The sequence below is a fragment of the Streptopelia decaocto genome, assembly GCF_964273445.1.
Source record: "Streptopelia decaocto genome assembly, chromosome: 22".
Taxonomy (NCBI): Eukaryota; Metazoa; Chordata; class Aves; order Columbiformes; family Columbidae; genus Streptopelia; species Streptopelia decaocto.
The window spans coordinates 4,578,790-4,807,067 of NC_138677.1; the positions used below are offsets into that span (position 1 = coordinate 4,578,790).

Genomic DNA, 228,278 nt, shown 5'->3' on the forward strand with positions numbered 1-228,278 from the left:
CAGCAAGAACCCGGAGGTGTCAAGGCAGCTCTGAAGATGGCTCAGACTCCTTGGCGGAGCCGGGGGAATGGATCTGCAGGAGAGAAACCGCGGCCACGTGGCTGCCGAGGCTGCAGGAACATCTGCCCAGGCTGGCAGCGCCGGCAGGACCCTGCGCAGATCCCAACCGCGAGCTGCCAAGCGGTGGCAGGTGGAGCCGAGGGGAAGATTTGGCAGCGGGAGGTCCCTGTCACACGTCCCCGCCAGCCTCCCACGGCGACCGGTGCATCGGGGCTCGGCTTAAGCTGTTCCCACGGGGCTGGGGATTTTGGTCCCCAGCTGGTGAAGAAGCCAACACCCACCTGGAGAAGCGGCAAGTGAGAATTTGTTCCCCGGACGGCACAAGCGCGGTCCCCAGGCTGGCACCTGCGTCACCCAGCTGGCACCCTGGCACAGCACCCAGCCCTCCTGCACCCGCCGGTCCCCAGCACCCTCCTGCCTTTTGCTCGCTTGCCGAGCGCAGATGCAGCAAATCCCACTCCCCGTGATGGGATTTGGAGCTGAGCATCACCCCATCCCAGGCTGCGGGGGGGTACAGGCGATGTGCCCTGTTCTGCACTAAAATAACCTCCACCCCGAAACATGAGATCTGAAGGAACATACGCCAGGACCAGCTGCAGCTGATGCAGGTCCAGGTCTCCGGAAGGAGCTTTTAATTTTAGCTCTGCGGAGAGAAAGGCTCGGCAAGGGCAGCACTGGGATTTGGGGGGGTCACAGATGTCCCGCGCGCCACAGATGAGGCTCAGGACTCCTGCAACCTTTTGACATCGACAAGTGGTGCCGCTGCCAAACCATTTGCACCTCGTGCCTTGAGCGCCGGCGGAGCAAATCTGCAGGATGGGTAAATCGGGGGGGTTGCATCCCCACCTGCACCCACCGGGATCAGCTAAACCTTCCCAGGACAAAAACACCACAGGGGAAGGAGTCGCCTGGCTTAAACCCAAAGGAAAAATATAGGGGTTTTTAACAACTACTATAGAATAAACAAACAAAGAGCAGAAGCAAGCGTCCCTGGTATGGGGGCTCAGCGTTCCCGGGGCTGCCCAGGTGGTTTTCCAGCTCCCCATCCCACAGCAGCATCAGACCCTCGACACCCCCACACCGGGTCCCCCAGCACCTGGGGACCGCTGCTCTTCCTTTAAAGAAGGTCCTGGCTTACTCCGATTTAAATCAAGGCGCTGTTAGCTACAGTGCTATTACCACTGCCGAAAACAGTAACTAAATGGCATTTCCCCACCGCTCCATTTATATTTCTGTGCTTTTTACCCGTTTGTAAACTGCAGGAGGGAACAATTTAAGGCATCTGAGTGAAATGTTTAAATTAACAATTTACAAATAGCTTAATTGAGGTCCTGGTCTCTCTCTTCCTGAGCAGAAGCTGCTAAATGATTCTGAATCATTCCCATTTACTGGTTCTTGTGCTGTGAATTACAGGCCCTGGACGCCGATAAAGGCTTTAGTGCCTTGGCACAGGCTGGGGGTCCCCGTCACTGCCACCGAGCACGGCTGGTGACAGCCGGGCAGAGCCACGCACGGCAGCGAGAAATCGAACCGCGGCGAGAAACGGGTGAGGGATCAGAGAATGGTTTGGGTTGGAGGGACCTTTAAACTCATCCAGTGCCCCCCCTGCCATGGGCAGGGACATCGTCACCAGCTCCGGTTGCTCAGAGCCCCGTCCAGCCTGGCCTGGGATGTCTCCAGGGATGGTTCAGCCACCACCTCTCTGGGAACCTGGGCCAGGCTCTCACCACCATCAGGGCCAACAATTTGTCCCTCCTGTCCAGCCCAGGGATGCAGGAGCTGAGGGTGGTTGATGGAAACGCCTCGAGCCGAGGGATGTGTGGCCAGCACGGGGCTTTACATGGCTCTGAATCAGGGGCTGAGACTCAGCTCCATCACAATGGGGAGCTGGGGCTTCGTGATCCACCCAACAGAACAACCAGTTGAACGCAACAGCCCGTTCCCTGGCAGCAGCCTCAAGCCATCCTGCACCCCAACCCGCACCCATCCCACCCAAAATCTGGTCTCTGGGTGGGGAGGTGAGCGGCCACAAGCAGCCGAGCCCTGGGGGGGCAATTCGGGGCCTGGTCTCCCCGCAGCCCTGTGCTTGTGGAACCTCCCGCTGGCAGCCAAGGACACTCACGTCTGCATCAAACTGCTCAGCTCCCGGTCTAATTCTGGCACATCAGACGGTAATTATAGGTACATCACCAGCGCTGACAAGTCTGGAGCTCGTCAGCTTGTCAGCACGGAGCTGCAGACGCCCCGCAGGGAGTCTGGGGGGGTCACATCCTCTCCCACCCTCTCCCGGCTCTGTTTTGGGGATCGCTCCATGCTGCCCAGGGACCCCCATGGCACCGGTGCTGCTCCATCACCCAGGGGACCTGCAAGGGGCATCGAGTCCAACTCCCATCCCTGCACAGGACAACCCCGAAATTCACACCCTGTGAAACAGCTGACGGGCCTTAAATATTCATATTGAAGTTCCTCAAATAGCGGCTACACCTTTACCTGTCTCAAAAAACCACTAAAATTGCTCAAAATACATAAAGAACTTTTGAAAAAGTTGATATTTTCTCAGATGACTGGTTTAACCACATTAACTGCTGCAGAACCAGGCTCTGGTGTGGGCACATATCTGAATTCAACAGCACTGTTGTTAGTGACAGAGCTTGAAAAATAAGATATAGCAGAGCAGGGAGGGGAAAGAAGGACGGTGACAGCGATGTGACAACAACAGGACCTGTTATGGTGCAGCCAGAGTAGAATGAACTCTTTGCAACAGAAAAAAGGCCCCCACAAAACCTCCTATGACCAGCTGGGATTTACACCAGTGAAGGGTGTTGGTGCATTTGCTTCTATTGCTTTTTGCTTTTTTTAATAAAGCAGGTAGGAAAGCAGAGGCAAGAACATCCCCAGGTGCTGGAGCTGGCGCTGTGGTTGGGAAGCTCAGGAGCACCGGTGAGGAGGAACCAGTTTGCTGGTTTGAAAAGGGGGGGAAGAAGATGCATGTGGAGGAAGAAGCAATAATTTTAATTAAAAGCCAAATGACTGCACTGAAAATTGGCTTGAAGCACAGAGATATTAAAAAGCCGTAGACTCTGTGAATTATTCCTCCCTGGGTTGCTTGACAGGGAAGAACTATTTAGGCAACACGGGTTGGTTTAGTGTCCCAGCTTGGGGAGACGTGACTGGGAAGCACGGGGCAGGGGATGGGGACGGATGGGGACGGATGGGGACGGATGGGGACGGATGGGGACGGATGGGGACGGATGGGGACTGACGTTCCTTTGCTTCACCCCGCTCCATCCCAGGGCTCAGCTCCACTTAACGAGTCCCCATCTCATCCTGTTGACTTGCAACAAGCCTCAGGAAACAAAAGCCAAAGCTCCACGTCGTCGAGACACCTCAAAAGCCTCCCCGGCTGCCTCCGGGGTTACCCCGAGCCGCGGCGCTGCCGGAACCCGCAATGGGATAAAAGAGCGGAGCTGATTTCCGTGGGTCTGTCAGCCTAAGCAGGTGCCAGCAACCTTTCAGAAAAGGTCAAAACCACCTTTGTTTCCATGGGAGACAAGCTCATTAACCGGCATTGTTACACAGCTGCAGGGTGACCTTATAGTTGTCTATATGTTCACCCCAGCGAGGATGCAGCTCGTGAGAGCGGAGGCTCTTTAATCTTGTTCAGACAAAGGCAAGAACAAGATCTGATGGTTGGACGCTGAGGCGTGGGGAAGGCAGACAGGAGGGAAGGTGAATGTGCCGAATGGGGCCGGGGGGGGCCACTCCATCATCTCCCACCCTTGAACCTCAGCAGAGCATCTCGAGAGATCAACGCCTGCTCGGCCAGAAGTGATGGTCAGGATGCGGCTGGGGCCAAACTGGGTGATCAGAAGGGTCTTTTCTGGCCTTGAAAGGATCCCAGAAACCAAACAAATGCCACAAATCCTACCCGTTACTTCCCCCCGCTCCCATCTGCCTTCCTTGTGCTGGTTCTAACACCTCCAGGTGCTGCTCGGCCCATTCAAGGACTCAAATCCCAACAAAGCATCATCGTTAAGCTCCTTTCTCCCAAAATGTTGCACCAGCAGGACCCACAGCCCTCCCCGTGAACATCGGTGGTGAAACCTCCCAACACAGAAAAACCCACTTGCTCCAGGGCAGGAGGTCACCAAAGTGCCAGAGAAACCAGCCTGGAGCAGAAGGAAATGGGGACCCCAGGGATGCTGTGGGGTGTCTGTGCTCTCAGCCCTGGGGAATCATTACGGGACGGGCTATGGAGGAGCTTAAATTTTGGAAGAAATGGAGGTTTTTCTGGAGGCAGGTGGTTTCCTGATGACCTGGCTCAGGGCTGACTGGTGCTGCTGCTGCTTTGGGATTATTAGAGCTGATTGACAGGGCTCTGGTGCACATCTCAGCCCTCCCCAAAAGAGAAACACCGAGATCTTTGCTGAGACACGGGAACCATCTCTGGCAACGTGAACATCCAGCCCATCAGAGGCCAACAGATGCCAGAGAAATAAAATCTATTACGATGACAGACCCAGCAGGGGTTGCTGCTCAACAGATTCCACCACATTCCCCCTCTTACAGCTTTTCTAAACCAGCTGCGCTCCCACAACCAGCTCCTGATCAGGCCCCTGCCTCTCCCCCTGAACCAGAGTCTTCCTCCCATTCTCCTTTGAAAGCTTTTCCCTCCCATTCCCAGCAAGAAAAACCCAAAACCTTGCGAGACCCAGGTCCCTCCAGGAGCAACAGTGATGCCTCCAGCTGCAGACACCACCCCCAGCTCCAAAAAAGACCCCTTTCCTGCAAAGAGGGTGGGAGCTGATGCCTCAATCATCACTGCAAACCAGAAACCAGGCAGCACCCTCCTGTAAATACCCATGAAAACGAGCTACAGGTGCTGCCGTCACCCACCACGGCCCCTGCACCCGGGAGAGGGGCAGGGAAGGAGCAAACATGGGACGTGAAACAAGGAGGGTGGGGAGGAGAGGAGGATGATGCTGCTGGGCCCCGGTACTGACCTGGAGACTTTAAACAGAGGGAACAGAGTCCTGGCTTCTTCCCTCCTGCAATGCGATCGAGCCCTGGTTAGGGACAGGAAAGGAGGAGATTCATGAATGAAGGTGATCCGGGCGGGAAAGTTCGCCAGGGATGGAGGGCAATAAACAAATAAATCAGAGCAAGCAAACACATAATAAATCGGAAATAAAAGGGCGCAGCAGGAAGCATCTCGGAACGAAACATGGCATGGAGAGCGATGGGGAGTGATGCGCTCGTCATGGGGCACGAGAGCGGCTGCCCCATCTACCCCACAGTGCTGGGGATGGTCCCCACACCCAGGGGGGTTTGGTGCCACGTGTAGGGAGGTGAACACACATCCAGGCTGCAAATGAACCCGAAATGCCCCATTCTGCAGCTGCTGGGGGGTCTCACCGAGGGGACTCTTGCCAGCTCAGCACGGGATGGATGTTGGGAAGAGGAGCGATGGGCAGGGAAGAGCGAGGGAGAATCTGAGCAGATGGGTTTATTGTGGGGTTTTTTATGGCAAATACTCAGATTGGACCTTTCTAGCAGAAGTGAAGCTGCACAGCCTTGTTGTGCCTGGCCTGGGGACATGTCACCCCCGACCTGGGCAACAGCAGATCCAAAATCCCAGCACCCCAAAGCACCTTCCTTGCCCTGCAGAACTGAACCTGTTGACAGGTGTGTGCCAGCCCCACGCTGATGTGCTTCCTATAAGCGGCAAAAATCGAGATGGGTGGGGGTGGGTGCTGTGCAGGGACCCCCACAACAAGGTCTGGACCCCCCGGGCATCCCACCCGCGGGCAGCCGAGCCCGGGCAGCGCTTGCATCCCGAAAAACAGCCCTGAGGCTCTGTTCTCCAGGACATGGGGCGGCTTTGTCCTCCCCGCTGTGCCTGGAGGAGAGGGGTGACAAGGGCAGGGGCGGGCAGGGGACACCGAGCCGGAGAGACGCACAAGGGTCTCTTTCTTTGCGAGTGGGCAAAGCTGCGCCCGGCGCCGAGAGCCATCTGGGTTCATCCATCACAGCCGTGGCACTTCTGTCCCCTCGCCCCAAGCCGCGTGTCCTCGCTCGGGTGTCAGTCCTTCCATCGCTGCCCACTGGGTTCAGCCATGGGACAAGACCAGGCGGTTCGGGGGGGTCTGCAGGGCCCCCCTTCCCAGCAAGGAGGAGGGGAGCAGGGTGACAAATGCCATTTCTAAGCCCTGCGTGGCTGCAACCCCAATAAATGACGTTGACGGACTCAGCTGTGCCGCCCTCGGATGCTCCCAGGGCAGCCCGGGGCTCTGCAAAGCCCCGTTGTCCCTGGTTTTGTGGTGGGTTTGCACACCCAGACCCACCCGGGGGGACTTTTGTTGCAATGTGCAGCTCCCCCCTCCCCGCAGATTCAAAAGCTCGTGGTTCGGGAATGGATTTCACACCCAGAGCGAGTAAATAATCTGAAAGACACAATGGGAGAGAAACCAGAAGCACGAAATAAAAGTGGAAAATCCTTCCTCAATGCGCTTTACTCATTTGTTTTGATAATTGCAGTTCAGGTTTAATTATTTATGCTATCTTTTGTAATATGCCAGGAAAGGCTCCGGAATGAATTTGCTGCTGGTGGTGGTTGTGGGAGGGCAAGGTGCTCACCCATGGGTGCTCACCCGTGGGGACCCAGGGACCCCGGCCAGCCCAGAGACCGGCAGCAGAGCCTGGGGACAAGAGGTGACCTGCCCAACCTGGCACAAGGGACAGTGCTCCCAAGGGCAGGTCTCTCCTGCAAGAGCATCCTTCCTCAACTTGGCTTGTACCGAGACCTGCATGACGAAACACGGCCTTTCCAGTGGAAATCAGAAAAGGGAGGGGGACAAATGTGGCACATTTTCCAAGGAGAAAGACTGAATTCTCCACCCTCATCCCCAGGATTTTCATGGTAGTGTGGGGAGGAGAAGCCTGGGGGGTTCCAACCTCCCAAACCCAGACCCCCACAGCAGATCCCAGCTCCTGGTTTCAGTCTCCGCTTGGCTCTACGTGACCTTGGGCCAAGGACTAGTCCTAGGAGCACCTTGGCTTCTCCACGTGTGGAAGGGAGATAACAGACTCGCTTTTAGGAAGAGCTGAGACTGACAGCTGAAAAGAGCTAATTGTTATCTGCAGAGCACCACAACCTCCCTGGAGTTACTTTGGCTGCGACGCCGAGTTGCGGGGGGCAGCCCAACAACCTGCTCAAGGTCCTGCCGCCTCCTGGGGACGAAGCCACCCTGCCCCGAGCCACCCAAGCTGGTTCCCTTGGGCTCAGGAGGAGCCTTATTTGCTCTTGCACCCTCGCGGGGAGCAGCAAAGGTCCCCGTCCCACAGCTCGAGTGGCCACCGAGGGACCTCGTGCGCGGGGAAGATGCTGCTTCACATGATCTTCGCATGAAGAAGGCACCATCACAGTGCCCTTGAGCGTCCTTTAGACGCTTTGCTTTTCACGCAGCGCAGCAGATGAGGACAGACTGAAAAACACTGAACTGTTCTCTTCTTTGATTCCCCCCAGCACAGCGAGAGTTGAAAGGCAGCGGCGAAGGCGAGAGGAAGAAGGAGACATGCGGGAAGGGAGGAACGGAGCGGGCACAGGGGGAAAGGAGATGCTGCTGCTCCCTTTACCCTGGAAACCAGGTCCCTGTCAAGGGGACAGGGGGTCCCTGGGGGCTCGGCAGGGGAGGCGAGGGCAGAGGATGCTCCCAGCGGCCACGCACCCATGTCTTCCACACCTCGGCATCACCAAATATCCCCATGGGACACCACGCCCAAGCTGGCTCGCTGCCCCCGAGCACTCCCAGAAGCAGCTGGAGGAGGAAGGACAGACAGACGGACACCCCACACCCACCGGAGCGCAGCCTTCGCCTTCGCCATCATCCCCCGCAGCCCAGCGGGCAGAGGGCACCGCCACGGGCTGGCATGGGGAGGTGAGCTGGAAACACGCACCGGCTCCGTGTTTGGTCTGGGCAATGTGTTTTTAATGAGCCATATAATGTTTTTCAAATGACGCTGGAATCGTTAATCCTCCCGCAATGAGACACATCCTGCAGCCCGCAGGCGGCGCCGGGGCCGCCTGTTGCACGAGTGAGCAGGCGGGAGCTGCCTCCGCTCCTCTGCTTTCGGAGATGTCACCCCCATAGCCCTGTCCCCATGCTTTACAAGGGACCCAGCGTGGGGTTGCTGGACCCCCCCGTGCCGCAAACACCCAGCTACAGCACGCACGGCACGGTCAGAGAAGGAGGACCACAGTTCTGCTTCATTCTCCATGGTGGTACCCACTGATCCCAACTGCATCCCGCCAGCACCAGGCTCATGTCCCCTCCTCACCCCATCGCATCCCCCCCACCCCTCCCAGGCAGGAGTCCCAGTACTCCCAGTTGCTGGGGATCCCTCCCTACTGGAGATGCTCCACGGAGGAAAAAATGAGCTGGGAAGCAAAAAAATGACCTGAGAAGCAAAAAATGATAAGAAACAGCCCCGCGACACCTGGCGGGAGGTGGTGGCATCCCAAAACATCCTGCCCCAAATCTCCTGGGAGCAACGCAGTTTCCCATGATCTGGAGCCACCAGGATCCAGCGCTGCCCCCCGCCGGGAGGCAAAACACCTCAGGATGGTCTCATCCAGGTGATGGGGAAAGAGGAGCAAACATGGGCTTTTTGTGCTCCCCAGGATGGGTCCAGCAGGTCCCTGGGATGCAGAAGCCAGAAAAAGGCACATACTGGCCAAAGCACAGCAGGCGATGGTCACAACGGGTCCACGGCCCTGCCTGTGCCCCCCGCGCCTTCCCAGCATCCAACCCTCATTGCAGCACGGAGCTGCAGTATTTTTCCATGCACAGACATCCAAAGTGACACTTTTTTCCCCCTTTCTCTTTTCGAAGCGCAAGAGAGAGCTGGTTCATTAACATAAAACCACCGAGCCAAATAAAACACCCCGAGCGCCGTGACAGCATCCCTCGAATAACACGGGAGAGGAGAGTTTTGTGCGTCTCCGGCTCTGCCCTTGCCAAGCGCCGCGGCAGCCGCAGAAGGAAAGTCAACTGACAGGTGGTTGTTTCGCACCCGATTGCTGCGCCGCTCAGCTTGGCCCAGCCGCTTCCGAGCCACCGACACATGGATGGGCTTTCAGCCCTCGCGGAGCCGGTGGCGACCGAGGGGATGCTCAGGAAGAGCAACGCGACTCAAGCCCCCTGGTGAGGCCAGGAGAGCGGTCGCCAAGGCCAGATGTTGTGCAGCTGGAGCAGGGATTTCTCTCTAAGGCCGCCTTGTCTCCCGTACCAAAAAATATCAGGACCTTGGTGCACACAGGGTCGCCAAGGAGCTTCGAGGCGGAGCAGGAGATGCGCAAGGCAGTGCCATGAGCCTTATGAGATGCGTGTGCTCTGTGCACGCTCATTCTGTAGGAATTTGGTTTCTGTGGCTCGTGGTGCTGTGCCCGGTATCCAGCTGGAGACCCGTGGCAGAGCAAGAAATGGAACCCAGGGCACCTCTCAGCCTTTTCCTCCCTGCACATCGCTGGATTCATCTCTCCGTTTTCATCCCTTTTCCCTCCCTGCACCGCAGGGTTTGCAAAGGACCAAGGCAATGCATCCCCCAAAATCCTATCCCCACGGCACGCTGCTGGCTCCCCGAGCTCAGCCGGGTCCAGGATCTGCGCTTGCTCCCGTTTCAGCTCGGAATAGCCCATTAAAAAGAAAAACCCAGACCAAACACCACAACCGCTTTTCACAAACCAGCTCTGCGGGAGTGAAGCTCCTAGGCTGGGAGTTCCAGCATCCCTTCCCCACCTTGGGTATCCCTGCCTCCCATAGGCAATTAAACCGATTAATCAGAGCCACCGACCAAGATGCTGATGTCCAGAATCCCAGGGTGTTCATGAGCAAAATGCCGGGGGTTTGGAAAAGGGGAAACTGGGAGGAATTCTGGCAGGTCAGGAGCCAAATGCTAATTCCCATCATTGTGGTATCAGCCAGGTGGGCAAGAGCCGCGCAGGGGGCTGGGGACCGATCCACGGTGCTCTGTGGGGCTGCGGATGGACCCACAGCGACCTGAGCAAGGGGCTACGGGGGTGAAACTGAAAGAAAAGCTGCTCTTTGGCTCTTCTTTCCCATTTATGCTGGAAGACCGGTTCCCAGTTTGGGGCTGGAGCGCAGCTGCTCCATTCCCCAGGCTGGAGCTATTAGCTGTGCTGGAAGCCCGAATGCATCATCTTCCTTCGCAATCAGAATGTTTCAGCATAGGGGGGAAGAAAACAAACAAACCATAAGTGTTTGGTCCCTGCCCTTCCTCTTCCTCCCGCCCCCACCCAGCCCTCTCCATCAGTCCTTCTGTTGGAGATGAATTTTAAAACGAAATAAAAAAGCAAACCAAAAATCATTTGCATTTCTTCTGAAAGTGGAAACCAGGCAGGGGGAGGGAAAAAAATATAAAAAGCTGACGGCAAAGTTTTATTATCCCCATTGGGCGGCGAGGAGCAAATCAGTAATTTTTTAACGAGCATTTAAGCTCCTTTGCCGAGTGCCTCTTGGAGCCAGGGTGCACCTGCAGCCTGCGCAGCCGGGGGGGGGTAACGAGGAGCTTTGATGGGGAGCGAGCGCAGCTGAGGGGTGACAGCACCCACAGCGATGGGCTGGGATGCCCCCAGAGCCTATGGATGGAGCCTGTGGGGAGGGTGAGACCCATTGCAGGCTCCAGACCCCCCAGATGATGCTGGCGGGACCACTTGCTGCTTTTGGAACCCGAGAATTCTGCAACACTTGACCAAGCGGGATCAACACTCCACCCTGGGGAGCTCAGACTGGGCGGTTCTTGCTGCCCCCACCTAGATGTGTTATAATAATAATAATAATAATAATAATAATAATAATAGTTACCAAACTTGACCATAGCTGCTGGGAAAGGGCCAACCGAGCAAAGCGCTGGCAATTAAAGAAGGTCACAGCCCCAGAGCTGGCACAAAAGGGGTCTCTGTCCTTCTCATCCCACCCAGCCCCATGCTGCCCGTTCCCAGCACAAGCCAGGGATGCTACCCCAGCAAAAATCTGGAGAAGTGACCCCCCCCCAGAAGCAGGGACCGCGGGGCAGCATCCGTCCCCCTCCCCATTTGCACACTGCAGCTTCCCAGTTCAAATCCCACTTGGCTGCACTCTCTGGCTTCTCCAAAACACACGCTGAGGCTGCAGCCCCCCCTCTTTCCTCCCCAGTATAAATAAAACATCACCAGCAGGAGCCTCAAGGGACTGGCCCATGCATGCAGCACCCTGGGGACACCCGCACTCGTGTCCCTCCTCTTCTGACCCCAAGAGGTGCTGCAGCCACCTTGGCCCGGTCCCCCTCCCTGTCCCCATCCCCGGCTGTGTGGGGATGCTCTGCACTGTGGGACATCGCTCACATGTGTCCCTGTGTCCCAGGCATGTCCCTGGGGTGCAGAGGCAGCCGCCTCGGCTGGGATCGATGGGTGGCAATGAGGAAAATCAATTGCTATAATTAAACGCTGCCCTGATGGGCTGTGTCCTTCCCGCCCCGCTCCCCACAGCGCCTGGGGCTGGGGGGCCTTTCAGCCCCACGGCGGTGGCCTCCGGGGACCCACAGGTGCCGGCCAGTGACAAGGCAGCACCCACCCTGTCACTGCAATGACAAAGGGCACCCAGGGCCCCCCTGCTCCATGGTAAGGCTTTGGTACGGAGAATTTCTGGGTGGAAAAGGCAAGGTGGGGTGGGCGGGTGGGTGCTTCCCAGCAGGCTGATGCTGTGAGCACCAGGGGATGGGAAGCGGGGGGCGATGCGGGGGACAGATGTGCTGTCCCCCCCAGGGCGGGGTGTCCCAGCAGGATGGAGCAGGTTAATTCCCTCAGCTCACACCCACCCAGCGCAGCAGAGAGGTGCCTTTATCTCCCTTTCCCTAAAAGGAAAAAGACCCCACATTTTGGGGGGAGCGATGCAGCTTTTCTGTGTGGGGAACCTGGACTGAGCCTGGTACCAACACTAACCCCCCCAACACTAACCTCCCCCCAGTGCGAACCCACCCACCTCCCAACCCAGTGCAATCACCAACCTCCCTGGCCAGCATCCCCCCACCCTCTCCCATCCCAGCCCACCCCCCTGGGGGTACACGAGCATCTCCTGGACCATTCCCTACAAAACAAAGGGGGTGAGCATCCCCTCCTGTCCATCCTGCTGGGAGGGGAGCAACAGCTCCTGACAAAGACTAAAGCTCCCTTTGCACAAAACCAGCCCCTGCCAGGGCCTGGGGGTCCCCATTCACCCCCCTCACCTTCCTGACCCCCCCGGGGGAGCATCCCAGGGGACCAGGAGGCCAGGCAGAAGGAGATGGAGCCATTTCCACAGGCGTGGGAACAGCGGCAGCTCAAGGGCAGGCTGGTGGGGAGTGATTAGCACATTGGAAATATATTCCTCATTAAAATGAGAGAAAAGCCAGCGCTGGGGCTGAAGCAGCTTCCATGGGGACACTACCCTGAACCCCGGGCTGGGTTTATCATGGGGTGGGGGGATCCTGCACAGCAGCAGCCAGAGGGATGGAAAAGCATCTGCGACCCCAGGATGGGGGTGCTGGCAGCCGTTGAGCAAGTCTGGGGTCCCTGGGACTGACCCTGACGTCAGGGTAGGGGACACTCCCCCACCTGGACCCCTTCCATCTCCATCCTCAGGCTGGATGTGTCCCCTGTTGTCCCCCCGTGAAGCGGTGCAGCTCCCGAGGGCCCCGTGACCGATGCTGGGGGCATCTCCAGGACCCAGCCCAGACCAAACCCAACTTCCCGGGGAGTTGGGTGCCAGCCCCCCCGCAGCAGCGGGGGCCGCAGCATCCCCCTCCCCAGCCTGCCTCAGCACAGCCAGGGCGAAAACCAGAGAGAACAAAGAAGGGAGAGGCTGCGGGTGACGCTGAGCGCTCCCCGCAGCCGGCGCGGACAAAGGGACCCCCACCCGTGGGTGACACGGCCCTGGCACACGTCCCTGTCACCCACCGGGGCTGGCACAGGGCAGGGTGGTGGCCGCAGCAAACCGTGCACCCCCCCGCCCCCCACCTCCTGTGTGCACACGGGGGGAGCAGCCCCCGCCACATCTCTCTTTCACCCCCCGAAACCACGGGAGCAGCCGGTCGTGGCGCAGGGCAGGCAGCCTTTGGAGTTATTTTAAGTTTCCCTCCTCACCGCCTCCCCCCTCACGCCCGAGCCCAGCCCGGGATGCGCCAGATTGGCTTTTTTATCTCCTCCTGCAAATGTGCTGAAAATATCTCCAAAAGGGCGACCCCGCCGCTCGTCCTGCCCTTTGTGTCTCAGCAGCTGCTGCCGGGGGGAAGGAAAAAGGGGAGCGGGCAGGTAGGGGAGTAGCCCGCAGCCCCCCCTCCCCGTTTCTCGCCCATCTGTCTCCCCAAAGCTCGCGGAGAAAGAAAACCCAGAGCCCAGCAGCATCCAGCCCGGCTCGGTCAGCAAAACACCACATTTAATGCACGACGCTGCAACAACGGAGCTGAAACAGCCACAGGCACAATAAGAGATTTCTTGGAGCATCCCCGGTGAGCCCCCGCCCACAAACACCCCAGCGCTCCGGCTCCCTGTGCCCGTGTTTCTAGGACAGCAGCTCTCCGGCTGTTTCATCCTTTCGGAGCAAAGGCGGTGACAAACAACCCCGAGAAGCAGCATCACCCCCCGTAGCGGCTCAGCATCCCCCAGCCCAGCGGTGCCCTGTGCCGGCGGGGGGTCAGCGCATCCCCCGTGCAAGCAGCCAAACTCCGCACACCCCTCCCCGAGCACCAGACCCCCCTTCATCGGGTCCCGATTCACAACCAGCAAACTCCAGCACCGGGAGCTGCGATTTTTCCCCCCTCCACCCCGCCCCGGGCATCAGGAAGGTGGAGGGAGGAGGACAAAAAAAACCACACAAATAAAAAAATACCTGCTACTTAAGAATGGATGCACATAGTGAGAGTGACATGCCTTGAGAGGGTGTATTCCCCATTTCTGCTCAGCCTGTTCGCTCGGTTTTCCTTTCTTTCCTCTCTTGGCGAGGGGCTCAGGCCCGGCCAACCATGGGAGACGGTGGCGGGAGCGCGAACGAGCGGGTGCGAGCGCGCCGGGCGCGTGCGCGCGTGGGAGCGCGCGGCTCCGCGAGGTACAAAGGAACAAATGGGAAAAACACATTAGCTCATGATAGATTAATGTGCGGGGAGACGGCTCCCCCCCCCCACCTTCTCCGCTCCCTCTTAAAGGCCCCGGTGTTTTATTCGGCGAGAGGTGGCCAGCCCGAGTGCCAGGAGCCATCGGGGTGGCACGGTGCGGTCACCAGGTGCTGTCACCCGCTGACAACGGGAGAGGCGGCCGGAGCCGTGAGGGATGCGCGGAAGCGTTCACAGTGCACAATGTAGCTGGGAAGAGGGGGCAAAATAGCATCTGCACATCTCTGGGGAGAGGGGCGGGGGGGCAGCAGCATTGCTGCTGCTGTAAAGGTGGGTTGGGGGAAACAAAAAAGCAATAAACAGGTGGTGGCAATGCTGCCGGTGGGTGTACCCGGCCCCGCGGGACCGGCAGCTCCCGGCTAACGCAGCAATGGGGCTTGTCCATCGTTTGGCAGCCGTCAATTCCCTGCACCAGCAGCCAACCCCCCCCCATGGCACCAGTACCCACACCAGGGCCCGGTCCCCATCCGGCAGCACCCACCATGGCTCCGAGCACCCATGGTCTAGGGGGAGAGCAGCCCCCGTGGTGCGATGGGTACCCAAAGGTGCCCTCTGGCACCTCACCCCAGTTGGTACCTTCTGGTCAAGAGAAACAAACCCCAGGTCCCGCAGGGAGGGGAAAAGATATAATAAGCAGCTGCTTTGTTTCGCACAATTTCCCGGGACGAGCGAGAGGGGGTTGTGGGATTTTTCCCACCCCCGTGGGATGGGGCGTGGAGCCGACCAGCACCTTCCCAGCTTGGAGCTGGGGAGGTGGAGGAGACACCGGTGAACCCCCAGCAGCTCCCGCAGTGCTGCATTAACCAGAGTGCTGCTGCCCGGGGGGGGCACGGCAACGCCGGCTCCATTAGAGAACATCCGTGGGGCAAAAGCCTTTTGAAGTGCATTAAATGGGGCTGCCGTGCTCCTGACAGCAGGACATCCCAGCACATGCAGCTGGGGGGGCTGGGACACCCCGGGGGTGGCAAGGGGATGGGTCTTGCTGCAACATCCCATCTGTCCTTGGTCAGTGATGAAGCCCAGTGGGTTTGTCCTCTGCTCCCAGGCAGCCCCAGCATCTCATCATGCACCCCAGCATCATCCCACCGTGCACCCCAGCATCTTACCATGCACCCCAGCATCTCACCACGCACCCCATCACCTCCTTGCACTCCCACAACCACATCTGCCGGGGGTGGGGGGAACAGGGTAGAAAAAAGATGAATGAAAAATGGGAAGAGTTGCTGTTAGACCCGGGAGCGCTTCTGAGATGGAATAAGAGGTGAAATGTTCACAACACAGAGTGAAATCCTCTGGTCTGTGTCTTGCTGGTAAGCAGATCGGAGGAGCTAAAGTTCCCCCCGGCATTAAAAGTCTCTTGTTTAATACCAGATCCCAATCTGCCGCTCTCTGGAAGGTGCCACCTGGAAAGTCTGGACCTTCTCGTGCCGGGGGGACAGCGGCCACCCCATGGGGCCATCCCACCCCTGTCACCTCCCAAACCAAGCGAGAAAAACCTGTGTGGGACAGACCCTGTGTGGGACACCTCCCCACAGGCTCTGGGGGGGTGAACAAGGGGGAAGATTCAATTTGTATGGAGCATCAGGTGGGAAATTCAAGGATAGAAGTGTCAACGATGGCGAGAGCCACCAAGGACCAAATTAGAGACATTTTGGGGTATCTGGGAGGGACATAAACCTGAGCAGCCGGGAAGGGCCGGGACAATGCGCCACAAGCCCAGTGATGCTGTGACAGGTCCCAGAGCCACCAGCAAAGCCCCACATGTTCTACACCAGCAGAAGCAAACCCAGTCCCGGGGCACAACGTGGGGTGACACCGGCTGACAGCTCCCCGGCTTCTCCGCTCACAGGGGTTTTGATCACGGCAGATCCAAGTGCGGCGGTGAAACGTCTCTAAACGAGCTGAAATGCCGTCTAATCGGCACATCTATTTTCTAACAAGTTACATATTCCCTTCAGAGCTCCGAGTCATTTCAAAAACACATTAAGGAGAAATATTTGAAGCTAAAATGTATTAAACAAGCACTTCATCCTCATCAGCAGAGAGGTTATAGACCTTTGCTGGTCTCCTTCCAATAACCTTGTGCACAAGATACCACGAGGCAATCTCCTGTTTTTCAAACCCCATCAGAAACATGTGCATGAGAGGCCGGTCCTGGGGACGAAGCTGGGCTGACACCCCACAGGGACCTTTGGGGGGCTGGCAGGGCAGGACGGGGTGACCGTCACCCCCAGCAGCCAAAACCATGGGGGACACGAGCCAGCCCGCACCCGACATCAAGGGAGTGACCTGAAAACATCCCATGCTCCTTGGCAGAAAGCCGGCGAGAGCACGAGTCTCTTTATTTTTGTTTTCTAAGGCTTTACAAAAGGGGGAGGGAGAGAGAAGGTCCTGCAGGCACGAGAGAGGGAGTTAATTTGGAGAGGAAAGCAGATATTGCATATAAACCACACGACTCCAGGAGCTGGCGCTTCAGCACGAGCGCCAACATCTCTGACCCACGTGGGAACGGGATCCCACCAGGCACCAGCTGCCCCCCAGCGCACCCCAAAACAGCTCCAACACCCACCCCGCTGTAAAGACCTGCGGCCTTGGTTCTGTCCTAAAAAAGAGGGAAAGGGAAGAAAAGAGGCTCCTAAACCTCCTCCCGTTCTCCCCCGCTTGGCTGCAGCCTCACACAGTCACCACGTCACCCCCTGTCCCCAAACCCCCCCAGCCCTGCAGAAGGGGTTCAAGGTCCCTTCACTGCCGGGCTGGACATGAGGAATGTGAAAGATGAGCCTCAGCTCTCAATTATTTATCATACATTTCTTTTTTTGCCTGACTTGGCCTGAAAAGTCCTTTGAAGCGCCCGTCACAGGATGAGATCTGGATGTTCCTTGCCTTTAATTAGCCCTCCCCACCAACCAAACCATCCTCATCCTCATCCTCATCCTCCCTCCTCTGCTGGGCAGCCCAGACCAGCTTGTACCACTTGCTCCAGGGGATGAGAAAGATTTTTGGGGAGCGGGATCTCCTTTCCCCTTCAAAGGGCCACAAATGCCACTCATGGAATAGGGGGGGGTCAGTGTCACAACCCTCCTGGATGGCTCAGAGACATTTCAGACATTGCTATGTGACATTTGAGCCATTTCAGGCTCAGCCCTGCCCTCCAGCACCGTCCCCCTCCCCTCGCTGCCTCGACTGGGAAGACTTTGAAGCAAAGCCTGAGCATCTGAAGCACCAGAGCCTGCTTTGCTCATATTTTTTAATATAGCTTCACACGGAGCCATCCCACACACATCTGTCCCCCTCGGCGCAGGCTCACAGTCACCCGCGTCCCCAGCCCCTCGCCCACGCTGGCCACGCAGCCGCACGGTGCCATTTATAACACGCCCAGTCACGCACAAGCCCTCGCGGCTCCATCCCCTCCGCACGCAGGGTTGGGGATGTGCCTTTTCCATTCTCCCCCCTCCAGGCACGCTCCATCTTCTTCCAAAAATCCACCTGGAAAGCGTGAGAAAGCCTTTATGTTCTCTTCAAGCAGCGTTTCCCCTTAAAAAACAATCTCCTGAGGGTCCTACCTGTAACGCCCAGATTTCCCACTCCTGAGTAGCCTCATTATGGGGAGAAAAATAGCAGAGTAGGTGACAACCTTCAATCACAGCAGCGTGAAGGGGAAGGGTTTGAAACTGGAAATTTGAATTGTGGAAGAGAAGAGTCGCCTCGGTCAGGGAGTTTGGACCTTCGGCTTGTTTCTTAGGAAAAATAATTCAGCCCTAACGTGGAAACCCAGACCCTGAGGTCTGAGCCGGGTCCTCGCCCACTCGTGGTCACACTCGGGTCGAGGGTCACAGGGGTGTCACTATACAGCTGTGCCTACTGCTGCACATCTGGATGGCGTGTCTGAATCCACAGGGAATGACCCGGGTGTATCAACCGCTGTGCTGTCACACTATGAACATCAACCAGAGCGAAGCTGCTGGGAGCTGGACCCGGGTCAGGGAGGGGATGCAGCATCTCACGTGCTCCGGGATGCCGGGCGGCAGCTCCGTGAGCTGCCGGTATCCACTGCTTTCCTCTGGGCATCGGGAAGAGGAAAAGTCTCCATGGCAACCGAGGACAGATATGACCATGACTTGTAATCAGCCGGCACGTTTTTGGGCTGAACAAGGCACCCATGTACCAAATGGGCTGCAAATCATCCGCAAGGAGACCTGTCTTCTGCCATCCACGCAAGGAAGGGTGACTTATAGTTGCCCACATTTTACAGCAGGGAACCTGGGCGAGGTCACACGTGGGAATGGGGGCTGGACCCCCACGTCTAACCCCCAGCCCCGTCTCCCAGCTCAGCCGGGGTGCTGGGGCTGCCCTCTCCCCCATGGGTTTGACAGGCAGGTTGTCAGGAGGAGGGTGGGATGCGCTGTGAATTACGCTGAATTTTTGCAGGTTGGGGCCAGCTTCCCGGGCTAGCGTTAAAGAGGAGGCGCTATCTTTCATCAGCCGGTAGCCAGGTTTCTCTCTGTAAGTGCTGTGTGGGCAAAGAATTGTTGATGCATAATGTATGGACATCTGAGCAGGAGGGGGATGGAGACAAGAGGATGAACGAGAAAAGGAAATTAAAGGAAAAGAGGTAGAGTGGGGTCTGCTCTCTCTTCACCCCAGATTTAGCATCTTACTCTGCTATTCACGGACCCTTTGATCCCCAAAGCCTCACAAAACCCCCTGCCCTCCTCGGCATTGCCCTGTGGGACCCTTGGCCACATTGAGGCTGTTAAGTGGGGACAAAGCCCCTGCAGGGCTGGCCCTTGGGGGGTGAGCAGGTGTCAGGTGCTGGCACAGCATCCCTGGCTGCAGGACAGACCTACACACAGGACAGACAGCTCTGCATCCTCGCAAGAGCCCTCCGAGCTGTCCCCTTTCCCACAGAGTCACCCCAGCGGCCACGCTACACCAGGGATGAAAAGCCAGATGCTTCCCAAGGTTTGATTTCCTCCTTGCAGCTTTAAGAGGATTTTCCCCTTCGAAGGGGCAGCTTTGCCGATTGCAGAGATGACCGATATTTCCACTAACCAGGCAAGAAACCCTGCGCTGGCTCCCAGCCACGGTCGCCTGGGTGGAGGACAGGCTGGGGGCTCCCCATGCTTGGCTGACTCCATCCACCCTTCATTCTCAGGATACCATCAGCCCAGCCTCGAGCAGACCCAGCTCAGGGGGCAATAGCAGAGTCTTGCATCAAACAGAGAGATTAAACACCCCAAAGCCGTCTGTGCCAAGCTGGCCACGGCCTTGGGGTGATGTTGGGGGTGCAGGAGCAGCTAAGAGATGGGTACGGGCTGGAAAACCTGCCTGGGTGACAGTGTGGGACACCCCCAAGCCTGGGACCTGTTGGCAAAGGCACCAATGACCCTTGTCCCAGCGAGGACAGCAAGACGGACACGTTAGTACAGAGGATGGAAATAACTTCAGTTCCCTGGTATCTTACGAATTACCAGGGTTTAGTGAAGGTTGTGGGAAACCGGAGCCACGGGGAAGCTCCTCCTGCCGTGGGGGTTTCTCCAAAGCCTTGGGGCAGCTCAGGAGAAAGCCGAGCTCTTCACTGCGGAGTTCAGCAACCGGACAAGGAGATGAGTTATCACGGGCTGATCACAGGCTGACAGTTCAAAGGGAAGGAGACGTGCCGGGGCAAGCGGGGAGGAGGCAGAGGAAGCCATGGGAGCAAAAAGCAGCAGCACATTTAATTTGCTGTTGTTGGTTTTTTGTGCTGGGAGGAAGAAGAGCGAAGAGAAGAGCAAAGCAGCAGAACCATCAGGCCTGAAGAGCCACATCCCCAGCAACATCCCGCGTGGGCGCGCTTGGGGCAAAACTGTGCTGTGGGAAACAGAAGTAAAGAAGAGCCCAGCGATGGGCTTTAAAGGGGACAGGGAAATGGAGTTTGGGTGCTGAAGAAATGTGAAAAAGCGGTGTTAAGATTAAGCCACCGTGGAAGGGGATGGTAAGGAGAGAGCTGAGTCACAGCTGACACCTCGCAGCGGGTAAATGCCACAGCCCGAGCAGAGCAGCACCAGCTGCAGCAGCCAGAAAAGGAAGGGGAAAGGGTAGAAGGCTCGCAGACAGGGATTAAATATTATTTACCATGGCTGGGCTTGAGCTGATGGCCAGACAGCCACCAGGAGACAGCAGAGGCAATCCCTGCCCACAGCGGGGATGGAGCAAGCAGCCCCCATGCCCTGAAATGAGAGCGCATGATGAAGAATCACATGGGAGGTGGCGATGACTTGGATTCCTCCAGGTCCCCGCTCTCCTGAGGGGATTTTCTCTGCTTCGAGCGAGAGGGTCCCTGGGCTGCCCATGACACCCACGGCATCGGCTCATTTCTGAGGAGGGGGTGCCCAGATCGCCCAGCCACACTGGGAAAGCTCAGGGGGTGGAAATGTCCAAAAAAAGCAAGTTTGAAGGCTATTTCTGTAGCAGAAAGAACCAGAAATCTGGGTCAGATGGATAGGAGACACATCAGGGGATTGCTACATGAGAAAGATGCGTTTCTCCAAACTTGGGGGACGAGGTCCCCAATGCCAGCAGCTCAACCATGGGTGTCCCCAGCTGGGGGGGTCAGGGACCCTCTGCCATTTCCAGCACCACCCTGGAACCACAAAGTAGATGAAGAGCTAAGGAGGCTACAGGGATCTGCCTTTTGAATCTGGCTTGACGGAGGCAGATCGATTCTGCCCGAAGCCACGTTGCCGGTCGATGCTGAAGCATGCCTCAAGTCCATTTCCGCCTGTCACCATGCTGTGACCCCCCAGGAGGGCGAGGGGACAGGCGGCAGGTTGGGACGACGCGTTCCACGGCAATCGATAAGCAACAGGAGCATTGCATGAGGTTGTTCTTCTTGCTTCCCACTGACTCACACTGATCTGGATTTGGCAATTCAAATATTGTTGATTATCTCTCCTGCCATACCAAGAAAAGAAAAAAGAAGGGTTTTTGGCAAAGATTTCCAGAAAACTTGGGTCCATCCCAATACAAATTAGGAGAACTTTGGAAAAGTCAAAAAAATGCACAGGATGGGGGAAAAAAGGCAAAAAACCCTTTCCTGGAAAGCTGAAGCTTGCTGGCTGTCTCTCTCCTCTTCCCCACAAAGGCAGCAACATCTTCCTGTGCTCGTGGTACTGTCTCCGTTTGATTTATACAGTAAATAACAAGCTTCCTTGCCCTCATCTCCTTCAGCTGGAAAGAAACTCCCTTGAATTTGTCAAAGGCAGGCAAAGCCACCTGGATGGGGAACCCATTCCTAAGAGGAATTTGCAATGACAACAGCTGGAAAGGGCAGATGCACAGCTGGACAGGGCTAAGAGCCTCTGCGGTCCCTGGGAACCAGCAAACACGGGCTGACAGAGCAGAGCCCGCGGGTGTTTGAGAGGCTGCAAAGTTCATGTTCAGCTCCAAATACCTGATGTAGAAGGAGCTGCAGGGGATGGGCGAGCTCAGCGCACCCAGGACCGATGTCACAGGGCTCTGTGCTTTGGACCATGACGAGGAGGACACAGCCTGGATGGAGAGAGTGGTGGGGAGCATGAGAGCTAGAAAACTAAACCCAGATACACCCCAGAAAAGTGTGGGAACACCACAGCAGGGCTGGAGCGCAGGTGCTCACACAGTCCCCCCCTGCCCGCTCCAAGAGATGGTCTCAAATTGCACCAGGGGAGGTTGAGGTTGGATCTGGGGAACAATTTCTTCCCCAAAGGGCTGTGGGGCATTGGAACAGGCTGCCCAGGGCAGTGCTGGAGTCACCATCCCTGGAGGGTTGGACAGGCGGAGATGAGGTTCTCAGGGACTTGGGACAGGGGTGGGGGAATGGTTGGACTTGATCAAAAAAGTCCCTTCCAACTTAAATGATTCCATGATTTTAAGCCCCAAAGGACTTCCTGATATAATGCTCTTTAGGATAGAAATGCCAATCACATTTCCCTTCGGTGTGATCTTATCAGGGGTGGGCTTGCCAGCCGGAGCTAATTAAATCCTGGATGCAGTCGCTGCTTAAATTAAAGTTGGTTTCCTGCACTAGCAAAGCCGAGGATGGAGGCAGCCTGGGCTTTTCTGTATCTAGCAAGAACATCTGCCACATCCAACTCACATTGGTCCTACCTCCTCCATGGCTCTCACAAGGTGCAGGATGGTACCAGTGGCCACCAGATCCATCATGAGAGCCCAGGGGACCCCCGTAGCTTTGCATCATGTGTTTTGTTGCAGCACAAGGTGTTGCAGAAACAACTGGATCCCAAAGGCAGGGGCTGTCTCCAGGGGTGACAAGTCAGGCACAGCACAATGTTACGTTGAAGAGGGGCGGCTGTGCCAGCAGAGCCAGACACTCGGTTCAGACCTACAAAAGAAGATTTATTTTGAGTTCCAGCTTGCAGAAAGCAGGCAGGAAAAGCAGCTCTTAACCCTGAACCTGCCCCAGACACCTTCCAGCAGCTGCTGAACAAAGGAAAATCAGAAATTAAAAGAGATGGAGGGACCAGCAGAGCCCCCAGTTTCTGGCACACTGGTGCCCATGAAGTCTCATGGCTCAGGGGATGTCCAGTTTCCATGACCCATAAGCAAAGGGACGAAATCACTAAGACTGTTACAACAAGTGCTTTTCTTAGGAGAATTTACTACCAGACAGGAATTTGCTGTTTGAGATCCAGGGATGCTCTGGTGCAGCAACACGCCTTCTCTCTTCTGGTTTCCTCCAGCTAATCCCACCTGCTCCTCATGCGGCTCCTGCTTTAAGGAGACTTCAAAAGGCATCACAGCTTTAAAAATGCTGGGGAAACCTCCCTAATCTACATTGCATATTGCTAAGTCCTCACAGTCCCAGGAAGCCCTTCCAGGCATTGACCCATCAGCCAGAGTCCATCCCCTCGGCGCAGGGAAGAGCACGACGTTTAACGCCAAAGGAGAGAGGATGATCGTACAGTTAAAACACTGGCAGAAAACCCGATAGCCGGGGATCTGGTCCCATCTGCCATACGCTTCCTCTGGGAATCTTCATGTCTATTTTTGGGCAACCCATCCCTGCCTGCTTGCAAGGGAAGGTGGGTGGTGGGGAGGCTATCACAAGCTGTTGTGCTTCGCGGGGCTTTTTTAAGTCTTCTTATGAAAGCTGGGTCCCAATTTGCAGAGTAAATTGGATAGCGCCGTCACCCTGAGACGTGTCCATTCAGCACAGGCTGAGTGAGCTCTGGGGACAAGGGCTGAGCAACATCGTGGACACGCGGGGCTGGACACAAAGGGTTCTGCAGACCAGAGCAATGTGTGATGCACAGGGAGAAACCAGCACCTGCTGGAGCCTCACGGTTGGGCAGGTCTTGTCATCTCTGACACCAGGACCTGGCAAGTTGTCCCTAAAAAGCTCAGAGCAAGAAGGAGATTAAAAAGTGCTTACATGCTCCCAACCCTAATACAACCTGTCTAGAAACCAGCTCTCCAATAAGACCATTCAATACCACTTATGTCCAGAAGATTCAGCAAATAAATCATAGTTTGGTGATGGAAGAGCCTACAACCACTGGACCACAATCCCACTGCAGAAGGTGTGCAGAAGGTGTGCATGCCCGTATTGAGGATTTTTGGGCAACAACCTCACCCACACGGGCACTGCTCAGCATCCCTTGTTGGCTCATTGCTTCTCTCTCGTCCATCATCCCACAGGGCTGCGGGCTGCGCTGAGCCAAGGAGAAGGGAAGGAGCCGGAGTCATCCTCGCTCTCACACACGTAGGTGCCTTCTCTTTGGCAAACATTGCCAATCAGGGGAGAAAGTGGGATGGAAACAGCTCCCGAGGGAGAGGAGGCAGCTGGAGACGGCAGGAGAGGAGGGAGGAGGAATCCTGAGATGCCTCGTTACCGAGTTCACGCTGAGTGGAATTGCTGACAATTTTCTAACAGAAAAAACAATTTGCGTGAATCTTGAGGTGGGGGGGAAAGAGCCTGTCAGCAGGGATGGAGATAGGAGGGGACAAACCATGTCAGGGGCACCGGAATGGAGCAAGGAGCCCCACAACGGTACCTGCAGGTTGGAGAGAAGGTCAAGACTGGGGACCAAACCCACCCCAGTGCTCAGTCGTGTCCTCCAGCTCCAGAACCCACCCGCATCTCAGCATCCACCAAGCGCATGGGTGCAAATCCACCATCAAAGGTGCTAATAGCTGCAAGCAAGCGCAGATCCAGAGGCAATCAGAGACCGAGGAGCCTGCCAAGGATTTTTATCAGGCTTAACAGAAGGAAAAATTAAACCCATTTACTCTAGAGGAGCTACACATGCCAGAGGTCACTGCCTAAACCTTCGGCTGGCAAAGCCCTGAGGATTTGCCCCCGGGGCCAAAGAAGTTGTGAACAAACTTGCAGCCCTTGGGGCAAAGCTGGATCAATGTCCCTTCCAGCCCCAGGATCGCAGCGAGAGGTGTTAACGATCACAAAACCAAAGAAGCAGAGAGATGGTGTTTATCGAGCCCAGAACTCGCCGGAATGACAGATTTCAGGTATTCTGCACAGAAACCAGCCCTGTTTGATGGTTGCTCCTGTTGCCCTGGATACACAACAGGGCTCAGTGTTATTTATGGGTTTTCAATAACCAAGACAGCACCAGGATGATACGGCTCATTGATTTCCCTAATGAAAACCTTGGTGAACCATGATGTCGGACCACAAAATCGTGGTGGATCGCGTGAGCCAAAGAAGAGTCGGTATGAGCAGCTGTTACACTCTGAGGGGTTGAAACCAGAATCTTCCCCATCATGGAGCCAGGGAAATAACCACATAAAAACCATGTAAACCACCTGAATGGGCCGACATTCATCTCCGCTGGTGCCAGGGCTCCTGGCGTCTCCCAAACATCACGTTACTAATTGATTTTCCCATTAATGGGCCAAACTGCAGAAGAACCAGGAGTTCTCTCTGCTCCACCTGATACTTGGATAAAACGCCTCAAGCACGGGGTATAAATATCCCAAATCCCAGTAAACCAAGCTCGTCACCACAGGGATGTGGGGAGAAGGGGTGGGCACGCCAACCCTCTTAAATATCAATAATTGCTATGCCTGAAAAATACGCACTTTATACATATATTTAAGAAACGAAGAAGAACGGAGGGGTGGGTGTGGCAAAACTCCAAATTTCATCTCCCAAATTATCAGCAAACTGCCTCCTGCAAAGCTGACAGGCAGGAACAAAACAGTCATTACACTGCAAACCGCTGACGGGAGGGAAGAGAACTGTCAGGCGGGCTCGCAATGAGATATTAAACATGCAAATGGGAGCTGCAGCCTAACGAAGAGCAGAGCGGGGGGTCAGCGTTGGGTTTTGGAAGGCGGGGAGGCAGCAGGGATGCTGGTGACACCAGGGTTTGTTTGGTCTGAGCGAGACGAGACCAAGGAAGACGTGATGGAAAAGTCCTCAAAGACAGAAAGGGCAGCGGCAGAGGACGGGAATAATCTGTTCTTTGTGTCTGCCGGGGAAAGGACAAGAAATAATGGGCTTAAAGTGCAGCAACGGAGATTCTGAGTAGATGGTAAGAAAAACTTTGGAATAATAAGGACTATTAGAGCCCTGCGACAGCCAGGGGAGGCAGTGGGATCTCCATCACTGGAGGCTTTTAAGAACAAGACAGACAAATATCTGTCAGAAATTATATAGGAATAGTTGATCCTGCCTTGGGGCAGGGGATAAAGTAAATTACCTTTTAAGGCCCCCTCCAGCTCTCCCTTTCTGCGATTCCTCGTGAGCCCTGTCACCAAAGGCCGTATGCCTTAAAGCAGAAAGCATCTCCCCAAGAAAACAAGCACATCTATCATCAGGAAAGTGCTGTCATTAGCAAAGTTAACGAGGCCGGTGCACAGAGGTGAAGACACACCGACCCAGACAAAGCTGCGGGATTGATCGGTGACCCCGCACACTGGGGCACCCGCTCCATGCAAAGGGGTCTGGGAGGAGAACATCTCAGCAAGTGTGAGATCCCTGGGCTGGCAGCAAGGTGCTGAAGCAAAGAGGAGGGAAAAGGAGAGATTGGCAAAGCATTTTGGACAGATGGGGAAAAAGAAAAGAAGCAGCATAACGCAAGACTTTTTCTTATTTTGCATGACCACCCTTTAGCACATTTTGGGAGCATTTGGTTCCTGCGGCTGAGCTCTGCCCCAGCGCACCAGGAGCATCCAAAGCTACAGACGAGTTCTATCCTGGGAGATGTACCCACACGCAGGAAGAGGCTGCCTGGGAACCAGCAGGACTGATTTGCCGTTTAGAGCATCAAATCATGCTAACAGTGACAGGATTTCCCTTCCTTTTCAAAGACGAGCTCTTTCTTCATGTCAGCTGTTTAGCATAAAGTGAACAAGCGAGCCAGACCCGTCTCCTACCTCCTGCAACCTTTATTCCCCACTGAGCCGCTTGTCAGCTGTTTGCTGATGGGTACGTAACTCTATCTGCGAGCGTTATCTCATGCGGGGCAGAGGGAAGAGCCGCCTGACCCTCCCCAGGGGGGAAAACATGGGATGTATCTCCACAAGGTCCAGGTTGGCTGTTTTTTTGGGCGTTTTGGAGTGGTTTATGGGCGCGCTGCAGACAGCGGGGCTGCAGCCAGCCCCTCTCGCCCGGCCGGCGCGGGGGCACCGCGATGACGGGCTCGGTGCCTCGGCGATGGCGTCATCCCGTAGATCTGCAGCGTTCTCTGGAGATGGTGGCCCAGACGTGGGAGAGGTTGGTCACGGCTTCCCCAGAGACCTGCTAGCGAGTCTGGAGCCTGATGAGAGCCAGGGAGCCTGGGCGGGGGACGGGGACTTACCTGCATCCCAGCCGCTAACTCGGGTACCTGTCTTGTCCCAGGCTCCTCCTGGGTCTGAGATAAGAGGCAAAAATCAGCATTTAGCAGGAACCTCCATCTTGGCCGGGGAGGCTCCTGCATGCCCATACCCTAACAAAAGCATCTGTGTTTATTCCGAGCACCTCCAGCCTCTGTAAGGAGACAACGATGCCCCGCATCAGGTGGGATTCCAGATCCAGGGCAAAAGACAAACCTACTCAGGACCTTCGTGCGTCTCACCAGCTTCTGCCTAACCAAGAAACCTGCAGGATTGGGGATACACATTAATTACACCCAGGGGTTGCTGCAGGGAGCAACATGCGCACAGACCATTTTAGACCACGTGCAAGAACATTTTAGTGCTTCCACCCAGCAGCACATGGACCCTTTGGCAGCCACATACACCCCCTGGTTGTGGGGCTGCTGCTGCTTGGGTCCCTTTGCCTTCAGAGGGTGATGCTGGGGATGAGAATCAGGCACCAGGAAAACCATGGGGAAAGGCAGGTACCCGGTCGCTATAGAAACCAGCAGCAGGAGGATGGAGGAGGAGGAAGATGGGGTGCAGATCCGCACCACGCTGCTTCCCCAAGCAGCACCGGCTTTGCCTGGCCCCGAGGTGACCGTCCCCACCAGCCTTGTTGGTTTGGAATCCCCCAGCTTGTCCAGGGATGGGGACAAGGCTTTGCTGCTCCCCGGGGAATTATTCAGCCTCTCCAAGCTTTGGAGCTTCACCCTTGTGGCAAAGAAAAATGGCCTTTCCCTGCCAGGTCACTCGGAATACAAATTCACGGATAGTTGCTTGAGATGGGACGTACATTGGGGGGTGGCAGTGTCACCCAGGACGAGCCTTGCACGATTTTGGGCAGAAAGCAGTGACAGAGGAACACACAACTCATCAACTCAAACGTTTTCCTCCCCAGTTATAACTTGAGGTGTAGCCAGGAGCACACGAAACCCCCCACCCAGGCTGGGGCGTGGAGCAGTTCAGCAAACCTGGAGAGAGGGAACGCAGCCCCTGCTCATCACGAAGCCTCACAAGTAAAGCCAGGAGCAGGGCGATGGCATTAGCACAGTTTTAAAGGAGGAAAAGGGGCAAGGGATGAGGAAGGGCAGCTCACGGGGCAGGTGGCATATGCTACCATTGCCCCCTCCCTTGGCTGCCCGGGCTTGGGTATCACAGTCCCTCCATATGCCATCAAATCACCGTGACCTACAAATTAGCTTCTAGCCCCATTTTATGCTAAATGGTGTAGGAATACAACAGGCTGTGGCAAGGCTTCAAATTAAGACTGCCAATTAATGCTCCTCTTGGGGCTAATTAAGTATTACTTTCTACAGCACTTTTTTCCCCTCCCCTAAATACTTTGCCAACTACTTCCAGACCCGGAGCATCGCAGCTGCCTGGGGCAGCAGCTGCGGCACGGGGGGACCCTCCCTGGTAGCCGGGCAGGAACCTCGGCATCCGCACACCCTCGTTGAGTTCTAATGTGGGCTGAAGTGATTTGATTTGGGAGCGATCAAGAAGCAAATTGGCCTTGCAGAGATTTCAATCAATGGTTCCCTGAAGTCAAGAGCTTGCAATTCCTTCTCCTTTGACTGAAACGGCTTTAAGGCTGTGAATTATACAGGCAGAGAGATGATGGGGAGTGATGGGTGGTAGATTCTTACCTGTCCGGGTTAGCAGGTGACAACATGTTCCTGTGCCACAGGCTGCTGTGACAAGGCAGCTGTGACCCTGCCACGAGCCACACGTCCAGCCAGAGCTTTATCCTCTCCCCAGAGCGTCCCTGAGCCAGTTTTGGGGTCTCACACATCACAAGGAGCCCCCCAGGGACACAGCACTATCCCCAGCTAAACGTGCTCCACACACATCAGAGTCTGCAGAAAGCCTGAAACCATCGCTCCGCATAGAGACGGGACTGGGGGGTTGGTTTTTAACAGCACGTTTTGATTTCCAAAGCTACAAGAGTGTTAAAGAACAGAGGAGGCAGAGCCAGAAGCAGGATGTGGGGGGTGCTTCCCTGAGCTCCTGCCTTCCCCAAATTCAGCTTTGGAAACCAAACAGCTCCCACGACCTCCAGACAGACAGGAGATGGGCAAAGGGCAGATTGTGCAGAACAGCCTCCCTGCCCACAGCCCTGCGGGCAAGGAGAGGGCAGAGCCCCCGAGCCGGCAGCCAGGGCTGCTGGCCAGTGCCGAGTCACTGAGACAAATTCAAAAGGGTAGAAAGGCAAAAAAAAACAGAAGAAGAAGAAAGGATGAGAGATGAGAAAACATCTCGGCTGATACAGCCAGCCCTGAGCCCCAGGAGAGCATCAGCTACTGGGCTTCTCCTCCCGTTTCCATGGTAACACAATTTGGTGCTCTTTAGAAGAGCTCGCTCCCCCTCTCCCCCTAGTTAATTTTATTTCGTGTTTTGAAATAAAAGTGGTTGATGTGGCTTTTGTCTCAGGAGCCTCATGGGTTGGGGGGAGAAAAGGGGAAGATCAGCGGATCTGGAGGGGCTGCAGAGAGGAAAGGGGGATCCGGACCCCCCCACATCAGCCTTCCTGGAGGAGCAGCTTTGCTTGGTCCATTGAGTGCTCTTGGGGTAACACACACGGGGGTGCTGCCCATCAATCACAGGGTGGGCTCCCCCCTTAGAGGTGATGGGCTGGAGATGGGTGCCAACGCCATCACTCACTCCCTGAGCTTGGAAAACACCCCAGAACCTCAATTCCCCTCCAGCAAGCTGGTGCCATCCCCTTCTCTTCCCCATCCATCCCTCCCTGCAGGGCAGATGTAGTGTCACCCCCAGCACCCCCTCCAAATATAAGCACCCACCCCCAAGGACCCAGCACAAGGACCCCCCTGAGCCCTCATGCTCCAAAAATCCTCCTGTTTTCCCAGAAACATCCCTAGGGTGGGAGAAGAACATTCAGCCCCGGCTGCTGCTCAGCACCTCGTCAGCGCCCGGGCTAACGAACATGCACGCAGCTGTTGGTTGCTAACAGTAGGGCTGTTTGGGAGTGTTGTGATTAAATATTTCTCATTGAAAATTCCAACTGGTTGAAATCGAACTCGTTCGCCTGAAATAATTGGTGTGGAGAAGTTTTCCAGTTAAAGGAAAAGAACTGAGACGTACGTTGGGATTTTGCTCCCTTTAAAGTATAACACACTCCGTTTCACAATTTAATTTATAGGGAAAGAGTGTAAAGAGAGATCAAGTCAATGTTTTGAGGCAGTAGGGAAGAAAAATGCTTCAGTAAGCAGGCAGCTCTGCGGGTCTTCCACTGGCTTTAAAAAACAAACCACAAAAAAACCACACAAAACACCAAAAATCCCGAAAAAACCCACCAAAAACCCAAAAAACAAACAAAAGAAAAGCACAGACTTTTCATCCCAATAGAAAATGCAAAACCACTTTGAAATCTCAGTCACAGAGTCCCAGTGGTTCAATGGATAAGGCGCGGGGTTCCTAAGACAGCGGTCGCGGGTTCGAGTCCCGGCCGGGTCACTCGCCCCCCTCCCATAGTGTGGCCTTTGATCCGTGCCCCCGGGCACGAGGCGCTGCCAGGGGAGTGCAGGGACTCGAGCGATAGGGGGCAGTGCTGCGCAGCCCAGGAGGGGCCGATCCTGATAGGAACGGTCCACACTAGAAAGGGGCTTGATCCCCATGAAGAACGGTGATACGGGACAGTCCTGAGCAGGACTAAAAAATATGGAACTATAAAACAAGACCAAAAAATGCAAAAACTTTTTAAAAGTGTAAAAATAAAAACCAAACTGCAAAATTAAAAATGAACACAAACTTCAAAAATGCACCAAAAAAAAAGGAACTACAAAACTAACAGAAAGCAAAGTCAAACTGCAAAAAAGGGCATAAAAAACTTACTGGTTAAAGCCTCTCAAACCATTTAGGACCTGGTTGTTAGGACCTGGTTCAGTGCTGGATTTTGGCTGGATAATCCTGAGAGAGACTGTGGGGTCTCTCTTCTTAGTTTAAAACCAACAGCCCTCAGGCCCTGCTCAAAAGTCCTGTCCTGGCCCTTGTAGGAGACACCAACGCTTCTCAGCCAAAATACAAGGAGAAAAATGAGTAAAATACCCCAAATTCTAGGCAAACCCGCCTCCTTACCTGTGCAGGCAGCAGCAGCAACTCCCGGGTAGATATTGCCACCGTGTGGCAGCACCAGCCGCAGCAGCTCCGGGAAAATACTCACAATTATACTCTTAATGCCAATGGGTTCCTCCTGCCGGGGGGTTATTGCTGTGCAGCCCCTGCTGGGGTCGCTGATGGGATGGGGCAGCTGCGGAGGGTGAACAAGGAAACAAGTTCATTACCAGCCTGTTTGATTGCAGCTATGGAGAAAAGCTGCACCACCCTCTAAAAAAAAAAAATATGTATATATATAACTCTTGTGTATCCAAAGTGTTTTCTAAGCATCACTTTTATATTGGTTTCATTATTTCCACGATACATTTTCCGCTGAAGCGATGCACACACAGGCAGAAATCACAGCGCTGTGGTTTATTCCCCTTCCCTGCAGCTGAAGGTCTATGGGGAGGAGAAACCTCGCGGTCCTGGGGGTTCTCCCCCACGCTGCAGCTCCCGTTCACACACAGGGGTGTGAAATCGGGAGCAGCCTTGTGGGCTGAGACGGTGATGGCAGATTCCGGCAGAGAGGCAGGAAGAGAAGCAAAGCGATTTTGCAGCCGCCTCCAGCACCTCGTGGGTAACCAGGTTTGCAAGCAAAAGCATTAAATAAAAAGGTCCTACAAGGCTGCAAATGGGCAAGGGAGAGCGGTACGGAACATCGGCGCAGAAACGCAAAGCGGCTTCTGTGAGCCCAGGGGAAGTCCGGCCTCGCAAGGACCACTCCAGCCTAACGCTTGTGCAATAAAATTGATGGCAGCTTCTTTCTAGCAGGCTCTGGGTAAGTGTTTGACCCAACTCCAGTCAATCTAACATCGTTACACCGCAGTTAATGTCAGTTTGAAAGTGCTTTTATAGCTGAAACGCTGCTGTACTTAATGTAAACAGCGAGGTTATGAGGATTCTTGCATTGACACGGGGAGGCTGTGCTGATTAGCTTAAATCACTGTCATGTGGTATTAGTTAAAAGGATGTAAAAAGCAGCATCTGAGGCCTTGTCTGTGCTGCAGCGTGGGGCTCATGGGGCTGGAAGGAAGCAACCGGGCTCCTGCCACCGCTACGCCCTCGGGGACCTGGGGTGAGTGCATGTATAGTGATAAATTGGGGTGTTTTTTTGCAGGGGGGACAGGGATCATTTTGTCATGACATTGATAAAAAGCACATAGAGAGTGGTGCTGCCAACGCACCCATGCTGGGACCCCAATGCTCCCCATATGGGGATTCCATGAGCTCCAGCACAGCAAAGACCCCCCAGGCTGTGGAGGTTCCCTGGGTGATGCTGCAAGTCCTACAGTGCATCCCAATGGGATCCTGATCCTGCAAACCATCCCAATGGGATCCTGATCCTGCAGCGCATCCCAGTGGGATGGATCCTCATCCTGCAACGCATCCCAGTGGGATCCTCATCCTGCAGCACATACCAATGGGATCCTCATCCTGAAATACATCCCGGTGGGATCCTCATCCTGCAGCACATCCCAATGGGATCCTCATCCTGCAAACCATCCCAGTGGGATCCTCATCCTGCAGACCATCCCAGTGGGATCCTCATCATGGAAGAAAAACTCCTCCAACACAAGCACAGGCTTTGGGCTCCTCGCTGGGCTTTGGTGGCGACAGACAATGGGAAATGGGGCTTTGGGGAAGTTTTGCAGTTGGTGTGGATGGAGACAGGATGAGACCCGCTGAGGGACAATCTGGAGGCCATCAGCTGGTCACAGCTGGCCGCGAGGGCTCCGGGGGTGTCAGAACAGGGTGGGAGCACTGGAAACCCTCCCCCTGCAGAAAATCAACCATCAAATCACATCTCACCCCTCCACCTGCCGTCCCCTGCGTGTCCCCCCGCGTCCCCTCCTGCTGGGCCATCGCCCTGACCCCACCTTCGCCTTGTCCACGCAGCAACGTCCTGCCACTCTTGGGGCTGGGTTTTGTTGGGGCGTTTTTGAGAACATTTATAAAGATCTCATTGTTGAAAGGAAAAATGGGATCTCCTTTCCTTTTACCTTCCAGGGCAGCCCTAACCCCTCTCCCCTCGTACAAAAACACACAGGAAAGGGGTTTCTTTTCTGCTTGATTAGATTCAAAGGGATCTTTGTCTGGGGGTAGGTAGAGAAAAGCCCTCCCCCACCTCCCTTTTGACCCTCAAGACTCTTGGCTGGTTTTGTTTTAAACCAAGAGAGACAGAGCTGCACCCTTGGGACGTTATAAATGTATATACGGGGAGGATGGTCAGGGTGGCGTCATTTGACTTTCCCCGACAGCAGCTCCAATCCCACCCACCCCGGTTTTCCCCCTGATCTCTGGAGCACAAGCTGGGGTTATTTTATATATTATATATTTGCACACGTGGACTTACATACACCCAAAAACCCACACAAATGCAGCCGCACGCATTTCTACCCACAAAAAGTTACAAAGCGGAACACACACCAGATTCCTCGATACCTCTTTCTTGCCTCAATTTTTCTCACATTAAAAAAAAAAAAAGGCTATTTTGAAAACCACGTGCCCCTCCTTATCTTTCCTGGCAACTAATTTCAAGGAGGGGCGTTCGATTGTGACAAGGATTCTAAACATGTTAATATTTGAAGGGGGGGGGGGGGGGGAAAGTCTGGCATTAATTATTCAGGTATTAGCAGGCATGCTGACAGCAGAGCCCGAACGATTTTCTGTCACAAACTGCTATTAATGGGGGTTTTTTCTCCTCCACGGAAGTATTTTACGAAGTCTCAGTACCAGCGTTTTTAGTGAAAGAGTAAGTGCTGAAATTATCATTATAATTGCAGGAGCAGCAAGGATTAATAATGGAAATAATGGGATGCGGAGCACACAGCAGACACGACTCTGCCCTGTAATCGCCTGATTCAAAACCAAATGTACAATATTGCGAAGTGTGGTGGGGAAATGAAACCTCCCCTTTGGGGGCTCAACATGCACCCGGGGACCCTCATCCCGACCTGCACCCCAGGGACCCACATCCCTTGTGTTTACACCCCAACCTGGGCACCACATCCAGCCCTGCACCCCCCGTGCCCCCACCCCACACCGCAGGGTGAGGACGCTGCTGGGCAGCCCATTACCAACTGAAAGGGGCTTCTCCCCCCTCCCCCCGGGCAGCACAGCTGGATGAGCCACAGCTGGGGAGAGAGAGAGCGCACAGCTGGGGGGAGCACATCTGGTCCCTCCCCGGGTTCACAGAGTTCAGGCTGCCGAGATTTTCGGGCGAGATAGGGAAAGCTGACACCCGGGGAGCCCCCCCAGCCAGGCCACCAGCCGCCCTGACCCCGCCACCTCCTTAGGGAGCCCCAGGGAGGGGGGACAGCCAGGTGACACCCCCCTTCCATCCTTCCCAGTCCTGCTCTCCCAAGGATGCTGCTCCCCACCCAGTCGCCTTCTCCTTCCCCAGTTCCCTCGGTGCCGTTTCCTCTTCCCAGTCCTAAAAGAAATGGAAATAAGGAATGAAATGGGGGTGTTGTAACATCATCCTGCCCTCTCGTCCCCAGCTCTACCAGGCCCTGTCCCCACTCAGGACACATGATGGGTGCCCAGCAGCCACCCTCAAGTGACACCCAGTGTCCCTGGGTCGATTTGGGGGTGTAAGGAGCTTTTGTGCGTGATTCTTTCCCTTGGGGCACCATTCAGAGCAGGGAATCCCACCTTGATGAACACAGGGGGGAAAACGGGAATTAACAGGAAAAATACAAATATACAAGCGAAGAATGAGAGTTATTCGCCCCATTGGAAGTGATTCGCTTCCACGTGTATTTATGTATTAATATTTGTGCTGCTGGGAGTATCTGAGCACCGACCCAACAGGGACAACAGCGGCAGAGACGACAAACCTCCAGCACACCAAACCACTTTGGCTCAGGGTTTTCCAGCCTGGAAACAGCTGGGAAAAGGGCTGGGGAGGGGAGACGGGGCACCCGCATCCCTGCCCTCGCTCCCATTGCCTTTCGGGGCTGAGTTGGTCCCTCATACAATTCTGCTCCCAAAATCCAGACTTCAGTGGCTTTGGATTCACCTTTATCCCTTGTTAATGATGTTCCTGTTTACGCCGCGCCAGGGAAGTAACATCAGTATCCACAAGCGAGATGCTAATACATCAAATCAGAGCTAAGAACATAAAATTATAAGTCTAACAGCAGCGTTTTTGTTATTTTACCTTTTCTTTCATTCCCCAAAGTCACCTCTGATGAGAAGTCAAAGAACGGCTGGAAAATAACCCTTTTGCGTGAGTCGAGGAGGAGTTTTCACCGTGTTGGAAACCACAGTGCGTGGGCCTCGCTGCGCCTGGCTGGGGAGATTCATTCCACAGCACATCCCCACGGGTCATTTCTGCTTTCATCCCAAGTTTCCTATGCAAGGTCTTCAGTTATTTGGGGGGGGGGGGGGTTAAACCGCTGTAACGAATGGTTAATTACAAGCAGTCGCCCAGGCGGGTGATGATTTCTAGCTGATTAAAAGGCTGGATGAGCCCAGTGTGTAAAAGTGCAGGGGAAATGGAATTCCAGGTAAACGCCCTGAGTGTGCAGGACCCCAGCACGCAGAGGGGCAATTGGGGTGAAATGGGGGTAAAACGGGTCCGAGGGATAACAGCAGCCTGGCTCCGTGTTGGGCGCGGGGTGTTGGGCGCGGGGTGTTGGGCGCGGGGTGTTGGGCGCGGGGTGTTGGGCGCGGGGTGTTGGGCGCGGGGTGTTGGGCGCGGGGTGTTGGGCGCGGGGTGTTGGGCGCGGGGTGTTGGGCGCGGGGTGTTGGGCGCGGGGTGTTGGGCGCGGGGTGTTGGGCGCGGGGTGTGTCCAAGTCAGGATTTAGGGGCATTTTCCTCGCCCCAACCCCGGGACGGAACGAGAACCAGAGCCGCGCACCAGCCCCGGCCCCAAAAACCTCCTTTTATTGACAAAGGACACTCAAAATCCTCCCCCAGTTTTGGGGAGGAGGGACGCGGGGCGGGGGGGAGGATGAGCACAGTTTCCCATATGGCCTCATTTAGGGTAATTTCTTTCAATTGCTAAAAGCATAAACTCCACCTATTGAGCCCGTAGATTTATATGGAACAGCTGAAGGATCCTCCAAAGAGCTTTGTGGGCTGACCGGGAGGCCCGGGCTCCCACCTTCCCGAAAGGTTGGCGGGTAACTTCGGGTTGGTTTTTGGTTCGCTTTGTTTTTTCTCTAAAAACAATTAGTTTCCTCTAAAAAAAAATAATTTTCTCTAAAAAGATTAATTTTTTTTTCAGTTTTTCCCCGCTTTTTTTTTTTTTTTTAAAGAGGGAGATATTGATAACATGGGAGTTCGAAAGAGCCTCATAACTCACAATAAACCCTTGTCCATTCTCTTCTATTGACTACATGTAAACATGGTAAATGAAAGGCCTTTAGTGACACTTAATCCCTCACCCCCCGGCCCCCCCGCTCCCTCCCTCCCCCAGCCCAGCCCTGGGAGGGGGTTACGCTGCTTTTTTTCTCACAGCTTGCTGTTCCTCCGAGCCCCTCCTCTGCCATCTAATTTATCATTAACACCCTGACACTACATTAAATAAATGCAAAGACTCCCCCCACACCTTGTTCCGGGGCTGCAGATTCCGTCCCTAAAGTTGTTTTGGGGGCAGAAAACAGCCGCAAATCTACGGGCTGGGGAGGGGGCCCGGCAGGTCCCTACAGATAATTAACGTCATTATTAAATTACCTTCTTTAAAAGATAATAGTAATAATAATAGCAGGGTCATTTGGCTGCGATTAGAGCCGGTGCGGCCCCGCCGGGGTCGCTTTGGCTGCTCCCAGGATTTGCCTCTCCAAATGTTAAATGTTGGTTTACATTTTACGTTTAAATTCGGATTCCTCCCGGCCAGAAAGGGGGGAAAACAAGGGGGCAAATGAAAAAGCCGCGAATAGGTTTGAAGCGCCGCGTTCCTGGTTTGCAGATCGATATGCTGGTGTGATTTAGATTTCGGTGATTTCTAAGGGGGTTTTTACCTGCCAAAGGGAGGTCATGGCGCGATTTTGTGGCAATCGAATAATACCTGATTATTAATCACAACTAATGAGGTCCTGACTTGGGGTGCGTTTTGTTTCTCTCTCGGGTTTTCTCGGTTCGGAGAGAGAATCTTTCTGGCTGTGAAAGAGCCGGGCAAATTCTTCCCAGGTCAGAATTTCACCCTCCCCACCCAGAGCCAGAATAACAGACTTTAAAACGCACATTGCACAGATAAAAACCCACTTCTGTGGATCGCTTCTCTGATCCACGTTGGGTTTGGGTCTGAACCTGGTTCTACCGATGCTGCTCCAGAGGGATCTTCCAGCCTTCGGCCGTTTTGCTTGGGTCGAGGTTTAAAAATAAACGCGAAGTGCTCCTTCCATAAAGGGCACTAAGTCCTGAGGCCCTCAAAATAGAAACACATGTTTGGGGAACAGTCTCCGGCCTCCAAATTAGAGGGAAGGAGCTATCGATTTCCAATTAAATGTCCAGGGAAACGGGGCTCATTTGGGGCGCGCATCACCCAACCCAAAGCACATGCGTGCGCACCCCCCCGCACGGGTGAAGGACACACACGTCACAGGCGTGCGGAGCTCAGGACGTGCCCACAGACACGTGGGGACACGGAACAGGCCCACAAGGGTCCCACACGGGGGGTGTGGGCGGAGTGGGCGCGTTCCGGATAATCTAACTAAACACGCACAGCCAGATGTGCGAAGCCACAGCTGGACGGAGCCCAGCGGCGCAGGCTGACACGCACCCCCCGCCACACAACCGCCGTGGGTCCGAACGCACACACGCTCTGCGTGTACAAATGAATAACCCCCCCAAAGCGAACACCCGCAGCTCCCACAAACACCAGCCAGCCCACCCACCCCCCTCCAAAAAACCCCAATATCAGCCAGTCCTTTAAAAAAGAAAAAGAAAAGGTATTTATTTCTCAGCCTAGATTCCATATTGCACGCAGGAATTAACACTTTCATCGTCATATACTTACAACAACTTCAAATAAATAAAGGTACAGTAAATCGAAACGGAAAACCCAATACATGGCTGGAAAAGGCTCTTTCCTCCCCTGGGTGGTTATTTTTCAATGTATGAGGCCGGGGGGGAGGGAGGCAGCAGGGAAATAACTCCCCTCCCCATCCACAGCACCCCCCAAAAATAAACTATCCCTGGGAAAAGCATCCCTGGGGCTGGGGGTCCAGCACAGAAACACCCATGAAGTGACCCACATTTTTGAACCCACTGGATGGGGATTTTTAATCCAGCAACGCAAAGAGAGAGCAAAGGTCCCTGAACCCCCCGGCCCCCAAATAAACCCTTACAAACCGTGATTACAAAGCACCACACCGCATCCAAGCTGAGATTTTTCCTGAGTCTAAAGCAGGCTGCATTTTTAAAAGCAGCACCCTTTAATAAAAGTTTTCTTTATTTTTTTTTATTTTTACAAGATACTTTCCGTTTTGTCCTACCTACACCAACGTGATTATGGGGGAAAAAAAACCAGTTTTTGCTTCTTTTGCACCCGTTTGGAAATAAAGCAACGTCACTAATGTTATAAAGGTGCCTTTCTACCCTTTATCCGGTCCTGGCGATGCGAGTCGGTCTTTTACTCCAAACCAGAACTAGTTTGCTCGCTCCAACCGCTCCCTCCCCCGGCTCATTGTGTCCCGCAGAGGTTTCGCTTCTTCCAACCAGCGGCCGCTTGGCCTTGCTCATTTTTTAAGTCCAAAACGCGCTATTTTAGATAACAGTTTGTCTTTTCTTTCTTTATTATTTTTAATGCTTCTTTATTTTACTTTCGATGCATCGCCACCATCTTCTCCAGCCCCTTGCTGGAGGGTTGCTAGGAAGATTACTTTCTTTATTTTTAATCGCTTAATTTCCTTACAACTCCTTTAAAAACAAATGGGGGATTATTATTGTTTTAGGATTATTCTTGCTCGCTGCGAACGGGATGGTTGCGCTGCTGGGGGAGCCGTTGGGGGTGCGTTTGTGCGGAAAGTTATGAGGTATTTTGCATCGTATTCACAACCCCCTTGCATTATACACAGAAACCCGCACGGAATGTGCGAGCAGAGAAATGTGTCCGGGCGTGTCGAGCCTGAACGTCCGCACACGCAGCGTGGGTGAAAAGCCGTGTGTTTCCACACACCCACTGCTACAAACGCACAGATATACACAGAGGGAAATGTCGGGGGAGCTGCACACGCGTGGGTGCCGCTCACCTCCCGCATGCCCTTCCCGAGGTGTTTCTACCCCTTAGAAAATAGTCCTGAGTTATTTGGCTGGTCCTGCCCGCGGCAGACGGAGCTGCGGTCTGTTGCCTTTTTTCCTTTCTTTTAAATATATATATATATGTGTGTATATATATATATATATATATATAATATTTTAGCGTTCATCCCCAGCTCGGATCTCATGGGTTTATTTCCTGCCCGCTCCCCGCTTTGTGCGGCCGAGTGTCCCTTCCGCACCGCTCCGTCCCACCGGCCTTCCCTTTACATTTTATTGGTTTTTCCTAGAAAATACATTTTTAACCCAACACGGATTTGGGGGGATCGGGGGAGGGAAGAGAGAGAGCGATCGTGCTCTGGAATTAACACGGAAAACGGGCAAACTCCCCCAAATCGGCTTTTGTGGCTCCTACACAGTTTGGTTGTTGGTCTTTCATATTTTGTTGGTAACCGCGGGTATAAAACGTGAATATTTGGGAGGCAGGAGAAATCCCCCTCTTTTGCTCAGCATGGGAGGGACGGGTGAAGTAAACAAGAAAACGCAGTAAACCAAAAAACCCGCTAAAAACCCAAATAAAACAAACATCGCTTTTAGCAACAATTCGCCACCTCCAAGAAAAACATCGCTTAATAGAGGCAAAATACGCTTGAGCTTAAAAATGTCGCTTTTTTTACGCGCTGATGGAATTAAACCAACAAAACAAAAATCAAAACGGGCTGGGCCAGATCTGAATATTTTTCTTTTGAATTTTGCGATTATTCTCCTTTCGTTTCCCTTTCCACGGGAAAAAAAAGGGCGCTGTGAAGAGATTTGGGGGAGAAAAGAGCAATCCCAGAGCGGGATCCCCGGCCGTGGGCTCCGAGGATTTGCTGCTGCAAAGAGGGAATGAAAAAGAACCTCCCCCACATTCCCCCCCACCAAAAAAATCAGCTTTGATTTACCCAACATTTCCAAAACAGAGCGGACTTCAGAGAGCCCGTCGGGCTTTGATGCCAAAGTGGGGTGGAAATCACATCAGAAATAGTCAAAAGAGCCAGTTACAAAGCCACTGGTTTGCAAGAAAAGTTAAACTGGGATATGATTTCCTCTGCAGAGCAGAGGGACATTCCCCCCGCATTCTTCCCCGCATTCCACCCCGGAGCTCGGGAGGGATCAAATTGTCCATCTGTACCCTATTGCTAATGCTCCTGGATCCCATTTCTTGTGCCCGTAAAGCTTTTACAGGCCTGCTACCTTTAGGCTATCAGAGTTGGGGTTATTATCCAGCAAACAACTCACTTCTTTCTTTTTTTCTTTCTTTTTTTAATATACATGCAGCGGTTTCAAATAACTTCTCCTCAAAGCCTCCTGTTTTCTTTTAACAAACAGAATTTCCTGCTCTTTTTAAAGTCGGTGTTTTCTTCCTGGCTCTTAAGCAGACAGAAAACATTACATCGCTATTAATATAGTTATTTGGAGTAGCTGCTCCCAATTTCGCCGGGATTGAGTCGGACCGAAAAGGAGTGTTTGTGCTGCGTGATATCATTATTTCTCTCTGCGTGTGATTATTATTAGTTTAATCCAACGCATTTATGGAGGAAAAGGGAGAATTTGGGCCTATTCTTTCCTCCTTTTCTGTGGGGTTTTTTTTGGTATCTAGAGAGAGAGGGGAGAAGGGGCGGCGGGAGCGGGGCCGGGAGCCCCTTCCCTCCCCTCCGAGCTGCGGTTCATCCCAAATCCCTTTCCTGGGAATAACCCATCGCGTTTGGCAGCAGAGCGTGTGGGGGGTAGGTTTAGGGGGGTGGGAAGGCGTCCGTCCGCCCCCTACCCCGGGTTTGATCGCGTGTTTTAGCTTCGTCCCTTAAAACTCATCGCGAAAGCAACATCGGACCCTGGCACACGGACAAAAAAAGATCCCAGAGCTGGGAAAGCCTCCGTCCTCCCCCCTGCCGAAGCCGTGCATACACTCGCACCCCCCCCGAAACGCTTCCATACCCCCCCGGGACCCCCAAGGCTCCTCCGGGCACCCACCTCCCGCCCGGACACCCCCAGCGGGAGCGGCCCCGGCGGTCGGCGGGACGGAGGGTCCGCTGGCCCCCCCTCAGCCCCCGGGGCACCCCGGCCCGGCCGCCCCGCCCGGGACCCCTTCCCGCCCCCCCTGCAGCTCTCATCTGTTGCATGTAAACCTTTCCTCCGGGCCGTGCGCTGTCCTTAGAGATCCTCCAAGCTATAGCCCCGGAATTTGAGGCTGGGGGGCACCGGGATGGCGTTGCCCCCCAAGTGCCAGCTCCACAGCGGGTGAGTTTTGGAGAGGACCCAGGAGTTTTTAACCCCCAAGGAGGAGGCAGGACACAGGTCCCCATCTTCCCCCACGACCAGGGAGGGAATACAGGGGAAGTTGCCCATGAGGCTGAAGGAATTCCGAGGCGGGGTGGGCCCGGCGCTGCCGAGGCGTTTGCAGTGAGTGTTTCCCTTTTTGGCATTTCTCCTCGGAGTCTTTTGTGGCCTCCCTTTAGAGGAGCTCTGTTGCCTTTCTGCCTCAGCGCCTCTGGCAAGGCGTCTGCGCTTGGCATTCCTTTCCGAGCCATTGCCTTTCAAAGCTTTGTTTGACAAGGTGCTGGGGCTCTCTGCTCTTTTGGAGCCGGAGGATTTGAGCTCTGCGGCTTTACAAGGCTCCGTCCTCCCTCCGTGCCGCAAACTTTTCCCGTCCAGGTTGAACCCTTTGGCGTAACACCACAGCTTGGATTGCCGGATCAGCCGGTCAAAGTGCTCCCGCCGGGGCTCCCCCGTTTCCCCGGCTGGGGACGGGTCGAGGTTCCCCGGCGGCTCCTGAGCCGGGGGCTGCGGGGCCGAGCCCGGGACCGGCTCTGGGGAAGGCGCTCGCCCGGTTAAAGCTCCGCTTTGCCTCTCTGCCTGGTCACTGGGGCCTAACGAGGCTCTATTGTTCGAGGCATCTTTGTGCAAATCCTTCCCTTTGGCGCAGGGCTCCGCGTCCCCAAAGCCTCCCTCCTTTTGTTGCGGAGCCCCCCCAGGGGTGCTGCTCGGGGAGGGAGGGGGGGAGGAAGAGGAGGAGGAGAAGGAGGAGGAGGAGGAAGGGGAGGCCTCCTGCTTTGCGTACAGCTCCGGCAGCGGCTGGGCCCCTGAGCCTAGGGCTAGAACCGGGCTCAAACTTTCCAAAGTTGATGCTCGCAAAGTCCTGGCCCAGAGCTGCTGCGAGAGGAAGAGGAGGTTGGGGTCGGGGCGCAGGGCTTTGCCCACGCTCGGGGGGGGCTCGGCGGGGCGCTCCTCACTGAGGGGCTCCCGGGGGGGCTGCGGCTGGAAGCGGGGCAGAGCCGCCTGTCTGTACCGGGTGCTCTGCACCGAGTCCCCGCTGCACAGCGAGCTGCTCTCCGACTCCGAGGAGCTGCCTTCCTCGCTGCTGCACGAGCTGTCCCCTTCCTCCTCCTCCTCTTCCTCCTCCTCCTCCGACGAGTCGCTGGACGTGGCGGGGCTGGACCCACCGAAGTCCAGGCTGGAGTCCGAATCGCTGGAGTAGCCGGCGGAGGTTCCCTGCCTCTTGGAGCCGGGGAAGACGGAGGAGCGGCTTTTCCTGGCGGCCGCGGACCCCTTCTCCGCCGGGAAGAGCCCCTTGGCACAGCAGGGCCCCCGCTTGCGCCGGCCCGGCTGGGCGAGCGCGGCGGGATGCACGGCGGGATGCGCGGCCGCGGGATGCAGCAGCGTCAAGTCGCGGGGGTACCCGGCCAGGACACCGGCAAAGAGCCCCCCCCGACCCGCCAGAGCGTAACCCCTCCGGCCCCGAGGCGGCTTCTCGAAGGCGGGGAAGGCCCTGTGGAAAGGCTGCGGGAGCAGCGCGGCCGGTGCCGAGCGCGGCTTGGGGAAAGCGGGGGGCAGTTTGGGGCGGGCGGGGGCCGGGGGGGAGCAGCAGCCGCCGGCTCTGCAGGGCGGCAGCAGCTGAGGCCGGGGACAGGGGAAGAGCTCCCCCGGGTCCGGCAGCAGCAGCTGCTCCCTCCTCTTGCTTTTCCTTTTCCTCTTCCTCCTCCGGGGGCTGAGGCTCTTGCAGGAGGTGCAAAGAGCCTCCAGGTCCGCCTTGGAGATGAGGGAACACTTCACTGCGCGGGTGGGCACCGAGTTGATGGCTTTGAGGGTCCGGAGCTCTTTGAGATCGCAGCGTCGGCTCTTTATCTTTAAGGTTTCCATCTTCTTGCTGATGGTGGTCCTGGGGATATCCTTAAACAGGTCGCTGAGGACCTGGGCCAAAGCAAACATCTGGGTGCCATTGATCTGTAAGTATCCCAAGTTTATCCCTTCGATTTCTTGATAGCCAGCATGAAAATCCCCCGGCCTGGCTTCCCCATTGTAATCCATGGTGGCTGGAACAATTCCGAAGGTCCCTTCGCAGGTCAGGAACATTTTGCAAGGAGCATTTACTTCTTCTCTTTCAAAGGGGGCATTGAAAATAAGGACATATTTGTTTCCACTCCCTGATCACACACATCCCTACCCCTCCGGAGAGGTGGGGAAGGGGGGAGGGGAAGAAAAAGGAAAAAAAAAAAAGGCAAAGCAGTCGATCTCCCTTTCAAACGCTCCAGTCAATGGTTTGCAACATCTTCCAAACACCCAGTTCCTCCGCCTGTACCGGCGCTCGACTCCTCGTCTTCCCCCTCCCCAGCAAAAAGAAAAGAAAGAAAAATAAAGAAGTCAAACATCTTGCATCCTCCAGGCTCCCCCCGGGCAGCTCCCACCCCGCGGCCGCGCACCCCACCTTCCACTTCAAAAATAATCTCTTGGGGGGGGGGGGCGGAATCAACAAGCACAGACCCCCCCACACACACACTTTGCTGTGCGAAGCCACTGAGATGCTTAAGCAAACAAAGCTACCGACAAGGTGCAGGGTGTGGGGGGGGGGATGGAAAAATGGTAGCGGAGGCGGGGGGGGGGGGAAGGGGGAGGCGGGGGAGCTCCGTGCGGTCCCACCTTCCCCGGGCTCCGCACTCGCGGCCCCGCCGCCGCGGCCGGTTTATTCCCGGGAACACCCCAGCGAGCCCTCCCCGCCACCCGCCAGCTGATTGGGCAACTCCGGCCCCGTGATGTCATCAAACCCCAACATTTCACACGCACACCCCCCGCACGAAAACCCTCAGAAACCCCTGGGCGGGCTGCGCAGAGACCGCGCACCCACCGCGCAGCGCGGCCCCGGGCGCGCCCGCGGCTCCACCGCACACAATAGAGGCAGCCTGGGGGTTAGGGGTTTCTTTTTTCTTTAAAAAAAAATAATAATAAATATTACGAATTCTGCCGTATTTTCGAGGTAGTGGTAGAGCGGGTTCCTCCGCTTTGTCTCCGCGTTTGAGCTTTCTTAATTTCTTTTTCACGTAGGTTGTTGTGTGAGAGGTTGCTGCGCCTTCCCAAATCTGCCCGGATTCCTTTGGGATGGGTGTGTGTTCGTATAGATTTAATAAAGCGTGAAAGATATTACTCTAACCGAGTTGTTCAAAACGATTGACTCCGCAACAATTCATCCCTCAGCCCGAGTGGAATGCTTATTAATTGCCAATTACTGTATTTATTATCTGGAATGAGCACGGGCTGGAGCGCGGTATCAACAATAACATCGGCAATATGTGCAAATATAAAAGAAATGCAAATATATTTATATTCCTTTTTACTCACACACGTTCTTTATTCACTTCGCATCTGTTTCTTCCAAACTCTTTCTTTAAAAAATAAAATAAGGTAAAATTCTTTTGCATGCCTTTGCGCTGCTTAACTTTATTTCAAACTTTAAGTCCCAAGATTTCTTCGGCATTTTGTAGCTCCCTTCTGCCTTACAAACCAGGCGATGTTTGCCCCAAAAACAGAGCTGTAGATTCCTATCTCCAAGCTGGGGGGGGGGAAAGTATATTTAAAAATAAAACATTAAAAAAGCCCCAAAGCCTTACCCAGGCCGGAGCTCCATTGTCCCGGCTCCTCTATTTCTTTATAAACCTGAAGCTACTTGAGCGAAGCGAGTGGAGCCGCGGAGGCTGGACCGAGGGATTTTAACTCTCTGCTCAGGAGGCTAATTTTGGGGAAACAGTTACCTCGGAAACCTTTCTGGGGGAAGGGAAGCGGCAGCTCTGCAGCGCACGCTGCTCCCTTTCAAGCTTCGTCTGTCTCCCACATGCAAAGTCGCTTTTAGTCTTCCTCTGCCTTTTTTTTTTTTTGTGGGGGTGCGTGTGTGGTTCAAATGGCAAAATCCGAGTGATTTGGTAATAATAATTTGTTAAACTATATGTACAATCAACCACAAATGATCCCGATTTAGAAACAGTCCCAGAGGAGGAGGAGGAGGAGGAGGAAGCGCATTCCTGAGTGAGCGTGTAAAAAAATTCCGAATAACTCCAACATCGCCTTTAATTTGGGAGCGGAGATCACCTGATTTGCATTCACCTCCTCGCCGGCTGACGAGAAGGGCTCGTCCCGGTGCCAATCCCGGTTCCTGATCCCAGGAATCACCGCCGGGCTTTTCCCCTCCCCAGCACCCATGGGCGCACCCCCCGCCAGCGCTCGCCTTGCTGCGGAAAGAAAAACACCCCATTTTCCAGCTCTGGCTACGTTAAACCACCACATTTCACCCTCGTTTTCCACAGGCGAGAGTTTCCTGTGAGTAAAGGTCCGCCGGCCAACACAAACACCAAATTCCTCTTTGTTTGGGCAGAGGGGAGGGGAAGAGTTTGCATCGCGATGGACGGAAAGTGGCCGGTGAGGGGGTTCTGCAGCTTCTCGCAGTGTCTGTCGTGCGAGGGACCACAAAAAGTCCCGCTTGAGGCCAACCCGGAGTTTCCCTTCGCAAATATAAGGGAGATCCCGGGTATTTTTCTTTCCACATAAAGCCAGAGCCATTTTACCTATAGGCTGAGCTTTGCCAGACTGGAGGAGGGGAGCGTGGGGTGGGGGGAAGGAGCTGGTAGAAAATCTCTCTGTGCTGATGCAGCTGGGATTTTATTTTTTGGGGGGGGACTTGTAAAGAAAGTTCGAGCAGCGCAATAAACTGTTCCCGACCGTTTGTGGGGCTTTAGAAAGGACCCGGAGCCCCCTGATCGCCACCCATAGGAAACAGGGCTCAGAAGCAGCGCAATGTATGGAGACGTCATTTCCCAGGAAGGCTCTGGCAATGGGAACACAAATAGACAATATTTGGGGTATGGATAAAGTTCCGTGTTGAATACGTGTGTGTGTTGATGTGTCTATACGGACGCAGGCAGCTCGACGTGGGCCACGCAGATACTTCGCAAATCCGTATATATATATATATATATATATGTATAGGTATATATATATATACAGTGGTGGCCACGGTGGTGGTTCATAACCAAATGCATTTAGTCGCACCGAAAGTGCCCTATATTTGCGCTATAGGTGTCCTCACGGGCGCCTCACCGCACGCACACTGTCCCCCGCTATAGCACCGTCACCCCCCATTTGTAAATGTATGGACTCTGCTCGCTCTACGGGGGTTTTTAAGCTTCTTTATGTCCATCGGTCGGGCGGCTGCGGGCCTGGCGGGGACGTGGCCACGGAATGGGCTGTTCCGTGGGCCCCACGCGAGGGCCGGGGACGCGGGGGGGCTGTGCTGGGGGGAGCAGGGCCGCACCGCCCCAGGGATGCTGCTGCGGAAAATGGGTGTCTCTGTCTCTCTACCTATATATTTGTATGTGTATATTTGCACCTCAGCCCAGCTGAAGCTCCCAAGGGCGGAGGGGGGGTTTCCAACCCCCCCGGGACAATAACCCGGGGGTCCCCGCGGGAATCTTCACCCGTGAGGCAACCCCGGGAGATTTCCCCTTCGTACCTGTCAGGACCGGTCGTTTCCGCAACAAAAATTATCAGGACCCCCGTCCCCCTACCCCTCTCCCCTCCCTGAGGAGGTGGATGAACGGGAGGGGCACTGGGAGCGAAATAAAAAGGGAGGGACACGATTTCTCAGGTAGCTCATTCCACTAAACTCATCCCCACGCATCTCCCTGGGTGGGCTCGGGTTTATGAGCTGCGGTGCTGCCCGACATGGCAGCGCACACGGCGCGGGGGGAAGAGGAGGAGGAAGAGGAGGGGGATCCACGCGTGTCCGCGGGCTCGGGGCAGGGGGGGTCCGTCCTGCGTGGGTCGGGGTCGGCTCCCCACCCCCCTCTCGGGGCTACGGGGAGGGGACAGAGCCGGAGCCGCTGCAACCCCCCCGCATCTGGGGCTTCCCGTGGGATTTCCACGGGGGTTTCTCGGTGCTTCATTTTCTGTTTGACCTGGGGCAAGGACATCAAATCTTGGAGGGGAAAAATAAAATCATAATTAAAACCAATTTTCTTAAGAAATTGAAAACCCTGAATAAGTTTGGGTTGAGCCATTTAGGGAGAAATTTGAGGGGCTCCTCTGCGAGGGTTGTCTACGCGGGGTCTGTCTTGCTGGAGGGGTTTGAGTTTGCTCTGACAGCTCAAATCTCACCCGTGGGTCTCCCACGTTCAGCATCCCCGGCAGGGAGAGGACGAGGGGGGAGATACGTGGAAATAATGAAAAACAAAAGCAGGTGTCAGCAGGAAAACAACAAAGATGCTGCTGGTGGGAGCTGGGGTGAGAGCAATGGGGAGGAATTCACAGAGTTTAGGGGTGATACATTAGCTTTAGCACGAAACAAATGGGTTAGAAATTAATATCGGCCCTGCTAAACTATTTCAATCGCAAGGAATAATTTTACTGAGTTGGGTTTCTTGTGAGAAACAAAGCACAGCAAAATGAGGTGGCCAAAATGAGGCCCATGTCCCTCCATGCAGGGGACAACGAGGGACAGCCCGTCCGTGTCCCTGCACGGAGAAAACGCTCCCCCAGGGCACTTCCCATCTCAAAACCTGCGTGGAGAAGCTGCATCTTCCCACCTTCCCAGTGCTTACTGGGGCAGGATGGCCTGGTGCTGCCGCTGGGAGGGTGGGAAAGCCCTTCGGCTCAAATATGAGGGGTGTTTCCAAGGAAAAATATTGAAATTCTGATTTTATTTTAGATTTCAAACAGTAAACAAACCTGGGTGCCATGGGAAGGCACCCAGCTCCAGGCACTGGGTGCCCTCATATTTTAATGAGTTACTCCTGACAGGCACTTTAGCTGTTGGGAATGAATATATTGCTACAAATCAATGGGTGCACTGGCTTTTTAAACGCCTCTGCTACCTTTTACATTGGAGCCTGGAGAAGCAAACCCAAACCTCACCAGCCTGGCCTGCAGGACAGACAGACGGACAAACCAGGGCTAGCTTGCTGGGAAAAAATCTCCTTCACTTCGGGGTGGTGGGTGGTTTCAAAATAATAAGTTCCTGCTCCAGGAGCCACCTTGATGCTGGGGCTGGTAAAATGCCCTTAGATGAGCTCAGGGACAAAGATATTCCCTGACACTTGCATGGAACAGGCTCCTTTTTCAGGTTTCCCTCTGATTTTTCCTTTCTTCTCCATGACCAGTTTGTGAACATTATTCAATGAAACCCCTTAAAAACGTCTCCCCATCCTCAATCTAAACTTCCAGCACATTGCCTCACTGTTTAATAATATTTTAATAAATCCAGCTGTTCCTAAATTAATAGTTTGATTTATCTATTTCTTAATTTTCGCGTTTCTAAGAGGCTTGTGGAAAAGCAGCGGCTGAGAGCAGCGGAGGCCGCGGATCTGAGCGCACCGGGCTGGGATAACTCGCAGTAAATCTGTGCTGCTCTTAGTAGATGTTGGGTTCTTTCTGCATCTTTTTTTCCTCTTTAGGTGCTAACCTGGTACAAACAAAAGGAGTATGTGGTGGCGATTTAGAAAGATGTAAATCCCGCTGCGTTTCCTTTTGTTTCAAAACACAAAGGCAGAAAAGTGGGGTTAGATTGGGAAATAGGCTCGGCTTGCGGGGCTGTGGGTCGGGGCGATGCCTGCGGCTCTTGGTCCCTTTTCCTCCCCGTAAAACAACACGGGGTTGAAGGAAAGATAAAACAATCCCTAACACGCACCAAAACAAAACTGAAAATGTGCAATCTGATGAAACCCGCGGGGTTTAAACTCCGGGACAGGCCTGGGAAGAGCAAGAGATTGCATCAGACCAAATGGTGCCGCTCGGAGCACGTTTTAAAAGCTTTCGAGCCTTGCTTGGGGTAAAGCCGAGGGATTTAAGGCAAAGCGGGGTCGGTCCCGAAGGGATGGAGAAACCAGTCGGTGTTTGGTAACCAGCGGAACCGCGTTTTGCTGCGGTGGGACGGGGGTCCCAGTTTAGGGAATGGAAAACCCGCCCGTCCTTCCACCGACTCCATCCCTGCGAACTTTCTGCTTTATTTCTGTCCTTCTTAATCACCAGCCTTTCACCATCCCCTAACAAAGAAACCGCAGGTTTTTTCTCGAGAGCAGCTGAAGGGAATTATACAGTAATAAACACTGCGGATTGGGATGGGGGGGGGATTGTTTGTTTGTTTTCCTAAACAAATACAGCTCAATACTTCCAAGTGGGTTTATTCTCCTTGTGAAGAAGCTCGGAGGAGGGTCCTGGTGAAGCCACAACTCGGAGGGGGCTGGAAGGGCATCTCTTCAACCAGCTTATTTCCCTCCCCCCGATTAATTTGTGGCGAGAGGGAGAAGCAAAATAAAACAAACCCGAAAGGCTTCTAAGCAAGAGGAAAATGGAGTTTGGAGAGGGGAGATTTCATGCCTCCATCTTAAAGCCAGCGGAGAGTTCGCATTATTCTTCTGTCACCTTTTGAAGTTCCCCATATTACGCTGCGATTTGGTTGTTTTCCCTCTTCTTGCTTAATCCTCCTCTTACTCCTTTTATACGCGAAAAACTAATTAAAAAAAATACAGATTAATAAATTATGAAGCCAGAACATTTTGGCTTTACCCAATTTCATCTGAAGAAATCTCCATTCCCGGGGTTATTTTCCCCTTTAAATCCGGCCCAGCTAAACGAGGGAAAGTCTCTTATTATGTCTAACCCATTGATTTACTACTAACGCGGGATTTTGTTTGCTCGTTCGGTTCAGAATTAGAAGAATGCCGGAAAACATTTTTTGTTGCTAAGATAAGCTCGAACTAAAGCTCTTCCCTGACCTTCAATAAGCGCTGGTGTCAGTAGAAACTAAAGGTAATGCAGGAAAGCCACAAACTTTCAGTGTCTTTTAATAAGGCAGAGAATTCTTTTGGATGTCGCCTTTTTCCTCTAAAAGCATTTTATATTATCGGGGAAACATTTATCAATTCTTATTTAAATTGCACGCACACCTACCACACTAATTCCTACATTTTAAGTGTTAGATTTTTAAATCAACTATGTCATATTTTTTAAAGCGTTGTATTTTTAATACAATTACGATTTCGCAGGCAAGCACCCTCGGAGCATTTTAAAACTGCGGGAAGTTTCGTGTTGTCCAAGTTTAAAAGAAAAAAGCTCTAAGAAATAATATATATATATTTTTTACCTTTTACAAAGTATTTCTCCTGCCTGTTATTGATTGACAAGTTTATTATTATTATGAATGGATTCTCCCATTTCCCAGTCCTCTTCAAGGCCTGATGTGGATTGAGAGCCTGACCAGTTGCTTATTGACCCATGATGGCAACACAATGACCCTGCTGCCCCCAGCCTGACCCTGGGACCCCCGAAGGACCCAGCCCCACGGAACAGGGCTCAGATATGCAAAGTTGGAGCTTTATGGGCTTTTGGGGAGGGGGGAAAGGGGGGTGGGGGGTGTGCAAAGTGGGTTTCATTAACAAAAATGTGTTTATTGTAAATAAAAAAGGCAAAGGGGCTGTTTAAAGGAACATGTCCTGAAGGATCGCGGCTACCTTCGGGATGGGGAAATGCTGGGAGCTTTGGAGCCCCTTTTATCCCAACACACGCCTAATTGGTGACAATAAAAGGAGAAAAGCTGACACTGGCTCTGCCGAGTCCCCTGGATTGTTGGGTTTCGGAAAGTTACCGAATTTGGTCCCTGGGCGGGGGAGGAAAGAGAAAAACCCCCTGGAAGGGCCCATTGCACCCGGGTCCTTCCCCACCAGCATCCCTGGGGAGGAGGGAACCCGGACCCTCGGTTGATGCTGGGTCTGGTGCTGATATAATTAAAGGCCTTAAAAATGTAATCAGCAGGGACGAGGGGAATAAAAAAGGTTAGAGTGGATCTCGGCATGAATATTCACTCTTTGGGTTGTTTTTTTGCGCACTAAGTGAGGAAATGAAGGGGAGAGACACCTCCTCCTGCCCCTGAGATGCAGCTCCTCTGCTTCGCTACTGTACAGGGTTTACGGGCGAGTTAATAATCATTGATGAGAGGTGAGGGATCGTATGTGGCCCAGAAAGCACATGTTTTGCAAAGCAGCATTTCGCTCTATTTCAGAAAGTAAAGGGATCTGCTCCCTGCCCTCGCTCCCTCGTTTAATGGAGATACAGTTGTTTAAATAATTTCCCTCTTCCCAAAACAAATGCAGGAGAATGAGAGCTCTTTTTTTATCCTAATTGATGGATGGCTGCAGACAAGCCTTTGAAGAAAACGACTGTCAACAGGGGGAGATACCCGGAGCATCTGGGTTAGATAGGTAGAAAGCAAAGAGCAACCTGCATTCTTTGCGAGGCTGGATACTCTCAGATTATAAACCACGGCGATTCCTTTTGATTTCACCATAAAAACAACAGCAGCAGCGAGTTGTTCTGACACTCTCAAAACATCTGGATTGTAAAGTTTGCTGCTTTCTGGCAACAGCAACAATAATAATGATAAAAATCCCCGCGTACGGGTGGGTCTTTGGGGTTTGGGCTCGACCCGACCGAGATGGTTGTTGTGCTGCAGCACGGAAAATGCACATTTCTGTGCACATCCCAAGCAGGGGGTAACACAGCAGAGCTCTGCAGATCCGGAGGGAAAAGGCTCTTGCAATCTCCACTCGTGGTGCCCATGCACCCAAAGGCAAAAAAATAGCAGAATTGGGGGATACACCCTGTATGCGTGCTCTTAAATAGCCTAAATTTTCATTTAAATCTCGGGGTACGGGAGAGATTTGCACAAACCCTGGGATATAGGAACACAGAGCCGCGCCAAACGCCCGTGGGGCACAAAGAGCCCTAGACCGGATGAGTCCGTGTCTTTGACGGACACACGGACACACAGACAGAGCTGGGGGGTCTCCGTGCCCAGCACGACCCGGGGCAGGAGCTGCTCTACCTGCTGTCGAACTGGGTCAAAACCGGGAATTCGGGATTTTAAAAGCTATTGAAAGGCTGAGAACTTGGAGCACATCACCCCAGGTGTAGGGGAGGAGGTTGCATCTGCTCGCCTGTATTTTATTGTTATTCTTTTTTAACACCGTGGTATCTCCCCGTTGCCAAATGGTTCTCGGTTTTGGAGACACTCAGACCTAAAGGGTCGGAGACATGAACCAGCGGTGACAGCGGCCGTCGCTGTCCCCCGGCTCCATCCCTCCATCCCTCTGCCCCGCCGCGCTGCCACCGCTGCCTTCCCGGGCCATCCCCACCCCAGACCCTTCCCACGCCCGCACCTCCCGGTACCGGCTTTCAGGTTTCCTGGTTGCTCCTTCCCCGGGGGGTCTGTGCCTGGGGCCCCCGGAGGAGCCGTGTTTTTTGGGGTGGGAGGTTGCGGTGCCGCCGGTTTGTTTCCACGCCGCTGCCCCGGCTGTGTCCGTAGCGGAGCCCGGACACCCCCTTGCACCGCCCTTCCCGAGGGATTTAGGCTGGAAGGACTCGGAACCAGGGAACCTCAGCCCTCAGACTCTCCCTGAGGAAGATGAAGGTTCCAGGGAGGTTTCTCTCTGCTAAACACGGACACACACGGGGTGGAGAGAGACCGAGATGGGGCAGGAGAGAGGGGAGACCCGAGCAGAGGTGGTTGGGTGGGTGGGTGGGTGGATGGATGGATGGATGGATGGATGGATGGATGGATGGATGGATGAAGAAATAACCGAGGAATAGTTCGGTCTCTTGCGGTCATTCCCATTTCTAAAAGGTTTCACACCCCCAGAGAAGCCGATCCTGCCCCTAAAGCAGAGCCCAGCCCTGAGCCCCCACCTCCTCTCCCTCTCGGGGCCGCGGCCGGTTTAGGGGGAGCTGGGTGTCACCCCCCCGGGCTCAGCCCCCTCCCGGGGCAGCCGGGGTGGGGGGCCCGGGCCCTGCGGGGAAAGGCGAGATACTGGCGCCCTCCCGAGGTCTCCCACCGCCAGTCTGGCCTCAGGGCACGCGTTTGGGGGAAAAAAGGGCATTTTTAGGCTTTGCCCAGCAGAGGTCCCCGGCTGCCTTCCCAGCAGCAGCCGGCGGCTCCCCGGGTCTGTCCCTCCCGCTGCAGCAGCCCGCACCCCCCGGCAGCACCGGGAGCCCTCCCGCGACCCCCGGGGCATCTGCTGAGCCCCCCGGCTCTGAGCATCACGTCCCGGCGGCCTCAGGACCTTAGGACAACGTGGGGCTGGTACAGACCCCCCCGGGGGGGGTTCTTCTCCTCCACCGGCTCCAGCGGCAAAGCTGCCGGTTTGCCCGGGAGAAATAGAAACTCCTGGCACGGGAGAGAGCAGCAGCGGAGGGAAAATCCCCTTTTCCCGACACACTTCATGCAGAGATGCGTTATCTCCTGCATGCCAGGGCACACAGCAAGCGCCTGACTTGACAGAGATCGTTGGGAGATTATCTGAGTGAAGCGGGCAGCAAAATTCAGGGCAGGGACCTGGAAACAGCCGCTGGGTTTGGGAGATGGATTAGAACCACGCAGGGGAAAATACACCCACCCCAAGCCCACAGTTCCCCCGCAGAAAGGGAAAACCAGCCTAAAACCAGCACTAAAACCCACCACGGCAGAGCTGACGCTCAGAAAATCACATTAGCTCAACTCTTTCTGCCTCGCTAAGTGACACAGTTCTGTAAACCGAGTCTCATTTTCAATTTCAGGTCTTCTCACTATTTTTGTAATTGCACTGTCAACCAGCCAAAACGGGGTGGGGGGGGGGGGAGAAGAGAACAGAGTGGGTTTGTCTATATTAGGAAATTACTCTAAATATGCTGCTGTGTTTGTGCAAAGCTCTCATGTAGCCCCACTACTACTTTATACTGCCCTTATGAAAGATTATTTCAATTCAGCAAATAACCAGTTGGATTAAATGAATGTAAGTCTTAATTAAAGCTGGGCTTAGTGCACCTGGATAGGTTTTGCACCTGTGAAATTCCTTCAGCACAACGCTCATCCACAGCCTTGCACCAAAGCACCCAGTGATGGCCCTGCCCTCAGCTTTATGCACCGATTTTTGACAGTTTTAGAAATTATTCCCATTCCCAGGTCTCTCAAGTTAAGGGCAAAGATATCTGAGCATCGAGATAGATAGATATGAATCACGGCTAAACTGATTTATTCCAGATATGACTCACGAGTTACACTGAAACCGTCGGCCTAAATTTGATCCCTTAGCTCTCCTTGGAAAGCATCACGCAGAGATGGTGCCAGTGACTTTACACATTATTTTGGGGGTAAGCCTCGAGGATGTCAGCATTTGGCCATCTTTTATTTTCCAAGGGACAAGCTATGACTCACCAATGACTAACAGGTTACAGCCTCAAAATTTCTGATGAGTAATAGGGTGTGTGAGAGGATCTAACCTATTCTGTAAGAGTCACTAAATAGACACATGATTAAAGGGCCGATGCCAACAGCAAGGCAGATTGGCAGAGTCTATGATAAATCACTGAAATGATCAGTAAAGGAAACAGTTGCTTCCTCTGACAGATACAGAGGACAGCAGTGCAGGTGAGGCCTCACCAGGGTGGAGCAGAGGGGCAGAATCCCCTCCCTTGACCTGCTGGGCACGCTCCCGGTGATGCAGCCCAGGATGCAATTGGCTTTCTGGGCAGCAAGATCACATCGTTGGGTCATGTTCAGCTTCTTATCCGCCAGTGCAGGGCTGTTCTCAGTGGGTAGGTGATGGGTAGATGAAGGGATGGATGGAGGAGGGATGCAGGGAGGGATGGATGGAGGGATTGATAGAGGGATGGGTGGAGGGATGCAGGGATGGATGTAGGGGTGGATAGAGGGATGGATAGAGGGATGCAGAGAGGAATGCAGGAATGGATGCAGGGATGGATGTAGGGGTGGATAGAGGGATGCAGAGAGGGATGCAGGAGTGCAGGGATGGATGTAGGGATGGATGCAGGGATGCAGGGAGGGATGCAGAGAGGGATGCAGGGAGGGATGCAGGGAGGGATGCAGGAATAAGGATGCAGGGATGGATGTAGGGATGGATGCAGGGATGGATGTAGGGATGGATGCAGGGATGCAGAGGGGGATGCAGGGGGGGATGCAGGGAGGGATGGAGGGACAGACGTGCTCTCCTCTGCGGTCCGTAGGGTGGGCGAGGGGCCGCCCTGTCCCGGCCCGGGGCTCCGCTCCCCCTGCGCCGCCGCCCCCGCTTCCTGCCCGGTCCCCGGGAGCTGCGCGGGGGCAGGATGTCGTTGCCTAAACCTCAGCGCTGCAGCTCGCAACCAAAAAAGCCACCGATCGTTTCCTGTCAATATTCACGGGGCTTTCTCAGCCCCACCGACACGGGCTGGGACCCGGAGCCAAGCACCGGCCACCGTGCAGCATCCGCAGCGGGGGCCCGGCAGCCCCCCCAGGACTCCAGCACCCAGCACACCCCCTGGGCTGTCGGTATAGATGGTTTTGCATACATTTTAGGGAGCAGGAGGGGTTTGGGTGAGAGCCGGCACCCCTCCCCAGCGCGGGATGCTCTGGGGTAAAGGCACAGCAGAGCTTGTGCAGCTCCATGCAGGACTTTTCCTGCTGAGCTCTGTAATGGAAGCTTTTGCATACTGGAAAACAGCTTGAGAAGTCATTATATACACATAAATATAAGTATATATTTATATGAGTAATTTGGGAGGAAGGGAGGAGAAAGCTTGACCCTGTGCAGGTTCAGCAGCTTCGGCTTGGCCGTGGGGCGGTGAAGGACGGTGGTTTGTCCCCACCAGCTGCCCCACATCTCGCCGTCCCGTGGGGCTCAGGGTGTTTTCAGCCCTGGAAACACAACGTGGTTCGGTGCAGTCGCTGCAGGGCTGTTACCTTCAGGCTTTTACCTCAGGTTTCCTGTCTTAAAGGCAGTTTCCGATCGCGCCGCCAAGAGCTGAACGCACAATTGCAAGCTAAGCTGATGCAACGCTCCGAACCAATGCAAGGATGTCAAAACAGAGCGTTTAATTAAACTGGTTTGCAAACCAATTAAATGAGAGCAACTGGTGGGTAGAGGCAAAGCTTCAATTACTGCCAAGTCTTTCTTAAAGGTGCTAAAAACACAGGAATGTGAGGAAAACATCCCAAGGCACAAAGGGAAACAGGTGCCTAACTCCCATTTTAAAAAGAATCTGTTTGTGATTATTAATCCTGCTTTTCACATCAGGACCGAGGCTGAAGAATCAGGGCCCGGGTCTATGAAGTACGTACCACTTTTCCATGCCAAAGCATCCCAGGAGAGTTGAAACCAAAGCCTTGGTCCTGCTCCGCGAGCATCAGCAGAGGGATGGAGCCGCTCCAGCGCTCGGTTTGGTTTCAAAGCCAGAGTGCCTGTTTAGGTTCCTAAGAACAGGCTTGAAAGCCTAAGTACGGGCTCCTTAAAAATACTCTTGGTTTCTGGACATAGACCACATCACTTATTTCTCTGGTAATTGTTGTGTACTTTCCCTGCCTAATGTAAATAATAATAATAATTAAAATAATATGGCACTAATAAGTCCTTGGATCTGCCTCCCCATAGGGAATTAGCCTAATTGGCTTCTTGAAGTTCCTTCCAAAGCCATGTTTATGTGATTTTATGACTATCCCATTAGGTTTGTTTCGGTGTTCCTCAGCTGTAGCACATTCTCGCTTTTGCAGGAAGAAGTGAATAAATAGTGAAAGCACTTTAAATACACGACCCATAGGAATCCCCGTCACCCAGTGGGAGAGGACGGCGGGGCGAGCGGGCTGGAAAGCGGTCAGAACTACGGCTCTGTCATGAAAGAGTGGGAGTTTGGGCTTTCAGGGAGACAAGGGAGCGATTCTAACGATCCCTTCACAATATTTCCACTCATAAACGAGTAATTCAGTACCAAAAGTGAATTTGTCATCTTCCCGCACAGTGACCTCCTATATTAATCAATTTTACTGTTTTGAATGCATCAAAACCATGAAGACAAATATGAGCCACTGTCTCACTTGATTTAAGCTGCTAGAAGGAAAAAACCAAGATGGGCATAGAAGATATTTTAATCACTACCTTTTTCCTTTATAAGTCATTAATAGCACTATTTCCTTCCAAAGCCGTTGATGACATCAGTGTTTCCTTTCAAAGCCCCTAATGACATTGTTTAATGAATAATAACTTGCACTTAGATTGTGCTTTTTCAGACAAACAACCCAAAGTGGGGAACTGGTCGGACAAAGGGGGAAAAAGGGGCACAAAGGGCGGAAGGGACTTGGCCAAGGCCAGAAAGTCGCTGAGGCAGCAAAACCGAGGGCGCGTGTGGTCGGATTTCCTTATTCTCTGAATTGTCATGTGTGCGTTGGTACATGGGAAACACCGCATTTAGCCCCAAATGGAGTGAGCACAAAGTGAGCGCCGATTCGTTTCTTTCCCTTTGGCGAGCGCCTTCACTAAGCAGAGCTGTTTCTTAAGGAAAGATACCTGGATGAAATGCTTCTCGTGCGGATGTGAGCAGGGCAGAGCAGAGATGCAAAGTGGGGCTTTGGGAGGTGTGGTTACCGAGGAGCGGGGGCAAAGGTCTTGGTTTCTCTCCCTTGGGAACCGTGCGCGGCTGCGGAGGCGCCGGAGCTGCTGTTCAAACACAGACTTTGCCTCTGCAAGTCACAGTCCTCGCGGTACCAGGAGCCTTTGGAGACCTCGCTGTGATTTTTCCTCATCTGGTGATGGGAAAAGAGAGCTAAGAGGCCCTAAAGCGTAGCAAAACGTGCACTGCAGAGCTGAGTGGTTGCTGTTGGGATTTCCCCATCTACGGTGTAGAGAAATATCCAGATTTTCACAGAATCCCAGAATGTCAGGGGTTGCAAGGGACCTGGAAAGCTCATCCAGTGCAATCCCCCCATGGAGCAGGAACACCCAGATGAGGTTACACAGGAAGGTGTCCAGGCGGGTTGGAATGTCTGCAGAGAAGGAGACTCCACAACCCCCCTGGGCAGCCTGGGCCAGGCTCTGCCACCCTCACCGGGAACAAGTTTCTTCTCATACTTAAGTGAAACATCCCGTGTTCCAGTTTGCACCCATTGCCCCTTGTCCTGTCACTGGTTGTCACCAGAAGAGCCTGGCTCCATCCTCCTGACACTCCCCCTTCCCATATTGATCCCCAGGAATGAGTCCCCCCTCAGTCTCCTCTTGTCCAGCTCCAGAGCCCCAGCTCCCTCAGCCTTTCCTCACACGGGAGATGCTCCACTCCCTTCAGCATCTTGGTGGCTGCGCTGGACTCTCTCCAGCAGTTCCCTGTCCTGCTGGAACTGAGGGGCCACAGCTGGACACAAGATTCCAGGTGTGGTCTCCCCAGGGCAGAGCAGAGGGGCAGGAGAACCTCTCTGACCTACTGACCACCCCCTTCTAATCCCCCCCAGGTACCATTGGCCTTCCTTTTGACCCCTTGGCCCCACCAGCCAGTGAATATGGTTCTTTTGTTGCTAGGTAATGAAATCAATTAGTGGTGGAGAGAATGGGAAAAGGTTTATCCCCTTTATAAACCCACCGTGAAGGTAGAGAAACTCCAGAACTATGGGTTTGCAACGTTATACGTGGGAGAGGCAAAGAGCCCAATGTACAAGTTGTAAGAAGGATGAAAAGTTTGGTCAAAACCAAGAAAAATACCTTTCTAAAAGAGATACGGTTTGGCAAGTTCTCTGATAATGTCACGTTCTCCGTGGTGGCTGCTGCTAACAGAGGATGAGACTTGGCTGCGGAACCGATCCCGCGGCTCCATCGCAGAGATTTGTGCTTTAAAGCAGCGGTTCTTGCTGGTGACTCGGTGGAATTCGGCTGCCTGGTGAGGGTTATTGCTCTTGTGGGCATGATTCCCTCCAATCTGCCCAAACGGAGCGAGGTAAAACCCAAGGAAGCAAACAGGTCCGTTAAACAGGGCGCAGATTTGCCTGCCCATGAATAGGCAAGTTTTAGCCCTACTTGGAGCCAGATAAATGACAGTCGGTACTTGGGGTGATCTCAAGTGATAGTTTGGCCAGAAATGGAGGAAGGAAGAGTCTTCGTTCCCAGGAGAAGCTGCTGGAAAAGCCTGGGATAGTGCATGAAGAGGCAATTTATCACCGAGAGCCATTAACGTGTACATCCCAGCGGTCCTTGCATCGACCCTTTGTGCAAGCCAGGCCATAAGCGCTTCTCTAACACACATCAGTCTTTACATTTCCTGAGAGCACGTGGAGTTATCATAAGAAAGATAATTTGTCTTGGTTTTTTTTTAATTAAAAAAAAAATTATCTAACCTAGGATGTATGTGTTTGATCAATAAAATATCCGAAGTATGAATAATATGGAAAATGCAATGTATGGCCTTACACTCCAGGAAGAGTATTTTATTTATTATATCTCAAAAATGTCCATGTCAGGCAGGTGGATGATAACGAAGTTTACGTTACTTTTAAATACTAATGAAGTAAATGCAAAGGATTCCCCAGAAAATGAAAGATCACGTGCAACAGCAGCACTGCAGACAGAGATCAGGTGAACAGCTGTTTGTGATGTGCGAGCCATCCAAGAGGCTGATTCCCCTACCCAAACTTTTCTGGATAGAGTAGTAAATGACTAAGTTTAGCAACAACTTCTGTAGCTTGGGTTTGAAGTTACGACTGAGATGCACAAGGGCAGCGGTTCCCATGGGTCTGTACATACCCCTTAAATTTTGCCTGCTTCCCATGCACGGCCAGATTTGAAAGACTAATCAAATAACAAATGGGCGATATCAATTAAATATCTCCCCGTCTCAGTTTTCACAGTTGTAACTTTCCCCTAATTTTGTTCTCAAGAAGCCGCCGTGCCCTTTCCTCCCTGGCCTGGCTTTTCCTCACCACAGGGATTAGTTATGTAAATTGGAACTTAATCCCCTAAAGGCAAATTTGCAGTTCAAGTCCAAGTGTCTGCTGGCATGGCCAACTGGAACCAAGACCGTCAGGGGACGGCGGATGTTGAGGGTTTTGTCCTGTAGTCGAAGACAATCTTAAACCGCAAGGATCTCCTCCAGGTTACAAAGGCAACCAGCCACATTTCCCCCCTTTTCTTTTAAACAAGTTCATAACACAATAGATAAAAGAAGAAAAAGGGGGAGAGGAGGGGAAACCCTCCCAGAAAAGTGAGCTAAGGCTGAGTGAATTTCCAGCAATGTGGTGAACGTATTGTCTGCCCCTGTGACTCTCAAAGGAATGTAATAAAAGGAAGACAGCGACCCAGCAGGCAGCTTCTCGAGGCGCCGTCTGCCTTCCAGCCCCTCGCCGCAACGCTTGAACAGGTGCAGTGTAAAGGATGCTAAACTGGGGATTATTAGGGCTGCTGGAATGGGTTTCCTCTCCTATGAGAAGATTTTGGAGCTATATGTCGGGGTATGCCAACCTCTCAGACTACCTGTCGCAAGGGAAGCACGTTGAGCAAGAAGAGGGTCAGCAGTCTAAAAGCCGGCGATGCTGTTCCTGGCCTTATTTAAACTGCTGTAAACCAGGAATAATTCTAGCGGAGCTACCGCAGCCATGTGCCCGCAGAACAGACCCGCTGAGCTTGTGTTGCAGGGACGGCACCTTCTGCAGCAACGCTGATGGCTTTGAAGAGTGACTTTCGAGTAGAGATGCAGCCTCCTGGCTACTCGCGTACACACCGGCATCTGAGAACAATTTTAAGTGCCTGCTCCTGGAGGCAGAGAGAACAGCTTTTGATTTGTTTTCATTGATGTTCCCTTCGCTGCCATGGCCATCTCTGTTCAACGCTCATGACCCACAAAGAATAGGGACAAAAGACTTCAGGTAGCGCAGTGATTCCATGAACCCCATAGGTCTGCCAAGCAAGATGTAATACTCTCTCCTTTTGATCTAGTTTACAACACTTCTTTTTTAAACACCGAGGATTTACAGGAACAGAACTGAAAAGCAGTAATGCAAGTCAGGCACCTTCATATGCACCTTTTAATTGCCATTTCTGGATACCGATCCTCCATCAGCCCTGCTGTAATAGTATAACAACTGAAGAGGACATAGTTTTCTGTATCAATGCAGGCAAAATAATGTTCACTGCTACATTTTCTACTGTTTCTTTGCCTGGTCTGGCATCAGGCCCTTCCTTTTAATCCTGAGGACAGTGGGGTGGCTGAGCAAGGACCTACATGGAGACCACGAGACATGGGCTCCGCTCCCTCCGAGCTGCTCTGTGGCCTCAGGCAGAGGATTTCAGGTGGAGCTGGAGCCGTAGGAACACGTTACATGAATTCTTTGGGTTCCTCCTAGGCCTCTTTTCCAAGATTTAATTACTGATGTGCTCGGTGCTTGGGTTTTCCTCATTTCTCCTCGTCTGGATGATGGATCCAAGGCAAGAGCCATTTCTCATGATGTACCAGGGGGGTTATGATACTGTGTGGACTTCTGGGACTTGCAGGTGCAATCCCATACAGAATTACTGATTAGAACCTAGGGTTATTTATTTTTCCTGCTTTCCAGCTGATTTCTACCGTTCACCCTACCAGCCATAAACCTCCAAAGAGGGCTTTTTTTCCTCCTTCCCTGCAAAGATAACAAAACAGGTGCCAACGGGTTAAAAAAACTCCTCGAGAAGGAGCCTGGGAGAGCAGGACAGGCGGTGGCGCTGGCGGAGCCCCGATCTGTCAGCGAGGAATTGCGGAGATAATGGGATTTGCGGAACGGTCCCAACTCATCGCTCCGGAGCGATCCATGTTGAGTGGCTCGGGCGCTCATCCAGCGCTTTGCACACGCGGGTGCACACTCGGATTCTTGCTCGGTTTTGCTCGGGTGAGGGCGGGGGTGGGGAGGAGGAAAAATAGGAAGAAGAAGACAAATAAAATAAAGCGGCCGGAATTAAAAACAAAATGAAAAAAAAAAGATGAATCTCCCACGCACAGAGGCACGCAGAGAAATGCACCCGACCCAGCCAGCCCGCAATCCCTGAACCTCAAATTTTACAGGCGGCGCAGCCATGATTGTATGGGGAGGGCTAAGGGGGGGGGCGCCGCCCCTGTGTGTGTGTCCCCCCGTGTCCCCACCCGCGCACCGCCCGGTTCCGCGCCGCCCTCCCGGGGGGTCGGGCACCCCCGCGCCCCTCGGGGCGGCCGAGTGAAAGGCGGCGGCGAGCGGGGAGGGGGGGAGAGGAGGAGGAGGAGGAGGAGGGAGGAGTGTGTGCGTAGAGAGGCGGGGGGGGGGGGAAGGAAACCCTCATGGAAGTATGAAGGAGATGGTGGGAGGCTGCTGTGTCTGTTCTGATGAGCGGGGCTGGGCGGAGAACCCGCTGGTGTACTGCGACGGGCACGGCTGCAATGTGGCGGTGCACCAAGGTAAGGGACCGGCCCGGCCCCGCCGCCGCCACCGGGGACCCGCCGCCGCTTCCCCCCCGCCGGCCGCCCCGGGGAGGCCAGGGGGGTGCGGGGGAGGCGGCGGGGGGAGCGCGGGGAGGGCTTTGTTTTCTCCCTATTGTTCAAAATAACGGTGTCGCCGCTGGCCTGGCTCGCCGGAGGAGCCCGGGGGGGGGGGAGCGCGGTGTGGCGGGGGCCACGGGGGGAGAGGAGTTGGCCAGCAGCTGCCACCCGGGGGGGACACGCACCTCCCGGGGGGGGCTCGTTACCGCGGGTGGGGTGGGGGGGGCACCCAGGCCACCCAGCCCCGGTGCCTCGGGATGGGGGGGGCAGCACCGCAGGCGTCCCCGGGGCTCCGGTACCCCGGGCTGGGCCCGCGGCCGCACATGGCCCCGGGTAACCCCCCCCCGGCCCGGGCTGCCCCCTGCAAGGGCAGGGAGGGAGGGAGGCAGCCGTTCCCCTCCCAGAGATAGGGGCTATTTGCATTTTAAATGACTTGGAGCACGCCCCTAACACACGGCTGGAAAGTTTGTCCTCAGGTCTCCCAACAACAACAACAACAACAAAAATTAAAGGAAAAACCCCAAATTTGCTTTCGTTCAAATGCAGCAGAAAGGCAGGGTGATTATCCCGGTCGGTTTGTTTTGAATCACTCGAAGGTTTCTGGGCTCATCTGGCATGTCTGTTTTTCCATCTATTATTATCCTCTCCATCCAGCAGCACATCTTCCCGGCCAATCTCTCTCCCGGTGTCTCGGTTCACGCTCCCGTCTCCGGCTGCGAACGTGTCCCGCGCTGCCCGCCCGGCAGCCGCAGGTCTCTGGGTCTGTAGGTTGGGCTTTGCTTCTGCTTTGCTCACGTTTGGTGTATCCATGCCCACACCTTGGCTAACAAGTCACTTACCGCCAGGTGACTAAAGGGGAATTTGAATGAGGAAGCCAAGCTGGCCGGGGATTTCTCATCATTGGGTGTCTCCTGTCATCGAGCAGCCTCTCCCGGGTGGCTCCGAGTGACCCGGCACCATGGAAGGGTCTCTTTGGACAGACACTCCTGTTTTCATTTATCTGGTGTAAGCCTTCCATTCTTCCCGTTATTTGTCAAATCACATAGATTTCTTCATCGCTGTCTTGTTTTGGAGGGGGCCAAAGGCCATCAGCATCCTCAAGCCCGCTCCGAAGATTAATACAAACACTTGTTTGCTGCCAGGAGTGGTTTCAAACGTGGAATACTTGATTCTCTTAGGGTGGCTGTTTGTAGGCCCGCACAGGTCCGGGGGCTGGATGTATTTGCTGGGGAGGCGGCACCGAGTGTTGTTTGGTAGAGCTGCATCACATTGGGAAAGTCTCCGAGAGGGAACCGCTGGAGCGTTTGGCAACACAGCTGTCTATTTAGGTCTTGTAAGAGTCCTTCAGGATATAATAACTCATAAGGAGCGTAGCAGTGTGTAGTGGATGTTCTTCAACCATCTCTTTTTAAAGCCTACTCGTAAACCGGGCAGTAGCGCGGTGTTTCGGGAGGCTTTTATTTCTTAAATAGAAAGAAACCGCTGTAGGGGAGCATCTGGGTCATCTTGTCTCATTCTGTGCAGTGCGTTTGGTATCTCTTATGTACTGCTTGAACATCCGCAAAACCAAAGTTACCTTTTGAAATGATTGTACAGTGAAGTTAAGAATCCTGTAATTTTCTTTAAGCTTATGTTATAGCTACACATTAGGGCCAATTCTTACAAATATCAGCACTGTTTCTGCAACCAAAATGCTAACAGAAACATCTGATTGGAAACGAAGGCTCTAATAAGATAGTTAAGAACATAAATTGTATTTTCCACTCTGCCTTACTTATGCTCTGCGTTTTTCCTTGTTTTCTTCCTGGTTGGAGCAGCGGGCGCAGGAGCTCGCGCTGGCTCCAGCTGAGCGCTCGCCTTGGCGCGGAGCCCGCGCCTAAAGATGGACCCAAGCCGGCTCCTCCGGCCCGGCTTTCATGTCGTTTCTATTTGCTTATGTGGACGCCTTGGCTCATCTTGCAGTCAGCTCTCTGGCTTTAACTCCACAATTGCGTTCCTTTTCCTGGCCGATGCCGAATAACAGACATTAGAGAGACGGGGAGAACGTCTGGTGGGTGGTGGCCGGTCCATCCCCCGGGGAACATCCAGCAGGATATTTTCAGATGCTTTGCCCAACCTAGTTTCAAATGTCTCGAGTGACTGGGATTCTATTCCAACCACCAGTTCACATTTGAATGTGGAATAAGGAAGATATAATTTGTTCTTTCCTAGGAGGCTCCTATACCCTTCTCTGAGGTTTGTAGCTTCATTCTTACCTCTATCGTTACCAGCCTCTTGTTTTAAACCCACCTGCATGGTGGTTAAGAGCCCTTTCAGGGTCACAAACGCTTCCTTGGGGACTCACAAGGAACAACCTGTGGTGTTTAGAGGGAGAAGGTTGCTGAAGGTGAACAGTTTTCAAGCAACAGTTCCCCACGAGAGGAAAGAGCTGATTGTAAAGAAGTGGAAGCTGCAGGTTGCAGAGGGAGACCCTGGGAGCATCCGCAGCGATGCAGAAAGCAAGAGGGATGCGCGATAGAACTGGATAAAACCAGTAGTTTTATGGGCTTGTCAGCTGGATACTTGTGTTAACATAGAGCCCTGGGAGCAGCCTGAAAATCCCCGGTTCTACGATCCTGGATGTGAGAAAGGCTGGATGTGGCTGATGGACATCGAAGTTTCACCTGCTGTCTGTCTGAATTCTCACAGATACGATTTCCTTCCCGATGCTGAGATTTTAGCTTGGGCCTATCTATGCTTAAGGTGCTTCGTAGCCACCCATTTCATATTTGAAGCTCTGGTGACACTCGAAAAGTTAAGGGGTAAGAAATTGCTCCATTGCGTTTGCTGGGCATGGTGTATGAAGTGCTCCATTCCTACTTAAGACTGTCTGCTGGATATGGAAACTAGAAGGGGAAATAAAGCGCATTACAGGTGTAGTTTTTGTCTTAGCTACCCATCTGTGACCAATAACAGCTCTGATAAACTTTTATATATACCTGAGAAATTCAACAACTAATGTAAAGATGGGGAAATGAACTGTCTTTGCTTTTCTTCCAGCTTGCTATGGAATTGTGCAGGTTCCTACCGGGCCCTGGTTCTGTCGGAAATGTGAATCTCAAGAAAGAGCCGCCCGGGTGGTGAGTACGGACACGCTTGTGCTTGCACCGAATGGGGCCGTCGATGCCCTTCGCGGTCCCCTGGCCACAGTGCTGGAGCCTGGAACCCGCTAGAGCTTGTTTAGAGCAGAGGAATAATCGTATCAAAGGGGTTTATACGACGCTATTAGCCGCTTCAACAAAAATGCTGCCAGAGGTGCTTTTAAGCAAGTTAGCAATATCAAATTTTGAGTCTCGAGGCGTCTATCTTCTAAAAACTAAGGGTATGGTAAAAGGTGGTTTCCCTGTTGCTTTCTCTATACAAGTCCTCAGGAATTTGTGGAGCGGAGGGATGTTGGCATCACCTGAGATGCTGTTATAAGGTCAAAGTTATCATCCGACTGACAGGGGGATTGGCATTCGCATCTCGCAGCAACAGCCTCCTGCATGAAGTCTTCTGAGCTTGTAAAACGGCCGAGGAAATGACAGGAAGCTGGATCAGGGCTTTAGTTTCTGCCGAAGTAGCAGCTTAGCAGCGTGGAACACTTTACGAATGTTCTTAATTAATTCTGGCATTTCCCGGTGAGGCAGGAAGGTGGAAACAATCGGGCCAGGGCTGCCCCTTCGCTCCGTCTGTGCGGCAAAGGTATTTGCGCAGTGAAATGAGTTGTGGGTTTATATAGCCCACCAGCTCCTCTGCAGAGCCGGTATCGGATACGGCTGCACCCACCAGCCGATCTTTACATGTTACTTATGCCACGGGCGGCGCTTTTGCCATACGGTAAATCCATCATAGCTGCTCCCGTTTGCTTCCTTAAAGGTGGATTTAAATGAAGCTTTGGCTTTCCTTGAGTACAAAAGGCCTCGGTCAGCACAAGCAGCATTTATTAGTGCCTGCTCTGCCTTCTGGATGGGTGTAGCTGAATGTTTTCGGGAGCACCCAGCCGGGAAGGTGCTGCGGTGGGCTGGGGACCCGCGCAGCGTGTCCCGTCCCATCCCCGCTCCCCACTCGCTGCAGGACACGCGTTTAATCTGCTCCGCAGATGGGCGAAGAGCTTGGCCAGGATGGGGCTGAGGTATCTGTACCGCGCTCTCCCCGTGCGTTAACTCGTTCCTCCTTGCAAGCCGGCGTGTAAACAAGACCAGACTTCCAGACCTGAGCCTCTTTGCCCATTGTAAGATGCTGCTTTTATGTGCGCTGCAGTAAAGGAGATCAAATGTGGTCTTTGAGCGGTTTTACATCCTGCGGGTAGTTTCATAGCAAAGAAAGGAATTTGGGTTTCGTGGGCCTCCTCCCGCTCCCCCAGCCGTGCAGGCAGAGGAGCCTCTTCTGCATTAGCTGCAATCAGTGTAAGCTCTAGAAACACACGTCCACCCAAGTCCTTCTCACCTGTGCTCCTTGCAAGGACCGTAACTTTGCGTTTGCACGTTATGCGCTTCAAGCTGCCCCCGAGGTATCGAAAAAAACAATGACCCCGCAGGTGGCTCCTTATTGAAGTCGCCCTCAGTGAAATCTGTTCGACAATGCGTGGTGGGCTCAGTCATGCTGCTCAGCCCCGTGCCATTCAGCCCTGCTCCTAGAATAACTGAACAGCGATAATCTTCCTTCCCAAGCAGAGCCGGGGATGATTTTCTATCTAAATCCCTCACCTTTTCAGTTCAACACCAGCCATCCGTAGCAACAGCCGCGCAGATGGGTAAATGCTTACAAAGAATCTCGGTCTTTGATGTAGAGAGCAGCGCAATCAGAGTAAGGGAAGTGAGGCAGGTCTGAGGGGATCTGCGCTTGGCTCTGCTGCTGAAACTCTGAATTGTGCCCCATGGTCCAGCGAGGCCGGAGGGTCCAACTCCTTCCCTGCATGTCTCTCCAGCTGTAGAAGGGGCATTTTCAACCCACAGCTGCTGCCTTGAGGATGAGGGAGCGATGCTGCTATTTGAGCACTAAACACACTGACAGCAGCAGCAGGGCGAGCTGATATTTGTGTTTCTTTCACAATGACTGTGTGGCAAACTCCTTTGAAAAACAAGCATGTTTTTCTTCCCACATCTGCCTTCACAGAAATATCTTAAAGAGGTTTACAGGCTTTGTCCATAACAAACATATTTATTGGCTAAATATTTATACTTTTGCTTTGAGAATGAGATATGGAGGCATGGGGAATATTACACTCCTTAGGGAGTGCTTGAAAACATATGTCTCCTGATTTCTGTGTCTCAGTTCCCTCCTCAGCTTTGGAAAGGGCGCAGGAGCCCCAACTTCAGCTGGAGTCACTTGGTGGAAGATCCCAGAGTTAGAAGCCCCAGGGGGTCAGGAGCTCTAACCTTACCCATCGCAACTTTGCTTTAAAGCAACCAAGCTCTATTTCCCAGACTTGAAATAAAAACCCCGTTGGTCTCTGTGGGTTGAATAAAAGGAAGAGGTACCGCTAATCCCTGCTCATAACCCCTCTCAGATGCTCGGGTCCCTCAAGGATGCTGAGGATGCTGCTGTGCTTGCAGTAAGCAACCCAAAGCCCATCCACTTTGTAATCAAATTGTCTGGGAAGCCCGGTGAGCTGCGATGGCCAGAGGGCACTCATGTGAGGGATCATGTGAAGGCTTTAGCTGTCATTTAGAGGCAGGGCTATTAAAAGTCTTGTGTGGGGCCGATGGAGCTGTTAACCCCTCTTGTTACAATCAGAGCTTTGCTAATCGCATGGTGGGAGAGCCGCTTTGATCTGAGGGGTGGAGGGGAGAGCGGAGGGGCCTTTTCAAGTGCAAATTTCTTATTACAGTGTCTCGGTTAACCCAGTTCTTATTCTGTCTTGGCTCTGCCAGGCTTTCCATAGTAATTGTGAGAGCAGCTCTCCAGCCCTCTGGCAGTGAGAAACTCCTGCATCCATCCGTCCATCCATCCGTCCATCCGTCCATCCATCCATCCATCCATATTTCAAACTAAGTCACAGGGAAAGCAAGATGGGCTGCCAACAACGATGGTGCCGCTTTTTGCTGGTGGGACGTGGGGGCCATTGGGGCTGTGCCCCCCACGTCCCACCAGCCAAAACATCACAACAGCCTCACCCGCCTCTCATGAGACTGGAAAAAATATCACAAGAGTGAGAGAGAAGGAAGGAAGGAAAGGGGCAAAGATAGATAATGGCTTCTCTTTATTTGCCTTCTGCTCTCTGAGTCATGGTTTTCAGTTTTACTCCCCAACCGCAAAGTCTAAAAGCTTATTTTAAAAAGCCCCGTGAAAGTCAGGGTTCACTTGTAGCCCTGTGGCTCTTGGGCTGAGGCTTTAAATACCTCCCCGCCAGATATCAAGCTGTGTCAGAGTCTCTTTTTCTACCCAAACCGCTTTCAGCCCTTCTTCCACTTCCTCTCTTTGAAAGCAGCCCCATCTTTCTTAACCATGTTGTAAATGAATCACCTCTTTTGCGGCCCCGCGGGCCTGCGACTGAGCTTCAACTTGTTGTTTCTGTTTAATTTTAAGAGATGCGAACTGTGTCCCCACAAGGATGGAGCCCTGAAACGGACGGACAACGGAGGTGAGTCCCTGTGCGCAGCACCAAGGGTCGCGGTGGGGATTGGGTTGTGATAATAGAGCATCTTCTTCCAAATGTGCTACGTGGTTGGGTCAGGTGTGTGTGCACAGGCACAAGAGGTGCTGCCACTGTACAGAATTGTAGAACTCCAGTGCTTACGGTGCTGTATGATTCTGTAATCCCAGAGTCTGCTTCTGCCTGTTCAGGTGAATCCATCCTAATTCCAGCTAAATCCTTCCAGTGCATTAGTTGGTGTGGATCAGCCCCCAAAGGCTCCTGACCTTCAAACTTCCTCAGTTCTGTCCTGACCAGTTGGAATTTCAGCTTACACACCTGATTTGAGAAGTGTCTTGGGAGTTAGATTTTAATCTAACTTGGCTTGCTGAAAAAGAGCCGCCTTCAGGTGTTGAGAACAGGCAATAAAGGGAGCTTTGTTTCCAGTGCCATGGGGCTGCCCGTCAGACCCGTCCCCTCGGCATCATTTACAGCTTGGATGCTTTTCCTGGGTTTGGTTAAGTCCTCAACTCTGGGTCGCAAGTCCTGAGATGGTGCTTTTGAGGATGACGAGCGTTGTACATTTCTTTTCCCACAAAAAATCTCCACTTTCTTATTTAATCTGGAGCTAGCACCTGTCTGTCTGTCACCCACAAAGGATTTGTTTGCTAACCGAGTTGCAACAAGCAGGATTTCCAGTCTAACATCTGACCTAAGCTGGGTCCCTCCCTGCGCTCCCGTGCTCCCCGCAGCCCTGTCTGGGTTTGAGACTCTTGTGGCTTTCCCCGTGTGAATCTCTGCTCTGTCTCGTCCCTTCCCCAGGCTGGGCGCACGTCGTCTGCGCCTTGTATATCCCAGAGGTGCAGTTTGCCAACGTGCTCACCATGGAGCCCATCGTCCTGCAGTACGTACCCCACGACCGCTTCAACAAGGTAAGGCCACCTCTTCCTCCTGCTGCCCAAGCCTGTTTGCGCCGCCTTGACTTATTGGGTCATCTCATCCTCCCACATCCCATTTGTTTTAACTTCCAGGTACTCAGATTCCTTTACATATAACTAAGAAAGTAGATACCTATTCTTGCAGACAACTTTTTGGTCCTCCGTTCTCTCTTCCCCAACCCTCTGCAACCTGAGCAAGCTCTGCCTTGGAGCTGCATGCCAGTGACTCCACGTTTTAATCTGACACAGTTGTTATTTTGGGAGAAAAGATGCATGAGTTTTGTGCATGCCACTGAGCAACAGCCCAGAGCTCTTGTCACAGGAGGGAGGTGACTGGCCACAGAGTTCCGAGTTCTCGGAGGTTTTGCTTCCTGCTGATCAGTGGGAGTGAAGCAGACGTATTTTCTGCTTATTTGAGTAAGCGCTTTTATTTTTCTCTCTCTTTTCTTTTTGCAGACCTGCTACATCTGTGAAGAGCAGGGCCGGGAGAGCAAAGCAGCCTCGGGAGCCTGCATGGCCTGTAACCGGCACGGCTGCCGACAGGCTTTCCACGTCACCTGGTGAGTCCCCCGGCATCACCCCAGGAATCACCCCAGATTTCAGTTTTGCTGCTGCGGCTTTGAGGCCGTTGAGCTGGGGGGGGGTCGGGCTCAGCACCCTGGTTTGATTTTCTGCAAGGGGCGTTGCATCCTTAGGCAGTTTGGTGAGGGGAACTGCCCCGGGAAGGCTGAGGTTTCACCGGCTGAGAGCAGGGCTGGGGATTTCCCTGGGCTGCTGGAATCCAAGAGGAGACAGCTGAGTCACAGCCCAGGAATGCTCCTTCTGCAGCAGAGCACACGCAAGAGCAGCATCTAGATGATGTGATTTGAAGGGCCGATATGCTCAGTACCTTCAGAGCCTGAAAACAGCCTATCAGCAGAACGGGGAGATTCCCAGCTTCACGCTGATTCCTTGCTCGTGATATATCTTGCACTGCAATGGTTACTGGTTTCCCCTAAGAACGAACAAAAATTGTAAGACAATCTGGTAGAAAAGTAATGACAATTCTGAAGACCTTAATGTGGGTTTAGAAGAGTCTGAGCTTTCCCCCCTGCCCTTTCCAAACCGTTTGCCAAGCAGAACAGGAAACTTCAAGACCCTGCCTGGGTATCCTGAGCTGTTCTTTGCCCTTGGATGGGAAATCTGGCTGTACGATTTGCTTTATCCTCCTCCTAATTGTCTGTGTTTCAGTGCCCAGATGGCCGGTCTCTTGTGTGAAGAGGAAGTCCTAGAAGTCGACAATGTCAAATATTGTGGCTACTGCAAGTACCACTTCAATAAAATGGTGAGTTTCTTCATCCCTGCAATGGAAAGGCATCATCTTCATCCCAAATTGCATCTGTGCTCAGAATGGTTTGCAGCCTGCTTCCTTTTCCAGCCATTCAGAGTCACTTCAGAATAAAGATGAATTTTCATTCAGCATTTCTCCAGCATCTTTAAACCCATTGTTGGAACCGGAGGTTGAGTTCTTCCATCTGTTTTGGCTCTGGGTGGCTGGAGGATCCAGCCCCAGGAAAGCAGAGCAGCCGTGGTGTTGGATGCTCCAGGGGGAGCTCAGGGGGGTGACCCAGAACTGCCAGAGCTCCTGCCAGGGGACACGGGAGACATGAGTCAACTTGAGGGACATTTGAGGCCAAGGACTTTCCCCTATTAATTACGGTACTGAGAGGAAAGAGAGGAACCTTTTCCCTATTCTGCATAATTAGTAGACACCTGCTCTCCCCTCTCCAGCGAAAAGGAAACTGGATCCTCTTGCTGCACTTTCTTTCTCAGTGGCCCCTTTGTTGCTGGCATTTCCCACTTTCCTTCCTGCTTATCAGTGCTGTCACATCCAGTGACTAATGCCTCGAGCGTCCCCTCAAAGTCACACTGGGGACACCTCCGGTGGCCTCAGGACCCGACCCAGGTGGAGCTCTGTGTTGAGTTTACCGGTTTGTGGAAGCGACGTTGCTGCTCCGTTTTAGCCTGTTCTTCAGAGAACGGTCTCCCAGCAGCTGTGCTTCTCTTCTGACAAGTGTCACAGGCCACCAGGAACAGTGTGGGGAGTTAGACCCACGTGTTTGTAAGCCCGCTGGCACTTATCCGCTGTGCCCACCGTGTTAGGAACCAGACTGGGCATCTGGTACAAAAAGTTTGGTGCTGCGTGTGGTGGACAAGCCATCTCCTGTAGCTTTGCTCACTGGAGCAGTGAGAGCTGGGCTCTCTAACGCTGTTTCCTCTCTCTTTGTCTTTGTGTCTCCTGTTCTGCACATCCTCTCCCCGTCCCCGCTTACCTCAGAAGACCTCGCGTCACTCTGGAGGTGGCTCCTTCATCGCTGGAAGGAGGAGTCGCTCCACGTCCCCTGCTCAGGAGAAGCATGTGTCCCACCACGAGAGGCCAAAGAAGGTAAGACCTGCGGTTTGTCGGTCCCGAGAGTCGCGTGGGACGGAGGCGAGAAGGGGAAGGGTGTGCAGAACATCCATGGCTCCTCGGTTGAGCCCTGATGTTGTTGAGTTACACAGAGAGCTGTGTTTTTAAACAGCCCTCTAGAAATGTGTGTGCAAATAGAGCTACCGAGCTGATCTGTGTGGAGATAGTCAGGGCTGTGGATTTAAATGCAGCAGCTCAAGAACATAAACTGGAGGTCGTTGTCCTCAGATCCCAGAGTCCAAGTTTTGAAGGACAAAAAGACGCTGATTAAGCAATCTGCGTTGTGGCAAGAATTAACTGCAGGCAAGAACACCAATTCATATAAACTAGGTAGTACTTTATTAGATTAACCAGCCATGGCGATTCCACCTGCTTCAAGTCTACCTGGGAAAACAGTTTATCTCCATTAAACAATTATTTAGAAGAACGCTGCATGTCTGACTGGTGTGATAGTTACTTATCTAACTCTGCTGGTTAAGATGTACCGAACAAAACTGCTGCAGTGGTACAGGGCATGTTAACAGCACACCAAGGTTCATAATTAACCAGCTGACGCACGTGACGAATGCTCATATTTCAAGGAAAAGCAGCAGTGAGTGTGTAAGGCAGAATCCAGGGGCTGTACCAAAAGAAATGAGAAGGCCAGAGGCTTGGGAGCTGTTTGTTATTTATCACAATAAATAGCCCTAAAAGGCAGGACATGCATTTTTTGATGATTCGGGTTCTAAGGCAAGTGGCGGCAGCAGCAGTAATCTTCCTTACCGCTGATGGATGGAGCTTTTGCAGTATCAGGAATCCAGAACACGGTTCTATCCAAAGCAGGGGGTAGAATCCGAAGCAGAAATAACTTATACAGGGATACTTTCAATGTGGTGAGAGAATTTTTAATACTTTATGGGCCATATCCTGCTTTTTCATAGCAGAAATCCAGAATTACTCTACAAAGCAATCTCTGGATATATTGCACTATAGTCAAAAGCCAAATTTACCTTGTGGTGCAAACACAATTGGGGATACCCCTGCACGTTGCAGCACCCGTCCTGTAAGTCCTGCCACGGGCGCCTGGCTGTTTACCCCTTTTTCGTGTTGCAATAGGCACCCTCGCAATGCCTAAACAGTTTTGAGTGGCAGTGATAGTGACCCACATCCAAAAACAGCCCGACGATGCTGCGGTGGCCCAAGTCTGCTGGATCTCAGCCCGGTCCCAGGGGACAAGGGCATCCAGGCTCTCCAGAGCAGGACGGCCACCGGTTAACTCTGCCTGCCGCCCTCCTGGCGTGCCCAGCCGCAAATGCTGTGGGCAGGAAAGCCATCTCCTTTATTTACAGAGGTTATCCCGCAATATCCAGCTTGAAACGCTGCCCACCGCGTCCCTTACGTGTTTGGGGAGCTTGTCCAAACCATACCCGGTATGTGGGCAAACAAGGCAAACCTCGCTTACAAAGCGGCGCCGGCTCCGCCGCCAGCACCGAGGCTGTAAATTCGCTGCTGCCGACAAGGCTAAAGCGTCCGGGGAGTATTTACTCCTCTTGTGTGTTCAGCTGCTGTGAGGAGAGGAGGAGGAGGAGGAGGGAGAAGGAGCATCTGTGCGCGGCCGGGGAGCGGGCGCTTGGCACAAGGTGAAGGGCTGTGCTGGAACGTGCTATTTTTAGGCGAGGGAGAGGGCAGGATCGGGGTGATTGATGGCAGCTCGGCTGTAATTATCACTGACAGGCGTGGGGGGACCGGCTGAGGGTTTTGCTCTGTTTGCACAGCTTTTTGGTGGCAGGGCTGGGAGCGCTGTCACGTGCGGGCAGGTAGGAGCAGGGGAGGTTTGGCTTCCCGGCTTTGCTTGGAAAGCAGGTCAGCGCCGGGGGAAAGCAAAACCAGGAGGAATATGGATTTATTTATAGGCTTCTCAGCGGCGCTTGCTGCTATTGTTAGCCCCCGGGTTCCTCGCGGACGTGCAGACTCCGTCGCGGATCTTCCCCTCCCGATGGCTCCTGGGGTTTGTGAGCAGAGATCCCATGGAGGCCCCGTCCAGGGCTGGAATCGCTCGGTGCGAGTGCAAAATCACCGCTTGCCACTTAGAGAGGGCGCAAAAAGGTGTGGGGACAAGGGGGTGCAAAGCGGCTGGGACGGCGGGGAGGACAGCGCTCCCCGCTCCCACAGCATTGAGTGGTTTAGGGGTCTGGGGAAGGGGGTGAGAAGGGCAGGGAGGAACGACGGGGTGTGGGAACACGGACCTCTGGAAGGGGGAACACCCCGAGAGGGGGTTGAACCATTCATTCCCACATGGTTTTGGAGTACGTGACCGGCAGCGCGTGATCTAATCGCACGTGTTTCGGGGGAACGGGGCGTGCGGCTGCGCTGACCTGCAGCAGAGCAGCTTTTCCCCAGCCCGGCCAGCTGTGCGGCGCCTGCTCCTGCCTCCCCGGAGCCGGGGGCGATGCGATGGAGCAAAGCGTGTCCCTGAGTCCCCGGATGCAGGTGCTCTCTGCTCCAGAAGCAGCTCCCAGTGCAGGCCTGGGGCTGTTTGCTTAGGATTTATGGAGGAAAACTCCGAGTTAATGACCGAGCGGCACAGGCTTCAGCAAGACAGCAAAAACTTGAGATTTGGACTCCGAAGCCAGGCTGTAAAATGGCTCAGCATTTGTGAAGAGGCTTGTTCTCTGCGGAACAAGGGACAATTGTGATGTGGACAGTGTCAGCAGCCCCCGCCTCCCCCGGGCACAAGTGATACCAGCCCAAGAATTCCCTTCTGTGCTGTCCCGAAAGTGGGAAAGCTCCAGGCTTTGGGTTTTCCTCAGAACACAGAGGACTTAGCAAAACCAGCCCTATTGATTTCTTTGGGGCTGGTGTTGCAGTGCGTGTGCTCTACCCCGTGGGTTGGTTTGTTTTCAAAAAAGCAAGAAGAAAGCGAGAAAGAAAACAATAGCTAAATACCAAGAAAATGCTGGATGACGCACGGGGGTTGAATGAAGTGCAGATGTTCTGTCACCTATATTGTCTGCTTGAAACACGCAGAAAATACAATGACCATGCTCCATGGAATGAAATTTGTCACACCGGGAGCACACGCGCTACTACATTTTTAGCCATGTACCCCGTGGAGGGAGATGCTTGTCCAGTGTTATTCTTAGCGAACACCTGGAACCCATAAGCAAAATCTGGGGACTTTTAATTTGGATATGGGATGTTGTTATGAGAGGAACGGTCCCTGCCCGGCGACACAGGAAAAGAGGCACTTGGAGCAAATAAGCCCGACTGGAGTTATTCCTAAGGTTTGGGGAGTTGTGCTGGGCTCAGATCTAAACCCGACAGCCCTGCAAGGGGGTTTGTGTTTGCAGTTGAGATGGTGAGGGCTCTGGCTCTTGGATTTTTGGGTCCGCGCAGGCACCAAAGGGCGCAGTGGAATGTGTTTTGTCAAGCGGGATGCAGGTGGCTGGTGTAAGACCAGCACAGGTCTTTTTTGGCAGGAGTATTGAATCTAAATCCGTGGTGTAGCTGTAGAAAACCTTGTTTTATAGCATCCTTGACCGGCTTTCAGTGACCTCTCGTTATCTGGGTGTTTAACCGCCCCCAGCGAATCCCTCCATTAGCAGGGGGTGCAGCGATAATTCGAGAGCACGCAAAGCCCCGCGAGGGCTGGATGTGGCTCCTGGTGTAAAAACACTTAGGCACTCAGACTGTGTCTCAAGGCAAACCCACAAAACCGCCAGGATGGCCGCGGTACGAGGCGCCGAGCGCCCCTTTGCCTTCCTCCTGGCTGCGGCTGCCATGGCTGCAGCCGGAGCCGCTTCTCCTCCTCCTCCGGGTTCAGAGAGCCTGGGAAAGAGGGAGGGAGCAGCAGAGCCCGCTTGGCTCTCCCAGCCTTCCCCTCCCTCCTTCCCAAGCTACTTTTAATGGCCCAATTGCCGGTGTCCAGCAGATGAGGAGAAGGGGGCTCGGGGAAGGGGAGATGGCGGCGGGGGGAGCGAGGGGAGCCGCGGAACAACCCTTTTTGGCAGCGAGAAGGCCCCGTTGCGTCGCTCTGGCGCTGGGGAGCTGGCAGGGAGCTGGTGTCTCCGGCACGCCCCCCGATGCGGCCGCGCTCCCCCCGCCGCGCCGGGCCTGCTCCGTGCCCACATGCCAAGGCCCGGCCGCTCGCTCCGCCATGGCGAGGGTTGGTTTGCCGTGAAGGTGGTGGCGGGGGGCAGGTTCCCGGGCCCTGCTGGCCCAGCCCGCCGCAGGGAGCACCGGCTGCAAGGTATGGCTCGTGGGACGGGGGTGTCGGAGGGGTTCCCGCTCTCCCAGCGCATCCACCCTCCCTCCTCCTCCTCCTCTGACTCCTCCATGGCACCGCCAGCCAGCTCGGGGTTGTTGGCTGCGAAGTTCCCTGGGGGAGGCTTTGCAGAGGAGGGAACAAAGCGCTGGGCACAGAAAAGCCAGGTGGGGACAGTGGGGACAGCGCTGCCTCCCCACCCCATTGTCCTCCCCTCCCTTTGCGCCCCGCGGCTCATGCAAGAAGCATTTGGAGCTTTCTGGTTCCTGGAGGGAACCCACATGTCTCAAAGGTTCTGCTGCAAGCCGGGGAACACCCCGGGTTGTCAGGGCGAGGGAGCCGGGAGTGAGCGAGCACGGCGACCGTGCCGGTGCCGGCGGAGCCTTCGCACCGGTGCCTTGGTTGGGGACAACCCGGCCCGTCTGCGAAGCGTCCGTGGGGTGACGGAGTTAATTGTTTGACACAGGGTGCTGCCTTCCTGCAGTGACACTGAAGACGGTGTCAGATGCTGTTGCCTTTCTGAGTACCCTAAAGTATAACTGGAGGGTGGATGCCGGGTGTGCAAAGACTGTGCAAACCCAAGGGCTGCAGCCCAAAGAGGTCATGGGGGTTTCTGCTCAACCCAGGCAGGACCCAGAGGAGGCTGGGGGGACAAGGACAAGTGCTTGGTGAGCAGGAGCAAGGGACAGGCTGCGGTGGTTCTGGTTTGAGCGCGAGTCCTTTGAGCAGAGCACGAAAACTCTGCGGGGCAGATTTTCTCCATAGTTTGGGCGCAGTTGCTCAGCACATGTAGTCTGGGCCAGATCTTCAAAAGAGCTCGATACCCAGGGTTTAGCGTTTTGGAAAACCTGACCATTTATTCAAGCGTCTAAATGGGAGCCGAGGCATTCCAACAATCTGGTCCCTATTGTGCAGGCTGGGTTCTTGCTGAATATCTACATATGTCCACACTCCTACATAGACCCGGAGCACCGCTCAGCTCGCTGCTGTACAGTCGGTGCTGGTGTACAGTCGGCGCTGGTGTACAGTCGGTGCTGCTGTACAGTCAGTGCTGGTGTACAGTCGGTGCTGGTGTACAGTCAGTGCTGCCAACAGCGAAGGGAGGATTTCACACCGGAGACAGCCAGGATTTTGAAGCTGGAGGATGCGAGTTTGGTGGCTGCCATCATAATGAAACTATGGGAGGTTTTCATGGTTCCAAGCAGTGACAGTCAGGACGTTTCTGCTTTTCCCCACGCGTGTGCACGTTTGTGTGTATGTAGGTGTGTAGGTTCGTTGTCATTAGCCAGAGCGGCTTGGCTCTGCCATATCTCCACCACGAGCTATAAAATTAAATCATTACAGCGCTGTCTCGCTGGCATTCGCAGCTTTGTACCTTATTCCCTCCTGTTGCGGCTTCGTGATCGAAATACATTTGGAATCTGGGTCTCAAAATGACAGAGTAAGCCTTGAGCTATTCCCAAAGTTTAAGGATCGGGATTTCTGTGGTTCTGTGGCAAAATGGATTGTGATGAGGTGTCTGGCTCCTGTTTCCCATTTCTGGCTTCCATGATGGCACCAGCAGCATCTGCACGTGGGGCGGGAGCCCTGACTTTCCTTCCTGAATCTTTGGATGATTTGCTGTGAAATCATAGCCAGTTCTCCCATCCCTTGTGCCCTGGTTTCCCTGTTTGCAAAATGAGATGTAGATATTAAAAACCTCTCTCCGGCTTGTTGAAACCCTCTGCTGTGTGCTATTAAGCGGGTGCAAATTGTTACTACTGCTGGAATGATGAACACGGGTGTGCACGTGGTGTGTGACGAGCCGCTTAACTAACTGGGCCATGGTTTCCTCATCTTCCCATCCTAGAAGGACTTAGGCGGAGTTTATAGCACGAGAAGCCCTGAAGTATTTAAAACATTATGAGGTTTACTAAAGATGTAATTTTAATTTGTCTTTCGGCACTTGGTAGAAATCACATTCTCAAGCTTCGCTGCCAAAGCTGGAAATGTGTATTAAAGAGGAAAAAAAAAGAAAACAGACATTCTTGTAAACTACTGTAGCTGTAGGGACGGTGGCTTTAGCAGATCTGCCAAACGCCAGGAGTGTGGTGCTAAAGCGACGGATGTTGGCAGCGCCGGCCGGGCGCTCAGCGAGCGCGGTGGAGCTCGCGGCTGGATTCGCCTCCTGTTTCCACCAGCGCATCCCAGCCAAAGCTGCCGTGCAGTCTTGGCAGGCTGGCGCTGGCTCCAGCACCACGGGCCGCCTTTCCAAGCGCTGTGAAAACTCAGCCAAACCCACGCTGGAAGGTGCCGATTTCTGCAGCGCTTTTGCTTCGCTTCACGCTTCTCTTCTGCAGCCGTTTCCTCCTGCCCTCTCCCTCCTCCTGCCCTCTTTTTTTCCCATTTAGCGTATTGTTTCCTAAGCTAATTGTTCCACTCTCTCCTCCCCAAAAACACAGTAGAGCTCATGTATTTGCTGCGGTTGCACCTTCCCCTGACAGCATCCCAACTTGGGCAGCTGGAGCCTCAGGGCTCAGCATCTTTTGGGGGAATCAAACGAATTTCAATGTGACTCTTCAGTTCGGTCCAGACTGAGGACTCCAGCTCCCAGAATAAAACCCCCGCGCGAGGGGTTTGTACCACCGCACAGGGTGGCTCTGAGAAACCCTCCAAGAAGGTAGAGAGCACAGAGTCCCTCTGGGGAAACAGCAAGAGGAAAGGTCGGGTTTCTCGAAATCAGCCAGAGCTTGTTAAGTCCTTCCCTATCGTCTTACCGTCGACTGATTTGGGGGCTTCTGTTGACGTGATGCGCTCCAGATGTTGGCTGCAGCTGGGGCAGAGATAGTGGGACGCTCCCAGCCAGAAGCTGGGATGTGGGGGAAGGATACTGGGCTCGTGTGGCTGGGTGGAGAAGGAAAGAGGAATATGAAATGTATGGTTGTAAATCCAGCCCTACACGCCCTCCTTTCTTTTCCCTTACAACCGCTTTTCTCAGCAGAGAAAAAAGTTTGCCTTCCAGTGCTCTCTGATTTCTTTTGCAGAGTCGGAAGGACAAGGAAAGACCTAAACAGAAGCACAAAAAGCGGCCGGAGTCTCCCACCAGCCTTACCCCATCCTCGGTGCCCGTCGCTGCTGCAGAGAAGGTACCGAACCCCCAGGAATTTGGGGAACGCGGGCGGGGAGGGAGGGAAGAGGCGAAGCATCCGCTGGGGCTCTGCTGGGAGGTGGGGAGGAGGGTGCGGAAGAGCAGAGAAAGGGCTTTTATCCGTTGATTTTGCTTCCCGATCCGTCACATTCTCACTGTCTCTGCCCCACCTCAGTGCCCACCTTGGGAACTGAGCACGGCAGCTGCCTTGATTTCTGTCACTGATGACACGATTGTGGAGCTCGGCTCCCAGGCGGTTGAGCTGTAAGTGCCAGGCTGTGCCGCAGCAGATGTTCGGATCCGGAGCTCCCACGGAACAGATAAATGTCGGCGCTTTGGCCTGTTCTGCTGCCACATCACAAACAGCTCGGGCAGGTGGATGAGCAAGGCAAGGCTGTGGGAGGAGGTGTTGTCCTTTATTACACAAACTGACATAGCTGAGGGGAAAAGAATAACCAAAACAGACAATCTTCAAAGCACAGATGATCTTCCAAGTGCATAATAGAGGTAGCTTTTCTGTGTGAGACAATAGGAGGTCGATTTCTGTTTAATTCCTCCATTTCAGGGAAATTCAGGCAGAGGGCACAGTGTGGTTTTGCTTCTGTTTTGCTTCTGAGGTGCAGAGAAAGTCCAGTTCCCTGCTGGGAAAATGTCATGGGATGTCCTGCATGTCCCTCGTGTGAGTTTGTCATCTCAGTGCCCAAGGCTGGTGGGGCACGGTCAGGGTATCGGGGTATTTCTGCTGCTGCGATGGTGCTGCTGACATTGATTCTTGCACCTGGCTGTAAATCGGGCCAGCCCTGAGCTCTCTGTAGCCTGTGCCACCTCCAAGCTCCAGCAACGCGGGATGGACACGGTGGAACTTGCCTGGAGCTGGTGTGCAACAAGGTGAAGCCAAGTTCACCGTTCTTCAGGGTCAGGAACAGGGAGAGCAGGACCAGGGCCAAGCTCCTGCTGGAGCAAACAAACCAGCTTGTCCCAGGAATGTCCTTTTGTGCGCAAAAACGCCACTTGGAAAAGCTCGGGTGGCCTTTCCGCGGCACCACCGCCTTGGGAAGGTGGCAGTTCCCGGGCTGGTGGTGTCTGTGTGCGAGAAGGGGCAGCGAAAGCTGGTGCCAGCCAGCACGGGGTCGCTTCGGGTTAGGACCGAAGAGGATTTTCTGCGTGGTGCGTGAGGCCAGGGCTGGAAGCGGGAGATGTAGGTCAGAGCTGCGGCGGCAAAGCCGCTCTCGTGGTTCCGAGGCCGGGACCACAGCAAGTGACATGGGGACAGGGCAGAGGAGCAGCCCCCGCGCTGCCAGCGCTCCCATTCACCTGTGCGCGTGTTGGGGCGGCTCCGCTCCGGCTTTGGGGAGCAGCGGGTTCGCCCGGTTAACAGAGCTGTCAGGAACCCATGGCCTAAGGAGATTATTTTCAAGCTGAACTGAAATCCAAGCCGCGAGGCTGGGCCAGGCAGCGCGGCTGTCAGACAATTACCCGCTGTCTCCTCCGGAGCCCTGCCAGACCTTTAGAAATAACGGAGGGAAGGGTGCAATTCAGTTTTACAGGCAGCTTTCAACTCTTTGTAAGCCGAAATTCAGGAGATCCTAATTACTGTAGCTGTACTTGAGTGACGGGGTTTTAGTGTTTCCCTAGGGAGTTATTATTAATCCTCATAACAGAGAGTGTATTTCCCTTGCTTTTTTTTTGTGCGTAGATCCCAAAGTATTGTCCAAACTCTGTTACCAAAGGTATTAACCCCAGATCCAAACGCCTCGGGGTGGTTGGACGAGGCTTTCTAGATAGTTGCACCAGCGTAACATTGCGTGGGTTAGAATAATGAAGAACCTTGAGGCTCGTTAATGTAGCACATCCAAACAGGTTTCCCTTGGACGTCAAAATCCTCTTTGGCCTTTCCGGGTCTTCGATTAGGACAGTTCCCAGCAGTGGAACCGTGTTCCATTGCTTTGGAGGAGCAGCGCTACATCCCCCTTTCTTGTTCCCTCTGGGTTCGCGTTTTTCTTTCATTTTGCCATCCAGATTTCCTTTCCAGTTCCAATTTTCACCTAATCTGTCGTCCACCCGCTGCTCCCCTCTTGAAGCGCTTAGTTCTGAAGAAGATCCTTTGATGTGGTTTCAGTCTTCCTCTTGAAATCGATTGCGCTAGACCTCTGACTTCTGCCACATTTTAGAAGACATCTCGGCGAGCGCTTCCCTGCGTCTTCTAGGAATCTAAACGCCATCAATATGTGACACTTGGGCTCCAGCAGGTCCCCGTGTCCCGTCTGCAGTGACGAGCTCTCGCTGCCTCCCCTGCTTTGGGGGATAAATACACCAAAACCAGAGCGGTGCGGCCTCAGGTCTGTCTACACCGGAAAGTGAAACTAGGGTGTGAATTCACAGCACGCAGACAACTCTTCATAACACCTTCTGAGCTCTGAAAAGCCTTTAGGCAATGGATTTTCACGGCTCACCAAGAGGGGCAGGAGACCTTGCCCATGGGGGCCAGGAATGTCCCTTCCCGAGGGCACACGGAGCAGCTGAGCTGCTGGAAATCCCCCCGTGGTGCTCAGGGGCTGGGATTTTGGGATGGATTTGGCAGCGGAGGGGTTGTAGAGAGTGGATTTGTGCTGGACGCAAGCTCCCATTCATCATGCTGGCTCCAGCCTTTCTGGGGAGTGGGAAAGGGGCAGCAAACATCCCCTCTGGGTGATAGTTTCTGGCTGTAGTACTTTCTGGCTATTTCATGTGGTTTATCCAAAAATGCTGCCTGACTGGTAACGCTTCTGAGCAGCCTGTTGGAAACACGGTGTCTGTGGAGCAGCCTGGGGGTTTCTCACTGGGGGGAAGCATTGGGTCAGTTTTGTGAGCCGGGGCTGCGCTCGCACCCCCCAGACAGATTCGGGAGGCGGCTCCTGTGCTCAGGACATCCCTGTGCAGCCGGCACCTGGTTCTGGCGATGCTCAGGGATCAGCCCAGCGGCGATGCCGCTTCCCTTGCCCTGCGGATGCCCCGGGGAGCCGTCCTGCCCCGCTTCCCTTGCCCTGCGGATGCCCCGGGGAGCCATCCTGCCGCTCTCTGCTGCACTTGCAGCGAATCCGCGGGCTCGCGAGCCGCCCCAGCTGCCTCCTCCTGCCAGCTGCAGACACCGCCAGCACTTGTTGACGCTCACTGACACATGCTGCGTGTTTCGGGCTGCAACATCTGGCTCGCTCTGGGGTTTGTGATGGATGCCAAGGGCTCCCCGCACCCCCCTGTCCCGGTCAGGTGCTGGAGAGGGAGCGCAGCAGGGCAAAGAACACACAATTGCAGGCTTCCCGCTGTTATTTGAGCTCTCGGCGTCGACCCAGGAGCGGCCGGGAGCTGACGGATCCTGGGAACCTCTGCGCTGCGCCTGGCTCGGGCACATTCACGGGGTAGGAGCTTGAGGGGGGAAGGATGATGGTTACCGCTGCAAATCAAAGCATGTCTCAGCACGGATATTCGCTGTCAGAATCCCTGAACCTTTTAGCGTCACTTGTCCTGACGTGAGGGGGAATTCGCCAGTGACACCAGGGACTTGAAATAGTGTTCAGCCCATCTGTGTCTGCTGCCCCCCCCGCGCAGGACGGCGGCGCGGTGCTGCCGATCCGCGGTAAAGGCTGCAGTGGCTCAGACACGGATGCTGCAGCTTGTCCAAGCGCTCGGGCCCTGATGGAGACTGGGCTGAGCGGGCGATCCAGCCTGGAGAGGCAGCGGATACCTCCACCCTGCCCGGGCGGCTGCTCCAGCATCTCGCCCTGTGCTGGAGTGGCTCCGGCTCTCAGCGCATTGTCCTCCGTGTCCTCCCTGCGTCCCCTCGCCGGTAGTTTAATCCAGGGCACAGCGGCTGTGCGATTCCGCCGCGGCGCCCGCCTCCCCCACCCCTTCTGCATTTCATCAGTGGTTCCCTCTAGGAGCTCGTCTCGCCAATCAGCGGGCTGAGACACGCTCTTCTGATTTCCCATCAATAAATTAATGAGTGAGGAGCTCGGGCGCTGCTCAGTGTCACAGAGAGGCCGGGACGCAGGTACAGCCCCGGGGGACAGCGAGCGCCGGGGGGACGAGGTGCGTGCATGCCTGTGCTTGGGTGTCCCTGCCGCTTCATCTCGCTCCTCCGGGCTCCTGGTTTGGAGCAGGAGTTTCCCCATCACTCTGTCACCTCCAGCTGGGCCAGCGGGTTTCTTCTGGTGACATATTTTTTTTCACTCGCTTGCTTTAAATAGACCTTCGACACGAAGCTGCCGCCTCATTTCGAAAGCGAGCTCTCACTTCCTCAGCGCTTCCCTGTTATTTTTCTGTCCCCTCTGCAGCGTGGCCTCCCCCACACACCTGTTTGCAAAACACAAACCATGGGGATTTCTGCACACAGATTTCCAGCCGCCGAGCCAGAGATCGAGACCTCTGGCCCCGCACAGCGGCGGGCACGCAAGCTTCTGCAGCCCAGGCTGGAGAATCCCCTTCGTTAGGGACACCGCAGCCCTCGTTAGCGTTATTAATGTTGGCATGATGGTAGCAGAGCCCCCCCCCTTCAGATCAAGGCCGTGTTGTGCTTGGCAGCCCCCGGGTCTCTCCTGGAAGGCTCTGCAGAGCTTGCAGGCTCCATGGAGCAAAGTGGGGAAGAAACGGAGGCACAGAGAGGGGAAGGGATTTATCTGGGTTTCGGTTTCCCTCACTTTGCTCCTCAGCTGCAAAACTTGGGCTCTTGCCCCAAATTCCGACTCTCCAGAGCGGCTGCTCGAGAAGGGCCCTTTGTGGTGAGGAGGGGTTGTGGTTGTGCCCTACGGATCTGTCTGGCAAACAATATCTAGGGTGGTGTTTAGCAAGGAAAATCCCACCCCAAAATCTCTCGGGGAGGTCGGATCGACCCTACAGGTGAGCGCCCATGCACCGCCTTCAGCTCAGCCTCTCTTCCCCGCTCCCCTTTGCTTTCCCCCCCTCCTTTAATTTCGCAATTAAGATTTATTTCGCAGCTCAGGTTTCCCCCTTCCACCCTGCGCTAATTCAAGCCTCGCCCTGCGCTCCCTTCCCGACACTCTGCATTTAGAACATGTCTTCTCATGTGGTTTCCCCCCTGCCCTTCTGTGGCCTCGTGCACCTTGTGCCGAGCTCCAAAGAGGCGAATGTATGGGGGGCGGAATGTGGGGAGGGGTCGTGTTTCTGAGCCACCTCGTTGCTGCGGCTCCGTGCGCGGTCTCGGGACGTCCCGCAGCCCCCAGACGCCGCTCTCCTTTCCCTCCCCAGGCAGATGTGGAAAGTCGGAAAGATTTTCATGCTCCCTCTGAGCTCATAAATCAAGAAAGCTTAATCTCCTACATCCAGGAGTCTGTGATGAGAAAATACAGATTCCCCCTCATCTCCCCCCTAATTTCCACCACTCCCTTCCTCCTGTCTTTCATATTCCCGGCACATCTGGTGTGCGTTAGGCTGCCAGCTGTTGCATTGTGCAGAGTGATTAAACCATGTGGGAGGAATGGGGAGAGATTTTTATCTGGGCATTCATGAGTCTGCATTACAAGCGCTTTTTTCTTTAGCTCTGCCCCAGAAGAGGTCATCTGGAGTCAGGGATAGTGGAATGGAAGAAAGGTATCGTGCTTCTCTGCGTCCTCCTTCTATCTGCTCAGTAAGAAATAAAAGGTGTCTGCGCTAATGCACAGGTGTTCTGGTTTGGGCTGTAGCCATCCCATTGGAACTGTATCTATAATATTGATTGGTTGCGGTAATATCTCGCAAGAAGGGATCTTTGAACGGTTTGGCTTTGAAGTGACTTGAAGGTGAAGGTCTCACATCCGAGCGTGGGGATCTGGTTTTCGGTTCATTCCGCTCTCCCCCTGCTGAACTCCCACACTTCTCCCTCTCGCCCCCAACTCCTGGATTTCCCAGCATCTGGCCAACCTCTTCATCCTCCTTCCTTCCCCGTCTCCTCCGGGCTTATGTGGGGTTTGGATCGCATCTGTTCCCGCCTGCTCAGATGCTGCTCTGGCCGCGTCACTGTGAAATATTGACTGCGGAGGGTTCGCGCAGCCCTGGGCTGGCAGGGGGGACCCAGGGAAACCGCCACCCCAGCACAGGGACCCGCGCGCTCCCCCCAGGTGGAACGGCCTTGCTGAGAACAGCACACCTGAGAGATGCAGCTGAAATACACGTTTGAATCGCAGCCAGATTCCGATTTGGTTTGGGCTGAATAACCCTCTGCTGACGGTGCGGTGAACCTTTGATGTCCGTGCCCCGATTGTCAGCGCCCCGTTTAATTTCCTGCACTTAGATGGGATGAGCGTAATCCCTAGGAGTGTAAAGCCTGTTGCTACCGAGCAGCAATAGAGGGAAACGTTGCTTTTCTCCCCTGAGCAACATGACCTGGCCATCACTTTGTGGGCGGAGGGGACAATTAATTACTTCTTTTAAGGGGAAATTGGTAAAAAGAGCCCCCGCTGTGGCCACATCTGGCCTGAGTGAGTCACCTCTGTGTTTGCTGCTCCAGGGCTCCACCAGCCACCATGAGGGGAGCAAAGAGACGTCGGAGGTCGCCAGGTCGGACGTGAAAGGCAAGAAATCCTCGAGCCATGGGAGCAGCCACAAGGGAAAGAAGACGGGGAGCGGGAAGAGCTCGGTTGGCTTCAGCTCCGCTTCATCCAGCGGGACCTTCCAGCCTGCAGGTGAGGGCGGGAGGAGACGCAAGAAAGGAGGATGGGGGTGATGTTTTGCTTTATTCTGATATCCCTATATCTGTCGAGATACCCGTTCACCAGCTGGTGCTGTGAGACTTTGCTGAGAGCTGTTTCTTTAACCCCTTGAAGTGAAAAGAAAAAGTCTTATTGCTACTAATTCCATGCACAGAGGGGAGAAGCGAGTCAGGGAGTGTGGCACACAGGCCTTCTGCGCTGCGGGGAGAAACGCGGCCAGATGTGCGAGCGGAGGAGGAGGGACGGGCTCTGCGCGCAGGCGATGCAGCAGCACCTGCCCTCCCCTCCATCAGCGTCTGCGGCAGCGTTTTGAGGAGTTTGAGGGGCGAGACCTGAGCCCAAACCTGACAGCCAGGCCCCCCCGAGCTTTGAGCCAAAGCCTCGCAGGGCCCTGACCGCGCTCAGTTCTTTTTTTGAGCCGTTGTCATTAACGGCCAGCACGTTGTGGCTGCTGGGATCCTAATTGGGGCTGGAGGGCTGATAACGATGCCGGTGGGAGCGGACACATGCACGTTTTGGGGGGGTGACACTGCTGGCTTGCACCTCTCATGCTTCCTGAAGAGCGTCAGAAGGGCTGGAAGGTGACAAAGGTGTGACCGTGCTCGTGCTGCCTCACAGGCTGAGTTACAACCACCACGAGCCTCCTTCTATCTGCTTCCCCTCCTCATCCCCCAGGTACCTCCTGCAGCAGCTTGCAGTGCTCCCAGGACTTCGTGACGTTCCCCAAGCTCGAGCAGGACGACGAGAAGTACCGCAAGCCCGTCTCCTCCTCCTCTTCCTCCCACTGCTCCCCTCTGTATGAAGGCCAGAAGGGGGACGTCTTTGAGCAGAAGGTGATCTTCTCGGGCTTCGGCTCCATCATGCGCTTCTCCACGTCGGCCGTGAGCCAGCAGAGAGCCCGCGATGCTTCCCCCGTGGACTATAAAGCCTCGAACCCCGTGGGTGGCCCTTCGGTGGGGAGCGGCGGGAGCAGCAGCAGCCACAAGCGCATGCCGTCCCTCAGCATGGAGGAGGGAGAGGTGCTCAAGGAAAAGAAGCACAAAGGCAGCAAGAAGAACAAGCACGGGCCCGGCAGGCCCAAAGGGGGGAAAAGCAAAGAGATTTTGGGTGCCCAGCTGGCTGGGTCCACATCTACATCCTCGTCACCCTTCTCCGGGGGCTCTCTTGTCAGCTCCAGCGTCGGCGGCTCCTCACGGTCCTTCAGCCACCCGGGGAACCTGCCCAGCCTGAGCATGGAGTCCCCGCTGCTGGGCTCAGGTGCGTTGCCCCTCGGGGCTCCAGGTGTGCGTGGCTCCTCCCAGCCCCGCCGGCTTCTTCCTCACGTTTGGCTGGTGTCTGGACCTGTCTGCACCGAGTCCAGTCCCTTTAATTCAGTCCCAAGAGCTATAAAAATCCACATCTAGGTCTCGCCTTTCCACTTTGGCTTTCGTCCTAGAATCTCCTCCGGGTCAGGTTCTCCGGCATCGGAGCTGGGGGGCTTTTCAAACCCTTTTATTGAGGGTTTGAGGAAAACCTCAGCTCGGCAGAGCTTAATTTCCAGAGTGATAAAGAGGGAAATTCGCAGGCTAAACCAGACCAACCGCAGTCTGACCCCAAATGAGGGACTGTCATAAACGGGGCAGGTTTAACCCCTCTTTTAAAAGCAAAACCTCTCATCCTGGGCTTGCCACATCCACGCTGGGCTGGGAGACCGGTCACACCATTAACTCTGCTGCGAGGTGACAGCTGTCCCCAGCTCAAGCCCCTGTCCGGGCAGGGATGGGGACACAGGGCACGAAGGGGTTAAGGGGGAGGCAGAGGAGGAGCCTTCTGCTCCAGGCTGAGGTTTGACACTCTTCTGGCAGCAGAACTTGTCATCGCTCTATTGTGGGTTGTTTGCAGATGCTCCAATTTAGGTCAGATTGCCATGGGGGGGAGGTATCATTTCGTTGTGTGCGCCTGGGAGCCCTGGCCCGTTTGCTGTGCTGCCTGCGAGAGGAGAGGAGCTGCAAGAATTGGGGCAACTTCCATAATCATAACCTTAGGCCATTTTTTGTTGTTGTTTTTTTTGCCTCACCCCTGGAACAACAAAGGGATGTTTCGAAGAGGAGGAGGCTGCCCAGCCCTGCTCTCCTGCCTTGTTCTCCTGTTGTGTTGGCAGTGCCCCGAGGGACCCAGCTTTGGGTCCCCTCCCTCGGCAGCAGCTCCGTCCTCTCCTTTTCTTCCTCATTTCTCCATCCGTGTCCCCCGGGCATCACGGAAGGGACAGGTCTGCTCAGCACGAGCGTGGCCTCTTGTCTCAGTGGGACTCCCTGAGTCCCCGTCCCCTTTCTGCCCTGTGCCTCCGGTGAGTCACTTGGTGCCGTGGTTTCCCCGTTGGACTGGATCGGGGTGTGGGGAGCAAACGAGAGGAGGGCAGGGGCAAGGCTGGGATAGTTCGTGACGCCTTTCATAGCAGAGTGTGGGCTGTGACCACCCTCGCCACGTGCCGAGCCCCGAGATGCTGCCCTGCAGGTTACACTTGTTCTCGCCCATGGGTGCCACGTTCCCTTTCAGAAAACCAGCTGCCTCCGGGCCGTGGAGGGGAGCACAGCTCTCTAACGTCTCCTCCCCTCGCAGGGATCTACACCAGTAACAAGGACCCTATTTCCCACGGGGGCGGAGTGCTCCGTGCTGTCTGCAGTACCCCCCTCTCCTCCAGCCTCCTGGCACACCAGGCTACGGCGTCTCTCCCGCAGCTCAGCCGCTCGCCCTTCGCCAGCACCATCCCGGCTTCCTCCTCCTCCTCGGTCTCCACCACGCAGGTAAGAGCATCAGGGCCAGGAGAGGGGCTGTAGGTCGGGAGAGCGGGGACGATTTGTGGGTGCAGAGGAGTTGCTTTTTCCACTCTTGGGTTCCCTTGGAGCCGGTGGGAAGATGCGGGCGGTTTTGTGTCTCAGGCTGTTTTGGGGTGGGAGGGCTTGCAAGCAAAAGGGGCACAAACAGCGCTTAGGTAGCAGAGCCCTGGCCACCAGCATGTCCTGTGTCCCGTGCTGCTTGTCCCCTGCTGCCACCACGGCCAGCCCTGTCACCCTGCGCTGGGCAGGCTGTGCTGGGGACAGAGCCTTGTCCTTTGCCGGGTGTTTACAGGGAGGACAGAGCTGGTTTTACAGCATTAACACGGCTCATTCAGACCTCTTGGCTCCGAGACAGGGCTGGGAAGATTTCAACTGTCTAGCGAGCCTTCCAAGGAGATATTTTTAACACTCCCTCTCATGGGCAAGCTGGGTTCACGAGTCAGGAAGAGCTGAAATAATGAAGTTATTTTCCTCTTGCATTTTTGAGAAGTCATTTCTCACTCTCTCCCTCCTTGTTTTGCCCTGTAGGTGTTCTCACTGGCAGGCTCAACGTTTAGCCTCCCTTCCTCCCATATTTTTGGAAACCCCCTCGCATCTGGGCTATCAATCAACCCGCTCCTAAATCAGTCGGAAAGCAGCCGGACAGGTACGTGAACCAGAAGGTATGTGAGTCTGGGCTTCCAAAGGGCTCTCGCTGGAAGAGTCGAGACAATTGCACCCGTAGTTCTGCAGCTGCCCCCCCTGCTCGTCCCCACCCTGTGCGTGTGACAACCAGGGGCTCGGACCTGGGGACAGTGGCTTTTTTCCTTAGCAGGAGGTGCTTGTGTTTGCCTTAACGAACCGCTGGCTCGCAGTCCTGTAAAACCACATCTGCTGCTGTGTCTGTTGGATAACGCGTGTCCCTGGACACGTGCTAGAAAAGTGCAAGAATGTGAGTCCCTCCCTACAGCAATTTGTTGACTTTTTCCTCACTAAAGCTGTGCAAACCTGGCAAGAGCTACTGCGAGCTTTTGCTTGCTCAAAACACAAGTTTTCGCTTTGTTTGCTAAAATGAGAGATACCTCACACTCTTAGTTTGCATCTTCCATTTCTGTTTTGAGTTACTTTCCGCCCTTCCCCTTTGGCTTTGTCATGAATGCACCAAAATCTACGTTTCCAACTTCCAAACGTGAACGTGCCAACACGGAATTACTTACAACTGCTCATTTTTTCCCACCGAGGCAAATGCGTTTTTCTTGGAAATTTGCCTGGTTAATAAGCAGGAAACTTGAAGCATCATAAGATTCCTTGTTTTTTTTCCCCCAAAACACAGCGAGCCTGATTTTGGGTTAAACAAAAGCACTCTCCTGACTTTTCAGGTGTTGCCGTTAGAGGCGCAACCGTCTCGTGGTCCCCTCGCCCAGTAAAACCCTGCCCGGTGTCCCCCCGAGTGACAAGCCCTTTCAGCCACTCCGTCCTCGTTAGCGGCGGATCGGAGTTCTCCGCATATTCCCACACCGGTGTGCCCTTATTTGCCTTTAACAAGCGTGCATGCCTGCATGTAAAGCATGAATGAACACGTGTGCTTGTTCACGACCTTGGCGAGCCCGCGGAAGGTGCCTGTGTGTCCGTCCGTCCGTCCCCGGCGGCGTTTTGTCTGTGTGTCCCTGCTGGAGGTGACGGCGCAGCTGATGCAGGGAGCGGTGAGTCAGGGGTGATTCAGCCACCTGGAGCGGAGGGAAGACCAGGATTCCAAGGGTTTTTCTCCCCTCGTGGGGTTGAACAGCAGAGGGATGACCCGGCGCTGTATTTTGGCAAAGGGGCTGGCGGGGAAGGAAGCGGCTCGGGGGCAGGAATAGCCCTGTGGTTCAGGCTCAGGCTTCTGTTCCAGCCCCGCGGCTGCTGCGGAATGAATCATGATGGCAAAAGCCTGATCCTTCGTTTCCATTTCCAACATTGTTGTTTGGTTGGTTAACTGGGGTCTTACAAGCTTCAGGACCAGTTCCAGGCAGCGTTTAGAACTGCTCCTGGGTTTTGTTAAGGTTTGCCTGTCACTATCTCCCACTGCAGCTGGTGGCCCAGAGCGTCTTAAGCCAAATTCACTTTGTTTGTTTCCAGGGGGATTAATTAACGTGCGTTAAAGCACCTGTGTGACGCCATTTTCACTTGAAAGTGTGGCGACTGCTTTAATCCCCAATCATTAACAGGAAGGTTGTGAAGTTCTAAGTAATCCCGCCTTGTCTTTAATTCGGATTACCTCTCCTGAAAGTGTCATGTAGACAGATCTGGGAGAGATGCAGCTTTCATTGCAGCTCTTCACAGTTGTAATGGGACGCAGGGAAATGGTGTTACCCTGTCTTACAGATGGGAGAGCTGAGCAGCTGTTATCGGCAATGCAGGTCGATACCAGGATGCCGTTGGCAGTACAAAAAGCCTGATTCTTATCTTCCCACTCCCTTCGCTACTGTCTGGTTCTTCCTTCCACGGCTTGTCCTGGATCCTGCCTCATTACGATGACAGGCCAGGCGTATTTTATCTTCTCGAGTTGTCTTCAAGCCTGTGTTTCCTACGTGCTGCCTTGGGAAGCGCTGTCTCTGGGCGATAACTCAGTCGTCTCGCCGTTCTGCAGACAACAGGCTGGTGTGGGCCGGGAGATAATTGAATATAGAGCCTGGTAGCGCTCAGAAAACCAGAATTGTGTATGTGTGCAGCCTCCCTGGGCTGCTGGCAAACAATGCGACGGTAACAGGCAAAGCTTAGCTGAGTGTTTCCTTGGTTGGGAGTTAAAACTGTCGTGGCAAAGCTGGGGATGTTTTTCAAAGGGTTTATGGTGGAAACAAGGCGGAGGACACTTCTGTGGCCTGTTCCCAGCCTTCTAGGAGCAGATCCTGGTTGGAGAATTTAGGAAAGTGTCCCTAAAATCCAGTTTTGTCTCCGCATGGGGTCATATACTGGGAAATTAGTGTTGACTGGCAACTGCTGGTCACCTCCAGAAAGCAGTGGCTTCCCCCTGGGAGGGTGGACTGGTTATAATTGATGGCCAGAAAGACATTCCCATGGGGATGAAGGAGTGAGGATCCCACTCGTACCTGTCTGTAAGAGCTGCTGAACAACAGCTGCATTTGCTTGTTCTCAGCAGTGGAAAATACTGCCAGTAACTAATGCCCTGCTCAGGGCATTACACTGTAAATCACAGTGTTCCCTGCAGGAGACTTCCTGGATTCTTGCACATAAGAAATGTCTTTTATTGTGTGAAGAAGAGGAGGAGCGAGTCAGCCAGCTGGTGCAGGCTGGAGTCACAACATCTGACACGTCCCAGAGCCCGGGGAACGTGTGTTTACAGGCTGGCAGGCTCTGGGGATGGAAAGCAAATGGCAGATAAATATACTTCACTTCTTGATTACTCGTTGGGTGGGAGATATCCTGCACATGTACAGCGGCTCCGTCCCCAGCACCGCGGTGTCCCAGCTCCCTGGGACAGAGGGATGGGTATGGGGGTGGCTTCTGGACACTGAAGCACTTACTGAAGCTCTTTAAAAGGAGCGGAGCATCTGGAAATTTTGGAAGACTCCAGATGGGTTTCGGGAGTGGAGGCAATTCGGGAATGGAGGCAATAGGGGAATTTGGGGAACAGAGGCAGAGGCTGCGCTGGTTCTTAGGAGAGCCGAGCGGGGCTTTGCACAGGGTTGACTCATCCTTGCAGCCTCAGCAAAGCTGCTCCCCCACTACTGCTGCAGCGTTAGGGCTAAAGGAGAAGCTGCTTTCTGCCCATCCCGCCGTGTCTGCGGCTGGGAAAGAGCTGGGAAGGAGCTGGGAAAGAGCAGGGGAAGAGGTGGGAAGGAGCTGGGAAAGAGGTGGGGAAGGAGCTGGGAAGGAGCAGGGGAAGGAGACGGGAAGGAGCAGGGGAAGGAGCTGGGAAAGAGCAGGGGAAGGAGACGGGAAAGAGAAGGGTAAGGAGCCGGGAAAGAGGAAGGGAAGGAGCTGGGAAGAAGCCTGGAAAGAGCAGAGGAAGGAGCCGGGAAAGAGCAAGGGGAGGAGCAAGGGAAGGAGCCTGGAAGGAGCTTGGAAAGAGCAAGAGAAGGAGCCTGGAAGGAGCAAGGGAAGGAGCCGGGGAATAGCAGGGGAAGGAGCTTGGAAAGAGCAAGGGAAGGAGCCGGGAAGGAGCCGCCGCGGCCCCGGCGCTACCCGCTCCCCGCGGCTTCGCGCTTGCGGCCCCGTCCCCTCGGGCACATTGAGCCCCCGCCACACGGAGCGCGGGGAGGTTGTCGGTGACCTTCCCAGGGTCACTCCCCCCCCATGGCAGTGTGACTCGCGGTGACATCAGCCCCTCCCCCGGCGGGCGGGGCTGGGCGGACCCGGCCCGTTCCGCGGGGCTGCGCTGCTCGGTGCTCCCATCTAGCGGGGACCGGCCCCGGGTGACAGAGCCGGGCACCTGCCGCCTATGAACACCGGGCCTTTCTGCCCCTCTCCCCACGCAGAGCCCGACCTGGAAGACTGCAGCTTCGGGTGCCGAGGGACGTCGCCCCAGGAGAGTCTCTCTTCCATGTGAGTGTCCTTCAGGTGTCCCCTCCCGCAGGGCCGGGCGTGGGGGTGCAGCCAAATCCGCACGGGGGGACTCCGGGAAAGCGTGGGATGACACAGCAAGGAGAGGGAAAGAGATGGGGGAAGGAGAGGCAGCTCCTTCTTTCCTCCTTGGAGCTGGGAATGGGATGGGAATGGCATGGAAATGGGATGGGGTGGCAATGGGAGGGATGGGGTGGGATGGGATGAGATAGGGTAGGATAGGATGGAATGGGGCAGGGTGGGAATGGGATGGGGTGGGATGGGAATAGGATGGAAATGGGATGGGGTGGCAATGGGGTGAGATGGGATGAGATAGGGTAGGATAGGATGGAATGGGGCAGGGTGGGGGTGGGATGGGAATAGGATGGAAATGGGATGGGGTGGCAATGGGGTGGGATGGGATGAGATAGGGTAGGATAGGATGGAATGGGGCAGGGTGGGGGTGGGATGGGAATAGGATGGAAATGGGATGGGGTGGCAATGGGGTGGGATGGGATGAGATAGGGTAGGATAGGATGGAATGGGGCAGGGTGGGGGTGGGATGGGGTGGGATGGGAATGGAAGGGTGAGGTGGGGATGGGGTGGGATAGGATGGCAGGAGGCCGGTTTGCTTTTCCAATACAAACTGGGGCTAATGGGAACGGAGCGCTCCCCTGCAGCAGAGCAAAGGAGATGGAGGCTGGGAGGGATGCAGCCGCTCCTGGTGCAAGGCAGAGGAAACGTGGGGAGAAGGGAGCTGGGGAGTGCGGGTGCAGACACCTCTGACGTGTCCCCAACCCTTCCCCAGGTCCCCCATCAGCAGCCTGCCGACCCTCTTCGACCAGACCGTGTCCTGTAGCAGCAGCGGGCAGCTGGAGAATGTTCCCCAGGCCACCCCCAACATCGAGCAGCTCCTGGAGAAACAGGGCAATGGGGAAGCTGGTGTAAACAGTGAGTCACTCCGGGCACGGGCTGTGGGAGGAGAGGTCCTTGTGCGTGCTTGTGTGGGAGCCAGCTGGGATTTTGCCCACAGGCGAAGGAGCCGGGTGGGGGACAAAGCGCTAGTCTGTGCTGGTGGGGGTAGCTGGGATGGTGGTCTGGGGCCAGTCTCCTCCCCCAGCGTGGTCTAATTGCGGTACCTCCTGTGGATCCCCTTCTCCTCTTTCCCCCGTCACCCTGACCCTCTCCCCTGTTCCCCTGCCGTCCCCTGCAGTTGTCGAGATGCTCAAAGCCCTGCACTCGCTGCAGAAGGAGAACCAGCGGCTCCAGGAGCAGATCATGACGCTGACGGCCAAGAAGGAGCGTCTGCAGCTGCTCAACGTCCAGCTCTCTGTCCCTTTCCCCGTGGTGACCAGCAGCAACGGCCCAGGCAGCCAAGCCCAGTACATCCTGCCTGCCAGCGGTGAGGACTCGTCACCCTGTGCCCCGGGGTGGGCAGGAGGGGGTCACGGTGGGGAGGATCTGACCCATTTCTCTGTCCCTTGCTATTGCTGTGGCAACGTCAGGCTCCACCCCTGACTCCGTCCTCCCTTATTCCTCCGTACAGTCTGCAACAACGACTCCCTGAGCATCAGCAAGAGCCCCCCGTGCAAGAACAGCTTTGGGATGGAGAACTCGCTCTCCACCTCCTCTGAGGTACGCTGGCCAGCCGGGGAAGGGCCGGGGAGGGGACAGCCGTGCCGTCCCAGTGCTCCGACTCCTTACCCAGCTCATAAAGCCGCTTAGTCCAGGCCCAGAAATCAGGTTTCTTTCTCCGGAGTGCCTGTTCTTCACCCTAGAGCAGCCGAGACTGGGAGCGTGAGGCAACAAGGCTTCTAGGTTATTGCACTCGCGCTTCTAGAGACCCAGCAAAGCGCGTCTGAGCTGCGGGACCCCTCTGAGCACACCCCCCCGCCTGCACTCACAGCCCCCCCTCCCCAAAGGACCCCTGGAGCTGCGCTGACCTTTCTCAAGCCGCCCCAGTCCGATGCTCTTATGTCCGTTTTTCCCCCAGGACCCTCATTCAGGTTGCCCCAGCAGGAGCAGCTCTTCCCTGTCCTTCCACAGCACCCCTCCGCCCCTGCCCATGCTGCAGCAGAGTCCTGCCTCGCTACCCCTGCCCGGGGTGCAGCAGGTGAATGGCCTGGCCAGGGTGGCGGGCAGCGGGCTGGGGGGTGGCAGCAGTGCCGGCCACAGCCTCTCCACGGTGCCCATGGTGGACGGCCTGATGGGGAGCCTGGCAGGAGGTCAGCAGATGCCCATCAACGGGATCCTGGGGAGCCTGAACGGAGCTCAGGCCGCCCAGCCTCCGACGCAGGCGAGCGGGCCGCCGACCTTGCAGCTCTCCACCAGCCTGAGCAGGTGAGGACGGGGAGCTCGCGGGGACAGCCCTGCCCTCTCCAGCAGAAGCTTAGCACCGGGAGGGATGGAGGGAAACCCGACGTGCGCAGGGCCAAGACGGGCTGCGCTGACGTCCCCTGCCCCGCTCCCCTTGCAGCGTCCCCAGCCTGAGTCCCCTGACCGAGCAGCAGCGGCACGTCCTGCACCAGCACGAGCAGCAGCTCCAGCAGCTCCAGCAGCTCCTGACTTCCCAGCCGCTTAATCCGGTAAGTGCGTGCCCGCTGGCACCTTTTATCTGATGAGCTGGTTGATGGGGAAGCCGCGGAGCAGAGAGCGAAACTCGGGGCTCCCTCCTCCACGTGAGTCCCCTGCCCGCGGGGCTGCCGAGTCTTGTGTCCTTGGCTCGGGGCTCTGGGGGTGGGACGGGGAAGAGGAGCTGTAGGCGGGAAGGTGCGGCACCTCCCGGAGCCGGGCAAGATGGGGATTTGAACTGTTGCTTACAAATCTGGGTTTCCCACATCCTGAGGGTGTGAGAACACGGCAGCGCTGAGCCAGCGTAAAACCAGGAGGGTTGTTGCCTCCTCCAGCCGCCTCTGAATGCAAATCCCGTCTGCTCCGGCGTGTCTCGGCGCTCACAGGTGAGGCCCACGGGAGAGGAGGAACTTGCTTGAGGATGCTGCTTGAGTTTAGATAGATAAGCAGCAAATTGCTTAGTGCTGAGGCGGGTGAGCTGTGTCTGGGCACATTGACGCGGAGGTGCCAGGGGCTGAGGGTTTGGGGTCAGGACGAGGAGCAGGCGGCTGTTTGAGGATCGTGGATCTGTGCCCGAGTCCTGCGGGCACAACAGCCGCCCCGTTGTGGGAAGGGCTGCCCCGAAATGGGGTGAACAAGCCCCGGAGTGTGTCAGGACCAGCAGCATCGCGCCGTCCCTGCCCTGGCTGGTGCAAAAGGAACTGTGGTTTTGTGCGTTGTTGAAATTTGCCGGTTGACATTGGAATGCGTTCTTAAATAAACGCCGTTCTGTTATACATCATTTTAATGCGCTTTTGTCACGTTATGGGTTTTTTTTTTTTGCTAGCGGCTTATTACTCGCTGTTTATTCCGTATTTATTTTTAGACTGTGGAAATTATGTTAGGCAAAAAGCAAATTTTCTTATTCGAGTTCCAAATGGGTTGTAAAGCAGTGGGGACAACTTGCAAGATCAGCAAGGCCCAGGAACTGCCCATGAATGGCCAGGGCAGTGGTGGCTCAAGGAGTTTCACAAAGGGGGCGAGAGCCTCGGAGATGAGAAGCCAAGTGACCGGGCATCAGAAGGTGACAATGACCAACCGAGAGCAACGGTGGACACTCTTACAACCACACGAGAAGTTGCCAAAGAACTCGACGTGGACCATTCGACGGTCGCCCAGCGTTTGAAGCAAATTGGAAAGGTGAAGAAGCTCGAGAAGCAGGTGCCTCATGAGCTGACCGCAAATCAAACAAGTGTCATGTTCTCTTCCTCTATGCAACAATGAACCATTTCTCAATCGGATTGTGACGTGCAATGACAGGTGGATTGTATACGGCAACTGGTAACGAACAGCGCAGTGGTTGGACTGAGAAGAACCTCCAAAGCCAAACTTGCACCAAAACAAGGTCACGGTCACTGTTTGGTGCTTTGCTGCCAGTCTGATCCACTCCGGCTTTCTGCATCCCGGTGGGACCATCACATCCGAGCAGTCTGCTCAGCAAGTCAATGGGATGCACTGAAAACTGCGACACCTGCAGCTGCCCGAGAGAAAGGGCCCGATTCTTCTCCGTGACAACGCACGTCGTACCAACGACGCTGCAAAAGTCAAACGAATTGGGCTATGAAGTTTTGCCTTGTCTGCCACGTTCCCCTGAGCTCTCGCCAACCAGCCGCCACCTCTTCAAGCATCTCGACAGCTTTGTGCAGGGAAAACGCTTCCACAAGCAGCAGGATGCAGGAGATGCTTTCCGAGAGCTCATCGGGTTCCGAGCCGCCGCTTTTTACGCTATGGGAACAAGTGAACTTATTTCTTGTTGGCAAAAATGTGTTGGATTGTAATGGTTCCTATTTTGTTGAATAGAGATGTGTCTGAGCCTCGTTATGATCTAAAATTCACAGTCCAAAACCGCAGTTACTTTTGCACCAGCCTAACAGTTCCCGTCAATGAATCCGTGCTCGTTTCTGCCTCCCGTGAGCTTGGCCGGTTGCTTTGGATGCATTTCTGGGTCAGGCTATTTATAACCCAGGAAAAGCGAAATTTCAAAGCGCTTCTCTTTCCAGCAGCTGATGTCACCGTGTCATCAGCCGCGTCCCCGTGGGGAGGGGAACAATGTCTGCTCGATGGTTGCTATAGTGATTTGTGCGCTTTGCTGGGTTTGAGCGCCCCTGGGGTGCAGGTGAACTGTGGCCCTTGTGTCCCCCCCAAGTCCAGCTCTCGCTGACCTGTGGGTCAGGGCTGAGCGGTGAAGCGGGACTGGCCAGGAAGGGAATTTGCAGACGATGGGGTGGATGCCACAGATTTAAAATCCATGGGTCGGTTGGAAGGAGCTGGGTAGATCCTGCGGGTGTCTTGGTGGGGGTCAGTTAATCCTGCGCTTCAGGAAACACCGGGGGTGGAAAGGTCACAAGCGCAGGCTGTTAACAAGCACACACAGACTGTTCCCCTCTCTACCTATAGCGATGTGACCAAGGGGACTTTCTCGCTGTCCCCAGTAGTGTTGCCTGGGAGGCGTGTGCACATACGGCTCCTTTGCATCAGCCGTCACCCCTTCCCGAGCCCTCTGTCCCCTCTGACCTCTCTCCCTCGCCCTTCCCCGCAGGAGCAGCAGGCCCTGGTGTTCCAGATGATGCAGCAGATCCAGCAGAAGCGGGAGCTGCAGCGCCTGCAGATGGGCGGCTCGTCCCAGCTCTCCATGAGCAGCCTCCTGGCCCCCACCTCCGCCCCCCTGCACTCCAGCCCCAGCGCCCTGATGACCTCGGCCCCCCAGCCGCCCCCCGGCAGCGGCTCCTCCCTCCTGGCCTCCCTGTCCCCCCAGCAGCTCCTGGCCCCCCAGGCCACCCCGCCGCTCAGCGCTCCCGCCAACAGCCTCCTGGCTTCGGGGACGGGCATCCCGCCCGTGCTCACGGCGCAGACCAACCCGTTCCTCAGCCTGCCGGCCGACGGCAACGCCGCCAAAGGAACGGTGCGTATGCTGCTGGCGCTGCCCTGACCCCCCCCAGCTCCCGGGGAGGGACGGGCTGTGCTCCAGTTAATTTGGGGATGCAAGGGTGAGAGGCAACAGAGCCAGAACGTTCCGCTGGCTTTGCGGCGTCCCCGAGTAGCTGGTGTCACTGACGCTACATCCGAGGTCTCCTGTGGGTCCAGGCAGGGTCGCGGGTGCGTTCCGTGTAGATTTGGCTCCGTTAAGCCCAGAACGTGGATGGGACGATGTGCCCCTGGCAGCGCTGGCTCCTTCGAAGCCTCCTGGTGAAATCCGAAGGTGTCTGTGTGTTGAAACGCAGGGTTTAGAAGGAGGTTTGCGGAGAGGTTTCCAGCCTTGCGCTGGGTCTGGGTCCAGCCCTGGTGGTGGAAACATTTAGGAGCCAAAGGCCAAGGTCGAGGGGAGCCCTGGGGTGTCCCCATTGTTTCGGAGGAGCCCGGGAGGTATCGGTGAGCAGGGCCGTGGCCGCGGCACCGCAGGGCTCTCCGCTTCTGCGCCCGTCCTGTACTGACACCTGTCTCCTCTGCGTCTCTTTGTTTTCTGTTTTAAAGAGTATGAATGACAAGGGAGCTCCTCTTACGCAGGACAAGGGCTAAGCTCCCCCTCGCCCCCAACAAACCAGCAGCCGACTCGTCTCAGCCGGGGGAATGTGGCTTATCCACAGTCGACTTTGATACTGGTAGAGCAATGAGCACAAGGCTTCCAAGAAGCGTTTCTCGCCGCCGGGCGATGCCAAGAGGTGCTTTGGAAGACGACACATCTCTGCCGCCCCGGTTGTGCCACGTGTGCTCCAAGAGGAGCTGTTTCCACGCAGAGCGGAGGAGTCAGGAACGCCAGGTCCTGCCGGGCTGCTCCCGGCGTCCACCGGCGCGTAAACCCCGGACCAAGGCACTGGGGACCATCGAGCATCCTCGGCCGCGACCGCGGTGGATCCGGTGGAGGCAGCGCTGGATGGGACACGGTTGGGGACGTGGTGGCAGCGCCGACGTTGCGCCAACACCGATGCGCTCTGCTTCGCCCAGACGAGGAGGTTAATAAGTCCTGTAGCTGAGGTTTCTCACCTCTTAGGATGCTCTTCTCTCCCTCGCCATCACCCAAAGCCCTGACACCTCAGCCGGGTCCAGCCCCAGCCTGAGCGATGGGTCAGGACGGGCGCTTGGGGACGAGGTGACAGCCACCACAAGCGACACGGCCACGTCTGCTCCGTACGTCTCACTGAAAAGCACACGGCTGCTCCTCACACCGACATTCCCACAGGCTCAAACGGAAGGGGCCGTAGCCAGTATTACCCCTCTCGTAGCCATTCCCAAGGTGCGTTTGAGCCCGGCCTGAGCTGGGAGATAAAACCGCGTGTGGGGAGCAGCGAGTCCCAAACCTGGTCCCTGTGCGTTCTCAGCCACCGCAGCTCAGTGCGGCACAACCCGCGTTCTTCCACCCGCAAACGGGATCTCAAGCAATGGGACAGCGACCGGTCCCCTGAGCTGGGACATCGGACCCTTCTTTGATTTTCCACCTTTTGACCTTAATTCCAGCGCTCAGCCTGGAACCTCAGCCAAGAAATTCCTCCCAGCTGGGACGCGATGGACGGACGGACGGATGGATGGATGGACGGACGGACAGGTGGGGCGGCTCTGGGGGAAGGGGAACAGCTACGTCAAACGTACGAATCCCCCTTTTTTTCCTTGGACTTTAATGGATCGTTTTCAGCACATTCCCGCTGCCTCCAACTAGTTTGCACTATTCAGATTTGTCAGCAGTGGGTCTGTGCTGATAGTACTAGGAGAGCTTGTTATAGGCAAAACTCATCTGCTAAACATCTTTCTTCCTTTTTATTTTATTTGGTTTTCGTTTTGTTTCGTTGGAAGATTTGTCACCACAGTGGTTGAATAAGGCTCAAAGAGAGAAAACAACTCTCTCCTCTCAGCCTCCAGTTCTGTGAACTGGGCAGAACGCTGCTGTCTGCTCAGAAATATATATATTATATATATATATATATAATTTTTTTTTTAATAAAGAAAAGCTAATGTTTTAACAAGGTTAAGAAGCTATCGCAAAGGTGGAGATGGCAGCTACAAGTGGAAATGCAGGATAAGCAAATCCAGCCTCCCTTCCTCACTCAGACCTCGAGAGGAGCCGCAACCGGGTGACACGTCCCTGTCCCCAATTCGCGTGGTCACCTGTTGAGTGTCACCAGCGCGGCCATCAGCCCCGTGTGCGACCGCCAGTGCCCGACGTTCTGCTCAGACCTGCTCCAATTCTTCCAAAATTCAACCCCATTTCAAACCCTGCGATGAGAACGCGGCCGGTCCCGGGGAGGGGGCTGCTGAGCGTCAATCCCGACACATGGGGGCTCCCAGGACAGACAGAATTCCTTGTTCTGGCCCCTGGTTTGGTGCCCAAATCCTTGAGTACCAACACTGGGAGGAGCCGGAGACCCGCTGTATGGGGAAATGTTGGTATTTGGGAGCTCAAGTGTTGGAAGGGATTGGAAATGAAGGGTTGGATTCAAGCAGATTTACAGGCAGAAAGCGGGAGCAGCATCCCCGGTCCCCCCAGCTCCGTGCTGGCCGTGCCACTGGTTTATACTGGTGGCACTGGTTGGAGGATGGAGCCTTTGGGCTCTCCAGAGCAGGTCGGGAAGAGGCTGGAGAGGATGAGGAATGGGGCAAAGAGACATTATAGCACTTACCCATCTCTCCGACATCTTCCAAAGGTCCCTTTGAAGCGCCGCCCCTTGTCCCATCGCCTCAACCTGTCCCAGAGCCGCAGATTGAGGGGAGCAGAAGCGGGGGGGGCGACATTAAACGTTTGTATCTCTGTGAAAAAGAGGGAGAGCAGGGGAAAGAAAACTAAAAAGCTAAAGATTATCTGTGTTTCAGTTGCACTGGGGTACGTTTCTTTACCCGTTTTGATGCTGATGTCTCATTTAGTATGTTGCATGTGTCTTTTTTTGTCTCGATCTGGGTTTTTTTTTTTATTATTAAATAAAAGAGAAAAATGTGTATATTTTTGGCAATTTAAGGTAATGTAGCTAAGATATATTTTTTTCACGCTGCTTGACTGTTCTTTATTATAATAAATAATATTAATATTGATATCGGAGAGGTTTTTTGGCAGAGTCGGGGTTGCGCTGTTTCCAGGGTGGTTGTGCCGAGGTCCCGGTGCTGCAGCACCGACCCGAGCACACGATGCTCAATGGGACCAGGAGGGTCCTCGGGTGGCTCCATCCCAACCTTATACCTGGGGAGCGAAGGGTGTTAGTTGGTAATTAATCAGCTTGTTGCTAATCAGTGAAGATCCCCCAAACCCTCGGAGTCTTTGGGCTCTCAGCTGCCTCCTTGTCCCCCCCTTCTCCCCAGTTTTTCTCCGAAGCACCAGAGAGCTGCTGCTCTTTTCAGTCAGTGTTGCCCTTTGTGGGGGGAATATATATCTGCCCCCACAATGTATATATATATATACATGAAACATGAACATGCACATATATATATCCCACAATATATATGGTGGGATCCAGCCCATGGAGCTAAATCATCCATCCAAAAAGTGGATTTTTCCCTGTAGAGAAATGTTTAATAAGAAACAGGGTGGGGGGGCGTCCAGAACTTTGATGCTGAAAAGGTGAATTTGCAGGGAATAGCGGAGCTGTGGTTGGGGAGCAGAGGGACCCCCCCAAACTGCAGCTCCGTGGGTGCCCCGTGATACCTGTATTTCTGATTATTAAACTGTATTTTAAGGAATTCTAGAAGTCGCCGTTTAGGAAAATATTAAGGTAGCAACCTTTAAAGATTAACCAACCTCGTAACCATAGGATCTTCCTATAAGCAGAGCTTGTAACCATAGAGTCTTTGTGCTTAGTAATCATACCCTATTCTTAAAATTGCCATAAATTTACGACATATTCGTTTAAAACAGGTAACTGAGAAGTGACTGAGAAATACTTAGCGTTGCCTAAACAGGTAGCTTGTTTTAGAATAGGCGTGGTTTTAAGAGGTCGATTTTAGGGTATCACAGGGGGGGGCGGAACCTTCGTGCTCCGAGGGGGAACGTTTGTGCTCCGGGAGCCGCGCCCCGCCGAGCCCACCCGGCGCGGCGCTTCCGGCGGAGCAGCCGCCGCAGGGAAGGTGCCCGTGATGGGGCCGCTCAGGGCGGCGGCGCTGGTGACGCTGATGAGGGGCGGGCGGCGGCTCCGGTACCGGGACCCCCGGGGGGGTTTGCGCATCCCGGTGCGCCCCTGCTCGGCCCCCCCCGCGCCGGTGATCGCCGCCAAGGAGCCGTTCGCGGTGGAGCTGAAGGCGGGACAGAAGTACGGGTGGTGCGCCTGCGGGCACAGCCGGCGGCAGGTGGGACCGGGCGCCAAGGTACCGGGGGCGGGGTGGGAGGGGGCGGTCAGGGGGTCAGAACGGTTCTCCTGCCCCTCTGCTCTGCCCTTGAAAAAAGGGGTTAGTTTGGATACTATCAGATATACTTGGGGAACATATATATACACACATACATATATGTACACACATACATAACACACACATACATAACACACACATACATACATATATATATACACACACATACATAACACACACATACATAACACACACATACATACATATATATATATACACACATACATAATACATACATACATACATATATACAGCCACACCACCCTGAGAATGCCCGATCTCGTCTGATCTGGGAAGCTAAGCAGGGTCGGGCCCGGTCAGTACTTGGATGGGAGACCAGCTGGGAACAGCGGGTGCTGTGGAATGAGCCAGCACTGGGCCCTTGTGGCCAGGAAGCCAATGGGACCTGGGGTGGGTTAGAAGGGGGTGGTCAGTAGGTCAGAGAGGTTCTCCTGCCCCTCTGCTCTGCCCTGGGGAGACCACACCTGGAATCTTGTGTCCAGTTGTGGCCCCTCAGTTCCAGCAGGACAGGGAACTGCTGCAGAGAGTCCAGCGCAGCCACCAAGATGCTGGAGGGAGTGGAGCATCTCCCGTGTGAGGAAAGGCTGAGGGAGCTGGGGCTCTGGAGCTGGACAAGAGGAGACTGAGGGGGGACTCATTCCTGGGGATCAATATGGAAAGGGGGAGTGTCAGGAGGATGGAGCCAGGCTCTTCTGGTGACAACCAGTGACAGGACAAGGGGTCCCTCAGCCGCAGGGATGGAGAGGACACAGTCCCCCATTTCATCCCCATCTCTCAGCCGCTCCCCGTTTGCTTTGCAGCCCTTCTGCGACGGCACCCACAAGAAAGCAGCTCCGGGGATCTCCCCCCTGCGCTTCGTGGCCGAGGAGGACAAGACAGTCTGGCTGTGTGGGTGCAAACAGACCCACACGCCCCCGTACTGTGATGGCACCCACAAAACTGAGGCTGTGCAGAGCGCCCGGCTACCCCCAAACCCCTGACAGAGCCCATGGGAGCTCAGCATCTTGGGGGTGTTCACCCCTCTTCGTACGGGAGGGAAGATGCTGAGCTCCCACCCCAATTAACATTAATTATTGAGCTCTGAGCTGCCACCGGCCGCAGAAAATCAGCCTCGTCCCTACCACAGGGGCAGCAGTTTTGCCTCCTGCCCCGCTGCAAGGGATAACGAAGGGGGGAACAATAAATGCACTGGATAATGGGGCTCTGGGGAGAGGTTTTGCATCGCCAGAGCTGCGGGTGCCCGTCGGGATGCAGGTGGATCCATCCGGACCGATGAAGGGATTTGCCAGTCTGCAGCATTTATTACATTTACAAAGCTGTATAGTTGTACAAATGTTTAACCGATAACGAGATATGAATATCAGAATATATTACAAGACATTAAAACGTCGTACAGGATGCAAACATACAGAGCAATTTGGTTTGTACCATAGAGGAAAAAAACAGGAAACAAAACGACCCCCACACAAACCCCAGACTGAGGCACTTCGGCCGCCTCCCTCAGTCCATTTTGGGCTATTTACAAGGAGAAAAGGGGTGTCAAAGTCAAGACAAACGGAGCCCCCACCACATTCCGGGCCCATCCCCGGTGCCAGGGCTGTGCTATAGCAAAGGTGCCGCTGGCGACTCCGTGGTGGGGGTGCGGTGCTTCGAAAAATAACTTTAAAAACATTAAAAACCACCATAACAACTTCCCACATTCCCTGACCGTTGGGGTCGGGCTGTTCACACAATCCCCGCGCCGCGTTCCTTTGGTTCTCACTGTGCCGCGGGTGCCGTCCGGGCGCTGCAGGCACTTGCTTAATTTCGTTGGCATTCATCCCCCTCCCCAGCAAGGGACGGAAAGAAACCCCCGGGGGCTCCGTTCCCTGGGGCTCGTGTGCTTTTTTTGTCAATATATATATAGAAAGTTGGTCCCTTCCCCTCTCCCACCCAAAACACGGCGGCACCGTCCCACGCTCACCCCTCACCCTTTGGCTCAAGGCACTGTAGTCTTATTTTTTAATTGTTTTGTTTTGCTTTAAAAACCCCAGCGTGGGGGCAAGAGGAGGGGGGGGGAACACAAAACCGCTCTGAAACGTGGTGGTGAAGCCGTGGAGGTGGAAATGTGGGGGTCCTGCACCCCCCAACCGGGCGCTTGAAGCCCCTGGGACCCCCGATGCTGCCCCTGATGGTTTAGATGCCCCCAGCCAAAATTTCCAGGTGGAAACATATTCAGCGGGGCTTGTGCTCTTCCCCTTGGTGCATCTGGCCCTTCGCCGCCAGCTTGTAACCATCATATTTTTAAGCTGGGTGGAGGGAAAAACTAAAGATAAAAGGAAAAGCACCTACTTACTGTGCACAAGGGAAGCGTCTGTGTGAGCTTGAGCCTGAAACACCGTCCAGAGACCACGCAGGGAAAGCAAAGAAACAAGAACATGCACAGGAAAGCAAAGCTGGGGGGACACAGGCACCGTGTTATCAAACCCGGTGCCCAAATCCTTCAAATAGAGGCAAAAAGCAAATAAAAGGACACGGCAGGGCTGGGGGGGGTGGTTTTTGGCTTCTGTGCTTGGCCCTTACCTGTGCTTGGCCCTTACCTGTGCAGCCCGGTGTCCCGGTCACGGCCCCGTCCGCTGCGGGAGGGGACAGGGGACAAGGGACGGGGGACACAGGACGGGGATGGGGAGGGGGAAAAGTGTTAGAGAAAAACCAGCAAGGCTCCGGCTCCGGTGTGCAGCGTACGTAAGCCAACATTAAACCAAAATCAACATGAAAGGAAAAAAAACATTAAAAAATATTCCACCACATTGATGTGTCTTATTTGCACTTTAAATTAATCTGCTCGATCAATAGAAAATAAGTATGTATAATTATTTTTTTTTCTCCCTATGTACACATATATATGTATATATAATATATATATAGAGACGTATAAAACGCAGGCAGGAGTCCCCGCCCCGCCGCCCTTAGGTCAAGGCGGAGCCCGCGCTGCCGTTCACAGTCGTTTTGCGGCACCGGGCGGGCAGCGGGTGGCAGTTCGAGGAGCCGTTGAGCGCGGTGCCGGTGCCGGCGCTGGGGGAGCCGTGCGCGGGGGCGGCGGGGCTGGGCAGGGCCGCGGCGCCGGCGGGGGCGGCGGGGCTGGGCGCCTTGTCGCTGCCCGACTCGCACTCGGACGCTCCGCTGGTGTTGACGCTCTCGGGGGTGACGGGCTGGGACAGCTTGAGGCGCTTGCAGGCGGGTTGCACGCGGTATTTCAGCGGGAGGGGCCCGTTCTGCGGGGGGGGGGACAGCGGCGGATGGGGGACCCGCTGGCACCCCCGCTGGCCCCACGGCCACCAGCCCCCCCCCGTTTGTCCTGGAGAATGGGGGGGAAAGGCACACACAGCCCCATCATAAACCAAACGCCTTTGTGAGGAGGGGGCGTCTGGGGTTTATTGGTTGAGGTGCTCCACGTTTTAAGCTTTTCGGTGAACGTTTTCTATTCCTAAACGTTTCGATTTTTAAGTTCTTCAAACCTGAAGGTTTTCCATTTTTAAGTTATTGATATTTTAAGTTTTTAAGTTCTCCTAATCTTAAGTTTTTTCATTTTAAACTTCTTCATATTGTGAGTTTTTAATATTTGAAGGTTTTCCATCTTTAAGTTTTTCTATCTTTGTTTTTCTATCTTTAAGTTTTTCTATGTTCAAGCTTTTCTATCTTCAAGCTTTTCTATCTTTAAGTTTTTCTATAATCTTTCAGTTTTTCTATAATCTTTCAGTTTTTCTATCTTCAAGCTTTTCTATAAGTTTCTCTATAATCTTTCAGTTTTTCTGTCTTCAAGCTTTTCTATCTTTAAGTTTTTCAGATCTTAAGTTCTTCAATTTTTAAGTTCTTCTAATCTTCAATTTTTAAGTTATTCCTATTTTAAGTCCTTCAATTTTTAGGTTCTTCAAACTTTAAGCTTTTCTATCTTTAAGCTTTTCTACCTTTAAGTTTTTCAAATCTTAAGTCCTTCAATTTTTAAGTTCTTCTAATCTTAAGTCCTTCCATTTTTAAGTTCTCCATACTCTGAGTTTTTCACTTTGTAAGTTATTCATTTTTTAAGTTCTCCACATTTTAAGTTCTTCAATTTTTAGCTTCTTTGAACTTAAGTTTTCCCATTTTTAACCTTTCCGACACCCCCCAGGCCGGGTTCCCCCCGCCGAGCCCGTGCGGGCGGCCGCTCCGCTTACCCTCCTCCAGGGGTAGATGTAGGCGATGTCCATCAGCGTGTAATACTCCTTCAGGGGCTCGTCCTCGTACAGGACTTCAACCTGGCGCAGGGGACAGCGTCACCCCCCGAAACACGGACAGAGGCACCGCCGCCCCCCCCCGGAGCCGCTCCCGGGACGTCAGGGCTTTGCTGTCCCCAAGTGCCACTGGTGGGCACTCGCCGGGAGCTGGAGCAGGTTCGGTTTGCACGCAATGTGCTGTAAGGGACACATCCTGCCCCAGCGCCCACCCGCTGATGCAGAACTCAGGCTGTTGTGTTATTTGGGAGTTGGTGACGCACGGAGCGTTTGCAACGTGGAATCACTGAATCGTCTGGGTTGGAAAAGCCCCTCAAGGTCATGGAGTCCAACCATAACCCACCCCAGCACTGCCCCATGTCCTGAGAACCTCATGTCCGTCTGTCCAGCCCTCCAGGGATGGTGACTCCAGCACTGCCCTGGGCAGCCTGTTCCAATGCCCCACAGCCCTTTGGGGAAGAAATTGTTCCTAAATCCAACCTCAACCTCCCCTGGCGCAACTTGAGGCCGTTTCCTCTGCTCCTGGCGCTTGTTCCTGGGGAGCAGAGCCCGACCCCCCCTTGCCCCAAGCTCCGTTCAGCTCACAGCACCGAAAGCCGAGCAGGGAGCGGATCCCGCGCACGAACTCACCTTGTACTTGCTGGGAACGTCCATCTTGTTGCGGAGGAACTTGGCCAGGTGCATGACGGTCATGGCGGCGGGACAGCGCAGGAACCGCACCCCGTTCTTCTGGGGAGCAGCGGGAGGGGGGGGCGTTGCTGAGCGTCTGCCGCGCCGTTAATGGGCAGTTCCCAGCCGCTTCAGTTTGGGGTGCCCTCCTGCCCCCCACACCCCAAAAGGCGGCTGGACACCGAGCTCTCCATCCCGTGGTCCCACCACACTCACCTTCTCCTTCTCCAGGTCCCCGTTCTCAACAGTCCCTTTTTTCTCCTCTCTGGGGGGAGAAAAGAAAACACGGGGAAAAGTCGATGGAGGAAGAAAACAACACAAGAAAGATAAAATAACCCCCCCAGGATGCAGGGAGAACAGAACAAAGCACCTTGACCCTTCATAGAACTCTATGGACAGGCTGACGATCTCGTCGTCCGTCAGGTTCCCCTTGTCCTGCTCGGACACTTCCCCGCGATCCTCGTTGGAGCCGTTGGGAACTGTGGGGACAGCGGGACGGGGAGGATGAGCCACGGGGGGGACACGGCCGGGGCGAGGGGGGACGCGGCGCCGACACTCACCCTCGGCCACGGGGTACGCCGCGTAGAACTCGCGCCGCCTCTTCATCTCATCTGCGGGGGGGGAATAACACACCAAGGGGGCGATGGGGGCAGAGAGGGGAGCAGGAGGTGCCCCCGGGGTGCCGGAGCGCGGGGTGGGCAGAGCCGCCCCCGTCCCTTCGCATTGTGTGTTTTCCCGCTGTCCCCGTCCCCAGGGAACCAGTTTCACGGGTGGGTGGGAGCGAGTTACAAACAACCCCAAACCCACACAATTATAATCGTCCATGGATGTACCTTTGAAAAGCCCCGGGACCAGTTTGTACACGATGTCCTGTAGGGTTTTGTCCGACCTGGGGGGATAAAAAGGAATAAGAAAAGAGAGAGAAATCAGGTGGATTAGGGAGCACGTTGATTCCCCGGGTGCTGGAAGCTGCTCTGCACCACGTGCTCCTTCCCCACGTCCAGCACAAAGTCCCAAATCCCCATCCCCATTCTATGACTCTATGACCCCGCGGCGATGCCACAACCCCGTCTCGTGGCCAAACCGTCACCACAGAGGGTTAACTCTGCAAAACGAAAGAAAACCATCTCAAAAACCCTTGTAACTCCTCGGGATGATGACAGCAGCACTTCGGGGCCAGGATCTGTTTCAGCAGTCGAAACGATTACAAAAACACGAGTCTAACATCAGCAAATGGTTCTGCAAGTTTTAATTGGCATCTAAGTTGATTTTTGGGCTCGGCTGCAGCTCAGGGTTTGATTTCCCATTGTGAGGATGGTGGGACAGCGTCCCCCGGACGGTTGTTACATGGGAAAGCAAAGTGGGCGCCCTAAAATGCGACCGTCCCCAGGTGGGAGCTGCTAAAGCTTTGGGGAGCTTTGGGGGCTCCATTCGCACCCCCAGCACGGAGCTGGGAATGGGGTTTTACTGGGGTTGTGCCCCCGCAGACGGGGCATCTGGCACAGTTTAAAACCAGCAGCTCAGCCTCAAAAACAAAGCGAGAGCAGCGGGACTGGTGAAAAGTCAATTACATCTGCAATTATTTCCATTTTAATAATAGGGCCTTTATTTTCAAGAAAAACAAATGACTGTACCCTATATTATTTTTAGCCTCGCCACGTCTTTCATCCCTAATTCCTCGGTGATGTCACCGTGGTTCACGAGGCCCCGCTGTGATTTGATTTATAATGCGTACCCGGAGAATTCGCGTTATAATTTACAGCAAGCTAATGAAAAAGCAACCTCAGCTGCTTGATTGGCAGCTTAATTACCAGCCGGTCCCTGCTCCAGCACAAGTCAAGCCCGTTGAGCCCAGGGGGGTGCTGGGGGGCAGCGGGGGGCACCGCGTGGCGTCTGTGGGTGTTGCGGTGCTGCCGCGGCACCGGTTTGGGGAGCAAAGGGGAGATCAAGCCCCGCACTGGTGCAGTTTGCCGGGGTGCCACATCTGGATCAGGCACCTCTGCCCAGATGTGGGCAGGATTTTCCTCCAGCGGGACCAAAGGGGGTGTGAAGGCACCGTGACGCTGTGACACCGTGATGCTGTGACACTGCGACACTGTGACACCATGATGCTGTGACACTGTGAAAGTGTGACACTGTGATACCGTGATTCTGTGACACTGTAACACCGTGACGCTGTGACATCGTGACACTATGACACCGCAACACTGTGACACTGTGACATTGTGACACCATGATGCTGTGACACCGCGACACTGTGATACTGTGACACCGTGACACCACGACACTGTGACACTGTGACATTGTGACACCATGATGCTGTGACACCGCGACACCGTGACACTGTGACACCGTGACACCACGACACTGTGACACTGTGACATTGTGACACCATGATGCTGTGACACTGCGACACTGTGACACCATGATGCTGTGACACCGCGACACTGTGATACTGTGACACCGTGACACCACGACACTGTGACACTGTGACATTGTGACACCATGATGCTGTGACACCGTGACACTGTGATACTGTGACACCGTGACACCACGACACTGTGACACTGTGACATCGTGACACCATGATGCTGTGACACTGCGACACTGTGACACCATGATGCTGTGACACCGCGACACTGTGACACTGTGACATTGTGACACCATGATGCTGTGACACCGCAACACGGTGACACTGTGATGCTGTGACACTGTGAAACCATGACGCTGTGACGCCGTGACGCTGTGACACCGTGACACTGTGACACAGCGACACTGTGACATTGTGACACCATGATGCTGTGACACCGTGATGCTGTGACACTGTGAAACCATGACGCTGTGACACCATGACACTGTGACACAGCGACACTGTGACACCATGATGCTGTGACACCGTGACACTGTGACACTGTGACACCGTGACACTGACACAGCGCCAGCGGGGCCGGGGCTGCCGGGGTGCGCGGTGCCAGCGCGGCGGCCGCGGATCCGTCTCTACACACACACACACACACACACACACACACACACACACGGGGCTGTTTTGGCGAAGGAGCCGTGGGAGCCAGAGCGTAAATATTTCATAGTGAAGCAGAAACCAAAATAAAGGCGGCAAAAGTGTTACTACAGAAACGGGCTGACGTGGAAGAGGCTAAAAAAAGAGAAAGCTGAGTGATGCACCGCAGCCTTTCGCGGTTTCTATGCCAACCACCTGCAGAGCCAATTCCACAGCCGACGGGATGTGTCTGGCTTTCCCCAGCCAGACGTGGGGCCGGCGCGAAGCTGGGGACACTGTCACCCCCCGAGGGACGCGGCTGCGCCCCTGGGACCCCCCCCGAGCTCACCTGATGCTGAGGAGGGGTCTGGTTTTGTGCACCTGGACATCGCACATGGGGCAGTACTTGTTCGTCTCCAGGTAGCGAACGATGCAGGTTTTGCAGACTGTGGGGAGAGAGGCGGTGTGAGCAGATGGACGGACAGACGGACGAGGGGGCAGAGCCCCTGTTGCCAGCCCGGAGAAGCGCCTTGACCCCCACAGCAGCCAGGACCCAATCCGGCCCCATCCACGACCCCGCAGCTCCCGGTGCAGGATGGGTTTGGGGAGCACGGGAAGGTCTCGGTGCAGCACAAACCCCCTCCCGGGGCCCCCCCGGGTGCCCAGGGCACTCACAGGAGTGCAGACACTCCACGATGGTGGTGGCGTCGATGAAGTAGCCGCCACACAAGGCGCACATCAGGTGGGGGTTGAGCTCGGTGATCTTTATCCTGGTGGTCCTGTGCATTTTGGAGCAGCGCCGCGGCGGATCCTCCCTGCGGGGAAACACCCGGGGACACCCTTAACGGGCGGATCGTGCAAGGATGGGACTTGTGGGACCCAGCGCATCCTTTAATGAACAAATCCAGGTCTGGGGGGGGTGCCTGTGCTCCCTGTGATGTGCCACACTCGGCACTGGGAGCACTGGGGCGGCCCCAGCACCCTGCCAGTCCCAGGGGGGCACAAGCAGCGCCCACACACCTCCCCATGCAGCCCCCGGGCGCTGCCCAGCTCCATCTGCCCCACGTTGGCATCTTCCTGGAGGTCCCTAAACAGATCCCACCATGAGGAGTGGGGACAAATGCCCCCTGTTAGCCAGCCCCTCGCACAGCGCCCGGGCTGTGCACATACGCACAAACACACACACACAAAGTGTGGTTTTGTTTTCCTCGATGGAAAAGGCATTTTCAGCCACCGCCTCGCCGTTTCCATAGAAACTCCCGAGACCGGTGTTGGCCACCTGCCCGCAGCACCTGAGCGCGGGTGTGCGGGGCCGGGTGTGCGCTCGGGGCACGGGCAGCGTCCCTGGGCACAGACACAGGGGAATCGCCGCCTGCCCGCTCCGGCGCTTCCACGTTTATGATGGGAGACGGCGGAGCCGGGGCCCGAAATCACTGCAGTTTTATTGTTCCCATGGCAACCCTGATACTTGGAGAGGAGCCAGAATATTATTACAACCATCCGAGGTGAGGGGGAGAGGGGAGAAGAAACCCCTGGGTTTGCGTAAAGGAGCGTGGGCGCGATGGCAGCGCCGGGTTGTGCCGACAGCAACACCCATACGCACCCAAACCCCCACCCACCACAGGGAGACACACGCACACGTGTGCACACACATGCGGTACATACACACATGCGGTACGTACACACATGCGGTACGTACACACACGTACCGTCTGCACGCACACAGAGGTGCAGCCGCACCCCTGCACCCCGCGGTGCAGCACCCGCCCTGGGGAACCCGCCCGGGCTCCCACTCGCTCCTTGGGGTGCTTCTCCCGGGCTCCAGTCTGGGCCTCTCAGCACATTCAGCCACCACGGAGTCCCTGGAGGCAGGTGTGCAGGGATGGGGACACCATGGGGACCAGGATGGAGATGCTGCAGGGATGGGGACACCACGGGGACCAGGATGGAGATGCTGCAGGGATGGGGGCACCATGGCGATGGAGACGCTGCAGAGATGGGGACACCACAGGGACTGGGATGAAGATGCTGCAGGGATGGGGACACCATGGGGATGGAGACACTGTGGGAATGGGGACACCGTGGGGATGGAGATGGAGATGCTGCAGGGATGGGGACACCACAGAGATGGGGACACTGTGGGGATGGGGACACCATAGGGATGGGGACCTCAAGGACACCCTGCTGCCCCTGGGCAGGTGCCCTCAGCCCTCTGCAGCCCACAGGTGACGGGGGCCACTGTCAGCGCCCCCCCGCCGGCCAGGAGGAATCCTGGGGGTGTCGAGGTCCCACGGCTGCATTTTGGGTGGATTTTGCTGCTTTTGGTGCTCTCAGCTGCCAATGGCGACCCGGGTCTCCGAGGGAGGGGGGAGCCTGAGCCACCGGCGCAAACTGGTTCCAATAAACTGGGTGATAACAACCGCGATTTCCTGCCGCGGGGGCGAACAAAGCCCCGGACCCCCCCGGGCCAGGAGCCGCCCGTAGCACCGGCCCCGCCGGAGCCCTCGGGGCCGCCCCGTCCCGCCAGCGGCGGCCGCTGTCCCGGTCCCGCCGCCGGGGTCGGTCCCGCCGCCCGCAGCCGCCTCCCCGGCACCCCCGGCCGCGAATTTCGGGGTCTTTTGTCTCCATGGGCGGCGGCCCGGCACCGTCCGCCCCCCTCCCCAAAATCCCCCCGGACCGGGCACGGGTGAGGAAGGACGTTTCAAAGTCACCGGGAACTTGGACCCGACCGGCCGCCCCCTCCCTGCGGGACTCACCGGCGGCGGCGAGCCCGGGGACCGGGAAATAAACCGGGACGGCTCCCCCGGCACTGCCCGCTCGCCCGCACGGCGGCCACGGGCCCCCACGCACCGGGAACACGACAAAAAGGCAGCGGAGCGTGAGCCCCCGCCCGCCCCGCCGGGATCCCCCGCCCCTCCCGGGATGCGGGACGCGGGCACCGGCTGCTGCCGAGGAGCGGAACAGCGGGAAGGGAGGAGGAAACCCCGCGGGGAGGGCACGGACACGCGTGTCCACACACCCGTGTGCGCACAATCCCCCCCCGCGCCGGTGCGTGACACCCTCCTGCCACGGGCGCACGGACACGCGTGACCCCGCGCTGTGCCCCGCGGTCCCCGGTTCAGCCCGGCGGGTGGGCCCGTCCCGGCGCCGCGGAGCAGCTCCCGCTTCATTTTATTTTTTGGGGGGGTGGGCACGATTTGGGGTCGGGGGTGGGGCACACCCGGTGCCCCGCAGCCCTTTGTACTCGGGGCCGCTGACAGCCCAGCCCGCCCCCCCCGGCCGGACCGCACCGCCCCTCTCCACGCCGCACCGGGCCCGGCGGGGGGGCGGCGGGAGCCGGGGCTGTCAGGGCTCCTTGTCCGCTCGCCGGTGCCCGCCGTGGGGTTGGGGGGTCACGCCTCCCCCGGGCAGGAGCGGGGCCGCGGCACAAAGCGGGGGGAGGCGGCGGCCATCGGCCATCTTGAACACGGAGAGAAAAGGGCGCGGGGGGGGCCGGCGGCGGAGCCCGGTAGCGGCGCGGGGGGGGGACCCGGAGCCGCGTCCCTACCTGGTGGCGGCGGCAGCGGCGGCCCCGGGGCCGCCCCTCCGCTCCCGCCGGGCGGCGCGGCTCGGCGCGGCTCGGCTCGGCTCGGCGCGGCGGCGGCGCTGCGGCCGGGGCCCTTTTTTTCTCTCGCTCCTTTTTTTCCTTCTTTTTTTTCTTTCTTTCTTTTTTTTTTTTTTTAATTTTCTTTTTTCCTCCTTTTTTTATTTTTTTTAATTTTTTTCCCTCCTCCAGCCGCCGCCAGGCCCCGCCCCGCCCCACGTGACCTCATTCCTTTGGGGTGTTGCGGAGGAGGGGAGTGAGGGGCCGAGATTGGGGGTCCACACCCCCCCCCTGCCCCGCCCCGCCAGGACACGGTCGCCCCCCTCCCGCCCCGCCCCGGTGCCCCGGTGCTTGACAACGGCCTCGCTGCCGCCTCCACCCCCCGTTTTGCTCATGAAGGATAAGAGAACACCCCAAAATCCGAACCCAGAATCCGAGCCGGGGCAGCGGTGCCCGGCGGCAGCGCCCGTCCCCTCCCCGTTAAGGGGTCCCGGTGTTCCCCCATCACCGCGGCACAGCTCGGGTGGTGCCCCGGGACCCCCACCCCGAACAGCGCGCTGGGACCATTTTTGGCCCCAAATGGAAGGACTTTTCGCCCGGGAGGCGACGTGGGAGCCACGGGGTCCCTCCGGAGCTTCCCCGGGACCCTCGGGACGGCGGCCGGTGGCTGCCGGTGTTCGGCGGGACCCGCGGCGGGAGGGGAAGGCGATGGGAAAGGGGTAAAATAATCAAAAAGGAAGAAAAATAGAGGGAAATGGGAGAAAGGGGAAGATGGAAAAGGAGCGGGGGGAAGAAAAAAGGAATAGGAGGAAAGGAAAAGAAAGGAAGGGAAAGGAAAGGAAAGGAAAGAAGGAAAGGAAAGGAAAGGAAAGGAAAGGAAAGGAAAGGAAAGGAAAGGAAAGGAAAGGAAAGGAAAGGAAAGGAAAGGAAAGGAAAGGAAAGGAAAGGAAAGGAAAGGAAAGGAAAGGAAAGGAAAGGAAAGGAAAGGAAAGGAAAGGAAGGAAAAGTTAAAAAAAAAAAAAGGCAGGAAAAAAATGGAAGGACGGGGAAAAAAAAAGGAAGAAGCAGAAAATAAATAAAAGAGAGGGAGGAAGGGGAGAGGAGCGGGCGGGCTCACGGCGCCGTTTTCCCCGCACGGGGCCGGTCCCACGGACGGGCGGGATCCGTCTCGGGGGAAGGGGACACCAGGGGACACCCCGCCGGGGGTTCCCGCGGTATTTCGGGAGTGCGAGCAGCCGGGGCGCCCGCTCGTGTCGACTACCCCCGCAACGCCCCGCAGCTCCTCCCCAGCGGAAAGCGCCAGACGGCCCCGCTGCCCCGCGCGTGTCCGCGGCTCCCGCGTGGGTCCGGCCCGGGCTCGGTCCGACTGAGAGCCCTTCTGAACACCCGGTGCGCCGGCTGCTCAACGGGGCGCAGCGCCCACGCGCGTTTCGCCTCAGCCCACACGGTTGCAGCCGTGGGATTAACGTCCCGCCCCGTGTGCCGGTGCCCAGGGCAGGTGCCGACGCCTGGTTGCCCGGTGCCGGTTCCGGTTCCTATGCCGGTATCCGGTGCCAGTTCCCACTACTGTACCCAGTACCGGTGCCCGGTGCCGGTTCCCATGTCTGTGCCTGGTGCCGGTGCCCGGTGCTCGAGTCCGGTGGCCGGTACCGGTACCTGCGGGCGCTCCCTCAGATGCTCCGGCTGAGTGCGGCTGCCGCAAAAGCGCTCGGCAGCGCGGTCTCTGTGGCGCAATCGGTTAGCGCGTTCGGCTGTTAACCGAAAGGTTGGTGGTTCGAGCCCACCCAGGGACGGTGCTTCCCGTTTTGCCTCTTTTTCTCCTGCCTTTTCCCCGTTTTTTCGGGGGCAGAAGGAGGATGGACACAGCCGGGGGGGGGCGGGAGAAGGCCGGTCCCGCGCCCCGGTGGGGTGGGCAGGGTGGGTTTTCACTATGCAAAGAGCTGCGTAGGGAATCGGTGGGGCATTTTCTGCCCCCTTGGGATGCTCGTTGCCCTCAGAACTGGGCTGAGCTGGATGGGGAGAAGCTGTGAAGGAGCAGGATGCGGCCCCGGTGCTTAAAGCGCTGGGCAAGGTGGAAACCAGCCCCTGGCGTGAGCACAAAGAGTTTTGCTCACCCTGTGCTCCCCTCTGCACCACAGTTTCCCCCATAAGCAAAAGGATGTGTTGGGACATTAAAAATGGAACAGAGAGCCTGTTTCCATCCAGAGTCCATATTTTGCCTTAAGAATAAGCTGAAAGGGGTCCAAAACCTGCATTGTTGAAGTTCTCCTCTCTTACAAAATCTCGTAAAATCTATTTACATTCCCCTCTTGCCCTGATTTTATTTTCATACCAGAAATAATGAAGTCAATGTTTTGATGCAGGGCATAAAACTTTGCCGGGAGGATCCCTGGGGTTTCAAGAGCCCCAGAACCACAAAATGTTGGGGAATCACTGGGGCCCCGGGCCAGGGAAGGGAATTGCTGCTGCCTTCCCGACCTGAGACCACGAGGTGGATGGGAAAGCAAAGGGAGAAGCGAAGGGGTCACCTCCCCACTGCTACACAAGAGTGTCCACGGGGCAATTCCCGTCCGGCTCTGCTGCTCCTTCTCTCCTCAGTGTGTGGGGTGTTCCCACCAGAATGTGGCCTCTGACTTCATCCCTGCCAGAAACCTTTTACAATGGAAAACACTTTAAAAATATGACAGTCGCAGGACAGGCTGTGCCTGCAGGACTCGGTCCCGGGGCGGATGAGCAGCCCCTGCACAGGCTGGGGGTTTTCATTGAAACCAGGCGGGCTGATCTGTTGTGCATGTGAGAACGTTTCCAAACACATGGATCTTTTTCCCTTTGGCACAACATCACTCCCCTGAATGAAACGTTTAATCCCGTCTCCTCCAGGAGAGGAGCGAGCTGGCAAGCGGGGATGGGGGAGGAAATCCAAAACTCTGCAGAGTGCAAATCCCCTTTCAATTGATCTCGGAATAAAAAATACCCTCGCAGCCATTTGTCAGGGACCTCCCCCTCGCCAGGATGTGACTCGCTGCTTTACAGGGTGACTTTACAATGGCTTTACCGTGACTTTACAGAGTGACTTTACAGCGGCTTGATGGCACCAGCCACTCTCCAAAGAGAACTTTTTCCACTGTCCCTGGCCCCACAGGATGAGTTTAGGGTTTTGCCCCCGAGTCCCAGATGGTGAGCGAGGCTTGACCCGCACCAGGGCTCTGCACAGCAGAGCGGTGCAGGATGGGATCCCTGGAATTTCTAGTTAAATTCAGGCGGGTTTGGCCAACTTTTCCCTGCCTGCCACCTCTGCAGTGGCCCTGCGTGTCCCTCCAGCTGTGCCGTGCCCTTACGCACACATCCAGCTGTGCCGTGCCCCTACGCACACATCCAGCTGTGCCATGCCCTTTGCGTGCACATCCAGCTGTGCCATGCACTTGCGCACACGTGCAACTGTGCCGTGCCCTTGCGCACACATCCAGCTGTGCCATGCCCTTATACACACATCCAGCTGTGCCATGCCCTTTGCGTGCACATCCAGCTGTGCCGTGCCCTTGCGCACACATCCAGCTGTGCCGTGCCCCTACGCACACATCCAGCTGTGCCATGCCCCTATACCCACATCCAGCTGTGCCATGCCCTTTGCGTGCACATCCAGCTGTGCCGTGCCCTTGCGCACACATCCAGCTGCGCACCCCGCGGACCCAGCTGTGCAAGCCCCGCCCCCGCCCCGCCCCCGCCCCGCCCAGTCCGCCGCCGTCCCGGCATGCCCCGCTCGCTATGACTCTTCACTTTTCCGCCCCGCCCCCAGCGGCCGCCGCAACCAATCAGCTCCGCCCCGCCGCGGGCCGAACCACCAATAGCGAGCGGGAAGGCACCGCGGCCGCCAATGGGAGGCGGCGGGAGGCGGGAGTAGTGGCGCGGCGGGGCGGTGTGCGGAGCGGTGTGCGGAGCGGCCGGGGCAGCGGAGCGGGGTCCGAGCAGCCGCCGCCATGGTGAGCGCCGGGACGGGGCCGGGGAGTCCCGGGAGGGCCCTGGGATGAAGCCCGGCCCGGCGGGATGAACCCGCGGGAGCCCCGGGGGAGGCGGGTGGGCTGGGGGCCTTCCCCGGCCCCGCCGGTGCGTTCCCGTGGGCCGCCGGGCCGTGGCGGCAGCCCCAAAAAGGGATGAATTAAAGGGAAAACCGCGAGGGGAGCGGGGCCGCGACCGCTGGGGACGCGGGGCCAAGGGGCGGAGGGGGTTCCCGGGGGGCGGGAGGCGCAGCCCGACCCGGCGCCGCCTGACCGAGCTCCTGCGTTGCAGTCGATCATGTCGTATAACGGCGGGGCCGTCATGGCCATGAAGGGGAAGGGCTGCGTGGCCATCGCCGCGGACCGGCGGTTCGGCATCCAGGCGCAGATGGTGACCACGGACTTCCAGAAGATCTTCCCCATGGGGGAGCGGTTGTACATCGGGCTGGCCGGGCTGGCCACGGACGTGCAGACGGTGTAAGTGAGAACTCAGAGGCGTGTTTACAATAAATACTGCGTGGGAGCCTCTGCTGAGCGTAAATGTCTTTGTTAATCCGCGGGGAAGGGTGTAACAGGTGGGCGGCAGCACTCCTTGCCTTGGTCTCCCTTCACTGGAAGTATTTTTTAACTAAAACAGCACATGATTTAAGATCACGTCACTACTAAGACTTAATAACTTCAGGTATAAAATAAGCACATATCTGCCTCGTGCAAGTGTCAGGAGCTGATATCAGTCAGTACAACAGTTCAGGCCTGGGCGAAGGCAAAAGGAAAAGGAACCTGCTTCTGCTTTAATGCTGATTCTCATCTCTTACAGCGCCCAGAGACTGAAGTTCAGGCTGAATCTCTACGAGCTGAAGGAAGGGAGGCAGATCAAACCCCAGACGTTCATGAGCATGGTTTCCAATCTGCTCTACGAGAGACGGTAACGGTCAAACGACAGTCGCGGGTCGGTGGAGGCTGTTGTTAGGGGACAGACCTTCTCTAAGTTGTTGATCTGATTCTGGAGAGGTGGGAGGTTGAGGAGGGCACCCATGGTGACCACCTGGGGTACAGCAAAAAGGACACTTCAATCTAGTGACAGTGTTATCTTAGAATATTGTGCATTGTTAAAATAATCCCATAGCAGTACAAGCTTGTTCTGTTTGCTGTGCTAAAACCACTGCAGGATGCTTCTAGGTTGACCTGAAAGGTCCCGTCTGTGGGATGTTTTCCTCATGTAGGTATTTCCGTGCGATGTGGAACTGCAGTGAGGTGGTTGAGCTGCTCTGCACCATGTTGTTCTTGGCAGGTTTGGACCTTACTACACCGAACCCGTCATTGCCGGGCTGGACCCCGTTACACACGAACCTTTCATCTGCTCTCTGGACCTGATCGGCTGCCCCATGATAACCGACGACTTTGTGGTGAGCGGCACCTGCTCCGAGCAGATGTACGGCATGTGCGAGTCCCTCTGGGAGCCCGACATGGTGAGAACCCCAGATATGTGGGTGGGGTGAACATCTCCGTCCTTTGGTACTTCCCAAAGGAGCTCAGGAGAACAAAGAGACTGTAGGAGAAATCTTGCGGCATCTTGGATGATACTTTAGGGTTTCAACAAAAGCCGTTGAGTCAACGTTCAGTTTTTACACCAACTAAAGCAGCTTCTGTTCCTCAGGAACCCGACCACCTCTTCGAAACGATCTCGCAGGCCATGCTGAACGCGGTGGACAGAGATGCCCTGTCCGGCATGGGCGTTGTTGTGCACGTCATGTAAGTGCCGCGCTCTTCCCCTACAGAACAGGCAGAATTTCCCAAGCTGCGTGTTAAGTCCGCTAAGGCATCGTCTTCCAGGCCATCCCTTACCCTGCTCCCTTCCAGCACTATCCTTATAACGTTTTGTCCTTTCTGAGTGTTTTATTTCTCCCGGCTGCAGTTCGTGGCTGTTGCTAGAACTGCAGGAGCTGTGGGACGTTAATCCCAGCATTAGGCTCTTGCTGCACAGGGATCCCTGGGCTGCGTTCCCATTGGTATTTAGGCGCGGGACTACTCACATAAGGGTAGTGCTGGCCAAGAGGATGCTGGTTGCTGTGCCTGGATGCAGCGTTAACTTTGACTGACTTATTTTCCTCGTGGGGCTGTTTCCCTGCTGCTCAGGACTTGGGGTTCCTCGGTGTTAACGGCCACCTTCAAGTTCAGATGATCCTGTCCGCACCACCAACAACCTGCCTACGCACACTGCAACTTCCTAATGAGGGGACAGTCTGCATGGAGGTATTAAACGCGGATTTGCTAATTATCTTCTCTCTTTCCCCTTCTAGCGAGAAAGACAAGATCACCACCCGGACCCTGAAAGCTCGCATGGACTAGCCCAGCACATCCCGGTCTGCTTGGAACTTTTTTAAAATAAAACTCTATCGTAGTGAACTTTCCTTCTCTTGCGTCTGAACGCTGGGATTAAGTTCTCATCTCTAAAGCTATGGGAAGGAGCTTGGGTAGAGCTCAGGTTTCCCTGAGCCACCCACACTCATCTCCCTTTGCCCCCACACATGTGAGCGACTCAGCATACCCAGGACTTGCTAAAATCAGTTCTTAATTAAACCCCCCATTTTACAGGCACATATGAAAAGACTTTTCCAGTTGTGGTTAATCTAGGACTAAAAGCAACCACGTACCTCATGGAGTGACAGTGGATGGTCAGAACACTCGAAAGAGGACAGCAGTAAGAACAGATGTACACAAAGTTTTGATTTTATTTTCTCTGGTTGGAGACTCATCTTGTAACATGCATGCATTTCAAAACAGTAACAGTGTCTCAAACTGCTCCTAGCAAACAGACAAGCACAGAGGACTTAAAATTCCTATTTAAAAAACAGCAGTGAAAAAACCTAGAATGCTTTCTTTATTTTAAAGTTTTAGATTAAACTTAATTTATTCACATTTTTTTCAGTTGCACTGATTAGCCCTGCCCGCCCTTGTGGCCTGTGTGTAATACGCTCACTAGACACAACTCAACCCGGCTGCGTTTCCGCGTTGCGCCGCAAAACAAATGCCCAGCGCCACTTGGGAGCAGTGAAAACCGAAACCACTAGGGATGACCAGCAGTTGGTTCCTCAAGCTTTGCCATCGCTGTTACACGAGATATTTGTTTCAAAAGAGCACGGGAAATCAGTAGTGGCTGATACGGATACCAGAGAATGGCTCTCAGGAGCTGGGGAAGGCAAACCTGAAACGGGGCATTAAGACACAGAGGGGGAAAGCTGGTTTTTCGGGGCTATTTGAAGGGCGATCTGTCCCAGATCGGTGACGCGGTGTCGCAAACCGAGTTCAGGACACACACGGAAAGGTTTGTACCACCGGGAGGTCAAACACTTGGACTCCGTGCAGGGACGCAGGAGTGGGATGTGTTTGTCCAACGAGGCCAAGACACAACCCTACCAAACCCGGCCCGAAACTACAACACAACCCTAGTTTGTGGCTTTTTGGGGGCTAAAAGGTGAGTTCCCCTCTGGAGGGGAAAGCAGGAGGTTCCTCCCTGAAAAGGAAATCAGACTCAAGTGTTTTAGTTGGTTTTGCTGCTGCTGCTAATCCAATTCAAACCTCAGGTGTGGGAGCGCAGCCTCATTCCTGCAGAAAATCTGCAGTTACCTACTACCCCTGAAGTTATCCCTGCGATTCATTTAACGATCACGGCTTTTCTAATTAAAACGCAGTCAATCCGAGGTGTGTACCACACCGGAGGGAAGGCTCCCACTGCTCCTCACTGGGAGAAGTGAACTCCTGATGGCTTTTCTCTATAAGCTCACCAACACCAGGCCCTTTGCCTCACACTCCAGAACACGCGGGTCTAATTAAACAGTGACCCAACGCGTTCTCGAGTGGGTTTTATTGCGCTATTGGAGCAGAGCTGCACCTAAACTGCGACTCCGCGCTCTGCCTTCCCTCTCCTGCTGATTCCAGAGCTATCTCAACAGGGATACACCTTCTAGGTTCAAAGGGCCGCGTACAGAAACACCCTCAGCACAGGGATAGGAATCCTGCAGCTCACCCAAACTCACCCCAGCTTGGTGAACCGCACGCTAAGGTTGGTTTTTGGCATTTTGAAACTCTAGTTGACCAAAGAATTGCACTGAAATGTCTTGAAAAGTCCATCGATGCACCCATGGTCTGAGCGATCTGCCTACCTACTGCAGCTCTTTCAGCCGGGGGGGGTTTCGGTCAAACGCGCTTCAGTGTCAAGTGTTCCGCAGGGTACACGCTACAGACAGAAATATCTACGCTTAGCAAACTAGAACTAAACTCACACCAGAAACAGACGACAAACTAGCACAAGCAGTCGTAAAACCAGAATCGAAAGGGCTGGGTTCTCCTTTTAAATACTTTGAGTTAAAAAAGTGACCTAAAACAAGATTAAAAAAAAAACAAAACCCAAACCAAAACAATAAAAATGAAAGAAAAAAAGTCCCTTTTAAAAACAAATCAAATATTTGCAGCTTCACTTCTTGTTCTGGTAATAAAAATACTGTCTAGAAACAAAAATTAGCATTTTTAACAGAATGCTACCTCTCAAAATGTAAACAATATACAAAATGCTTATGTTAAACAAAGTTACATACCTGGGTAATACATCATTAAGTGAGAAAATTGCATTTAATTACTTTAATACACACAGTATGGCAACTCGACGGAAGTGGCAGAATTGGGAAGTGCTAAAGTGAACAGAGTTCATGGGGCTTTTGGGGTCACTTGAGCCAGAGCAGCCAATTGAGCTTGGTTGGAGTGGAATAGGGAAACACCGGCCAACTGCTCCTGAGCCCTTTGCACCGTGATTTCTGCAGAGATCGCTGCAGAACTAACTGCAGCTTCACTCCATTCCTGGCTATGAAATTCAGCGAACGAGACTGTTGCTCCAAGCTACGCAAGCTTCATTATTCTACTTTCTTTGGGTTGGTATTTTTGTGTAGTATCTCCCTGCAGTTCACTAATTTCCTTCTCTTTTCCTCCCCCCTTTTCTCATTTTTTAATACATGATTTAAAGACAAACAGCGAGTTTCCCAGAAGGAGAATGGCGAACTTACCGGGCCAAAGTTGCGGATTCAATGCAGATTTTTAAAACTGTCAAGAATAAAAAGCGATTGGTATTTAATTTCTGATCGATAGTAAACTTAAGCGCTTACTCAGCCCATATAATGCCCACAAAGCTAAGCTGATGATACCCTCGAAGTCCTCCCTTTTTTAAAGGATTCTCATAGCTGCGCTGGTTTTGTGGCTTTTCCAGCTCCACACCTTAAGACACGAGGCTCTTGGGCCTCCAGACAACGGTGTGTTATCCCCACATCACACACAACGGGGACTGGACTACAGCGGCGGGAGAAACTTGTCCCATATTAAAGGGAATGACCCACGAACGAGGAAAAAGATTCATATCCCATCATGACCCCTACTATTAATTTTGACTTCTCAAAGACTCTATTTACAGCGCGCTCTGCCAGGCTGAAACTCCAGCTCCATTCTGGCCCTTTCAGAGCTGAGACCTGTGGGATTCACGTCACGAATGTGGGTATGAACGTGAGAACCAAAAACCAAGCCCACATTCAGCATCCAGCCCAGAGCCAGCGTTAGTCGAGGGCAATTACCGGGATGTGATGAGCACCAGTTATCTCTCAAAAGGACCAAATTCCACACAGCAAACTGTAGCACGCGTTACAGCACAGGACAGACATTCGAAACAGCTTATTCCCGAAACAAAGGCATATGTGAGAACAGTTTCAAGGCAGATAAGCAATATGTTTCAACTGCAAGAGGTTTGTTCAAAACACTAAATCCTGCTTAGAAAGAAAATTTAAAGTAAAGAAAAATGAACCAAAAGATCTGTAACTGTTGTGCGGCAGAGCTAACGAAACCCAAAGCAAGTCTGACAAGCTCGGCTGTGAAAAATATTACAAGCGTTCTGGAGACAACAGGACGTTATTCAGTCACGCAAATCAGTTCCAACTCCTTAGGGGGGGAAATAAATCTGGCGCAAGGGTTCGAACGTTTCCTCTCTTGAGTGTCGCTCTAGAGAGGGGTACGGAGCGGAGAAGTGTGGGAACAACCACAGCCCAAGTCCCGAGTCCTCCTGAGCGGTGGGATTTGCTCCACAGTCACAGCTCCCCACACTCCCCACTGGCAGCGAGTCCGATTCCTTCGTGTGCAAGTCACATTAGCATTTACAAAATAAACCGACTAACCAAAGAGCCTCTGTCAGGAAACAAATTCAAGTACCTGTTGCAGATGGGGCGAGGAAGGAAGACTGAACATTAGCTAGATTAACACTGGCAGAATGTGAGGCTGTCACCTAAGAGACACGGCAACTCCCGACCGAGGTGCGACAGGGAAATGTTCCAGATACTCAAATCCTATCCCATACCTACAGGTACAAAACGCCTTATTCTCTTTTTCTTTTATGAAATCTTCATAGCTGGCCAATTGAAAGCACAATGGGTCCAAGCACATGATTATCTGAGGTTGTTCAGTGCCTCTACTACCTCTCAGACTGTTCATTTTTAGGTTCTAGGAGTCAAACCTTTTTAAGCGATCGTCTTTGGTGGATGTTCATTTCCCTCGTCTTTCCTGTAAATCAAGTGCAGTTACAAAAGCAGTTTTTGTTACTTAAATTAACCAAAAAATATAAAGTGTCCCAGTCTGAATTTACCTAAAGTTCAGCAACTCCTCCTTATCAGAGTAATATTTTCCATCCTTGAAATGCTGAGCTATTTTCCTTCCAATTCCTACCAAGAGGCAAATAAAAGGGCTTGCATGTCTTTCTGGCAAAGACAGTCCAATAATAATAATAATAATAATAACAATAAAAATTAAAAAAAAAAAGTAGTAGTTTGTGGAATCAGGCACTGCTTCACTCCTACTGACCGTGATCTAGAGCGACCCCTTTCATACAGTGCCACGTTATCGCATCCCAACGGGATTCTCTGGATCAGAGAGGAGAAAACGTCATTACAAAGAGCAGTGCTGAAACAATGCACTTTTCTTGTTTTAAAAAGCCCTCAAATCTATGTCTGGGCACTTCTGTAACATAAAAACCCACTTTTCCACCTGGGTCAAGTGGGCCGTTGGAGGGTGCACCTAGAATGAGTTTTCTCTTAAGTCACACAGCGCCACACGCTCACTCTTGCACACGCACACACACACATGCACACCCCACATGCTGCTACAGTGTCTGTTTTAGTGTCACAGGCTGCGTCCTCTGTTGGGAAGTAGCCCCTCTTTCTCTTCATTTCTCGCCGAAGGCTGAAGACGACTATGTCAGGATATTGGAGATAAATTCATTGAAGCGTTTAGAGTACTGCTCTGGGTTCACGGTGGAGATCTCTGCCCCGGCCTGCAAGGCAGAGAGAGGAGAGACAAGTGAAAAACCAACATCCAGAGAGGTCTACAGAGACCCCCAAGGAAACCGATTTTAGCTCCAGCTGGATCTTCTGCAGACCACTGAGTCAAAGCATTGGATTTGTTCCCTTGCGCTTTAGAGGAGATTTGGAAGAAGCACAAAGAACTCCATGTCCCGCTAACCTGGGCTGTTTTTCAAGCCCTTTTGGGAAGTTCAGGACTGCAGGGAACAGGACTGGCCCCAGGAAGGGGACAGGGAACGTCCAGTCCTGCTCTGTGATGCTGTTGGTGCCACACCAGGGAAATAAAGCAGCTGTTCTTGGGCACGGGATCACTGGAGAATTTCCACGCTGGTAGGAAAATCAGCATCAGGAGACATCACGCACACGCAGGAAAGTGTGTGAGCAAAGCAGAAGCCCCCAAGCCCATCCTCCCTGCGGCTGGCCGGCTGCTTACCCCATGTTTCACCGTTTTGGCAGCATGTGCAGCTTTCTTCTTCGCATCATACGGCGTAAGAATGTCTATAATGGCCATGAAATACACTTCCTTCTTGGGGGCACCTAGAAAGGCAAGAGAGTTGCTAGCACACCCTGAGATGTGGGCAAAGCCTGGCTGCACCCTCCTCCTGAAGAAATACATGGCAGATATGGTTTGATGCTACTAGCGGAGAAAGTAAGGCAGCTGGGGGCTGGAGGAGGGCAGAGAAATGACTGGAAACAGCGTCCCAGAGACCCACACGCTCTCTGAATACCCTACTGCTCCCCAAGCATCACTTCTACCCATCCCAACTCACACCATCCACACCGAGGGACTGCACAGCAAAGGAGACACTTGGCAGGGTGTCTGTCTCTCTGCGGCCAGTCCTTCTGTTCCATTTAGCCTGGCCAGGACACGCCCTTTGCCCTCCAGACCTCCCTCAGGGCCATACTCCACCATACTCACTTTCGTGGCTTTTCATGGCGTAGACGTCGACAGAAGGATCGAACTCTCCAGGCCCGAAGAAGCGAGGGTAGTTGAGGAGGTTGCCGGGGCTGTCGGGGGGTGTGCCGTAGGAGGAGATGGGGTTGCCTCCGAGACCATCGTTCTCACACTCCTCATCCTCTGCCCGATCCTCCACCTCCATCTCCTCCTGCTCCGCTCGGTCAACATCGTGGATCCCAACCAGCAAGCTGTAGTCCATGATCTTCAGCTGAGCTAGAAACTGCGAGAAAGAGAAGAGTGAGAACAGCACCCACGTGAGATCAGAAATCCTCAGCCCTGCCCTGCCAGGACCTCCCTGAATAGAAAGAGCTGTAGTGAGAGCTAAACCCTTAGTGTTCTCCAGAGAGCTCATGAGCTCATATCCCCACCACTATCAGCATAATCCTGACTGTCATTGCTTGGCTGATGCAGGAATTAGTTGTTTCTCAGTCACTGCTGCACCCCTGGAGCTTGAGGCCACAGTGAGGATCCGGTTATGGCAGACAGACTCGAAGCTGCTCCCCAGGAAACTCTACCTCCACGTCCCGCTTCAGCTTTTCCAGGAAGTTCTTTTTACTTTCTTCTCCAACGTGCAGCTTCTGGCCCTCATTCAAGAAGTCATTGTCCTTGAATGTTGGTAAATCCTTCGCCTGCAAGAAAAAGCCTGTGTCAAATTCTCCAGACCCGCACTCTTTGGGGAAGGGCTGCTACAACTGATCCATCAGCAATTTATTGGTTGCACACAGACTCTGATCGAGTGTGGGGCTGCACCAGGATCTTCTCCCTGTTTATTAGGGGAAGCGGCTCATCCTGTTCCCTAAGTATGAAAATGCCACCAGGCGGATCATGGTATTTGTCAATGAATCCACGTGCTGAGCTGCTCCTGGGGGGAAACTGAAGGGAGACGAGAGCAACTCAGCTTTAAAGACTGCGGGGAAGACGTGCGGCGGGCTGAGCGCTGGGCTGCAGCCAGAGACAGGCCAACCAGCTCCCAGAATAGAAAAGAAATGCATTTTGTTGCCTTCTGATTCAGGGGGGAAAGTGTTGAGAGGGCTTGGAAAAAAAAAAAGCTTCTCTCCCTAAAGACTTGAGGAAAAAATTAAAACCACTGCTTTTTCAGGAATCTGCCTGCAACAGGCTCTGAGGATTTCTCTGGGATACGGAAAAACATACAACCCCTTTGTGCAACTGGGAATTAAATTATTTTGTTCTCGGAATGAATTATGAGCGTGTGGTAGCTTTATATAGATCTAATATGAATGGTCTGAGACGAACTGCATAAGCAGAAAAAGCTGGAGAGTCAAGAGCCAGCAAGCCGGGGACACTTGGGCACGGTGAAGCCGTGCCCCGATGCCAGAGCATTCCGTGTCAACGGGAGTTCCTTGGCTCATGCCAGAGATCTAATTTTAGGGCAGGCTGGAGTAAATTTACTCCGCAGTTCCAAACCTGAAAATCCCATGTGCACGTGCGAAACACGTAGTACTGTGAGTTACTGCTGTGATTTCAACTGGGCTTTTCACGGCAGCATCACAGCCAAAGGTCTGCAGGGGCAGGATTTAGTCATAAGTTCCCCTAACGGCATGAGAAACAGAACTTACAAACACGCTGAGATATGCCAAGAATCTGAGAGGAGCCGGTCTGGTTTCTGAAAGCATCTGTTGCACAAGCGAACTGCTGACCTGACTCCGTTTGGTACCCAGGGAGCACTATGAAGAAATCCTTCCATAAAGCCACCATTGCACTAAGGTGGGGTTTGGGACTTGTGGGATTGTCCCCCAAGAAGTTCCCCCCAACTCCTTGTAGTGTCACCATAACAGGGCAGCACCAGATCTGCACCATCTCCTGGGTAGTTACTGGGAAGAGTCGGAGAGGTGGGACAGAAACGGGTTGTCACTCAGGGCCCATTTAACACCCCCTGCTCAATACCCCTTTGGAAAAGGGAAATCATTTGGGTCCCATCTACTTCCAATCACCGGGAGGAAAGACAGGCTGGCCGGGAACGGTTCATACCTTCTCTTTATCGCTTGCTTCCCTGGATACTGTAGAGCCCTGATAAAAGAGTAAAGAAAAGAGCATTGCTGCACTATGTATCATATTCCCAGAGAATTCATTGACACCATTTAATTCCTCCATGCAGAAAAATAATCAAAGTGTTTTTAAAATCAGCGCTCAAGCCTTTTTTCATGCCCAAGATAGACCTACAGATCTCCAGAGCCCCCAAAACCTGATCCCCTGAACAAAACCCGAAGCCCAGGACCTTGCCAAGTAGACATTACAAAGAGCAAGTCCCACCCTCCTGGAAAAAGAGCCCTCAGCTCCATGACCACCCTTGCAACACTCACCTTCAGGTCATATTTCCTGTGCACTGTCAGCCTGTGACTAAATACGTTTCTGGTTACCACCATATAGGTTTCCACTCCGTCCACGGTGAGCCGGTACATGCCAAGGAACTGGGGCAGGAGGGTGTTCCCGTGACATTCCACTATGAACTGGAGGAGAGCGGGGAAGGGAAGGGCAGAGAAAGACAGTGCTGTCACACAAACCCCGGTCTGACACAAGCTCAGCAAGAAGCTGATAGCAAAGCCTCCCGTTCCAGCCGCCTGACACCGACGGGAAAGGAAAGGAGGTTTGCACATGGCTCCGAGGGGCTCAAGAAAAGCAAGTTAGGGCATCGTGAGAATCCTCCAGCCCTGAGCTGAGACAGAGCAGCCCGTTGTGTGCGCACATCCAGCCTGCGTGTGTGTCTGTCACCCAGTCACAGCAGCGTGAGCCCGGTGCTGGCACTGGTTAAATTCACCTCTCCTGGTTATGTGAGTGCGTCTGAAAGCAAAGAGCAGATGGACCGGCAGATACCGCGGGCCAGGGTAGAACATTTCCAGCTGTCCCACTTTGCCCCCGCTTCCCTGCTGCATGTAACTGTCCCCTCCTTGGTCCCTCTGGAAAGTCTGATTCAAATGATTAGGGGCATGTTTACAGATCTCAGGTACCACCAATCCATAATTCATCGGTGTAAGGAACAGGGTGAGCTGTGAAGGGGCTCAGCACTGCGAAGAAGCAGGCAGCTGTGCCTCAGTTGCCTCTCAGATGCTAAGGAACACAGTTTTCTTTTGCAAAAGCTATTTGCAAGCTCTGCCAGGCTGCACACTGCGAATCCAAGCCCCAGTTCCCTGGCAAATCACAAAATACTCCCCGCAAGGTGTTTGCTACCTCCTCTCCCAGAGCTCCAGACTCACCGTACCTGATGGTACTTCTTTAAGATGTTGTGCATCTCCGCTACGTCCTCGCTCGACACCGCTTTGATGACAAACCTCCTGTCGTAGGTGGTGAGGAACCGGGCCCCACAGCGGCCCTGGCTGTCGCTGTTCACCGGGGCGCTTCGGGTCACCGAGTTCTGAGGGAACCAGAACAAAAAGGTGGGGAGGGGAGGCAGAAGATGCCACCTCCCTGGAGAAAAACACAAGAGAGTCTTGGAAAGCAGATGAGACACGGGTGATTTCTTTTACTACGGGGTTTTTAAAGAGGGAGCATACACAGGCCAAGACTTCTTAGCATTTCCTCCTGGAAATCTAACAACAGACAGGATTTTTCTAAAGTTTAAGGAAAACCAGAAGAAAACAAATGAAATGGCCTGCCTGCTTTTCCATCAAAAAGCAGCGTAAACCAGCAAAAGTCTCATTGTTCAAGAATTCTTTACAGGTCACCCTGAAACCAAAAGCCACCCTCAGCCTCTGCTGTTCCTACAATTGGACGAAAAGGATTGTGAGTATAAATAGCTTGGTTGTTCTTCCGACAACCAGCAGCATCTGTCTTTACATCCCTGTCTCCACCCTTAGCAACGAAACATCGCAGCTCCTTTTCATGCTTGCGGCACAATTGGTAAATCCCAAGCAAACTGCAGAGTGAGTATCTCCCGTGTCCCCTGGGCCACATCGGGAGCTCTTTGTTCTGGTGCCTCTCCCCACGCAGCGGGACGCGCCGTGAGCCCCGTCCCACCAAGACTCGCTGCTCTTTGCGCCTCCCAGACCAACCCAAGCAGGTCACCAGTTTCCTTGTCACCAGTCTCAGCAGGTCCCTTCCAACTCCAGCAGCCCCATCGCTGCTCAGAAGCCATTTTGTCAACCAGCTGCACAGGCTCTCGCTGGCATTTCCTCACCACTGGCACAAAGCAGATGGGGAGAGTTGAGTTGTGCTCTGAAACACGATGTCCTGACATCTCACTAGTGGTCTTTAGCTCAAGATAGATGCGTCTTTCGGGATCTCAGGGCTGGACGACGCGTTTCGCGATGTGGTTTTTTAGCTGCTATTCCCACTGTTGTCTCTGACGAGCAGACAGCAGAGGGAGCCTGCAGTTCTGCACACGCAGGCAGAGCCTGCTGCGAAAGAGGGATTTACCATGGCACGCTGCAAGCGAGCCCAGAGGTTTCCTTTCAGAATGAAGAATTTAAAGCTTTTAAAACTTTAATGAAGCAGGGGAAAAACTCTACTCCTGCCAACGGTTTTAGAAACTGTCAGGAAAATAAAAGCAAGCAAAAAAAAAAAACAGCCAAGGCCTTGCTTCTTGCTGACACTTGCAAATGAGTCTGTGCTGCACCGTTTAATCACCCCTCACCTCAAAACCACAGAGCTTTTCTTCTAGAGGAGATGGGAAGCAGAGATCGTGACCACATATGGACATTACCAAACGCACAGCCCGTGGGTTTACCTCGTTCCCTTCCTGTCCCTCCCACCCCTTCCACAGACTGCGCGTTATATTTAGCATCCTGGCTCAATTCCCACTCCAGCCATCACATTTTACCCACCTGAATTTAGCTCAATCAATGTTTTCTGCTTTCTGTTCAGGCCGGACACTTTTAAGGAGCCAAACTGCTTTACCTCAGAGACAAGAGAAGTCATCCCTCACAGCAACAGGTGAAGTGTAAATGACAAACCAGCTATTGAGAACCAACAAAACTGTGGGTGCATCTATGCAAGTTACTTCACACAGTTCTGATCATTTCTTACAAGAAACTGAGAAAAAAGAAATAAAATATACTATAGTGGATGGGCTTGAAATAAAAATAATTAAGAGCTAATGACTTCCCTGTATGGAAATAAGTGGAAGCGTATGGAAGGAGCCAGCACACCACGTAATTCCCTGGTACAGCTCGCCCCAGGGTGTTGCTGGCCAAGCAGAACCCTCAAAAGCCGCGGCATGATTTGCTGTCCACAGGCACTTCTGGCAAAACACCACGGCTGCCTAGAGAACAGGCCTGATGTCGGAGGGAAAGAAGAGAATTAACACTCTAACAAGCAGCGCTGCAACAGGCAGGACACGGCAGCCTTTATGGTTTCTCCTGGGGATGGCCGGCCCCTTGCAGAAGAAAAGCAGAGGCTGCCAGTTCTGCTCGAAAAAACGTGTCTCACTTTGAGCAAACACCCTCGGAGCGCCCAGCGTGCCTGGGAAGAGGCGGCAGAGGAGGATGGGCCCTGGCAGCCAGGATGGGAGAGGCGGCTGAGATCTAAAGAAGCAAAAAGCCCCAACCACCTCTCCCGGTACCCTCAGGGGTCACCCCTGCTCCCTCGGCTGGGAATGCGGGGCAGAGGGTGGGATGCAGGTGCTACCCATCAAATCCTGGCCCCATCACATGAGCCCAGAAACTGGATCAAGTCGATGCGGTGTCTCCCCAGTGCAATGAGCCATGCGGCTGGAGCAAGAAAACAGATCTCTTTGTTATACTGACCTTGAAACAGGGGGAGATGAGGAAATAATCTAGATCATTTTGGCATGTTTGGAGTGGGCGTATATGCAGATGGATGTGGACATGGACACGACCAGAGGGAAGCAGTTCGGTGGGATGAGCAGGAACAGCTCTGCTCCCATCTCCTCTCCCCAGACGCAGGGAGCTCAGCTGGGCTTGTCGTGAAGCGAAGCCGGGAGAGAGCGATACCCTGGGCCCGCTCACCCGCGCTGCCGTGCCTCTGGACTCCAGCGGGTATTTTAGTTTAAGCCCTTGACCAGTCAGGGCTGGCGCCTCGCCACAGCTTTTATCAACGGCAGCGGAGTGCCAAAGATATGGGTTTAATTACCTAACACTCGGGCTGCTAAAGGCCACGCCGCTATCAAAGCCGTCCTCTTTTCCGCGCTGGCTTTTCCCTCATTTACGAGCTCTCTAAGCAGCCTGCTACTACACATCTCCCGCGTGCGTAAGCCTGAGAGCTGTGTGTGGAAGGGCAGCCCTGCTGCAGCGGCCAGAGTTGAGACAGCTCCGTTTCACGGGATTTCAGCCCAGTGGTTTTAATACAAGGAAACGTCTCTCCCCTCCAGTCTGAGCCTCTGGCCTTAGGGGACGCGTCCCAAAGCAGCAGCCACCGCAACAAACCCAATTCAAGAGCGTCAATGCTTGGTACACACAGCTGGTTAAAAAAAGCACCTAAATCTGTAAAAACAGGACAGACTCATTTTCCTTGCAGATGTTCTGCACTAGATCATTGTTATCCTCCAGCTCCCGCCTGTCTGCAACCATCTGCTGCCTCTTATTTTATGCCTGGACTGTAAGTGCTCTGGAGCAGGGACCATCTTTTCATTCTGCAGTTGCCCAGTGCCTGGCACAGCCAGATCTACTCTGCTGCTGGGGGCCCTTAGGGTTGTGCTAAAACCATTTAAATAATTATTATAAGCCCATAAAAACTGACCACACAATGTCGGTATCGTAGTTTCTTTGCCAGTTTTGTTATTCTGTCCTAAGGAAACGCGTTAAGAGGGTACGGAGAGAAGAGACGGTACCTGGTAGTCTTGATCATCAATCCCAAATCTTTCTCGAAGGTTTCGGAACACCAGTGGACAATACTCCTTAAATTTAAAGCGACTTGGCAAGTTTTCCCTAGGGCAAAGCAGAAAAGATATTCTGGTGCAATGATCAGCTTGTGAAATCAAACTCAATTCTTCTCCCAGCTCACTGCTGACCCCCCAGGATATCCGAGCCCCCTCCTCCCTACAAGGGCCTTGTTCTGCAAGTATTTACCCTCGTTAGGGGAGCTTGTTTCTTTGGATGCCTACAAAAGTCATCTGTTCATAGAACCGCTTGCAGGATCCAGCTGTTGACTAACAGGCTCTTTGGATGAGGATGTCTGCCTTACAGAACAATCTCCCCTGTCACAAACACAGATTTGACAGAATAATTTCTCTCTTTCCTCCTCCTTTGTTGCTTTGTTCCGTTCAGCAACACAGCTGCCCCCTGCAACACACTGTTACTGTTTAAGATGAAAAGCTGGAGGAAAGAGGGAGGGGGGGGCTCTGATTTCAGATCAGATCAGATCACTCATGCGTCAAAAGAAAGGTCAACACATCCCTGTCGCTGAGGGATGCTGCAGCTACTCCCTACCAGAGCTCGTATTCTGCCCACTGGGAGGAAGCAGAGAGGATGGTCCTGTCTGGGTACGGTGGGAGATTTTGTCAGCTCATTCTCAATGAGAATCCTTTGCACCAACACGTGGGAAACTAAAAATCTATGTAGGAGAAGAGGGAAGAGCAGATACTGCAAATTGTAGGTGCCAGAGAAGACAAACTTTTGAATCGCACTCCCACTCTCAAAAGCTGATCCCTGGGAGACTCAGTGAAAATGAAGCAGTGAGCAGGGAGCGCTGCAGACCTGCACACACACACAGCCAGGGTGAACACAGCTCTGAGCACCAGGCACAACTGCGGCTTTTAAAAGGCTTCCAAAAACTGATATTTTGGGAAAAGGAGAAGAGGGTAACTCCACACAAGTCCTATGGGCCAGGGGTATAATGCAGCTTCAGGGCTGTGTCCTGTGAACTGACAGAGAACCCAGCAAGTTATGGAGAGCAAACTCCTTCCCTCTTGTTCATGGTCTTGGGATTTGGCTTCTCCTGGTCAGGACAGGACAGGACACCCAATGGGGCACAGCAGGAGTCACGAGATGGTCCTGCAGCAGCTTTGTATGTAACCAAGACGTGCAGCAAACTTCAGCCCTTGGGCTTTGAACAAGTTACACTTTGTGAATTCTAAAATATTTTCTACCCACTTCAGTGAATATCTACATGTTTTGGTTTTAAGTAGTGCCACTTCTAAGCCTGGCCTTACCAAACTTCTCGTCACTCAAAGAACATAAACCAAACCACGAGACAGCATCTCGGTGACAGAGCCCCCATGCGTCTGGCCATACCAGATCCTCCTGGCATTACAACAGGGAGCAAACCCCAAAACCTTCCACGTGCCAGTTTCCCTCACAGCAAAGAGCTCTATTTACAGAGACAAACAAGCTGGGAAGCACCTACTTACTTGTTAAATAGATGATTGTCCACCTTAATCTTACTGTAGGCTTTAAAGTCATCAGGCATCAACATAACAGGGACGGGAACATTGCTGAGTTCGTTGATCTAAGAGAAAGGAAAGAGAAAGGAAAGACTCAAAACCCAAGTTCCTCTGCCCTGCCGTTACTGTCAATGGACTTAGGGGGGGTGCCCAACACCCCAGAAGCTTTTTTTGAAGCAATATAACCCATTAGACCTAAATAAATAAATCACCTTTGCCTCTATTTGGGAAACGTTGCATCAGCCAGTTTCTTAACTAGTTGTCACCGCTACAAATCACAGATGACCAAAGTCTTTGCCGTAACCAGCCAGAACAGACTGGGCAGCTTTGGTGCAGCACAGCCCAGCTCCCTGCGGATGCTGTTGCTGTGCTCGCTGTCTCTTGTTGCTCTTATCCCACCTTCTCGAAAGGGATGAGTCACTCCACTAGATTGTTTTTGCTCCTTAGTCATGTGTGGCAGCCACAGGAATACAGGGAAGGAGAAGAATGAACATTCAGCTACTATTGTACAAACAGGCTCGTGCTACAGCACCCAGCAGTAATAGTAACATGAAGAAAACCAACGCACTTCTGGACTATATCTGGCTCCCCTGCTCCAGACAAGCAGTGACAAGGACGTGCCAGTGTTCACGAGCGGGTCAAGAGGCAGCATGTTTCTGAGGACAGCCCCAGTGTCGTCCATCCACACGGGCGTCAGGGGAATCACATGAGACTCTTTTAATTGAACTGCTGTTAACATGCTGGTTTTAGGAAGCAATTTCATGACACCTCCTGGTAACGCTGGGGAGAAGCAGACAATGCTGGCAACAGCAGGAGTCAGGCCTGGGGTCTGTTCCTGACACCAAAACCTCCGGTGGGTCAAGCAACTTCCAGCTTGGAAAGCACAACAGCATTTCCCCGCTGACCAGGAACGGGGTCCGAGCCGTCAAGACGGAGGAATCTGGGATTCCCCACTCCTTGTGTGAAACAGGACCCGCAACCCTGTCCAAATATCTGCTGCCACGTCTGCTCCGAGGAGGCGGAGATGGAAGGGGGTGTGAAGGGCCGTTCTGCAGCGGGAGCCGTGGAGAGTTCAGCGCTGGAGACGCGCAGCGAGCTGTGTGGTTACACGGGCAAGCCTTTGATGCAGTACATATTTTTCATCTCCTTTCTCTGTCGTTGCCAATGAAAAAAGAAAAAAAACCAACCAGACCAGATTTCACAAACGTCAGACTGGAAAGAAAGACCCATCCAGGCTTCAAAGAGAAAAGATGACTATTTTCAGACACTGTCATCCCACACAACAGATAAGTGGAAAGCAAACCGGGCAGCGCTCCGTTAAGAGCAGAGATGGTGCTCTTTAAATCCCCGCCCGGTATTTACTCCACAGCAGCACCGAAGAGCATTAAGCACTCCCATAAAGAGCTTTGGGATGTATGGAGAACGCTGCATAGATGAATGAATAAAGAACGTCACACAACTCCCATCGTTTGTAGTCACAACGGAGCAGGGAGGCCAATATCCCCAGCTTAAGCTAAAGGCTCAATCCTGCGTTGAGCCGCTCCTGGAGCCGCAGCTGGAAAGGATCTCCCAGATCCCAGGACCCTGCTCCTGCAGGGATCTGCACCAGAGAGCCTCAGGCAGTGATTTCCCCTCAGGGTGAAAGGAAACCAGTTAATTCCATATCAAGAAAGAAGCGCTGCCTCCAGCCACTAATGATTGCTGTCTAACAGGAGGGGAAGCCCAGCTCCTCAGACTCGCCTGTTCTCACCCTCTGCTCGCAGTGGGGAAGGCACAACCGCACTATCATCAGCTTGTTGCAGAGCGGAGGAAGGGTTTGACGGCTGAGAGGGAACAGCGAGTTGGAGATTTGTCTCCTCCCTGCCAGAAATTCAGACACAAACATTAGCAAAGTGAGATGTCAAGACGTCTCTGGGTGCCCTCATTTCTGCCTAAGCAGAAACCTCAAAGCAAACGTTGTACCTGTTGCTGCTCTCCTGACTGGCAGAAATGGTGCGCCAGGATGTCTCGTCTCATTTAAAAGACGTCCCCGCTCTTCACAAGATACAACAGCCAAAAAAATCTCCCCCCTTTTCACTTTTCCAGCTGCACACAGCAGAGCTTTCTGGATGCTTTGGCATTCGGCTCTGGAGGAGACAGGGAGCAGAAAGGGGTTTGTGCTGGAGACCAGAATCACTGTGGAAGAGCCCAACTGGCTGTTTCTGTTCCCAGCCCTCCACCGGACGAGGCAGCTCTTGCTCAGCCAGCCACCAGGCCTTTGCTTCTGATACCACCAGGCTGAAAGCAAATGTGGTTTTGGCTTTTTTTGTTATCTGTTTTTTAAGCAAGAGGGATGTGCACTGTCTGCTCCCACAGTACCTCCACACTTGACGTTCTCCTCGAAGGAAGAGGAATGAAAAGCCCTCAATGCTGCCTTGCAAAGGGATATCCCAAACCATCCCTTCTCCCAGTACAACCCTCAGCGCCCAGTGCCCCTTCCCAAGGTCCTGCAGCGACGGTGCCAAGCAAACACCAGCGGCCCTTGACCAAGCAACAGCACCTCTCCACAGGGATCCCCTCCCGTGCTTATCGCCGTGGAATCTGAGCAGCCTCCGAGAGCAACGTGACTAACGCCTGGCACATGTTTGCTCTCTCGCCTTCTCCCCGGGGAGAGGCGTGTAGCAGGAGATTATATATAGCAGAGTGTGTGTCTCTGTGTATTTATGCTACAGAAGGCAAGGTCACAGCAAGGTGCAGAGCCCAGGGAGCCTGTTCCTATGGGTCCGACCTGTCTGTCCCCCACAAAAGGATGTCACCCAGCTGTGGAAAGTCTGCCTGTACCTGGAGCTTTGGAGATCTCCACAGGATGGACACCAAGATCTTGGGCTTGGTGCTTTGTTCTGGAAGAGGCGGCTACAGAGATGTAGCAGCAGACAGTGGCCGCTGTCACACTCCTCGGTCCCTCACCGCAGGGGTCATGCATCATTTTGAGGTGCACAGCAAGTGGGAAGAGCAGGTCCATATGGTACAGCAGCCCGTGCCTGGGGTATTCTCACATCTACAAAAGCTTTAGAGGTCCCCAAAGCGGAAAAAGTTAAGAACGGCTAATTTAGAGCATGAGCTCCTCAGGCCAGGGAACTGTGTCCAGACCCAGCGTGATGCTGGTTTCTGTAAGTCATCCAGCTTTTTGGACCTAATCTGCCTTTGAATCCTCTTGAAAATCAGCCCCTGTTTTTGCACAGTCTTCGTATGCCAGGAGTTTTCTGTTCCCCCACTCAGTAGAAAACACAGACAACCTGGCAAGGACCCGTCCAGGCTGAAAGCGCCATTAAAAAGTGCATTTTTCCACTGCCACCTGCATTTTGCAGAGAGACAAAGCCACTGCTCCTGCCCAACAGCACATGCCCATCAGCCTCACAAAAGGCTCAGAGGGTCCCAACGGAGCTCAGAGGATTTAAAACCAATAGACATCTGGGACCAGATGAGCTTGGAAGGTCCCATCCAACCCAAATACTGGGCGATTTATGATCTGCCCAGGCTCAGCTCCACCGTTTCCACAGCTCTCCCCTTCCCCCATGAGCGTCCAGGCTCTTCGTCCTCACTCAGCACATTTCATTTTTGCCTACGCTGCTGAGAAATCTCCAGCCATCCCTGGCCTTATGGGGCTGGAAAAAATGCCACCTCCCCTCCGCTTTGTACCTCCTGGTCACTCGAATTCACGAGCGACACCAGCCAGTACAATTTTGGGTTTATCTGTAGTTGATAATTTGGCTTCCCCACCAAAGCCAATCCCTTTTTCAATAAAAGACACATCAATATTCCGTGTCATTCAGGGACAGCTGTTAGAACGAATGGGCCAGACGTAATTTTGTTTCAAAACCTGACTGGAGGCTCCAAGTGGCAATTACCATTAGTAAATTGATGGGAAAACGCAATTTGTTTACTAACAAGATCCAGATGATGGAGCGTGTGAGTCTGCTCCCTCGGATTCTTGACAACAGGAATTTGCCCAGGAAAATAAGAATACTTTGTTCCTCTCACAGCCCTTCAATCAGGCATCTCACAGCACTTGGTGAGCATTAGTTAAACTTTATAATACCCTGGGGAAGCAGGTAAAAGACACATAGCAAAATCCTTTAACTCGCATGGCGACAAATCCACATCTGCAGCAAACCTTTGCGACTGCTTAACACAGTACAGCAACTGGGCAACGGTTTGAGAAAATCACTGTTTTCCATGAATTAGAGCATGATTAATCAGTACCCAAGCTAACAAAACCCCCACGCGGGTCTATGGAAGCATGAATGTTGTGGTCAATCATTTTTATCGGTGCTCTGGGAAACACCAGCATGATTTAAGAGGGAAAAAATAAAGCATCCCCTAGTGACAGCGAACCCACCTCTTCCTGAACAAAGTATTCGGAAGCAACGCATTGCAGGCGGAGGAATCGGTGCGTGCCACCCTGTTGCATACAGCTGAGCCCAATTTTATTGCTGATCTACCCAGGAAAACCTTATTTTCTCTCTGCATGCCAGGAAGAAAAGGGGCTCCTGGAATTTCTATTTTAACAGGAGGTCCTGGGAGAAGAAGGTTCGGAGCCGCCGGCCGCAATCGTTAACAGGGGCTGTCACGGCCATCGCCATATGCTGCTCTCTCCAGAGGTCAATTAGAGCCGCAGCAGACAGCAAGTGTTGGAAAGGACAAATACCGGCTGTTTACCCCGCGCCAGCACCAATTTTCTAGGGCTTCAACATTTGATACGTGGCAGATGCTGCTGTGGTGAGAATTAACATGGCAACATCAAACCCAACGCTGCGGAGAAGGCAGAAGCGTGCTGCAAATCCCGATTTTGCGATTTCACTTGAATACTAAGTAGCTGTGTTTTGTACCGGCTGGCACCGCTCCTGAAGGTCCGAGGAGATCGGTTGGTGCCTCAGTCCCTAATCAGAGCCCCCAGGGTGCAGGAGGCTGCCCGGGCAAGATCCACACACCCAACAGATCTCCCCATTTCCACAAGAACGGGATTTGTTTATGCCGACCCCCTGCCAACAGCCACAGAGCTCCAGGGATCGCTTCCAGTTGATGAACTGCCACTAGAGAAGCATCATCACGGCCCGTATGAACTCGACCGTTTGCTTAACGCACAGAAACAAGAGTCACGTCTCCAAGAACCCCCCGAACTCACTGGGATCCCAGCGCCTTGTATAATTAGAACATTACAACCGTTTCTATGGTTTCCGGAGCTCCACACGCCGCCGTGTTCATCTTGCTGTTGGCGCGAGATGGCTTCTCCCTTCCAGAACCGGCACAACTTTCCCTCGGGTTCCCATGCACACGGGCCCAGCTGGGGCGCTGAGAACGTGGATGGAGCCACCGAGGAGCCGCAGCTCCTCTCCCAACGCCACGACAACAGCAAAGCGTCCCTGGGAACCATCTCCACGTTTGCTGAATCTTACAGCGCCTTACAGAAAATTCGGAAAGCGAGGGCGAACCTCCGTGACTCCAGTCGCTCCTCCGCTCTGCACAAGTTCTCCCTCCCGCTGTGGTTTTCTGGTCTGAAATTTCGCTGTCAGCCTAACACCACCCACGCTTGGCCCCGCTCACACCAGTCCCAGCCCCACCCTGATCCCAGTTCAGTGGGTTTAAACGCCAGCTGGGATCACTGGGACAGCCAAGACCAGCTCGTGGTTTAAACAGAAACGCGCAGAACTGGTGTTCCAGAAATCAGTCCCCGTTCTTGGTGCGGTAACATCCCTGATCCTCTCCAGACCCATTGCTGCATCCACACCAGCTGCTAACGAGCTCGTTTAAACACAAGGCAGGGCCGAACCAAGGCCAGACTCGCTTAATGGACCCGAGGGAATTTCTTCAGTCAACAGAAATGGTGGATTGCATAAAATGGTTGTTTGATTCACCCATGAAAAAGTTCATCTCAAATGCAAGTATTTTCGGACAGAATCTTCCTGGCACAGCCTCGTGTTTGTGCTGATAGCGGTTTTCTCCTGCTCCTAGTGCAGGGATCCACGGATTCATCCCTTCTTGTAAAACCGCGGTCCCACAGCCAGACATTAAACAACCCTAACAAAGATATAATCTCATGACTGGTTTAGAGTTCCTACAGAACCGCCTGCTCGCCTTCCTTTACTGAAATATTTCACAGCCAAGTGCTCCAGAAGTTACACTGTCCCGATCCAGCACCTAAAAAAGTTGCCAGGCTCCTAGTACCGAGAATACAAAGAAATAAAACCACAAACTGTCCCCAAGAGGCCAGAAATGAAAGTCAGAAGAATCCAACCAATTTCCATTTCTTCAGAGCTCTGAACAGCACCACTGATCAAAGGCTGATTAAATTCATTACCCTGTTTCCCGGGCAAGGCTCTGAGCAGCAAGAACCTGGAACATCCTTTGACTCAGAAAGGCAGCGCCGGGTTGAACTACATTTGGAAGCTTTCATTCCACCATCAGGCAGGCTGGAAACGCAATCCTAATTCTGCGTGCGTTACTTGTTTCTGCAAAAATGGAACCTAAATCCCTTTCTAGAAAATATCCATCAATCCACTGGAGAAATAGGTGTCTGAACCCTCAAAGCCTACAAATTTAGGAAGGGATGAGGTTTCTGAATTCTTTGACCACCTGAATATTCTCCCAGAACAGCATCCAGAGAGCAAATCAATGCCAGTATGAGATTTACGCCTGCCATTGCAGACGAGGGAGAAGTTTCCAGAGAACAACATAAAGATGGGCTTGGGAAGCTCCAGAGGAGGCGGCTGGAAGAGCTGAGGGGCATCCCCAGGGGCCCCTGTCCCAGCTCCCCCCTCAGCCTCACGCCAACCCGGGGACACCGAGAGTCCTGGGGACACACGTGGCCTGAGCTCCAGCAGCTGAATCCGCAACTCAGAGCGAGACGAGGTTGGACAGACGAGGCCAAAAAGACCCTTTTGTATTTGGGGACGAAGAACAGAAACACATGTAATTCTCCCCACGCAGCCAGTGGAGGGACGGGATTGTCACTGCGTGTGTGGGACCTGTGGGCTGTGACACGGGGGGTCCCCTCACCATTGTGGGATTGCCCTGGGGTTGTGACAAGGGACAGCGCCGTGGGTGTCACTGGGGGTGAGCATGGAAGCCTAAAGCCACCCCAGGGGTGAGGAAGGGGACGTGTGGGAGGGACACCCTGAGCCGGGGGGGTGAAGATGGGGATGATCTGGGGAAGAAAGGCACCGACAGGGACCCCATGGACACCACGGGAGGGGGAATCCAGGGAAGGGAAGAGATGCCAGGGGGAGGGAAAGCTGCGACTGGGGGGGAAAAAGGGTGTGGGGGGCAGAGCCCCGATGGCGGGGGGGCGAGGGCCCTGGGTGGGCGGGAAAAGGCGCCGCCTGAGGGAGAGACGGGAAGGGCCCGATCCGGGGGGCGGGGGCGCTCGCTGAGGGGAAGGACCCGGGTGAGGGGGGTGAGTGGGCTGAGGGCCCCGACCCCCGGGCCGGGGAGGGGCTGAGGGGCCCCGGGAGGGCCGCGCTCACCGTGTGGTTGGCTCCCCACATGAGGACGCTGAGCAGCGGCTCCGAGGCCCGGAACAGCTTCACCTTCTGGCACACGAAGTGTTTCTTCTTGGTCTTGGTCTTGCTGGCGCTCAGGGCCGTGCCCAGCGCCGCCCCGACGCCTCCCGCCGACGAGCCCCCCGCGCAGTTCGAGGCCATGGCGGACCCGGCGGCGGCACCGGGAGCCGGACCGAACCCCCTTCCCCGGGGCTCCCCCTACCAGCGTCTCCGCATGGTTCCGCCCCGCCGGGCACACGCCCCCCCACCCCCTTCCCTCAGTGGTACCGCCCGCCCCTGTCAGCCCCTGCCCGTTGGTCCGGCTCGGCCCGTTAGCTTCCCCCTGGCCGTTGCCGCAGTGGTTCCGTCCCCGCCTCCTCCTGCTCTCCCCCACCCCGCCCCCGCGGTGGTTCGTTCCGCCGCTGAGGAGGAGCCGCCGCCGCCGCCCGAGCGCGCTCCGGCCCCGCTCTGAGGAGGCGCCAAGATGGCGGAGGGCTGAGGAGGTGGGGAGCGGGAGGTACCATGTCCTCGCAGAGGAAAGGGAGAGCCCCGGTTGCTAAATAGCGGGAGCGCGGAGCTGGCCGCTGGATGTCCCCGATTCAACCTGCGGCAGGAACGAGGAGAACGGCAGCACGGCTTGGGCTGGGAGAAGGAACAACGGAAAGGGCTGAACGGAGGAAGAGGGAGAAGGGAAAGCAAGCCTCCTTCCCTCCTCCTCTTCCCGGAGATGGTCTCGCCCAGTTGGCGTGACGTACCCGGCCATGCCACGCCCCCTTCTGAACGGACCAATAAGCAGCGAGGCGCCTGGAATTATGAATGGACCGCTACGCACGTCACAGGCCGCCGTTTAAAGGGCCAGCAGCGTAGACGGGGCTGCCCGGGGATACCCCGCGGAGCCCAACCGGGGCCCGGCGGCACAGGGACCGGGTCCTGCGCTGGGATACACCCGAGGAGGGGCCGCTACGGTCAGCGACAGCCCCCGGGCCCTCACCAAACCTCCACAGCGAGGGCTCCCCTACCCGCCACTCCCAAAGGCCACAAAGAACACCTAAAAAGTGTCATTTTTTTTTTTAAAAAGATCTACGCTGCTGTACATATACACATTACTTACATTACAAAAATCCCAGAGAAACGTTTGCTGTATTAGCTATGCTCTGCTCATTTCCTCTCCTTTCGAAGCAGCTTCCTTTGGGTCAAACACCATTTAGATCCGTGAGCGACCAAATAACGGCTACAGACTTTTGGCAGAATTGTCAAACATCACCCTCCAAACCCACACCTGAAATGGTGACAGTATGATTGGGATTCTGTCTGTTAACTCCTGTAGCTTTATCCAATTCCATTAAATTAACTCACGTGAGAATTTCTCCTACTCCGATTTTTAAGGACTAACAAAAATAGGTCTTTCGCTCTGTCATATAAAGAGCTCGGACACTCCGCACAGTGTAAAAAGCAGTTACCACCTGGCAGAATTTGGTTAATAATGTACAAAAATGATACCAGTCAAGGTGGAGAGAGAAGGAAAAGACTTGGCAATGCGTTAAAAATAGAAGACAATGGCTCACGAGTTCTCCAGCAAAGGTTCGCTCGCAAGGTCTCGCTCGTCACAAACACGTTCACAAGGCCAGAAGGTCCAGAACACGCCGTGGGCAGCGGCACAGAAATCCCAGCACCGCTTTGGGAGCTGGTAACTGCGTCTGTGCGAGCAGGGAGTCTGTGCTGGAGGTCGCTCACCTTGGGGAATAAGTGTCCTTTGAACTCCTGCACGGGAGCAGAAGAACAAGTTTCATCTCTGCATAAAGTTTTTTTCCAAGGCAGCGGGAGTTCTCTGCAGGGAGTGGATGTTGCGTTTCACCCGATCTTCCAGGGTGGACGTAGATGCGCTCTCTAGTTTTAAGCGACTGCGAGAAATTGAAGCAAAGAAAGAAATCAGAACTTCTTTCCAAACGTTATACCATTTTTTAGTAGGATTCATCCTAAGTTGTCTACCTTAATTAATAACTGATCACCGTTTTCTGAGTCTGACAGTCAAGGCCATGATAGAAACAGTTATCTTCTGGGTTAAGAAGAGGATGTGGGAACAATAGATGTCACTAGTTCTACCAGACAACACAGTAGAGTCAGATTTTTATACCATAATCTGAAACACCTCAAACTTCCAGGCCATCACTTGCTCCTCATATTTCCCTGGAATGAAAACGCAGATAATAAAACACTCACTTGAAGAATTTCCCATCTCGGGAGTCGAGTTTCTCCAGCTCTCGCTCCAGCTCCTCCTCCTTCCGGTGTTTCCTGAGGTTGTTCGCTCTCTCCTCGTCCCGCCACTTGGCGTTTTCCATCATCTCTTGGCGCTTACGCTCCAGTTCCTCTGGAGAAATCTTCCTATTTGTGTGGAAAAAGCCACTGCTGGGAACCAACAGTGCTGGGCCCCAGCCCCCTCTCACTTCCCATTCGTTAATAATTTAGAATCCTCCAAATTAGGGGTTTTGAACAACTAATTTTCTTTGGTACCCAATCAGCAAAACACATCTGTACAGGTCTAAATGTTCTGCTTTACCCCGCCCCGGCAAGATCTGTTTTCCTCCTCTTTTTAGCCTCCTTGGTTTTAATTGAGTGGTAAGATGATGCTGGCAAGGTCATATTTTCCTGATGACAGTGAAACAGAATGTCCAGGGGACAAAGACCGATTTCATGTCACCACCTTGCGCATGGAGAACCATCAACCACGGGAGCTGCTTTGGGAAGTTGTCCAAGGACACTCAAGCTCAAAAGCACCAAACTGAGCACTTGAAGACTCTCTGCCCTGTTTTCTGGACATCTGACCCAATCGATTTTCGTTAACAGAATAAAATTCGGTTCGCTCAGCTGTTTCGCCAGCCCCAGAGCCGCTTCCACGCAAAAGCACAGGGACGAATCTTGCTTACCGCGTGTAGCCTGGACTGCGCTGCCGCCGGTAGCTCTTTTTAGGGGAAGGGCTTCTCGGTCTCCCCTTCTCCTCCCGACCGCCGTGTCTGTAACCCAGAAACACCCTCATCAGGACAGATAAAGACACATTCTCACAAGTCTAAATGTTCCCCGCACTTTTTGTACACGTTCTGAAACTCACATGTCCCCCATTATGCAGGATTGTTACCTTTCCACTTCAAAAACAATACACTGCGGATTTCCACACGTCTGTTATATATTTATGTCCACATATCCATCTGTTTTTACTCAGTTTCAATGATTCCATCACCAAATACCTGGTACCTGATTTTATCAGCATTTAGTAAAGATAATTCAACCACGATAAATACATCTCAAAGAGAACCGTTCACCCAAAGACAGGAGTCACTAAACCCAAGGGGTGCACCTACAAAGGGGGGGTCCCAAATGAAGGCGCAATTGCAGACAGCATGAACCCCCCAAGAATTTCTGGGCTCTTGTATAACCGCACAGCTCTCACCTTTACAGCCAGGACTGAGCAATAACGAGGCCACAACACTGAGGTGGTAGAAGGAAATGAAAAAGAAAGATGGATTTTGGTTCTAGAGAACCCCCCAGGCAGCAGCCCTGGGCTGACACCACTCAGGTTCACCACACTCACTGTTTGCTGTGTCTAGAAGGAGATCTCGATCCCCTGCAGCCAGATTGTTCCGAATTCTTCTTGCTGGAGCGTCTCTGAGGAGAACGGGACGGGGTCCTGGACCTGGAGCGATCGCGGTGCTTGTGGGGGACCCTGTCCTGGGGAGCTGGGGAGCTCCGGGACCTGTGGCTCTGCTCCGAGTCTCGAACCTGGAATTCAAAAGCATTTTTCAAGAGAGATGTCTCGAAACAACGATGTGAGGCCACAGAGGAGACGCCAGGCCAGGCTGAGCACAGGAGGGTTTGCGTTGACTCATCTCACATCCTAGGTTTTTATTAAAACCTGTGTCTGAAGAGATTATTTCTGTACAATGTTCAGCAAATGAACCTGCCAAAAGAGTCGAGCAGAGTATTTGAAAAGAAACTACGTAAAACTTAACTTGAACTCAGAGAGGACAAAAGTCCCAGCGGGACCTGCACAGCTTTAGTTTCAGGGCTTAGGTGGCTCCAGATTAAATCTGAACGTTATTAGATCACGTTCCCCTCATCATCCTCTTCCAGCCGGTGAAGCTGCCTTGCAACAAACTACCCAAAACTCCTGCTCTTCCCTAACTCGGGGCAGCTGTGGAAAATATACGTACGTACTTGTAAACCGTATCCTGGGGCTTTGGGAGGAGCCGGTTTCCAGGAGGAACTGATCGTCCTCTTCTGAGACCTGAACAGAAAACACAATAGCACTTTTGAAGCAAATGAAGTTTAAGTTTTTAACATTAAGATGTCATAAAAGTAATTTGACAACGCAAAACCAATAAAGTAACAATACAGAAACATTCAGGCCAATTAAGAGCATTAATTAGAAGGATAAAACTAAAAGAGAGGACATGAAAAACAGGTAATTTAACCAAGAGACAAGGTATTTGTACTACAAAATCTGAAAACATACTTGTTTTTGCTCCACTCCTCCTCACTGCTGTCGCTTTCACTGCTGGAACTGCGCCGGCGATGTTTCTTGTGCTTCTTCTTCTTCTCTTTCTTCTTCTTTTTCTCCTTTTTATCTAAACTGTTTTGCAGCTGTAAAGCAAGACACCATCTCATTAGTACTAATTACTGTCTCTACACTTGGGCAGTCAGTATCACAGGGCAACGTAACAGAGTTCGCTGTGGGAAGGCTCCTGGAACAAATCTAAACCCATTTAACAAGGTTTTCTCTCAAAACTAAAGAGCTTATCACTCTGTGGTACTAAAGCAACAAATAATCACTAGCTAAAAAAGAACCACAGCAGAAGAATAAAAGAACACTGAATTGGAAAGGAAGCGAAATTAATTCCTGCTGAGCGACTGATAAGGAACCTTCTTCTATAATATCTGGATTATAGAAAGTTGAATTTATTCTGTTTTTCTGTGAAAGACTCAGGAAACGTAACTCAGTTCCTTCTCCTAAACGCTACTAATTTGGACCTTCGATCGCCTCCTTGGCTCAGCGTATTTTCTGCTTTAAAGGAGCACTGAGATACACCTACCAGTTCTTTGATTTTCTTCATTTTAACAGGATTATTCAAAACCTCTCTCTTCTTTTCTTCCTCCCTCTTTCTAAAGCAAAACCAAATATATATATATTAGTATTTTCAAATAACTGCAATGATATTTTCATGAAATACACCAATCACGTGCAAGCTCTAAAACCATAAAAAGCAGAAGAATGGGCAAAACCAGACGGAACTAAGAAGGAATCTGTCCTTTCCTTCTCCACTTAAGACTGCAACAAGTAGGATAAACAAGAATTAGTTCTTTTACCATCAATCTGCCTCCAACGCTAATAAATACCTGAACTCTTAGAGCAGAGCAGATAAATACATGTCTGCATGAATAATGGAGCTGAGACAGTAGAGACGAATCCAGGTGGAATAACAGTCTTTGCACTTACGATGGCCACAGACAGCCCAGAGCTCACCCAATTCACACACAGCTTTCAGAAACAGCCACACGAGAGTCTTCACAAAGATCAACCAGCTCTCCCACCGCTTTCAGCCCCACATTTCGTACCTTATCATGAAAAGCGGATCCTCCCGGATTTTGTTGGCCATGTCAAGGACAGAGTTGGCCCCCGACCTGGCGAAAATGGAGCCTGGGAGAAGCCCCGTCTCGCTGGAACAACCCGCGTCCTTGTCCTCCGCCTTCTCAAAGACGTATTTGTCCACGGGGCGACCCATGAGATACTCCTCTCTGTTCACCATGCCTCCGGGACCCTGGTACATCCACTCCAGCTTCTCTTCTCGCTTCCTATTGCAAACGACAGCATCTTATTTTTGGTCTCACAGTTCTAAAGTTAAATTTTAAGGCACTGGCTTATGAAGGTGAGTGGAAATGGCTCTCGCGGGGGCGCCTGGAACACCTGCACCCCACATCACACAGAACATGTCCCCAGAGGATGCCCAGGTGAAAAAAAAGCTTAACAGTAGAGTCAATGATACTGTTAAGCGGCCTTCTTTATTTTATCAGCACTAGGGAACACTGCGGATCATCCTCCATAAGTGTTCCAGTGTCTGGATGCTCTTGTGTTGCTTATATTCACATAATTATTACATATGCACTACAATTTTTTAAGATTTTGACATACATCTATACTAAGAAATAACTGATGATGTTAGTTATAATTGTTTAGTTTCTTACTTACAAGACACGTATTAATTATTAAATATAAACTAAGCACTCTGCTTCTAAACTATGTATCGCTTAATCTTCTGTCTCCCTCTCGTCATGCAGAAGGATCTAAGCATCCCCTTGTTTTGCAGGCGGTCAGAAAGCATTTATCTCATGTCAATTGGTTAACGATGGGTACGTCTTTTATAACTTAATCGCAGTGCACATGGATTCGGCAGCTTCTCCTCGCAGGGCAGCCGCAGCCCCTCACCTGACGGTGCCCATGTCCTCGGCGTATCGCTGCATCTCCTCCCGCGCCCGCTCCTCCTGCAGCTCCCGCTGCAGCTCCTCGATCTTCTTGCGCTCGGCTTCATATTTCTGCTCGGCTTTCCACACCTTCTCCACATTGCGCAGGGTCTGGGGGTGCCAGCTCTTCTTCAGGTTCTGCAGCGGGGGGAAAACGGGGACACCGGGACCGTTAAACCAGGGTCCCCACGGGCCTCCTCTCGCCGGTGGCCACGGGAAGGGCCCGCTCGGCCCGGACAACGGGACACGCTCGTTCCCACATCACGCAGACCGGCTGGGGCCCGGGGAACGGCCACAGGCCCCGGCCAACCCGCGCCTGGTGCCCGCTGGCAGCCAGCCCGACCCCCGCAGCCCCGGGGGGAGCTCCCGGCCCCTCCCGGCCCCTCTCAACCCATCTCGCCGCCCCGGGCCCGGCCGCTCCTCACCAGGTCGCCTCCCCCCATCGCGGCCGCTTGCTCCGCCGCTACCGGGCCTGGATGTGCGTCATCACCGCGCGCGGGCGCCGCTCAGTGTCGTCACTTCCGGCGCGGCGCTGAGGGGAGCCGGCGAGATGGCGGGGGAAGGCGGCGCCGGTGCCGTTCGGTAGGGGGGATTAAAAAACAAAAGGAAAAACAACCCAAAACAAACAAGAACAAAAACAACCCCAAAGTGTTTAACGCGTTAGCGGGAAAATCTGATGTAAAGGAGACGGCTGAGCGGCGTGGAGCAGCCGGGACCCCCTGCTCCTGCGGGCGCGGTGTCCCGGTGCTGCGAGGGCCCGGCGCGGTGCAGCGGTGAGCGGGGTGTTTTCCGCCCCCACCAGCCGCCGTTACCCCCGGGGTGTCCCTGAGCGGAGGCTCCTCCCGGGCCGTGACACAGCAGCCGGTTCCCGGAGCGCCGCGGGGTCGCGGTGTCCCCGGCGGGGTTAGAACCGCTGACCTCCGTGTTCCCAGCGCTGCGCGTTGCCCTCGCGCCATCGCCGCCCGCCAAACGCCCCGCCCCCCGGCAGCCCCGCGCCCGGGGCGCAGCTCAGGGGCAGAGCCCCCGCCTGCGGGGCCGGGGGTACCGAGTTCGAGCCCCGGGGGCGGCGTGCAGCGTTTAGTAAAGTAACCACAGACTAATTTATGCAGGACAGCCTCATTTCGGTACAGATCCCCTCTTCTAATGAGACGCTGTAATAGTTGTTTACTGGTTTAATTAATAGTAATTACTCAAACAGGAAAAACTAGACCAGCAGCACCTCTGTTGCGCCGGCTTATTTGTGCGTACGTGCGCTCCTCAGGAGAAGAGGGGGAGAAACGTCAAGGTCTGGTTTCGTGCTTGGCAAAAGATGACCAAGTGATTTCCAAGACCTCAGAGGGGTAAGAATGACCCTCCGTGGTCTGTCTGTGAGGAGATTCTGGAAGAAAAAGGGGTGAAAAAGCAGGTAAAGAGGGGGCACCTGGAGTTGAACCAGGGACCTCTTGATCTGCAGTCAAATGCTCTACCACTGAGCTATACCCCCTACTTTCCTTCCTTCCACAAGGAGGTTTTAAAAACATTTATATGGAGGAGCAAGTGTCTGTGTCCACTGATCAGGTTCTTTTACTCAACAGTCCCCTCTGCACCATAACGTGTCTGCCAAAGGGCGTACAGGGAATTACCGCAGAGAATCAAGAACAGAGATGAGTACACGCACACGGTGAGTAGTTACACAGCGCACAACCGCTGCAGTTTCTTATAGGCCTGGGGTCAGTTCCTCCAACACTGAAGCTCACACATCAGCCCTCACAGCACAAGCTCACAAGACCCAAACCAAACTCTCCAGCTTCTTTCTGTGATGAATTTTGGCAAAAGGAAGGTTAAAGGAGAAGAAAAGAAGGGGGCACCCAGATTTGAACTGGGGACCTCTTGATCTGCAGTCAAATGCTCTACCACTGAGCTATACCCCCTGGGGAACCTCCTGCCACAAGACATTTTTAAAACATTTATACAGAGAGACTGGGTTCTATACCCACTGGTCAGATTCCTTCACTTGCAGCCCCCATGTGCATATTACTGTGCCTGCCAAAGAGCACAGAGACTCCTAAATATAATAAATCATGATAAATACAATTACTAGAGAGCATTAAGAACAGATACAAGTACGCGCAGACAGTGAGTAGTTACACAGTTCACAACCCTTGCAGTTTCCTTGTAGGCAGGGGCTCCATTCCTTGAATGCTGAAGCTCCAAACCCAACATTTGCTGCACAGCACAAGCTCACAAGACCCAAACCAAACTCTCCAGCTTCTTTCTGTGATGAATTTTGGCAAAAGGAAGGTTAAAGGAGAAGAAAAGAAGGGGGCACCCAGATTTGAACTGGGGACCTCTTGATCTGCAGTCAAATGCTCTACCACTGAGCTATACCCCCTGGAGAACCTCTGCCCACAAGACATTTTTAAAACATTTCTATAAGACAGACAAATTTTTATACCCACTGGTCAGATTCTTTCACTTCACAGCCCCCTCTGGGCCATAATGCGCCTGCAAAGGGTGTCAACAGACTTAAATATAATAAATGATGATAAATATGATTACTGCAGAGTATTAAGAGCAGAGATGAGTACTCACAGAACATGCAACACCTGCAGTTTCTTTCAGGCAGGGTCTCGGTTCCTTGAACGCTGAAGCTCTGAAACCAATGTTTGCTGCACAGCACAAGCTCACAAGGCCAAAAAGGAGCTCTCCAGCTTCTTTTTGTGACAAATTTGGGTAAAAAGAAGTGTGAAGGAGAGGAAAAGAAGGGGGCACCTGGAGTTGAACCAGGGACCTCTTGATCTGCAGTCAAATGCTCTACCACTGAGCTATACCCCCTGCACACACCTGTAACTTGCCAACAAAACAACATTTTCATTACATTCTTCCCCAATCTTTGGCATCTCTGCCTCCCAGGAATCCAATTGAGCAAATCCTGCTGCAGAAATCACCAGCCTGAAACACAACAGCGGCCAAGACGCCGACGCGCCGCACTCCCACAGACAGACAGACAGACAGACACCATCTCTGCACGTCGTTCACCCGCTGACCTTGGCCCAGTTTCTCTCCAGCCAAACCTCTGTTTCCCCGTTGGCGTTTGTTCTCTTCTAACAGACGGTAACTTGATACAGCAACCGCCTCAGACTCTGAAGTTTTCCCCACTGTTTCTATCTCTTACTGTAACATGAAAAAGAATTCACAGGAGAGGAAGCCGAGCTGATCTTCTCGAGAGGCCAGTGAGGAAAACCTTGTGCTGCACTTAACCTTTCAAGAACAGAACAATCTCTAGAGGTGAAGACAGAAGTACATTATTCAGCCTCCTGAGACAGCAGAAGATGGGAAGCTGAGCTGCTCCTTCCAGCAAACACTCTGACAGCCCCAAAAAAAGGTAAATTGTGAGGGGGCACCCAGATTTGAACTGGGGACCTCTTGATCTGCAGTCAAATGCTCTACCACTGAGCTATACCCCCTGGGGAACCTCTGGCCACGAGACATTTTAAAAACATTTCTATAAGACAGACAGGTTTTTATACCCACTGGTCAGATTCTTTCACTTCACAGCCCCCTCTGGGCCATAATGCGCCTGCAAAGGGTGTCAACAGACTTATATATATTATCATAAACAGACTTAATTATATGATGATAAATATTATTACTACAGAGTAGTAAGAGCAGAGACGAGTACTCACACACAGTGAGTAGTTACTCACACAATACACAACCCGTGCAGGTTCCCTACACGCAGGGGCTCCGTTCCTTGAATGCTGAAGCTCCGAAACCAACGTTTGCTGCACAGCACAAGCTCAGACGACCAGGCAAACTCTCCAGCTTCTTTCTGTGATGAATTCAAGCAAAAAGAAGCGTGAAGAAGAGGAAAAGAAGGGGGCACCTGGAGTTGAACCAGGGACCTCTTGATCTGCAGTCAAATGCTCTACCACTGAGCTATACCCCCACCTGCTGCTTTATTATTTCAAACAATCTCAGCAAACATTCACTAATTAATCCTGAGACAAAACAGCAGCTTCTGAAATACTCATCTCTTCCCTCGCAGCCACCTCAGTGTCCTCTCATGGGAATCAGCTTCTTTACCTCTCCCAGCACCCGATGGAACAGAAGCCAGAGCCTGCAGGCAGCTTTAGGGAAAAGTGTGGAAAGCAAGCGCTCCAAACCAACTTTTTCTGGATAAAAAGGAGGGAGGGGGCGCCCGGATTTGAACCGGGGACCTCTTGATCTGCAGTCAAATGCTCTGCCCCTGAGCTACACCCCCACCTGCAAAACCAGCCGCGGCTCCTGTTGGCAGCGGCCAAGGTCCTGCAATCCCAGTTCTGCCTCCAAAACATCCCATCACAGAGAAAAAAACCCGCTTTGAAACACCGACTTCACAACACAGACTAAGGCGCTTGTTTTCAGGTGGTATTTTCCCCCACACCAGCGTCTCTGAGCAGTTAAATCACCCATTCCGTAAGAAAACTCCACACCTACAATTTTGAGAGCCCCCATACGAAGGTTTCTTGTAGAACTTTCACTGACACCTCTTAGTTTCTGTCTGGACGTACCTGGACTGCATAACTCTGTAATGCTAAAATTTAAGTCATTCCAGTGCAACCCCATTCCAGGTGTTTTCCATAATACAGGAACCTGCCTGAAATAGAGACCTATTGGATATTGAAACTCCAAATCCCACTTTCCTGCTGCAGTCCACGTTGACACAAGGTCCATAAAAAGACTTCCCAGAACTCCCTCCCTCACTGTGACATCGTCCCGCTCAGCCGAGGAAGGCGCTTCGGCAAGAAAAACACCACGTATTTGGAACAAGGACTTTTTATTTGATCCCTACGAAGACAAAAGGCGTTCAGGCGATGCTGCCCGCGTTGGACGCGATCCTGGGCCACAGATCTGCGCACTCCTTCGCCACAGGGCCTGTGATTGCAGAGCCTGGAGGAGAAAACAAATACAGCAGCATGTTAGAGACAGAGCAGGCGCAGAGACGTTCACACAATTCAACCCATTTGCGCTGAGTCTGAGCAGAATCTGGGTCCTTTTGCCCAAACTGCAGCCCCAACCCACCACCCCTCTCCGCATCCTGCAGGGTTCTTGTCCATACCTTTCATTTCACCTTTATTATTTACTATCACTCCCGCGTTGTCTTCAAAATAGAGAAACACCCCGTCTTTTCTCCGGTATGATTTTCGTTGCCGAATGACCACTGCCGGGTGGACTGCGGAGAGAAAGGAGCAGCTCGGGATCACAAACCGCCTTTCATGCAGCACATACCCCGCAGACACGGTTCTGCTGCACACGTTTGGGTTACTTTGTGGGTTTGTTTGGGTCTGTTTTTTTTTTAACCTCATATTTGCAGCATTTCGCTACAAGAAACTATAGTTTTCAATAGTACCCTTAAAACTATGTAACACAGCTGCATCTACGCTTGGACAATTCAGTGTTTTTCCACTTCCCCACCTTTATTTCCAAATATATCATCAATTCACAGACAATATTCAGCAGGAACTCCTCCCTCCGCCTCCCAAGCACCAACAAACCCTTGTTTTTCCCCCAAGACAGACTGTCCCACCACTGATTGAAATAAACAGCACAAGCTGCCACTTCACCCAAAAGCGATGCCTTCGCTCTGCCCTTCCACGACAACTCACTGGGTCACTGTTCACAGACCCAACAAGTGCTTTTTAGGAGGGTGGACATGACACTCCAGGGATTCGGTTCCCGCTTCCCGCACCAGTTTGAGGGAGGAACCATCCTCCCCGTCCTTTGCAGGAGTGACACGGCGGCGCGGGCCGACTCTCAGCGCTCACCCTTCTTCCTCAGCTCGGGTTTGCCCTTCTTGACCGTGGCCATCACCATGTCGCCCACACCAGCCGCCGGCAGCCGGTTCAGCCGCCCCTTGATCCCCTTGACGGAGATGATGTAGAGGTTCTTGGCGCCTGCGGGGAGAAGCGCTGCCGTTAACCGGGGAAGACGCTGCCCCAACAAATCACCGACTGACGCCAAGAGCGCCAGCTGCGGCTTCCCCCAGAACAGACGCTGGTTCTGGGGAGGCCAAACCTCGAATCCTGGGGGCAGTTTTGGGCCCCTCACAAGGAAGAAGCCCTTGAGGTGTTGCAGTGAGTTCAGAGAAGGGAATGGAGCTGGGGAAGGGGCTGGAGCACAAGTGTGATGGGAGCGGCTGAGGGACCTGGGGGGTTCAGCTGGAGAACAGGAGCTGAGGGGAGACCTTCTGATCTCTGAACTGCCTGGAAGGAGCTTGGAGCCAGGGGGGGTCGGGCTCTGCTCCCCAGGAACAAGCGCCAGGAGCAGAGGAAACGGCCTCAAGTTGCACCAGGGGAGGTTGAGGTTGGATCTGGGAACAATTTCTTCCCCAAAGGGCTGTGGGGCATTGGAACAGGCTGCCCAGGGCAGTGCTGGAGTCGCCATCCCTGGAGGGCTGGACAGACGGACCTGAGGTTCTCAGGACATGGGGCAGTGCTAGGGTGGGGGAACGGGTGAACCTGATGATCTTGAGGAGCTCTCCCAGCCAAAACAATTAAACAATTCTACGACATTATTGTTATCTCCTTCCCCAGCACCTCGCTGAGCCACAGGTACAGCCCTGAACTCATTTGCAGAATAAAGCCCTGTTTTTAACAACCCATTCAACAGCCGTTCCCCCCCGGTCACGCCGGGCGGCTCCTCCCGGGCCCCCGGCCGCGCTCACCCGTGTTGTCCGCGCAGTTGATCACGGCTCCCACCGGGAGACCCAGGGAGATGCGGAACTTCGCACCGGAGGAACCTCCGCGTCCTGCGGGTGGAGAAAAGGGTTAAAACCCCACAGCCTAAACGCAAAGGGGCTCCAGGCAGCGAGGAGCCGGCCCAACCTCCGCCTCCCCAGGAGCGGATTAATGACACCGGCTGCGGCCTCCGCGCCCAACCGGGCTCGCACGCCGCTCCCCGGGCCCCCACTCCGCCATCCCCCGCCCTGAGCGGGGCGATCCGGGCGCCGCTCGCCGCAGATGGAGCCGGATTCCATCACCCCCCCCTTCCTGGGCCCAGTCCCCATCTTACCTCGCTTCGACATCTTGGCGCCGGAAGAGACGGAGGCACGCGGGGCACGCCGGGATATGACGTCGCCCCGCCCACTTCAACGCGACGGCGGGACCCTCCGCCGGCAGCGCCCCCTAGAGGCGGCCGGGAAGCGGCACCGCTGGGCTACCGGGGGCACCGGGGAGGGAACGGGCGTAACGGCGGCGAAAATCGTTTATTTTAACAAATTGGGGAATTTTGGGGACAAAAAGTGGAGAAAGGCGGGGGAAAAATGAAAAGAAGGGGGCACCCGGATTTGAACCGGGGACCTCTTGATCTGCAGTCAAATGCTCTACCACTGAGCTATACCCCCACACGGTGAAACAATGTATCGTCATCCCTTATCGCGATTCCACGCGTGCGCGGATGAGGGCGGCGGCCGCGCGTGGAAGTGGGACCGCGCACGCGCGCGGGGTGGGGCGGGGGTTAAAAATGTTTATACAAATGGTAGGAAAAGAGGAAAAATTCGGATCCCAGGGGGCACCCGGATTTGAACCGGGGACCTCTTGATCTGCAGTCAAATGCTCTACCACTGAGCTATACCCCCGCGTGGGGTCGGGGGGGGCTCCGCGCTCGCTTACACCGCGCTCACGCGTGCGCCGTCCCCGTTCCACGCGCGGACGCCGCGATCGCGGCGTCCGCGCGTGGAACGGGGGCGGCGCACGCGTGGAAAATCCCACCCCGGGGAAAAGAGGAGGAGGAAGAGGAAGAAGGCGGGAAGGGCGCGCGTGTGCGCGCGTGGGTGTGGCCACGCCCCCACGCGCGCCCCCGCCGCCCCGCCCCTATCCCCCCCCCATCCTTATTTAGGGGCGCGGCGGCGCGGGCGGCGCTTCAGAAGCAGCGGCAGCGGCGGGTGGGAGCTCCACCGCCCCCCCCTACCCTCCTAAAACCCCTTAAAATTGCAGCTATGAACCCAAATTGCGCTCGCTGCGGGAAAATCGTGTATCCCACGGAGAAGGTGAACTGCTTGGATAAGGTGAGCGACACGCGTGGGAGCGGCGGGGGGGGGGAGTTGCGCTCTCCCGCGGGGTCTCTGCTGCGTGCGGCGCTTTTTCCAACCACCCCCATGGGTGTTTCTATGGTTATGGGGGTTCCCCGGTTGTCCCGTAGGGTGGGGACCCACAGTTTCTCACATCCCCCTGGGCGTGACACCACCGCGTTCCGTGGACCAGGAGCCCTTTGGCGGAGCTTTTGGGGCCTTTTCCTTAATTTAATGTATAATTAAAAAGCAGCAGCAGCCCCGGGGCGCCCACGGAGGCCGCTGGAAAGCAACAGTTAACGCTCCCCCAGAAACCGGGAAGCTCATCTGGTTTCCATTAGCTTTTTTCTTCCATCCCAATTGATACTTCTCCGTTCCAGAATTCAATCTTTGCTTGCGTGCAAGCGCTTTGAGTCTCCGTTTTGGGCTATTTCCCCACCAAAAATAAAGCTCCTGTGCAACCCGCTGCTGAGGAAGGTGATGGTGGAACCTTCCCACCCGGCTCCCATGGGGTTTGCCTTTGATTTAACCCCTCTCAGAGAGCAGAGCCCCCCCCATCCTCCCCCTTCCAGCCTCTGGGATGACCAGTTTAGGCACTAAAAGGCACTGGAAGAATGTGCGGGTCTCGCAGCGCATTCCTGAGCTGCAGCAGACCCTGCACTCGCATTTTTCACAGATGATGTTTCTTCCTGGAGCTGGAAGCTGAACCCTCGGTGTCCCAGGGACTTTGTCTCCTGCAGCCCGTGCTGGCTCCGGGTAGCTGCAGGATATCAAATTCGGGTATCCAAATTGGGGATAATTAGAGGGGAAAAAATGGGGGGATGACCTGTTGCTCCCTCCCGTGCAGTGGTTGGGATTTGGGCCACTTTTGAGCAAATTCTAGATGTTTAGGAGCGTGAGGCTGCAGTCACCCTCTTGTACTTCTAGATGTCTTATGAGCTTCTTGCTACAAGTCATCGCATGGCCAGCCTTGCAATGCAGCACCCCCCAACCAAATGCCTCCCCACTCATTAATCCCCCCCGTGTTAATTTCTCCCGGGGTTCGTGGCGGCGGGAAGTGTCTCCCGCTTCCCGTCGGAGCTCGGGATGGGCCCCGCGTTATTGCAGCTCCTTCCTCCTGCTGGTTTCGCTCTACCCTGAGCAAAGTTGAAAGGGCAGCTCTGCCGTTGTTTGCATAAGCGCTGCTGGCGCTGAAGTCGAACCGCAGGCAGCAATAATCACGGGCTTCTGGGAGGAAAAGTGTGCACGGCGTTGCCTTTCAGCTATTTTTTCCCCTTATTTTTGCTGGTGTGTTGACAAGCAGATGCGCTTGGGTTTTCTCCTGGTAGTTAAATCAGGAAAGACAGTTTCCCTTCTGAGATTTACTATAAATGAGGAAAAGACTCGCTGCTTCGTTAGGCTTTACGAACGCAGCGGCCGGGGGGGCGACTGGCCTCCCACCCGCATGAAACTGGGGTTGTGCCCCCCGACGCGTCGCTTTGGCACCTTGCGAAAGGCAAATGCCCCGCTGGCATTTGGGGAACTGGGTGTCATTCCCTTCCCCCCCCCGCCCCGCCACCCCAATAAGGTGCTGGGTGATGCGTTTGGCTTCCGCTGGGGAAGTGACATCTCCTATGCCCCCCCCGCAGGGCTCAGCGGTTGCAACTGCTGAACACACGTCAAGCTGATGTCAGATCTTTATTTTGGTGGAAATGAGAGGTTTGAATGAGCTGTTCCAGTGCATTAAACCCCATCAAGGCTTTGCCTCCAGCCTAAGGAGTCTCCTTATGTTCTCTAAGCCTTGAGTCTCAAGCGATGCGTGTGGAGCAGCTTTGCCGGGCGGAGGATGTTGTGTGGCTGTAGTAGCAGCTCTAAGGGGATACACCGAGGTGGGCTGAGCTCTGCTGCCACATCTACCGAGTGGCAAAGTTGCTTCAGGGGACCCAAAGTTGCTCCATCTTCCCCAAAACGGCCACGGTGCTTTTCATAGGGGAAAACCTATGGGTTGAGCTGTTGTCCCCGGGATTTGCTCCAGATGTTCGCAGCACTTCAGGCTTGGAACTGGAAAACACGGGTGTTAATGCTCCTCTAAAAACCCATTTGAAACTTGTCCTCTTTTCTGTTTGGAGGGCGAGCGGCAGGTTACTGGAAGCCGGTGTAATTGCTGTTCCCCTGTGTCCATGCTGCGGTGCAGCTCTGCTCTTAGTGCTGCTTTAAATTCTGGCCTTATTGCTGTTGGTTTAGTGGCAGGAAGACTTGGAGATGGGGTAAGTGCTCTCTGGGTCGCTCAGGCTGCAAGAGCCACAGGACAGAAACACCTCTGAGCAACCCCTGGTGCAAACCGGGGCAGGAACACACATTAATTACTCTATGGACAGGTGTAGGGCCATCTGAGCGCATTGCTTGTGCTGCCACGGGCAGGGGACAATCGGTCTTGCCAGGCACCCGGTGGCTCTTGGGGACACGGGTGTTCCTCAGGGAAGCGGCTCTGAAGTCACGTTGTCTGTCAATTCATGTCTACGTATTTATAGCAGCATCTCTGGTATTTATGCGAAGCTATGAATGGCTGACGAGGCTCGGAGAAGTCTGTTAATTAGCTCTGATGGTAACTCAAGGGAAAGGCTGTAACTTTGGAGATGCCCGGAGAACTGTGGGCTCGGCTGTTTGTCCGTAAGTCAGAGCGGTAAATGACGGGGTGCAGGAGGGTGTTGGTGCCGGAACAAACCTTCCTTGGCCGCCAGCAGCCGGTGTAACTGAGGGAAAAGAACAAATACGTTGCTCTGAGCAACTGAAAGGAGGAGAATTGTCCTTGTGGGCTGAGTCACCGTCTGGCTGCGCCGCGGGGGTGTTTGTGCGCGGGGTGCGGTACCTGCGCTGGGTGGCACGAGGGTTAGGCTTGGCTTTGCTGGAACGCGGGCTGAGCCGGGGTGGAAGTGACTTCTTGTTTAAAGCTTAAGGGTGGAAATCGTAGGGAGAGCCGCCAGCTGTTCTCCCTGGTTCGCAGTGTCCCCAGGTGCGGGTGTCACTCTGCGCTTGCTGACTGTCACCTCCTTGGTATTGTGGGCTGTTCATGTGGCTTTTGGCTCGTTCTTCCCCAGGTTCTGCAGGTTTGTGCTGTGCAGGGAGGTTTGCTGAAGGAATTGGGTCAGATTCTGCTCTGGTCCTTGGGAAGTCACCCCAGACCCCTTCATGTGGTCACTTGGTGACCAGCATCAGCCTTGGGCTGTGTGGGGTGCGACTGCACCCTGAGGGTCTTCCGCTGGTTAAAAGGAAAACTGTTTGGGTGACAAACCCAGGGCGTGGGGACAACCTGAGGCTGCTGCTACAAGAGCTGGGGGGCAGAGGATGAAGAAACCCCCCGCACCTCTTCCTCGCTGCCGTCTCCCTCGTGTTGGCTCCCAACAGCCCCACCATGGGCAGGGGGCGGAGGGGTTTTTGGGGTGATCCTGCGTCCTCTGGGGATTATACACCCAACTGCGTGTGCAACAGTGGTGTCTTCTCATGAGAACCTTTCCTCCATCTGGGTTTGCTTGGCTCGCTGTCCCACCTGAGCTGCTCGTCTGCCTATCTCCTGCCTCACATCAGCAAAAAGAACCCGCTAAAGCAGCGACTTTGAAGCCTGCAAACCACATCTGTTACCAGCTCCCTGCTCCCGGGGGTGGTGGTTGCGACTCTTTCATAGTAGGAGGCTTCTCGTCTTGTGTATTTGGCCAAACCTGATGAATTCCTGGTCGGGAGATAAGAAAGCAAGATGCTGCTGTAATGCAAGTCGTTGGTGCCCTGTTGAGCTGAGATGCGTTGGGAGGGTCGGGGGGATTTGCTTGGGTCTTAAACCAGCAAGAACAGTCTGTCCTCAGGGTTTTGTGGGGGTCGGGGGTGCCGCCCCCGATATCTCGAGGCTGGAGGAGCCGCCGGGTTGGATTGGTGCGATCCCGGTGGGACGTGGCCCCGTTTCGCGAGTCGCTGGTGCTAACGATGCTCTGGTCTCTCTTTTGCAGTTCTGGCATAAAGCATGTTTCCACTGCGAGACCTGCAAGATGACCCTCAACATGAAAAACTACAAGGGCTACGAGAAGAAGCCGTATTGCAACGCGTGAGTCTCTGCTGCCGCGGGGCGTGCCGGACCCTCCTGCCCCCCGAAATGAGGGTTGGGGGGCACAAACTGCCCTTCCCCGCTGCTCCCCGGTGTTTTCTGGGGGTGTGGGTGGAGGGGTCACACTGGCCAGTTAGTGCTGGTATTAAATCAGTGTTTTCTAGGCTTAAAGGGCAGCTCTCCAGTTCCAGCTTGGGGAGACAAAAAGTGGAAGAAATTCAGATACAAGCAGGTGTTTACATGGGGTTGATCTGAATCTGCGCCCCCTTAAAGAAGGGGAAATAAAAAGGTGTTTATCCCACTCCAGCGGGTGTTTGGGGAGAGCGGGAGTGCCCTGGTGTGCAGGGGCGTGTGGGGACACTGCGTGGGGACACTGCGTGGGGACACTGCGTGGGGACACTGCAGTCACCGCAGCCTGTGCCGGGGCATTCGCCCTCATCTACTGGCACTTACCTGGGTGTTATGAGAGTAAATACAGCTTGAATGCAAAATCCCTCGCTCTGAATGGGGTAGAATGAGAGCAGCTGCTGCTATCACACCTCGCTTTGCTTTCCTGGATCTTTCAAGGGGTGGGTGTTCCCCAGTCCCCATTTTTTCATATCAAGAAGGACCCTTAATTGTCCACAGCTTCCTATGCTCTGCAATTGCATAACGGAGTCCTTGGTCCGTACGGAAGCGCTGAGCTCTACATACCTGACACGTTTCTTAATGTCTGTAAAGCAGCTTTGCAATAAGAATTTTGCAGCTGCTTCTTATACATTAACAGCTCTTAGAAAGAAAATTAGATAACATAATGCTGCTTAGCGCTTGTATAGCGCGGCGGGTTCGCAGACTGCTTTATAAACTTTAATCCCGACAGCATCCTTGTAAGATGGGTATTATCCTGTTAGTGTCTGAGACAAGGAGAAGCGGTTAAACCACCAGCCCTGTGGTGCTTTAGCAGGAACTTCCCACTTGTGTGGCTCTTGCATAGGTTGGTTATTGCTGATATCAGATGGACAAGTCACGATCAAAACTGGTGTTGAACTGGGATGAGATTGGCAGCGTTCAAGTCTCAGCTGGTATAATGGTTGTGTCTTGGGTTCTCGCAGGGTGGCAATTGTGTGACAAGTCTTGGTGACCTGTTTGTATGGGGGTGTCCAGCTCTGGGCTGGGCGGGTGTGGGTTAGAGGGACGCTTGTTCTTGGGCTGTGCAGGTTGGTTGTGGTCCAGGCACCCCGGGATCTCTGAGCTCCAGACCTTCGTTTGCAGGAGATAAGACCCCCCCGAGCTGTTCCTGGTGCCCTGAACCGCGGTTTCTCCGTTCTGGGTACCCGGTGCCAGCTCTGGCGCTGAGCCCTGGCCTTGCCCATCCCCAGCGCTTCTGCCTCTGGACCTGGGGTCGGGTTCTTTGCTCCCTCGCTGGGAGGGAAGTGGGATAATAATGGGAAATTCCTGAGATTCCAAGGAGTCTGCGCAACCCCGACCCATCTCAGTTTCTCAACCCCCTCTGCTCTGGAGCTGCCTTTGATGCTGCTTTGCTGCCTTAACCCTTTAACAGCCTTTCTGATGAAGACGCAGTTGTCTGTCTCACCTCTACCCCAGGGCAGCCCTGGATGTTCCAATTGTGCACAAAACCCCACGTTATATTTCTTTTCCCCTCCTACCTTGCCTGGCAATGCCTTAAAGCGAAGGGAGGTGAGAAAACTGCCGGCGCAGGATTTGCTGCCAGCCCCCGTTTTTGGGGTGGAGGCTGCATGGCTGCGATGCCCAGACGTGGGGTGAAGGGGAAACTCCAGCCAAAGGACGTGGGTTTGGTTCCTTCTCAGCTGCTGCCCCCAGAATGTCTTGGGGAGGAGGAAATGAATGGGTGAGGTGTCCAGAACATGCTCAGCCTTTCCCAGCAGCGTCTGCTGAGGCCGGAGCCGAGGGGCAGCATCTTCTGTCCCCTGAGAAGGGGGTGGAAAAGCAACGTTTATCCTGGCAGGGTAGAGGCTGCTTTTCTGAACATGCCTCAGCACAGGGTCTCCTCTGTTCCAGCCGTGGCCGCCTGCCAAATTCCTGAGTTGCTTTCTTCAAGAGAGCAGGAGGAAGAGGGCTGGGCTTCCTCCCATCTGACCTCCCCCCAGCAATAAATCCCTGCGAAGCCTTTGGAGAAGGTGGCTGGTTAACTCTGCCCAGCGCTGTTGGGAACTTGGTGGCAGACGTGATTGTCACCACCCTCCTCGCCATTCCCCTTTGGGCTTCGGTTGGGTGCTGGGGGGACTGGCTGTGTGCTGGGGGGGACTGGTTATGCACTGGGAGCTGAATTCCAGGCTGGGCTCAGCGCCTTCATGGACGCTGTGAGCTGAAACAGGTAGAAGTGAAGATCCAGGTGAAGCTTGAAGCTTCTGCTGGCTGCAAAGGACCATTCAAAGGGACCAGCTGCTCTGAAATATGCATCATATATATGCTTTACGTTGTGCGGAAGGGGTAATGGGGCTCGGGGCTGTGTCCCAAACCGGGGTGGTGCAGCACTGGGGCTCTGGTCCCCTCCCTGCTGACCACCAGCTCCAATCTGCGCCTTGAAAGATCCCACCCGAGTGTTCAGAGCTGTATATTCAATCTGGGGAGTTGGCACCTTCAGAGGCATCACTGCTCGAATGCAGCCAGGAGCTGTGCTGAGAGGGGGAGAAAGAGCAGAATCCTGGGTGAAAAGCCTCTGTCTCAGCCACAGGGATGTTGGGATGTGCATGGGGACATGGAGCTGCGGAGCCAGACCCTCTGTCCGTCCTGGGCACACGAGGGGATCCCGGTGCTGCTGCGTCTCCACATCCCCTTGCTAAACTGGATTCTTTTCCCCGCTCAAAAAGGGGTTAAAACCCAAGTGATACTGCCAAAAACATCGTAGGTAGGTGTGTCGGCAGGGTCCCCGCGCCCTCCATCTGCCACATGTGCGTGACTTCAGCTTTCCTTCCAGGAGCTGGCTTTCCTCGAAGAGAAACCCCACCCGCGGGTGCGTGTGATGTGTCCCCGGGGATGGGGGAACGTTCCCCCCCCCATGATGTGTCCCTGGGGATGGGGGAACGTTCTCCCCCCTGATGTGTCCCCAGGGATGGGGACATTCCTCTGCACTGAGTCAGGACAAACGGCTTGCCCGGCTTACCTAGACCCAGTCAGTATTACTGGGGCTGTAAAACCTGTAATTGCTGCCAATGACCCAAAGACCCTCCCTGGTGGATTTTTGGCCATTAAGATCCTGGCTTTTCCATGGGGAGTGAGCAGTCCTGCAGCGCCGGGCCGAATCCTCGCTTGGAAAAAGTTAGTGAGCGGCTCAGAGCCTCGCGAGGAGCCAGCGATCAGTTCTTGGCATCCCTCTCCGCTCCATCTGGTAGCAGCCTACTATGTTAATAAATTGATCTTCCAAGTTTCGGGGGGGCAGGAAGGGAAGGAGGAACAACTGTGGCGCTGGGATGGAGTCCAGGTGTTGATCCCAGGCTCTGTTTGTGCCGGGTTTCTGGAGAGGAGCTGCTGTTCTGCCTGGGTGTGCACACTTTGCACACCGTGGGGCTCTGAACAGACTCCGCTGTAAATCAAATCTGGCTGCCCCATCTGCTGCTGGTGGGGGGGAAAGACCCCAATGTGTGGCTTTGAGGAGCTGGGGGTACACTTGTGCCTCACCGTGTTTGGGGAAGGGCTCCCCGGTGCATGTTCTGTGCAGGATGTGGAATATGGGGAGGTTCTCCTGAGTAATGCTGTGATTTAATGGTTGGCAGGCTGCAAATGTTAGTGGATTCTCTGTGGGGTGGAGGCTGTTTTCTGGATGTTTGGGGACGGCTGACTCCAAGCGCTGCCTGTGGTCCAGGGTTGATGGGGACACCTCTCACTGCTGACGTTGTTCCTCCTGGAAACCTCAAATCCTTCTCTAGGGCTCTGCTGCCCTAGAGAATTTCCCATCGCTGGATCCCTTAAGCCACCAGGACCATGATGTCCCATGCCTGAACACTATGAGGCCACCAAGACACAGGATGTCCCATGCCTGACCACTATGAGGCCACCAAGACACAGGATGTCCCATGCCTGACCACTATGAGGCCACCAAGACAATGATGTCCCATCCCTGACCACTATGAGGCCACCAAGACAATGATGTCCCATCCCTGACCACTATGAGGCCACCAAGACAATGATGTCCCATCCCTGAACACTATGAGGCCACCAAGACACAGGATGTCCCATGTCTGGACACATGGGATGACCAAGACCGAAAATATCCTTTCCCTGGGCCCCTTGGGCTACCAAGACCTAAAATGTCCCATCCTGGATCCCTAGGACCACCAAGAACCAAGATGGCCCATCTCTGGACCCTTTGGGGACACCAAGTCTTAAGATGTCCCATCTCCAGCCCCCTTGAGCCAGCCAGGGCGAGATGTCTCATCTCTGGACCCCTTAGGCCACCAAAAGACCTAAAATGTTCCTTTCCTGGACCTGTTGCGCCACTGAGAGGCAGGATGTCCTATCCCTGCACATTTGGGACACCAAGAGCCAGGATGTCCCATCTCCAGCCCCCCAGCCACAGCTGTTACCCCCTCCAGGGCGGGTTTGTCCCTGCAGTGGATGCTCCTGGAGATGAGTTTAAACCTGTGATGCTTTGGGGTGCACAACCTGGAGCACAAGTGTGATGGGAGCAGTGGAGGGACCGGGGGGGGGGTTGAGGTTGGATTTAGGAACAATTTCTTCCCCAAAGGGCTGTGGGGCATTGGAACAGGCTGCCCAGGGCAGTGCTGGAGTCACCATCCCTGGAGGGTTGGACAGACGGACATGAGGTTCTCAGGACATGGGGCAGTGCCAGGGCTGGGTTATGGTTGGACTCGATCTCGAGGGGCTTTTTCCAGCCAAAATGATTCAATGATTCCTTGTTTGCTGCTCCTGGAGTCTGGAGAGGTGAATACATTCTCCTGCTTCAGGTGCTTGTTGTTAAAGACTAAACCCAGCCTAACCCTGGCACAGCAGATGGTAACTGAGCCGAGCTGCCCGGCACTGACCGTGCGAGGGCTGCAGATGGATGGTGACTTCCCAACGCGCTTTATCCCCCCCGGGGCCACCAAACCGTGTGGAAAAACCCAGCTGGGCTGCGATGCCGCCTCTGCTCCCACAACCTGCGGCGGGGGGGCTGGACGGGGGTGAGCGGAACCTCCTTCCAGACGCGACTCCTGACTTCACAGCTTGGCAGCCCCCGTTCTGCGTTCCCTTGAAACGCTTCCATGATGGATTACAGCAGGTTTGTGAAAAACAGGCTGTTTTGAGTCGGGCTGCGCTGCGATACCCTGGGCTGGTGGAGCCTTTGGGGCCGGGGGTGAGCTGGATGCTGAGGGATGCGCTGGTTGAGCAAACCCCGGCTCTACACCCCAAAACTGCCGTCGTAGGGCTGGGGGGTGATGGGTTTTGCTTCATCACCCCCTTGCAATCCTGGCACCGGTACCTTGGATGAGCAATGGGGTGGGATTTCAGAACTGACACCCTGCACAGTTGTGCTCTGAGTTACTTCATGCAAAGGCGGTTTTTGGGTGGGCTGGGAGCAGATGTTGGGAACCGGCAGCAGCTGCACACGTGGAGGGCTGGACCAGCCATTTTGGCAGCTTCTCCCTCAAAATGCTGGGAGGAGCAGAAGTTTTTCTCCGCAGCCTGTTCTCTTTTTGTTGTATTGGATTTTGGTGTTGTTTGGTTGGTTTTTTTTAATAGTAGGATGTTTTCAAGCCCTCCGCAAAGCGCTGTGGTGCTGCTTTCATTATTAAAAAAAAGAACAGTTTATTTCTTTAAGCTTGTCCCCAAGAATCCGCAACCCTTTGAAAGGCAGGATGTGAACTCGGGAGCCTCCGGCGGAGCCGATTGCTTCCTCTGTTTAACTCTTCTTCCCCAAAACCCCGACACAGCTGCACAAAGTGACCGTCACCTCGAGCTGCGGGTTTGTCACACGCTGTATTTGCATCCAGCGCTAAAGTCCGTGCTGCTGCTCGCTGGGCAAATCCCCCCAAAGCGTTTGCTTTAAAGCAGCCTGGATTAAATACAAGCAACACTTTGAGCCGGGGAGACTCTTCTAAACATTCAAATCATCGCATGCACAATCTCTATAGGAACAGATCCATATTTGAGTCGTGCTGAAGATGCCAAGTCTGGGCCCCATGGCTTCCAGACCTTATCAGTTCTGTCTTTGTAGAACAGCTGGACGGTGCCGCGATGCATTTAAATGTGGTTTTAGTTGTGTCCCGCCAGGCTCTTTACTGGAGTTTAAGTCCTTCTCCAGCTTGTGCGAAGCTCCAAAGGCAGAAGTTTAAGCGCTGCCACTTGGGAAGGCAGCTCTTGGAGGTAAAACCCACATCCAGGGCAGGACTGGGACACAATGGGGTGCAAGAGATTCATGTCCCTCTGGAATTTGCTGCTGCTCTGGGCTTCATTTAACTTATGGATCACGGGGAAGCTGGACTGAGATGCTGGTGTGGGGCTGTTTCTGGTCCATGTGTGGGAGGAGGGTCTGTGTGTGCTTTATAATGTCTCTGCCAAAGGAGTTTCCCACCTCAGCCAATCCTTCATCTGCCTCCGTACCCAGAGAGCTCCTAATGCAGGAGCCAGACGGGCTCAGTCTGGAGGAGGCTCGATTGACCTGATTTAGCGATGCAACAACAAAAACCGGCCTCATCGCTGGCTGTGGCTGGACCGGTGTCGTGCCAAGGGCTCGTGTGGGGGTCTGGCCGCGGGCTGTAACGCTCCTATTTTTGGAGGAGCTGTGCGCTCTGGGTTTTTGTGGGTTTGGGACCGCGTCCCTGGGGCGTGGCTGCTCGTGCCAAGCGGAGGGAATAGAGACCGAGACTGGTAGAGAGTGAAGCCATCCCTGCGGCTGCTGTGCTCATCCTCTCCCGATCCGCCTGCTCAAGTCCTTTCTTTGCAGCACATGAAATCCGGGGGGGCTTTTCTTAGCGATGGGCGTCACCCCGAGGTCCCGCAGAGCTGCACGCTGAAGGGGGTGATTTTTCCGCCACCCCGAGCGAGGACGCGCTGCCGCCGGCGCCGAGTCCTCGCTCCATCACGTGTCCCGCTGCCCCACATATTCCTGCGCTGCTTCGCTTAATCTGACAGCGGGGGGGAGGGATCCTGTGCGTCCTGTTCATTAAACTCACCAGGCGTGGGGGGGATGACGGGGGTGTCTGCGGAGACCCCAAAGTGCCCGTCTGCCGCGCTGCCCCCACACCGGCATGTTCCTCTCCATCAGTCCTTAAAATAATCCGTGTCTGGGTGATGCTGCAGCACCACGCGGTCCCCGAGACCCACCAAACCTTGGCTCCCATCCCACTTCACCCCCCGTACCCTTGGGTGGGGGAAACACCGCGATGCTCCTACCGAAACACAAGCGAAACGCCGGGATGCTGCTGCAGCATCACCCAGCACCAGGATCCAGGTACCTCGTTTTCCCCGGCTCCTGTTTGTTCTCGAAAGGTTACTGGTTTTGCTTGAATAGCAATTACTTAGCAGACTTTACACAAATGTCACATCTGAGGGTGCGTGGGACTAATTATTTCCTCGCAGCTTGTCAGGATGGTTTGAAGCAGCTTCCCCCCGGTTTGTTTTCTCAGCTGCTTGTGCCTGAAGCCCGTGGAGCCCAGAGGGTTTTTCTTACGGCCCTTCAAGGCTCCGTCTTCCCTTAAAGCCACTTTTTGTTCCCCACAGGGTTCTCTACCTGTTGCACTCACTTAGGAATTGAGTGTTTCTGCAGGAAAAGGGAGCGAAGGGCGGCAGGGCAGGGAGTGTGACCTGCTGGCCGTGGCCAGACGAGCTCCTATCGCATCCCTTCTGCAGCAGCAATCCTCTTTCTCCATTGATTTTGGACTCTGTGCTCTATGGAAGCCGTGGTGGGCACCAGAATTCTCGCCGCTCCCAGTTTCGGAAGCCGTTGGCTCCGGTCCCTGTTGGTGAGGATGATTGCACACGGGTGGATTTGGCGCGTGTCGCTCACGCTCCTTCTGAAAAGCAAAGCAGGTTGAGCAATAAAACACCCTCCCCCTTCCCCGCTTCCCCAGCCAAGACCTATTTCTGGTGGCGGCTGGGGGAGGGCAGCGAGGACCCGCCGCTCCGCTCCCCCCGCGGCTTTTTGCCCGTGAAAAGGGGCAGAAATGGGTCTGTTCCCCCCCACACACGGGGACGTGCCCCTTTTGCTGCGCACCCCACGGACACCCCACTCCCACGCAGACGCTGCAACCCAAGGCAACTCACTCGCTGCCTCCTCGTTAAGGTTTAATTTATTGCTGAGTCTTGCCGTGGCTGATTCTCAAGCGCAGGGGGTGGGTTTTCCCCTGTGTGACGGGGACCTGGGTGTCTGTGTGGGGGGACACGCTGGCTTTGGGGACTGTCACCGCTCCCGCAGCCGGAGCCCCTGCCCTTAAATTCCCCAAGGACTGAAATGCCTATTTTATTTTATGTTTTTATATTATCACAAGCTGGTACAAAAGCGATGCTTAATCTCGGGGGAGGACGCTCAACGTGTGCGTTTCACCCCATGCCTGGCGCAGACGGACAGACGTCTCTGGCTCCTCGCAGCCGTGGGCAGGGGCTGCAGGCTGAGTCAAAACCCGCCTCAAACCCCGGGGAGGTTTCCTCAAAATCCGACAGCAGCGGAAACCTCATTCTAGCTCAGCCTGTGCGGTCTGGGGTTATCTCTTCCTCTCCCTCGCCAGACCGCGGCTGCAAATGCAACAAGCAGGGCTGTTGGTCGCCTTTCAGATCGTTTCTTTTCTCCCCTACGCCTGTGGCTTTTTGAGTTCCACGGGGGTGGATTTCTCCGTCTGGGGGTTCCCTCCGTGCGGGGGGCTCGGTGTTATCAGCGTGGCCAGGGCAGGGATGCGGTTGCCGTGGCAACGGGATGGTTTCTGCTGGATCCTCCGGCTCTGGATGGCCGTGCACGCCGCTTAACAATTGCATTTGCCCTTCACGGGAGCCACGTGTCTGGCTGCGTCGCCCTTGCTGTTTAAATTGGGCTTCTCTGTGAAAAAGCTGCTGCTTTTACAATTGGGATTTGTGGTGATGGCGCTGGGACAGAGCTCCATTCCTATCCTCACGGGATGTGCCGCCCGTCACCTTCCAGACCCAACCTGCAAATGAAGAATCGGCGATCTGGGAGGGCGTTTTTAGCTCTTTTTTAAAAGTGGCTTTGTTTTCTTTGGTGACTTCCAAGGAAAGGGCTGCGGGATGCGAGCGGTAACTCAATAAGACCATATGAGTCTTGGGCTGTCCTCTCCTGCCCCTGTAAGCTGAGGTGGGCACTTATTGGATCAGCACTGGTGTTAATTAAGCCTGAGCTTCCCCAGCAGCTGCACCGGGGTTTGTAAAAAATAGCATTAAAAGACAATTTGAAAATGCCCGTTTCCTGCTGGTGCCGTTTGCTCCGAACTCCGCTCAGCAGATTCCCAACCTCCTTGCAGCCGTTTGCCCTTTGGGAAGTGGAGATTGTCCCCATGAACAGCCGAGATGCAGCATCCCCTGAGCCAGGGCTGTTAAATTCACCTTCCTTGGCCACCGGAGCTTGCTATGAAAGGTTTTTGTCATCTTTGCGGTGACACAAGGGGCCATTTCCCTCCATACTGTCCCTTTGAGGTATGGATGCATTAACCCAGCGCCTCAATGTCCAGAGCGCTTAAATAAACAGCAAATCTATGCCCGGCGCGGTGTCCGCTGCTCCCGCTGAGCTCCGGACCCTCCTGGAGAGCCGGATTTGTATCGTTATTGGAGTCACAACGCAGGAATTTTGCCGCGGGCAGAATTGTGGTGGAATATCTGCCTTGATATCGGATCCCGGCACGAAGCTTTGACACACCGGTGCCCGAAGGCAGCGGGAGCGCAGCCTGAGTACACCGCGCTAGATCCCCCTAATCAGATTAATCTAAACAGAGATTAAACTCTATCCCCCAAGCAGTTGGTGATCTGTTGTTTGCCTAAAACTGATTCTTGTCCCTTTTCCGTTGTAGTGCTGGATGTTTGGGGAGCTGTGGATGGTTAATTTAGGCTTATTATTGGGATGAGGGCTGGCCGGGCTCTCCTGGCTGATGCCCATCAGGTGCTGATGGGTTGGTTGCCCTGAGATGGACAGTGTGTTTCCAACCCGTCGTGGACCCTGGGGTTGACTCCCACTTCCCAAAAAGCAGCCGGGATGGTGGCGACGGGCGGCTGATGGTAGTGGGAGGCTGATGGTAGTGGACGGCTGATGGCGATGGGCGGCTGATGGCGATGGGTGGCTGGTGGCGATGGGCGGCTGGTGGCGATGGGCGGCTGGTGGCGATGGGCGGCTGGTGGCGGTGGGAGGCTGGTGGCGATGGGCGGCTGATGGCGACGGGCGGCTGATGGCGACGGGCGGCTGATGGCGACGGGCGGCTGATGGTGACGGGCGGCTGATGGTGACGGGCGGCTGATGGTGACGGGTGGCTGATGATAGTGGGAGGCTGATGGTAGTGGGCGGCTGGTGGCGACGGGCGGCTGGTGGCGATGGGCGGCTGGTGGTACCAACCCCGCAGCAGGTGATGTCCCATCCCTGCCGGGCAGGGCAGCCACCAGCGTGCTGCTGCTTGCTGAGTTGTCTTTTCCCCTTTCTGCAAACCACATCTGCATTGTTTGGTTTCTGTGTGCGTGGGGCGGGGGTTCTCTTTATTTTTTCGGTGTGGCTGAGGCAGCTATTTTTACTCTCGAATTTCCTGCATTGCTGCCTCACTGCGAGGTATGTGCTGCTCTTGCAGGTCTGCGGTCGCTTATCCATCGCTGTCCTGCTCCGCCAGCCCTCCTCCACATACAGCTGCTTTTCGGCTCGTTTGACCACGTGTTGATTAGCCCTGGGCAGAGGTGCTAACGCTGATTCTGCAAACAGATAATTACTGATGCCGGAACCCACAAGCTCCTGCAGCTGAGGGGCTTCTGATGCTGCTGCCCGCCACGGCACATGGGCCAGCCGGTCATGGGATGGAAGGGACAGCGAGTGTGGTCATGGCCATAAGAAGGACAGGGAGCTGCTGGAGAGAGTCCAGCGCAGGGCAACAAAGATGCTGGAGGGAGTGGAGCACCTCCCGTGTGAGGAAAGGCTGAGGGAGCTGGGGCTCTGGAGCTGGACAAGAGGAGACTGAGGGGGGACTCATTCATGGGGATCAATATGGAAAGGGGGAGTGTCAGGAGGATGGAGCCAGGCTCTTCTGGGTGACAATCAATGACAGGACAAGGGGCAATGGGTGCAAACTGGAACACAAGAGGTTCCACTTAAACTTGAGAAGAAACTTGTTCCCGGTGAGGGTGGCAGAGCCTGGCCCAGGCTGCCCAGGGGGGTTGTGGAGTCTCCTTCTGTGCAGACATTCCAACCCGCCTGGACACCTTCCTGTGTAACCTCATCTGGGTGTTCCTGCTCCATGGGGGGATTGCACTGGATGAGCTTTCCAGGTCCCTTCCAACCCCTGGCACTCTGGGATTCTGTGATTCTGTGAATATAATGACTAATAATGTGTGTTTTCCCTCGGCAGACACTACCCGAAGCAGTCCTTCACCATGGTGGCAGACACCCCCGAGAACCTGCGCCTCAAGCAGCAGAGCGAGCTCCAGAGCCAGGTGAGCCCATGGGACCCCCATCTCCCCACATTCTCCCCCATGTGTTCCCCCATCTCCCCATGTTTTCCCCCATCTCCCCGCATTCTCGCCTGTCTCCCCACGTTCTCCTGCACCAAGGAGGGACAGGCAGCTTTGGTGCCTCCTCTCGTGTCTCTCCCATCTCAGCTGTGTTTGCTCGCCCCTTCATCCCTGGTCGCTGTGACCTCCCGGGGTGGGAAGGATCCAGCACAAAATCCACTGCTCCCAGTCCCCACCTTGCACCGCTTTATCCTTTCCCTGCTCCCACCCCGCAGCAGAACTGGGTGAAAATGCAAACAGGCGTTGACTCTCTAGGCGAGAATTCCGGGTAAACCCAAATCTTGTTGGGCTTGGGAGCTCTGGCAAGGAGAAATAAACAGATAGAAGGGATAACGACTGGCACAGATAAGGATTTCTTCTTCTTGAGTGGGAAGAGGCTGCTTGAGAAGGGTGTTGTCCAGACGTGTCCTGTTTGACACCCCGAGGGTGTCCCTGCATCAGCAGGAGTCCCCAGCCTTGACACACAGCTGTGCGCTGGGTTCTCACCCCAAAACCCCCCGATGATGTGCCGGGAGCTGCTTGGCTCTTGGTCCCTTGGGTGGGCTGAGCAGCAATCCCTGTCTCCTTCTCAAACTCCAAAACACCGAGAAACGCGAGCGTCGATTTTGGGGGAGAAACCAGCCGGAAAAGGGCAAGGGCAGCGCAGAAACAGGCAGCGGCGGTGGGTGACGTGGGACTGTGCTGGGCAAAGAGGCTCTTGAAGCATCTCGAGATGTTGCCCTGAGCTGCTGTGATGAGCGTCGGTGCCGCAGCACTGCAGGCGCGTGCAAGAGAACACGTCCAGGGGCGATTTTGGCTTGAGTCAGCGTCTCGCAGGAGAATGTGGGATGCGGCAACCCCTCTGGGAGCCTATTGAATCATTTTCCTTTGAAAAGGGGTGAAAAAGGCTGCCCGGGGTGCTGTCAGCGTGTGGCTGGGCGCCGGGCAGAGGGGGGACGGCACCGGCTTTGCCGTGGCCGCGGTGTTTTGGGGGCGAGCGGCCGTTTTTCGGGCTCGGTGCGCTGCTCTCCCTGCTGTGCCGGGAAGGATGCTGCGACCTTCCTGCCTTCCCCTCCCGTTAGCCTGACGTTGAAAAGCAAATCGCATGGGAATAATGCATGGAGGAGGAGGAGGGACATCACCCCTTCGCAGACAGAGCTGCTGCTGCCCCTGCAGCCACCGTTGAGTTTTGAAACCTTGTCTTTTGTAAGGTCTCTTCCACAGAGCCGGTTGCCCAACAGCTCCCTGGCTTGCACAAGCCCAGCTTTTTGGCTCCAGCTTAGAGCCAGAGCTCAGCCTGGGGCTGGCTTTGTGCTTCGCAGCGCGGTTAAGGGGACACAGTTGCTTTTCCATGGTAACAATCGGGATAATTCTTCACCGAGGAGTCTGGAGTCTCCAGCGTTTTCCTTCCAATGAATTCGGGCTCTTCATTAGTCGTTGCTTATTAAAGCAAACCCTGGGGAGGGAGGGTGCTTTGCTGTGCTGCTCGGGATGTGGGGGAGGCGGCTGGAGGCAAAGCCAGATGCTCGCAGGGGTGGGGACGCTTTATCCTTTCCAGAATAAATTCTGGATAAAGAAATAACATCTTTCTGCAGCTCCAGAAGTTGGGCAGCAGGCCTGGGAGAACCTGCTGCGCTTCGTTGCACCGTGGGGTGCAGGGAGGGTGTTCCAACACCAGCACCCCACGTTTGCAGGGCAGGTTTCCCACCAGCATGAGCTGCAAAAGGATTCATCTGAGCAGGTGCTGGTGGTTTGGGTGGGAGGGGGAAACTGCCGGAGCCCTGGGGAGGACAGAACCTAAACACGCTTCAGATAAGATCTTAATTCCTCTCTGCCTTTGTTCTGCCTACAAAGGGAGTCTCCTGTTTTCCAAGCGCCAAATGTTTGTATTTCTTGAAGAAAAACCTGGCAGCTGCTCTGGTTTATTGACAAACCATTCTTACTAATTGCAGGAGCTGAGCAAACCCTTGGGGACAGGAACAGGTCGCTTGAGCCCTTCTAGAGCTTGCAGATTAACCGGGTGAACTGGAGCTGGGACAGGGAAGGGCTGGTGGGACATGAAGCTGGGGAAGGGGCTGGAGCACAAGTGTGATGAGGGACCTGGGGGGTTCAGCGAGAAAACGGCCTCAAGTTGCACCAGGGGAGGTTGAGGTTGGATGTTGGGAACAATTTCTTCCCCAAAGGGCTGTGGGGCATTGGAACAGGCTGCCCAGGGCAGTGCTGGAGTCAGGGTTGAAAATACACATAGATGAGGTTCTTATGGACATGGGGCAGTGCCAGGGGTGGGGGAATGTTTGAACTCAATCTTGAGGGTCTTTTCCAACCCAAACGGTTCTATGAATCTCCCCAGCAGCTTTGCCCGTTCCTCTGGAGCCGCTGTCCCCGTGTGCGACCCAGAGGAGGCCGATCCCAAATTTCCTCCCACCAAAAATACCCTCCCGGTGCGTGCCGGCGTGACTGGAAAAGCCAGCGGTTCACCGGAGCGGTTTGATGTCGCTGCCGCCGTCTCCGCTATTTGTGTCTGCGGAGGAGGCGTCTCCCATTCCGGTCACTGGGAGATGCTGGATAATGGTGTCTCGTGGGGCTAAATGAGACCCCAAAGTGGCGGCTCCGACGCCTGCACCGGCTCTTACAGCCCACGCGCGGCCAGAAAATTGCAGGTTCCCGTCCTGTGGCTCCTCTGTCGACCTCCTAAAATGGGTGTTTTTGGGTGCAGCCCTTCCTGGAGGTGGGTGGAGGCTCCCGTGGCGTGGGAGGCCGGTCCCCACGTCTGTCACCTCGGGAGCTGCTGCTGGTGGCATCGGGGACGCGGGCGCGAAGAGGGTTTGATGTGCTTGAGCCGAGGGTCGTGATGGGCAAAGGGCCACTCGTGGACACACAAGTTGTTGCTGTCCTTATCACAATTCCTCTGGGGAAATTAATTATGGATCCCATTATTATTGTTATTATTATTATTATTAGATGATGATGATGATGATGACGACGATGATGATGATGATGATGATGATGGTTGTGCCGTGCTCAGGTTTCCCTGGCAGTTTGCTGCGGGTACCAGCCCTGGACGTGTGTTCTGGGTTGGATCTGCCCCTGGGTACCAGCATCTTCCCCTGGGACTCCTCGATCAGGTCCCCCCTGCGGTCAGACTTCCCTGTACAGTGGTTATTTGTAGGGTTTTAGGGCCACGTTCCAGTAGCCTGAAAGTTAGAGGGGTAAAAAGTATATATATAGAGAGAGAGAGAAGTTAAATACAGAAGTTATGGAAAGCACTGCTTAGCCTTGTGATTAGCTTCTCGCTTGGTAATTCTTTATCTTTCTGGCTTGGATTTCTTACATCTCGTCAACTTGTGCGTTCGCAGCCGGTACCCGATGTCTCCTCCCCGGGTCGGGATAAACCCTCTTCTTCCAGCAGCATCCCCAGGCACCTCGGCAGGGCTGGCATCCCCCAAAAAACAGGGTTTTACTGAAAAGGGGGCAGATAAAGGACAATCGCACCCCCCTGTCGAGCAAACTGGGGCTGGTGCTTTGCAGAGCAGCTTGCGGGGCTGAGTCAGCCCTTCCCGCTCCGGCTCTGTGTCATGGGTTTGTATCGCTGTTATTAACCTCGTACCCGGCAGCTGACACCCCCAGGCTGCTCCTTCCCCATCGGGGATGTTCGACCTTCGTTCTTTACCCCACCCAGCAACTTGTGCTTGGGTTTGGGGGGGTATTTTGGGGGTTTTTTTCCTTTCTTATTACTTCAAGCAAATGGAGACTTCTGCCTTGAAACTGGTCTCTCGTGTTCCTCTGCTGTGCTTTGGCATCTTGGTTGTATTAACACCCTCCCAGGGTGGGCTCTGCAGCCTGGTTCATTAGGCCTTTTTGCTTTGGAGTTAGAAATGTCCCGTGAGTTGTGTATCGCACCATCAGTCTCAGCGATTCTGTGACAGCCCGTGGTGGTGAAGAGGGTGTGGGGGCTCTGACACGCTCCCAAAACTTGCGTTTCTGCTGGATTGCGGGGTAGGAGATGTTGGGTTTGTGAGCAGAGCGCTGTGCTCTGGGGTATCGGGGTCTCCCGCAGCCCTGGGGTCTGACCTGGGGACATCAGAGAAGAGCAACAAGACTGGGGAAGGGACCTGAACACAAGCCCTATGGGGAGAGGCTGAGGGAGCTGGGCTTGTTTAGTCTGGAGAAGAGGAGGCTTAGAGCTGAGCTCAGCGCTCTCTAGAACTACCTGAAGGGCAGTTCTAGCCAGGGGGGGATTGGGCTCTTCTCCTAGGCATCAGCAATAGGACAAGGGGCCATGGGCTTCAACTCTGCCAGGGGAAATTCAGGCTGGATATTAGGAAGAAATTCTTTCCAGAGAGTGGTCAGGCATTGGAATGGCTGCCCAGGGAGGTGCTGGACTCACCGGCCCTGGAGGTTTTTAAACTGAGATTGGACAAGGCACTTAGTGCCATGATCTAGTCAATGGACTGGAGTTGGACCAAGGGCTGGACTTGATGATCTCTGAGGGCTTTTCCAACCCAGTCCATTCTGTGATTCTGTGATCAGTGTCCCCGTCCCTGTCCCTGTGCCAGGTCTGGCTGACAGCACCGCCGTGTCTTGGCTTCCCCAGAACAACTTATAAGAACCTTTGGCAGCTTTTCCCCGAAAGGTGTTTCCAGGCCCAGCTGGAGGCACCGTCTGGATGGGAAGCAAACACGTGAGGTCTGGAGGAGTCTGTGTGTGTGTGTGTGTGTGTGTTTGTGTGTGTGCGAGGGATAGATCAGCCTGATCCTGCCGCCCGGGTTGATCTTGGCACGGCGCTGAGCCCGGCCCAGACCTGCGAGCACAACCCTGGCCTTGCAAAGCTCTTCCTTTGCAGGCCTGGCCCAGGGGGACGGGCAGGACCAGCCCAGGGTCCAGCTGCTGCGCTGGCCAGGGACACAACCCCGACTCTGTCATCCCGTCCTCATAGCAGAGCGGTGCTATATTAAAAAAGAAATGCTTCTATATTAAAAAAAGGCTGCTATATTAAAATGATGCTATAATAAGATGCTGTATTAAAACATTAAAATATTAAAAATGCTATATTTTAAAAAAAATTAAAAACAAACCAAAGAAAACAAGGACTTTCCAGCTCCTGGGTGTGATGTGAAGGGATGAATTGATGCTGGTGTCGGTGTCTGGCAAACAGAAATGAGGATGCCTATGTTTTGCCAGCCTCCACATCCTGGTTTCGTTACGTCTTCCCGGGTGAATTTCTCCCCAAGGCGGCTGAACAGTCCCTGCTGTGGAAACACTCACAAAACCCGTGTGGAAACACTCACAAAACCCTCATGGAAATGCTCATAAAACCCTCATGGAAACGCTCATAAAACCCTCGGGGCTCCCGAGCAGGGGGGTTGTCACCGGTCAGCTGCTCCTGGTACGTGACTGTGCAATTCAAGGTAAATCCAAGGGAAACAAGCTCAGCAGGTGCATAGGAAGGTGGGTTTGAGTTTCTGCTTGTGGCAATGCCCCACTTTGCTGTTACTGGGGACACTGGGGGCTCACCCGAGCAACGCAGAGGTCCAGGTGTTACATAATTGTGTAACAGAAAGCTGCTGCATCTCCTGAAGTACGTGCATCTAAATGTGCTTTTTCTTGCTTTTGTACCCAGATTCGCTACAAGGAGGAGTTTGAGAAGAACAAGGGGAAAGGCTTCAGCATGGTGACCGACACCCCGGAGCTGCAGAGAATCAAAAAGACTCAGGATCAGATCAGCAACGTGAGTAGCTCCGAATGTCTGCCCGTGCCGTTGCCGTGCCCGTCCCCCGCGGGACGGCCTGTCCTGTGCCTGCGGGACACCCAGCTCTGCCGTGTCTGGAACATTACGTTAAAACCATGCCCAGGCTCAACGGCAGCTTGTGCCTCACCAGCAGCCTCTGTCCGCGCCCAGGTACGCGGCAGCTGCGGATGCGGTTGCCATGGTGAGGGAGGAGGATGCTCGCAGGGCTGGATGCTCGTAGGGGCGGATGCTCATAGGGATGGATGCTCGAAGGGCTGGATGCTCACAGGGCTGGGTGATGCTCACAGAGCTGGATGCTCGCAGGGCTGGATGCTCCTAGGGCTGGATGCTCCTAGGGCTGGATGCTCGCAGGGCTAGATGATGCTCGCAGGGCTAGATGATGCTCGCAGGGTTGGATGATGCTCGCGGGGCTGGATGCTCGTAGAGATGGATGCTCATAGGGGTGGATGCTCATGGGGTGGATGCTCATAGGGCTGGATGATGCTCGCAGGGCTGGATGATGCTCGCGGGGCTGGATGCTCGTGGAGATGGATGCTCGTGGAGATGGATGCTCATAGGGCTGGATGCTCACAGGGATGGATACTCACAGGGATGGATGCTCGAAGGGATGGATGCTCGAAGGGATGGATGCTCGCGGGGCTGGATGCTCATAGGGATGGATGCTCGTAGGGCTGGATGCTCGAAGGGGCAGCTGCAGCACAGGGCGCGTTAGGGGGGTTTATCTGCCCCCTGTCCAAACTCGCCCTGTGCTCCCAGGCACAGCGGCATCCGCCCTCAGCAGCGGGCAGGGAGTTAATTCACCTTTAACCGCTACCGAAAATCGTGTGTGTTCCTTATCGACCGCCCAGGAGCTGTTGCGAAAGCCGAGCAGGGCTGGGAGGCGTCTCCCTGACCTGCAAACCCCCCCCGGGGAGCAGCTGTGCGTGAGAAACCTCCCGGGAGCTTCTGTAGCGCCCTGAGCTGCTCTCGCTTTGCCACCCTGGAGCATCCCCAACCTTGGGGACAAAGCCCCAGGGGTGGCAGCTGCTCTCTGCACCCCCAGGGTGTCCCGGGGAGGAGGGTTTGGGGCGCAGGGAGAGGGGGGGCGGCGTCTGCACCCGCGGTGGGAGCTCACACACAACCAGAACACCCAGGAGGGCAGGAGGAGGTTGGTTATGATGTTTAATTCCCTTTTCTCCTGCTCCCGTTGTGCAGCTCTCTATCCTGGGGGAGCCGCGGGGTGTTATCTGCACCCCAACCCGGGGCAGCGAGGGCTGGGGAGGGAATCCCGCTTGGCAAAGGGACCCGGCTGGGGGATTTTCCCTTGGGGGAGCTTCTCGGTGGGGTCTGAGCTGAGCCGAGAAGAACCAAGAGAATCTGTGGCTGTTCGGGGGGCATTAAACTCAGCAGAGCGATGGGAACAGCCCAGTCGCCCTCTCGCAGCTGCTGTTGCTGTTTTCAGCAGCTTCCCATGGGCATCTGGCTGCCAGCCTGGGGTTGCCGTGACCCAATTCACGAAACACAGAAACAAAGACCCGCTACCTGCAGAAATCCCGGCTCAGCGGGTCGGTCCCGGGCGGGCAGAAGGTGCCGATGTGGTCCTGGTAATGGGGAAACCCTCCTGGACACAGGGAAAACCTCCTGGACACAGGGAAAACCTCCTGGAGATGGAGCCTCCGAGCAAACTGGAGCCTCCGAGCACTGGGAAGCGCTGTCCCCAAGCTGGGAAGCGCTGTCCCCAAGCTGGGAAGCGCTGTCCCCAAGCTGGGAAGCACTGTCCCCAAGCTGGGAAACGCTGTCCCCAAGCTGGGAAACGCTGTCCCCAAGCTGTCCCTGCTCCGGGGAGGGTGGCTCAGCTCCAGGCTCTGCGGGGAGCCTGCTGGAGTGCCCTCCAGTAAATAACCGTTTAACCAGCAGCCAAATGGGCTCCAGGTGCTTTCCGATAGCGCTGCACTCATTAACACAAGTGGCTATTAATTTCTACGCCCACAGGCGGGCGGTTGGGTTAACCCTCCCGCGGCGGGGGGGACCCTCTGTGTTTGGTGGTGTCTGCTTTGAGTTTCCTTCAAAGGAAAACCCCGAAGGGCTCTCAGGCTTCGCTAAAAGTGAGATCCGGGGGTGGATCCCTGGATCCCTGGGCTGGGGGGTTGCACAACAAACCCAGCGTGTTCCAGGATGTGTTTCCTAAAGATGCTTTTGCTCCATTTGCTCCGCACTCCTGCAGCCTTGGGGGCTCAGGAGCTTGGTCTTGAACCTCACCCACGCCTGATAAAATTGGGTATCTCACCCATAGGACACTTAAAGCTCCTCTTTGCCACCAACAGGTCTGAGCAAATGTCCCTGGGGAGGTGGGAGGGGGAAGCCCCTTGGGAATGTTTGGGGGTGTGATGGCTGATGCTGAGTCCTTGGTGACATAAAGAAATGAGCTGGGACGAGGTGAGGGGTGTTGGTGGCATGGGAAGGGGCTGGGCTCAGCTGTCCCGCGGCTCTGACCTGTCCCTGTCCCTGCAGATAAAATACCACGAAGAATTCGAGAGGAGCAGGATGGGCCCGGGCCCCAGCGAGGGTGCGGAGCTGGAGGGCAGGAACTCCCAGGAGAGCAGCGGTTACCGGAGACCGGCCGAGCAGCAGCATCAGCCGCCTCACCACGTCCAGCCCAGCACCCCAGGTACCCCGGGGCGGGGGCGCAAACACCCCTTTGCTCTCTTTGGAGGGGCTTTGTGTGTCCCCCACGTCCCAGCTCCCACCAGCAGAGCTCTCATAGGATCATCTTGGTTGGAAAAGCCCCTCAAGCTCATCAAGTCCACCTGTTCGCCCACCCCTGGCACTGCCCCGTGTCCATAGGAACCTCATCTATGTGTATTTTCAACCCCTCCAGGGATGGTGACTCCAGCACTGCCCTGGGCAGCCTGTTCCAATGCCCCACAGCCCTTTGGGGAAGAAATTGTTCCTAAATCCAACCTCAACCTCCCCTGGCGCAACTTGAGGCCGTTTCCTCGCTGTCCCCCCCAGGTCCCTCAGCCGCTCCATCACACTTGTGCTCCAGCCCCTCACCAGCTCCGTTCCCTTCTCTCCACTCGCTCCAGCACCTCAAGGGTTTTCTTGGCGTGAGGGGCCCAAAACTGCCCCCAGGATTCGCGGTTTGGCCCCCCCATGCCCAGCACAGGGACGGTCACTGGCCACACCAGCGCTGACACAGTATTTATGTTCTTGCCTCTCCCCCCCAGTTTACCAGCAGCAGCCGCCACCATCTCAGTCCTACGGCTACAAGGAGCCGGCGGCCCCGGCCTCAACGCAGCGCAACGCTCCGTCTGGAGGGGGGGTGAGTGCAGACCCCGGCTCGCACCCCAGCACCCCCAGTTCCCCCCCCGGGGTCAGGGTTTGCTCCCCGGGCAGGGGCGGAGCCGTTCTGAACGTGTGCTGGGGGCGATGCTGGCGCCTGCTCCATGTCACACACCAGCACCCGCGCTGGGTGAAACCCTCCTGCATTTGGAGGGGTCCCGGGGGGGTCTGCACCCACTGACCCCTCTCTCCCCCCGCAGAAGCGTTTCCGCGCCGTCTACGATTACAACGCGGCCGATGAGGATGAAGTTTCCTTCCAGGACGGCGACACCATCATCAACGTGCAGCAGATCGACGACGGGTGGATGTACGGCACGGTGGAGCGCACGGGGGACACGGGGATGCTCCCCGCCAACTACGTGGAGGCCATTTGAGCCGCGGGAGGGGCCGGGGCGGGGGTGACGGCCGAGCCCCCCGCCCCGGCCGCGTGTGTGTGCGTCTCCGTGCCCCAGTTCCCTTCTCCCGCGTGCTCTGCCGGAGCCGCGTCCTGACATCTCGGTTACTCTGTGTTTCTGCAGCCGCCTCCGGTTTCTCTTGCCAATTTTAGCTTCGTTCTAGCTCTGTCGGGACCAAGGGACCGTCTGCGAGGGATGGTGGGGGCTCGAGGGACCAAACCAGCTTTCCTGCTCCTCCGGGCTCCCTCCTCTCGAGCTCTCCGGGTATTTTGTGGCTGGGGGAGCAGCCGGAGTCGCTGGGACCCGGCAAAGGGAGGAGGGGACCCCCTGTCAGGACCAAATTCCCCCCGCGCTGGCGGGACGGGCAGAGGTGTCTTTTGGGGCGAGGCGGGGGATGCTTGTTCCGCCTCGTCCCGTCGCTCCCCCCGGCTCCTCTGCTCCGTTTTTCCATCCCGTTTCTCTCCCTTCTGTCCTCAAAACAGAAAAACGTTCGCGGTTTGAACCTTAAACAAAGTCTTTCTGGGTGGGATGTGGAGCGGCTGCTCTGGGCCCCCCCGAGCGGCTCCCGCTGCTGCCCCGTCCCGTGTCCCCTGGGAACGGAGCAGCCACCGTTTTGCTTTGCCCGCCCGATTCTGGCGATTTGGGGCGACATTGTGACACCCCCATCTCATGTTCCCCCGCAGCTCCGGCTTTTCAGTCTTTGGGATGATGTCTGGGGGGTCCCCTGTGCCCCCCATGCTCCCCAAATTCACCCAGAACCTGCTGTTGCTGCTGCGGGGTTTTGGGGACCCTCCTGCTTGGAGGATGCTCAGGGGGGCCGGGAGCTCAGCCCCCATCCCTGCGCCTCTGTGAAACATCCTCGGGTGCTGGGGACCGTCCCGGGTGCCCGTCCCCTCCGGCCGCTCCGTCTCGAGGGGCAGCGACCAGAATTTGGCACCCGAGCCGCCCCGCGCCCCTCGTCGGTCCCCGGCGACGGCGGCTTTTGGTGCCACCGCTGCCTCGGGGTCACGTCGTGGACCAAAATCTCCGAGCGCATCCCCGTCCCCTTCTCTTTCGGGCTCCAAAGGGGGTGGGCAGGGACAGAACTGGAAGCGCGTGGGGGGGATGCTCTTCTCTGCCAAACGTGACAGGGACTGCGGCACCGCCGGCCCCTTGGGGCACAAACGGGACCCCCGGAGCAGCCGGGATGGGTTTACGGGATGAGAATCCCGGTTGGTGCTAAACCGAGACTAAAACTAAACCCGAGCAGGAGAGAGGGGGCGGCGGGGCAGGGGGGGGGCGGCTCCTGCTCATCCCCTTCATCACCTTGTCCGGGATCCAGGGGGAGTATCAATGTGAATAAACTGGTTTTTAATGGACCAAGTACCACGCGCAATCACGTTTTGGTATACAGACCTTTTTTAATGCTACCTTGAAACCATCGTCCTAACGCTCCCCTGCCACCCCCTGCCCCTTCTCCCCCCACCACGGCAAACAAACCTCTTACTGCTTGATTTCTTGCCTTTTTCTCTCGACTTATGCACTTTTTTGCCTTTTTTTCATAGCTGAAAAGCACCTAAACCTGTATTTAAAGTAAATAAATAAAGTAGTTAAAAATTAAAAGCTAAATTGCTTCTCATCACATGTAAAATAGACCTCGTCCACCCCGGCTTCCCCAGTTCCAGTGCTGAGCTTAGAATGTGTTTCCTTCTGGATCCGTCGCTTGATTGGGGTTTGTCCTCGTGTCCCCGTTCCCGTCGGGTTGAGCACCCACCTCTTTAAGACAGAAAAGCAACAAAAATCATGTTATATTTGGCCCTTTTAACTGAACCATCGAATGGAACAAACCGACTGATTCTCTTCCCGGGTTTACTCCAATTCAAAATAAAAGGATAATTTTTACCTGCCGATTGTGCCGGGTTTGATTGCGGTCGCTTTTCCGGCTGTTTTTCCGCTCATTTGGGATGCAGAGGGGGTCTTGGGGTCGAGGATCTCGAGGTTGGGGATCTCGGGGTCGGGGATCTCAGGGTCAGGGATCTTGGGGATCTCGGGGTCGGGGATCTCGGGGTCAGGGATCTTGGGGATCTCAGGGTCCAGGGTCTTGGGGTCGGGATCTCGGGGTCCAGGGTCTCAGAGTCGGGGATCTCGGGGTCGGGATCTCGGGGTTGGGGATCTCGGGGTCTCGCTGTCTCACCAAATGCCGGTGCCAACGGGGCCAGAGCCCCAAGTTCTGATTTACAACAAGTACAGCGTTGAGCTCGGGTAAGGAAAATCTCGAAAGTGTGTAGAGAAGGGTGGTGTTTGTATTTGCAGCACTAGCAAAAGCAAAGGTGAACATAGGCTCCACTTTTGCTGCTCACTGGAAACCACGTTGGTTTAAACTGGGTGTTGTGATGCTGAAGCAAAGGATGCTGCGGTACCCGCACACCGCACCCCAAAACTGAGCTCGGAGCAGCGCTGGCCCATCCACGCGGCTTCGCGGCTCCCGGGTTTATTTCTGCTTCATTCCCCATAGGATGTGCCCTTTCCCAGTGGCAAACGGGGGGTCGCAGCGCCACGAACACCCCTAAACTGGGCAGCGCTTCGGGTGGGAAGCAGCGGGGACAAAAACGCCTTCCCAAGGTGCCGGTGCCTCCGGGAGCCGCATCCGAGCGCTGTCCCGACCCCGTCCAAGGCTCCCCCGACCCCGTCCAAGGCTCCCCCGACCCCATCCGAGGCTCCCCCGACCCCATCCGAGGCTCCCCCGACCCCGTCCGAGGCTCCTCCGACCCCATCCGAGGCTCCCCCGACCCCATCCGAGGCTCCCCCGACCCCGTCCAAGGCTCCCCCGACCCCATCCGAGGCTCCTCCGACCCCATCCGAGGCTCCCCCGACCCCATCCGAGGCTCCTCCGCCCCATCCGAGGCTCCTCCGCCCCATCCGAGGCTCCCCCGACCCCGTCCGAGGCTCCCCCGACCCCGTTTGCGGCTCCCCCGACCCCGTTTGCGGCTCCCCCGACCCCATCCCATCGCTCCCCCGACCCCATCCGCCCACGGGGGGGTTATCCCTTTATTTTTCCGCCTCCGTCAGCTCCGGCATCATCTCCGCGCCCTGAGCCGCGCCGGGAGGAGAGGGGAGGACGCACGGAGCCGCGGGGGCTGGCGGGCGCAGCGGCGGCTCCTCCGCCCGGCGTCCCCTGGTCCCCTGGTCCCCTGGTCCCTCCGCCTGCTCGCTCACCATGCTGGATATTTTCATCCTGATGTTCTTTGCCATCATCGGCCTGGTGATCCTCTCCTACATCATCTACATGCTCTAGAGGGATGCGGGGGGGAGATGCGGCATCCCCGCAGCATCATCCAGGTGAGCCGGCTGCTCCTCGTCCCAATGGGGTGGCATTTTGGGGAGGAAACGTGTCCGGGGAGGGGGGCGGAGGGGGTTGTTTTGTTTGTCTTTGGCTGCTGCTCCCTCTGCCTGGCCGGGCTGACAGCACCGGCGCAGCTGTTTCCTGCTCGGGCTGCGAGGAGAGCGGGGGGGTTATTTTATATAAACCAGGGCACTTTGCCACCAAAATGCACAGCGGTGATTGTGCTGGGTTGATCAGCCCCTTCCCGCTTGGAAAAGCTGCTTCTCCGCCGTTCAGAGAGCAGCAGCGCGAACTGGCGGCTTTTGTTCCCACAAGGGACAGAAATGAAACAGGGAGAAGCAAGAAGGGACCCTGGTTGCATCATTTAAAAGGGGTGGGGGGATCCCCCTCCCTCCGCCAGCTCTGGGCCCAGCTCAGCATCTCCTTTCTCTTCTGCAGCCGCCGCCTGGTCCCTCGGAACCTTCTGGAAAAGCTTTGACGCCCCCCCCGGAGCAACCGGCTGCCCGCGAGGAGCTCACGGCGTCGGCGCCGCGGGCAAAGGGATGTGGGGGGCCAGGGACACGTCCCCCCGTTGTTCCCGGTGACGCATCCCTGGGATGGGGGGGATGCGACGGGTCCTGCCCCGTGGGACAGACCCTCCCGAGGGCAGGCGCCGGGGTTAATTTTAGAAAGCGCTTCTATTTTTAATGAGGAATGTTTGGAGGGAATGGAATAAAGCGGGATGGCCCGGGAGAGTGAGTGTGCTGAGTCTGCGGGGGGGCAGCAAACCCCGATTCCATGGGGTGACACGGGGTGGGCAGCAAACCCCGATTCCATGGGGTGACACGGGGCTCCCCGCGAACCCCAAGAAGGACGAAAAATGGTCAGACCATGGCAAGACACCCCCATGGCCCTTAGCACAAGGTGCTGCTGCTGCTCCGGGCTCCAAACCGGGCTCTCCCCAGCTTGGAGGGTCCCCAAATCCTCACCTGGGTCCCCAAATCCTCACCCGGGTCCCCAAATTCTCACCAAGGTCACTGAACCTTCACCCAGGTCCCCAAACCCTCACCCAGCTCCCCAGATCCTCACTCAGGTCCCTGAACCCTCACCCAGGTCCCCACATTGTCATTTAGGTCCCCAAATCCTCACCCAGGTCCCCAGATCCTCACTCAGGTCCCTGAACCCTCACCCAGGTCCCCACATTGTCATTTAGGTCCCCAAATCCTCACCCACGTCCCCAAACCCTCACCCAGCTCCCCAGATCCTCACTCAGGTCCCTGAACCTTCACCCAGGTCCCCAAATTGTCATCCAGGTCCCTGAATCCTCTCCCAGGTCCCCAAATCCTCACCCGGGTCCCCAAACCCTCACCCGGGTCCCCAGATTATCATCCAGGTCCCCAAATCCTCCCTCAGGTCCCTCTCGGGTGCTCAGCAAGGTCTCGGTTCACCTCAGCACATTAAAAAGAGGAACCTTTTCAATATGACGGAATTTTCTGTGGGATGGAAAGAACATTTCAGAGCTTAATCCCCCCTGGCTTGGAAAGGTCTGGGGGCGGGTATTTGGCACATCAGGAGTGTTTTTCCTGCCCTTGCACCCTCGGTCATATGTGATGCTGTTTGATGAAACTTTCATCCTCCTAGAAGAGTAAATTTTCCTATCCCTGGTCTCTCCCAGCAATATATATATACATATATATATTTAAGCAGTAAACACCTGAAATATCCGTAATGGGAAAAACTGCTTGTGTCCCATTAACACTGGGCCCATCGCACGAGTGGGTGCGAGCGTAGGGTACGTGGAATTGGTCCATCGGGCTTTCAGAAGACGGTGATTCCAGACAAAAGAGGGATTCCGGAGCCTGGGAATGCTGGATGCAGCCGGTGAATATTTGACACCGCGATTTCCTGTGGGTAAAACTCCGTCGAGAAACACAAGGCGGGTGATTTTGCTCCCGGGGGTGTTGGTTCTCGGTGCCCCAGTGCTGCAGATGCAGAAAAGCTGCTTCCCGCTCCACGACCAAATATAGTCGAAAAATCAGAAGCTCGAAATATTCTGGGAGGAATTTCCTGCAGCATAAGTCATGTTCTCAATAACCTCCGCTGCGTGAGTCGTGTCTGATGTCAACATCTGCAGTGATGGAGAGACAGTGAGTAAGGAGGAATGCGTGGAATGGAAACTCAGCTGAGTGTGAGACCAGGAGCGATGCTTTTCTCTCACTCCCCTCCCTTTGGGAACCGGCGGCGATGAGCAACGAGCCGTTCCTGAGCTGCATGGGGAAGGGAATGGGGAGCTGGGGCTGCGAAGGGATGTGTGGACGGACAGATGGACAGGGAGGGCTCTATGGCACAGGGACACGGCGCTGGGCAGCTCAGATCGCAGTCAGGGGGCTCCAAAATGGGCCACGCTGGCACAGGGGGGGCACTTCACTTCTCATTTTGAGAGGGTTTTATCCACTCCCCACAACAGCAGCAGAAGAAAAATCACCGTATCTTGTCCCGGCTCCTCTGGCGCACGGTGCCCCCCGCTTGGACATCGTTACCCAGCGGTGTTTAATTGCGAGAGGTGATCAGAGGGTGATACCGGAAAATAAGGCTGCAAGGGCAGGGTTGTTGCCCAGTTCAAGCAAAACTGGTTTGGGAAGCGCCGCTTTGGTGGCTTTGAGCTTCGACCCTTTGGGAAGGAAAGTCCTTGTCTGGTGTGAATGCAAAAATTGACACCAAACACTCGCTGGGCTGTTGTGCGTGTAAAGAAAAAGAGCAGTTAATAGTAATTAACAACACCACCACCATTTCACACTTGGCAGTGCCTAAACCGGCGCTGCCGGGGGATCCGCCGCGGCTGAGCCAGCGCCGGCCACGCTGACGTTTCGTCTCCATCGCCAGGGAATCAAAGAGGCGACTCTTCCCGTGTCAGCGCACAATGGCATCCCCGTGCTGGCCAAATGGCTTGTGGCCACGGCCACGGTTGAGGAGCCGGGCGCTGGCGAAGCCGCTTTGAGCCGCCACGCACCACAGACCCGGCAGGTTGAGCCTCCGCTCCGGCGTTCCGGGTTCTGGCCGCTCAGGTTATTCATTGGTGGCAATTCCCGTGTGTGAGGGAGGGACGGTGACGATCCAGATTCCGCCTGTTTGTATTCACGGCTGTGTCTCACTGCGTGTTTTGAGTTCATTAGTGATGATTTTGGAGGCGTTCGGGTCACTGACTCGGTATCAAAGTCTTACACTTTGCTTCTTTGCAGGTGTGGCAATCTGTGGCGTTGCAGCGTGGGGTCTGGGTTCATTAATGACCATTTTGGAGGCAGCTCACTGGCTCGATATCAGAGAGTCTTGCGTTTTGCTTTATTTTCTTCAGAATAAGATGTAATCGCAGCGTGCTTTATTGCGGTGTGGTTTTCAATCCAACCTTCACCGGGACGCCGGTTTCCCCTCTGCCATCTGTCGGCGCCCCGTGAAGATCCACAGCAAACCCATCCTGCTCCTCCGTGTCCCCAAACCCTGCCCGTCATTGTGCACCCAACAAGTGTCACCAGAGTCCTGACCGTGCAAACTGCCAAGCGAATCCCTACCGAGCTTTCTCAGCTTGCGGCTGATGAAATAAGTGGGGGCAGCTGGGATAAATTGGGACCGTTGAGCTGTTTGCACCGGTTGAAAGCTGGTTTTCCAAGGTAAAACGTGGGTCCCAGCAGCTCAAACCTGGTCCTGGAGGAAAACTGAGACGGTTGGGAAGTGATTCAGGTGGAGGAGGCGGCTCTTTAATAACGCGGAGAAAACAGCCACGTTGTAAACAAGGCACAGGAACGTAAGTGCTTTTTATTTTGTGTTACAGACTTTTTTTTTAAGGTAATAGAGCAGAAAATCAAAACCTTTTTGTAAGTAGCAAACATTTACATACTTCAGTGAAACAGTGATCTTAGCCTGTGTGCATTTAACGTGTCTTCAACTCGGCTAAGTCCTAGAAAGGCAAATACACTGGAACAGGTCGGCTGTGGGGGAGAGGGAGTTGAAGTTTCCTCACCTGTAGTGTTTTGGGGGAAAAAGGTTGCCTTGTTTGATCAAAGTGGTTAAACTGTGCTCTGGAATCGCCTCTTTCTGCTGAAGCTGCGGGTACAACCTCTGGAGCGCTTCTGTGGTGGATCTAAGGGTTAGTGAGAGAGACCCTGGCAAAGCGGGGAAAGGGAGCTGAGCTTCTCCAACCGTGTCCGTCTCCTTCTCCTCCGATTCCCAAGAGAAAACAAAAGTAAAAGTTCAAAATGTTTTTGGTTCTGAGCTAAGATAACATTCTTCAATTCATGTGCACACATCGAATAGGAAACCATGTCATTTTTATTGTGTCTGCAAACACACACAGTGGGAAAAGAATGTGGTTTGTGCTCCCGGAGGAGAGGCCCCTGGAGGAGGAAAAAGCACAGAACGCTGAGAGATCCCCCAAAATGTTCCGTGAGCTCATGACGGTCTCATATTTACCTCCCCGGCTTCTCCTGCTGCTGCTCCAGCTCTTACTGGGGTATAAATCGAAGAAATAACTGGACGCTGCTTTGCAAATGCTTCAAAACCAGAAAAGTCCAGCAGGAGTAGAGGGAGAGTCTGTGAAATTCGGAGCATCAAACGCTGTTGCTTCTCATGGCCAGGTACAGAATTTCCTTATGGAAGTTCGCCTGTGCGTTGACGAGGTGAAACAAATTCAAAAAGCTGCTGTCCTCTTCATCACGATCGCCTGGCAGGGCAAAGAGAAACATTTAAAAATGATTAGTGAAGCTAAATGACTCCTTTGAAGATCAATCTTCCTCCTTCGGCGTTGTCAGCAGAGGCTGAACCAGCAGCCTCCGCTGAGATTTATGAGGCTTCGGCGCCTGCACCTGACGGCGGGACAGCTGGGAAATAGCGCAGGGGACTCCCTCCAACATTCCTTCACCAGCTTGTCCAAAGCCGGACGAGAACAACCGCACGTTAAAACAAAAATCTGTTGGAGCTGAGCCGTTCATCTTTACAGCTCGTCCCCATAATCAGTCTGGAGGTTTTATTGAGGCTGACAAGCTGTGGACAGGGAGCAACTGCAGCTCGTGGAGCTGAACAGGTGTTTAGACTCGGCCTAAAAGGAGCTGGCGGGCTTACCGGAGAGCACGGCCTGCAGCGTGTCCATGATCAAGTGCGCGAAGGCGTTCTCCACGCACTGCAGGAAGTAGTTCCTCTCGCCGGGGGTGCCGAAAACCTTGCAGACCTTCTGCATCATTTTTACAGCCCAGTCCATGCAGTACAGGTCCTTCTCGCAGACCTGGCGCACACAGGGAATGTTAGAAACGCACTTTTTATGACGAGCACGGCAAGGTTAAGTCTTAGAATTAACTATCGATTCTAATGGATCGGTTGCAGCCTGGCCTGGAAAATTAAGGTTTGTTCATAGAATCGTAGAGTTGGAAGGGACCCATGAGGATGAGGGTTATGAGGACACACAGGTTTTTCTCGCTGGCGTGTTAACAGAGGAACTTCTCAACGTTTTAGTGGTACCTCTCCCCAAGGACAGGTTTGCTAACTCACAGAATCTGTGCTGGACGGGGACCAGAGGGTGGAAAAGCACCGAACCTCTTGCTGGATTTACTCCTGGTTGGTAGGAGTAGGTGGGGAAACAGATTTTAAGTCTGAAGGAATAAATCTGGGAGTAGAGAGACCAGTGGGCTGAGCCACTCTGCTCAGGGTACTCACCAAGGCCAGGAAGACCACGAGCCTGGCCAGCTCCACGGCCCGGCCGTTCACGGCTTTGCTGGCCATGAACGTGAAGCAGATGTTGTTCCCGCTCAGGATAAGCAGCCGAGCGTTGTTCTCCATGAGCCACTCCCGGGGGACAACTTTGTCATAAAACAGAGAGAAACTTAGTGATCTTTGAACAAAAAGAAACAAAGAAGTCATATAATCGGTTTTTACCAGCGGTACAGCTAGAGCTCTTCATGAGAGCTCTGTGAAACCATCTCACCCCAAACTAGCTTTCAGCGTCGCCGTTAACGCTGTTCAGTAGAATTTTGGCTTGAACAAACAACATTATGTTCTCTGCTTACACAACTTGGACAAGGTTTCCTTAATCATGGCTTGACAAGACTTGAATTGTAAAGGTCTGCGTGGATTTTTAAAATATTTCACAATGGGGAAGAGCCGGAATTTGGGAGGCTCACAAATCTATCTTCTCCCCAGCTACCGCCTGAGTGTAATGACTTTTCCAGTGCTGCCACAGCTACCATAAGGAATATCGCAGGGTTTTGTTCCCAGATTTGGAGGACACGAGCATATAATCCTGTGGATTGACATAGGCGAAGCCGCACCTGAGAGCTCATCCACGAGGCTGATCACGTCGTCTGCCGTCCATTCCCTCGCTTCCGTATCGTACAGCAGTTTAATCGCGTCTGCCAGACCTTTCAGGCTGGTCTCATCTGTTGGTCCTTCTATCATTTTCTGCCAAACCACGTGCCCTGAGCAATATATTAATCACAACGGCTATTAAGTGACAAAATACATCTATTTTTTTGAACAAGGAAGATGCTAAAGTGGCTTTACAGTAGAGCTAGAGGAGGGGGATTCAGGTAACACAACTCAGTCTTTGCAACAGGATTATTTTCCTCTCACTTCAGCAGCGACACTGGTAGTTGCAGATTGAATCAAAGGGCAATTAAAAAACCCCCAGGTCTGATAATTAAGTGAGGAAAATGTGCTTTTCTCTGGGAAAACAGCTGCCGCTTTGAGGTGCATTCGAGCTAAGTCTGCCCTAAGCAAGGAGAAGAGCAGAGGTGCAATTTCCTCACTTGTACCGTGAAGAAATGTTTATATATATTGAAACTTGATATATACATATTTATATACATATCTCCACATATTATTTATGTATTTTACGTATGTTATTGAGGTCTGGTTAAGCTGAGCAATTTTTTCTCGACAGTACAACTCCATTTTGCTTGCATAGAGCTTGGTTTTCAGAAATGCTGCATCCCACAAGGAAATCTCCATTTCAGGGAGCAACCTTCGAAAATTAAGCCCCCAATTCCCAATTACTCGCCATCGAGAGAGGACACCGGCCCAAAGATGATGTACAGCAGCCGAGCTTGGTTAACCATGGGCCACGGCTTTAAAATCCGAGTCAACCAAAACGCGGAATCGCTTCGGTGAATCCAGTGGTTCAACAAGACGCTGCGACAGTACAACCTGATGCGCAGCTCCAGTTTTCGGGCGCTTCCTGGGGTAAAAGAATGGAAATATTATAAATCCAGCAAGCTTTGCAGAATATAGGCGATCACTTTTTATTTTTTTGTTGGAAGAAGGGGTTTTTTAAAGCTGCTCAAGAGCATCTAAGGCGATATAATTAAATTTTGAGCTGTTACTTCCCAAGTTTGGCTCTTTTGGATACGTTGAGCTAGTTCAGGCCGCGGAATCTATCGCTGACCCATCTGCTGCCCACGGCAGCTCCTGCGTGTCTTGAGGGACTCTCAGCTCCGTGTTCTGTGTTGATGACAGCAGGAATGATTCGAGTCCATGTTAGTGTTTGGGTATCTACACAACTTATGTGTGGGTTTGATAATGGAAGGATTAAATAAAACCCTAAATGCCTCTCAAGACAACTCTCTTCACTACAGAATAGATGTCAAAGAGAAAAGCACTTTTAGCGAAGAAATAAATAGGTGTATTTATCTATGCAAAGAGCAAATATTTGCTTTAAGTGCCCACTTTCTGTGTAATATTAAAGCTAATGGAGCGGACACGAGAGTTGGGAAAGGTTTGGTGCTGCGAGGCTTAGCGGAGCTAAAACATTCTCCATTCTAGCCACATTTTGTTTGCAGTAATCAAGATCCATTTTCTGACTCCTCCACGATAGCGCACTTTGATTTAGTGGGATTTTTGCTCTGATGATTACCCGGTTTGCTGCTGACAACTATCTGCACTTTACGGGGTAAATTGCTGAGCTCACAGAGGAAGTTGAACACACGGTGACACTCCAGTTCATCCCAGCCTGCTGTTAGAATCTGAAGATTACAAAAGAAAGAGGGTAAAAATTAATAGATTGAGCCATAGGTGTAGATCACAATGCAGTAAATAAGCTGTGGGTTGCTGAACTAATCCATTTGACACTGATTTTTATTATTATGACTTTTATGCTCCCACGAGCTAACAATAATATTCTGGCATTTGATGTGAATAGCCATTTACTTTTAAACTAAACCACCTCTGCTCTCGATTTGTGAGTTTGAAGCTGTGTAATGAAAAGCTCCCCTTCTCCCATGTCTTTCAACAGCCAGAAAGGAAATTCAGAGAGCTGTGTGAATAAATATCCCCCCCCACCACGTCCCTTAAGCCTCAAAACCATCTTATACTTCTAAATATATTGCAAAATCACAGATTAATTTAGAAAACTACCTTAATTTTTTTAATATTTGTAATACTTGCCTTCTCTCCATAAAGATACTGTACCTGTAGAAACACCCCATAGCACTGTAGCCCTAAACAATGCAGAGGCCTCGGGCAGCCAATAAGTTTGAAACAGGAAACCTGCAAGTGCAAAACACGAGTAATTTATCTGAACTGACCATAAGCTGATTCCTGTGATTGAAAAGTATCTGTACTCCTTGTGCGCATCGATACCGATCAGAGTGATTCAAATGATACCCTTCCCTTATTGTGGAAGGAAACAAGTTATAGGAGCTGTCTTATGGTTTAGTATTGAGCTCAAAACTGTGGTCAAATGGCTGTGCAAAAGGTCCCTAAGAAGAGCAATTCTCTTTTCAGGAGAGTAGAATTTCTGTGCTCTTCCACTGAGCAATTTCTGGTAGTCCGCAAAATGAGGAAAACTTGGAAACCACTGATTGTGAGACATGAAATCTCAGTAGAGCAGCCTTGCGTTCAACACGCTGGCTTAGGCTTTTCTATTGTCATTGAAAAGAGACTGATTTCCAATCAATCAATTCCTCACCCAGGAGTGATAAACACCAGCAAAGGGACAGCAGAAGGCATAATTCACCTAGCAGTGCTAGAAACGGTGGCATGAGTGCCAGGGATGAGTCAACGTGACAGCGACAGGAACGTGAACTTACTTCAGAGAGAATCCTGTGCATGTACTTGAGCCTGTCTTTGGTGGGCAGCAGGAGCGTGCATCTCTTAAACAGCAATCCTGGGAAGAAAACAGATGCGTACACGACGATGAGTGTACATACGTGGCACAGTTATGGCTGTTAAAAATATTGGAAATCAATGTTCCCTGTTGCACCCCTGTTAACAGCACCCTGGGGTGCGCTGGTTTTCTCCTGACATCATAGAAAGCTGAGCTTCCAACATTTTTTCAAGATAGCCACATGCTCTAGAAAGAAAACACTCTGAACTGCGTTAACGTAAAACATAGCGAAGCGGTAAAACCATTTTCCTATCAGGACTGAGATGGGAAGACAAACAAAACCAACAACCTCTTTTTTTCCCCCAGAATTGTCGGTCTCCTCTAAAATACATAGTTCTCCACTGTCAAAAAGTACTTTATGCATTTACTGTGGTTTTAACTTAACTCTTCCCTTATTTACAAGTGCGTTAGTGTTTCCACATGGCAGAGAGAATTTATTCTTCAGCCTAGGACAGGGTTCAAAGCTCAGTCAGGGCAATTTTGTGTTGACCAGATTGGACTTTGGCGAGTCCAACTGCAGAACAGTTGAGGGTGTTAAGATAGCGCGGCTGCAAATCAGAATCCAGCCACCAGCGCGGGGAAAGATTACATTGAGTAGAAAGGTTTGAGTAAAAGCTATTGCTCCTGGTTTGGTACAGGAAACCCCCCTGCACGGAAGGGCAGCGCCGTGATTATTTATAGTTCAAGTCCAATGAAATTCTGAGCCCATCACAAGGCCTGGAAGGTTTGACCGTGAGCCGCAGCCCTCTGAGTGTCAGTGAGGTTTATGTCATGTGCAGATGTGGTTCAGGCTCTCTGAATGGGAATGAATTTTTCCCACTGAGTCCGGTCTTTCCTGCTGTAAAGTAAATATTGATTTTGCAACTGACCTCTTAACAGAAACGTTCTCTTGAGCCTTCCGCTGCTGACACGGGTATTGCCAATGATCCTTATATTTTGAATATCTCATGGGTTTACTACCAGGCCTGTGATAGCGATGGCTTCACACTTACATTGAAGTAACAATTTGCTATTTTTCTGTCATTACTACAAAGCCCGAACTAATTTTGATTTCTTTTTTTATTTTTTGAAGAATTGCGGAGTTTCAGGTTTCACTTTAAAAACAAAACACTAGGATTATTTTAAGATACCTCAAAACCTACATGGATTGCTTACAACAGGAGGTCTTTGGTCTAAATGACTTTAACAGAGTTCCTTTACCTTGTGTATGCCTTTATTTAATGTCTTCAGTGCAAATCATACTTATAATTCTGCAGCTAACCAGGGCATCATTTTATTTCTCTTTCAAGCATACGTTTTTTTAAAAAATCAGCTAAGTAGCAGTAAATTAATATGGATCAAATTAGGATTTAATTTGGTGACTTACTGAGCCATCTGGATGCTCACAAGCCTATGGGACCAGGCGGGATCCATCCTAGGGTGAGGAGGGAGCTAGCAGAAGAGCTCATTAAGCCGCTCTCCATCATCTTCCAACAGTCCTGGCTCACTGGGGAGGCCCCATATGACTGGAAATTGGCAAATGTTACCCCAATCCACAAAAAGGGCTGTGAAGCTGACCCTGGCAACCACAGGCCTGGCAGGGTTATGGAGCAGATAATCCTGAATGCAATCACACAGCACCTTCAGGATGGACAAGGGACCCAGCCAGCATGGGTTTAGGAGGGGCAGGTCCTGTCTGACCAACCTGATCTCCTTCTATAATCAGGTGACCCAGCTGGTGGATGAGGGGAAAGCTGTAGAAGTGGTCTGTCTAGACTTCAGCAAAGCCTTTGACACTGTCTCCCATAATATACTGCTGCAAAAGCTGGGACCCTGTGGCTTGGACAAGTGCACTCTCTGCTGGGTTAAGAACTGGCTGGAGGGCCGGGCCCAGAGAGTGCTGGTGAATGGGGCCGCATCCAGCTGGTGGCCAGTCACTAGTGGTGTCCCCAGGGGTCCATGTTGGGTCCAGTCCTGTTTAGCATCTTCATTGATGATTTAGATGAGGGGATTGAGACCATCATCAGCAAATTTGCTGATGACACCAAGTTGGGAGGGAGTGTGGACCTGCTGGAAGGCAGGAGGGCTCTGCAGAGGGATCTGGATAGACTGAAAGAATGGGCTGATTCCAATGGGATGAAGTTCAACAAGGCCAAGTGCCGGGTCCTGCCCTTTGGCCACAACAACCCCCTGCAGCGCTCCAGGCTGGGCACAGAGTGGCTGGAGAGCAGTCAGGCAGAAAGGGACCTGGGGGACTAATGGACAGGAAGCTCAACGTGAGCCATCAGTGTGCCCAGGTGGCCAAGAAGGCCAATGGGATCCTGTCCTGTATCAAACCAGCGTGGTCAGCGGGACAAGGGCAGTGATCCTTCCCCCGTGCTCTGCACTGGGGAGGCCACACCTGGAGTATTGTGTTCAGTTCTGGGCCCCTCAGGTCAGGAAAGAGATTGAAGTGCTGGAGCGGGTCCAGAGAAGAGCAACAAGACTGGGAAGGGACTTGAGCACAAGCCCTATGGGGAGAGGCTGAGGGAGCTGGGCTGGTTTAGTCTGGAGAAGAGGAGGCTTAGAGCTGAGCTCAGCGCTCTCTAGAACTACCTGAAGGGCAGTTCTAGCCAGGTGGGGATTGGGCTCTTCTCCCAGGCATCAGCAATAGGACAAGGGGTCATGGGCTTCAACTCTGCCAGGGGAAATTCAGGCTGGATATTAGGAAGAAATTATTTGCGGAGAGAGTGGTCAGGCATTGGAATGGCTGCCCAGGGAGGTGCTGGACTCACCGGCCCTGGGGGTTTTTAAACTGAGATTGGACATGGCACTTAGTGCCATGATCTAGTCAATGGGCTGGAGTTGGACCAAGGGCTGGACTGGATGATCTCTGAGGGCTTTTCCAACCCAGTCCATTCTGTGATTCTGTGATTTGCTTCTCTGATAGAACAACACTGACAGTGGGTGGGTGAAGAAAATGTTCGGTGTTCAAGATGTGTAAGAAGGAATGCTTCATTTCTGAGAGGCTGAATGAATTACAATCGATGTGTTTTAAAAACTAGCAGCAGAGTTAAAAAGCAAACCGTTTTGAATTTGAGGCTGCACAGCACTTCTCATCACCATTGAACCCACATTAGTTTGATCTAGATTTCTGTTACCTTGTGCTAAAAGAGATCTGAGCAAAAATGGGCTTGGTTAGCACACAATATACCACGACAGCAAAAGTTCAAACATTTTCACATTGCCCTGAAGCTGAGAGTGAGAGGAAAATGTGGTTTTCCTCCCATTTCAGTCTTTGCTACAAAGCTGCCAAGGAGAATACTACTCAACAAGTGTGATAACGTTTTTGTGATGGGCACTGCTTATTTTGCAAGAAGCGGAACACGATCTGCGATCTGTCCCGAGCAGTCTTTCCGATGGCAGCTCTTGGCCGTCACTGCAGAGTTAGGCTGGGTTTAAGTGCTGCGGCTGCATTTCCCAGACTGAGGAATGCGAGCTACTCCAAAGCGACACGCGAAGGCGGCCGGAGCAGCCAAATTCCTGCAGCTCGTGTGGGGCCTGGGGAGGCTCGGTTTCTGCTGCGCTTTCCAGCGGTGGCGTCCAAACACATTGAATTTGGAAACACCTACTCCTGAGAGCTGATCCTCTGCCCAGCGTTTAATGGGAAAAAAATAAACACAGAGGAGGCAGAACATACATTATTTTTTCCATAACTTAGAGGGTTTGGAATGATTTCAGGTAATTCCTCCCTCCTCCTCCTGCCAGTTAATGGTTTGGGGAGGAACTTCCCTTTGGAGCTGCACAAAAGATTTGGGCTGTATCCTCAGCATTTTACGTAGAAGAGAAGGAACCTTTTGAGTTTGATTCTCCTCTAATTGTTAATATTTGCATTAAAAGATCACCTAGAGATTTGTAGTGCTCTAAAATACAGGATCCTTCTCTCTTGCCCGGTAGCTCCTGGTTGTGAAAGTCTTGCAATAAGAGCCTTCGGGTTCCTGACGGGGTTGAGATGTAATTAATGAGGCGGTTGCTGATGCTTTTCGACACCATGCTCAGCATGCTGATATCCTTCACTGCAAAGGCAAAACCCAGGACCCTCGTCAACCTTTAGTGCAAGAAAAATGCTGATCGCTAGTCAATAACTTCACCTTACTTCAAAAACAGGCCAAGAAATAAGATTCACAAGTAAAACAATTTAATTGCTGTTTACTTCTTGTGCCAACAGACCGTAGTGATTAGAAATGCATAGATCTAAGGAATACTTTTTATGCATAATGGGCAAAAACCACTTCAATTAGTTTGTAATTATAATTTAAATGTTGGTCATTTGCTTCTTCATACATAAAAGCTGAAAGTTCAGAGAATAAGTCACATAAAATGACTTCAACTAGCTAAAAGTTAAGCATTTTAAATAATAATGGCATTCTCTGAACAGAAAACTTTTGTGGTAATTTTTCAGAAATTGGGATTAATACGGTTCTTATTGTATTCTCACCTGGCAGATAATTCAACACCATTTGAAAGATCTCTAGCGGGAGGGTTTGAAAATACCCGAGTGTGGACGGAGCCTGGGGATCGGTGTCCGAGGTGTCGCTGCGGAGCCGGCAGCGGCGGCCGCTGCGCCGCGATTTCGGTTTGGGAGCCGGGGCGTAGCTGGGCCCTGCGGTGGATGTCATCGCCCTGTTAGTCCCCTCAATCCAACCTGCAGAGAAAAGACAAAAGTCCTGTTTTCAGAGGAGGAAAATAGTGTAGCGGAACCTGGGCCAAGAGGAAATCGCTACTGTAGACACAGCAGTGGAGTCTGAACATTAATCCTATGAAAGAGCAGGATTTTTGTTTTAACTTAGTGCCATGACATGCAATTTACTAAATACCAGGTGAATGGTGTATTCAGCTGGTCATAGAGGAGGAAAAAAGCACTGGAGGACATCATATGAGATGGGAAAGTTGGGAAGATAGTGCTAAATAGAAACTCTTGAGGAAGTAGATCCAATGGTACAATCTACAGTAACTAACGTTCTCTTATCTTCTTACCCTAATTATCCAACAAAAAAGTTATAGAGATGTCATTGGGATCATTTTCATATGACGTGATTCCTTTACAGTGATAACTACATATACACGTGCTTGAGTATGACCAAAATAGAGATTAACAAAGTGATGCTTCAAACCATTTTTTCCTCCAGCATTTAAGTCAATACATGGCTTAATTTCATATAATGACTACATGGGTGAGATACAAATAAATTATACAGTATTGCTATCTAAAAAATACCCAGTGACCCAGGCAAAGCCGAGTTGATGAGGGTCTGAAAGGTAATGAGTTTTAAAGGATCAATGAATATGTTCTTTTGATTTGCCCTCTGGTTCCTGAGTCTCTAGAGCAGGGACAATTCACATTGTCAGGCAAGAATGAGAGTTAGTTACTCGTTCCCTCTTTTTTGAACTGAGATTTTTCAGACTATTTCTCGATTCCAGCAGCTGAGGCTTCAGGGAAATTGCCAAAGCGAATGAGTGCTGCAGGATAATTACAAGAGCTGGCAGTAACAGAACTGGAGCCCGTCCAAGCTGCAGAGCAACATCCCAGTTACCATCAGTGGGAAATACGCTCACAGAATAGACCCCATTGTTTCAAAGATTAAAAATTTACAAAAATTACAGAAAACAAGTTCCAAACATCTTTCATATTTATCAGGAAAGCACGCAAGCCAGACCTTTCTAATATGCCACTGAGCAAAATGACCCCGTCCACAATGGGAGCACTGTTTGTGCCGACGGCCGAAAGAATATGGGGCATTTCATGAAAAGTGTTACAAATGGGTTTGGCTGACTCGAGCTTGTGCGCTGGATAGAGTTTGCATTGTCTGCTTAAGGAAGTTCTACTTCACTGGGAGCATTTTTAATTTAGGTACGGTGTAATTCTAGCTGGCTAAAGAAGCTTGTAGTTTAAACCTTCCCAAGGCCCCTGAGCGAGCGTAGCTGCTCCGAAAACTCATGTTTTATTAGGCTTTTACACTGTTAAAGCGTGAGGCAGAAAATCGATGTCGCACCTTTAAGAACAATCGAGAAACCACCTATAGATAAACATACGGCTATATGGAAAAAAGTGTTTATGTTCTAAAAGCGAAGTCAGCAAAGTCTGAAGTCAGTGGAAATTTTATACGTGTGACTGTGGATTCAAGACAACTCGAATTCCTTGTGTGTAATATACACAGCAGCTCCGCTCCTTTTTATAAACACCCAGCTTGGTTCGAGACGGGCTAAATCTGATGCATATTTCTGATTCGTGCTGTAGAAATAAAGTTGCAATGCTATGATACTTTCTTTTCCTCCCCCTCTCCCCTTGCTGTCTTTAGCAGGACGGTACCCTAAGGATTTATGGTTTCTTTAAGCGATTTTTGGAAAATCTTACCTTGGGTCTGCAATTGTGTTATACAGAAGAGAAAATACTTTGCCACGGGGGAGGTTTTCAGACACACTCGGCCAATTCTGGCCTGTTTCTGTTCAACTTGGTTGAAGTCGAATTGACTACCGCTATTTTAATTTAGAGCAGAGCTAGATAAAGATTAATGCAAATAAAACTGAGTACAAGCAGCAAGGTTCGAAGCCAAAGCTTAGGGACTTTACTGAAAGCTCCCATTTGTTTCCTCTTTGACTTAACGTGGTTTTTATTTCTCAGGGAGTTGAGCCAGAGCCGGGCAATGGTCTGTGCATCTCCATCTGCTGCTGGGATACCGCTTGTTTAGAGAGCTGCTTAATCCACACTGGAAAATTGAAAGGTAAATGTTAAATATTTAACAAGCTAAACTCATAACATTAGCCAAGAAGGGTCATCTTATTTGTTGCTATAAGCTAATTTGTTTACAAGGCAGAAAGATCAACTTTCAACCCCCTCTAGAAAGTTTCTTGCCTTTAAGCAGTCGCTAAACTCCTGCTAATGGATGCACTTTTGTCCTGATATTTCTCCGAGCTCTGTTTTAGCATTTGGCAAACATTTATTGTAAAAGGTTGTTTACTTTGGAGGTTGGTTTGGAACATTTCCGTTTCCCTGTCTCATCACGCCAAGCACAAAACCTATTGCTTCAAATATTAACTCAACAGGGTTTTTTTCTTTATGTTTTTTTCCCCCATTTTTCTCTTTACTTGTCAAGTGAGGGATAACAAACCTTAGAGCACCAAGTGCAGCCGTGGAGTTACGTTAGTACTTGTCACACCGGCCTACACCAGCAATTTACAAAACCCATGTTTTTATTTATGCTAAAGTTTCTACATCAGCTTGGTAGTGCAGACTAGTCCCCTAAACATCTAAATTGGCGAATAACTGTGAATAGGAAGCAAATCTCAGGCAATCCTGACCCCGCTGCTGATGGCAACTAGGATTTTTTGTTGTGAGGGAAAAGGCTGGTTGAGGGTCCGGTTGGAGGGAAAGCATAAACATTTTCTTTTATTTTCCTCAGGTTTTGTGGCTTTGCTCCTCAGACCGCGGTATTTGAGGGAGTGGGTTATATTTGGCCTTTTACCTGTGCTTTCGGGTTGGGTTTAGCCGGGTTGTGACAGAACTTTAGGCCGAGCGACCGGCCAGGCCGCGTTCTCCTCCGCCCTCCAGCCCCGTCCCTCACAGCAAGAACAAAACTGGGGACCTGCGCCCCCAAACTTACACACAGGGGATGGAGGAGGACTCGCAGTCGGTGCCTGCTTACAGACGACACCTTTTGAGCTCTGTTTTACCTCAGGGAAATCACCAGGCTCCCTCTGAGGGAGCAGCAGAGGGATGGGGATGCGGGGCGAGGGGGCCGCGCTGCCTCCAGTGAGCACTGTACCCCTGTTCCTGAGGGGAAAAATGAGGAAAAATATATATTTTAAATGATTATTATTTAAAATTAACTTCCTAAAGCATGGTTTCAGTCAAAGCTCACTACCTACTGCGGCTAAAAGAGAGGAGTCTGTGCATAGTACTGTAGACAGGCACACCTTGTGTGTTTTACTGGGGAGCAGGAATGTTTGCAAACAGGAAAAGAAACCCAGTTCAGTTTCAGGGCAGTGGCTGATGGCGGTCGTGCACCTGTTAGGGGGAAGAAATTACTACAGGCAGCAGAAGCGTTTTATCCCAGGGGTGTTTTATTGGTATCGTTAATAATTCCGCGCCACGCCGCGGCTTTTGCGCCGGTTTGTTTGTCACATCTGCTTTCCCGCCTTTTCGCCCGCTGCCACTTTCAGCGCGGGGAGGGCGGGAACGGGAGGCGGGGCCTCGCGCACGCCTCTCCCGCCCTATTGGCTCCGCCCGCTATGAATAATTAATCAGTCACCGCCCCCGCTGCGCCCACTCTTGCGGAAAGCATGGTTCAACCCGTCACGTGGTCAGCGTGGCTCCGCCCCCCTCATGAATAATTAACTATGCTCGGCCTCCATTTTGGAGCGAGGCGGGTGAGCGGGGGTTTATTATTCAAAGCGCGAATCCTGGGGGCGGTTTTGGGCCCCTCACGCCCAGAAACCCCTGCAGCGAGTTGAGAGAAAGGGAACGGAGCTGGGGAAGGGGCTGGAGCACAAGTGTGATGGGAGCGGCTGAGGGACCTGGGGGGTTCAGCGGGGAAACGGCCTCAAGTTGCGCCAGGGGAGGTTGAGGTTGGAAATTTGGGATAATTTCTTCCCCAAAGGGCTGTGGGGCATTGAACAGGCTGCCCAGGGCAGTGCTGGAGTCACCATCCCTGGAGGGCTGGACAGACGGACACGAGGTTCTCAGGACATGGGGCAGTGTGGGGTGGGTTATGGTTGGACTCCATGGCCTTTGCTAGAGCAACAAACAGTTTGTGTTCACTAATTAACTCTATTTTTAAATAACTTCATTTTTAGGAATTCTGAAGCGGCGACTCTAAATAACTCATTCTCTTGGGGGTCATAATGCAGCCCTGGGGAGAGTGTTGTGCTGCTCCAAGGCAGCTCCCATACGATGGCAGCAAAGCGCTGCAGCTGCTCTAAAGGACTTTACCCTGGTAGTTTCTCATCCCCAAACACAGTTGGTTTGTTTGGTTGTTTTCTGGAACTTTATTGAAGGAAGGACTTTTCTCAGCGATACAGAAACAAAGCAGAAAGCAACCCCAAGCATCGTCTGTTGAGTGCTGTTTAAATGACAAGGAGAGATGACGGTGTCACCATCGTCCCAGTATTTGTCTGAAAAGGTAAATCAGACAAGTGCAGAAATAACACACTTTCAAGGCGTTTCCGTGCGGTCTGGCTGTACAATTGCATTCCACCCCCCTAATCACTTCAGTAATTCTGTTGTACGTTAAGTGTCGTTCTCACCCCGTCGCCGTTTTGCCCGTTTGCATTTCAGGAATGCCAGAATAAAGAATTTCTGACTGTTTGTTCACACCAATATTGATGTTTGGAGTAGTTACAGGAGATCAGTGCTTGGGAAATAATAGAATAAAATGGGGCAGATGCGGAATATCCGTCTGGTACCTCTGGAGCCTGACGGGTTTAAGGGTTTCATGGGTCTGAAGCTCCATCCAGGCTCCTGTGTTTAATAATCCTGGACCTATAAATACGTCTAACTCCACGGTGATCAGCGTAATTAACGACAGCAACAGTTCTGCAGTTTAATTGCGTTGTGTGGTAAAAGTATTACCTCCTGTTTGTTTTCCATTGGCTGAGCTTGTTCTGTTTTTTCATTTGGGGCTCTGTAATCCGGTCAATGTTTGTCAACTGGTTTGAGGTGACGGGATAGAAACTAATAAGGAAAGAAGCACAATTAGGTTGTTATAAACACGGTGACGGTTCTGTTGAGTGCTAACTGCTTATTCTATGCGTGAGTGGCCTTGTCTTGTGTAACTTAGTTATCTTTGCCCAACATGCGAGCAACATTTTGGGTAGAAATCCGTTGTCTCTGGTGCATTTAAATGCCAAGAGCAGGACTGCGATGGATTCGCCTTTTCAAATATCCTTGCTATTCTTGTGCGGTTGCTTGAATTAGAAGAAAACACCGAATGTGGTGGGAGCCGAAAGAGAACGCTGGAAAAATTGCACCACTAGGACCAGTGTTAATAACAACAGCATCTAATGAGCTATAAATGTTACAAAATTGAAATAATAATAATAATAATAATAATAATAATAAACCGCAGCAAAAAAAGACATAACACCGGTTTTGTGTCTTTCCACGTGTGGCCTCAGGCAGTAAAATCTCTTCAGCACTTACTCTAAATCAGATTTGTTCCTCGTTTGCCGAATGTTGATTCTCCACAGTGTTACGAAGGCGCTGAGATGCAGCCTTGCACTTCCACTTGAAAAAAGCGCTTTAAGGCTTGTTACGAAATGATCAAAATGCTCAATTAGCAGGGGATCGTTGACTCATCCAGCACAGGCCTTGCGCGGGGATATGGAGCGAATTAAGTCACTGCTTTGTCTCATCCTTAATGAATTCTCGGGGTAAAATCACCTCCTTGGCTGGTATTTCTGTTTTAGGGGTGGCAAGGGCCCAGCGCAGGGACGTGTGTGTTTTGATCCACTCAGAGTTTTAAGATCGCAAAGTCTGATTTTATTGTTGTTTTTCTTGCAGGTGGTTCCTCCTTCCTCAGCCCCAGCCTGTTTTGAGCCTCGTTTTATTGGGAGCTGTGCTGATAATTATCACTCTACAGGATGCCACCCTCTAATCTTCCCATTATCTGCCATTCGGGAGAGTCGTGCGGAGCTTAAAATGATAATTTGTGGAGCTAGGAACATCCCTGAGCCATTGGAAACCACGGGCAAGGTGACAGTGGTGGTGTCACCACGATTTTAGTGTAGCCTTTGGATTAGTAATGATATAATTCCAACTGACGAAGGGATGAAAAGAGTTGGGCTGTGAGTTTTCTATGGAATCACTTGCCTGAAATACTAAATTCTTTTAGGGCTGGAAACCCAGCTGCTGCCATGGACACGTGGGTGATGTTTGGAGCCACCCATAATCCCACCCCCCCTTGGAAACACCTTTCCCTTGGGCATCTGTAAGTATTCCACAAATATTAACAAATTTACACGATGTACATGAGAAAGGGAATGATTCCCATCCTTCCTTTCTCAATTCGAGGCATAAAGACATTTAATATCCAACCAATTCCCCGCGCCCGGTCGTAACCGAAGCTCAATTCCGCGGCACTTGGAGAATGCATCTGTTGGAGATGTTATCCCACCACCCACAGGCCCTTTTGCAGCAATCTGCTCCCTCCTTGCTTCAGTGCTGTTAATTACGGTTCAGCACACTGTGCTGCCCCAGGTTGCAGTTGCATTTTCAGGGTAAAAACCTTTGTTTATGAGCATAATGGCTAAAATATTCCCCCACCCCCATTTCTGGGATGTTAATATGAAAACTATTTGTTCAGGAGAGCTGCCATTTTATTGCAGATTGATAAAGTGTTTCCTTTTGTGTAGATGTCTATAGATAAATAATGATTATATATGTATATTCTAATTATATATCTGCTGCCTCTCTGCTCAGAAAACATAGAACAAGGCAGTGGGAGAGTAGAATTCTCATCTTAAAATATATATATATATTCTTATAGTCTCAAAAGAATACAAGATGAAAGGTAAATGTTAAATATTTAACAAGCTTAGAAGTCCACATGACCAATAATAGTTTGCGTGGTTTATTTTGAAAACAAAGCAACCCAAAAGGAAGATTTATTTTTTAATATTAAGACTGTGTTCCATGCAGATAATCCATAGTAAATACATGGCATTAAAAGACAGATAAAGTGCCTTTAGTCCCCCAAAAGAGTCCAACTGTGCTGTAAATTCAAGTATATGGAAAGTAGGCCTTTAGTTCTTAAAAAGAATTTATTGTTTATCTGAGTCCTGTCAAAAATAGGGGGGGATTGACCCCCAACTCTTGCAGGAGCAGAACCAACCTCTCCTTGGTCTGATAAACCCTGTGCTGTGTTTTCCCAGCTGCTGAGCACAGACCAGTGGCCAAGCAGCAGATACACGGTGTCTTTTTCCTCATATTTTACACCCAAACGCCGCGTTCAGCAGTTGCTACAACCAGCCAGGGCACAGGGCTTGGAAATGAGGAGCCGTAGCGGTTGTTTTGCATCTTTTAACCAGCTGAGCACCGGACTGAGCGCAGCAAACAGCCCCTTTATAGCTATAAAGTTAAAACCTACAGGTCAATATACATGATGCTTGAAGCAAGCGCTGGGTTCGTCAGAATCCAGAGGAAAAAACCTCAGCATGCGGCTGGAAAAGCCACATGATTTAAAGCAAAAAATCAAACTCTTTATGTTGTAGTTGCCACCACCATGTCCTTGCTTCGAGACTCGCAAGATTATCCGGCATCTTGAAGTCGGAGTCGCACAGGTAGGACGGGAATATTGATCCGATGCGTTGAACTTGGTGCGGCCGGCGCTGTACGTGAGCCCAGACTCTCCTCTTCGGCATCTTGGTGATGGAAAATCCATTTTTGTCTTTCTAGGCATCAGCAACATTACCGTTGTGCTTTCTGGAATTTAATAGCCAACCTCTTTTCCACTACAAAGAATATTCAGGAAGAAAAAGGCTCCTTGTTGACTCACGAGCTTCCCAGGTGTGAAGGTCGAGCGCCCGGAGCTCGTGTCAAAAGGTAGGACAGAACATTGGGGTTTTTCTCCACCTTGAGACACAGAATCCAGGGGCAGTAGGAGATTTGGGGGAATTCAAACCCCCAATTTTGGGCAGTAACTTCTCCATCTACCAAAATATCTTAGAGATGATTAATTGAAGCTGTTAACGCTCTACCTGACAATACCCCAAACCCCATTCCTCAGTAGGAGGCAGACCAAACATCTCTTGCGCCGCTACAGAACAGCCCGCTTGCTTTTCTTTCTTTCCTTGAAGGAAAAATACAAACTGAAAAGCCTTTTTTCCTCCAGGCGCTCAGAACTTGGCATCTCTCCTGCAATATTTTCTGTATCTCAACCATTTCTGTTGCTCCAGCACTTGGATGTTGTTATTTCCACACGATATCTGATCCTCCTTAGATCCAGCAATGCACCAGGGGGAAAAAAACAACCAGGCAAAAGCTTTATTTGGGAATAAATTTTATCTTCAAAATATGTTTAAATAGAGACCGTCTGGGCTGTAACAACTGGGCACGACTGGTCTGACTTACCCTGCATGAGCATTTTGGTGCCTTTACGCCATAATAAGATGCAGCAAAAGTCTCCCTAGTGGCTACGTAGGAGAAAGTATAATCTGGGGTCTAAATGCCACAAAGCATCCATATTTATCTTTAATGGCTATATAAATTCAGCAGATGAGAAGGAAAACATTAATTAGACAGACCCTGCCTTTGGCAGTAATCACCACCGGTGACAGCTGAACCAGCCAGGGGATAAAATATGCACCAAACATGATTATCAGAATAAATAACTGAGGATCAGAGGAAATGTAAAGGAAAAAAAAGCCTCGTACAACCACCACCTTTTTTTGGTGGGGGAAAGAAAACTTTACTGTACACTGGACTTTGGACTCTCTTTTAATTCTTTTAGACAAGTTTTCCTTGCACAGAAGTAGCAGAAAACCCTGAGGGGCCCAGGGGCAAAGCCCTTAGTGAGGGTCAGATTCTGGAATCATGATTTACATACAAATCCAGACATGGGGCCTATCACAGACATCATAAAAAAATAGCAAAGGATCCCACTGGCTTGAGCAGGCTCTAAAAATGATGTTTACCAGGTTGATTTTTCAGTGGTGTGGAGGAATGTTTGCCCTCACTCCTAATTGATGGGAAATGCCCACAAATGAGCTTAGATTTATATCAGGATTTAATCCATGGGAGGACAAGGGTTCTCTCTAGTGCTCTGTCCCCATCCTGCTCTGTTCCTCCTGGATTTGTAGCCAGACCATGAGGATATATTTTGAAAAAATCTACGATTTGTTTTCATATTCTGTCTCCTTTAGGGCCAAGGGTCATAATTAGTAATTTAGCAAACTAATTAGGTGCTAAAAAGTGCATCGGAGCCACTGGCTCACAAACACCCTGGAGGTGAAACTTCCGCAGGGTTTTGCCCTTAAAATAGAGGAGGTTTCTGTTTCTGCTGGGGAAGGAGAAGCTGTGGTGGTGGAATAACAACTGCAGGACGGGAAGAGGAAAAAAGGGCTCAAGGCTTCTCAGCCCTGATGACAAAACTCAATGCACCTGCCCCAAAAGGAGGTGGAGGGAGGCGAGCGCTGACGAGCCAACCTCAACACCCCAGCGTGCAGCAAAAAGCACCGAATTTGCTGTCCCCAAGAGCCTCCTCCTGTTGTGCCCGCACCAAGATGTGCTCCCCGTTGAGGCTCCCGGTGGAGCGGGGAACATTCCAACCACACACAGGGAGGAAACACCCGACCGCAAAACCAAAAGCACCCCGCACCAAGCTACAAAAACTGACGGCGCTTTTCTGCCTATCGCCACATCCAGGGCAGAGTCCGGTGTCACCGCCGTCACCACCGCCGGCTCTGCTGTCCCCTGAGGAATCCAGGCAAGCCCAGCTCACATCGCCCCGACTCATCCTTTCCAAATGCTCCGATCGGGTCTTTTTCCTCCACTCGCTTGTTTTCCAAGAGGGGAAAGACTTTGCAATAGAATGACAGCAACTCCAACGCTTGAGACACGGGAGGTCCGAGAGGCGGGGGAGAGGCGCTCAGCACTGCTCTGCTTCCACAAAGCCCTCCTTCTCCTGGCTGGCCGGCTCCACCTCGGCGTACGTGGCCTGGTTGGCGTGATTCCGGAATTTCATGGCGGGCCAGCGATGTGGCCTTCGCTGCGGACAGAAACAGAGACCGCCAGAAATTATGGCAGAGCCTTCTACCCCGAGCCCGCGGGGAAACGGGGAACTGCCCTGAGACAAAGTGACATCTTTGTGAAAGCCTGACTTTTTATTAGTAAATTTTAAAAGATTGATTTATGCTTGAAAGAGTTGATTACGAAAAGCCAGCGAGGGAGAAGGAAAGGCCAAGGGTTAAGCGTTGCTCGCTCCCTCCCTCGGGAGCCTGCGCTGCACAGTCTGCTGCCTTCTAACGGCAGATGGAGACGGTTGGACCCCCCATCTTCCCCAGAATTACAATCTCCCATTTAGAGCATCCACAGCACCGCTCACACAGTTGGCTGCTGGCGCCACAGCTATCAGTAAAGCCTGACAATTCCAGGCGACAAAAATCCCACTGGGCAATTCCAAAGGCAGCGAACTCAATTATGTCTCGGCCCCGACGGAGCCCCCGACCACGCGAGGAGGTGGAAGAGTCTGAGGAAGAAAATAAAAGGCAACGTGTGAAAGGGAGGAAAATAAAACAGCGTGGGAAGGAGAGAACCTAAGTTTAAAACATCATCAGCTGGAGGTTGAGAGATAAACTGGGTCTGTAGGAGTGTGAAAAGGAACTCAGCTTCGAGCCCTATCTAAGGTTCTTGCTCTTGTTTTGCTCCGTGCTGTTCTCTAGAAGGTTGGGACGGGTGTTGATGGCAGAGGAAGATAAACCTGGTTCTCCGCTCACCTCGATGAAGAACAGGGCGGCGGCGGAGGTGGGGTGGCTGTTGATGTAAATCCCAGCGAGGATGATGACGGCGATGAGCAGCACGGCCAGAACGATGCCCACGATGGTGCCCGTGTGCACCGGGGCGCCCGTTTGCTTGGAGGGAAGGCTGCTCCCCACACCTGCGAAAAACCAGCAAAACACCATCAAGCTAAGGGGGCTCGGAGCCTTCCCAGAATTAGGAGCTTTACAGCGACACTTCGGTTCCCCAGGGCTGACACACAGACTGGGACTGAGCGGGATTCACGGCAACAGAGGTGAAAAAGGCAGAGCTGAGCTCAGGTCTTACCTTCTCCTCCTGCATACTGATTGAGCTTTGTGTCGTCTAAAAGAAGAAAGCAAAAAGGCAAAATAAATAAAGGTAGGAGCCTTCTGTGACATCCTGCATCCTTCCCGCCCGTGTGATGGGGCCACAGGTGGAACTCTGCTCTTGCACAGCATTGATGGCCCAAAATGGAGTTGCCCAGAGAGGTGGTGGATGAACCATCCCTGGAGACACCCCAGGCCAGGCTGGACAGGGCTCTGAGCACCCGGAGCTGGTGACGATGTCCCTGTCATGGCAGGGGGGGCACCGGGTCAGTTTGAAGGTCCCTCCAACCCAAACCACCCATGACCTCATTCTGGAAGCACCAGGATGGATTTTACGGGGCTTTACGTCTCACCAATCACCACGCGTCCAGCTGGTTCCTGATCCAGAATTCCCGCTGCTCATCTCACCCATTCACTGCATCAACACAGGACCAGCATGTCCAACACGTTCACCCCATGTCCCCCAGGGCTGGGGGGACACAGAGGTGGCTCCTTCACTGATGCCTTTGCCGAGCTGCTCCAGATCAAGTTCGCAGCCTGACACAGCTGCCTGTTTGTTCCCTTCCAAGACTACAAATTAACTTCATGCTTGACTATGTCACAGAAAGCCTCTTGTTCTTTCTCCGCCCCCCCCCTCCCGCCCGAAATGGCGATGAGTTGGAAAATAATCTCAGTGGTGGCGTTAACACTCCCCCTGCCTTTAATTGCTCCTTTCAAAGTCAGCTCTGCCAGCCCGGCGCTCCATTCCTCCCCCCAGCCCCTTCCCATCGCTGAAGGACAATTACTAATGTTCCTTTCTATTTATTCTAATTAGCAGTTTGCGTTAGGGACTATTAAGCAGCAAAATTGAAGTGATACCTGCCGCTAGGATCCGAGGAGCCAGCCCCTGTGTTAATAGGATTATCAAGCTTTAGAACATGGGTGTCTCCAGGGGAAGCTCTGCTCCTTAGGCGGAGCTTTCCTGCGCTGGAACCGGCACCGTTCCCGAGCCCAGGGCACGCACACGATGCCGTGTTGTTGCCCATCTGAAAGCACTGCCAGCCCCGAGCCACCAGGACCAGGGACATTAAAAGCATGAACCCCTCTATAGAGTATTAACCTCCATTAGGGTGCTGGGGAGTCTGCCCACTGGGGACAAGTTGCTTATTGACCTTCAAAATGCATTAAAAGGCTGCGAGGAAACTGTAAAACTCTTCCTACCAGGGGGTTTCATCCCTCCCCTTCACACATCACCGAGTGTCACCTCTCACACCCTTCCACCCCTTGTCCTTCAAGGATCGGTTTGTTATTGTATTTATTTAGATATAGAATCATGGAATCACAGAATGGTTTGGGTTGGAAGGGACTCCATCCTGGTGCTTCCAGAATGAGATCGTGGGTGGTTTGGGTTGGAGAGACCTTTAAACCGACCCAGTGCCCCCCCTGCCATGAGCAGGGACATCGTCACCAGCTCCGGTTGCTCAGAGCCCCGTCCAGCCTGGCCCGGGATGTCTCCAGGGATGGTTCATCCACCACCTCTCCTGTTCCTCTGTTGGAACGTCCCAGTACGTACTAAATGGTTTTAGGTGGCATCGGAACGCAACATCTCCCCGGGATGGGGTGTCCCCGCTGCCCCCAGCCTGTCCCTACCTTCCGTGGTGAGCTTGTCCATGAAGAGCGAGGACGTGGCAGTGGGGACGTCCCCATCCCGTGGGGGGAAGGAGCCGTCGGGAGGTGCCGAATACCCTTCTGCTAAATCCTCGCATGTCTTCTCATCTGACTGCAGAGAAAAGGCAGAAAGAGCTGGTTCTCCTCCCTTTCCTCCAGTGAGAGCCAGCGGGGAGGGCTCTGCTCCCCAACTTTAGAGCCTCTGGGGGTTCAAACCCAAGTGGAAGCAAGAGACACAGTCCAGAAAAATACATGGGGGGGGGGTGACATGGGGATTGGAGAAGAGGAAAAGTTTGGGAACCACTTAAATAGGACAAATGACGACGGTCTGGCAAGGTGGGTGAGCTCACACAGGTCCTGTGGGCTCCTTTGCCTCCGCTCAGCCCTCTGGGTTAACATGGAACAAAGCGGAGTTTTCAGTGAGGAAAAATCAAATAAATTAGAAAATAAAATACCCCAAAGCAGAAACAGATGTTTCCTTACAGCTGATCTTCCCGAGACAAAGAAACTAGTTCATCCAATGTGGAGGTAATTGTGCTAACGAGGACTAAAAAAAAAGAATCACAAGGGCTAATTTCTTCATGCTTGAGAGTGAGTAAGAGTCACGCTGCAGAAGGTGAACTCAGGGTACTCACATTGCACCATTTGGTGACTTAAAGAGGTCTCCGCACCTTTACAGAATACCCAGAATCAACCCGCAGACAAACAAGGCACCAGCGAGGAAAATTCGGGGTTAGATGGACCATTTTTAACTATCCCAGTAGAGAGATGCGCTGTAACGGGACAGGGATGCCCAAAGGGATATCCCAGACCAGCACAAGCCAGGGGGAGCTAAGGGTGAATTTTCTGCGCTGGGATATTGTTGTTTCTGTATTTCAGCTCCGTTCTCAGCACAAGAACAAGAGCAAGGACCCTCCTGTGGGTCTCACCTGCTGGCCGCAGCCGTAGGACAACCACTCCTCGCGGTACCGGTCGAAACCACTGGAACACCTGCGGAAGAAGCAGAATTAACCCGTGGCAGGTGAGTTCCTGAGACACAGCAGCAATATTTGGCACATCGCTGGTGTTTTCTAAGCTGCCCGAGAGTCCCAAGCGCTGCCTCGGTGGGTGTTGTGTCCAGATACTCGGACAAACAAATATCTGAGGGCTGGAAAGATTCTATACAAGTTGGTCTCTGAAGACGTGGGGTTTCCAGTACAGCTGTGCTGGAAGGACACTAATGTTCCTCTTAACAGAGGAGGAAAAGGGTCAACGCCGCTTCTCCAAGAGTAGCGGAGAAATAGGAAAAATATATAGACTGAGTCTGAATTTCCATTCCCTGGACTCCATGCCAGGGCAAGGCCACGATCTCCTCGAGGCTTTGGGTTATTTATTTTGTTCTTTTCTTTCCAGCAACATCTGCACAGGAAAAACACATTAACGAAATGACAAACTGCACGAGGAAAACACCAGCTAGAGAAATCTCCGCAGGAACAGAGGGAAGGAGACGGCACCAAACAGCACTCTGACCTTTGGGAAGCCTCTGGGGACCACCAGGATGTAAACCAGGGGTTCAGCTCACACAAGCTGTAATTTACCCAACTACCAACCAGGAAAAGAGGAGAAACCACAAGAAACTTCAGGTCCTGCTGAGTCACTGAGATCTTTGCCTAAAGTACAGTTCTCGGAACAATTATGGGCTGAAGCAAAAGCAAAAGTTCTACTGTCCAGAAGAGAAATAAGAGGACTTGGGGGTTAAACCACCGAGCTGGCCTTAGGATAGAAGTTTAAGCCTAACAAAACTTCCTTGGGCAAGATCACAGTGGCTTTGCAAACCCCGCTGGTCGAAAGCCAACGAGATAGCGCTAAGCTTGTTCTAACTTGCTATTTGAAGCTCATTTGCTGTTTGTATTTTCTATGTGTCATCGAAGCTCTTCGGGACCGAGATGCCGACACGCTGACGCGCGGATTTCAGCCAACGCATCGAGAAATCCCCATGTTATACGTGATAAGAGCAAACATCAGCAGCAGCGCCTTGGATTTGGGCAGCTGGGGTTGGCAAACACCGTGAAATTTGGAATAAGCAGAACGACAAAGTTCTCGAACCCTGGAGTTTCAGCCCAAAACAAAATCCAGACTTAAAACCACCGTATCTTGGGCTTGGTTTTACTACCAAAGCCACATCTGGTTTCACGCATCAATCCCAGCTGCGAGAACATCGTATTCTCTGATCCGAAGCCACCGCTGAGCAACTTGTCATTTCAAAATTATGTTCCCCTGGCTCGGGTTTTATTCCAGCCCATCGCAGGGCAGTGAATCGACGCTGATTTATCGCGTCGCTTCGCTGATCCCTCCAGATCTTCCCCTGTCCTGCTCGAATCGCTGCCTGCAAGGACAAGGTGCGAGTCTTCGAGAAGGGCTGCAGGAGGAGGGATGCAGTGTTGTCCCCGTGCCCGTGGATCTGTGTTACTGGGTCCCCTCCCCTGCCGCCAGCCCTAAATATTGCAGCAAAAATCTCATTAAACTCTCTTTGTGCTCTGTATCGTGCTGCTGGAGCTGAAGAGCATGGGGCGGGACTGCAGCAGGGGCAGCCTCAGCCCCCAAAATCCTCCGTTTACCCCCAGACAAGCAGCAAATGCCCCCCAGCCCTCACTGCGTCCTGTCCCCAACAAGGAGGACATGTCCCCCACAGCCAGGGGGCTGAGGAGCGTCCCCGATTCTCTGAGCATCCTTCAGACCCCACGTGTCCCTGCCTTGTGTCTGCAGTCACAGCCTGAACCAGCACTAGTTCCCCCCCTGTTTAATCACGCCGACAAAAACACGAGTCTTGCTCTGGTCTCGACTTGTTCCTGCATCAAAACACACGGATCAAAACCCCTCGGCCTCGGGAAATATCTCCTTTCAGCGGCTTGTAACCGGAGATCGCTTAACTACGGCTACAAGGCTATAAGCAGCACCCCAACTGAACCGAAAAGCAACAAAAAAGAATGTAATAATGATAAGAAACGAACAAAACGGATACAGCATCCGACCTAGAGTTGCACTTGCTCTCCCAGCTATAGAAACACCCCCGGGAGAAGGGGAGGGAGGGAAACGCATGGCTGGTACCTCTGCAGGACGTGGCACCAGCTGCAGTTGAAGGTCAGCTCGGAGCTCACGCACGTTTCGCAGCTCTGGTGCTGGAGACAAGCTGGAAAAGAGAAGAGAAATGCGGCAGCAACACCAGCACCTGCACGGGGGAGCATCCCCGAGGGCCCCATGGAACCAGCACCACCAGCTGAGCCTCCAGCCCGACCTCTGGGAGCAAGGGCTACGCTCCCAGTGCCCCTGAAACGCACTCCCCGTCTGGTTAACTGGGAATTAAGACGCATCTGAGGCTCCTGGGATTTCTTCTTGCACGGAGGGTGTTTCTCAGAAGGGAGGAAGCAACGCAAATAGTTGAGCCTCCTGTTGCTATGGCCGTATGAATTCTGCAAGAACATCTCCATGGTGGAGGGGACAAGCTGCTTGTAAAGAGCCAGCGTTTGCTTGTCACCTTGGCTAGAAAAGGTGGCCAAGAGGGCTTGTCTAAAAAGAAGTCAAGGAAATCAGGAGTTTAACAAGTCCTGACTCTCCTTCGTGTGCCCATGCGGAGCTTTAACCGGCCCCTCTGGAGAAGACACAGATTAACCCAGCTGGGCCACTTCTGACCTCAATAAGGCTCAGAATTAAACTCCCCAGAAGAAGAAGCAGAGGCTGGTTCTCCCCGCTCTGTGGCTCCTCAGAAGATCCTGCTCTGGCTGCTGGGGGAACTGAAACAGCGAGTCTTAAGGAGAAACAACAAAATACTGCAGAATGCTTATTTATGATCTGCTTTGCAGTAACCCTGCCTGCTGTTAAAATTGTCATAAAATAGCCTGGGGAGACCATTTAAATGCATAACCTTGGTATCTTCGTGACAGATTTACTCTCTGCTCTGTATTTTAGGACTGCATGACTATTTTCCCTCGCGCGCACGTGTCCTTGGATCCGGACACTAAAATCGTCTCTATCTAACACGATCCTGAAGAAATTCCATCTGAGCGTGGAGGCGTAGAAAATGTCTTGTAGACGGACCTGGGGTGAACCGGTGTCCAGCAAAATTCGCTGTAGCTTATGGAGCAAAAGAGAAAGAGTTTCAGGGGGAAAGAGCTGCCGGTGCTGGAAATCAAGTGGAAAAGCACTGAGGTGAGCGGGAGCTACTGGTGAGCAACACAAACCTTCCATGGGGCTCATTCCCCATCCTGGAGACATCCCAGGCCAGACTCTGAGCACCCTGAGCTGGTGGAGATGTCCCTGCTCATGGCAGGGGGGGCACTGGGGCAGTTTGAAAGTCCCTTCAACCCAAACCATCCACGATCTCATTCTGGAAGCACCAGGATGGATTTTACAGAGGTTACATCTTGATGCTCAACACCCTCGTGAGTCCAGCAGATTCCTGATGCAGAATCCATAGAGGAAAACACACCCCGGGGCACCACAGCAGCTTGTCCGACTTACTGGGCAGTGGGGTGAACTCCACGGCTGACATGCTGGTGATCTTGCTGGTGTCCAGCTCCACGCGGTGATACTCGTAGATGGTCCGACGGCGGGACTCTGCAACACAGAGACTTGGCTTTAGACTGGGCTTAAGTCCGCTTTGCGTACCCTGTGCAACATCCTGCAAATCCCAGAGAGGGCAGGGAGAGCTTGTGGGGCTGCTGACCCCCACCTGAAATGGAATCACAGAGCAGTTTGGGTTGGAGGGACCTTCAAACTGCCCCAGTGCCACCCCCACCATGAGCAGGGACATCGTCACCAGCTCAGGGTGCTCAGACCCCGTCCAGCCTGGCCTGGGATGTCTCCAGGGATGGTTCATCCACCACCTCTCTGGGAACCTGGGCCAGGCTCTCACCACCCTCAGGGCCAACAATTCCTTCCCCACACCTTGGGGTTGCTCCTATGAGAGAAACATGTCCAGCAGCCATCAGAGAAGCAAAGCAGGAGGTGCTGGGAGCAGCAGGGATGTCAGGGCACACATCTCCTCTTCCCAGCTTTGTTAGGCGGAGTTTAGATCCCTCTGTCCCCCTCTCCCCACCCAGAGGCTCCCGAGATGGCCGCGCTCCAGCCCTGCGTCGCTCTAAACAAACACGGAGCTGCACAACACATTGCTGGGCGGTGACTCACGAGCCTCCCCCGTGCGCGGCGCTCGCAGCTCCCAGCGCTCCCCGGGATGCTCTGCAGCCCCAAAAACCTCCTCCTGCCCCTGTTCCTCAAGCCTTTGCCCCTTTCCTCCTTAATCCCAGGAGAGGGGTCTCTCCTGGCTTCAGGCTTCTCCCAAATCTTCTCCCAGAGCTTGTGGTGGCACCAGCCAAGATGCTCCTCTGGCTCGGTGGCCCGGCAAGGAGAATCCAGCCCGTCCTTCCTTCCAGCAGATGAGCAGGGCAGCACGGTCTCCCCTCCGGTCCTTCCCTTCAAGCCTCGTTTCTTCATCTCAGTAAGTTTTTTCATGGCCAGTTCTTGCATTTCGTCTCCATCACCCTCCCTCACACCCCGGGACAGGCAGGGGGTGCAGGCAGGAGGCAGCACCCCCAAGGGGACAGAGGGGAGGGGATGCACCAGCCAGCGAGGCTGAGGGTTTTTTTTAACACAAACTGTTGTAAATGGGTAATAAACGAGGGCCAGATGGCCGGCTCCATAAATAACGAGGAAAAGCAACCGCAGCGGGTGCAGTTTTGGGGGTGGGGGGGGCGGGAGTGAGGTTGGGCTCCTCACCAAAGCACCTGGAGCACAGGGCTGCACCATCGCCTTGGCCACGGGGAGATGCACCCCAAAGATGCACCAGGGACATCCACACAGCCCCAAATGCCTCCTCATGCTCTTTTGCTCCCCACCATGAATCCAAGCAGCACATCCTCACGTCTTGAGGTGCCCAAAGATGAGGGCGCCTCGTGTTTCTGTCCCCACCTGCCCCCTCTCCCAGCCATGGGGCCAGGGAGGTGGATCCCCTCCCTCTGCTCTGCCCCAGCTGCAGTTCTGGCTCCAGTTCTGGGCTCCCCAGTTCAAGGAATTACTGGAGTCTCCTTCTCTGAGACATTGAAACCCACCTGGACCGACCTGTGTGATCTGCTCTGGTGACCCTGCGTGGGCTGGGCTGGAGGATCTACAGGGGTCCCTGCAACCACAACCCCCCAGTGACTCCGTCTCCCCCAATTCCTCAAGCGCAGCGACTCACCGGGCACATCGGGCGATGGGTTGAGGACCATGAAGGCATCAGACAGCCCGGCTTTCACAGGGTGCTGGGTGGCGCTGATCTGCAGGACGGGCACGGGGATCTGCGGTGGGTTAGAGAGGACAGAATGGGGTCCATCTGCAGGTCCCCAGAGCTTTTGTGGCACCATAGACTCAGCATGTGAACAGTTATAACACCAGATCTCCTCCCAGACCTGCGGGGCCCCAGCAGAAAACCTCTCACCTCCTTGTACCCAAAGACGATTCTCCCGGTGCTGTGCAGCGCGGCCTGGAAGGTGAAGCTGCCTGTGTCCTCCTTCCCCTGGAGATAAACCTTGTCCCACTGCACCACGAAAACCGTCCCTGGGGGAGACACCAGAGCGGGTCGGTCCTCTCGCCTCTCCCCACCCCACAGAGAATCACGGAATCGTTTTGGTTGGAAAAGCCCCTCAAGACCATGGAGTCCAACCAAACCCACCCCAGCACTGCCCCATGTCCTGAGAACCTCATGTCCGTCTGTCCAACCCTCCAGAGATGGTGACTCCAGCACTGCCCTGGGCAGCCTGTTCCAATGCCCCACAGCCCTTTGGGGAAGAAATTGTTCCCAGATCCAACCTCAACCTCCCCTGGCGCAACTTGAGGCCGTTTACTCTTGGGCGCTTGTTCCTGGGGAGCAGAGCCCGACCCCTGCCAAACACCCCAGATTCCTCTACCCAGCACCCCAGCTCCAGCCCCCCATTTTTGCTCTGGAGAGCGGAGTTTTGGGGGGCAGGGGCGGGCAGATGGACTCACCGTTGTCCAGGTACTGGACGGTGGAGTTGCGGGAGTAGCTGGGGTTGAAGTTGGCCATGAGCGGCGCGATGTACTGGGTGGCCGTGAGCATGCGGTGGATGACATCCCCCATGAAGATAAAACCTGAGCGAGCACATCACAGTCCTCGTGATGCTCCGTCCCTCTTTCTGACCTCCCACCACCCCGTCCTGCCTCACCCCCCCTGTTTTGCACCCCCGGTGCCCCCCATTTCCCATCCCGACTCACCGCCCGTGGCTATCGTGACCTGCCGCAGGAGGTGCCCGTAGAAGGGGAAGTCAAAGGACAGGATGATTCTCTGCGGGAGGGAGGTGGGGTGAGAAAAACATCTGCTGGGGATGGGGGGTACAGGTCTGTGCCCAACGGCTCCACCCCAGCTCAGGATCCGGGGGACATGGGGGTGACAGAGGGATGGGATTGGGGGGTCCTGCGGGTGCCCGGTCCCCACCGCTCACCCCCTTCTGCCCGGTAGGACCAGTCCTGGACTGGAGGTAAATGACACACTGGGGGTAACTCAAGCCTTGGTCCCCACTGGGATGTCACGGGGATGTGGAGGTGCCACCACATGGAAATCCCCGCGGGAGAGGTGACCGGGGGACAGCGCAGGGACACGCCGGGCTCACCGAGGCCTGTCGGTGCGTGTTGGAGAGGATCCCGTGGATCTTCACGTGGCTCCTGTTGGCCGCTGCCATGTCCACCCACAGCCCCCTCCGCCGCGCGTCCCCCGGCCCGTAGATCCGCGACACGTAGTAGCTGTGGTTGTCCTCCTGCAGCCGGGAGGGGACAGGGTGACAGGGGACAGCGTGGAGCTGCAAACCCCAGAGCAGCGAGACCCGACCTCAGCGCAAAGCAGCGATAAAACCAGCACAGGCGAGCCCGGCGCGAAGCCAGAGGATGCTGAGCACTTGGAGAAGGTGCCGAGAAGAATCACGAGACCAGATGCACGAGAAGAAGGGCTGGTTGGTGAGAGACGTGACTCACGAGAGGCCGCAGCCTCCGCGGGATGGAAACACCCTGCTCCGGAGCCAGCGGCTGGAAGTTACAGCTAAAGCGACCGCTAGAAGCGAAGTGAAAACAACTGGGGCCGAGGAAGCCCGGAGGAAACGATGAACTGTGGAACAGCAGCCGAGGCAGAGCAAGGGGACGAGGACGGGGGACGCTGCGGGGAATGGGGCTGTTCCCCTGGGTGACATCCCCGGAGTGCGGGATGGGGCGCGAGCCATCAGATCCTCACCCAGAGCAAGGAGAGGACCCCGAGCATCCCCCCCAGCCACCAGCAGCACCCCAGACCCCCCAAACCCCACTCCCTGGGAGACCAGAGCAGCGACCACACAGTAGATCTGCCAAGAGCCATCGCAAGCCAGTCAGGGACCTATCGAGGGACACATATCCCTGCAGGGGACCTTGGGGACACCTTGCGGCAATTCCAGCCCTTGCTCTCTGCAGCCCAGAGCCCTCCCTGCCCTCTGGATGGGGAAACTGAGGCACGGGGAAGGCTGTGCCAGCTGCAGCCCAGCAAAGGCTGTGGAAACCCCCCCGGGATGCAGGGACAGCGCTGGGGGATCAACAACAGAACCTCCCATGTCCTTGTCCCCCCTGGTGCTTTGTTCCCAATAAACCAGGGGTTTAATAACCGCAGGGCCGGGAGGTTCTGCCCGGCTCACCTGGCTTTGGTTATGGCACGAATTAAGAGACAGGACACGGGAGCAAGTGGGGAGCGGAGCTGCCGTGAGCAGAGCTCGGGGGGACGGCAGCGTCACAACCGCTTCAACCTTCGGGTCCCCCGCGCCCCAAACCCGCAATGTTTTTGGATGGGCAGCTCCTGAGGTCGGATCACACCTTCTGCGGTCAGACACAGCGACATACGGTGACACACTGGGGACACCCCTCACCCCAAACACGGTCCCGCTCCCAGGGCGGATGCTCTTCACCCCCCAACAGCACCGAGCCCCAGAAAATTGCTGGTTTTGCCTCCTGGGAGCCACAGATGCCATCACGCCCTCCCTGTGGCTCCTCGGCATCTCCAAATGGGGCGGCCATGGGTGGGTTTGGGCTTTTTATAAACTCTTCCACATCAGGAACCGTCCTGGCCCCGCTCCGTCCGCAGTGGCCAACGAGCAAAGCCAAGCTGGAGCAGAACAGCCACAGCTGCTCCACGTTGTGCCACGGGGACACTAATTCCACCGAATCCACAGCCAGCTGCTGCCAAAAACACCAGGACAAGTCACCATAACCAGCACATCCTCCTCCAGGAACCAACCGTGGATCCCACCCCAGAATGGTGCAAACTGCCCCCCAGCTGCCAAGAAACCTGCAGCCCCGCCACTAATAACCAGGAGCTAATTGAGGGCGGGTAATTAGGCACAGCTGGGATGTGAGAAGCAAGCGAGATCTCCCAGGTGACACTGATGCTACAGCTCGTTAGCAGCCTTGCGGGCTCCTGCTTCCCCAACTGTAGACCCCCCATTTCCCCCCCAGCCCTGAGCCCCCCGGTGACCCCGGTGGCACCGCGGCGAGCGAGCACAGCAGCAGAGGGACAGACAGACGGACAGACAGAAGCGTCCCCGCCATGGCACCGGGAGCTGGCGGCAGGACCGGCCGCAGGGCTGGGCTGTAATTACCCTCCAGCCACACACGTTACATTTGAGCTCCACCAGCTCCATGCCCAGCCTGGAAATAGCTCTCGGTGGCCAAGCGCTGGCCGGATCCTGCGCTGGGGACTCACCACGATGCGCGTCTCGTTGGCCGGCAGCGTGTCGATGGCCAAGGTGCCCCCCGCCATGTCCTGGCTGATGCGCGTCCCCTGGGTCCCCGGCGACGTGTCCCGAGCTCTCCGCCGGCCTGCGCCCCCGGGGGGGTGTCCTGGGGGGACAGACGGACGGGTCCGTGGGTCCCACACCTGCCCGTGGGCTGGGATCAGCCCCGTCCACCAGCGAGGCAGCTTCTGCTTATGTGACACGAGTCTGAGGGGTCTCAGCCCTGCCGAGCAGCATCGTTGTGATGACAGAGATGCAGGGAAGAGCTCGTCAGGTCAGGGATGGCCATGGGACACGAGGACAGGTGACAGACACCACGGCCGGGGAGCAGAGCTGCCGGGGGGGGTGAAAGGCAGCAAAACACCTTTGGTCCCCTCCCCAGCTCAGGGGGCGCGAGGCCCCGGGGACGGGGAAGATGCGGCTCTGGCGATGGGGCACCAGCACGTCCTCCGTGTCCCCTCCTCCAGGCCGGCTTGGGGTCCAGGCGTCGGGTCAAACTCCAGCCATAAGAAAACTGTCCCTTGTCCCTTCCTGCCACATCTCACAGCCCCGGGATGGAGCGGAGGCTGGAAACACAGCACAGCGTTTGAGGGGGGGGGATGAAAAAGCCGTTTGGGAGCAAATCTGCAGAGATTCGGGAGGTTTCTGGCAGCGCGGAGGCGCAGAGGCGGCACACGCTCGCCCACGGGCACGGACACCAGGCCGGCTGTCCCCGGGGAGCGCAACAGAAACAGCTGCGGGGTGCAGACTGCTCCCCGGGGAGGGGGTTCCCGGGCCCCCCCAGGGAGATGAGCTAATTGCTGCCTAACGAGCTGCTGCTCGCCGCCCCAGCTGCGCCGAGGGGCTGGTTCTGTGCCCAGCGCCTCCAGTGGGGGAAACTGAGGCAGGGGGAGCGGGGCTGAGCTGGCGGGGATGCACCGCACTGCTGGTGGGTGGGTTGGGGTCCCACTCACCTTCCCTGGGGCTCTAACGAACCCCCCACGGAGGCTCCGGTATCCTTCCCAAAATCTCTCCCCAGCCAGCTGTGCCCACATCCAGCACACGGTGTGCCCCGAGTGGGGGGATCCCGGGTGGGACACCCACAGCCCCCTCTGCCCTATGGCTGCCCCATCCAGCTGGGGGGCCCGGGCACCCCACGGTTTTGCCACGGAGATGCTGGGGAGGGGGGGGACGCGGGGACCCCACGGCAGGTCCCACACCGCGGGTGGCCCCTGTGGGTGCGGCGTGACACACACCTGCGTGCCCGGGGAGGGGGACATGAAGACACCCCCAAAGCGCAGCCCGCGCCGGGGAGCGCAGCACCAGAGGGACGGACAGACGGACAGCGCGATGCCTCCCGCTGCCCGCGGGCACAGCAACGCCCGGGGCCGCGCATGGAGCTGTAAACACGGGGACCCCCGAACCCCCACTCCCGGGACCCGCCCCCGCCCGCGCTCCCGGCCCCCCCTACCTGCGCCCAGCGCCCCGCGCAGCAGGACGAACAGGATCAGGCCCCCCCAGAGCATGGTGGGGGCCGGGGGGGCCCCGCTCGGCCCCGGCTCTGCTGGGGGGGTCAGCGCCCCGCCATGGGCCGGCACCCCCGGGGAGCCGCGCACGGAGCCGGAGCCGGAGCCCGGGCGGGAGCCGGGGGTGGGGCCGGGGGTGGGGCCGTGGGTGGGGCCGGGGGGGCGGGATGGAGCCGGAACCGGCGGCAGGACCCCCCCGCTCCCCGGGGAAAAATCGGTCTCCATGTGCTGAGCCCCCCCGGCAATGGGGGACGCAGCAGCGCGGCTGCCCCTGTCCCTGTCCCCACTGCGGGCAGCCCGAGCTCGGTGACCCCGAACCAGGCTGGGGGGGGGGATAACTGCTCTGCTGAGCCCCCCCCAGCCTCACCGAGCTCCCCCAGCCCCGCGGGGGTACGTGCCACCCCCAAACCAGCGCCTGCTGCCGCTCGCTGCCGTCTAGTGACCAACAGCCGGAGCGGCTGCACGACAACGGCAGCCACCGCCTTTGGGGGGGTCCAGCGTCCCCCCCCCGCCCTGGGGTCCCCCCCCATCAGCAAACCCATCTGTGCAGCACAAACGTTCAGCGTCTTTCCCCTCGCCTGGTTTTGCCCTTTGCCGCAGGAGCGCTGGTTACTGGGGGGCTGGGGAGGGGGCTGGGGGTCACAGGGTGTTGGGGTCACAGGGTGTTGGGGTCACAGGTGGGGGTCCAGCTGGCACCCCAGGAGCAGCAGAGATGTGCTCCGTGCCGAGGGCCTGGGGAGCAACAGCAGCCCCCCCCAACCCTGCGCCCAAAGCTGGGGGGTGCGGGAACAACGTGGGGCCCTGCGGACCTGAACTGAGAAAGCTGGGGGGGCAGGGGGGGGGACACCGCTCTGGGGGTCCCCACGGGAGAGATGGATCCGTCCTTCTGCGAGAGAAATACCCGGAGGCTGCGAGGAGCAGCAGGACGCGACCTCCCCCCGGGTCTGGGGGGCAAATAAAATGGGGTGAAAAAGCAGGGGGAGCCCCCCAAGGGAAAAAGGAAAACAAGGGGGCACCCGGATTTGAACCGGGGACCTCTTGATCTGCAGTCAAATGCTCTACCACTGAGCTATACCCCCTCTGCTGGTTCTGTTGTACAACGTACTGAATAACCGAGCTGCTGCACACGAGTGAGCACCAGTAAACACCAGTGCCCACCCGTAAACACCAGTGCGCACCCTTAAACACCAGTGTGCACCAATAAACACCAGCGCACACCCGTAAACACCAGTGTGCACCCTTAAACACCAGTGCACACCAGTAAACAGCAGCGCGCACCCGTTAACACCAGCGTGCACCAATAAACACCAGTGTGCGCCAATAAACACCAGTGTGCACTTCCACACATGCACATGCAGCTGCAGTGCACCCCCCCCAAATCTCACCTCCCCCCCAGCACACACACAGAGTCAGGATGCAGGGCCCCCACACCCACCCTCAGTGCTCGGGGGGAATGTGGCACCAGCACCCCCAAACCCCCCCCCCCTCTGCAGAGAGCGGCATGGAGCCAAACCCCGAGTTTGCTGCAAAGCCGTGAACTCCACTCAGGGGGCTGGGGGAGCCCTGAGGCTTTTGGGGAGCGGAGCTGCCGTGCGGGACCCCGCGGCGCGGGGGGGATTAGCTGGAGACAGCGGCGTCGGGCCGGCACCCAGCGGGAGGCGGATGGGGGGAGCGGCCGTGATTGCGCCCGGGGAGCGGGGTCAATATTTGCTCCCTAAGCTGCTGCGCAAACGCCAGAGGGGGGGGCACACGGGGCCGGATTTGGACATCCCGGCCCGCAGCGTGTCCTGGGCACCGGCACCGCCTGGACCATAGGGACAAAGGTTTAGGGTCACCCCGCTGCAGCTGCCGCTCTGGGGTGTCCCCTCGCTGAGCTGCCCCGTTCTCCTGTGTCACCCAGCGGCCTCACCGCCTTCCTTTATACGGATCGGGGAAACTGAGGCACGAAAACGGGGTTACCCGGGGCAGCAAAGTCCCAAAGAGAAACCCCGAGGGAGGGTGATCCTCCCTGCAGCAGCACACGGCCCTGGAGCCTGACGAGGGGACCCCCCGGTGCACCCCACTCCCAGCGAGCCACCAGCTCTTGTCTTGTCCCCCCCAGCAGCCCCTGGGGACAAACCCCCCCCCAGAACGTTGCCTGCAGCCCCCCCCATGCCACACTCCAGCAACTGGGAACACGTCCTGTGGTGGCTCTTCCCAGTTGGCAAAGTGTATTGGAGAGAGCGGGGGGAGCGCAAGGCGCCCTGGCTGAGCCCCCCCAGCATGTTTGGGGACATTGTCTGGGGGATCCGCTCGGGGGGGGCCATTCACAAGTTTGCTCAGATAAGGGCCAGGACACGCAAACACCTCGTTTGCAAAGCCATTAGGGAAGGTGCAAAGCCCGTCACCCCCCCGGGACACGTGTGTCACCCCCGGGGGGACGTGTGTGCTCAGGGGGTGGCAGATGGGGCACACAGACACCGGGGCAGACGCCAACCGTGTGCCCATCCTGCCCTTCCTGGGGGGCACAGCGTCTGCCCCCCGCTCCCTCCTGCCGCCTCCCCCTTGTCCCACCGCGCCAGGAAAGGGGGACAAACCCGGGAACGCTGTTGGATGGAGCCACAGGGTGCCCCTGCCACCCCGAGCTGTGGGGGACCCGGGGCACCCCAGGCTGCACCCAAGGGTGCTCGGGGCCGGCGCTGGAGCCGAACAGGCGCCGGATCCAGACTGCTCCGGGGGGGCTGTTTACCTTGGGGCTGCAGCACCCAGCCAGGGGAAGGCTGGCAATTATGTAAATCCCTTAACCCCTGATTGCCTCCTCCTTCCCCATTAGGTGGGCAAACAGTTTTAGCAGCGGGGGCCAAGATAGACCGTGGGCTACATAAACCCGCTGCCCCCAAACCCGAGCAGCCGGTGCCACCCACCAGCAGCACGATGGTGTCCCCAGCTGTCCTGTGCCTCGTCGCCTCGCTCCTGCCCGCCGCCTCCGCTCACCTCTGGGCCTGGATGTACTCCCTGCCCCAGCACCTGCCCGAAGAAGCCGCGCTGGGCAGGAGCGGCAGCCCCGGGGACAACCTGGATGAGGTGAGTGGTGGGTGTCACCCCCGGTGTGGGGGTCCTGAGGAGGGGTGGGAGGTGCCGTTGGCAGCGGGGATGGGAACCGAGCTGGGAGCAGGAGTGGGAACTGGTTTGGAGCAGGGGGGGAGCAGAATTCGCAGCAGGGTTTGCAGCAAAGGTGGGAGCAGAACTTGCAGGAGGTGGGTTTGGAGCAGGTGGGAGCAGAGGTGGGTGCAGAATTTGCAGCTGGATTTGCAGCAAGTATTCAGGGGTGGGTGCAGAATTTGCAGCTGGATTTGCAAAAAGTGTTCAGGGGTGGGTGCAGAATTTGCAGCTGGATTTGCAAAAAGTATTC

At 54.2% G+C, this 228,278-nt stretch overlaps 11 protein-coding genes and 3 long non-coding RNA genes across 25 annotated transcripts; 7 read left to right on the plus strand and 7 right to left on the minus strand.

The window, feature by feature from the left end:
- Positions 1-41,584: 41,584 nt before the first annotated feature.
- Positions 41,585-44,179, minus strand: EPOP (elongin BC and polycomb repressive complex 2 associated protein). The gene has a single exon (XM_082070768.1). The coding sequence runs from the start codon at positions 43,820-43,822 to the stop codon at positions 41,624-41,626; it is 2,199 nt and encodes a 732-aa protein (XP_081926894.1). The 5' UTR covers positions 43,823-44,179; the 3' UTR covers positions 41,585-41,623.
- An 18,659-nt stretch (positions 44,180-62,838) lies between these two features.
- Positions 62,839-103,034, plus strand: MLLT6 (MLLT6, PHD finger containing). 2 transcript variants are annotated; one of them, XM_082071022.1, is made up of 20 exons: positions 62,839-62,959; positions 66,080-66,159; positions 69,590-69,644; positions 70,458-70,567; positions 71,030-71,133; positions 71,804-71,897; positions 72,891-72,998; positions 80,289-80,390; positions 86,871-87,045; positions 87,748-88,329; positions 89,671-89,855; positions 90,417-90,534; positions 94,346-94,412; positions 95,218-95,360; positions 95,623-95,811; positions 95,956-96,044; positions 96,403-96,749; positions 96,886-96,994; positions 99,559-99,921; positions 100,491-103,034. In XM_082071022.1, the coding sequence occupies exons 1-20, from the start codon at positions 62,851-62,853 to the stop codon at positions 100,533-100,535; spliced, it is 3,174 nt and encodes a 1,057-aa protein (XP_081927148.1). In that variant the 5' UTR covers positions 62,839-62,850; the 3' UTR covers positions 100,536-103,034. The 2 variants fall into 2 exon arrangements, with proteins under 2 accessions (XP_081927148.1, XP_081927149.1); XM_082071023.1 differs by having other exon boundaries at positions 72,894-72,998.
- Positions 88,041-122,258, plus strand: PSMB3 (proteasome 20S subunit beta 3). Of its 2 annotated transcripts, none has more exons than XM_082071025.1 (7): positions 88,041-88,046; positions 119,760-119,837; positions 120,145-120,329; positions 120,670-120,777; positions 121,144-121,321; positions 121,510-121,604; positions 122,153-122,258. In XM_082071025.1, the coding sequence occupies exons 2-7, from the start codon at positions 119,835-119,837 to the stop codon at positions 122,199-122,201; spliced, it is 618 nt and encodes a 205-aa protein (XP_081927151.1). In that variant the 5' UTR covers positions 88,041-88,046; positions 119,760-119,834; the 3' UTR covers positions 122,202-122,258. The 2 variants fall into 2 exon arrangements, with proteins under 2 accessions (XP_081927151.1, XP_081927152.1); XM_082071026.1 differs by lacking the exon at positions 88,041-88,046 and adding an exon at positions 102,474-102,478.
- CISD3 (CDGSH iron sulfur domain 3) lies at positions 104,033-105,765 on the plus strand. The gene is made up of 2 exons (XM_082070855.1): positions 104,033-104,279; positions 105,158-105,765. Exons 1-2 carry the CDS (start codon positions 104,070-104,072, stop codon positions 105,335-105,337), a joined length of 390 nt encoding a protein of 129 aa, XP_081926981.1. The 5' UTR covers positions 104,033-104,069; the 3' UTR covers positions 105,338-105,765.
- Positions 105,912-116,031, minus strand: PCGF2 (polycomb group ring finger 2). Of its 2 annotated transcripts, none has more exons than XM_082070854.1 (10): positions 115,822-116,031; positions 112,950-113,089; positions 112,624-112,720; positions 110,110-110,165; positions 109,837-109,887; positions 109,647-109,755; positions 109,493-109,541; positions 109,238-109,333; positions 108,551-108,631; positions 105,912-107,611 (listed from the first exon to the last, which is right to left on the minus strand). In XM_082070854.1, the coding sequence occupies exons 2-10, from the start codon at positions 113,059-113,061 to the stop codon at positions 107,306-107,308; spliced, it is 957 nt and encodes a 318-aa protein (XP_081926980.1). In that variant the 5' UTR covers positions 113,062-113,089; positions 115,822-116,031; the 3' UTR covers positions 105,912-107,305. The 2 variants fall into 2 exon arrangements, with proteins under 2 accessions (XP_081926980.1, XP_081926979.1); XM_082070853.1 differs by having other exon boundaries at positions 109,238-109,336.
- Positions 122,259-122,566: 308 nt separating the features above from the next.
- On the minus strand, positions 122,567-144,251 carry PIP4K2B (phosphatidylinositol-5-phosphate 4-kinase type 2 beta). Of its 4 annotated transcripts, XR_014185900.1 has the most exons (12): positions 143,991-144,251; positions 136,456-136,553; positions 134,938-135,034; positions 131,413-131,565; positions 130,517-130,663; positions 130,185-130,223; positions 128,711-128,824; positions 128,157-128,415; positions 127,671-127,774; positions 126,526-127,209; positions 124,910-124,946; positions 122,567-124,089 (listed from the first exon to the last, which is right to left on the minus strand). XR_014185900.1 is itself a non-coding variant. In XM_082071024.1 (10 exons), exons 1-10 carry the CDS (start codon positions 144,165-144,167, stop codon positions 127,129-127,131), a joined length of 1,269 nt encoding a protein of 422 aa, XP_081927150.1. In that variant the 5' UTR covers positions 144,168-144,251; the 3' UTR covers positions 122,567-127,128. The 4 variants fall into 4 exon arrangements, 1 of the variants encoding a protein (XP_081927150.1); XR_014185901.1 differs by having other exon boundaries at positions 122,567-124,946; XR_014185902.1 differs by having other exon boundaries at positions 124,910-127,209.
- Positions 144,252-145,058: 807 nt separating this feature from the next.
- CWC25 (CWC25 spliceosome associated protein homolog) lies at positions 145,059-151,008 on the minus strand. Of its 2 annotated transcripts, none has more exons than XM_082070661.1 (10): positions 150,941-151,008; positions 150,481-150,653; positions 149,613-149,849; positions 149,090-149,159; positions 148,513-148,640; positions 148,215-148,284; positions 147,592-147,779; positions 146,930-147,016; positions 146,226-146,387; positions 145,059-145,906 (listed from the first exon to the last, which is right to left on the minus strand). In XM_082070661.1, the coding sequence occupies exons 1-10, from the start codon at positions 150,956-150,958 to the stop codon at positions 145,792-145,794; spliced, it is 1,248 nt and encodes a 415-aa protein (XP_081926787.1). In that variant the 5' UTR covers positions 150,959-151,008; the 3' UTR covers positions 145,059-145,791. The 2 variants fall into 2 exon arrangements, with proteins under 2 accessions (XP_081926787.1, XP_081926786.1); XM_082070660.1 differs by having other exon boundaries at positions 146,226-146,408.
- Positions 151,009-151,033: 25 nt separating this feature from the next.
- On the plus strand, positions 151,034-155,143 carry LOC309448848. Of its 4 annotated transcripts, none has more exons than XR_014185865.1 (4): positions 151,047-151,193; positions 151,714-151,855; positions 152,090-152,175; positions 153,408-155,143. It is a non-coding gene; the product is annotated as an uncharacterized lncRNA (long non-coding RNA). The 4 variants fall into 4 exon arrangements; XR_014185867.1 differs by having other exon boundaries at positions 151,058-151,097; XR_014185864.1 differs by lacking the exon at positions 151,714-151,855 and having other exon boundaries at positions 151,034-151,097.
- Positions 155,144-155,296: 153 nt separating this feature from the next.
- On the minus strand, positions 155,297-157,622 carry RPL23 (ribosomal protein L23). Its single transcript, XM_082070665.1, has 5 exons — positions 157,548-157,622; positions 157,201-157,284; positions 156,302-156,430; positions 155,596-155,709; positions 155,297-155,426 (listed from the first exon to the last, which is right to left on the minus strand). The coding sequence occupies exons 1-5, from the start codon at positions 157,558-157,560 to the stop codon at positions 155,344-155,346; spliced, it is 423 nt and encodes a 140-aa protein (XP_081926791.1). The 5' UTR covers positions 157,561-157,622; the 3' UTR covers positions 155,297-155,343.
- Positions 157,623-158,379: 757 nt separating this feature from the next.
- On the plus strand, positions 158,380-185,610 carry LASP1 (LIM and SH3 protein 1). The gene is made up of 7 exons (XM_082070663.1): positions 158,380-158,541; positions 162,522-162,616; positions 174,118-174,202; positions 179,880-179,987; positions 182,499-182,655; positions 183,215-183,309; positions 183,530-185,610. Exons 1-7 carry the CDS (start codon positions 158,473-158,475, stop codon positions 183,701-183,703), a joined length of 783 nt encoding a protein of 260 aa, XP_081926789.1. The 5' UTR covers positions 158,380-158,472; the 3' UTR covers positions 183,704-185,610.
- Positions 185,611-186,796: 1,186 nt separating this feature from the next.
- On the plus strand, positions 186,797-187,778 carry LOC309448905. The gene is made up of 2 exons (XR_014185875.1): positions 186,797-187,042; positions 187,485-187,778. It is a non-coding gene; the product is annotated as an uncharacterized lncRNA (long non-coding RNA).
- A 3,848-nt stretch (positions 187,779-191,626) lies between these two features.
- On the minus strand, positions 191,627-200,804 carry FBXO47 (F-box protein 47; the record flags this gene model as incomplete). Its single annotated transcript, XM_082070969.1, has 10 exons — positions 191,627-191,739; positions 192,138-192,297; positions 192,726-192,868; positions 193,337-193,483; positions 194,065-194,241; positions 194,917-195,025; positions 195,471-195,548; positions 196,091-196,167; positions 200,031-200,201; positions 200,624-200,804. The coding sequence occupies 10 exons, from the start codon at positions 200,802-200,804 to the stop codon at positions 191,627-191,629; spliced, it is 1,356 nt and encodes a 451-aa protein (XP_081927095.1).
- Positions 200,805-207,729: 6,925 nt separating this feature from the next.
- PLXDC1 (plexin domain containing 1) lies at positions 207,730-225,014 on the minus strand. Its single transcript, XM_082070662.1, has 14 exons — positions 224,833-225,014; positions 223,352-223,488; positions 221,250-221,393; positions 220,855-220,924; positions 220,609-220,731; positions 220,061-220,179; positions 219,821-219,920; positions 218,107-218,202; positions 216,697-216,778; positions 214,539-214,599; positions 213,592-213,721; positions 211,943-211,978; positions 211,615-211,775; positions 207,730-210,887 (listed from the first exon to the last, which is right to left on the minus strand). Exons 1-14 carry the CDS (start codon positions 224,885-224,887, stop codon positions 210,768-210,770), a joined length of 1,434 nt encoding a protein of 477 aa, XP_081926788.1. The 5' UTR covers positions 224,888-225,014; the 3' UTR covers positions 207,730-210,767.
- On the plus strand, positions 208,589-216,688 carry LOC309448847. Of its 2 annotated transcripts, none has more exons than XR_014185862.1 (3): positions 208,589-208,723; positions 214,489-214,712; positions 215,002-216,688. It is a non-coding gene; the product is annotated as an uncharacterized lncRNA (long non-coding RNA). The 2 variants fall into 2 exon arrangements; XR_014185863.1 differs by having other exon boundaries at positions 214,489-214,630.
- Positions 225,015-228,278: the final 3,264 nt, after the last annotated feature.

Excerpts from the sequence above, each read along its gene's own strand:
- EPOP (XM_082070768.1), bottom strand. The coding sequence starts at position 43,822 with ATGTTCCTGACCTGCGAAGGGACCTTCGGAATTGTTCCAGCCACCATG.
- MLLT6 (XM_082071022.1), top strand. The coding sequence starts at position 62,851 with ATGAAGGAGATGGTGGGAGGCTGCTGTGTCTGTTCTGATGAGCGGGGC. Across the intron at positions 95,812-95,955 it reads GTACATCCTGCCTGCCAGCG|TCTGCAACAACGACTCCCTG; the intron begins GTGAGGACTCGT and ends TCCTCCGTACAG. Across the intron at positions 99,922-100,490 it reads GCAACGCCGCCAAAGGAACG|AGTATGAATGACAAGGGAGC; the intron begins GTGCGTATGCTG and ends TCTGTTTTAAAG.
- CISD3 (XM_082070855.1), top strand. The coding sequence starts at position 104,070 with ATGGGGCCGCTCAGGGCGGCGGCGCTGGTGACGCTGATGAGGGGCGGG. Across the intron at positions 104,280-105,157 it reads GCGGGCACAGCCGGCGGCAG|CCCTTCTGCGACGGCACCCA; the intron begins GTGGGACCGGGC and ends TTTGCTTTGCAG.
- PCGF2 (XM_082070853.1), bottom strand. The coding sequence starts at position 113,061 with ATGCACAGGACCACCAGGATAAAGATCACCGAGCTCAACCCCCACCTG. Across the intron at positions 109,542-109,646 it reads GAGTTCTATGAAGGGTCAAG|AGAGGAGAAAAAAGGGACTG; the intron begins GTGCTTTGTTCT and ends TTCTCCCCCCAG. Across the intron at positions 107,612-108,550 it reads ACATCTACCCCTGGAGGAGG|AACGGGCCCCTCCCGCTGAA; the intron begins GTAAGCGGAGCG and ends CCCCCCCCGCAG.
- PSMB3 (XM_082071025.1), top strand. Across the intron at positions 120,330-120,669 it reads GCCACGGACGTGCAGACGGT|CGCCCAGAGACTGAAGTTCA; the intron begins GTAAGTGAGAAC and ends CATCTCTTACAG. Across the intron at positions 120,778-121,143 it reads AATCTGCTCTACGAGAGACG|GTTTGGACCTTACTACACCG; the intron begins GTAACGGTCAAA and ends TGTTCTTGGCAG.
- PIP4K2B (XM_082071024.1), bottom strand. The coding sequence starts at position 144,167 with ATGGCCTCGAACTGCGCGGGGGGCTCGTCGGCGGGAGGCGTCGGGGCG. Across the intron at positions 135,035-136,455 it reads GACAATCATCTATTTAACAA|GGAAAACTTGCCAAGTCGCT; the intron begins GTAAGTAGGTGC and ends GCTTTGCCCTAG. Across the intron at positions 127,775-128,156 it reads CGCCATGAAAAGCCACGAAA|GTGCCCCCAAGAAGGAAGTG; the intron begins GTGAGTATGGTG and ends TTGCCTTTCTAG.
- CWC25 (XM_082070660.1), bottom strand. Across the intron at positions 148,285-148,512 it reads GAGGAGTGGAGCAAAAACAA|GTCTCAGAAGAGGACGATCA; the intron begins GTATGTTTTCAG and ends TTTTCTGTTCAG. Across the intron at positions 147,780-148,214 it reads CCCCAGGATACGGTTTACAA|GTTCGAGACTCGGAGCAGAG; the intron begins GTACGTACGTAT and ends TTTGAATTCCAG.
- RPL23 (XM_082070665.1), bottom strand. Across the intron at positions 156,431-157,200 it reads CAACTGCGCGGACAACACGG|GCGCCAAGAACCTCTACATC; the intron begins GTGAGCGCGGCC and ends TTCTCCCCGCAG. Across the intron at positions 155,710-156,301 it reads ACCCGAGCTGAGGAAGAAGG|TCCACCCGGCAGTGGTCATT; the intron begins GTGAGCGCTGAG and ends TTCTCTCCGCAG.
- LASP1 (XM_082070663.1), top strand. The coding sequence starts at position 158,473 with ATGAACCCAAATTGCGCTCGCTGCGGGAAAATCGTGTATCCCACGGAG. Across the intron at positions 162,617-174,117 it reads AAGAAGCCGTATTGCAACGC|ACACTACCCGAAGCAGTCCT; the intron begins GTGAGTCTCTGC and ends TTCCCTCGGCAG. Across the intron at positions 183,310-183,529 it reads ACGCTCCGTCTGGAGGGGGG|AAGCGTTTCCGCGCCGTCTA; the intron begins GTGAGTGCAGAC and ends CTCCCCCCGCAG.
- PLXDC1 (XM_082070662.1), bottom strand. The coding sequence starts at position 224,887 with ATGCTCTGGGGGGGCCTGATCCTGTTCGTCCTGCTGCGCGGGGCGCTG. Across the intron at positions 220,180-220,608 it reads CGTCCAGTACCTGGACAACG|GGACGGTTTTCGTGGTGCAG; the intron begins GTGAGTCCATCT and ends TGTCTCCCCCAG. Across the intron at positions 211,979-213,591 it reads GGACAAGCTCACCACGGAAG|ACGACACAAAGCTCAATCAG; the intron begins GTAGGGACAGGC and ends TTCTTCTTTTAG.